The sequence below is a fragment of the Misgurnus anguillicaudatus genome, chromosome 6 (genome assembly GCF_027580225.2).
Source record: "Misgurnus anguillicaudatus chromosome 6, ASM2758022v2, whole genome shotgun sequence".
NCBI lineage: Eukaryota > Metazoa > Chordata > Actinopteri > Cypriniformes > Cobitidae > Misgurnus > Misgurnus anguillicaudatus.
Genome location: NC_073342.2, coordinates 3270806 through 3559163, shown reverse-complemented (window position 1 = coordinate 3559163; position 288358 = coordinate 3270806). Strand labels below are relative to the sequence as shown.

Here is a 288358-nt window from a genome sequence, read left to right as displayed (position 1 = left end):
AAACACGGAAATGTTTAAACAAATACGTTTGGAAATAAATAAATGTATAAATAAATACATGTGAAAATAAATAAATGTATAAATAAATAAACGTGGAAATAAATAAATGTATAAATAAATAAATGTAAAAAAATAATTAAATGTTCACATAAGTACATAAATGTGGAAATTAATAAAAGAATAAATAAAAATGTATAATTAAATACAAAAAATAAATACATGTTTAAAAAATATCTTAATACAAAAATAAAGAAATCAAAGTTGCAATACTAATTTATGTTTGTTTTTTACATTTCTCTGCATATTTATTTTTGTATTTATGTTTGTTTTATATATTTATTTGTACATGTATTTATTTGTTTATTTATAATTTTTGCACTCCCAGTCCTCCATAACTTTGTAGGTGTGAGCAAAAATATGCCGTTTTGGGGTGTGTCCTTTAAAATGCAAATGAGCTGATCTCTGCACTAACTGACAGTGCTGTGGTTGGTAGTGCACATTAAGGGGTGGTATTATCCCCCTCACTGACATCACAAGGGGAGCCAGATTTCAATTAGCCATTCTTTCCTCATGCTTGCAATGGTTTACCAAAACTAAGTTACTGGGTTGTTCTTTTTTACATTTTCTAGGTTAATAGCAGCACTGGGGACAATTATACTAGTCAACATTTGAAGTGGATCAAAAAAGTTTATCAAAATTCTCCTAAGACAAGAATGGGTATTAGGGATTGATTTTATGTAAACTTTTTTGAATGGTTTTGATCCACTTCGAATGTTGACTAGTGTATAACAGTTAAACATGGAAAAAGTCATGATGTGCCTTTTAAAACTTTTGATTAATCTAGGGCAGGGTTAATGAAAAAATTATAATTAAATCATATTTAAAATTTTATATTTAAAAATATAACACTAACAAAAATAGATATTGTAATGCTGTACACATACATTTTCTGTAGGCAATAAAAGAAAATTACCAGACAAAGGTTTAATAACAGGTCATAATAAAAACAATAACTTTTTATTTTTTTACTGAAAAAAACTACTTTAATTAAAACAATTGTGCTATTAAGTTACTGAAATATTTACTCTTAGTGGGGACTTTAAATAAATCACTTGGGTAAAAGGGGTTCAGCTGACAAAAAAACGTTTCCAAACCCCTGGTGACTTAAATTAATCTGCCATCCGCTTAAAGTGGTCAGTTGTATCACAATAAATTTTGTATTGAGTTACCTGCAGTAATGCAAACTTTAAAGATAACCCCATCACTGTGATAAAAGAAAATATCATTATATTTTCAAATCCTATAACCAAACTTAATCAATTGTATAGCATGTAAGCATCGGTCCACATTTAAAAATACAAACCACACAACACAAAAGACAGTAAACGGTTTATTCTTGCACTTTGTAAAAAACTCTTTACATGTAGTTGTGAACAGATACCATGCTGGGATTCAAAAGAAACATGTTTATGTCAACCCTGATGGCAAGATTGTGTTGATGATCCTACAAGACTTTACCCAAACAGTATCTGCCCCACAAGCACTCAATTAACATTTCTGAAAAGAGACGCATACATATTAGGGTATCCAACAAATGGACAAACCTTTGAAATTCAGATATTGAAATAATAGTAGCAATACTACTAGCTGGGACGTTTGGTCTGAAAACATCCCTGCATGTGTTCATAACTACACTAGTCAACATTTAAAGTGGATCAAAACTGTTCAAAGTTGATAAGAACGAGTATTGTTCAAAATTTTATGAAATGTTTTGATCCACTTCAAATGTTGACCAGTATATTTTTTAGCACACAACGGACATGTGTCCCACTTTTCAACTCCCAATTCATATCAAGTGTCTTTAAACAAAGACTAAATCGAGTCAGATTTTAACATGGCAAATGGTGCACAAAATATCATTAAATCTTAAAAGCTTAACAGCACAAGTTATTTCAGAAAAGATGCAAAATTTAAAATGATCTCAAGCACTTATCAAGCACTATAAAATGCTCTATATTTTTAAACCAAAGTTTATTGTATTATCAACTTTACACAAATATGCCAACAGTTATCAAAATATTTAACAAGACAAAATGCATCGAGTCGTGATGCCAACAACTCAAGACAGCCAGATCTAAAATGGATAGACAAGACGACAAACTGGTCAGTCAAAAACTTTTCAACTTTACGAAATGCACAAAAAACCCACAAAAAAAAGAATTAAACCTAGCTGAAAGATGTTTTACAACCCGTTAAATCAAATGCATGTTGTTATTATATACCAACATCCTCCACTGCAAGACCCCACATGGATGAAAATAACGAAAAATATCAGATTTCACAAAATTAAATACCCAATCAGTAGCAAGAGTGAAAGTGGTGCTTTGATGACATCACAATGCACACATCAGGTCTCATGACATCATGCTAGTGCAGTCAGTGATTGCATGCCTTTAGATAGACGATCTACAACTGAAACTAAAGATCATATAAACAGCAGTGGACGAGATGGATAAACTAAAGTGATCAGCCGTCTGTATTATAATCCACAACACATTCTGTCTTTCACATTAAAAATACAAGGGCAGAAAGACACCATTCACTGGTGACGCAGATGCAAGATCCCCGCTAGCTCTAGACTCGCTGTGAATACTTTAATGTGAATCAACGAATGTACGCTTACATTTCCCATGACAGAAGTAGTAAAAGCTCAAATGTGATAATCCAATATGAAAGTAACTGCAGCAAACATTTTCATAGTTACACCAAGTAGCATTATTGTTTTAGTTAATTTAAGGCATTTGCTCATCAGCAAACGTCTGCTACAAAGTGCTACATATATCAAAGTGTACCTCATAAACTCAAAATTCATATAATATATAAACCTAGCACTGAGGGCACTTTGCATAGGTGGGACCCTTATATTTCTATTGTGCTATTCTGTACTTAAAAAATAAGATTTCCCTCAAAATGTACAGCATAGCATTTATTTATTTATTTATTCTTTTTTTTTCATTCTCATTAAAAGTAAAATTTTATCAATACTGATACTTGCCTCCAATCATTTAACTTCGGACCTCGGCAGAGGAGTTCACAAGATATTTAACATTTATGTACCAAAATAGTTGGGAGGAAAAACTGAATCACTACTTGGGAATCTGAAAAATTAAACTACATAGAAAAATATGGTACTGTAAAAAGGTTGAACTGATATTAAAGTAGCCTTTTGATACACTGCAAGATCAATAAATCCCAAAGTTCATTCTGTAATCAAAATAACAGCATATATATACACTGCACCTTACAGCTAACATACAGGATAAGCATAAGAAAAAGCTTAGAAATCATAACCAGGAAATATAATCTTCAAAATTAAACAATTTAAAAAATTGCCTTTGTTCCTCTCCTTAAGAGAGATGTTGCGTTTAGATCTAGGTTTCAAGCAGTCAAACCCCAGTGCTGGTGACAGATTTATAACACATACATTATCATCAAAACGTGCAAGCCATAATGTACTTTCCCAAAATAAACCAGGTCTTCTGAATCCTCCTCCTGTGATCACTACGCAGCTACTTTGTTATCCTTCTAAAAAAAAAAAAAAAGAGGAATGTTAAATAAAATAGCACATCATAAATCAAATGTTTTGGGTACATTAGGCATTTTTAAAAAAAGAATCGTCTTTAACTCATTCATTACCCTGTATTCAAAATCGGCAAATTCTCTTCCTCCTTGACTTCCTCTGTATCCTCCTCTGTACCCGCTCCCGCCACCGTAAGATCCAAACGACCCCCTACTGCCTCCGCGGCCCCGGCCTCCTCTGAATCCCATCCCTCCGCGCCCTCTGTAGCCCCCGCGACCTCGTCGTAACGGGATCCCGAACGTCTCGGAGTTCATCCGCCGCTCCTCCGCCCAGGTCTGCCTTCTGCATATGATCAAGATCAAAGTTAGATTTTTATATGTAACAGCAACCAAGTGTACTAACTTTTGCTATTTAGTAGTTTTACTCACCTGAAGAAACCTGGACCTGTCTTTCTGTTTAAAATAAATAAAAAAAAAAGATTAATTTACTGTTGAATAAGTCGAGACACATTTGTATGACACTATTCATAATACAAAAAACCTACATAACGGGACTAAACTGTATCATTTCACAGATGGAGGATAATATGAAAGCAAACTTCCAGCTTCAATATGAGGGTCAGCACGTGTTGCAAAATTATTTTGACATTCAACAATTTTGAAAGACACTGTATGAGAGTTAGTACAACTTGTGTTATGTTGCTGTGACAAAGTTAAAAGATCATACACAATTACTCTCGTGTTAATGTGCAATATTTAAGGCTTATGGCTGCAAATGCACTTACAGAATGTTATTATGTTTATTTTTAAATACTGCCATAAATGCTGTGATTGAAGATTAATATGTGTACTGACTCTAGAAGTTTCTAGTAAGGGTGTAGTGAATGTGATCTGACCTTGTGTCATCACAGGAGATGTTGTCAAAGAAGGATTTGGATTTGTCGTAGTAGCAGTTTTGTCGGAGAGGATCTTCCTCCTCAGCGTTTCCTTCACTGTTCTGAGTCTCCACACCTGAATCGCCCTTATCTTCAATGGGTTCATCTGTGCACATACACATTAAACTTTATTTAAATGATAAGAGCAGAACATCACTGGGATACTCGTGTATTAACACATTAAATCACTTTAGCCGCCTTTGTTTTTTTTAAACACAATTTTCTATATCGTAGCTTTCAGACAAAATCCTTGTATCTCCATTTATGGTCATTTTTATTTAGCTGCATAAATCTTAGGTTTTGAATATTAAAAAAAAACACATTTTGGTGCATAATAAATGTGCAATCGTCGCATGTTTGTAATGCCAGGGGAAATAAAGAACTAATTCGATGAATATGCATTTTCTGAAAACTTGTGATTTTTTTAATAAAAGGTTTTGATCTGACGCCGGCAATCACGTCATATCATATCATATACATCTAGCTTGTACCTTTCAGTCGGAGTTTACTCTGGAACTCTTTGTCAATGTCGTCTTTGTTAAACTGAGCGTTGGCGCTTTCAAAGTCAAAGTCTTTCTCAAACTTCATAGGTCCTTCTCTCCTGACAGGGAAACGTCCTCTACCGCGGTGACCTCCACCATGACCACGCCGAGCAGCGGGAGGACCGGTGACTAAAGAGAACAACAAACACAGGAGTAAACATCAGGAAAATCATCTATTATAACATATTTCATTCACATAAATCTAACATTCAAACATGCATTAGACATAAAAGGATGGTAGTCACAAAAAAGGATGGTAGTCACAAAGTTGACAATACCCATTGACTTTCATGGCATTTGTTTTTCTTACTATGAAAGCCAATTCATACCATCCACTGTGTGGCTAGTACCATAATTTTTAAAATATCATCTTATGGGTTCATCAGAGAAAAGAAACTCATCCAGGTTTAATACAACATGAGGGTGAGTAAATGACAGAATTTTCATTACCCCTCAATGGAAAATGTACATTGATGCACACACGAGAGATAGTTTGGGTCGTCTCAGGTATGTTTGGCTAAAACACATTTATTTTAAATTACCAGAGACCTGATGCCGCTATTAATATACCCGACCTGTGTCCGAGGCACACAGGAAACTCGCTCGGATCTCGAGTCGGACCTCTGGTTTTTGGATAAAAGTGGGCCCTTGAAGACCTCCACTGGGGACCCAATGACAGCACTTAAACATGAAAAAAGTCAGATTTTCATGATATGTCCCCTTTAAAGCCACGATTGCCAAGCATTTCATAATATGAAAAGCAGCCAGGATATTTTTCTTTTAAATGTCTATTTTGCTTTCTATGGTAGTATGGAGCAACTACCATACTTTGAGTGAATAATGAGAGAAATGTGTTTTGGGGGAACTATTCCTTTAAAGAATTAGTCCATTTTCTTAAAAGAAAAATCCAGATAATTTACTCACCACCACGTCATCCAAAATGTTGATGTCTTTCTTTGTTCAGTCGAGAAGAAATTATGTTTTTTGAGGAAAACATTGCAGGATTTTTCTCATTTTTAATAGACTTTAATAGAGCCCAACATTTAATACTAAACTCAACACTTAACAGTTTTTTTTCAACTGAGTTTCAAAGGATTATAAACGATCCCAAACGAGGCATAAGGGTCTTATCTAGCAAAACGATTGTCATTTTTGACAGGAAAAATAAAAAATATGCACTTTTGAGGCACAACTTCTCGTCTAGATCCGGTCGTGATGCGTCAGCGTGACCCCACGCAAAACATCATGACCTCAAGAGGTCACAGAGGACGAATGCAAAACTCCGCCCCAGTGTTTACAAGTGTGTTGAAAGAGGACCGTTCCTACGTTGTTGTATGTCAACTGATACTAATTAATGTCTTTGTGTCAGTTTATTGTTTAAAATGGTCCGCAAATGTGCGTTTTATATATGTAACACGTGACCTCCCTACGTCACTACGCATTTGCGTTAGGTCGCGCTGGACCGGACCTGGACGAGAAGTTGTGGTTTAAAAGAGCATATTTCCTATTTTTCTTGTCAAAAATGACAGTCGTTTTGCTGGATGGGACCCTTGTGCATAGTTTGGGATCGTTTATAGTCCTTTGAAACTCCGTTCAAAAAACTGTTACGTGTTGAGGTTAAGTGTTGGGCTCTATAAAAGTCCATTAAAATGAGAAAAATCCTGCAATGTTTTCCTCAAAAAACATAATTTCTTCTGGACTGAACAAAGAAAGACATCAACATTTTGGATGACATGGTGGTGAGTGGATTGTCTGGATTTTTCTTTTAGGAAAATGGACTTTTCCTTTAAGACTTTTACAAAATATATACGCCATACAGATCCATTTAATATAGAGGGATAAACATGCCGATGATCTAAAACAAATACAGCCATCGTAACATGTAAATGTTTCTTATGCACCCGATTTCAAATGATGAGGTCCCGTCATATTTGATTTGAGCGGTAATACTTTGATTTTCTATAAACAAAATCTTTTTCTTACGCGTAGGCGTACAATTTTGTTTCAGAGACTATTTATTATTCTCACGGCACTTATGATGGCTGTGTTTGAATTAGTGATGCACCGATGTATCGGCCACCGATATTTATCGGCCGATTTTTTATGAATTTGAAACCATCGGCATATCGGCAATAGCACGAGACAGGCCGATACCGATTGTTTATTAATTAACTGCATAAAGAAATCCATTATATGTAAAAAATTTGTTAATGTTGTTAATAAAATAAATGCTGAATAGGAAAAAACACCTTTGAAGGTTGACATGCTGTCTTATTATATTTGTTTTAATTTGTGCCTCTCTTATTATGTTGGTCAGTTGAAATGTTAATTAGATCCAATCCATGTTCAGTAAAAATAATTTGATGCAGAAATAAACTAGCTAATAGACCAACTGTATAGTATTGTATACAAGTGTTTAATATCGGTATCGGCCAGAAGTTGTCTGTTTAAATCGGAATCGGCCCAAAAAAATCTTATCGGTGCATCCCTAGTTTGAATTATGTTGCATTTTGGGTTTCTTTTCCCTTTCCATTAACAGTCACTGTATGCACGCGTAAGGAACAGATGAATGCAGCTTTTGCGAGAATCATGCAGTTTTAGCATCCAGAAGCACAGCAGATGTGTTATAACCTGCAGGCCGTTTAGACGCTTCTCTGTTTCCTCCTCTGGACTGACTGGACTCTTGAACACTTGGTTTCGAGCCATCAGTGCCTAAGAAAGTAAAGCTTTTTAAAGTAAAGTAAAGTTTCTTTTCTAAACCTGTATGACAAGTTTCATTACCGCCAAGAAATGGTGTCCGATGTCTATATTGTGCAGTGGCGTTTCTGAGAATAGAAATAGGTCTGTAATTCCTGAAAACCATAACTTGTTGTGTTTGGATACGACCTCAAAACCTAGCAAGTGACGTGGACAGCATTTCTGGGCATCACCAGCACATGTGTTATGGTGGCAGGGCTGATAGTTAAAGTGAAGACAAATGAACCGAACCTTGATCAAAAGGCATCTAAACTAAACATCATGAAACTAGATGACTGGTCATGTGAACTGTGTCAGTTTTCGAGCAGTGAGTGTGTGTGTGGTCCATAGCTTACTGTAATTCTCACTCCTCCTTTGATCCAAGAGGTCCACGGGTTTCTGGGTGCTGGTGGAAGCGGGGCGAGTCGTCACAGGGCTCTTGCGGGCCGCTGGTGTGGGGGTAGAGGTGGTGGCTGCGGGGGCTGATGGGGCGGTAGGTTCAACTGGAGAGGTCTTTCGCAGGGGGTCAAGTGCTGGACTGCTGCGACCTGCACAACAGCAACAGTGAATGATTTAAAAATAATAAAATGACCATGCACAGAGAAATGCAGACACCCTGAAGTGAGGAAACCAGTGCTGGTTAGGAGACCAAATCTGTTCAATTGGGTTAATAAACTCATTAAAGAACATAACAACATGCAGAAATTCCCCACTCAGTGTTTACGTTCACACTGCGGCTAAATACAGTTGTCACTCCATTTTGTGTTAGCGATCATATATTGTGGGAATGACAACAGCATTTGCATTAAATTTGTAAAGTAACAAACTGAAGAGCTAACAGATGTCATTTTTACAGGTTCATAAAATGAAAGATAGCTACTTAAATGCCAAATTTCTTTAGTTTGGACAAACAAAAGAGACTTGCAGTGTCACTCCCAAACCAGTGTGAACGCAGCCAAGTTAAGTACAGAAGTCAGAAATCTCTCACACCCCTTCATTTTTCCTTAACATGCAGGTGACTTTGTACCGCATTAAAGAGTGAGACGTCAAGAGTCCCAACAGTGAAATGATGCACAAGAGACCACCAAATATTGAATCTTAATGGACGATTCAGGTGAGATAAGGCCAAATTAGTTAGTCTTGGTCTCAGGTAAGCATTACCTTCCTTTTCGAATGGACATAGCATCTCATTGTTGAAAGCAGAGGCAATAGCAGTGCTCTGAGACAGCGCTGCCGTTATGCCCATGTCATTACCAAACAATCCCAATGAACTTCCTGTGAGGAAAGGTAGAGCAGCAGACGTATCAGAGGTGCCACATCATCACCCAGCAGCACTGGCCTTAAATACACGCTTCTGTTTGGCACCTCGGTGAATAATATTGGGTCTCATTCACGAAGCATGCGTACACACAAATTTGTTTTTAAATTGTGTGTACGGAAGTTTTAACTAACAAATAATGATTTAACAAAAACTTTAATACTAACTTTTCTTTTAAATGAATGCAAAACTGTAAAAAACAACCTAGACCACAAATACACAACAATTGTGAACAAGGAAAAAGAACCCTATAATATTTATCTGTGTTATATATTTTTCCTTGTTCATGACCACTGCGTACGTGTGGTCCGAGTTGTTCCCACACTTTTGCAAACATTTAGAAGAAATTATCCTCTAGGTGGCGCTCTTACTCAACTTATAAAACACTGAAGCATACACCGATTCAAAAACAGTAAAACTTTGTGTACGTTTTGATCATCGTTCTGAATCTGATCTCTAACAAAAGTCCTTTACAAAAATGCAATCATCTCAGCATTTGCTCCAAATTTGGTGAAAAAAATATGGGGAAATTTTTAATCTGGAGTAGTGGTAGACCGATATATCGGCAGGCCAAAAAATAATGCTGTAAAAAATCAGCGAACACAGCAGTCGATACACATAAAACTCGCAACAATCCGCCAGATATATCGGCCGGCTGATTCCTGCAAGTTTTATGCGCATCGGCCGATACGTGGCTGCTGTGTTTGCCGATTCTCTACGGCATTATTAACAGACAGAGGGCTTGAAGCTGCAAGCGATTGCAGGTCATGTGACTAAAAACAACCAACCTTTCCAAGACAACATTGAAATCTCGGCCTAACGGCTGATCATAGCTGGACAAGGCGGGTTTTTATTTCTCATCTCTCTCTCTTTCTCTCTCTCTCTATATATATATATATCTATATATATATATTTGTAGTAGTAAAGTGGTAGAAATCAAGATCCTTTGCTGATAGTTCCTCTTCATTGTGGAGAGTGCAGTTCATTGTTCCATAGCACCCTCACCATTTTTTACTATTCGTTAAATAAAGTTTGTTTAAGTTCAATAAATGTTACTTTTTGAAATTGAGACTTGTAACATTTGGCATCATCGTGTCATTTTTATGATGTACATTGAGTGAGCAAAAGCAGTATCGGCTCCAAATATCGGCAGCCTTTATCGGTCATCGGCTAAGGCTGATGAAACAAAAATCGGTATCGGCACAAAAAAAAAATACATATCGGTCGATCCCTAATCTGGAGTACACTATTGTTTTAAATAATCTTTCGTTCAAAGACATGCAAACTTTGATAAACACTTTTTGAGTGAAAATATGCAGCGTAAAAATGTGACCCAGAAATTGGAGCATGTAAATATATGCATAAACCATTACATCTCTACTTAAACACCATGTTTGATTCAGAAGAATCCAGTACGCAGTGCGCGTATCTGAAGGGACACTTACCGACTCCTACAGTCCCAAACTGTGGTGAGACTAATGGGCTGGCGTTAAACTGACTGTAGGTGGCGACTGGTGTGTGACTGAAGAGTCCATAAGCGTTTCCAGACTGGAAGGATGATGGAGGTGCAGTGGAAGATGACAAAGACGACTGACAGAAAAAAAACGTGTTATTTATAACCTCCTGAAATACCAGACCATTTAATCCAAAAAACAGATAACAAAACTAAGTTCAGCATCACATGTGAACATTTATCAATGACAATGCATATTACTCACTAGATTTAAAACAAGTCATACATGAAATTGGTATCCGTTACAACTTTGTAATATATACCTGAACGATTGCAGGGTCCTGAGGCAGAGAGCATGTTGGTTTGGGAGGTTCACACACCGTCAGATCTTTGATGTCACTTCCCCTGAAAATAATGTACTCAAAAATCTCGTCCCTGGGTGCGATGGGCCTGTCCGTGGGGCGATCCTCGGTGCCAAAGGAGCGCACTACAAGTTTAAAGAATACAAATATAACATGAGCTCTTACATTCATTTATTATTTATAAGCAGCATCTCATTCTTGTTTATAACATTGCAACGTGACATCAAGCTTTGGCAGCAGTGAATGTTCACACCTATTGGCTAAATATTACTAAATATTGACTTTCTTACACAAAAAATCTTAACCATTCGCAATCTCCTATGTTTAAAGATTTTTGTATAAAATGTGGTAACGTAACGCATCCACCACCACTAACGTTATCACCAAATTAAATGCGCATGACAATTAAAACTGAGATTAAACGTCATCTACACAATTTAAAGATATCATATTACTTTTATTATATAGTTTTATATAATATTTATATCTCTATTATTATGATTTTACAGTAACAACAATAGTAGCAAATGTGTTATTTTAGTAACGTAAGAAGCTTCATTTTATACGGTAACTTAACTGTGTTATATGCGTTAACTATGATGACGGGTCGACCGCTTTTTATAAGTACGTTATTGTTGGACTAGTTAGACTATATTACTGGATCTGACAGCTGGATTAAACCTATATAAATAACGTAACCTCACGCTAAAGTACTTTGATTTGACCGTTGTTCAAAATGCCACGCGCACTTAAAATGCCCCAAACTACCACACGCGCGTACAATGCCCTGACACGCTGCATTAAATATTGAGACGCAGCCTCAAATTAATTATACTAACATATTTACAATTAATAAAGTAACGAAGCGTAAATCATGAATGTTTAAAGCTCATATATGAGGTTTCTATTGTTCAAAGGATTTTTCAGACCTTTGGCAAGGGCGACGGTGGAGTTCTCTGTGTCGATAGTGTAAAGAATCCCCTCATAACGGATCTCCGCCTTACTGATCAAACTGATCTTACTGCCGATATACGGCGTGCCACCACTCATCCTCACGAGTATACCTACGAGTTACACCGAGAGAGTTTGAGTAAATAAACGCGTGCACTTCACAGCGTAAACAAACTGCTTCTACTGAGTGTTTGCTAAAGTAATATGGCCGCCTGCATTTTCATGCAATTGGGCGGAAGTGACGTTGCCTGCGTCGTCATACACCTTGCGGAAGTGCGTCTGTTGCAAAAGTCCCTGGCACCAACTGCAAAATGCAAAATATTGTTGTTATATAACATGTTAGGAACTTTTCATTCATATTGCAAAATTAGAAGTATATCTAAATCTGTTGTTTTTAGCAAAATATTACATTCTCAAAATGAGATTCATTTTTTAAACATTATTTACACGCTGTATGTTTGTTCTGTCTCCAAAGAGCAATCATTTTTATGATTTTACTAATTAAAAAAGTGACTATGGAAGTTATTAGATGTATCAGAATTCATAAAAAAATAATGACAATACTCTAGTTGACTTGTTTTGATTACATTCGTAGCAAATATTAATTATATATTTTTTTTAAATAAAGTTAATAAAAAAAAAACGAATATTGTTGCAGATAAAGATAAAACGTAGGTTTTGAAGTCCACACATTAAATTGTCTGTTTGTTCAGAAAGTTAAAATGCACCCATTTCATTGCTAACAAAACAACGTTATTTTGTGTATTTGGTATAATACAATGTGTTCGCGTGGTTTATGGTTAAAAAACACATTGTTTCCACATACCTTACATTTTTGTAGCTCCAGATATATTGCTTTCCTAAAACACATTGATTTTGTACAACACTCATCGATCTGAAAAGCGCTGTGTCCCTGAATAGCCAGCTAATCTGTACGTTGTGATTGGCCTGAATACCTCTGACGTCAGCCGGAAATGTGATGCTCCTTACCATGTTTGAAAGATTTGGTCACAATGCTAACAGGTGTTAACTTGTGAGTCCAAGCGGGAGGAATTATGATAATGTCGGTCTTGTCTACGTCAACAGGCCCAGCAAGTAAACTGTTGCCTAATCCGTGTGTTTGTTGTAGTCCAAGAAAAGAGATTTACGTTGGAAGGCGTCATTGTTTACTTTGGGGTTTGTAACTTTTGCATATCGTTAACATGTACTAGTTGCTCTTTAAATGCTTGCTATATAAGATTGTGTGTGTTGGTGCTGTTTTTTAGATTCGACACTAGTTTTATCTAAACTAACAAATTTTATTTTTCAGAAGAGGATATCTTTCAATGTAGAAACAATGTGTGTGTCATGGTAGATTCTTCTTACCTTTGCTTGCCACAAGAGGGTTCCACAAGGCTCCATCTTGGGACCAATTTTATTTTCACTCTTTATCAATGATTTATCTGGAGTATGTAAAGATGTAAATGTTCAGATGTATGCAGATGAAGAAGTAATTTTTAGCTAATATTTTTGAAAAGTTTTGACTTCTGCTATGACCAATGTTCAGAAATGGTTTACTAGATCAGGTTTATTATTAAACACGCACAAAAAAACTGTATGTTAAAGAGTTTATGTATCTCAGGGTAACTTTGGATTCATCTTTAACTTTTTAACGCCATGTTAAAAAGCTGCCTAATATTGTAAAATGTAACTTAAAAAAATAGATACATTATGCTGTTTTTGACAGTATGTGCTGTTAGGTTATATTTACATTCAATTTCTCATGTGAAGTAGTTTTTCAATAGTTGGTCACCTGTAAGTGCAACTTAAGAGAGTACAATCATTGTATAAGAAGTGTAAGTGCTAGAGTGAATTCTTTAAGTGCTAGAGTGCTTTTGATATATTTCAATGCTTATTTAAAATATTTAAGTAGTTTTAACTTGCATGATTAATTGTGGACTGTAGCTTTAAAAAAAACTAGAATGATGCACTTATTGTTGTATTATTAATCTTGTAAATCTAGTAAAGCAGCATTCCTGTCATCATGAGAGGTGGAACAGAGAAGTGACAGACAAAATAATACTTGGAAACAGAAAGCAGCGAATGGTTTACTAAAATATTGCTCAAATGTTTTCATTTTGATTAAGTACTATTGGGAATCTGTCTTATGAAGAGGTAAGTAATACATTTTGATAATTGTTTATAAAATTCAAGTCAATTAAGTTTGAAATAATTTTAGCTAGTTTTTTTAGAACCTCAAAAGACTTGCGGGCCTTTGATTCATAACCAACCTTTGATCCAATATAATAAAGAATCGATGTGATTATACTTTATTATGAGATGTTTTTTATTTAAAACTTGTTTATAGGAAATCTTAAAGTTTTAAATCCAGTTACAAATTCGACCAACCCTAAGTATACACTCAATAGATGTGAATTAACAAGTTGTGACATATATGTTTATATATGCATGTACAGTTTTAAATAGTGGTTATGAGCATGCTTTTTGTATTTAAGTCTAAATACAGCCTCAAAAAAGTTTATTATTCACTTGATCTTAAGATTTAATTATTTATTAATAATAGACTGACAGATACGGTAGATATACAGTATATAATTCATATATTGTTTTAAACAATCATAAATTAGAAGTTTTTGCAAATGATTATACATTTAGGCCTCGATGTAAAGTCAGAAAACAAGAGTTAATTTTTCAACACCACACCACTCACAATTCTGGCACATTTCCAAAGACACACAAAGTTGATCTGCATTGCATAGCCATTGCTAAGATACTGCTTTGTCACAGTTTTGTAAGTAACACACTTACTTTTGTTAAGTATGGTCTAGAGATAACATCACTTAAGTTTTGTGGAAAGTGAGCACAGTTTGTAAGAGGATTATTACAGAAATCACATCTAGCATTTTTTAAAGTATTAAACCTTATCACTGTTCATCCAATGAGCATTAAAGTCACCATAAAACGGACTTAGCGATTGTACTCTTTTTTTTGTATTGTGACGTATATCTGAGTGAAACGACTTTTGAAATGAGAAAAATTGTAAGATCATAGGATATACAGATAATTTGTACCTCTAAGGTATTAATAAGCTCTTAGGTGCAAAGGTGTACTTTTCAAAAGGATAAAGCTTCAGTGACAACTATAGGGACATTTTTTAAAACTTTTTTTGTTCCAGACTTAAACGCATGTTTACGCTATCTTTTTGGACTTCAGTGCTTATTCACATCTGAAAAGTTTGCATGTCTACATCTGTTGTTGCAGGTTGAATGAAGCCTGTTCGAAGCATGATATCTCTACAATAAATCTTACACACCTGGAGCCATAAACAGTAATTATAACACAGAAATGAATGAGAACACAGGAATCAGCGTTGAACTGATTGATTTAAGGTTGCTAATGTTTCATGTTTAAAAAATATTAAGTTGTGCATTATCTGCTTACTTGAACTCATTTTATTTTACTTTATTTTTAAGTTTGAAAAAGCCATACAGGCGTGCTTCACCTGGGCAAAGTCATGTGTCGCTGGGACAAGGGTCTATTACTACACCAGTAAATTTTATGGAGGAAACTTCTCCTCACAGGTGACACCAGAGACACCAACATTGATAAACATGATGAACACTGTTGAAATCATGTATTAATTTAAACTTTCTTATTATTTTAGGTCAATTCAGCATGAGGACTCAAACGTCACTTCTCGTCTGTCCATGAATACTGTTCGGTCGATAAGCCCTCCTCTGCACTTTAGGGATAAAACAGAATTACGGTATGTACACACTAGGGCTTAAACATCATAAAATTTGAATTAAAACAAAACTTAATATATGATAAATTAATGTATTTAATAAAATTGCAATTTCACAGCCCCCAGTTTGAGAACCACTGACCTATAGGGCCTTTCAGTGCATCTATTGCAAGCTGATGACTCCAAGAAAATGACAAATGTCTCTTGATCTACGGGAATATTTCAACATCATTGTATATTTTTGCATTAACATGAACTATAACTCAAAATCAGAAGAAGAAAAAAGCTTTTTTAGAAGTTTCGATGCATACAACACATGCCGATGTCAGATGAAACAATTTGCTAGTATTTGCGGTCATCTAATGTTAGCAAACCCATCCCTTCCTCAATTTTTTAACCAAATCCACCTTGTTGCTTAATATACTATAATATAAGGGATTTGCTATTAGAAGCAACAGAAAGGCCTCTGAAATGTAAACTCTGTAGGGTCTTGCGGGACCATGCTTTAGCCCTGGTTAACAGTGTCAAGATAATACTGTGTTAGGATGAAATACTTAAGAATATTTCTATTACTGATCACAAAGCTGAATCGATTTATTTGTATTTGTTTACCTTTTAAGTGAACAGCCATCTGTTTATCCGCTAAATGTGAATCATTTTGCCTCATGGAACATAATACCACCCAATTTTCAAGAGGAACCACATCCTGATGACCTAAGGTAAACATAAGTAGTTATAATAACAACATACACAATACCCACCAACTTCAGGATCATACACAGTTTACCGCACTGACATACTGTATGTATTTGTCTTTCAGAAGTCTGCAGATGGGATTAAGCTCAAGGATTTTAAATGGTATGCCCATCAAATAATCATATTTTTATTATATTCCAGTACCATTATTAAAGAACTCAACAACCACGACTAATTTTTTTTCTAACCGATATTAAACTTCACAGAGGACCTGATGTGGACAATTCAATTCAAGCAGACGTTGAAGAACAGATATCAGTGTATATTCGAGGGAAACGAAGAGCACAGCAACCCCACTCTGCTCAACAACGTCTACACTGAGCTCTTCATCACTGACATCGGAAGTTGTGACAATAGCGAACACGAGATCAGACAGATCGAGACAATATCTAAACATCCGATCATATGGGACACACCAATCAAAGTTAACGATGTCTTTAAAGCATTTCCCGGATCTACCAAACCAGTCCGAACTGTGCTCACAAAGGGAATTGCTGGCATTGGGAAAACCGTGTCTGTGCAGAAGTTCACACTGGACTGGGCTGAAGATAAATCCAACCAGGACATCCACATGATATTTCCACTTCCATTCCGCGAGTTGAATAGATTTAAAGAAAGTAAGGTTACTCTCATCCACATTCTCCAGCAGCTCTACCATCTCGAGATCGAAGCGGACGTGTTGAGCTCAGGCAAATACAGGATCATTTTTATCTTGGATGGACTTGACGAATGTCGATTTCCTCTAGACTTCCAGAAAAACAGAAGTTGCTCCAGAGTGACAGAAGCCATCTCAGTTAGTGCTTTACTGACAAACCTTATATGCAAGAACCTGCTTCCTTCTTCTCAGCTTTGGATAACCTCACGACCAGCTGCGGCCTGTCAAATACCACCTGACCTCATTGATCAAATGACCGAGGTAAGAGGTTTCACTGACTCCCAAAAGGAAGAATACTTTACCAAAAAGATAAGCGATCCAAACATGTCACTCAGGATCATCTCGCACTTGAAGTCATCGAGAATCCTTCACGTCATGTGCCACATCCCGGTGTTTTGTTGGATATCGGCTACGGTTCTTGAAAGGATATTTGGTGAATCAGAGGGTCGAGAAATCCCCAAGACGCTCACGCAAATGTACACGCACTTCCTGATTTTCCAGATTAAGCAAAGGAGTCACAAATACGACGGGAATTACAAGGGAGATGTGAACTGGGATAGCCAGAGCATGTTGTTGCTTGGAAAACTGGCATTTCAACAGCTTGAAAAGGGTAATTTACTTTTTTATGAGGGCGATCTAAGAGAATGTGGGGTTGATCTCGACGTCGCCTCCGTGTATTCTGGAGTCTGCACACAGATCTTCAAAGAAGAGACAGGACTACACCAGCAGAGGATGTTCAGTTTCATCCACGCCAGTATCCAGGAGTTTTTAGCTGCGTTATACGCCTTCCTTATGTTCGTCAACAGCCAGCAAAACGTCCTCAGTCATACGACAAATGCAAAAATTGCAATTGCTTTTAACAAACCTTCAATGCATGAATTTCTCAAGTATGCAGTGGAAAAGGCTCTGGCAAGTGACAATGGACACTTGGACCTTTTCCTCCGTTTTTTGCTGGGACTTTCCCATGCTTCCAATCAGACCCTTCTCCAACTACTGCTAACTGAGACTTGGAGTGATCCTGAAGGTGGCAGGAAAACTCTCCAATACATCAAGGAAAAGATTAGGGATCAGTCTTCAGCAGAGAAAGCAATTAGTCTCTTTCACTGTCTTAGTGAACTGAAGGATGAATCCCTGGTAGAAGAAGTGCAGGACTACTTAGGTTCAGGTGGCTTTAAAGGTGGAAAGCTGTCTCCTTCACACTGCTCCGCTTTGGCCTACACATTGTTGATGTCTGACGAAGAACTTGATGTGTTCAACCTGACTAAATGTATTAATCCGAGTATGATCTCAAATGAGGGAATGCTGAGACTCCTGCCAGTGATCAAAGCATCCAGACTGGCTTTGTAAGTACCTCAGAGGGTTGTTTAGCCAGAAACACACTTTACGCAGGTATGAAAATGTGAATGCTTGCCGACAAAAGTCAAGTGCATGGTCTTGCTTTACATACTTGGCATGCACATTTGCGTTGCTATGGTGATAACAGACCTCACTGCACAAGGGATCAATAGAGTTGCTTTCATTTGTCTTTGCAATTAAATCTAGTGTTATTATTCAGGTTAATAGCTTTTGCTTAACTAGCAGTATGGCTAATAAGCTCAGCAACTACCGTCCCATGATGGCAGCTAATCTAATGTGAAAAATAATTAAGTTTATCCTTCTTTCACCAGCATAGTTTTCCCCCGCACCAATGTTAAGAATGTCATACTTGACAAACATTTTGGAACTCAACAACACATAAAGCCAGGCTTGCATAACTCGAAGCATTGGCATTTGTGAACCTGCATAGAGTATGTGCCAGGCATGTGATGAACCTTATGATTTCGAGTGTCACTTAATGTAGTACAATGATTGCAGCTAATCATTCTGTGTGAATTATCCATCAGGCTAAGGTTATGTAATGTGACAGAGAAAGTCTGTGCAGGCCTGAGCTCTGTTCTCAGCTCAAGTCATTCATGTCTGAGAGAGCTAGATTTGAGCTCCAGCAATCTTAAAGATTCAGGATTACGTCATCTTGCTGTTGGACTGGGGAATCCCCAGTGCAAGCTAGAGATTTTAAGGTAGGAGCAGCTCAAATTCATTTCTTAAATAAATTAACATTGCAATTTCTGAGCAATTCACATATTTTACAAGGTGGTTAATTCGAATTAATTTATACGACCACATTCATGCGTTTTTGTGCGATTTGCTTTCACTCTTGCGACGTTAAGGTTAGGGGTGGGGTTTTGTTACTTTTTTATGATAATCAAACGTTTTTATACGATTCAGTTTGAACAAATTAGCCAACTCGTAAAATACGTACACATTCCCATGAGATTAGGCTGGAAATGTATAGTAATGAACTGGTATTGCAATAACTTTTTATGAGCTTGCTTGCAATTTTTCTTCTCTATGGATGTAGAGTTTTTAATTGTAGCATTGGTGAGGATGGCTGTGCCTCTTTGGCCTCTGCTCTGAGGTCAAACCCATCTTACTTAAGGGAACTTGATTTATCACACAACCAACCTCATGATTCAGGTGTGAAAATTCTTTCTGATGTGCTGACAAACTCAACCTGTATACTGGAAACACTCAGGTAGGTCCCACAATTTTCTATACATAAAGTGCTGACACTAACTTGAAAATGTTAATAGTTTTCTTACTACCTAAAATAATTTAAAATGTAGATGTTTTTGACATGATATAGCCCAGCAGGCATTTCAATGTTGATTCATCGTTTAAACAAGAACTGACATTATTTCAACCATATTTCAACATATAAACAAGAACTGACATTTGTTTTAACATATTTCAATGTTGAAACAAGAACGGACATAATTTCAACCATATTTCAACATTGAAACAAGAGCACACATTATTTCAACCATATTTCAACATATAAACAAGAACTGACATTTTTATTTCAATGTTGAAACAAGAACGGACATAATTTCAACCATATTTCAACATTGAAACAAGAACTCACATTATTTCAACCATATTTCAACATATAAACAAGAACTGACATTTTTATTTCAATGTTGAAACAAGAACTGACATTATTTCAACCATATTTTAACATTGAAACAAGAACTTGCATTATTTCAATCATATTTCATTGTTGAAACAAGAACTGACATTATTTCAACCATATTTCAACGTTGAAACAAGAACTGACATTATTTCAACCATATTTCTACATATAAACAAGAACTGACATTTTTATTTCAATGTTGAAACAAGAACTAAAATTAGTTCAACCATATTTCAACGTTGAAACAAGAACTGACATTATTTCAACCATATTTCAACGTTGAAACAAGAACGGACATTATCTCAACCATATTTCAACGTTGAAACAAGAACTGACATTATTTCAACAATATTTCAATGGTGAAACAAGAACTGACATTATCTCAACCATATTACAACGTTGAAGGTCGGTCATATGCCTGCCGGGAGACATACCGTTTTTTTATAATTTTTTCATCCCAGTGAAACTTTAAAAAAGAGCTGCAGGGATGATGTATTTTTGTAATCAAAACCCAAAACAAGTTTGCCTTTTAGCACCGGTGCTCTTGTCCCAAATTCAATAGTTTTTTTGAATGGGGTATTGGTAAACATTTTAAATCTTGAGTTAACACAAACATATGATATTTCACGCTTAATTCTACAACATAAAACACACCACAACACACGTGAGTTTTTATGTGTGATAAAAAGGGTAGTTCATAAAACTTTGGTACATGTTGTCTGGAACTTTAAACATCATGAAAATGTCAAAAACAACATTTTTGCAATAAAAAAATAAATAATGCTTGCAGATCTCTTATATCACATACAGGTAAATAAAACCAGCTGACAGCATTACCCTGAATTTTAATTATTACAGTTATAAAATTATGTAGCATTACAATGTATAGAGTTATATACAAGAGTTTGTTTTTATATAAAACTACAGTACTGTAATGAGTTTGTACTGTTCTTTTATGTGTGAATAAACTGAAAATTGTTTTCTAGGTTTATGGGTTGTGAACTGACCAAGAAAAGCTGTGCGGCATTGGCCCAAGTGCTTCAGTCCTCCTGTTCCAGCCTGAAAAATCTGGACTTAAATCTGAATAGTCTTGAGGATTCAGGTGTGAAGATGCTTTGTGCTGGTTTGAAGAGTCCTCAGTGTAAGCTTCAGACGCTGAGGTAACAGAATAAACCCACAACCCACATGGCAATAGTATGATTCTGATAGGTCTAAAGTTTACATTTGTCTCGTTTTACTTTGCTAGTCTCTCAGACTGTGGAATTACAGCCGCTGGATGTCCAATACTGGCATCTGCGTTACAGTCGAACCCATCACATCTGACAGTGCTGGACCTTAGCCTCAATAACCTTACAGATACAGGAGTGATGCACCTGCTTCCTTTGTTTAAAGATCCAAGTGTTAATCTAGAGAAATTATGGTAACAGGACTCCAATTTGTTTATGAATGTAAATAAACACAAGTGCAAATTATGTTAAACTACAGGTCTGTATGTTTGTGCTTTGTTAAGGTTGAATAATTGTGATCTCACACAAAGAAGCTGTCAGATGATGAGTTGTGCAGACCAATCCAAATGTTCAAGTCTTAAAGAGCTAAACCTGAGTGCAAATGTGATAATGGACTCTGGTTTGGAGCAGCTCACAGTGGGATTATGTCATCTTCTATCGGGTCTGCAGTCACTAAGGTAATAGTTTATTTAAAGTTACAAGTAATGCAAAAAAGAAAAGATGTCATTTAATTGAAAAGGAAAGCGTAATATGGATTGCGTAGATACAAAATGGACATAAACACCTTACAAATGTCAAACTGTTGTGTTGTACTCCATGTTTTCTGAAGCCACATGATACAGTACCTTTGTGTGATGAACATGTTGAAATTTGTATTGTTATTTACTGCTAAACGTCCCCTCTGCCAAAGACATTGAATAAAAACAATCATAGCCTTCAATGCATTGCCTTTTATGTACAGGACAAATAGAGCCAAATAAATCTAGAAGTTGTGTAAGTCATGAATCTTTTAAATCCCTCATATAGGTTGCAAATTCAAATATGGTGCAACACATCTGTACCTGCTAGATTTAAGAAATTCAAGAGCTATTTTTAAATTAAACTGTTAATTTTCATATTAAGAAGCACCCACAATTTATCCAGCACACAGACTACCTGAGACCATACACGTCTAATTCTGATATAATGACATCTCTTGCAGTTTAACCTACTGTAGTATTACAGAAAATGGCTGCACTTCTCTGGCATCGGCTTTAAGATCAAACCAGTCACAGCTAAGAGATCTGGATCTTAGAGGAAACAGACTTTCAGATTCAGGGATTAAACTACTTTCAGATCTGCTGGAGGATCCAAACTGTAAACTAGAAAAACTGGAGTAAGTACATTTACATGTGGTACAGTTACTAATAAAGACATACATTTATCAACGTTCAACATTATTTAAACCATCAGTCAGTATCAGATTAAAGGGATAGTTCACCCAAAAATAATTTTTTAATTAATAAGTTTATTTACCCATCCTCATGTCATCTGGTATGTTGGTGACATTTTTTTCTTCAGTAGAACAATAAAGAAGATATTTTGCAGAACCAGCAGTGCTCTGTGATTCATATAATACATTATTTTCAACATTATTAGCGTAAATGTAGAGCCTCTGCCAAACATGAGTGTGAGAGTGTCCTGTTAGGGCATTAGAAGTGTACGTAAGGAGGTCTTCTCTATGGAGAAGATCTGACAACTCTTGGTTTGCTTTGAAGCCTTAAATAGGGTCCTCAAAAGGGAACATCTCTGAGATACGGGAACCTATGTAATGTAACCTCATTGCCATAACCAGCCCCGCCGCTCCCATTACGCGCATCACGCGCTGTGCGTAGGGCATCAAGTTCTGAGGGGGCACCAAAAATAATAGCTTAATGAAAAAATAAATATAATGCTGATATTATTTCATTAGACTATAGAAATATTATTAGTCACTTGTTATCCATGTATTTTACAAAAAAGGGAGAACAAGATAATTTAATTGCTCTAGTCTAGAAAGTAGGCCCCCCAGCCTTTGATGGTCTGTTTCGGTTGATCGCGCGGGTGCCTGACGAAGTTTGACAGAGGCCTTTCTCAATCCGAAGGCTGCAGCCTCCAGAGCTCGCATTTCTAGGCTGGATACGTCATCAAAACTTTCTTATTTCGTATAATTAATTATTATAAAGTTGACTATTATTCTTAGTTAATCGTAAATTGTTGCGTATGACTTGCTAATGTAATGTTCAGTTAACTGAAATAAACTAGGCTTGATGACGTATGCAGCCTGCATATGCGACCTCACGCAGGCTGCAGCCTTCAGATTGAGAAACGGCCAGTCAGTAGGCAACTTTTGGAAATGGCCCCGAAAAGACAGCAGGAGTCAGGGTCGGAAAAAATAAAAAAGAAGAAACTGTGGGATGATGCCCGTGCATCACTTGCAGGTAAGTCCATCTAACTCTTTGCGCCTGTAGCGCTCGCTTCACTTTCCAGAAGCTGAAATGCGCTGTTTGCACCACCCTTTTATAACTTTATGGTTCTGTCACACTCGTGACATCATCACTCGCCTCCTATAAGACAGGCGAGTTTTACAGATTATTCAGATGTGCGAACAATTTGCCGTTGTTCTCAATTGGGTGTGCCTCATATGTCTTTAATCGCCCCCGGTGGCTGGCTGCAGTACAAGTCATAAACCCCGCCCTCTCCATTCAAACGAATGGGACTCTAAATAAAAAAAAATATTTACACTTCCAATACAATTTTCTGAAAGATGGTTTTGGTCCTTTAAGGTAGTTGTTATCACGCTGATATATGTTTAATTGTTCATAATTGTGATGTTTATTTTAGCTAGTCATTTGATGCCATAGAAACAGGGCGTGTCGTTATGATTTTTCAAGAATGGCGTGGTTGAATTGGGCGCACGAGCGCTTGGGTGGACGTTTGATACCGCGGCTCCGCCTTCTGCTCCACGGACGATTCCTTCTGCGAAGGCTTTGGCTCCAAACTGATGTTTTTACGTAACATGGCGGCAACCATGCTGCCCTGCAAAGGCTAAGTGCAGTAACTATGCAAACACTGAAACTGAAAAAAATGCCCTTAAAGTTTTTTACACCAGCCAGTCAAACATGTTACTGCAATTTTGGCACACATGTTTCTCTGAAATGCGACAAAATTGAACCAGGAGACTTTGTCACAAGACACAACAGATTTTGACCAATTGCGTAGTTACTGCCTTTGGTTTTGTAGAGCAGCATGGTTGGACATTTTTAGCTTAAATTCAATACAATACGTCGCGTCGTCCATCTTTTTTTTTTTACAGTTTATGTTATCAATAGTGTCATTTTTATGATTATGATTGTTCCCTATCTCAGGGACGTTCTTAATGATGCAAAATAAATTTTTACTCTTTGAGTTTGAGGTAAAATATGATCGAGACATCTTAACAACAAATTTTATGCGATTTGTGTGTAATATCTGAATAAATGCTTGATAAGGATTTTTTACTCTGTACCTCACAGATTATATCCCCTCATCAGGTGTGATGACAAAGAGGCCTAAATTAGAGAACACATTGTAGAAAAAGCTGGATTAATGGAAAATTGACTGACTTTCTCTCAGCACTGCTACAGCACAACAGTCACACCTGAAAGGAGGACAGAGACGTGAACAAGGTCTTTATGTCTTTATTTAAACCTATACAAGGAAAAGCCATCATGGAAACTTGGCAAGAGGTTTGAAACATCTGTCATACCTGTATGTGCGTGAGACTGAATTAAAGATATGCACAGAGTGTCTGAGCCATGAGTTGCCGGAATACAGAAAAATGAGGAAGAACAGGTTTACTGTTTTTTTTTAGCTGCAATAACTTTAGCAAAAATGTAATAGTCAATTCACTTCATTAATCAATTGCCCAAGTAATAAAACTACCCAGATACAACATTATAAAGTTCCCAGCAAGCAATTTTGTACTTCAAAGAGTACTAAACAATTTAGTCTGTCGGTGGAAATTTAACAGACGTCTAACCGTAGCTCCAACGTATAATGAAAACAAACACCTTGTAATCACTGTTGACTTTACTTACATGATGGGATATCATACATCTCAAGTTATTTTGGCAAAACTCAACATGTTACCAAATTTAAGTTTATTTTGGTAATAGTGGGTTACTCATTTATCAGGTCTGTAACGGCTATTGCTTGCTGGGTTATACAAAATGAAAATGATTTTTACAAAACTAAAAAAAATTTTTTTGCACATAGGCTACTGTAGATCACATAATTGTCATTAAGTCGTATGCCGTTTTACTGTATTGATATTTGAATCATCAGATTAAACAACTTCTGAAGTGTTTTATGACTGAATAAAAATGTAAAAACGATGTAAATCTCTATGTAAACAGCAGAGGGTGGTACAGTATCACTGTTATACCACATCCTAAAGATATCTGTGGAAATGTATTATTTTTTATGTATTATTTATGTATTATATGAGCAATTCCAGCATCGTGAATGTGACATTTGTGGTCTAAACTTGAAATATAATCAGAGAATGTGTTTAGTACCAATTTATTTAACCATCCGTTTATATTTTCCTAAATCTCTGATGATAGAGTCCAAGCACACAGAAAAATATCAGTCTATACTCATGTTTTCTGTTTCAGATGAGGGAAAATATATGCTTTATAAAGTTTTTGGGAGACAAAATACTTTGTAGGAAATCTGTAAATTAAAATGCACAAACCAAAAGCAATAATACTTAATATTTATTTTTTAAACCATTTTTGTGTGAGGAAGAAACAACATTATTATAATTCTGAAATTTGCATTTACTTAACTATGAAAAATAATTCAAACAATGCTTTAACAACTTTAACAGAGACTTTGCATAGGTATTTAAACCACCAAATATTGACATCTGAGATATAAGTATAGTTAAAAACTTTGGGGACGTCACTTTTCATAAAAAGGTTTACATTTGCATGGAATTGCCCATATGTATATGTATATGTATATGTATATGTATATGTATATGTATATGTATATGTATATGTATATGTATATAAAATGTTTCTTTAAGCATTAATGAAAATGATTTCTCACAATGCTGTCTGTTTTATTTAAGTTCATTTGTAATGATCAGATTTTTAATATTATGTAATAATATGTATTTAGAGAATAATGGAAAGAGTATGAACAATATTTATAAAACAAGATTTGGTGAACTAAAATAAACCGCTGTGTTATCAGTAACACTGTATTTAAGCAATATCGCTCGAGTAGGAGGCAATCACAGCCGTGATGATATAGAGCTATATCACACGACTCCGAGAGCGATATTGCTTTTATACAACAGTTCGACGGCACACGTTTGAAAAACGAAAACTAGAAAACAACAACGGAGTTATTTTAAAAGCCTCTTTGTTTGAGAACTACTTCTTCCGCCACGGATCTGAGAGCGGCCAGAATGACAGGAAACACTTTCGGCTGCTTTGAATCATCTCATATTAACTCAATGGACGGAAAAGCCGTTTCTTTATATTACCGTTTCTTGGTCACAAAGTGTAGTTTTAAGATTAGTTCAGTCGAGAATGTATCTGTATTATATTTAAATCTGCAGTCGATTAGTAAAGATAGCGCCTGTTTGAACGTTTGCTTAGTGAGATTCGGTTCGAATGAGAACCAAAGCATGAGCGGATGTCAGTGTTCACTCGCCCAGCTGACCACCGCCCTCTCTGGGCTACATCTCTGACAGGGATTCCCTGGCTCTCATGTTGGCCTTGTTTGTTTATGATCGTCAAAATGAGATCAAATCAGCAGTATTTGGTGTCATGATCAAACTATTACTTGTTTTTTATTCATATTTAGTGTCTTTTGTGTTGTTATTGTTTTGGCGCGAGGTAAAAGTGAATAAAACTACTGTATAATGTTACTATTGTGTTCCCATTTACTCTTAACGCGATACGAGCACTCGATTAGTATTAAACTTTGTTCTTGTCAGTACTATACAAAACGTTTTTTTATAAGTGTCAGAGAGATGTTTTTGCATGCTGCTTATAAATATACCAGTGGCGATATTCTCATAACATGTTTTAATAGTCACGTCACGATAAAGTAAATGATCAATGTCCACATTTAAAAGCTGCTGTGCTTACCTGCAGTTCCACGGTGTTTTCACGTTCTGATAAGAGATATAGCTCCAGAAAAAAATGAGTGTTTACATTCCTCTTTCCAAGTGTCCACACGATGTGACAAGTCATTAATCCCATTAAGTTTAACGTAACATCCAAGAGCGCTGCTCTTGGACGGAATAATAACTTCCGATTGGGATTCACAGACTGATTTACGAGCTATTGAACTAATGAGACAGACGGAGAGTGATTCAAAACAGCGCGTTTGTGTGTGTGTGCACGGTCTAAATGGGCGTGTCCAATGCCACTTTTGCTAATTTAACGACGGGAAAAATGGTTTGTGCGCCAAGCGCGCGGTCGAAGGGGTTGTTCATATTTCACTAATGAGTAATGGGTGTGTAACGTGCAATAAACCAATGAGAGTCTTATCTCTCATCCCCTTTAAAAGCCAGTTGCGCTGGCACTATGTCTAATCCCTATTTAGATGAATGACGGACTTTGTAAACTGAAAAACTAAGCCGAGGAAGAAGGCCCCCAGTTTAAGAATAATGTTAAAAAATTTGTTGTTTTCATTTTTATTGAATTTTTTTATTTTTTATTAAAACCTTTAAAAAAACGTTTTCTTCCAGTCATAGAAGTACGCATTGCAGGCTTTTAATTGCTGTAAATGTATTGATATGCTACATAATCATTGTAATCTCATAAAATAATTTGCAAATATGACGTGCGGAGAGCCGAAGCGTTTCAGCACTAGAACAGCGCCATGGGATTTTTACAAAGCATTACTAAAAAATGTTTCTCATCTCACCATATCCACAGGTACACAGTCATCATATACAATAAGTCTGTAAGGTAGCATTAAATTAAGAAATAGATGCATTTGATTAAAGCAAAGCATTTATTAACTTACCAGGCTACAGGTGAAGCAGCTGTTTGCGCCTTCTAGTGCTGCGTTTACACCAGCCACGGTAGAGGCGTGAAGCTCGAGTGATTTCAATGTTAAGTCAATGTGAAGACGTGTTGACATGCGTCTGGAGGTTTCTAGCGACGCGAATGAGTCATTTGCACGTCTAGTTCTTTCAATGGTGCTTTTTGTGCATTTTGCATTTGACGCGAATTTGTGGCTGACGCCCAAGTTGAAATATTTGAACTTTGCCGGAATTTTGCGCCGCGTTAACCAATCAGGAGCCTGCTTGCTGCTGTGGCGGCAGCCCTGCCTGGAGTCACTCATTCAACATGAAGGAAGGCGTGATATTGTCCATAAGCAGTATTTGAATGTGTGAATGCATTCAAACTGTCCAAGTGGCAAACTAGGCGTGGTAGATGTGATTTGCCGCCTAAAACGCGGTTGGTGTAAACGCAGCATAATGTCGGTCCTCATTTATGTCCAAGAGACTCAATAATAATCTTTTACATTCAGTCCTTTAATCTTACATATTTAAAAGCGTTTTTGTGCTGCTGTGCATTGATGTGTGTGTGATAAGCAAACCCGCGTTGTTGTCCAGTTTATAGGCGCATATTACTAATCTGCTCTTTAAATAAGAAAAAAACATATTGCGACATTGACTTGGTTTTTGTTGGTCAATGGCGTAGCCTATTTAAGTTGCCTCAAAATAGCAACGCGCCAACAATGCGCCTGAACACACCTCGTTTTCAGACCAGAACGCCCATGGGCGCAAAAGTGGGTGCAAATGCATTTGCTATTTAAACAACGTGGCGCAAAACATGAAAATTATCATTGTGCAAGGGTTGAAACTAGCAAAAGACACTTGCGTCGCTCATTGCACTGCATTGCACCAGGTGTATGCTAGAGCCCTTCATGTGTAATTTTAACACATTATTTGTCATTTTGTGTTAAAAGTAACACAAAATGTGTTGTTTCAATAATAATACAGAGATGGGTGGATTCTGGGACAAAGCATTTAGTGTTAACGCATACAGTAATGTGTTGTTTTTAACACATTCGTTTTAAGAGTGTACATTTAATGTCAACCAAACGTTATAAAAGATTTTTTTTATTTTTATTAAAGCTATAAATTAGAAAACATTTAGAAAAATACCATATAATACCATATAATTTAAAAAAGTATAGCATCATAAATCCCTGAACTAGCATACATTTTACATATCTATCTTATCATATTTTACTGTGATTTCCATTCGATCAATAGTGTGTACTGTGAAAATTGAACCCATGATCTCTGCTTGTGTCATGCTAAAAAACTATAATCTCAAACTTACGGAATTAAATTAATAAACTGGACACAAAACAAAAACGTATCAAGTGTTTAATGTTTATTCATAAAATAAAGAGGGGCATCATTTCATAAATTGTCATTACAGCCATTACATCACACTTCATATAATATGTAAATAATTGTTGCTTTCATCTAGTTGGTTATAACAAATCCTATCCAAGTAATAATGTATTCAAATTATTACTACACATACTGATTTGTCCCATAAAAGCAACTATAAAATGAAAGCTTCAGAGATGGTGATTGATCTCGAGCAACATAATCAAATAGGAAATATTGAATTCCTTCATTTAAAAAGTGCTACCGGCTACTTGAGTGCATTCAATGCCAGACTACACTGATATATAACAGCACCTGCATGCATGATAACAGGCCATTCACATGACTTTAATCTAGACACAATGCACAAGAGAAAGTGCTTTAATAATGAGAAGAATGCAGGAATATATTATTATATCATATAATATAGTAGATTTGGCATGGCACAAATTAATGATGTATTAAGGCAAATGTTATACCTCACAAAGAAACAACCTACAAAAGTTTTGCTTTTCAAAATACTGCTCATGCTGCAGGCAAACATGATGCAAGCCATACTAAAACCATCAAGTCATCATTAACAAACAGTATTTGTGTTTATATGATAAAGAGTCTTATGAGTGTTTGTTAACTGCTAGTTCACTTGAGCAACGACTTAAATGACCTTTAACCTTTTGAGGTGCGTATGAGTCATAGTGCTGGTAAACTGGCCCTAATAATAACTACTAAGCAACATTGTCACTAGTTATTTTACATACGAGGGTGTCACACCTGAGCTAATATGCACAATATCTGTTACTTGTAAACAATTTATTAGCCATGCAAATAGCATATGAATCATTTTAAAACAAAGAAATTAAAACAAAGTTCAATAAAAACTACTTTGACTGTTTATTTAAGTCGACATGAAACGTAATTTTAAGTGGGATTGAGATAAAGCATGACTGTTTTGTGCTTAAGATCATGATAGTGAAATGAGAAAGTAAATAAACCGGATTTTAAATGATATTGTCACTAGCACAGGGTCAAGATATAAATAAGGTAGGCTACTTTGTTTTCCTAAAAAAATATTCTATAAAAGTGCCTTCATTTGTAAAAGTTTGTGTTGAATTTGAGCAATGAGGAAGACTGCTGTATCCACTGTGTGTAGACACTCATCACATAGGCTACGAAAAGACTCGTTTCCAAATTTTAAGCATGCATGGTTTAAAATTTAATGCATGTTTTCTGCATGATTTATAAAGAGATGGATGTAGGCGTAAGCACTGTCATGTTAAATAAAAGAAGTATGAGCTGTTAGGCTCACTGCAATGTTTTTTGTCTGAAATCTGAAGGCTTTAAAGCAGAGGTACCTGATGTGAGCTCCCGACATTGACCGGACACTGTTATCTCCAGTCATGTCCTTTCAGCAGCTTTTATTCGTGTTAAAGGTTTGAATGAGGAGAAAGTAAGCAATGTTTGGTTCTGGTGCTAAAAACGTACCGGAAAACAAAAGATGGTCTGAATTGTAAAAAACTATTTAGTCATTAAGTGACAATTTTGTCACAATTTAGTCACTATACATATATTTTTGTTTGGTCTCACACAAAATATCATATTTAATTGGGTCATTCTACAAATAATTGTAAAGAATCTATAAAATTAAAAAATATCCTTTCCTAAAACCATTTACTTTTAATATGGATTTTCCCTAAATGCTATTTTGGTGTTTTCATATTGTAATAGTACACTACACTGTAAGACAAAATAGTAAAAAAAAAAAACCTTGGTTTTGTAAGTCAATTCAATCTACTATTTTAGGTTTTGACCTGTGATAAGTTGACATAACTTAAAAAATGAAGTTAAACAATTTGAACTTGTTTTTATAAGTTAAAGTAACATAAAAATATGTATGCTGAATTTGTTTTACAGTGTAAACACTCAGGGGTTGCGCACACCAAAACGTTTACACCTGCGGCCAGCGCATGTTTTCAATTGTTTCCAATCGAAGCTCTGCGTTTTTCAAATAAGCCAGCAGCTAGCGGTTTTCTTCCGTGCTGAAAACCGGCGCCCGGGGTTTTTTCCGCGCTCAGTGCTGAGCGCAAAGAGTTGAAAAATATTCAACTTTGAATGAAAAGCTCCGCTTGTCGATGTCAGTTCTCACACGGCCGTCCAATCACAGTGTAGGAGGGGCGGGACAAATATCACAGCAACCAACCATCTCACAGCTAACGTATTAGAGCTACCAAAACGCTTAGCTGAAGAAAGCTGGCACTCAGCTGAAAAACAGGCGCGTTTTCAGATGCGTTTAAAAGTTTTGGTGTGCACAACCCCTTCAAGTGAAAATTTTAAAATGAAAATTTTTAAAAAAATTATTAAATTAGGTTAAAAATAATATTAAAATAAGGGTTTTCAATTTTGTAAGTTTTACCAATTGAAGGTTTTTTTTTTCAATTTTTACAGTGAAAACCCTTTTAACTGTAAATTATAAAATAATATTGAATTTTTTTTACCACTTTTTACAACATTTTACAACAAATACATTCTTGTAACTACAAAATTCATTATAAGTGACATGCATATTTTCATGCAAGTGACTTTCAAAACGTAAATATTTGTAAATATTAAGACAATAAATACTAAAAGTTAATTAAAGATGTTTACAAATATGATGATTTAATGCATTATATATCTATTTAAAATGTGTTTTTATAGAAATGTGTACATGCAGTTTAATGTAGAGTGTAATTGTAGAATGACCCAATTAACAAACCTGCATTTAAACTGTACGTGTACCCCAAAACTGCATGCAAAACATGTCACGCGTGGTTCCCATTTTTAAAGTATGCTACATCTGTGCATGGATACAGATATGGAGAGCAGCTACAGTTCTGTGTTTATAATAATAGCTTATACAACAATATAAAAATGATGTCATATTTACTTCATTTCAAACCCATATGATGCACTTTCATCCAGACAACGTTTTGCAGAATGTCAACAGAAGCCTGGAAATGGCAGGTTATGACCTTAACTCATAACTCATATGAGTGGGAAAATATTTATTCTGATTTAAACTGAAAGTAAGGCTTTTTTCTGTTGATCTCTGCGTGTGTTGTGCTTATGTTGTGAAAGCTGAGCATTAATTCTTTACAGTCTGAGGCAGCCAAGAATACCTATGGTTGAGTCATGAAAATGAAAGCAAGGCCACGCACCAATGTGTTTCTAGAAACAGTTCATCTCACCGAGGTTGGACTCATGCTTTTTCTATAATCTCAAACTCTCGCTTTTTACATCAAAATAAGTGAAAATTCCCGTGCTCAGAGCTTTGGCAGTTCATGTTTTCACAGAGATACAAAAACATCCACGTAAAAAATGGTACGATTGTAAACGTTTGCTTCGAGGTCGCCAGACAAAAGATGTTGGTGAGACACAGAGATAGTGGAGTCATATCTGAACGAAGAGGCCACTCGATAGTTAAAAACAGTCCATCTGTAACTCTGCACAAAAGACGGTACCGAGTGAAGAGCTGTCACCTGATATGCTCATGTACTGAGTGCGTGCCGTTTCCTCAGAAAGACCTCGTGTGGTCCTGAGAGCGACAGTGACACGAACGGACGACGCGCTGTTTGTGCGATCGCTCAGATCTGTGTTTGAAGCGAGTGCATGGAGGGTACGACAGAGGTTGATGGAGGTTTGGAGGAAGTGGAGTGGGGCGCAGTCTGCGGCTTGATGCATCTGCTCCTCATATACTGGAGGAACTGATCTGGGATTTCTGCAAGAACGTCCTTTGCCAGGCGGGCCATGCTGAGAATGTGATTACCCCTGCGATCGATGTAGTCACGGAAAGGAACAAACTGTTTAAAAAAAATTAGAAACATTTTTGGAGTAATTAAAGGGTACATTTAATCTAATGTATATGTATAGAGAACAGGAAAAATATATGGTGCATTGCATTTAATTAAGAATTCAGTGAAGCATCACATACTTGAATAACAAAGTTAACAAATAAACAAAATATCAGACCTTATTTTTATATAAGTTAATATCATATTTTAACTAATAATGAATTTACATGAAAAGCAATTCCCACACACTATCTGCTTGCTGAAAAATGTAATAATTGTTGCGTTGCAACGTTTTGATCGATTGATCTTCCTCAAGCAAGGGTTGCCTGAAGAAGATCAATTGCCTGAGGAAGATCAATCGATCGAATTGTTGCAATGCAACAATTTGCAACGCAACAATATTACATTTTTCAGCAAGCAGATAGTGTGCGGGAATTGCTTTTCATGTATGTTATGAGACTTGTTGTCTTCTTATCCCAAGCACCTATCCATTCACTTCAGGTGTGCGACGCTAATTTGTTTGAACCAATAATGAATTTAAAATATCTCACTTTTGTTTAGATAATCGTAGTTCATAGGATTACTTCACTTTTATAAAAAAATCCAGATAAATTAAATTAAAACATTCATTTTTGAATTTTTTTCCATATAGTGGACTTTATAAGACCTCTGCAGCTTCAAAGGACTCTAAACAATCCCAACCGAGGCAAAAGGCAGGTCTATTCAATTAGTTTGTCATGGGGGCCAGTTTATGAAAAGCATCTCAAATGAGGGGCCGGAGATATATCAGTGATGATGACTACATTTTCCTACATTTAAACATACTCATTTTGAAACTGCATACAACAACATTAGTGCATTGTAAGATGTCAAAGTAGGCTTTTTCTGCATCCAGACATTTTCATATGTTGTATTTTAAAATTGCATAACAACATAAGTGCATTGTAAGATGCCCGAGTAAGCTTTATTCTACATTTTTATTCTACATTTAAATAGATAAATAAGAGCCATATCACACTCATTGAGAATTTAACTCATTTACTCACTTCAGTGCACATAGCCAAAATATTATAATATGGAACATAATTGTTTTATGCTGTTTTTTTTGTCAAAGCTAATTATTACGGTATGCGCGATACGCATAAAGTGGTGCAAGTGCAGGCTGTGAGCGATGTGTGATTAACTGTTACTCGTTTTAATTGCATTCTTGTGTGAGAACGATGACTTGCATAATATTTGAGCCTTTATCTGCTTTGAATTTTGGAGAAACCGCAGGATCTTTTTGTCTAGTTCACCAAATCGTTTCAACAAGTTTCCTTTATTAACATCTAAGGTTAATGTCATTGTGGATAAGCAAGTCATCATTGAGCTGACAACAATTGTCGGAAAAGGCAGTGTTTTAAGCTGGAAAAACAACAAATAAAGTTAAAACAGCCATAGAGTCCATGTCTCTTAACTCACCACTGCCAGTCATCGCGTCTTGAGACACTGGCGCGAGCGGGGGAGGCTTGCGTTGTGGACCAAAGAGTGAATATAACGTGACTCGCGCTCTGCAGCTCATGCTGTATGAAACAGACGCACGCGCATCAACTCGTAACTGTAGGGCCCGTTGTCTAACTAAGTAAATTTATTCTAGAGATGTCTTTTTACAGACTACATAAAGGGCCGGATCAAATCACCTTGAATAGCCCTGATATAAGGGTCTTATCTAGCCAAACCATCCTCATTTGCACAAAAAAAAAACAACTTTTAAGCCACAACTTCTTGTCCTGCACTAGCTGCCAGCGCGACCTTACACATTACGCAATCACGTAGAAAAGCCACGCGTTAGATATTTGAAATGCACACTTACGGACCATTTTAAACTATAAACTGACACAAAGAAATTAATAAGTACACTGTGAAAAATCCAACTTCAAAATGTTTTTTTAACAAAGAAAATTAAGTAACTTGAACAAAGATTTTTTGTTGAAGGGCGTCAATTCATTATTTTGTGTTCATTCAGCTAACAAATAATATTTTGTTGACTGGACTTAGATATTTAAGTTTTTGTCCAATTCGTTCACCCAACTTGCCAAACTGAGTAATCTGAACAAGCAATTAAAAAAACAATGGTTGGAATGGTTCCCAGCATGCATTGCGAAATGTTCACTTCTTTTGGTCAATATTTACTAAAAACGATGACTGTTTTAATGTTTGCTGGATTTATTTATGTTGATATGTTGTTAATGTTAGTTATATGTTGTATTTAGAGTTATTTTAAAGGAATGATGTTTGTTCATTGTTACCATGATTGAGAAGTGTGTGTTCAGTGTAAAGGACGGCACAGTGGGTTAACGCGCATTATTGTTACCACACAGAAAAAGGTCTCTGATTCAAAAAAGGGCAAAGTCAGACAAAGACTTTGTGTAGGAGACCTTTCTATGTACACTCACACAGTCCAAAACATGTAGATTAGCGGAATTTGAATATACTAAATTACTCTTTACCCAACTTAGTCACTAGTTGAGTAAACACAGAAATTTGCGTATTGACTAATCAGTTAAAGTTGGTTCAACTTGTTGGTTTAAGTTGACATTACTCAGTAAATTGAGTTAGATGAACTACATCGTCCAAGAGTTGAGTTAACTCAAAAAAGCTATTCAGCAAGTTGCCTTGAAAATTTAAGTTAAGTCAACTTTTTATTTTTTTACATTGTATCATTTCACATACAACAACGTCAGAACGCTCCTCTTTCTCCACACTTGTAAACACTGGAGGGGTAGTTTCATATACGTCACACGTGACCTTTCGATGTGATTACGTAATACGTAAGGTCATGCTGGCGTGTCACACAAGAAGTTGTGGTTTAAAAGTACTTAAAGGCAGAGTGCACGATATCTGAAAAACGCTTGGTAAATGGGAGTCGGGCCGAGTACCAAAACACACTTGTAGCTAATCAGCAGTAAGGGTCGTGTCTAATAACGGACATTTTTGTCTGGGTTGCGTATGTGTGGGGCGGGTCTATCAACAGAAGGTCTTATGAAAACCTTTCCATTATTTTACTCAAAGTCAACGAAAATCGAGCAGGACCAAAACATTTTACAGCTGATCGCTGTCAAAATTGTTAAGCGACGACGTCCCAAATATAACTGCAGCAATGACAGTGTTCTTAATATGACAAAGTAAGTGTTTGGATTAATGCCATTTATGTTTAATCAGTGTATACCACTTGTCAACTAAATGAATATAAGATGGCAAAGATGAATTGCATTAAAAACTTGTCATGGGTTTATTGCATTTTGTGGAAAACAATCATTCTTTTTTATAATAAAAATTTGAAAATCAAGTTATGGATTTGAATTTTTTATGTTTTTATAACCTAAAGATGCTATGTTAAAGTTTGTAACAGAAAATAGTGATTTTCATCTTGTCACTTTCTTGGTATAGAAAACAAGTTTTTACCCAAATTAGTCAAAATGGATTTATTGCGTTTTGGAACCAAACTCTTCATTTAGAGTCCTTTGAAGCTGCATTGAAACTGTAAACTGCTGAGGTCCACTAAAGTCCACTATATGGAGAAAAATCCTGAAATGTTTTTCCACAAAAAACTTCATTTCTTCTCGACTGAACAAAGAAAGGCATCACCATCTTGGATGACATGGGGTTGAGTAAACTATCAGAATTTTTAATAAAAGTGTAATATTCCTTTAAAAATTGATATTCTGTGTCCAGGACAAGGAACAATAAAATACTGTATATACATAAAAGACATTTGAATTGTAGCAAAATAAATAATGAATGCATGGTAAAATGTTCTGGGACACTTTTTAGTTTTTATCATCCCGGGGGACATAAAACTGCTCATAGTTGAAGAAACATTTATTTATATAGAAATGCATTTCCACTAGAAGCCTAAGGGGCAAGACTTTCATGATAACGGGTTTCCTGTTTCCTGTTTGAAGAATGAGACAAATCTATCATCTCTGGTAATTGACAGCACATCACAGACATGGTACACGAGCATTAGGATGAAAACAAACTTATATTGCTCTAATATTTCTTTCCAGAGATAGGACACATTAGGGAACAGGGCAGAATCTCTCACCTGAACGATGTCTCTTTCGGCAAAGCGTCCCCTGGATGATATCCTGACCTCATCTCCGTCCAGTTCAATCATCTCTGTCAAATAGAAGAAAATGACACTGTGAAACCATCACTCGCCCAATCCCCTCGGCCAAAACTGTTAAGGTGAAGAGCGCTATCACTGGTTTTCATATGATGTCAAATACATACTTTAATGTAGCAGTTATAAAATGAGTTCAGAGAGCACATACTGTACTGTAATGACTGCAGTGAGATAACCAAACCTGAATATAAATTAACTTTAATTTTTCCTTTAAAACATAAACATATCACGGAGACACAGATTTCTCTTTCACAATAGGAGTGTACAGCGAGATATAGGGAGACATATACAGTGGCAAGAAAAGGAATGAACTGGTTTTCAACAGTGATTTGCCATCAAATGTGATCTGATCTTCATCTCGGTCACAACAATAGACAAACACAATGTGCATAAGCTCACAACACACAAATAATTCCAGTTTCTTGTGTCTTTATCATTAAACATTCACAGTGCTGGAAGAAAATGTAAGTTGAACCCATAGACTAATTACTTTAATTAAAGCTAATTTGTGTCAAAAGCTGGCAAACTGGAGTCATATTAATAAAATGAGTTTAAAAGTGTGGTTTTGTGCAACGTTGATTGATTTTAAGATTGCTGTCCTTAAGAAGAATCAGCTCTTATGAATCATGCCTCTCTAAAGATATCCCATCAAGAGTTGTTAGACTCCATAAGGCTGAAAAGGGATACAAAACAATACCAAAATGAACATTTCTCAACTTTTCAAACGACAACGTGTGCGTCAGCCAATCAAATCACCTTATGCAAATAACCTCTGTGATTGGCTGTTGGCCACGCTTCAGTCAAGCCTTACGTCAAGCATTAACGCTTTCGTCCCATGTGAATGTACCATTAGGCATTCATCAGTCGACAGTTAGACAAATTGTCTCTACATGGAGACAGTTTAAAGGCGGAGTCCATGATGCCTGAAAGCCAATGTTGATATTTGAAATCACCTAAACAAACACGCCCCTACCCCAATAGAATCTGGACCTTCAGTTGATAGACCCGCCCCACACATACGCAATCCGGCATTTGATTTGATTTTATTGGCTATAAGTGTGTTTTGGTAGTCGGTCCGTCTCCTTTTCCAACGCGTTTTTCAAACATCGTGGACTCCGCCTTTAAATACTGTAGCTACCCTTCCTAGAAGTGGGCACACAGCCAAGATGACTCTTAAGGCATAACGCAGAATAGTCAATGAAATAAAGAAGAAGCCACGAGTATCAGCTAAAGGCTTGAAGACATCACTGGAAATGGCACACATCTTTGTTCATGTGTCTACCATACACAAGTCTTTGATCAGACACAGTGTCTATGACAGAACACAATGGTGGAAGCCGCTGCTCTCCCAAAAAACATTGCTATGAGCCTGAAGTTTGCAAAAGGGCACCTTGGCAAACCCAAGGGCTACTGGGAAAATATTTTATGGACTGATGAAACAAAAGCTGAATTGTTCGATAAAAATACTATGGCACAAAAAGGGCACAGCTTACCAAGGGAACATCATGATTTGGGCATGCTTGAATTCAGGCTCAGTAGAAGTTGGTTGATGCAGCAGGACTATGACCTTAAGCATTGAAGCAAATCCACCACAGATTGGCTTAAGAAAAACAAAATGTGCCATTTGGAGTGGCCTAGTTAAAGTCCAGACCTTAACCTGTGGAATGACCTCAAGAGAGCGGTTCACACCAGACTTGAAGTTGAAGCGGTTTTGTAAAGGGTAATGGGCAAAAATTTCTTTCTGAACAATGTGCAGGTCTGATTTCGAGCTACTGAAAGCGCTTGTTTGAAGAAACTACTGACAAAGGAGGTTCAACAGGCTATTAAATCCAAGGGTTTTTCTCCAGCACTGTGAATGTTTAATGGGTGTTTTCAAAAAAAGACACAAGAAAGTAGAATTATTTGTGTGTTGTCAGCCTACAGTATACGCATTGTTTTTGTCTATTGCTGTGACCTAGATGAAGATCAGATCATATTTTATGCCAAATCACTGTAGAAAACCAGTTCATTCCTAGGGGTTCACATACTTTTCTTGCCACAGTACAAGAAAAGTATGTGAACCTTTTGGGATTTCATATTTTTTTAATAGATCTGTAATAAAATATGATCTGATCCTCCTCTACGTCAAGGGTATTGACAAACATAATTAGTCTACACATAATTTGTCTTTATTGAACACACTCATTCAAGATTGAAAATGGCAGTGGAAAAAGTAAGTGAACCCTTAGAACAGGGGTGACCAACCCTGTTCCTGGAGATCTACCGTCCTGCATATTTAAGTTCCCACCCAGCTATAACACACCTAACATGCTTGATTGCCAGGTTAGATCGGGGTTGGAGCTGAACTCTGCAGAACAGTAGATCTCCAGGAACAGGGCTGGTCACCACTGCCTTAGAATTAATAACTGGTTAACCCCCCCTGGCAGCAATAATATCAACCAGGTGCTTCCTGCAGCTGTGGATCAGACCTGTACATTGTTGAGGAGGAATTCTTCCTTGCAGAACTGCTTTAGCTCTGTCATTTTCTTTGGACGTCTCATGTGTTTGGCCCTCTTCAAGTCAATCCATAGCATCTCTATTGGGTTGAGGTCTGGGATCTGATTTGACCACTTCAAGAGACAGATTTTGTTTTTCTGAAGCCATTCAGAAGGTGTTTTTGTGTTGTTATGTTTTGGGTCGTTGTCCTGTTGCATCACCCACCTTCTACACAGTTTCAGCTGACATACAGACATTCACACATTATCCTGAAGAATTGTCTGATATAGTTGGGAATTCATCTTGCCCTCAATGATTGCGAGCTGGCCAGGCCCTGATGAAGCAAATCAGGCCCAAATCATGATGTTATACTTTACAGTTGGGATGAAGTTTTCATGATGATATGCTGTGCCCTTTCTATGCCAGATGTGGCGCTGTGCGTTTTTCCAAATAGTTACTTAGTTTAGTTAGTTTTATCCGTCCAAAAAACCTTTTCCCAATACCGCTGCGGAGTGTCAATGTGCTTTTTTCAGCAATATTCTTTTTAGTAAGTAGTGGCTTCCTTCATGGTGTCCTACTGTGGATACCCTGCTTGTTCAGTGTTTTACGTATTGTAGACTCATGAACAGAGAAGTTAGCAAGTTGCAATGATGCCTTTAATTTTTTGGCTGTCACTCTGGATTGTTTCTTTCCCTCATTAATGGGTCTTTGAGGCTGTTTACACTTGGTATTAAGATGTGTTTTCATCGATCGGATCACAAGTGGACGAGAGAGACACATTACGTTTACACCTGGTATTTAAATCCGTCTCTTTTGTCCACTTTCGACCGCTTCTGTGCTGAATACTATGAGGGGGTGGTCTGTGAGACGGTGGGCGAGTCTCTCTGCTGTCATTCAAACCCGAGCGGGAGTAATTATGAGTTTATATGGATGCAAACTAATATTATGTCGGAGTGCACTGCTTGATTAGCAAGTAAACATGCTGCACAGTGTTTTGTACATGAGCTTTCTTTGAATTTTCAGCGCAATTGATAAAATAGGATCGCGCAACTTTCACACGCTTTCAAAACGAAACTACGGAGATCAGCCGCTTAGTTTTATCAGTGAAAGGCTAAAAATAGCGCTGTTCACCGAATGTTCACGCCAGAAGTCAAAAAAGACGTAAAACTTGTGTTTAATACCTCAGATTAGATAAATGGGCGGAGAGAAGGCGGTCGCGTGTGGCTGTTCGAACGCATTCAACCACATGTGCGTTCCGCAGCTCCAAAGCGATCCGATCGAAAGTGGTTTCGACCACCTCTGGATGTGGTTGAAAGTGGTCGAAAGTGGACGAGCTCAAAACGTTTTGAACACCGTTTACACCTGGCATTAACGTCGTCCACTTGTGATCCGATCGACGAAAACACATGTTAATGCCAAGTGTAAACAGCCTCTTTGTTGTGCTCTTGGTGTCATTTTGACTGGGCGCCCACTCCTTGGTAGAGTAGCAACAGTCCCAATGCGTCTCCATTATTAGATTGTTTGCCTGTTTGACTGTAGACTTGTACATTTATGCTAAAGTCTTTGAAATAACTTTGTAACCATTTCCAGCTTTATGTAAAGCAACAATTCTTGATCGTAGCTCCTCTGGAAGCTCTTTTTGGCGAGGCATGGCTCACATAAGCGTGGTTTTCTTGTGCAGAATACTCCAAAAGTTTGAGGGGTTTTTATCGCTCAAAGTAGCTGTAGTCCACACCTTCAAATGTATTATCTTAACCAGACTCCAAGTGTGCTAAAACCTGACTCATTTCTCATTTTGACTCGCCGACAGGTTTGGAGAAATTGCCGACAAATGCCTGAAATCACAGGCAAATCGATGCTCGTGCACGCGAGTGACAATCACACAGTGTGAAATATAAAAGATGCGTTCTGAGAGAATCGCCGACGAGTCGGCGACACTCGTGAGATATTTGGCATGCTAAATATCTGGACCTGTCGGCGATTCAAAATCATGCGGTGTAAAATGTGTTTTGACTGAAAATAATATCAGCTATGACCTACAGCCAATGAGAGAGCAACATACAGGACAGCTGGAAGTTGGGGGAGGAGTCTCTCCAAACGTTTCCTCCTTCATAATCTTTATTTCTTCTTCTTTCTGCTGTAAATGAGCGCACATGCAATTTGTATGGCAAGCTTCTAGCGAGCTACCATTTTTATAATAATTCCAGTCTCACGTGAGAACTCCAGTCTTGCATGCGTGACCTCGCGTTATCTTTCGTGTCACCTTCTCGTGTGCTTTTGGTTGTGAGACGTAGTTTGCGGACCGGGACAAAGTTATCGGCGATTCTCTTAAGGTAAAGTCATGCAGTATGAAAACCCCTGTCGCCAATCCATCATGCAGTCTGAAACAGCAGCGACTGAACGCTACCCCAAATAATCAAGCAGTGTGAAACCACAGGTGACCCGACTAGCTTGAAAATCATGCAGTCTGAACTTGGCATTAGGGTTCACATACTTTTCAGACAAACACTATGAGTTTTTTTTGTTGTTCTCAATAAAGACATGAAAGATCAAAATGTTTTTGTGTTATTATTTTTAAAATACCCTTGACTTGATGAAGATCAGATCACATTTTATGATAAATTTATTCAGAAAACTATGAAATTCCAAAAAGTTCTAGTACTTTGTTTGGTGAGTCTTCTGTTACTGTTAATGTCTTAGTCAAGTGTTTCATGTCAAGTTGAATGTTTATTAGCCCTGTCTAGTTCTAGTCTTAGTTTTAGTTAGTCTTGTCATCATTATTGCCTTGTTTTACCCCCTCATGGGTTTTTGTTTTTCCTGTTTGTAAAATAAAAGTCTTTGTTAAAACTACTGTCTGCGCCTGGGTTCTGGCCTGAAATTCCTGACAAAAACTTTAGAAGACTGCACTCACAAATGACTGAAAACTGAAATAAGTTTAAATTAGGGAGAGTTACAGTATAAAGTAACCTGGTCACGCTCTCCACAGATGAAAAGAGTGGTACTGAGGTTTCCTAATGAAATGATAAGCCACAGGAAATTTCAAAGCTCTTTTAGCACATAAGATGCTAATGGTGTTCCAGGAATCATCTGATTGGTCTCATGGGAAGATGAATAAAACAGGTTTTATCTTTTGATCTGCTGTGTCTAACATTATATCCTATCCTCCCCAATACCCCACAGACACACGTCTCACTCTTTTCTCACCATCAAACTCAGCTGGCCCGACTCCAACGATTATAATTGACATGGGAAGACAAGAAGCCTTAAACAGAGAGAAACAATTCACTCATTAAAATCAAGCCGCAAGAATACAATCCTCATATCAATCAATGCATGTTCATGATGCACTTTTAATACGACCAAAACTGATGCGTAAAAAAAAGGTTTTATTTAACTGCATTTAAAAAACCTAATTATAACACTTTTGTATGTGTTACACTTTTTGAGTGTGTAAAAAAGTACATCTTTAAGTGTTTCAAGGGCTATTTTCTATCCTATTCACGAAATGTGTCACACAGTGGCTGCCATTGTGAAGCAATAATTAAGTATGAGAAATGAGGCACATTTGTGAGGCTCAGCCTGGTATTGCGAAACATCACGAGCCCTGACATCTGCACATTATTTACACCTTCTGTCAGGGTGTCAAGAAACTCTCACCATCACAGCCTGTACAATCTAGTTTACAAAATCACATTTCAGTGTCTCGACATGTTTTTAAAGGAATGACAAATAGATTCAATTTAGGCTTTTTTCTAATTCTGCATGATTCATACTTTAATGGCATACCTGAAAGCCATCAACTAGTTTTGCGAGTGAAGAGAGACAATTTCTCTTTGCCGTTTAGTAAAATTAGTCTTATTTTATGCAACATTTATGTCTTCCAGAGAGAAGAACACACTGGAAAAAATGATTCATTGAATTCAATAAACTTCCTCAAGGTAAGTGGTTGCAATCAACCCATCCAAGCTACACCCAAACAAAAGTTTTATATTTTATTTTACTTTACTAATTTCTTTTGTTCAAATGTAGCTCAAACAAATTGATTGCAACCACTTACCTTAAAAAATTTGATTAAATTCAATGAATCATTTTTTTCAGTGCAATTAATGGTTAGGTCTGTTGTTTTCAAAATAATCAAACTTGGATGCTTTTTAAAAAAAAAAATATTATAAATGGCTGTATTTAATTCTCCATACATTTAAAAGCTACGAAGTTTGCAGATGCCTTGTATTGCTGTACTTACGTTCACAATGGACTCTTTAGTCTGAGCCATGTCAGAGATGACGCCATCAGAAATGATGAGAAGGATAAAATATTCAGAGCCGTCCTTTACCAGCGATGCATACCTGCACAAGAAGCAAGCTGACGTTTTACTGAATATCCCACAGTGCATATAGGTGTATGCATTTCACAGAAACTTTCAAATGCTTTTTATAAATATGTATGGTCCCGGGACTGAACCCATGGTTTTGCCGTTGCAAGCGTTCAAGCAGTTGAGCTACAATAACAATGCATTACTAACAGACACTGAGAACAATTCCCAATTCAAACACAGTTCATCCAAGTATACTAACTAACCCATTGTAAATCCAAAACAATTTGTACAACAGTGTCATAGTGTGACTTTTATTCTGGGATCAAATCAGTACCACCGCAGTAAACCACTAACTATAATGCCAGGAAAAAGTAATCTATTGGTCTTACCGTGCTACATGATTAATGACAGGTGAGAAGTATGTTGGACCATAGAGACGAACCGACTTCAGACTCTGATAATAAGCCTCTAGTATCCCATCTATACCGCTACAGTACGGATTATTAGGGTTTCCATTCTGTAAGGAAATAAATGCAAATAAACAGATGCACAGATAATAAGCAAACACATTTACATTTATTTATGTATCCAGAGTAACATACATGTATTAGAGTTTGTTTTACGATTCTTGAGACACATTTCTCAATACTTAAGATACTAAGGGCCAGATATACTAAACGGGGCAAATTAGCCTGAGAGCGCAATTCCAAAAAAGCGCTGATGGGGTGGTAATATCTGTGGTTTACTTACTAAAAAAGCGCAAATTAAATAACACAGGCGCAACAACTGATTTCCATAATGACCAACACAATCTACTAAGAGCAGGACAAATAGGTTTGCAAATGAATTCTATGTGTAGCCAATTATTTATTATTTGTTTGTAAATAATTTGCAGTCTTTATATCACAATTATTGTTTATCTAACAGTTTAAGGGTGTTTTTACACATGTTGGTGCGCACCGTGTTGCGGCCTCAGAGCGCACGAAAAACATTGTATAATTTTTCAGTTAGTGCGGTTCTTGTTCACATATGTTGTTTTTACTGTACTCGAAACGACATACCGTACACCATGTGACAACAATCAGAGCTGTCATTGGTCTCTGACAGTGCTTACCCCCATGACCACCCCCCACGTTTCCACGACAACCAGCCTGACAGGAAGAGCGAATCTAGCAAGATATGCACGTCTTCGCGAAGTTTCTTTGCTTTAACGCGAAATTGAAATTACAGTAATACAGAAATTGCAAAAAAACTTCTCTATTAAAGTCCTTCTCACGGAGCCGTTAGCTAAAAATAATGAAAGTGACACTATTTTTTTTGTGTGTGGAGGACAGCTATGCTTTTATGAAATCATCAGCTCTCACCGTCAGGAGACAGCGAATATCTACAACAGACCAAGATGGCTTTATTTGTTGTTTACCCACAATATCACGTCATAATGGAAGCCTAGTGGCCCAAGGTTGAGCAGTGTTCACACCACAGAGGGGTCGCACCAAAGTTTGGCGATAGACGCTTCGAGATTACCTGTGTAGAGCGACCGTTTAGTGCGCACCAGAGTGTGGCTGTTGTGTTCATACTGACCCAAAAAAACCATACTCGGACCGACACGTCATTTGGGCCGACCTAAACAGTGTATGTGAAAGCACCCTAAATGTTTCTTTATAAAAAATATAGATATATATTTTAGAAAAGGTGTCCCTCGCTAAACGTTCATCATATGTGGGGGTCCCAGCCATGAAAAAGTTTAAAACCCCTGTCCTAAAGGACGGACGTATAGGGAAAAAAGGACAGGGCCTAAAACTGATCCCTGTGGTACACCAAATTTAAGTTTATTAACAAAGTGAAATTATTGGACAAATTAAAACTTAACATGGCCAATGCCTAAACACTGATGCTGATATAACTGTCTAGTCTATCTATAAGAATGTTATGATCTACAGTGTCAAAAATTGCACTATATGGTGCAGAAATACGAGAGATGGATAGTAATGTCTCTGTGCAGCAGTACTGGGGCCTAAATCCTCACTTTATACAGATATCTTGATGAGACAAACTCTATGCCAATTAAGAGCATTTTGAATGTGAAATTGACTGCTGTGCCAAGCTAAAGTAAATTGTGCCTAAGCGGTTGTAAAAAAACATCAGATTTGTCTCCACTGAATTTGAGGTGCCTAGCCAAACCTTGTCCATATACCTTTGGCCATGCAGTGTCCCAACACAAACATGCACACAAAACATGCACTGGAATGCAACAGTATTACATAAATGACTAGATACTTAAATAAGTGGGGTGAAACCCAAGAGATGTTGTTAAAGGTGATGTTGCGGATAATTCACTTTATTCGCAGAGGCACTGCAACCATTATTACTTGGCTGGTCAATGTTTTTATTGCTAACACCACAACAATTTTGGATAATTGCTATGCTCCTGATCATCAGCAACATTTACAATGTTTTATTCTTTATCATTAATGTCGACAACAAGATGTAGCCGATGAAGAGTTGCAATTAGTACAAATGTTCATAAACCAGAAGTCTGTAAAAAACATTTCAAAGAGTTATTTGCTCAAGAAAAGCTTTAATGCTACACTGAATTCATATGGAGTCTTGGGTGTCCAGCCCTTAGTTGTTTGTGTGCGTATGGGTATGTTTTTCTGCATGTTAGCGCTGTGTGGGCAGCTGCACCCTCAAGCAATGCATCAGCATAAGGAGGATCTGTATCCCACTGTAAATGGGATTATGGGATAGATTTTCAGTGACAGCTTTGTGGGTTTGGAAAAGAACAAAGGCGTAAAAAATGAAAGAAAAATGAATTTGGAAATGTGATACAGCTGTGGATAACATCAATTTGCTCATTTCTATCAATCTTTGTCTTGTTTATGCAGTCTCTCATAAATATTCATCAATTTGTCACACTTCCAGAGGTGTGCACCTTTTTCTAATACAATGCTCTCTCTTGAATGAGACTGTCCATCCAAACACCACCTGCTACAAATCTATTTAATATATTCTACCCCAACTTCTGTTTCAATAGCAAGTACTCTGACCCCCCCATCATATCATTAGTTTACATTCCATGAACTGAAATTGGTTTTTCATGTCATTGAGAAAATGGCTGAAATGGTCAGTGCTGCGGGCTCCCCTGGAACAGACTGAAGGGGAAATTTACTCAAATAAAATGCAGCCACTGCCAGTGTCATTTATGCATGCACTGTCTATGTTTGAGCACCCACTTACTAAAATAATAATGTAAATTGAGTAACAGTGCATACATGCACAAAAAATTGCAATTTGCATGGCACAACACCCCAGTTTTTAATGTTAGGTTGTGGAGAATGCACTAGACTAATGATCTATAGTAGCATACTTCACTGGGATTGTATGGCATGCATCCCTTGACCACTGCGTTCCAAGCAGCTGAATCAGTTCTTATAAAAGGTGAAAGTGACATGAGTTATAGAGCATGCTGCGATATACTGTATATCTGGTTTAATGCTTATCATGATAAATGTACTCTGCTGTGATTGCAAGAAATGTAAACAAACATCACTTACTGCCTGCTTTCCATTGGAAGTAGTAGCACAATGCCAATAGTGCCAGAAAAAACTTATCTGTAACTTATTTAGTTCATGGATTTTGAACTGCTACAACTACATCACTTTCCACCATAAAATTAGCTTTTCCTGGTCGCTTAGGTGTGTTTAGCAGATTGTGATTAAACATTTCAAAACTACTTCAATTGTTTTTGTCATCAGTTCTTAATGTCACCAATTGCTTGTCATGTTAGTAAAAAAATATTAAACTGGATCTCGGCTGACTTTGTCTTACCCAACAAAAACATTGTTCATACATAATCCAATTCAAAATGGTTGAACCAGTGTCATTATCTGTCAAACATATATTATATTTAGTTTACTTTTTATTTTGTGGATTGTTGTACGATGAGAATCATAGTATTCTTTTACGTATCACAATAACATTGTAAGTAAAAGCATAAATGCGACCCTGGACCTCAAAACCAGCCACAAGGGACAATTTTTTAAAACTTTTTTAAAGATTTAAAGATTTATACATCATCTGAAAGCTGAATAAATAAGCTTTCCATTGATGGTTTGGACAATATTTTGTCGAGATACAGTACAACTATTTGAAAATCTGGAATTCGACTGTGCAAAAAGTCTAAATATTAAGAAAATCGCCTATAAAGTTGTACAAATGAACACTTATTACTAGTAAATAAAGTTATTAATATTTATGGTAGGAAATTTACAAAATATCTTCATTGAACATGAGTTTACTTAATATCCTAATGATATTTGCCACAATGAAAAAAAAATAATTAATTCAATTTACTCTTTTTAAGGTAAGTGGTCGCAATCAATTTATTTAAGCTACATTAAAAATATATATATATATATTTCGTTTAAATGTAGCTAAAACAAATTTATTGCAACCACTTCCTTAAAAAATTTAGTAAATTGAATGAATAATTTTTTTCAGTGCATAAAAGAAATGTCGATAATTTTGACCCATACAATGTATTGTTTTCTATTGCTATAAATCAGGGATGGGCATGAGTACGATTGCTCGAGAACTCGAATGTGGCATCCATGATCGATCACGAAAACGATGATCATGTGGGTTTATTTATTTATTTATTGTGGATATGGCAGCATTTGGATGTCTGGTTAGTGTTACAAGCGCATGTAGTAGTAAAGACTGGGTCTGGAGATGTGTGTTTGATGCCGTGTTGAGCTACGCAGACCGGCGTATGACATCAGTAACATCGCAATGCATGATTCATAAACAAACAGATTATTACGCGAGCCTGCGCCGCAGCAACCCGCCGATCCGCGTCATGCGCGGCAGCCCGCCGATTGCGTTAAGCCGGCCACACCTCACATCACAGAGGCACTATGGTTTAAAAGGATGCCGTGATTTTCGGTAATACAGTCAGTCAGGTGCAAAATGTACAGCGTCGTCAAAAGTTCAATGGGTTATCATCTCATATTTACACATCAAATGTCAAGAGATACCAGAGAGCCATACGAGCATTAACATTACATCTTGACTGAGAACAGGTAAGGGGACAACACGACACAGCTAATCGCTAAAATGATAGCAAAAGACTTAAAGCTGGTTAATGTTATGAAGCTTGTGCTTTGACTGGGCGTGTTTTAAAGCGCGCTGTTTATGATGCACATCCACAAAGGGAATAAACTTTCTGTAGCCTACTTAACTTAGCTGAAGTCTTGCATTTTATGCAGATAGATGCACGTTGTACATTTATGTTGTATAAGGCTTAATATTATGTAGAGTGTGTCATATAGAAAGTGCTTCGGTTTGTGTTTATTAACCCTTTAGTTTCACTTCATCACGCAGCTATTCCTGCAAGAGGTTTCTGTTAAAAACATTTAATTCATTAATAATCTAGTATGTGTTCACTCATAGTTTCTTCAAAATTAAGTTTTATTTGAGTGTTTTTAATAAAAATATTTTTCATTTTCACCATGACGTGTACGCCCCGCCCCTTTGATTGCCCCACCCCCAGTTAATCGAGTACTCGTTCTTCAGACCTATGGATTAATCGATATGAAAAAATGACATAAATGCACATCCCTACTATAAATATACCTGACTTATTGGTTTTGTGGTCCAGGGTCACAAATGTTAATCCTGTCCAGTCTCTTGCAAACAAAATATCCCACATACAGTATTGTATGACTTTATACTGCTGAAATATGCCTGAAGAAAAGGTACAGCCTTTAATCATTGTTATTGTGGTGCTCTTTGTACAAATTTTCAAGAATTTTCGAGAACTCATTTGCAAACCCTTTCCCTGCAGGCGTTTAAAAAAAAGGTATTTTTTATGATTTCCACAAAAGTTTAATGCCTTTCATAAAATTATCTTCTTTTAATATATAAATATAAAATATATATAAACATACTATATTGCAACCCATTCTCAGTCCCCAAGGCGTCAAAATCTGAAGCATGTTCAAACGCCTTCAGCGTCAGTATGAAGACGCGAAGGGTGCCCCATGCATAACTATATCGACGAAATGGGAACTCCGTTGCTTTCATGCTAATCCCTCAGCGTTGTATATAGACGAAAGGGAATCCCGGAAGGTGATGCCGTCATGTTATGCGACGATCGGCAGGATCATGCCGCTTCTGGACGGTAACTACTCAATTTTTGTTCCAAATTTTTTACCATTGTCACTTGGGGTTGGGGTAAGAACGACTTTCTGTTACATAAAATTACATCCTAACCCAAACCCAACTCTAACCCCAAGCGACAATGGTTTAAAAATCAGAAGACAAAAAGTATAAACCAATACAGACATCCTAACCCAAACCCGAACTCTAACCCCAAGCAACAATGGCTTAAAAATCAGAAGACAAAAACTATAAACCAATACTTAAACTGACATCCAAACCCCAAGTCTAACCCCAACCCCAAGCGACAATGGTTTAAAAATGTGGAAGGAAGTGTAGTGGTTGCCGTCCAGAGGCGGCGTGATCCTGCCGATCGTCGCATAACGTGACGGCATCACCTTCCGGGATTCCCTTTCGTCTATATCCGACGCTGAGGGATTAGCATGAAAGCAACGGAGATCCCATTTCATCGATATAGTGATGCATAGGGGCACCCTTCGCTTCTTTATACTGATGCTGAAGGCGTTTGAACATGCTTCAAATTTTGACGCCTTGGGGAGTGAGAATGGGTTGCATATTACAAATGAAAGAACAGACCCTCTTCTTTCAAAAAAAAATCCTCTATCTTTATTTGTTCTCTTTTTATCAACTTTTTATCAAAATATGGGTAGGTTTCTTCAGAAATGGCAAACTTTTGAGCAAAAAGCTGAGGTAATTGCATTTTTGTAAAAAATCAAATTCAGAGAGATGATCAAAACAGACACAGAGTTTTTACTGTTTTTGGATCAGTGGATGCTTCGGTATTTTATAAGTTGAGTAAGAGCACCACCTAGTGGATAATAGCGGAAATATGGATTGCCATAAAAACTCGTCATTGGCAGGGAAGCGTTTTCTTTTCATTAAAGAGATACAGTAACTCGTCAATGGCGGGAAAAGAGTTAAACATTCGTAACTTTTGCTGGTCTATCGCCACCTCTGTTTGAAACAAAAATTGCAGTTATTTGCAGTTTTTTTATTGACTGACCCACAAAATCATCTCCCGATACTTCAAATGATAAATACTTATTTTGAACGTAGCGTTGCAAATTCGGGTAAGGAGTTTTAAACGCCGATTTTTTGATGTACTTATTAAAAAAACGGATAAAGTTACGGCTTGCAGCTTTAAGACATTCACATAAATGTATAAATTCTTAGCTTATTAATAATAATAATCAGCACAAGACTTTGCATTTGAACGCACAAGATACTCAAACAAGAATGTGCTGTCTAAAAACAAACTGAAGCTACAGGCTTCCTCACCAGGGGGAATTCATGAGACACATGACCGTCAGGAGGCAGTTTTGCACCGAACCCCAGTGCAGGGAACATCTTATCACTGTCATAGTCCTGAATAATCTCTCCGACGGCTCTCAAGGCCAGAGCGTATGCGTTCAGGTGATACGGGCTCATGTAATGCAGAGAGGTAGGCTGGGAAGGGTTGCCTGCCAAAAATAAACCAAACATTAGTTCCTCCATCCAAATATTGATAAGTAACTTCATTGCTGTATCTTTTTAAAATGCCATCATTAGCCAAAATAAAATGCTATCAACATATGAAGAGGCTGTGAATTTATTTCTAGAGAAAGACTCACCGTTTGATGCTGTAAAATCAATTGCCACTGTGAAATTGATTTGAGTGCTGAAAGTGAAAGCAAAAACAGTAACGTGAGCACATATGTGACTCAATTTATGAGAATAAAACATATGTTGCTTATTAAAGCATATTAAAACTGTTTGGTCAAATCTCCAGAGCTGCATTGAGCTGACTTTGCAAAATCATGTCTCAGCTTAATTTTATCTGTGGGCAGAAATGAAGAGAGAGCGTTTATTCAGCATCTCTCTGCAGTTCTCCTGCTTTTTTAACAGAACATACAGTACATTTATAGTACAAAACATCACTACAACCTTCTTCTAATGCTTTTATGCAGAACTTTCCAATTATTCCTCCGATATTTCCAGTGTTTGCTCAACTGTTTGAAAGCCGGGTCATGTGCCTGGGGTCTCTGCATCTCTCAGAATAGAAAGGCTATTTATAGCTCAGTTTATTACTGCATCATAATGCAGTGAGCTCCATGGGAATGTATGTGGGTGTGTGAATGTTGAGGAGATAAAGGGGGAAAGGAAGAGGAATTATTAATGGTTGGTAAGCACAAAGATGCTTAAACAGTCTTGATAGATGAGATTGCACTGTTCTATCATATCACTATGAGACTTAAAATTTTTATGATATGCTGTATGAAATTTATGCTAATTTTCTGTATGCACTGAATAACTGGATGACTTACTGGACTCTCCAAACAAACAGATAACTGCATTTCACAATGCAATGTGATCGACTGTCCAGTATGACAAATAAACCGGAAGTAATATCATCCATTTCTTTCTGATATTATTTTGAAATGTTACCATCCAAGGCCATCCATTTTTTGCGAATAAAGGTGTAACGCATCAACATGTTTACAGATATAGCTGAGTAAGTTATCAATTCAAATTTGTCACGGCTAGTCATTTGTTTAATTGTCTTTGTATTTATATGCCTTTGTTCTGTCACACCGGTTGGCGGATTATTGTCATTGATACCCTGTCTGTTTCCTGTGTTAATGTTCCTGAGTTTCTGTATTCACCATGTCAGCCCTCGTGTTTTTATTATTAAATGTTATTGATTTGGAACCTTGCGTTTGCGTCCTGTCACTCCTACCCTGTCGTGACAGAATAATCCGGCCAAACTGGACGCAGCAGGTTCACGGAGGGCGGCTCCCCCAGGAGTTTCGTCGAGGGGGAGTAGTGACATCGAGGTTCTTTCCCCATCAGCCCCGATGTCTCTTGGGGACCACCGTGAGCGATCGCTCGCTCCTGCGGGTCTGCGGAGGAGGATCAGCCCAGGAGGTCCCCCAACGGTTGAGTCGTCGTCGACAGTCCCTCGGAGGACCACCATCCTGCTCGCAGGGGGATCCGGAATGGACCACGCCGGATCATTTCCCCGGGGTGGCTACCGAGGGAGGGTCTCCGTTTCCGCGAGGGGATGGGAGATCATTTCCGGGGGCATCTGATCGTCGACGATTCCCAGGAGGGGGGTAATTCGTTTGCCTCGGTTCTCGGAGCGATCGCTCCGGTTCTCCTGGCGCAGTCCGACCAACCGTCCTGTTGGTCTCATCCCGACGGGTGCCGGCTTCGCCAGGGTCCCCAAGCCCTCCACCCCTCCCTTGGACTCTCGCTACCAGCCTTTGTTTTTTGTATTGTGTTTATGTGAGTGTCTGGTAGCCACTTGTAGAGGGAGGGGTTATGTCACAGCTAGTCCGTGACATGTTTTGTGTATTGCACTGATCCGTCTCACCTGGACTCTCATTGACTCATTACGCCAATACACCACACCTGTCATTTGTTTAATTGTCTTTGTATTTATATGCCTTTGTTCTGTCACACCGGTTGCCGGATTATTGTCATTGATACCCTGTCTGTTTCCTGTGTTAATGTTCCTGAGTTTCTGTATTCACCATGTCAGCCCTCGTGTTTTTATTATTAAATGTTATTGATTTGGAACCTTGCGTTTGCGTCCTGTCAATCCTACCCTGTCGTGACAGAATAATCCGGCCAAACTGGACGCAGCAGGTTCACGGAGGGTGGCTCCCCCAGGAGTTTCGTCGAGGGGGAGTAGTGACATCGAGGTTCTTTCCCCATCAGCCCCGATGTCTCTTGGGGACCACCGTGAGCGATCGCTCGCTCCTGCGGGTCTGCGGGGAGGAGGATCAGCCCAGGCGGTCCCCCATTGGTTGAGTCGACATCGACAGTCCCTCGGAGGACCACCATCCTGCTCGCAGGGGGATCCGGAACGGACCACGCCGGATCATTTCCCCGGGGTGGCTACCGAGGGAGGGTCTCTGTTTCCGCGAGGGGATGGGAGATCATTTCCGGGGGCATCTGATCGTCGACGATTCCCAGGAGGGGGGTAATTCGTTTGCCTCGGTTCTCGGAGCGATCGCTCCGGTTCTCCTGGCGCAGTCCGACCAACCGTCCTGTTGGTCTCATCCCGGCGGGTGCCGGCTTCGCCAGGGTCCCCAAGCCCTCCACCCCTTCCTTGGACTCTCGCTACCAGCCTTTGTTTTTTGTATTGTGCTTATGTTAGTGTCTGGTAGCCACTCGTAGAGGGAGGGGTTATGTCACAGCTAGTCCGTGACATGTTTTGTGTATTGCACTGATCCGTCTCACCTGGACTCTCATTGACTCATTACGCCAATACACCACACCTGTCATTTGTTTAATTGTCTTTGTATTTATATGCCTTTGTTCTGTCACACCGGTTGCCGGATTATTGTCATTGATACCCTGTCTGTTTCCTGTGTTAATGTTCCTGAGTTTCTGTATTCACCATGTCAGCCCTCGTGTTTTTATTATTAAATGTTATTGATTTGGAACCTTGCGTTTGCGTCCTGTCACTTCTACCCTGTCATGACAAAATTAGTCGTCTTTTTCTATTTAACTTTAGCTCATGCATTGAATATTAATACGTCAAATGTTGTTTGGAAACATCAGCCTTTCTAAAATTTGTATTCGGAGTGTCATGTGTGTGGCTCGTCATGTCAAAATATGTGTTTGTTGCATCATGTGACCCATGTGCATCATGCGTCATGTCAAAATATGAGCCTGCTGCACATGCGTCGAAAGGGTTTATGATAAAAGAGACGGTCACGTTTACAAAATAGACACAAACTTAACAATAAACTCTGAAAACACATGGAATTAAGCGAGTATAAGGCAAACGCGCGTATCTCTTTTATCATAAACCTATTCGAAGTGTCTGCAACAGGCACGTATTTTGACATGACGTGTGAGGCACATAGGTTCACTTGACGTGCCGAACACATATTTTGACATGACGCGTGATGCACATGAAGGGCTAAATACATGTTTTGATGAGCTTCGCATTCGTGCTCCCCCAAAAAGATGTCACCCGCCACCAGTGAGGGCTATTATACAGTAGTTTATTAAAACTAAAACTTAAAACATTTCTGTTAACTAAAATAAAATAAAATATATCCCTAAACTATTATTTTTACTTAACTAAACGAAAACTAGAGATGTTGCTTTAATAATACACTAAAATAGTTTAAATTGAGGCAATAAAATTATTAACTGTAAATAAATAAACTAATACTACAACTAAAAATAAAATAAACCCATGTAGCAATATAACAATAATACAAATACAAAATCACAAATAGCTAAAATTTAACTAATATTAGCAATTGCTTTTTGAGGTTGACTTCTACCGAGCCCCTAAGGTGACACTGGAGTAAAAAAAATCTAAAGTTTAGTTTCATGTGCTCACGTGAAACTTTCATGTGCTCAGGCGAAACCTTCATGTGCAGAATTTTTTTAAAGTTTTGCGTGCTCACATAAAACTATCGCATGTTCACGTGAAACTATCGCGTGCTCACGCGAAACTATCGCACGCATGATTGTTCTTTCAGCACGTGAAACTATCGCATGCTCACGTGAAACTATCGCGTGTTCACGCGAAACTATCGTGCGCTCGATTGTTCTTTCAGCACATGAAACTATTGCGCGCTCACTTGAAACTATCGCGAGTGCACGTGAAACGTTTCACTTGAGCACGCGATAGTTTCACGTGAGCATGCGATAGTTTTACGTGCGCATGCGAAATGTAACTTTATTTAATTTTTGCTCCATGTCCCCTTAGGGGCTCCGTAGACTCCAAATATTTCGTACACTTTTTTTATTTAAATGACAGTAAGATGGCAACAATACATAATTGCGAAATACACAAAAATATTTATAAAAATGTCAGTATCGGATTTCTTTTGCAATACACCAAAACGTATGCGATAATTCGTTTTTGTCATCCATGACATCATCACACAAACCATTTTATTGATAAAAGGGCAACTGGAACATTTTACAAACTTTTCTTTACGCATATTCACCTTTGATAATTAAACATCACAAAACTGGATGAAAACGTGACTATGTAATTATACATAGTTTACAATATTGTATTGTAATTAATTCTAAAGTCATAAATACAGTTTTATGTGATGTAGTTGGCTATCTGTCGAGAGTGTACCCTGCCTGTGGCCCATGAAACGTGGAGAGATAAATAAATGTATATAACGGGATAATATTCCAAATCACTCTCATTACTGATGTACGAGTTCAGACATATGCACACAAATGTGAATCCTCACCCTCCTTTGATGTAGTCCAGGAACGTGACCTCAACATCAATGAAGCAGGACAGCAGGGTGACCTGTTGAGATGAAAGCTTGGTAACACTTCCTATGTCGAGTCCTAAATGGCACCATCACACTTTCGATAAGCAATGCACACTTAAATCATAAATGTCATATCAATATTCATGCCCCTGGTAATGATGTAACTCACTAGAGTACCGACGGTACCGGCATAGACTAGCGATGAGCTACAGTCTTTATGAATATTTATATTCACAGCTTATGAAGGCATTGTGCATTGCTTATGAAGATATAATGTAGGACCTTCAATAGGAAGTCTTACCAATATGGATATTTCTTTGTTAGAACACAAATACAGTACAGGAATTTCTTTTGTTCTTTCAGCTTGTTTTTTGAATTAAAGTGTGAGATGTTATTTTAAATGCACTCACGGTTCCTGAGTTTAGATATTTTTTCTTCTTTTTCTTCTTCTTGGGGTTCAGCACCTGCAGAAATGCAGCCGAGTCAAATGCAGTAAGTCAGCAAAATATTGTTGACAGTCAAGCTCGGCGAGGGGGGAAAAGATTTGTGCCCCCTCTGTTTATCTTTGGTACTTATAGCAAGGTTTAAAAATTAATAACTAATTGTGTGTTTACAAGACAATAAAAAATACAGCCTAAAAAAAAATTCTTTAGGTTTCATCATTTTCTATTTATTTTAAACAAAACAGGGCTATGCCTCTCCAACTGGCAATGACGTGTTGATGAATAAACGCACTAAAAGATGATTGGACAGGATGTGATAAACGTAAATTTCTATTGGCTGCTGTCTGTCGTGCTGAGTGGGTCTCATGTAACGTATGTAAGGTCAGCGGTGAATCATGATTAAAAAAATTTAAATGTGAAACTATTGTAATATTGATTCATAAAAAATGTTTGCTAGGCTATATGTGTAATAAAACATTTTACAAAATATCAAAATTTAAATCATTATACAAGGACGTATAAGCCTAACCCTAACGTTTTACCGCACTATGATATCAGCGGCAGTTCAGTTCAGTATGTAATCAAGAAGATTACAGCTCTTCTAAAAAAGTCAAGATATAAATAAAATCATGATTTTTAAAAATTGAAATAAAATTGTAATCATTTTGTATGTTTTATTAATTTTGTATGGGTTGACTGTGCAGTATACTTTTGCAAATAATTTTTTTTAGAGCATTAGTTCTCAAACTGGCCCCAGTTTAATGACATTTTATAAAATAAATAAATGTATCACATATTTTATGTAATTAAACCTAAGAAAAATAAGGCTTCTAACCAACAGCACTACATTGTATCATTTAATATGTTTTGTTTCATCCAAATTGTAAGTTTTAGAATGTTTGATTTCATAAATTATTTTTGGGAAGGGGCATGAAGAGATGCACAGTGCACAAGGGGTGCCGCAAGCCAAAAAAGTTTGAGAACCACTGTTTTAGGTAACCCTGATTCCAAAATCTGTTTTTTTTATTTCAAGTTAAGATTCCCTTAAAAATTTCATGTGGCCCCTCAGTCATTTCATTTTGCAGCCGGGTCTGTTGACAGTTCTTAAAAGTAAACATTTTTTTTATTGTATCCATTCAGAAATAGTTTATCAATTAAGGTGTAAGTCTTTCAAGTTTAAAGGGCGTGTTGCAGGTTAACCACCACTGTCGATTAATGGGTACATAAATCATTCAAGATATGTATATCATTTTTAAAATGTCTTTAAGACCATTTTTTTAAGTTTTTGGTATTAAAGGTTTTTTTACGCACTTCGGCGATGACGTCACGTTGGGGAGAAGTAGATGAAAGGTAGCCTCAGCGTAGTAGAGAACTATGGAGACTGACTGCGATGAGAAAGGGAAAGCAAGAGCCAACATGTATGATGGCAGGGGCGGAGTGGGACCAAAAAAAATCTAACGGGAAATTTCGTAGACCACCGGCCCTCCGTGGTCAAAAAATAAATAAAAATAGGGTTAAACGTGCTCATAAACAGGAAGTAATAAATGGAATTATGTGTTCATCTTTGAATAACTGTAAGAATACAGCTTTGACATTCATTTTTGTCATAATGTTTTGAGAAATAATAATGTAGTGAGGATATTTATTGCCATGTGATGTTTATTGCCATTGAATACTTGCGTATTTAATATGGAAATCATATATACATAGTACTGCAAAGTTACCATGCTAATTATTATTTATGATATGTGGAGTTTTAAAAAATCTTTGCAAATCTGTTGATTTGATCCATTCATGTCCTGACCACCAGGCTAGAGATTTTAAACATCCTTATGCAAATGCATTTGCTATTTAAACAATGTGATGCTAAACGTGAAAATGATAATTGCGCAGGGTGGAAACTAGCAAAATACACTTGCGTCGCTGCATTGCGCCGGGTGTAAGATAGAGCCCAATATGTTTATTACCAACAAGCAAATTGCACAAATTCCTTGAAAAATTGCAACACACCCTTTAAACTATTTAACCTCTGCTGATATAAAGTGAGTATATACTTCTGTAGAAATGTAATTTTAAAAGGAAATGTTACAAAGATAACCCCCCTCCCAAAAAAACACATTACCCATAATTCAATCAGAATCAGAAAGGTTATTGTTTCCACTTCAAAAGAACTCTTTTTGTGCTCTTATTGTAAATTCACAAAACAATGTCAATGTCTAATGGGAAGAATTTAGTGCAGGACTGCCTGTTTGTCCAACCAATGGCAGACAGGAGGTTATAACTCATAGGAACCCATTTGTGAATATGAGCCCAGTAAGATTGTGTGAATGCATAAAATAAAACTCTGGAAAGAGATGATGGATGTCATCTTGTGCTAAAGGACTATATTATCAGAGGCTTTTGGTAGAGATGAACATCTGAAAACGTTTGCCAGACTCTGCACTTGATAGATGTTCTTATCTCTTACAGAACAGAATAATGCTCCTGTGATGTGCAAGCTCATAAACCAGATGAGGTTTCAATAGGATACTGAACAAAATGTCCTTCAAAGGTCAAACACTTTATTGTGGCGGTAACAAACCTCTGAACTTAAGGGGGTAGTAAAATATAATATCTAAGCTATTAAATCAAAAGTGTTATGCAGGTCACATTTTAAGCACAGTTATGTGTTTCAGCATATGTATATGAAAAATACACGAGGAAAAGAAAGTGGCTAACCTCCCACACGGTGAAGTGCGAGTGACCTTTAGACAGCTCCCTGTAGCTGGTGCTGAACTCTCCGATGTAGTCATGACTGAAAACACACGCCCACTTAGTATGCTAACTTGAGATGTCTTATTTACAGTACAGATTGTTTCTTTCTTACCCGCCATCTCTGTCCCAGTCATACACCTCGATTTTTATTGCTCTGTAAAGACGTAAAAGTATATTCAGCTTTATAAAGTGTGCACTTAGAAAGATAACAGCGTTGATGGTAACAGTTGACAACTTTTAAGTCAAAAAATTGTATGCACATTATGTTAGGGTTAGGAGTTCAGGTTAGGCAAGGGTTAGGGTTAGGAAAGACACACATTATGAACAGAAAATCAACAATTCAATTGTGCATTGTTTAAAATAATGTAAAATAAACAGCCATATGCATGTAAAAAGGTTAACTGTTTACACTTACATTTACATAGCAGTGTTTTTGACACTCAGAGCTCTTGCACTTGACTCACCTGTCATAATCTCCATTACACAGCGCTCTGACAGGGATCTTGAAGGCCTGCCACACAGGGTCAAGTGTGTTTTTTACAACCTCTGTCTTATGACAGATGGTGAATCTGACAAACAGAATCCCAAAACAGAAGACATTAAGAGAAGAAACCAGAGCAGGAAAGAAACACAGGTGAAGTCAGGGGTCATGAAGAGAAAATAATTTACTGGCAATTACGATGTGTCAGTCATAATGAAAATGAGTTAGAGGCACTGATATAAATACTGTAAATGTACCATTGTGTCAAAATCAGAAGAGATATAGAAAACTTACGTGCCATCTTCATTGGTACGATAGAAGACAAGGAAAGGGTCTGACTTCCCAAAGAAATCTTTCTTGTCTAGCTTGTTGCCACAAAACTGCATCAGTACTGACTCCTGATTGGCAAAATAAATACAATTGATATTAGCGTCAGTAAAGTGTCCAATGGACACATTTAGCGCTTTTCCACTGTCGGGCCGAAGAACGGCAAGGAACGGTTACAGTTATGTTTTTATTTGAGCCTGATTCAACACAGCACGATTTGAAACTGTACTTGTCTGACAGTGTTGAATCATCGTGATAAAATGCGTGTAGCGACGTTGCCACTAAGGCTTGGTAACCTGTCTGTTGCTTTCTGTTTCTTTAAAGCGAAACAAAACACAGATCAGGTAAAAAGTAGTATTAAAAGCAAAAAATAAATAAATGATCCTTATCTATAACATACACATTTCAAAGCCCTGCTACAGAAAATAAATGATGTCACATGGGAGTAGGGCTGACCCCGAATAGTCGAAGATTCGATGCATCGATAGGAGAAGCCTGATTCGACTACCAATCTCACAGTCGAATCGTCGCAGATGTGTTATGAAATGAGGATCATTCAATTTTGGCCGTATATGGGTGCACACATTATGATTTCACATATAACAGCTTTCTCCCAACATATTAATATACAGCATATAATGATAATGCTGCAAATAATATGTGAAGTAACAACTTTCAATAAATATTTTTAAAATGCGTTAATAAATCCAACATCCCCTGTGACCGGGCTACACGGAGGTTTCTTCGTTAATAAACCATTGTCTCTTTGTTTTTTTACATTTAAAAGACAAAGCTGGCAATTATATTATGGCTATACTTTTCTATTCTTTTAATAATTTATTTTATTTTATTTATAAATCACTCTGGGTTATCTGATTTAACTATTTGGCTTGTGTTTTGTTTCTGTGCACTTGAGGCATTTTGCATATTTGTTCTGCACTTTATTACTTCTGACCTTATTTTATTAAAAAAAATGTATCTATTATAAACGTAAATTCTGATCTAATTTAAGTCTGTAAATTTTGGATAGCTTTTCGTTGTATCAATGTTGCGCTATTGCGTGCTGGCCATGCTTGCGCATGTAATTTAGCCGAACGGGCTAGGTGCTCGTTACAGCGTTCTGCGTCTCATATTTAGGAGTTCATCAAACTAAACATTAAAAAACGGATGTTTTTCGACGGGTATAAGTTTTTAAAATGTATTTATCATACATTTTTGTTATCTTGTCAAAAGTTAAACTACAAAACAGGTAAGCCGTTTTTTAAAATTTCGGCGATGAAACGGAAACTATCTGCACCGAACCTATTTCTGCCTGACACGAATGTCTTTCTTGTGATTTAATATTATGTTTGGTGTTCACTTTTAAATGATAGCAAAGAGATTCCTGAAATAAATAATATCATCCGGTCTTTCTGTATCTAAAGTGAATACAGAGATGATCAAAGTCAAAGCAAGCAAGCAGGTATTTCTGTGCTAAATAATAACGCATAGTGTCTATAAAATCATTAATTTCAGTGTTTTTCATGTTATAAATTAACGTTTAATGAATTGTAAATAAAGATTAGTTTTTATCATTTACAGTCACAATCACAAATTATTTGTCATTTCTCATTTGTCGGGTTTTTTTGGTCATGACTGCTTATCTCCAAATTAAATAAAAACACTTAATTGTAGCCGGGGTTTCCAAGGCAGAATCACCTTTTTAATTTTTTAAGGTTTAGTTATCAAAATGTATTTTTGTGTGATGTTCTGTAGATCGTGGCTTAAAAATGTTATGAGGAATAAATAAACAAATGTTGCCTTATATATTTTACCTTAAAAAAATAAATATATAAATGCATCGTCAGTTTTGTCTTTGTTCATCACTTGAAAGACAGTTTTGGTCACTTTAACAGAAAGTTGTTTATGTGTGCTGCTTGTGAAAGAAAATAAAAGTTACCAATTTGTACCTGGTCTGGCCCCCTCCCAACCCATGCAGACAAACATAGATATGATTCGACTATCGGTCGACTATGGAAAGATTCGACAATTCTGATTCGAATATGTAAATCCTTAGTCGAGGACACCCCTACATGGGAGTACTAATTATTCTGTTCAAATTGATTTATTTCTGATTATTGCTGTAAATTATGTACATTGCATCGGAAGACTGATTTTTTTATCGTGATTTAGTTCTCTGTTGTTTTATTTCAAGATATTTCATTCATGTTCAAGTTCGCTCTTACGTCACGCCTCCCAGGGTTTCCGCAGGGTCTTAAAGCCCATAGGGCCAGCACACATGCACACTTTTCAAACACAAACTAAAATATGTACAATTGGATTTTGTATATATTTAGAATGATGGATATACACTGACCAAAATTATAAACACAAAACTTTTGTTTTTGCCCCCATTTTTCATGAGAGGAACTCAAAGATCTAAGACTTTTTCTATGTACACAAAAGGCCTATTTCTCAAATATTGTTTACAACTCTGTCTAAAGCCTGATTTATAGTCGTGCGTAAGCTCAACATCGTTGCTATGCCGTAAGTTATCTGTAGCCTGTGCGTAGCTCTGCATAGCCTGATGTGCACCTCGCCAAATTTTTAACAATGTGTCAGTTCTACGCGGACCACAAGCGCTGTGATTGGTCCACCAGAACCCCTCCCATCAGGTAAAAAAACTGCGACATAGGTATTTCTGTTTGCAATGGTAAAAAAAACAAAGATGGGCCAAGTTGAGGAGTGATTTAACTCAAACTGCAACAAAAGTCGCTGTTTATTTACTTTCATCACTGCGGGTCTTCTCAAATCATACACAACAAGTTGCTGTTTATCTTCGTTTGTGGGTTAACTTGCTGTGTTGGGATGTACTACATTACCCATAAGGCATTTGGGTGTATGACGTAATGCAAGAGGCGACTGCACTGGAGAGTGTGTCGCAGATGTTTACTGACTTACACATGTGTCGGATGTGTTAACTGTTGCTCATAATAAACCGTAGCAGATAAGAGCCATACACTTGTGTGTGTGTGTATGTGACATGGTGTCAGAAGTGCGTCGTACCCGCTTCACTAAATAAACGACGATGTCAATGTTTCAAGCCCCGGAGGCGTTTGACTTCAGCCAGCCCTCCGCATGGCCTCTGTGGATCCAACGCTACGCACGATTTCGGATCGCAACTAAGTTGGACAAAGAGGAAGGTGATGTGCAAGTTAACTCACTGCTTTACGCCATGGGGACGGAGGCGGAGACAATATTCACCTCGTTTCGGTTCACAGAGGCTTCCCATTCCAGCGACTATAAGAAGGTAGTGGAAAAGTTTAACGACCATTTCATACCTCGCAGGAATGTTATACATGAACGCGCATGTTTTCATCAACGTATGCAAAAGACGGGTGAATCAGTGGAAGCTTTTGTGAGGGGATTATATGAGCTGGCGGAACATTGCGAGTTTGGAGCACAGAAAGACGAACACATTCGAGACAGACTGGTTATAGGGATAGCAGACCGGGGAGTGTCACAAAGGCTTCAGATGGAAAGCGAATTGACACTGGAGAGAGCAGTGCAGATGGCCCGCCAGGCAGAGCTCATAAAAACACAAAACTCGGCTGTAGTGATGTCTGCGGAAGTGGCTGCATTACAGCAGCGGTCCAGAGGAGTTAAACACTATAAGGCTGGTAAGAGAACAAACAATACAGGACAGCAAAGGGATAAGCAGACAGAAGAGAAAATGTGTTCACGCTGTAATAGATGTCATAGGCCACGCGAGTGCCCCGCATATAATAAACAATGCCGCAAATGCAGGAGACTGGGACATTTTGCTGCTGCCTGTCAAAGCAAAGCTGTGAGAGCTGTACATTTGCAATATAAAGAAGAAGATGACAGTGAGGCATATTTTCTTGGCAGCATTGAGAAAAGTGATTCAGAGTCTGATTGGCTGGTAAGTCTTCCAGTGTGCGGTAAAACGGTATCTTTCAAAATAGACACTGGGGCTGACATCACAATTATGTCCAAGGAGACGTACCAAGGGCTCCCACAGCGCCCCCCGTTGACCAAAACGGAAATACAGCTTAACAGTCCTGGTGGCAATGTGGAAACAATAGGAAAATTCTTAGCTGAGACTAAAAGAAACACAACTCGTCATCAGTTTTGGATTTATGTAGTGGATGGACGTTATACACACAACCTTCTCAGCAGAAGTGCAGCCTGTGCTATGAGATTAGTAGCCAGAGCAGATCACATTCATGCTGAACTTTTTGGAGAAATTGGCTGTCTGAACTGCAAACCAATAAAAATTGAACTTAAGCCTGATGTACAACCCTATAGCTTAGCTACACCAAGGAGGGTGCCCTTTCCCTTAATGCAAAAGGTAGATGAAGAGCTACAGAGGATGCAGTCTATGCAGATAATACGAGAAGTCACTCAGCCTACAGATTGGTGTGCCCCAATGGTCCCAGTAGTAAAGAAAAAATGGGACTGTCAGGATATGTGTAGACTTGAAGCGCCTCAACAAAGCTGTGAAGAGGGAAAAATTCATACTGCCCACTTTGGAGGATGTTGCCGTAAAACTGACAGGAGCTAAAGTTTTTTCAACGTTGGACGCTTCCTCAGGATTTTGGCAAATCCCGTTGGATTACAGTAGTTCAATACTCACAACATTTATCACTCCAAGAGGCAGATTTTGTTTCCAGAGACTTCCCTTTGGAATCACATCAGCTCCGGAAATCTTCCAGAGGGAAATGTCCAAGCTACTGGAGGGACATGAAGGCTGTGTGGTAGTCATGGACGATGTTCTGGTGTATGGCAGAGACCAAGAGACACATGATAAGAATCTGGAGGCAGTCTTACAGACAATCCAGGAGTCTGGATTAAAGCTCAACAAAGACAAATGTCATTTTAGTAAGAAAGAAATCGTTTTCTTTGGACACATCATTAGTGGCGATGGAGTAAAACCTGATCCAGACAAGGTGAAAGCAATTACAGACCTGCCATGCCCCAAAGACCTCACCCAACTCAGACAGGTATTAGGTATGGTCAACTACCTTGGAAAGTTTCTTCCAGACTTGTCGACGGTGCTGCACCCACTCAATGAACTTTTAAAGAAAGATTCTGCATGGCTGTGGGACACACAACAACAGCAGGCCTTTGACAACATAAAGACAATGCTGTCTTCAGCTCCGGTTTTAGCTTTTTATGACATCACAAAACCTACCATTGTGTCTGCAGATGCCAGCAGTTTCGGACTGGGCGCCACTCTCCTGCAAATCCATGATGATAAACTACTTCCGGTGGCTTTCTGCTCCAGAACCCTGTCAAGTGCTGAGTTAAAATACTCTCAAATCGAAAAGGAATGCCTCGCTGCTGTCTGGGCATGTGAGCGGCTTGCGTGCTATTTGCTGGGTCTCGCTGAGTTTACACTGCAAACGGACCATAAGCCATTGGTCCCCCTGATTAACACCTATGATCTGGACAAAACACCTCTGCGCTGCCAACGTCTGCTGATGCGCCTGATGCGTTTCAATGTCAAAGCAGTACATGTCCCAGGAAAATCACTTGTCGTGGCCGATGCGCTGTCGCGCAACCCCTTAACTGGAACAGGAGTTCCTGATACTGAAGGTGATGTGCGTGCTTATGTGGAGGCTGTGATTCAATCTAAGCCAATATCAGAGGCAAAGCTGGACGCCATTCGTGAGGCCACATCCACAGACCCTACTATGAGGGAAGTAATGCGTTTCATTAATGAAGGCTGGCCACACCATGTGCCATCGGAGCTTAAGGCTTACCATGCAGAACGGGCATCATTGTGCAGGGCCGAGGGTCTGCTTTTACATGGTGACAGGATTGTGGTTCCTACTGCACAACGGCGAGAGATTCTTGTTCGCTTGCACGAGGGTCACTTGGGACTAAATAAATGCAGAGAACGGGCCAAAATGTCAGTCTGGTGGCCTGGCATCGGAAAAGATCTTCAGACGACAATTTCTCAATGTGCCTTCTGTCATGAGCACAGACCTACTCAGAGGAAAGAGCCCCTCATTACCACTCCACTTCCTCCCACTCCTTGGCACACCATAGGAGCGGATCTGTGTGAATATGGAGGTAAGAACTATTTAGTGGTCGTGGATTACTATTCTAGAGACATTGAACTTGCACATTTAAGCCTCACTAGCAGCCGCAGTGTGATCACTACGCTAAAAGGAATGTTCATTAGGTGGGGGATTCCGCATGAGTTACGCTCAGATAATGGTACCCAGTTCAGCAGCATGGACTTTGCAGACTTTTGTAAGAGCTGGGGCATCCAACATGTTACTAGCAGCCCACACTTCCCACAGTCAAATGGGACTGTTGAGTGGGCTGTCAAGACAGCGAAACATATCTTACGTCAACCTGACCCTCAATTGGCACTTTTGAGTTACAGAGCCACTCCAATTACTGCCACTGGTGCAAGCCCTGCTCAGCTGATGCTGGGACGACAAATTCGCACTACACTGCCTGTCCTTGAGAAGACTTTGCGTCCACGCCATATCAGCTTTGAGCGGGTATTGGAAAAGGACAAAAAAGCTAAAGCAGCTTACAAACACTTCTTTGACAAAAGACATTCTGTTCGTACGCTTCCCTGCTTAAACCCAGGTGATCAAGTTCTCTTAAAGTTGGATGGGGAGAAAGCATGGTGCACATCAGGAACAGTGGTGAGGAAAACAAAGGAGCCACGATCCTATCTTGTTCAGACACAAAGTGGAGCTGTGTTAAGACGTAACAGGCGTCACCTCCAATTGGTAGAGCCCACAGAAACTGATTTTGGAAAGAATAATGTGGACAGTTCTACACCCAAACCACCTGCACAAAACACACAGGAGCATTCTGTTCCTGTTATAAATGCAGAGCAAATTCCACCTGACTCTGTTCCTGGTTCTAAAATGACCTCTAGTGGCAGGTTAATAAAACTGCCAGTTCGTTACAGAGACTAGAAGTGGAGGGAGACAAAAAGTCAGAAAGCACTGATAATGGCTAAAGGGTATTCAATGTATTTAGATGTTTATGAAACAGCATTCCTGTTAATGTTTTTGGCATTTCAGATTTCTTAATGTGGAGCAAAATGTTTGAAGTTCAACAGTATACAAGCCACAGTAATTTGTTTATTGAATGCACTTTCCCTTTAGTTATGGTTCATAAGTTAACTGATATTAACTGAGTTATGTGGGGATAGTTTTGTTAAAATGAAGATTGCATTCTGCACTTTAAAATGTATCTCTGTTGGGGGGGAGATGTGTTGGGATGTACTACATTACCCATAAGGCATTTGGGTGTATGACGTAATGCAAGAGGCGACTGCACTGGAGAGTGTGTCGCAGATGTTTACTGACTTACACATGTGTCGGATGTGTTAACTGTTGCTCATAATAAACCGTAGCAGATAAGAGCCATACACTTGTGTGTGTGTGTATGTGACACTTGCCAAGCTGCTTCTCGCGCTGCTACTGTGGTTACACGCGTGGATACTGCCTACCAGCGGTGTGTTTGCACGTCGACGTGGACAACGACGCAAGAGAATGAAAACCGACGCGAAACCTACGTTGTAGGACCTACGCACAACTATAATGAGCCCTTAAGTCGGTGTTAGTGAGCACTTCTGCTTTGCCGAGATAATCCATCCACCTCAAAGGTAAGGCATATCAAGATGCTGATTAGACGGCATAATTATTAGGCTCGGCACGATAAAAGGCCGCTCTTTTTACTGTTTTGGGGAGTGGGAACTTGCTGAATATTGGCAGGAACTGGAACCCATACGCCGATCCCAAACATGCTCATTGGGTGACATGTCCGGTAAGTATGCTGGGATGTTTTTATCTGTGGCATTGTGCTGCATATTTTAGAATGGCCTTTAATTGTGGCCAGCCTAAGGCACACCTGTGCAATATTCATGCTGTCTTATCAGCATCTTAATATGCCACACCTGTGAGTTGGATGGATTATCTCAGCAAAGGAGAAGTGCTCACTTACACAGATTTTAATAGATTTATGAAAAAAATTGAGAGAAATAGACCTTTTGTGTACATAAAAAAGTATTAGATCTTTGTGTTCAGCTCATGAAAAATTGGTGCAAAAACACTGTTGCGTTCAGTGTAGAATGCACTACATCTTGCGGGTTAATTTTGTTCAAAAGCATGATCAATCCCAGTCTACATGTCATAATAACAAGGAACTTTTGTGATGTGTTTGCGATGCGCTTTGCGAGTGTCTGCTGCAATGATGGTTTCGGGAAACACCAGAATCGTTGAACTATGCTTAAACAACAGAACTTGCGACCATAGTTGGCTAACGATGCTTTTGGGATACACACCCCAGAACATTTTGGCAGGGCAGTGGAAAAGGTAATTGTTTGTTCGGTGGAACTTTCAATAAAAAAGCTAATAAGCACAAACAAAAGGGAAGAGAGTAGAGTAGGGGAAGAGAATAGAGGAGAAAAGAGAGGAGAAGAGGGGAAGACCATAAGAAACCATAAAAGAGAAGAGAGGACAGGAGTGGAGTAAGATGTTAGATGATATACCCTGCAATTTCCTAGCTCCTCTGCTTTCACGATAATGGTCCCACAGTTTTTGCCAGGAATACCTCTGAAGATAGAGAGAGAACACTGTGTATTATTGCATATTAGAAACAGAATCCTGACATTTTAAGTTATATTGTTTATGACAGCTACCACTGCAGATAACCTACTTCATCAGGCACCGCATTTGATCTTAATAATTCAGGGTTATTGTCAGGATTGCACGCTGTGTGCGAGTAACTTTACACAGTGTGTTCAATCTATACTGTATCAAAGCAGTCCTAGTTTGTAATGATAAACAGTTATGAATGCATTTATCTTAGGCTGTGTAGTATAAATAAATGTGTGTTTGGCAAAGCAGACAGAGCTATCTACTTTTATATAAGACTGCACTCATGAAAATCGAGCTGAAATTGAAGTGAAATTGTACAGACCCAGTGCTTCTGCTTCACAGGAATGAATGATGAAAGGATTTTGAAGATGAATTGTATGAGAGTACAAACTTCTGACTTACGCATGTGCTGCTACCTCGAGTGCTTCTTTCAATTCCACCAAGTAGTGCTGCTGGGTAATGTCATTGAGATTACGTACACAGATCGATGCTAACTGAAGAATCTCTTTCATCTGGTTTGAATGGACATAAGCCCTCTAAGGTACTCAACCAAATTTACTTAAAATCTGCAAGTGCCTACCACAAATTAGTGAGAGAGAGGAAAAAAATAAAGGGTAGGGTGAGTGCTCAGTTTTAAGAAAGCTACTTTGAAACAGTTGCTTGCTAAATAACAAGTTAACTTAAACTCTATAATAGTTTAACTTCTGCCAGTTACTGCAAAAGTAGCTAAACTGATATTACCCCTATCACTAGAGGTCTTCAGAGGTCCACTTAGATCTGAAAACCAGAGGTTCGACCTGAGTGGGTTCAGGTCTAAAACTTACCGTGTGCTTTGGACACCGGTAGAGTATAACATAAGCGGCATCGGGTCTAGGGTAATTTAAAATGAATGTTTTTGCTGAACATACACTAGAAGACCCAAACTATCTTGATGCGTGTGTGCATCAAGTCCTTTACCGACCCCCCCCCCCCCCCCCCCTCTGTTTGCCAAGAGCTCTTGCAACATCAATAGGTTCATTTTCATTGAGCCAGACCAATCAATCAATTTGTAATGCACTTTTTTGCAGTTACCTTGGTGTTGTCGTCAGACAACAAATGAAAATAAATGGAGCAGCTTGCCAAATTGGTTGTGAGCCCACAGGGACTGGTACGTGCAGGGCAGCAGACTGCACACACGACTGTGCCGTTTACATTCATTTTCACAGGTTTGTGGTTATGCGAGTTAAGTGCTTTTAAGTTTTACAAGAGAAGGCGGGTGGCAGCACACTCTTCCCAGTTCTACAGCCTTTGGGATGGCTCATAAGTTAATGTCTTGGAAATTGGCCTGAGCCATGAAGAAGCCAGCAAGGGTGGCATTTCTCACAGGACTGAGAGTTAAATGATTGAGGCATAAACATTTCACTTCCTTATGGAGTTTGTTGAGGTGTAAGGTTCGGTGCATCAGAGTCAGTAGTTCTTAAAGGGGTCAAGATTTTTCTTGATCTTGATATATAATAGGTCTTGTATCTTTAATTCATCCTGCAAGTTTCATAGTATAAAATGTCCTCGTTATTAACAACGAACGCATTTGTATCCATTCTCAGGAAGATAACAAATGTAAAATGGCTATAATATCACAATGTGGGTTGATTTTTGTATGGCCTGCCCCAGAGCAAAAGAACAGCACATATTTGTATTGTTGCCATTCAGTCTTAGAAGTGACTCAAAAATCTAATTAGAATGGATTAAAAAAAAATTGAATGGGTTGGAGCTGCTCAGATCCTGGAACATCGTTCTACAAATAACTTGTATGAAGAGTTTTTGTCTGGATTTTGACCTTTTCATAGTGTTGAGACTGCACTAGTTAAAATCTCTAATGACTTACTGATTGATGCGGATGCAGGTCTTTTATCTATACTTATTTTACTTGATCTGACCGCAGCCTTTGATACAGTTTCTCATGCCATCTTATTGGAAATATTACAGACTGTTGGAATCACAGGCACTGCTTTGTAGTGGTTCCGTTCGTATCTAACTGGACGTGCTCAATTTGTACAGCTAAAACAATATAATTCGAAGTCCTTTCGTGTTATTACCGGTGTTCCTCAGGGTTCAGTCCTCGGTCCTCTCTTGTTTATTAATTATCTATTGCCTCTTGGTAACATTTTTTAGGAAGTATGGAATTCAGTTTCATTGCTACACTGATGACACCCAGCTTAATTTTTCTTCCAAACCTACTTCCAACTTTCCCCCAATTACTTACAGACTGTGAAGCTGAGTTCAAACAGTGGTTTACATCACATTTAATGAAATTAAATAGTGGTAAAACAAAGATTCTACTAATTGGCTCAAAAAGTAACTCAGTTAAGACATTCAGTGCTATTTGATGGCCCACTGGTTCCAGTTTCTGCTCCGGTTAAAACATAAGGTGTCATCTTTGATAGCACTTTATTATTTGAAGCCCACATAAACACTATGGTCCGCTCTGCTTTTTTCATCTCTGTAACATTAATTGTCTCCATCCTGCTCTCTCAGTAGAGAGTACAGGGGCTTTGGTTTACGCTTTAGTCACCTCTCAAATAGATTTTTATAACTCATTTCTATATGGTTTGCCTGGAACTTATTCATCCCTATTTTCTATCCCGCGTTTTGCAGTTCGGGCGACCGGCGTAAGCTGGAAAACCCTAACTTCTTGGCTAAGTCGTCCAAAAAAAGCAAAAAAACAATTTGCTGCACAAAAGCCTGTCAAGTGCATCTCGAAGAACAGCGCTGATGCGCTTCACACCGCGACCGGGCACGCACGCCACATCGCCAAAATGAGAGAAAGACGTGCTCCACCCAGCACAACGTACTGAGACCTTTTATTGAGACGTGCATGCAATCAGCGGAGGCTTGGGTTGCCGACCAAAGCACCATCTTTTTACCAGAGAGAGCACGAGAGCTGATGGATTTGCGAATGCACGGGACGCAGTCTAAGAGCATACGCATACACTTCGGGAAAGATAAAACAATTGCATGGAAGTGATTAAAGAAATGTGTGCGTGGGCAGGAACGGAGAGAAATTCATAGTGCATACCTGAATGTACAGATCCCATTTTGTCTGAAATCAAAGGAAACCCACCAGTGGAGAGGTTCGCGCATCATTTTAATGTAGGCTAATTTGTACAACAATAATGCCCTCTCGACATTTGCCATAAAAGTCTTCTTTTAACAGAAACCATGATCAAGCATATAAAATGTACTGCTGTTGTTAATAAATATGTAAAGTGTTTGTCTAAGGTTTTTGTGTTTATCTTTTCAGTTAACCTTCTACACCCCTGCTCTACTTTTAATATATTCATTAGAAATTAATCTAGCATGTTTTTCATGCACCTAAATATATGATATGATCAATTCTATACTGATATATCTATATACCAGCTAATAAATTTAGTTTTAATTTGGGTGGTCTTTAAAAAAAGGCAGTGCTTCGCGCCTTGCGTTTCCAAGATTTTTACATCTCAGGGAGCATAAATAATAAAATAATAAAAATAATAAAAAGCACAGTTCATGACCCCTTTAAATCACATGCATAAATAATTTCTGTATATGTTAATAAATGTAAAATTTGGGTTTTACCTTTTAAATCTGATTGTCATTGATCAGATTTGCCAAAACTGCTAAAATGCACCTCTGCCAGGCTATGTTTAATGAACGCACACTCTCCTGGCAATGTCCAGTTGTTATTACACACCGGACACACAACTGCTTGTTACAGAGGTCAAATTGACTTTCGCTGCTTTCTGTGAAAGGCTCTGGTTTTGTATGATGGTAAGGTTACTCGCTGTAGCATCTTCTATTTCACTGAGATTGCTTCATCCAGTTGATTGCTGGATGAACTATTAAAATGTTAACTCCATAGGGCACACTTAACTCCTGAGTCATATATAGATCTTTTCTCATACTGTGTTGCCATGGAAACAACACTCATTGCGGGAGTTGGAAATCCAGTTGGATTGTTTACAGGCAAACAGCCAACATGGAATATAACTTTTCAGGAAATGTTAATGGTAGTATTTCCCCTTGGAGATTCAAGGGAGCCACATCCTCATCTGTATGGATAATATGGCAGTGGTGTCGCATATCAATCATTGAGGGGGAGCGGTCTCATGCCATGCTGAAGATAGGGCAGTGCATTCTTCTGCGGGCACCGGACAAGACAATAGACTAGACTCCTTATCTCAGGTCTCACTTTTTAATGGGTGTTTTAAATGTTGTGTACTTGCACAAGAACGATACCCAAAGACGCAACCCATCCTCACCCCATGGCGTCAATATTTGACGCACTTGACCATGCGTCAATATGTTACGCGGAGGGTATACCTTTCGCGTCATTTTTTGACGAACTGGGGACTTCAGTGCTGTTGCGTCTGTTGCATTCTGTTTCCTGTTTTCTTGCCATTTTCGCGTCGGTTTAGGGTTAGATTTACATAATGACATCCCTACCCAAACCTAACTCTAACCCCAACGCCAGGTGACAACTGTTTAATTTCGCATACACTGTTTAATTTTGCGTAATCTAACCCTAAACCGACGCGAAAATGGTAAGAAAATAGGAAAGAGAATGCAACGGACGTAATAGTATTGAAGTCCCCAGTTCGTCAAAAAATGACGCGAAAGGTATACCCTCCGCGTAACATATTGACGCATGGTCAAGTGCGTCAAGTGTTGACGCCATGGGATGAGGATGTGTTGCAACACGATACAATCGCACCCTTGACTTTTTGGACTCTTGCTCGCACCTGAACTTGTAATGCGCATGATTCGGACTCTTCCTCGCACATGAGCTTGTAATACACGCGGCTCTGCCATTTCCTTGCACTAGAGAGGTTGTTAGGCGCGCATAGGTCTAAAACAAGTGAGTGTGTTGTTCCCGCTCCCTGGCACGCAGAAAATTTCAGAGCGCCTTTGGGCTTTAATGACACGCTTGGATTAATGGCATCAGTTAGAAGGTTGCAGTAATGACAGTGTTGCCCTTAAAATACATCAGCTTTTTTGTCCACCAATCAAGTGCTTTGTCATAAATAAAAAATGAACAAATAAATAAATGAGTAAACTATTGCCCCACCCCCGATACTATCGTATATCTGCGATCTCAAAGGCTGACGATAGGACAATTAAAAAAATACACTATTTGATACATTGTACGTATTGTGCACATACTTTACATGTTGTTCTGGGAAGGTTTACATTAGGGGTCTATGGGTGGGAATAGAGATGGGTTTAAGGTTAGGGTCTGAAACTATATTGGACATTGTGGTAGTGGACATTTATTCCTATGATGCAACACTATTAAGATCTTGCACTAAAAAAACAGCGAACAAGAAAAATCCAATAATAAACCAAAATAATTCTAAATGCTTTACCTCAAAGATCAAAATATTGGAACCGGCACCCTCACACTTTATTAATACCAAAAACATGATCGCTTCATAAGCCAAAAGCCATAAACGGTTAAGCGTCAAAACAGTATTTACGTCAAAAAAGACGAGGACCTGGCAACACTGCAAGACCGCGCGCTCCGCGCTGTGAAAGAGCCTCACAAAAGCCTAAAATACACAAAGCCAAGACGGAGGTTTGTTGCAAAACACAATGATGTTATTATTTCGGTCAAAGCTGTGAGTTATAAGCACGCAAGACGGCAGAAGGTTGCTATGGTTATTTCTGGGTCAATCATCACATTTTCGGGAGTGAGTCTTATTCCGTACAGACATGAAACGAACATTTAGGGGATTCACTCCCGCATTTTAATGCAGTTGTCACTCCCGAAAGTTTGCAGTGTGTACGAGACCAATGTCGAAATTCACTGACTAGTGTTCATTTAATCCTTTAAGTGGACTATATATGTAGGAAATAGTGAATGAAGGTGCAGGGGGTGATTTCGGACACGGTCCTTGTATCTTACCAAGCAGAAGATTCCCATGGTCAGCAAGTATCTGTTTTCTTAGGCACAGATAAATAAAAACTGAAGTTTGGCCTCTAAACATACTCCAGCTTTTTGCTGAACTATGCTTTATCCTTTAAAGTGGTTTTCTTGTGTCCTGTTAGAGCTTTGGAGATTTACATTGACTAGAGTCTAAATCATGGCCACAACAGAGCCTTGTCTGTCATTTCTCTCATAAATGGGTGTTCCTGTAGCTTAATCGGTATAGCACAGCATTAGCAGCGCAAAAGGTCATGGGTTCCATCCCCACCCATACTGATAAAAATGTTTACCTTGTAATGCACTGTACTTTGCTTTGGATAAAAGGGTTACCATTTTTTAAATAAGGGCTTTATTTTTGTTAGTCAGTCCCACTAATTAGCATTTTTGCTACTGTATAATGGTTTCTGCCAACAACGTGCCACAACAAATAAGGAAATTATTGGGAACAGATGCATGATTAATAATTAAATGAATTCATTTCGCTCCGCATAAATGATTCAGAGTAACTCAAGGCTATACATTAATGTATTTATTTGTTCATACACTGTACAAATAAATGAGTATTTAGAGGTCTGAGTGAATGAATTAGAGGAGGCAGCTCTAGTTATATAACACACAGTATAAAACATCATTTCATATTACTGCCTAGGCATAACAAATAAAAAAATGTGACACTATGTATATAGGCTATTTGATGGAATGATATGAAAGATGTGAAATAGAACAAAACAAATTGCTTATCGGTCATAATTCATTTCAGCAATCAAATAATCTAGGATCGTATTCATAAATATTAGGCTTCACCCCAAAGGCCAAATATATTATCAACTTATGTAAGACAACAGAAAAGGAACAATTCAAAACAATGCAACTTAACATCCCACAAGGGCAATCCCTTTTCAGATTTGTTTAAGCAGGTTATTTAATATAAAGGTTTTTCTATGTTTTTGTCTATTTTTAAGCCATGGTCACTTGGAGTTAGGGTTAGATATGGGGTTTGGGTTAGGATGTCATTTTTTGTAACAAAAATTTGTTTTAACCCTAAACCCAATCGAAAATGGTAAAAAAAAACAGAAAACAATGAGAAAACAATAAATAAAACGACACGAAACGATTCGCCATATAAGTGAACGGGAATGACTGGCGTATCATATGCACGCAAAGTCGGAATTTGGCGTATCTATTGCACGATAATCACACTGCGTGTCATTTGTACGCTTTTTGGTGAGAATGGGTTCGATCTTGACAGCAAAATGAACTATTTTGAAAGATATTGCTTGAGTCATTTATTTTTTAAATAATTAGGGCAATATGTCATTTCTAGACCTTTTTGTCAAACAGCAGACCCCCTTTAGAAAATGGGGGAAAATTTAGAAAATTTAGAAAACATAGAGATGATCACATTGACCGTTTAACCGTTAACCGAAGGTAAGAATTTATGACCGATTAACATTATCAGTTAAAAGAAAAAAATATTTGTTAACGCACGGACCGGTGCGTGTCTTCATGAGCCGACAGACATTTCGCTACTTTTCTATCTTTAATATGTGAATGTCCTGTAAATGACACAAATTATTGCTGCCCTGACGGTCTGATAAAGTAATAATTTGTATGAGAAATCAGTTATGTGCGTTTGGAAGCTGAACGGAGACGCTAGATGATACGGTCCGTCTCCGTCTCGCGCACATCCGGACAGACCTTCGCTGATGGCCTCTGACCCTGACCATAAACATCTCTCTTTTTGCACAAATGGAGAAAGACGACACAAAAGCTAAACTTTTTGAAAAGCGTCCTGCTTTAGAAATGACCACTGTGGTAGATGAAAAAGAGACAATCTGCCTTTTTGGATATTAATCATCTGGACTGATCGCATGCTCTTTGATAAGGTAATGTTGCGTGAATATCTGATAATGTATGAATCCTGGTTCTGTTGTTGATCTGTCGCTGCTGTTTGAACGTTCAAATGAAATGTTTTGTTTTTACTAGGTCACAGACAACCGTCAACTGTATTTTTACTCAATGACAACCAGTGTTGGGCAAGTTACTTCCAAAGTGTAATACATTATATATTACAAATTACTGTCATTTGAAAGTAATTAGTTACATTACAATATTACTGTATCTGAACTGTAATGAGTTACACTACTTTTGCGTTACTTTTGAGTTACTTTCATCAAAAGAACAGAAGTATGACTAGGCATTATAAAATGTTAAAATGTAGTTTGTTGCTGCTTATAAATCTAGAAGTTATGTGTTGGCCCTCGAGCTTTGAATAGGCACAGTGAAGATTTATGGCAAAAAACAGTAACAATCACTGTCAGAATCATAAACATAGACAAATGATCTGGTAAAAGTCTGGTAAATTATGGTACACATAACAAACACAATAGAGCTAGAGCCCACTATCATGCAACCTATAGCCTAATAACATGGCAAGACACGCAACCTCTTTTCATTTCTATTCTTAAGTGATCACTCTTAATTCAGATTCACAGCACAAACCTGGCATGCACTGGATTGACACAACTTATGAAAAAGTGCTATTGGAGGATCAGGCCTCAAGAAATACACCTCATTTCAGTACAATATAAGGATTACATGTAGACTAACATATAATTGCTTAATAAAACACAGACAAACAGAGGAACACTGCTTTTTGCCAAACAATGAATATAGGCTCCCATACAAAGGCTGGTAAAAACTTTAAACAGTGATGTTTAAATGTACTAAATTATATTTAGATAACCATGTTTAAGTCTTCACTAATGTTATGTTGTAGTTTAGGTTGCTGTTTGTAATAAAACTGTAGATAGCATAGGAATAGCCTAGCACTGTAATCATAGCAAAGCTTACCTTGTCATTGCTGGTGTGTTATGGATTTTACTGGCAACATTTCTAAAAGTCTCTTTACTTCTGAGGTTCAAGCAGCACAGGAGACCGATAGAAACTTTCTGTTGCTTTTACTTAGTGCTCTTATTCGCAAAGTATGCGTGTGCGGCGCTACCGGACCTGATTGCGACCACTTTAGTCAATGCTTACGGCCGCGGACTTCCATATGTCTATATTTGACGCGCACCGCGTCCAAATCGCATTTCAAATACAAAGTTAAAGTAAAAATTAACATGTTGCATACAGCACGTGGAAACAGACATACGCTGCGTCCCAAACCGCCTACTTCCATACTATATAGTAGGCAAAGAGTACGAGAAGTAGTGCTTTTCGCCCACTATATAGTATAGAAGTATGCGGTTTGGGACACAGCCATAACTATTACACGCAGCTTTTTCATGTGTGGATGCTGGTCGCGCGCATTGGTCAAAAATAAAAAAATAAAAATAACACAGTCTAATTTAGAAATGCATTGTTGTAACGCGCTCGTTACTCAGACTGTAACGAGTAAAATATTACCGAAATTTTATTAGTAATGCGTTATATTACTGCGTTACAGCAAAAACTAATATATTACTGTAATATATTATATTTTGTAATGCGTTACTCCCAACACTGATGACAACTTAATATTAAAATCTTATAAGTTAACTCTTTCGCCTCCATTGACGAGATATCTCGTCAATCAAGAAAAAACGCTTCCTTGCCAATGACGAGTATTTCCGGCTTTCCGCAATACCGCTATTATCCACTAGGTTGATAATCCCTTCCGCAACTTTTTAAACCCGGAAGTATTGCCCTATGGCAAGCAGCTGTATGTCCGTGTCTGTTTTAAAGATCGCTCTGAATGGGATCTCTATGAAAATTCCGTCACAAAAATTGAATTATCTCTGCTTTTTGCTCAAAATGTGGTGTTTAATTCAAAAGCTGATTACAAAAGAACTACTGAAGGTAGGATGAAAAATTTTGTTTGTTTGAAAGCAGAGGGTCTGTTCTTTCATTTGGTATATTGTATGTTTATATATTTGAAGAAGAACATTTTATGGAAGCCATTAAACTTTTGTGAAAATCATGAAAAACGCTGGCGCTGGCTGGCAACTTTTTTAAAAAACGCTGGCGGCGAAAGAGTTAACGGTTAATGTTCGGTTCATAAGCTGCGGTTGTCGGTCGGGAAAATTAACTGATGTGAACATCCCTAGTTGAACACATTGTGTTTTTAATGCTTATGGGTTTGTATTTCTCTGTTCGTCATGACCACATTCTTTACAATTTAATATTGAAATGGCTAAAAATGGCTTTATTTCTGTAAATGCTGTAAAATAACACATCACATCAGCTAGCCAGACACACACGCACATAAACACAAGATGCAGGTAGTGTGGTGAGAATTGAATTCATATATTTTGACACACGGGAAATGAAGTGTTTAAAACAAGTGTATTGGATCTTATTTAGTGAAAGCAGGACTTACAGGAGCGGTCTTTCCATTCGACTACCCAGAGAGCCCACCACCTCTCCCAGTGTACAGTACATCTGGCCCAGGAAGTCCTGTTCACACATACATCTCATTAATGGAGCATCATTACATTTAAATGAAAATGTTATGCCCTAAATTATGCCACAACTGATGGACAGTCATATTTTGTGTAAAAATGAATTTAAATCAATATCTTTAAAAAAAATCAATTAATATTAAATTACCTTTAGTTAAAAAACACCCTAAATCATAGGTTTCCAACCATGTTCCTGCATATTTTAGTTCCAACACACCTGCCTCTTATTTTCAGGCAGCCCTGAAACACTTGATTCACAGTTTCAGGTGTGTTTGATTGGGGTTGGAGCTGAAATCTGCAGGACAGGTGCCCTCCAGGAACAGGGTTGGAGACCCATGGCCTTAATGAATGATGATATTAAGATATACTCTGAATGGGCAGCATATGGATAGAAATCCACAGCAGAACTGTTTTCCTGATGGAAAAATCTAAAAATATTATATCTGAACCCAGCATCCCTCAAGCCTTGCAGGTACATTTTGTGATACAGAGTGACCCACGGTTTTGGCCCCATAATACAGCTGGATATATCACAATTGAACTCCTTGATAAGGGTCAAGTGAGCTGTCTGTATGTCCACAACACACACACACACACACACACACATAACAGCAAAATGAACTCCACACACACAGACTAGATATCCATCATCTCTACAGACTAAAGCACTTACATGTTTGGAAAGGTTTTCACTCTTCGAATCAAGGTCATACCTAGAGAAAAAATAAAGCTCAATCATAAACCTTTCGAACAGTCAAAATGTATTCAGTCCATAGAGAGTTTCAGCAAGAACAACATAAACAAACGATGTTGGTGGCCTTTATACCTCAGAAACGAATCAATAACACAGAGTCCTTCTAGAGTAGATTATTAATTATAGCAAGCAAAAAAAATAAATCATAACTAACAACTATTACATTGAGCTAACGTTACTGTGTAAAATAAATGTATACAATGATTCTTGCATGGCTGCCAAACCTCTTTTCACACAGCAGTGATCCACGCTCACTGTCTCCCGTTGTCTTCAGGAAACCCAAACATTTTTATTTTCGACAAAGTACTGTATTTGTTCTAGAGGTCAGTTTAACCACTAGCCACACAGATAAACAAACAAAGACTGGAGGTTAACTTCAGACCAGGCATGTAACCGTGGCAACGTGTGTCCGTCCACTGAAACTGTCTATAGCACTGACTAAATAAACACACAAGAATAAATGCATATGATGCTATGGTGTTTTGTGTGCTTGTCAAGGTGTTGCTTTTTGTCGACTAGGGCTTTCTGAGTAGTTAGAGCTTTGTGCTTGCTAGGACGTGTGGGTGTTTACTAGGGATGCAACAAAACAGTTAGTCCACAGTTTAATACAATTTTCGATTCTTATCTGCGGTTTTTGGTTTGGTTCTGGATGACTTGGCCTATTAAAGTGTTTTAAAATTATTCTATGCGTAGGTAACAGGAACAGTGAGATGTTAAAGGAACAGTATGTAGGATTGTGGCCAAAACTGGTATTGCAATCACAAAACTTGTGGCTAAAACTGGTACTGCAATCACACAACTGGTGGCCAATACACAACATGACAACATAAACATAAGTTGAGGGCTGCAACTCCACTTTTTAAATGACAATATCCTGGCCGGACCACTGTTGTCAGTGATATAAGTATTTGAAATGAAAATGATTTCTTAATGTCTAGTGACATATCAGGGCCATTATATAATTATTTGATATAAATTTCTTACATACTGTTCCTTTAAAGGATAATTCCGGTATTTAACACTTTAAATCTCATTTCTGGTTTGTTTTGGATGAACTACAGTGATGGACACAGAAATTCTGACAATGGGTCGTGTCTTGACTTTTTGACTCGTTTAGAAGCGTCTCTTGACTGCTTCAGAATGGAAGTCAATGGCCATGCACAAAACGTCATTAAAACGACACTTGACGTTCATTTTCGGGACTGTGCTGCTCGCCGAGTGGTTTGTGGTGTTCGTTGATGATTAAAAACAAATATATTGGTGCAATATATGATTTCAATCCGTGTTATTTGCTATAGTGGAACTATTTTTTCAGATACCTCACAACCGCGTATATACTTCCGCTCTATATTTGAGTCTGAAGCATGAATGAACGTAGTCCAACAAACTGTAATAAAACGGTAGCATACTTTCAAAATCAAGTTTATTTATTACACTTACACCATCCAATATGTTTTTTTCATCGGCAGAACAATAAGGAAGATATTTTGCAGAAACCCCAGTGCTCCGTCATGCAAGTCAACAGATCCGCACACTTTAAGAGCTAAAGCATAAACAGATCCGCACAGTTTAAGAGCTAAAGCATATATATCCAATACAACAGTAATCCCCCATAACTCCGTGTGACATATTGACGTCTTGTGAAGCAAATCAATCAGTTTTTGCAAGAAACTGAACGTTATTTACAACATTATTAGCGTGAATGCCAAAGCAGGAAGCGCGTTTTCCGTTTGAGGCGATCTCTTCTACTGGGGCCGTTTGGTGGCTGTTGGCTGTGGATGTTGGTCTCTCTGCGCCACCTATAGAGCGGGAGCGTGAAGCGCACTTCCTGCTTGGCAAAAGCCCTGCATTAACGCTGTAAAATATTTATATATATATTCAAATCTCAAAACTTAAAAAATCGAATGTCAACCCACGGAACGAATATTCGAATATTCTGGTCCAGCCCTACAAATATGGGAAAAATTTATTATGAGAGATACCAAGAGAAAAAACAACAACCACATGTAAACAACAGTCCCTTTTCTGTTTCCCGGCGGCGGAGTGATATATCAGCGAGCAATAAGTCTTCCAGAGAAGTCAACGGAATTTTACAAAATGCCAAATAAAACACGACAGAAACTGTATTTCGCTACACAACTTGTTTTTAATCATCAACGAACACCACGAACCACTCGGTGAGCAACACAGCTCCGAAAATGAACGTCAAGTGTCGCCCCAATGACATGTCTGTGCATGCCCATTGACCTCCACTCTGAAGCAGTCAAGAGACGCCTCCAAACGAGTCAAAAACTCAAGACACGACCCATTGTCAAAATTTCTGTGTCCATCACTGTAGTTCATCCAAAACAAACCAGAAATGAGACTCAAAGTGTTAAATACCGGAATTATCCTTTAAGAAGCAAAAAAATACTGGTTTTAATTGCAATTCTCTTTATTTTCTGTAAATGCAAAAATCATCTTACACATTTCTAGTGTATTTATAAAATAATATAAGATATAATTAAATAAAGATATGTAAAATTATATCCTATTCAAACTGGGGAACACGTGAATTCTTACATTTTGAAAATAAACACATGTAAACATACTGTATATTGGCCATTTAATATACCTGTTTATCTGCCCTTCTCTCTGTTTATCTGCCTGTCTCTCTGTTTATCTGCCTGTCTCTCTGTTTATCTGCCTGTCTCTCTGTTTATCTGCCTGTCTCTCTGTTTATCTGCCTGTCTCTCTGTTTATCTGCCTGTCTCTGTGTTTAACTGCATGTCTCTCTGTTCATCTGCCCGTCTCTCTGTTTATCTGTCTGTCTCTCTGTTTATCTGGCCGTCTCTCTTTTTATCTGCCCGTCTCTCTGTTTATCTGCCTGTCTCTGTGTTTGTCTGCTTTCCTCTGTGTTTGTCTGCCTGTAACTCTGTTTATCTGCCTGTTTCTCTGTTTATCTGACTGACTCACTGATTGGCTGCCTGACTCTCTTTTTATCTGCCAGTCTCTCTGTTTGTCTGCCTGTCTCTCTGTTTGTCTGCCTGTCTCTGTGTTTGTCTGCCTGTATCTCTGTTTATCTGCACGTTTCTCTGTTTATCTGTCTGTCTCTGTGTTTGTCTGCTTTCCTCTGTGTTTGTCTGCCTGTAACTCTGTTTATCTGCCTGTTTCTCTGTTTATCTGCCTGTCTCTCTGTTTATCTGCCTGTCTCTCTGTTTATCTGCCTGTCTCTGTGTTCCCTGCTGAAAAAACCAGCATACCAGCAAGACCAGCATATGCTGTGTTTTGGTGCTGGTTTGCTAGTGAACACCAGCTAAACCAGCATCAAACCAGCATCAGCATCAGCACCAGCATTAGCACCAGCTAAACCAGCAACAAACCAGCATTCGCACCAGCTAAACCAGCATTAGCACCAGCATCCCATGCTGGTCATACCAGCATATGGTGTGTTTTGGTGCTGGTATGCTTTGACCACCAGCTAAACCAGCATAGACCAGCATAATTCCCATGCTGGTCCATGCTGGTTTGGTGCTGTTTTTTTCAGCAGGGTTTGTCTGCTTTCCTCTGTGTTTGTCTGCCTGTCTTTCTGTTTATCTGCCTGTCTCTCTGTTTATCTGCCTGTCTCTCTGTTTATCTGCCTGTCTCTCTGTTTATCTGCTTTCCTCTGTGTTTGTCTGCCTGTCTCTCTGTTTGTCTGCCTGTCTCTGTGTTTGTCTGCTTTCCTCTGTGTTTGTCTGCCCGTCTCTCTGTTTATCTGTCTGGCTCTGTGTTTGTCTGCTTCCCTCTGTGTTTGTCTGCTTCCCTCTGTGTTTGTCTGCTTTCCTCTGTGTTTGTCTGCCTGTCTCTCTGTTTATCTGCCCGTCTCTCTGTTTATCTGCTTGTCTCTGTGTTTGTCTGCTTCCCTCTGTTTTTGTCTGCCTGTCTCTCTGTTTGTCTGCCTGTATCTGTGAGTCTGCTTTCCTCTGTGTTTGTCTACCTGTCTCTGTGTTTGTCTGCCCGTCTCGCTGTTTATCTGCCCATCTCTCTGTTTATCTGCCTGTATTTGTGTTTAACTGCCTGCCTCTCTGTTTATCTGCCTGTCTCTGTTAGTCTGCTTCCCTCTGTGTTTGTTTGCCCGTCTCTCTGTTTATCTGCCCGTCTCTCTGTTTATCTGCCCGTCTCTGGGTTTAACTGCCTGTCTCTCTGTTTATCTGCCTGTCTCTGTGTTTGTCTGCCTGTCTCTCTGTTTATCTGCCCGTCTCTCTGTTTGTCTGCCTGTCTCTGTGTTTATCTGCCTGTCTCTGTGTTTGTCTGCCTGTCTCTCTGTTTATCTGCCCGTTTCTCTGTTTATCTGTCTGTCTCTGTGTTTGTCTGCTTTCCTCTGTGTTTGTCTGCCTGTCTCTCTGTTTATCTGCCCGTCTCTGTGTTTGTCTGCTTTCCTCTGTGTTTGTCTGCCTGTCTCTCTGTTTATCTGCCTGTCTCTGTGTTTGTCTGCCTGTCTCTCTGTTTATCTGCCCGTCTCTCTGTTTATCTGCCTGTCTCTGTGTTTAACTGCCTGTCTCTCTGTTTGTCTGCCTGTCTCTCTGTTTGTCTGCCTGTCTCTGTGTTTGTCTGCCTGTCTCTGTGTTTAACTGCCTGTCTCTCTGTTTGTCTGCCTGTCTCTGTGTTTGTCTGCCTGTCTCTGTGTTTGTCTGCCCGTCTCTCTGTTTGTCTGCCTGTCTCTGTGTTTATCTGCCTGTCTCTGTGTTTGTCTGCCTGTCTCTGTGTTTGTCTGCCTGTCTCTGTGTTTGTCTGCCTGTCTCTGTGTTTGTCCGCCTGTCTCTGTGTTTGTCTGCCTGTCTCTGTGTTTGTCTGCCCGTCTCTCTGTTTGTCTGCCTGTCTCTCTGTTTGTCTGCCTGTCTCTGTGTTTGTCTGCTTTCCTCTGTGTTTATCTGTCTGTCTCTGTGTTTGTCTGCCTGTAACTCTGTTTATCTGCCCGTTTCTCTGTTTATCTGTCTGTCTCTGTGTTTGTCTGCTTTCCTCTGTGTTTGTCTGCCTGTTTCTCTGTTTATGTGCCCATCTCTGTGTTTGTCTGCTTTCCTCTGTGTTTGTCTGCCTGTCTCTCTGTTTATCTGCCCGTCTCTGTGTTTGTCTGCTTTCCTCTGTGTTTGTCTGCCTGTCTCTCTGTTTATCTGCCCGTCTCTGTGTTTGTCTGCTTTCCTCTGTGTTTGTCTGCCTGTCTCTCTGTTTATCTGCCTGTCTCTCTGTTTATCTGTCTGTCTCTGTGTTTGTCTGCCTGTCTCTCTGTTTATCTGCCCGTCTCTCTGTTTATCTGCCTGTCTCTGTGTTTAACTGCCTGTCTCTCTGTTTGTCTGCCTGTCTCTGTGTTTGTCTGCCTGTCTCTGTGTTTGTCTGCCCGTCTCTCTGTTTGTCTGCCTGTCTCTGTGTTTATCTGCCTGTCTCTGTGTTTGTCTGCCTGTCTCTGTGTTTGTCTGCCCGTCTCTGTGTTTGTCTGCCCGTCTCTCTGTTTGTCTGCCTGTCTCTGTGTTTGTCTGCTTTCCTCTGTGTTTATCTGTCTGTCTCTGTGTTTGTCTGCCTGTAACTCTGTTTAACTGCCCGTTTCTCTGTTTATCTGTCTGTCTCTGTGTTTGTCTGCTTTCCTCTGTGTTTGTCTGCCTGTCTCTCTGTTTATGTGTCCGTCTCTGTGTTTGTCTGCTTTCCTCTGTGTTTGTCTGCCTGTCTCTCTGTTTATCTGCCCGTCTCTGTGTTTGTCTGCTTTCCTCTGTGTTTGTCTGCCTGTCTCTCTGTTTATCTGCCCGTCTCTGTGTTTGTCTGCTTTCCTCTGTGTTTGTCTGCCTGTCTCTCTGTTTATCTGCCTGTCTCTGTGTTTGTCTGCCTGTCTCTGTGTTTGTCTGCCTGTCTCTGTGTTTGTCTGCCTGTCTCTGTGTTTGTCCGCCTGTCTCTGTGTTTGTCTGCCTGTCTCTGTGTTTGTCTGCCCGTCTCTCTGTTTGTCTGCCTGTCTCTCTGTTTGTCTGCCTGTCTCTGTGTTTGTCTGCTTTCCTCTGTGTTTATCTGTCTGTCTCTGTGTTTGTCTGCCTGTAACTCTGTTTATCTGCCCGTTTCTCTGTTTATCTGTCTGTCTCTGTGTTTGTCTGCTTTCCTCTGTGTTTGTCTGCCTGTTTCTCTGTTTATGTGCCCATCTCTGTGTTTGTCTGCTTTCCTCTGTGTTTGTCTGCCTGTCTCTCTGTTTATCTGCCCGTCTCTGTGTTTGTCTGCTTTCCTCTGTGTTTGTCTGCCTGTCTCTCTGTTTATCTGCCCGTCTCTGTGTTTTTCTGCTTTCCTCTGTGTTTGTCTGCCTGTCTCTCTGTTTATCTGCCTGTCTCTCTGTTTATCTGTCTGTCTCTGTGTTTGTCTGCCTGTCTCTCTGTTTATCTGCCCGTCTCTCTGTTTATCTGCCTGTCTCTGTGTTTAACTGCCTGTCTCTCTGTTTGTCTGCCTGTCTCTGTGTTTGTCTGCCTGTCTCTGTGTTTGTCTGCCCGTCTCTCTGTTTGTCTGCCTGTCTCTGTGTTTATCTGCCTGTCTCTGTGTTTGTCTGCCTGTCTCTGTGTTTGTCTGCCCGTCTCTGTGTTTGTCTGCCCGTCTCTCTGTTTGTCTGCCTGTCTCTGTGTTTGTCTGCTTTCCTCTGTGTTTATCTGTCTGTCTCTGTGTTTGTCTGCCTGTAACTCTGTTTAACTGCCCGTTTCTCTGTTTATCTGTCTGTCTCTGTGTTTGTCTGCTTTCCTCTGTGTTTGTCTGCCTGTCTCTCTGTTTATGTGTCCGTCTCTGTGTTTGTCTGCTTTCCTCTGTGTTTGTCTGCCTGTCTCTCTGTTTATCTGCCCGTCTCTGTGTTTGTCTGCTTTCCTCTGTGTTTGTCTGCCTGTCTCTCTGTTTATCTGCCCGTCTCTGTGTTTGTCTGCTTTCCTCTGTGTTTGTCTGCCTGTCTCTCTGTTTATCTGCCTGTCTCTCTGTTTATCTGTCTGTCTCTGTGTTTGTCTGCCTGTCTCTCTGTTTATCTGCCCGTCTCTCTGTTTGTCTGCCTGTCTCTGTGTTTAACTGCCTGTCTCTCTGTTTGTCTGCCTGTCTCTGTGTTTGTCTGCCTGTCTCTGTGTTTGTCTGCCCGTCTCTCTGTTTGTCTGCCTGTCTCTGTGTTTATCTGCCTGTCTCTGTGTTTGTCTGCCTGTCTCTGTGTTTGTCTGCCTGTCTCTGTGTTTGTCTGCCTGTCTCTGTGTTTGTCTGCCTGTCTCTGTGTTTGTCTGCCTGTCTCTGTGTTTGTCTGCCTGTCTCTGTGTTTGTCTGCCTGTCTCTGTGTTTGTCTGCCTGTCTCTGTGTTTGTCTGCTTTCCTCTGTGTTTATCTGTCTGTCTCTGTGTTTGTCTGCCTGTAACTCTGTTTAACTGCCCGTTTCTCTGTTTATCTGTCTGTCTCTGTGTTTGTCTGCTTTCCTCTGTGTTTGTCTGCCTGTCTCTGTGTTTGTCTGCCTGTCTCTGTGTTTGTCTGCCCGTCTCTCTGTTTGTCTGCCTGTCTCTGTGTTTGTCTGCTTTCCTCTGTGTTTATCTGTCTGTCTCTGTGTTTGTCTGCCTGTAACTCTGTTTAACTGCCCGTTTCTCTGTTTATCTGTCTGTCTCTGTGTTTGTCTGCTTTCCTCTGTGTTTGTCTGCCTGTCTCTCTGTTTATGTGTCCGTCTCTGTGTTTGTCTGCTTTCCTCTGTGTTTGTCTGCCTGTCTCTCTGTTTATCTGCCCGTCTCTGTGTTTGTCTGCTTTCCTCTGTGTTTGTCTGCCTGTCTCTCTGTTTATCTGCCCGTCTCTGTGTTTGTCTGCTTTCCTCTGTGTTTGTCTGCCTGTCTCTCTGTTTATCTGCCTGTCTCTGTGTTTGTCTGCCTGTCTCTGTGTTTGTCTGCCTGTCTCTGTGTTTGTCTGCCTGTCTCTGTGTTTGTCCGCCTGTCTCTGTGTTTGTCTGCCTGTCTCTGTGTTTGTCTGCCCGTCTCTCTGTTTGTCTGCCTGTCTCTCTGTTTGTCTGCCTGTCTCTGTGTTTGTCTGCTTTCCTCTGTGTTTATCTGTCTGTCTCTGTGTTTGTCTGCCTGTAACTCTGTTTATCTGCCCGTTTCTCTGTTTATCTGTCTGTCTCTGTGTTTGTCTGCTTTCCTCTGTGTTTGTCTGCCTGTTTCTCTGTTTATGTGCCCATCTCTGTGTTTGTCTGCTTTCCTCTGTGTTTGTCTGCCTGTCTCTCTGTTTATCTGCCCGTCTCTGTGTTTGTCTGCTTTCCTCTGTGTTTGTCTGCCTGTCTCTCTGTTTATCTGCCCGTCTCTGTGTTTGTCTGCTTTCCTCTGTGTTTGTCTGCCTGTCTCTCTGTTTATCTGCCTGTCTCTCTGTTTATCTGTCTGTCTCTGTGTTTGTCTGCCTGTCTCTCTGTTTATCTGCCCGTCTCTCTGTTTATCTGCCTGTCTCTGTGTTTAACTGCCTGTCTCTCTGTTTGTCTGCCTGTCTCTGTGTTTGTCTGCCTGTCTCTGTGTTTGTCTGCCCGTCTCTCTGTTTGTCTGCCTGTCTCTGTGTTTATCTGCCTGTCTCTGTGTTTGTCTGCCTGTCTCTGTGTTTGTCTGCCCGTCTCTGTGTTTGTCTGCCCGTCTCTCTGTTTGTCTGCCTGTCTCTGTGTTTGTCTGCTTTCCTCTGTGTTTATCTGTCTGTCTCTGTGTTTGTCTGCCTGTAACTCTGTTTAACTGCCCGTTTCTCTGTTTATCTGTCTGTCTCTGTGTTTGTCTGCTTTCCTCTGTGTTTGTCTGCCTGTCTCTCTGTTTATGTGTCCGTCTCTGTGTTTGTCTGCTTTCCTCTGTGTTTGTCTGCCTGTCTCTCTGTTTATCTGCCCGTCTCTGTGTTTGTCTGCTTTCCTCTGTGTTTGTCTGCCTGTCTCTCTGTTTATCTGCCCGTCTCTGTGTTTGTCTGCTTTCCTCTGTGTTTGTCTGCCTGTCTCTCTGTTTATCTGCCTGTCTCTCTGTTTATCTGTCTGTCTCTGTGTTTGTCTGCCTGTCTCTCTGTTTATCTGCCCGTCTCTCTGTTTGTCTGCCTGTCTCTGTGTTTAACTGCCTGTCTCTCTGTTTGTCTGCCTGTCTCTGTGTTTGTCTGCCTGTCTCTGTGTTTGTCTGCCCGTCTCTCTGTTTGTCTGCCTGTCTCTGTGTTTATCTGCCTGTCTCTGTGTTTGTCTGCCTGTCTCTGTGTTTGTCTGCCTGTCTCTGTGTTTGTCTGCCTGTCTCTGTGTTTGTCTGCCTGTCTCTGTGTTTGTCTGCCTGTCTCTGTGTTTGTCTGCCTGTCTCTGTGTTTGTCTGCCTGTCTCTGTGTTTGTCTGCCTGTCTCTGTGTTTGTCTGCCTGTCTCTGTGTTTGTCTGCTTTCCTCTGTGTTTATCTGTCTGTCTCTGTGTTTGTCTGCCTGTAACTCTGTTTAACTGCCCGTTTCTCTGTTTATCTGTCTGTCTCTGTGTTTGTCTGCTTTCCTCTGTGTTTGTCTGCCTGTCTCTGTGTTTGTCTGCCTGTCTCTGTGTTTGTCTGCCCGTCTCTCTGTTTGTCTGCCTGTCTCTGTGTTTGTCTGCTTTCCTCTGTGTTTGTCTGCTTTCCTCTGTGTTTATCTGTCTGTCTCTGTGTTTGTCTGCCTGTAACTCTGTTTAACTGCCCGTTTCTCTGTTTATCTGTCTGTCTCTGTGTTTGTCTGCTTTCCTCTGTGTTTGTCTGCCTGTCTCTCTGTTTATGTGTCCGTCTCTGTGTTTGTCTGCTTTCCTCTGTGTTTGTCTGCCTGTCTCTCTGTTTATCTGCCCGTCTCTGTGTTTGTCTGCTTTCCTCTGTGTTTGTCTGCCTGTCTCTCTGTTTATCTGCCTGTCTCTCTGTTTATCTGTCTGTCTCTGTGTTTGTCTGCCTGTCTCTCTGTTTATCTGCCCGTCTCTCTGTTTATCTGCCTGTCTCTGTGTTTAACTGCCTGTCTCTCTGTTTGTCTGCCTGTCTCTGTGTTTGTCTGCCTGTCTCTCTGTTTGTCTGCCCGTCTCTCTGTTTGTCTGCCTGTCTCTGTGTTTATCTGCCTGTCTCTGTGTTTGTCTGCCTGTCTCTGTGTTTGTCTGCCTGTCTCTGTGTTTGTCTGCTTTCCTCTGTGTTTATCTGTCTGTCTCTGTGTTTGTCTGCCTGTCTCTGTGTTTGTCTGCCTGTAACTCTGTTTAACTGCCCGTTTCTCTGTTTATCTGTCTGTCTCTGTGTTTGTCTGCCCGTCTCTCTGTTTGTCTGCCTGTCTCTCTGTTTGTCTGCCTGTCTCTGTGTTTGTCTGCCTGTAACTCTGTTTAACTGCCCGTTTCTCTGTTTATCTGTCTGTCTCTGTGTTTGTCTGCTTTCCTCTGTGTTTGTCTGCCTGTCTCTCTGTTTATGTGTCCGTCTCTGTGTTTGTCTGCTTTCCTCTGTGTTTGTCTGCCTGTCTCTCTGTTTATCTGCCCGTCTCTGTGTTTGTCTGCTTTCCTCTGTGTTTGTCTGCCTGTCTCTCTGTTTATCTGCCCGTCTCTGTGTTTGTCTGCTTTCCTCTGTGTTTGTCTGCCTGTCTCTTTGTTTATCTGCCCGTCTCTGTGTTTGTCTGCTTTCCTCTGTGTTTGTCTGCCTGTCTCTCTGTTTATCTGCCTGTCTCTCTGTTTATCTGTCTGTCTCTGTGTTTGTCTGCCTGTCTCTCTGTTTATCTGCCCGTCTCTCTGTTTATCTGCCTGTCTCTGTGTTTAACTGCCTGTCTCTCTGTTTGTCTGCCTGTCTCTGTGTTTGTCTGCTTTCCTCTGTGTTTATCTGTCTGTCTCTGTGTTTGTCTGCCTGTAACTCTGTTTAACTGCCCGTTTCTCTGTTTATCTGTCTGTCTCTGTGTTTGTCTGCTTTCCTCTGTGTTTGTCTGCCTGTCTCTGTGTTTGTCTGCCTGTCTCTGTGTTTGTCTGCCCGTCTCTCTGTTTGTCTGCCTGTCTCTCTGTTTGTCTGCCTGTCTCTGTGTTTGTCTGCTTTCCTCTGTGTTTATCTGTCTGTCTCTGTGTTTGTCTGCCTGTAACTCTGTTTAACTGCCCGTTTCTCTGTTTATCTGCCTGTCTCTGTGTTTGTCTGCTTTCCTCTGTGTTTGTCTGCCTGTCTCTCTGTTTATGTGCCCGTCTCTGTGTTTGTCTGCTTTCCTCTGTGTTTGTCTGCCTGTCTCTCTGTTTATGTGCCCGTCTCTGTGTTTGTCTGCTTTCCTCTGTGTTTGTCTGCCTGTCTCTCTGTTTATCTGCCTGTCTCTCTGTTTATCTGTCTGCCTCTGTGTTTGTCTGCCTGTCTCTCTGTTTGTCTGTCCATCTCTCTGTTTATCTGCCTGTCTCTCTCTTTATCTGCCCTTCTCTCTGTTTGTCTGCTTGTCTCTCTCTGTTTGTCTTCCCGTCTCATTTATTTATTTGTAAATTTTTTACTAATTTATGACAAGTCACTTGATTGGTGGACAAAAAAGAAGCAAGGGCACTGTCATGACTGGAACTTTCTTAAAAGTGATGCCATTAATCCGAACGTGTCATTAAAACCCAGGCGCTCAAAAATTTCCTGCGTGCCAGGGAGCGGGAACAACACACTCGCTGGTCTTACAGTTTTTCTCAGTCGCTTTGGTACATTTCTCAGATCAGAATTGAAATTCTCAAAACTACCTGTTCAATTCTCACATCATTGTGTCACTTGTGCACATCAAAAAAGCAGTTTCTAATTTCTTTGAACAAGTTGCAAATGCTCCTACATTATCAGTTGTTTATGTCATATTGATCAAAATGTATTATAATGGGTCTCTGTTGAATAGTCTCACCCCCCACAACATTTAGGCATTAGTTCATAGTATAAGTCTTTACATGCAAAATGGTTGAACATGTTGTAAAAAATACAGGATATGGTCAAACATATTTATATACATTTCCATTAGACATTTTTTCTAAAAGCAAAAACCGAGACGTTGAAATGACTGCTAACTATTGATCCAATATAGTCCGGCTATGAGTAACCCACTTCTACTCTAAATAACCTTGAATTTGGTTACGTGCCATTTTTTGCCAAAATAACTTGAAGATGTATGATATTCCAACATGTAAGCAAAGTGTGTTCAAGGTGTTTGCTTTCATTTCTTTTACATGTTCTAAAAGTATATGCATCATCTATTCTTGGGCGATGGTAAGACATCTTTTAGACATCTATCATGTTCACATTTCTACTTTTTTTTTCTCTTTATGCTATGCAGTGCTCGCAGTGCTGTCTTTATCTTTCTTTATGGCAATGACATGGTCTTTCAACGAATTACAGTACAAACAGTAAAAGCATAAATGTAAATTTTGTCAAGTCTCTCGCAATCAAATTCACACATAAGTTATACTAAGTGTAACTTACAATTTACAATACTTGTCGTCAAAACTTTAGTCATAGTTTACATCAGAACATCACTTCAGAGTAAACTGTTATATTGACAACATGACTAAACAATTTGACTGTCTTATCCGTACACAATGACACAAGGCCTTGTTATTCTGATGGCACTGACATGTTCATTGACACAGATATTTAATTTTGAGAGATGAACTAAGGATTTTGAGTAAAAGAGTGGCTTTTGCAGGTTATCCATGATGTTTTGCTATTTGTACAAATTGTTGTGAGAAATGCACTTACTGTTTTGCAAATTGTGAGTATGATTCCAGAAATGTACCAAAGCGACTGAGAAAAACTGTAAATAGTCTCACCCCCCACAACATTTAGGCATTAGTTCATAGTATAAGTCTTTACATGCAAAATGGTTGAACAAGTTGTCATAATACAGGGTTGACTTTCATAGGCAGCCCAAATTTAGCCTTGTTTTAGCCAAACATGCTTGCTGGGTCAGGAGGTATAGGAATACTTCAGTGTAATTCCTACAGCACTGCATGTACAGTTTTTCCCAAGGAGATTGTCCCATGTTCACATTTCTACTTTAGTTTTTTTTCCTTTGTGCTACGCAGTGCTGTCTTTTTCTTTATGTATGGCAATGACATGATCTGTCAACGAATTACAGTACAAACAGTAAAAGCGTAAATGTAAATTTTGTCCAGTCTCTTGCAATCAAACTCACACATAACTTGCACTAAGATGTAACTTACAATTTACAATACAATAATTGTCATTAAAACTTTAGTCATAGTTTACATCAGAACATCCCTCCAGAGTAAACTGTTATATAGACAACATGACTAAACAATTTGACTGTCTTATCCGTACACAATGACACAATGTCAGTGGCATCAGAATGACAAGTCATGTTCATTGACACAGATGTTTACTTTTGAGAGATGAACTAAGGATTTTGAGTAAGAGAGTGGCTTTTACAGGTGGTGTTTTGCTAATTGTACAAATTGTTTTGAGAAATGCACTTATTGTTTTGCAAATTTCGAGGATGATTCGATAAATTTACCAAAGTAATGTGAAACTATGATGATAATAATCATTGCCAACTATCTTCATGAAAGCTGCTATTGGCGATATGTCTGACGATCGTCAATACACAATACTATCTTCTATCAGCACAACCCTAATAGGGACTCTAACAAACAAGTAGCACTCCGTTTTCTTCAGGTGATGGATGATGCATTCAACAACAGCCCAGTGTCAGGCCTGGATGCTAGAAAATTGTTGCAAAGATATTTAGCAAATTAAAAAATGTGATGTGAACCCGTGGCTAAATTCACAAGGGCATCTTGTGTAAGGGTGATTATAATTCATTTATTTCCAGATAAATAAATTATATGATTGATCAATTGATTCTGTTTCTTTAAAATATGAATGCACACTGCAATTATTTGCAACATTGACCTGGTTAACACTAACCTGTGTGTTTCTGAAATTGTTATTATAAAAAACCTGTAAAATGAAACTGAATATACAGTACTGTATGAACCTATTTTGTGTGTATTCTCTAATGAAGGTTGTGTGTTAGATAGCATGCATGTGTGCGATGGTGAATAATGCATTAATGTAATTTCTGGAATAGTGCTGTATATAATGTGCTTCACTGAGCAGAAGCAAAACCCTGCAGGCTGTGTGTGTGTGTGTGTGTGTGTGCGTGCGCGCGTGCGTGCGTGTGTGAGTCAGTGAGTGAGTGAGTGAGTAGGTAGTGTCTCAAGTAAACACTAATTGTATAACAACAGACAGTGAATGATATAAATCTGTATGTTTACATATGAAGAGTTTCGTTGCAAAATGAGATAAACACCGTTTTTTTTAATTGTTCATAAATCGCGTTTTTTGGTTGTGCATTCCAATTAACATCAGTTCAACTGCAGTTGGTTTGTTTTGATTTAAACCTTCATAACTTAAAAAATACAGCTAAGTTGCACCATAAAACAAAATAATAACATGATAACATAATAATAAACATGTTTTGACAAAAATGTAAAAAAAATGGATTTATCTCGTTTTGCAACGAAACTCTTCATATCTATTCACATTTGGTAGATGCTTTAATTCAAAGTGACTTACAGTATATTAAAGCTATACATATGAGGCCAGATTTACTAACAGCCTGTGCCAGCGCAAAAATCTGCGGAATTCTGCGGAATGATTTTAAATGTTTTAAAAAGATATTAGAGTTGTAAACATTACAAAATTGCATCTAAAATAATTACTTTTTAAAGGCTTACATTGAAAATGGATACACCAAACCAATAGTCCTGAATTCTGAACTGGACCAACATGACAAATAATGTGTATGTCAAGATAGAATTATACGCTCACCTAGGGAATTATTAGGAACACCATACTAATACTGTGTTTGACCCCCTTTCGCCTTTAGAACTGCCTTAACTCTACATGGAATTGATTCAACAAGGTCTAAAGCACTCTTTAGAAATGTTGGCCCATATTGATAGGATAGCATCTTGCAGTTGATGGAGATTTGTGGGATGCACATCCAGGACATGAAGCTCCCGTTCTACCATTACACCACCACCAGCAGCCTGCACAAGGCATGATGGATCCATGTTCTCATTCTGTTTATGCCAAATTCTGGCTCTACCATCTGAATGTCTCAACAGAAATCGAGACTCATCAGAACAGGCAACATTTTTCTAGTCTTCAACTGTCCAATTTTGGTGAGCTCGTGCAAATTGTAGCCTCTTTTTCCTATTTGTAGTGGAGATGAGTGGTACCCGGTGGGGTCTTCTGCTGTTGTAGCCCATCCGCCTCAAGGTTGTGCGTGTTGTGGCTTCACAAATGCTTTGCTGCATACCTCGGTTGTATTGAGTGGTTATTTCAGTCAAAGTTGTTCTCCTATCAGCTTGAATCAGTCGGCTCATTCTCCTCTGACCTCTAGCATCAACAAGGCATTTTCATCCACAGGACTGCCACATACTGGATGTTTTTCCCTTTTCACACCATTCTTGTAAACCCTAGAAAAGGTTGTGTGTGAAAATCCCAGTAATTGAGCAGATTGTGAAATACTCAGACCGGCCCGTCTGGCACCAACAAACATGCCATGCTCAAAATCGCTTAAATCACCTTTCATTCCCATTCTGACATTCAGTTTGGAGTTCAGGAGATTGTCTTGACCAGGACCACACCCCTATATGCATTGAAGCAACTGCCATGTGATTGGTTTATTAGATAATTGCATAAATGAGAAATTGAACAGGTGTTCCTAATAATCCTTTAGGTAAGTGTAGTTTGTATATAAAATTAAATATATTATTGTTTATAGTCATTATGAATTTATACAAATGTCATAATTTTTTACAAGACATTCATCTTGTAAAAGGATTTGAAATGACGATGTGCTGACTGTCATCTCACATAGACGACAGAGTCAAGTGAGATCTCCTTAACTCCGCTGTGAGTTTTATTTCATCTCAATTCTCAAGGGTATTCGTGCTCTCTATCATTAAAAACAATCACAGCAAACAGCACACGCATGGTTTGTGTACTGCTTGTCAATGACGGCTCACAAACACGCGTGGGATATATGTGCTTGTTAATGATGGCTACTGGTCACAAACACGCTCAAGCGCAGGGTATATGTGCTTGTCAATGATGGGCATTAAATTTGCAGAATTCTGCGGAAAACTCTGGATTGACCAAGAGGGGTTTTTTTTCTGTGCAGACCGATCAGCATATGACATCAAAGTATTTCAAGAGTCAAAAATAACTACTGTTGCTGTACATTGATCGATCTGTAAAGCGCTGCATGCAAATTCACTTGCCGCGTATAGCACGTCACTCTGTTGTTCCTGTCAAGCTGCTTTGTTTGCTTACATTATAATGTAATGGTTATAAACTTTGCAGTGAAAATTTAATATAGTGCCTTTAAATGTATAGCTTACACAAACATATAAACTCATCAACACACGCACGCACGCACGCACACACACACACACACACACACACACACACACACACACACACACACACACACACACACACACACACACACACACACACATTTGCATTCTGATTATACTTACAGGTCAAAGCGTAAATTTTGTCTCTCCTCAAAGAAATAATCAAGCATGAATTTGTGCACAAAGTCTGGATTCAGGGTGTTATCAATAACTTCTGTCCTGCCAAACTGCACAAATGAAACCAGCAAATGGGAAACAAAGATAAAAAAGCAAGTTTCCATGCTGTGTAATACAAATACAAATGTACAAAATATATAGAAAATACCATACCTCTCTCCACTCCCTGTTTACCACGGTTTGAGTATACAGCACACAAACTACACAAAAACAAAATGCATCATGAAGATTATTAATAAGGACATTTGATAAAGGTTTTTAAAATGTTGAAAGTCACCTATATGGAGAAACAGTTATTGTAGGACAAAAAATTAAATATATGGGCATGGTTTACAGGCAAGGCTTCAGCTTCAGACTAAAAAGCATGTTTAAGCTGTCTAAACTGAACATAACTTGCCACTCTAAAAATGCTGGGTTATTTTAACCCATTGTTGGGTCAAACATACACACTTTTTGGGTTAACTGTAACCCAGCTGCTGGGCTCTTCACTTTTTGACTCTGCATTAAAAATAACCCGGCATTTTTTGAGCGTAGTCACATATAAAAGCCTAATTTAGGGCCTAATCCTGGTTTAATCTTAGTCCTGTCTGTGAAACCAGGCCGTAATGTTCAAATTGTATTACTAAGCTAGAGTTTAATATCTGCAATGCATACTGCAGTACTGAAACTGTTTGATATGGTGACAACATTTAACACATGAACTAAAAGCCATTTGAGTCTTCAAACAGTCACGTTGTGTTCATTTACTAAATACGTGTACAAAAGAAAAATGTTAAGGCTTCCTGAGACATTATTTGCACATTTGTATGGCATGCAGTGAGATGAGCAGTTAACAGTTAACAAACACACACGCACTATAGAAATCGCACAATTTCATATCATAAGCAACAGCAGGCATCTGAAAGAATCAGCTGGTAATCTAAAGACCTTCCTCTAAAGATGAGTCTATACCTGCCATCAGAGTCTACAATTATGCCTAATTAGAAAATCATCATCATCATCATTACCATCGTCCGTTGAGTCTGTAATAATCACACACTTTCATTTTGTGCTTGGACCCCAGAGACCCTCATAGAGTTTATTGTGTGTGACTTTATGACCGCCTGAACTCTTATCTGTCCTGGGAGATGAGTGTATGTGTGTCTGTCTGTAACTATATTCGAGATTGAGAGCTGGAATAAAATGAAGACTGAAAGAAATTGAAAGTAAAGAGTAAAGTGTTAGCGCTCAAAATAAACAAATGAGATCTCCTATTTGTTTAATTTAAGGGGCGTTTTCAGATCAAACAGAGATTGAAATTGTTAAAATGTATTATTTTCTTTTAGCTTCAGTTGGCTTTCACATGGCACATTTTTAAATTGGACTAAACTGTGTTAATAAAACTCATGTATGTTCCAGGATCCTGCGCTCGTAGCTGTCATCTGTCAGACAACAGCTGTGGTTTATTGTGGGTTTCTTTGCATATGTCCCTAAATTACAGTTTTCCAGACGTATTTGTAAAACACACGAGTGCTTGCCATTACCCATCATATTCAGTCTGGTATTTTGGTCCAGTGGCTCGGTTTGCTTTCTTACCACAAGGAAAGAAAGCAAAAGTTTGTTTGCAATCGGGCTTTTGTTTGGTGGGGATCCAAGCGTGATTGCGGTGTTCACATGTGCCTTTAACAAACCAAACCGAGGGAGAAAATGCACCAAGTTCTGAAACAAACACTCAGGTGTGAAAACACCCGAAGCATCAAAGATCATCTGCGGACATGGAGTAAAGGAGCTACAGAATTAACTCTTTCCTTGTCGAGTTCATGAGTTATCTTGTCAATTAAGAGAAAATGTTTTTACTAAAAAAAAATGAATCTAATTAATTAGAGGCTTTGAAAATTAATTAATTAATTGAAATTAATCACATTTTTATCACATATAAATATTTGACTTGAGAACATTGAGAAGTTTTTTTTTTCACATGGATTTTTAGTATACCATGAATAATGACTGAATATATAAGCTTAAGCAACAAAATTTTGTTTATTTTTGTTCAACCAAATCGTTGTACTTGGAGTCGGGCTAACGTCCACGCTAGCTGCTATATGTTTTGCATTGAGATGATACTTGAGGCTCGATGTGCTGCGGTGATATGTGAATTCCTTGTTGCATAGCTTAAACACAACCATGCTCTTATCGACGCTTCCATCCGTTCATTTTTTATAAAAAAATTCCCATCCACGGTGCCAACCAAAGCGATCTCATCAGCTTCTTTGTTCATGTTCACTGTGGTTTGTTGTTGTCTGAAGTCATGAATGCTAGTTGCTGCTCCAGTATATTCGGTCTGCCGAAACTCATCCAATGAGAAATGTTCCGCGGTGCAAAAATAAGTGTGATTAAAATGCGTTAAAAATGTTTTTTGCGTAATTCATTAATCTTAATTAATGCGTTAAAGTCCCGCTAACGGTAATATGTAAATCCGCTCTTACCCAAAATTGAAGCAAAAACTAATTTAACAAGATTTTAAACTCTGTGTATGTTTTGATCATCATTCTGAATCTGATCTTTATCAAAAGTCCTTCACAAAAATGGAATAATCTCTGCTTTTTCATCAAAATGAAACCTACCCATATTTGAGAGGTGATAAGAAGAAAACTAATGAAGGTAGGATGAAACATTTGATGAAATATTTAAAGAAAAAACATTTTCTGGAAAGCATTAAACATTTGTGAAAATAATGAAAAATGCTGTCTGGCAATTAAAAAAAAAAAACACTGGTGGGTAAAGAGTTAAGGGTGAGAACTGGTTAAAGCTCACACAACACACACTGTTTCCGCTTATCTCATGTTAGGCTATGTTTACACGTGGGCGGCTATTTTCATAAACTGACATTTCAACCTCTCCGGTTTCAAAAATAATATCGTGCACACGTACCCGTGCAAATATGCCATCAAGAGAAGCTCAAGCCCACGTAAGCCAATCACCGGCAGCACTGGTGGTGACGCATACTGGTTCTTCCTGTTGAAGGTAGGAGTTGTTGAAGTAGGTGATCGATGATGTCAAAGTACCGCGAGAGCGAGTTGAGGAATCACACGTATAGGTCTAATTTCAAATCGCTCTCGCGGTACTTTGACATCATCCGTCTGTCGGTTCTTGCAGCGCCGCATAAGGTCAAACACGCGTAAAATTGCTGACCTTCGATCACTCGTCTCTGCTCCTCGACATAATGGAGCAGCTGTATTTGCAAATACAACACGAAATGAGTTTGCACGAACATAAATGTGATCTTGGAAGCGTTCAGTGTAGCAGTCACATGTAAACATAGGTCGCACTTTTGACGTAGGTGCGAGCTCTGGCGCATTCTCTGTGACGTTGCCTGCTTAAACATCCGTTAATCACAAAAAATGCTTGCCGCAACTTTTCAGAAGAAGGCTTGCAGGGAATGAGTTAAAATGACTCGAAAGCACAAGCACCATTTGTATGCAACGTCATCAACTGATTCACTTACATGAGCTATTGTTAGGGACATGAATGAGATTAAATGAGTTTTAAATTGCAATGTGCAGAATGTTGTGCGAGCACTTACACTATTTACAGAAGACAATAGCTGTAAAAGAAACACAGAAGACTGCGTATGGCTCAAAATTACCTACAGCAACTGTGTCTCCAGGAATAGAGAGATAAGGTACGCTGTTTGATAATTATGAGAGATCTGTATTGCAACATGATATTTGCATTATGTAATTTTTGCATATATAACTCTAATAATTGTTTGTTTATCTTCAGAATTTGCATGTCAATATTGATCACCTAAATTTGCTTTATTACAAATATGATAAAATGCTTTCACTGTCTATCTGCAACCACATATTTAGTATCAGGACTTGGTATCTACCACAAGCTGTGATGTGATCCCTAGACACACAGAAATTTCAGCCTTAAATATCACATCACGCTCTGTGCATGGTTATGAGCGCAGCCACTATATTTAGCTGTCTGGGGTTCCTGAATCTACAGCTATTTGCCCAGTGAATGTAGGGAGGAGTCGGATTCAATTACGTCAACACATCTTAGGCTCAGCACATGTGCTACTCTGCATGAGAAGACCATCTATCACACTGATCACCATGATGAAAAGCACACAAGGAGCTGGCAACCCCAGACACATATGCTGAAATTGAGGCTGAATTCCCGGAAACGTGGCACCAAATTTGGTGTCACCAAAAAGTGACAAAAATTCTTATTTGAATACGGTAGAGAAAATACCCCTTTGGTGAATATAACATTTTATACTGTATGTGCTCAAATTTCATTTGAGATTTATTGCTTACTGTATGTAGTGACATGTTAGATATCTGTATGTAGTGTACAGGGTTCCCACACCTTAGTTAACTTCAAATTCAAGGACCTTTCAAGGACTTTCCAGCTGCAATCCCCTCAAATTCAAGGACTAAATGTGGGGACACATTTCAAGTGAGAGCAAGGTTACATCGAGTTACCTTTAGTTTTAAGATACAGTTTCTCTTTCGAGGGAACTCACACTGCTTCACTGCGGTGACACTTTGGACTGCATTAGCGATGTTAGTGAGTGGATGGCACATAACTTCCTTATGCTAAACTCCAATAAGACAAAGATACTTATTATTGAACCATATCGCTACAAGCATATTGGGCCCTATTTTAACGATCTGAAACGCAAGTGCGAAGCGCAATGCGCAAGTGACTTTGTGGGCGGATCTTGGGCGCTGTTGCTATTTTCCCGGCAGGAGAAATGACTCTTGCGCGAGGCGCAAATCAATAAGGGGTTGGTCTGAAGTAGGTTCATTATTCAAAGGTGTGGTTTGGGCGTAACGTCAAATAAACCAATCAGAGCGCTATCCAACATTCCCTTTTAACGCATCGGCGCAAGTTCCATGGCGGGTTGCTATTATTATGACGGATTTACCAGGCGCACGCCAGGAGTGGTTCACAGCCGAGGAGACCCACGTTCTTGTAAGAGCAGTCAAAGACTTTTGTATGGGGATGGGACTTGGGAGAAACCTGCCCAAATCAGCGTCGGTTAAACAGGCGTTAAAGGAAATATAGCCACAATTGTCTCATCAGCTGGCATCCGCTACAATGATATCAGGAGACGGGGGAATCCCAAGCTTGCCAGCATAAATCGGGCACGGCGTGTAACGGGAGGTGGATCTGCCTCTACACATGACCTGACGCCAGCAGAGGACATCGCTGCGTACACCCTCACCGCTGAAAGAGTTTGGGGGCTTTGAATTTGAAACGCAAGAAAGGTCCAACCCCAAAGTACACTTACAAATCAAGTTCATATACATTAAGGTTTCTTATGAAAACATTTTAATTATTATTTACATAAAATAAACGTAATACAGCCACACAACAAACTTATGAAAATATTTTAATCGTTATTTGCATGAGAATTTTTTAACGCAGCCACACAATACATAAAAGCTATCACCACAATGCTCACCACAATGATTTCCCTTATCTCATGTGTTAATATTTTTTATTGTAACAATTTATGATTTGCAAAAATAACTGTTGCATCTTTTTAGATTAGATAAGCAATGCGCGTTTGTGCACGCTATACATTATGGTCAAGCATGCGTCCTTAAAATAGCATAATGAACCACGCGCAACCCGGCACTGACTTTAGACTAGTTTTTTTTGTTAGTAGCGCAATTGTTTTTAGAAACTGGAAAATAGCATAAGAGATGGTTTGCACCGGAACACGCCTCCTTTTTTGCGCTGAACCGCCCAGGGAGCGCAAGTTCATTCCCTAGTTTGCCGACGTGCATCTGTGGAGGGAAAAACACGCTGTGCGCCGGTGCAAAATACGAAATGATACATGCGTCGCTGACAAAGTCAATTGCGCTGGGTGCAAGATAGGGCCCAATATGTCAGATTACAAGTTGCACATAGATGGCTGTACTGTGGTGCCATCTTTCACGGTTAGGAACTTAGGTGTGATGTTCGACAGCAATTTATCATTCTATAGTCATATCTCCAACGTCTGCTGCACAGCATTCTTCCATCTTAGAAATATCTCAAAAATACGCCATATACTGCCTACATCTGACGCAGAGAAGCTTATCCATGGTTTTATGACCTCTAGAATACACTATTGTAACTCGTTACTCGGGGGATGCCATGCAAATCAAGTAAACAAGCTACAGCTAGTTCAAAACGCTTCCGCAAGGGTACTTACTCGATCTAAAAAGTACGACCACATAAGCCCAATTCTGGCATCTTTACACTGGCTACCAGTTAAATATCGCATACAATTTAAAATTTTACTAATCACCTACAAAGCCTTAAATGGCCCAGCACCCTCATATCTTAGAGAATTACTATCAGAATACAATCCATCACGTACACTATGGTCGCAAAATTCTGGTTTCTCGATTATCCCTAGACTATCAAAAGTGTCTAAAAGTGGAAGATCCTTTTCCTACTTAGCCCCTAAGCTCTGGAATGATTTACCAACCGACGTCCGAGAATCAGACACAGTCGATAATTTTAAATCTAGGCTTAAAACTTTCCTCTTCAACAAAGCATTCGCATAATTTGTCTTGTAAAGGTACTTAGGTCGCAATAGTTATTTGTACGGAACAAAGCACTCACGTCAAAATGAATTGCATTAAATAGTTTGCCACTGTTTACCACTGAACCTGCATTAACGACCGCAGGTGGGGCCTCCAGCCTTAGTCAAACGGGTTGGCACGTATGGTCGGGTTGCGATTTGGTGCTTTCGTGTGTCTTGTGAATAGTATGCAATATAGACCCGTTTGCCACTGAACATATATATGTGAACAAAAACAAGATCACACTAGACACTAAAACTAAACAGGCCTTAGTAAAACAGGTCGACAGGTTTCATTTTCTCTTAAATATCGGAAGGTGACCCTTAGTTACCATAAATACCTTCGCATTGGGCCCCCAATTTGCTAAATCCTCAACTGTGGATAACATAATTATGCCGCAATAGTTAGTCTGTCTGGAACTAAGCTGATTTAAACCACATCACTGTGTGACACTTCACTTGCATTACATGTGAATGGCCCCTACACTAATATGATTTTGTTTTTCTCTCCCTGTCTCGTCCTCGACCCCGAGGACAATGAGACAAACAGACATAGTTCCGTTAAATGTGAAAGTCTCCCAAGGGTTTTTTCCTCCTAGGACTTTTTTATTTCCTCGGCTTAAAAGTGTTAGTGTCTAGTGTGATCTTGTTTTTGTTGTTGTTCACATAATATATGTATTTATAAATATATATGAATACATGTTTTTATATTTATATATTTATGGATTTATCTTGCCTTGTCATTGCTCTGTTTTTTCTTGTTGTTTTGTGTTTAGTTCACAGATTCACATGCACGCCTCTCACAGGTGTTCCTGTTCTGTGTGATTCCCTCAGAGGTGGAAAAAGTAATAAAATATTGTACTCAAGTAAAAGTAAAGTTACTTCAATAATATTTTACTTAAGTAAAAGTAAAGTTACTTTTCTAAAAATCTACTCAAGTAAAAGTAAAAAGTAAGTCATTTTAACTTTACTCAGAGTAAAAGTTACTTTTTTTTACAGCAGGGAAGAGGTGGAGGATTCTAGTATAGTTCAAAAACAACAAGGGAATATAAATCTCAAACTAGTTGTTTTTAATTGTAGGAACATCTTTACAATTAAAGTGCAATAACAAAAAGTTAATAAAATAAAAAGCTTTTTTAAAGTAAGAAACATTTATGGAAATATTTAATGATTTTACATGTGAGTTATGCACTTTTGAAGGTGGTCAGCAGCTTGTAAATACAATCACTATAATAAGGTTGTAATTGATGTATTGCTGGTAACATACATTATTTTATTAAACTAAATATCTAGTTTAAATGAGCATATAATGAGATGAGTGCCATGTCTATATACATTTGACACGTTTATTATCTTCTTACTTCCCTGACCTGGGTACCTGATGATGACCTTTTCTCTTCTCTCTCTCTCTCTCTCTCTCTCTCTCTCTCGCGCTCTCTCTCTCTCTCTCTCTCTCTCTCTGCAATGTCTAATGACCTGCGCATTCTCGAGGATGTTTTGAAGTTGTGTTTGACTTGACGCGAAGCTGCTAGACCTCGGAAGATAATGCGCATGGTATTAAAAACGCGTTGTGCAATTTCGTACTTAAAAGCATGAATCCTACCTTTCATAGAAATTAAACACTCGCTTCGCGTCAGTGGAAAGTGGTCGCTTAAATATGACCAGGGGTTTCTTTCATAAGATTTGAACTGAGGCGGGTCTGCATTAGCACGCGCCTGTCTCGTCCGTCTCCATGGTTCTTTTTGCGCGTTCCCCTGAGCCCCGCCCATTTACATCCGTTGCGCGTCTTTATCACCTTGCTTTTTAAAATATTTTTTTACTCAGTAACGGATATGATTTAAAATGTAGCGAAGTACAATACTTTAAATAAAACATACTTAAGTAAAAGTAAAAGTACAGATTTTAAAAACTACTCAAAAAAGTAAAAATACACAAAAAAACTACTCAATTACAGTAACGTGAGTAAATGTAATTCGTTACTTTCCACCTCTGGATTCCCTCTCTGTGTCATCCTCACCTGTAGCTTGTTATTCCCCAATCGGCAGTAGTATAAAGATTCTCTCTTCCCTTTAGTGTTTGCGAGTCCGTCACTTGATGTTGTCTGATGTCTTTTGATGTTATCGCCATGTCGTGCCATGCCATGCCATGCCATGCCATGCCATGCCATGCCATGTCATGCCATGTCATGTCATGCCATGCCATGTCATGCCATGCCATGCCATGTCATGCCATGCCATGCCATGCCATGTCATGCCATGCCATGTCATGCCATGTCATGCCATGTCATGCCATGTCATGCCATGTCATGCCATGTCATGCCATGTCATGTTTAGCTAATTATATATACTGGTCTGTGCTGTCTGATTCTCGTTAATTCAGATATTCAGCTGTGGATTTTGTATCTCCCCACTCTGGATTTTCTACCTGTTGTTGGACTATTGAGAGTATCTGTTCTCTCCAAAGACTGTGCCATCAGACTCTGGTTCTTCACAGCGAGCAGAGGTGAATTAAGCTCTGAGGATCATATCCATTTGTGTTTGTTAAAGGAATAGTCTACTCATTTTCAATATTAAAATATGTTATTACCTTAACTAAGAATTGTTGATACATCCCTCTATCATCTGTGTGCGTGCACGTAAGCGCTGGAGCGCGCTGCGACGCTTCGATAGCATTTAGCTTAGCCCCATTCATTCAATGGTACCATTTAGAGAGAAAGTTAGAAGTGACCAAACACATCAACGTTTTTCCTATTTAAGATGAGTAGTTATGCGAGCAAGTTTGGTGGTACAAAATAAAACGTAGCGCTTTTCTAAGCGGATTGAAAAGAAGAACTATATTTTATGGCGTAATAGCACTTTTGGGAGTACTTCGACTCGGTGCAGTAACACCCTCCCTCTCCCATTATGAGAGTGAGAAGGGGAGCGGACTTTTCAGGCGAGTCGAAGTACTCCCAAAAGTGCTATTACGCCATACAATATAGTGCCTTGAATTTTCCCCCCAGATTCACAAACTTTCAAGGATTTCAAGGACGCGTGGGAACCTTGTATGTAGTGACATGTATTTATGTGTGTACCTTGTAATCCCTACGGTGTGGGGACATTTTTGGTCCCCATGACAAAACAAGCTTATAAATCACCAGAGTGTATTGCATGTATCACATTTGTGTGTGTGTGCATGTACCTGGTAATTATTACGTTGTGGGGACCAATTGTCCCCACAAAGATAGGAATACCAGTGTTTTTGTGACCTTGTCGGGACATTTTGACGTCCCCATGAGGAAACAAGCTTATAAATCAAACAGAATGATGTTTCTTGAAAATGTGAAGTAGGAGAAGAGTTTCTGTGATGGTTGGGGTTAGAGAATGGGGTAGGTAAGGGGAATAGAATATACAGTTTGTGCAGTATAAAATGCATTACGTCTATGTCCCCACAAAACATGGAAACCTGTGTGTGCGTGTGTGCGTGCGTGCGTGCGTGTGTGCATGTGAAATCCAGATGCTGTGTTCAGCTGATTACAGCTGCTGACATTCATATCTTTAATGAACATACAGATGCATTTGACTGTAGGCGTCACATTGTTCATTCTGTTGTGTGGCTGATTAAACACAGACACACACGCACTACACACGCACACAATGTGATACATGCAATATACTCTTTTTTGACAATTGCACACAAAAAATCTGTTCTTTTGTTCAGTAACAATATGTAATCAAAAAACAAGAATAATTTACTTGGAAAAAACGGACAGAATATATGTTTTTATTACTTTGACAGGTGTCAAGAGCGAAATGCACATACATGCAGATACTTTAGATGCAACTACAACATAACAACACGTACGCACACAATAGCTGCATTGTATACCTTTTTTCCTTATATAATTGCATAGTAGTTAAAGACACCTTATATAAAATATTTTGATATTTTTACATAAAAGTAGTCATCTGATTTTTTTGTGGTGCAGCAGGGTTTCATACATAATCAAGAGCTGTGATAATTTGAGATGATCATTAAAGCAGGCAGTAAGGGTGAACTATTGCACACTAATGAAGCACCCTACAGCGAGTAGTACAGATCTGTTGATGAGTATGTTAACCTGAGTCCAGCTGTCTGCTGTTAGTTATGAGATTTCAGCCAAATGTGCTCATTGAATGCAAAAATCAAAACAATGTGCATCTTATGTCATGTCATGTGTGACTTACTTGGGTCAGATTTCGAGAAAGTGTCTCTATCCAAGAGGTTTCTGTGAAAGAAGGAAATGTAATTAAAAGAAATACAACTTGGTAAAAAATACACTAGTGACATAAAATTAGCATAGCTTATATAAATGCAATATAAAGGTGTTAAGTCATGATTTTCTACAACTTTTGAGTTTGGTCTTACACAACCTGAAATGTATTTTTTATTTTTTTGTGGTAAAATACGGTACTTTTGATATATAACTGTATCATAAAGCAAGAAACAACAACAGTACCTATTTATGTTTCATCAATATACCACTCAATACTGCTGCTATCGGAAAATGTGCAAGCAGCTTACTGTTGCCATAGTAACCGCCTCAGGCAAATATGATTTCCGTCATACTCAACTTTTTTATACTTATTTATATACAATCCATACCATACATATAATTATATAACCCATATTTTATTTATTGACATATTTCATGCAATATTTATGAAACTGGTAACTTTAATATGCTACCAACAAAGACATTCACATACATATGTGTTACTATATTACTGTAATAATCACAATAAAAATCGTCTTTTGCAGTAAGAAATACAGTCCATTACCCTAACAGTAGACTGCTAACAATTGACATGCAACAAAGAAACGTGTTTTATTACTATTATTGGTTTATAAGTTAAAATGGTAATATTAAGCAGATGAGTGCACTTAAACAGCAAAACAATGTTGCATAAAAGTGAGAAAATCTTGATTATTTGTATCATGTTGTTATAAACCTGTATGAATTTCTTTATGATATATGATAAATGATGGGAAGCACGCAGTTGATGATACCTACTATGGAAGTCAGTGGGCATCGCCAACTGTGTGGATACCATCATTTATTAATATATCTTTGTTTGTGTTGAACAGTTTTGGAAGCAGTTTGAGTTCCCTCTTCCCTGCCTCACACTGCTTTGGTGATAACCAGTGTATTTTGCATGTTAATTGCGATTTTATTGTTAACCTTGCTTGCTCTATTTAGTCAGTTTTTTCACTGAACCAGCAACTTTGAGAAGAAGGATACTAGCGTGGTCTCTATAGCCTCTTTCACACAGTAATTTCGGTAAATTACCGTGAATTTATCAGTAAATACAAAAATGTGCTGTTCACACACGCGTTGACATTTAATCTTTTTACCAGTAAGATATCATTCACACACCAGTACCAAAATACCGGTAAACTCGGTGAGAAAGCAGAAGTCACCTCTAAACTGTCATGGGGCGAGCTCAGTGACAATGGCGGGTTATGACTTCATATCCACGGTCTGTATTTCGTTGTTTTCACTTCTGTGGCAAACGCTGAGAGTCGCAATGTTGCTTGTGACCAAACGACATTGCAATAGATGACTTCAAACAAAACTGAACTGGGGAAGAGACGCAACGCGAAAAGCAGTAATGTTTAAACAGTCTTCACAGATGGTGTGCGAAGGATGTGGGCAATTCGGCAAATATATGGTACGTCATGATTTACGAGGAACGGGACCCAAGTGCAGGTAATGCAGAACTCAAAAGGGTTTTTTTAAAACAAAAGCCCACATGGGGGGAAATGACATGACATAAACAGATAACAATAATAGACAAGACAATGACAATGACAAGACACGGAAGCACACAGCCCCAAAGGCCATGTGCTACCACACAAAACATGGCTACCATGAACTATGAATTACTATGACAGGCTGGCAGGATCATGACATGGTAAGCTGTTTCAAACAGCTTTGGTGAAGAGATCTGGGTGTTAACTTCAAGTGAGCTAGACTTTAAAAGTATAGCGAAGATTTTCCCAAATTATTTAATTATTTATTTTTAATTTTTTTTAAAAAGGCACATGCTCTACACTCTACCTCCTCCCAAGAGGGAACACCGATTAAATGCATGCTCGAGAGAGAGAAAGCATCCAGGAGCTCAGTTCTTCTCTTCGCTCTGTTTACAAGTTGCTGTCGGCATGTTTACCGTGTCTGCGCTGTTAGTGATTTGTGCCAGGGCTAGCATCTCTTACATCATAGCTTACATCAACTTTTACTAGCAGTGATTTTAAATGGATTGCTCCAAATAGCATGACAAACTTTTCCTGTCGAGTAGAAACTTCGCGTGGGAAGCCTAACATGTCCTTTTTAGCACACACCAGCGTGTGAAATAGTCTCCCAAAAACACTCTGGTCTTGTTTCTTTATTGATAGTCCTTTTTTGATTTACACTTTTTCTCTTGCGACCCTCAGACATTTTGAAAAAACACAGTGAGAATGCGAGCTTCAATGAGTGGCTGAAACCATAGCCCACCACACATATACACCTGAAAGTGCGCATGTGCAGAAAGTGAACCTAGGGACACGCACGTACGGCGGCCTTAAGTCAACATTAGGGGTGGAACGGTACATGTATTCGTTTCGAACCGAATCGGTACGGGGGTCACGGTTCGGTGCATGACTTTAAACGGAGAATACACAGTATGAAAAAAAAACTTGCGTGCAAAATAATTAATGTAATGCGGAACTACTGTTACGCGGGTTCTTTATGGACAGCTAATCTGTTGCCCCGCTTTAGCTCTGAAGCTCTGATTGGCGCCGATGCAGCCGAGCTCCGCCTATGTATGCCCTCTATCAGAGACCGTCTACATTCTGGCACTCTGCAGTTTTTTGTCAGGTCGAAGCCGGTGTAGCAGCCGATCCTGTTCCCCTTGTTGCTTTTTGTACACCCAGCTGTTTTTTCTGTATAATTATTTTATAGTTTTAATAGTTGTAAGCTGTATAAGGTTGTACAAACTCTATAGATATGCTATACCATACTAAAAAATTTAAATAAATTAAAAAACACGCAGATATTTTAGGTACCTGCGTCTGCGCTGTTGGCAGAAACGCTTTATCAACTGGAAGGGGGAACAGACATTCCGAGGGGAACAGGATTGGCTGTTACACCGGTCCAGTCAGTGAGTGAGCAGCGACAGCGAGAATGGCAAGTGGTGGTGTTCCACCAGAGTTAGGAGATCCGCCGGCTTCTTTAAAGGGACACTTCACCCATTTGCATTAAGCTTTGTATAGTTAGAACCCCAGTCATGTTTTTGAATGGTCGTGCATCATTCCCTCAGTTTCCTCTGAGATGGGAGAAATAAAGATTTCAGTGTTGCACTTCCTTCTTTCAATGATGTAAAAATCATCATTTTGCATCATTGAAAGAAGGAAGTGCAATATCTTTGTTGAGGGAGTGAGAATACAAACACCCCTTTTCTCTGTCAAATAGGCACCAAATTCTAAATGTATGTTACATTTCGACTACAAATATGACGCACTTTCAATAAAGATTAGTGTTTCTACTGGTGAAGTGCTCCTTTAAGATCGCAAGTTTGGCAAAACTTCAGTTTCCCAGTCAGTTACAGTAGTACAGGTGAGAGAGTGGTGGAAAAGACGAAGACTGTGCGGCGCCGTTGTTCAGCAGTTGTTGGGTATGTGAGTGGAAATACATCTAATCAGGGCTCTCAAGTCTCACGCATTCACCTTGAGACACACGCATTTCAGTCAGTTTACACGCTCACATGCCACACTTTGTAATTCTCACGCTGAGAAGTAGGAGATAAATTGTCCTGCTATATACAATAAATTGACGAAGCGCAGGCATACGCAGGGCAGTTCTGTTCAGCTGCTTTTTTAAGTGTGCTCAACTTTACGCAGTGCCATCAGCAAAAGAGAATCGTGAGAAATCTTGCGGAGGAGGCTGATTTTAAATCGCTCACGCGTTACTCTGACGTCATCCACTGTCGTTTCTTGCAGCGCCTCGTAAAGTCATACACACCTATTAATTCATCCTACAAGCCTATTTTTTTGTTCTTTAGTACATTAATATGAAATAAGGCCAAAATGTAATTTTAAAATGTATTTAGGTAACTTGTAATACATTTGAACCCATATTTGTATGAAAGATGAGTACAAGATTACTTAAAGTGGTATACATTTTTGTAATACGAGATAGTATGTTAAATGAATTTTAGTTCATATTCATGACATCTCAAAATTTCACTGACAATGACACCTATGTTTTTAAGATTATCTTAAGTAAAAAAAATTGCCTTCTGCATTTTTGTTTTGCTTTCCCCTCCATTGTACCGAAATTGGATCGAACCGTGACGCCTGAACCGAGGTACGAACCAACCGGGACTTCTGTGTACCGTTCCACCCCTAGTCAACATATCATCAGAATGATTGACAACTGGGATGACCAAACGTCTAGATCAGGGATGGGCAACTTCGGTCCTGAAGGGCCGTGGTCCTGCAGAGTTTAGCTCCAACCATAATTAAACACACCTGAAGCAGCCAATTTAAGGTCTTACTAGGCATACTGGAAACTTTTAGGCAGGTGTGCTGAGGCAAGTTGGAGCTAAACTCTGCAGGACACCGGCCCTCCAGGACCGAAGTTGCCCATCCCTGGTCTAGATGATCCACCTGGAAAAAGAAAATCCTCCGCTATACCTTTAAGCGTGCATGTGGAAACGCATCATCTATATCAAACCGTTATGATTGGCCCGAAGCTGTCGCATTCTAACGTCCTCCGTTCTAAATGTCGGTAATCTTTATTCTCTGTTCACACATAGCGCTTAACAGCGCTTACCTGTAAATTACTGGTAATCTTACAACCTCTCTTACTGGTAAATTTGCAGCAGTAATTTACCCGCAAAGTTCAGTAGGTAAACACATGATCGCAAGGGTGTAACTTGAGAAGTGGGAGGGGCACAAAATGGGGCATTTTTTTCAATTTGAATCCCGTTTCTTGCATTTACATACGTTTAGGAAATAATTAAGTTAAATTAAGGCAGACTCTCGATCCTGCTCCTCCGTGACAACGTGAGGTTAAAATATCATGACAAATTTGAAACCTGTCCCCGGTGAAAATTACGCCCCTGCATCATCTGTTAACTGCAAATTACCAGTAAATTACCAGTAAAGACTGTATGTGTGAAAGGGAATTATGTTATACTAATAATAGTACACTCTCAAAACAAATGTACATGAAGGTACAAAAGTTGTCACTGGGGCGGTACACGCTGGTTCTTTAAAGCAGTGTTTCCCATTCCTGGTCCTCGAGGACCTCCTCCCAGAATGTTTTAGATGTCTCCTTATTTAATACACCTGATTTAACTCATCAGCTTGTTAGGGAGACATGTTTACCATTTAAGAAGGAGGTTAATGAGTTAAATCAGGTGTTTTAAATAAGGAGACATCTAAAACCTTTTGGGAGGGGGTCCTCGAGGACCAGGATTGGGAAACACTGCCAGTTAGAGGTACATACTGGTACCTCAAAAGTACATATCTGTATGGTATATATTACAAGCTTTATAAAAAGTTACTGTCCCGATTACAAAAAGGTGTAGTAAGGCTTTCCACCGGATACACATATTTTTACAATAAGTTACAATTTTGGCTTTATTTTTTGCCCCTTTCAAAGACTGCTCCTGAGAAATGTCATGTTTATTGCCTCTCCAAATGTTCGACAACATTTATGCCAATGGACACAATCCATGATAATTGCTTCAAATGCCACGTCAAAGTCATAAAAATGCAGAAGAATATCCAGACACTCTGGCACAGTTTTCTGTGGTGCATCCCCCCACTAGCTGTTCAAAAACATGTTTGTGACCCTGTTTGTGAAAACCCAGATAAAGTCATTTTTTTGTGATTTATTTTGTTTTCCACATTAAATCATCCTACAGCATGTAATGGAAATTTAATGAAAATCTTGATAGCTTTAACTTCGACTGAGTAAAGTTATGTCAAAATTTTAAATCAATGAGTGAACTCATCAGTGGCGGCCGATCAATAGGGGTTTGGGGCGCCGCCCCTTAAAGGCAGGGTCCATGATCCATGAAAGCCAATGTTGACATTTGAAATTACCTAAACAAACACGCCCCTGAATCTGGACCTTCTTTTGATAGACCCGCCACACACATACGCAACCCAGACAACGATGTTGTTTGGTAGATACGCCCCTTACTGCTGATTGGCTACAAGTGTGTTTTCGTGCACTCCACCTTTAAGGTTAGCCAGAAAAGAAAGCTACTTTAACATGTTAACAAAAAGTTAAATATATAGTGCAAATTAATACAAAATAAAATCATTTAGTTAGCTATAAACTGTGTTTTCGTTCATATGTGTGTCGGGTACCAACCAAACGAGTGTGAATGTAGGTCAGTAAAGTTTTTAAAAGCATGAGGCTGAGCTCTAATTGGCTTGTTTCAGATTGTCCTTTGGGCGCAATACTCTGTTTTATTTTTAAATACATGGCGCAATATGATGCAAGCGTGGGGCTTCTTGCCCAGTGTGCAACCTCCTTGAGGCTCCAGTTTTTTGGGGAAGCTTAGGTGTTTAAGGGAACTTCGAGAACCATGCAGAACGAGCTGTTGGATTGTATGTTGTCTGTTGTGAGTGAACACATAATCCAAAAAGCACAGGGCAGTGCCTTTCTCTCAATCCAGGCCATCAAGACCACCAATTTTACCACACAGTGCCAAACTGTGCTAGTGCTGCTCTACATTGATGGAAAAAATAACGTACTGGCCTGTGATTAAGCCCGTGTGTGGTTTATTACTTAATAAATCCACATTGAACTCAAATTCATAGATTCATAGTTCATTTACATGCTAAAAGTTGACTTCAACAGTAAAATTTTTAATATTTTAGCTAAGCAGTAATGATACAGTGTCACCTGATAAATTGCTATTTACAGTACTGCATTACTACAATAACAGTTTGATTTAAATTTTGATTGCGCCCCCCAAATTTGTTTAGCACCAGCTGCCACTGGAACTGAATAATTGAAATCAAATTTGACACTCCTTATCTCATCATTAGATGCGATTTTACATACAGTCTATTAGTTGATTTAAAAACATGATGTGACAAACATATTTAATGCAGTTAACTGGAATAAGGGGGTCAACGCATCTTACCACCCTCCCCTGTATGCCCCATTTCACAGGCATACTGAATATTTGATTACTTAACATGAGTGCCAGCCCATCCCACAGCTCGATGTGCCACCTAAAAAAGGGTAAACCCAACCATTACAGAGCCAACCCGAGTAGAATCCTCATAAAACATTCACACGGCAAATTCCCATTTCCCTTCACAGCGAAGACCTCCAGCAACATCACACGCTCCCGATCGTAAACAACTCTGACTGCCAATCACATTGACCGATAAACCCAATCCTCTTATGGTTTTAATTAACATTTATACCTGCACTTCTTATCCTGCATTCATAATGATAAAACACTGAAGAATAATTCACTTAAACCATGAAGTGTGATAAAATTGACTAAGAATTTGCTTAAACAGATAAAGCCTTCAAACAGATGCTAAAAAAATCACCTTATCACAATTTAATATTTCATAAAAGTGATGATAGGCCAAGTATGAAATTAGTAATTGCTGAGTAAATCATAGCTGTTGAGGAGCGGTGTAATAGTACGGCTTTAATAAAACAAAATGCTTGTGTCAAGGGAAAATAAAGTATTATTACTGCTGGGGTGCACCGGAAAGCCTCTTAATTGCCTCTGAAATTCAAGGGTTATTTTAAAGGAGGTTTGTCCGAAATATGTTGCAGTATCAGCAAATCTAATACACATTTACCTGAGATTTACAGTACAAAAGAGACCCTACAGTAACAGGCATTACAGAATAGATTGTTGTTGACTGCATACACAGACATACAGACAGTATATATTTTTAACAGTTTGTAATTATTAAAAGCATAATTTTACTAATGTTTTATTGCCTAAATATGTTTTAACTAATTTGTATAATTTAATATTTTACAGTAATATTACAAGTGTTGTTCTTCTACATAAATTACAGAGCATTTGAGCCACAGCATATATTTGAGAGTTAAAACTGATGAACCGAATCAATCACTCTCGTCTTTGACTGGAGGAAAGGTTACTGCCTTCAGATTCACATTTTCCTCTTTCTCTTTTTGCATGTATTGACAACTACCTCCAGTCCAAAGGGTTTCGCTTCTATACGTTCAGACGAAACAAGTCAATTAGTCAATATACAGATGCTCTCTCAGAAGCTTCAATCCAGAAATAGTTTTTCTTTTCACCTTTCCGTCTATCAGTGCCTGAGTTTCTACACTGTAAAAAAATCCGTAAAAAAACAGTAAAATTCCGGCAGCTGTGGTGCAGGAAAAATACCGTACAATAAATTACAGACATTTTCCGTAAAACGAAAAATACTTTTTTTCCGTAATTTTACATAGTCAACACCAAAATGCTTACAATGTTTCTTTTTCATTTGAACTTTTTTTTTGAAAGCCAATTTAACTGGATTTGGAGGTATATTATCGCACAGTGTAGAACATATCTCACATATTTCTGTGAAACAAACACTGTAAAATATGTTGAATCAGGATCTTATGTAAATAAAAATATATATATATTACAAAATACACATTATTTTACTGTAAAGCTGTGCTTTAAAAAAGTTTAAAATGTATACAGTCTTCTGTTATTTTGATAATGCAAGAATCCCCCTCCCTCCCTCCCTCTCTCTCTCTCTCTCTCTCTCTCTCTCTCTCTCTCTCTCTCTCAATTTCAATTGTAATTTAAGTATGCTTGCAGTAAACACAGCTCAGGTGTGAATTAGGGCTGCGTTATAACGAAATGTAAATGAACGTTCCATCTATGTTTTAATCAAAGCATCTGATCTCTTTGAATAAAGATCACCTTGCAGGAGACTTCATACATGCATTATTATGTAACACTGAGGAACAGAGAGCTTAGTGATGGAATAAGACATCTACTACTGTACCACGTGAAAATACATCCTATAACATCAGTCGTACAGATTATAAAATAAATAACAACCCAGTATAAATAATCAACTAATGTATCATATTATAATGCATGAATAATAGGCTACACCTTTTAATACACCTCATAATCAGCTGAAAGCTTTGCTAATAAATGCATCTATACTATCAAATGAGACCTGTAAAAATATCAATTTACCTTTGTAGCCTGTAAAGCATTTTAAGGCATAATATAGATTAAAAGTACAGTAAATAGGCCAGTATAATGCATGGTATTTGTGATTAACATGCATTAGATTTATTATAAAAGTCATGTAATGTGTAGCTTACTATAAGACATTATGCATTTATTACCCAGGCTTCATAAAAAGGTTAGGCTATATGTTTTAATTAATAATCTCTTATATTATTTTAATTTAATGTAAGAATTTTTGATGCATTATTTGTTACAATATCAGCACGCGCTCAGCTCATTGTTATTATTATTATTCTCCAATCAAATTGTGCACCCGAATAACATATTAAACACTTTAATTTCAGCATTCAACACAATCTTGACTAATGTCAAATCTCCTTTATTTGCTATTTACAAAAAACTGATTCAGCCTCAAAGCATCATTCACTGCGTGTTATCAGAGGAACTCTACGCACGCGTGTGCTGCTGGATGAGAAATCAATCACGCGCGACTCACCTGCACGACACGCTGATCTCAACTTTAGTGGCGGGGATTGCTGGCGCGAGCGCCTCAAAATCCGCGAGACTCGACATGTTTACTAAGCCGCTCATTCTCATTACAGTCGACATGATGCTGTTTGAGTGCTCGAGAGGAGTCTGCGAGCATCCTACAGTCCGTGGATCTGAAGAGTGTGTGAGTGAGGGAGTCACGCCGCTTAAAGCGACGTCACAGGCGCGCGATCTGTCCACGCGTGAGAGAATTCCTGTCGGTCACGCGCTTCAATACGCGCAAAACTGCTTGACACTACGCTCCGTAAGATTGATGGATGGATAAATAATATAGCCTAATTATGTTCAATTATTTAGCCCTAACAAGGCCGAGACAAGAGGAATCAGAACATTTATTTACATCTTATCGGGACACAAATAATACAATTTGATATTTTTTAATCTGTTTAATTTAAAGGAGACATTTCACAAAACTTTTTTAACACTTTTTAAAGATATTAAATAAATCATCGGTGTGCCCAGAGTACAGCTAATTTATTATTGCATGCTAAAATTGCCACTTTGTAGATGCAGGCAAAACTGTGCCTTTCTGGGTGTGTCCATTAAAATGCAAATGAGCTTATGAAATGCAAACACTAATCATAATGATGGTAATTTGTTGATATTGAAACTCAATTGTGCTCTCAATTACTTTCTCTCTGCACTAAATGGCAGTGCCGTGGTTGGATAGTGCAGATTAAGGTGTGGTGTGATATTATGATATTAAGATCCCCTTCTGACATCACAAAGGGAGACAAATTTCAATGAGCTATTTTTTCACATAATTGCAGAGAATGGTTTACCAACACTAAGTTACTGAGTTGATCTTTTTTACATTTTCTAGGTTGATAGAAGCACTGGGAATTCAATTATAGCACTTAACCCTTTCCTCGCTATTGACGAGTTATCTCATTGACGAGTTAAAACATTTCCCTGCCAATGACGCAGCCAAGCTAAAATAAAAAGAAAACATCTCGAGATTAAATTTATTAAAATGCAAGAATAAAGTCATTATTTAATGAGAAAAAAGTCGTTATTTAACGAGGATAAAGTAATTATTTAATAAGAATAAAGTCGTTATGTGGCTTAATGCAACATAGTAATATTAAAACACCAAATTCAGCAAACATTTTATTAACAAAAACACTCTGTGTACAAGCAGAAGATTCCAGAATAAGAATACAAACCGCTAAAGGGCACGTTTGTTTCCTTCATTGAAAACGAGCACATTCTGGGCTTTTCTGCTTGACCGTACATTAATAATATATTATAGTTAGTTTGTAGTGAATTAAGTGTATTTATAATGCAGTAAACAACATAAAGAATAAGCATAAACTGAATATATTGACTTCATTCTCGAAATTTTACGACTTTATGCACGTTAAATAACGACTTCATGCACGTTTAATAACGACTTTATTCTCGTTAAATAACGACTTTATTCTCGTTAAATAACAACTTTATTCTTGTTAAATAACGACTTTATTCTTGTTAAATAACGACTTTATTCTCGTTAAATAACGACTTTATTCTCGTTAAATAACAACTTTATTGTCTAAATTATATTTATTCTGACTTCTTTCTCGTAAAATAATGACTTTATTCTCACAATTTAATGACTTTAATCTTGAGATGGTTTTATTTTTTTATTTTAGCTTGGCCCTAATCCTCCTTGGTACATTCCTGATGAGTTTTTGCGGTAATCTGTAATTCCGCTAATATCCACTAGATTTATAAATTAACCAATTTATTAAAAAAAACTGAAGCAAAAACTTTTTAAACTCCCTGTATGTTTTAATCATCGTCCTGAATCTGATCTCTAACAAAATTCCTTTACACAAATGCAATTATTTCATCTTTTTGTTAAAAATTTGGTATTTTTGAAGAAACGTACCTCATATTTAGAAGGTTACAAAAAGAGAACAAATGAAGATAGGATGAACGTTTTTTCCCGTTTTGTTTGTTTGTTTAAAAGCAAAGGGTCTGATCTTTCATTTGATATATTTTTACATTTATATATTTTCCTGGAAGGCATTTTGTGACACTTTTGTGAAAATCACAAGAAAATGCTGGCGGGCAACTTAAAAAAAAAACATGGAGTTAAACATGGAAAAAGTCAGATTTTCATGATATGTCCCCTTTAAATTTTGTATTCCACAGAATACATTGCCCTTCTGGGGGAATAAATTGATTAAAAACTGAAATCTTTGGTCATACCGTATCTGTTACGGATGTCAGCGCTAACGTCCCCGGTGTTCAAACATCACATTCACCTGACTTCTAACTGGAACTACATTTCCCACTATGCCCCACGCTCCGCTGATTACACTCCACCTGTTACTCATTATCCTGCCTATATACCTGGGACACACACAAACGCTCTTTGCGAAGTCTTGTTTTGCCCCGTGCAGCACTACTGAGCGTTATTTCCCTGTTTTCCCTGTGTTTGTTTCCCTGGTGATTACTTTTGGACTGCCTTTTGGATTATTGATGTTTAGCTGCCTGCCTCGACCTTGGACTGTTTACCCGTTTACGAATGATCTCTGCCTGCCCCGATATTGGACTGTGTTTACATTTACGATTGCTTTCCGCCTGCCCCGATTCTGGACTGTGTTAACGATTACGATTACTATCTGCCTGCCCCAAGCCGTATCTGTGTTTACATACCAGTTTTACCGCTACATTGCATTGCCTTTGTCTAAACTGCTGTGTGATACTAATAAAGATTTGCAAATGGATCCAACCTTGTCTGACTCGTCACAGAAGACTTCGCCACCCACGGATCCAGCAACTCTTTCCCAGATCACCGGAGAGCTCTCGTCGCAAGCCGGCGTCCTCATGGCTCACCAACAACAGCTAGCGAGGCTAACATCACTGACGGAGGAGCTCGTGCGCTCTGTTCAGAGCCTACACGGGCTTGCGGCCGCGTCAGCCGCTGCTTCCTCCGCGGCAGCCACTGCACAGCCACCTTCACCAGCTCCACAGCCACATCCTGTCGCTCCTACTACACCACGACTGGCTTTCCCCGAGAAATTCGATGGTACACCTGAAAGATGCCGTGGATTTCTTATGCAGTGCTCATTATTCATCGCTCAGCAACCCCATGTTTACCCCACCGAGATCGGCAAGATCTCGCTAGTCTGTACGCTACTCACCGGTAAGGCTTTAGAATGGGCAACAGCATTATTCGGGAGGTTTTGATCACAGCACATACGAAGAATTCCAACAAACCATGAAGGCGGTGTTCGAGCACCCAGCTGGAGGACGCGATCCGGGTGAGCGTCTGCTGGCGCTGCGTCAAGGTCGCCGCACCGCGGCTGAATTCGCGTTGGAATTTCGCACGTTAGCAGCACAAACAGACTGGCTGGAAACCACCCTCAAGACGATGTTTAGGCAAGGATTAAGTGGTGAGCTTCAATCTGAATTGGCCTGCAGAGACGAAGGGAAGAGTTTTACTGAGTTTGTGGATCTGGCCATTCGCATTGACAATCTCGTCCGGACACGAAGACCCACCCGTTATGTGAGTACCTCCCCTATTACGTCTACCGAGGAATGTGAACCCATGCAAGTGGGTCGTGCACGATTAACTGTGGAGGAGAGAGATCGCCGATTCAGAGAGAGATTATGTCTATATTGCGGCGAGCCCGGACATGTCATAGCTTCATGCCCTGTTCGACCTGCTCAGTCCCGTTTGGGCCGGGTGAGTGCTCTTTCCCCCACGGGAACTTTTGATTGTCTCGAAATTCCTGTTACATTGAAATTTCATGGTCACACTGTAACTACTAAAGCCTTGCTAGATTCCGGGGCTGCTGGTAACTTTATTGACATTGATCTAGTTAAAACTCACAATATTAAATTAACCCCTTGCTCACCTCTCTCTGTCTCAGAGTTAGATGGGCGACCCCTCGGCTCAGGTCGCGTCACGCATATCACAGAAACAATAACCCTGAACATCTCCACCAATCACTCTGAGAACATCATCTTCTACGCCATGCCGTCACCTCATAATCCCATCATCCTTGGCTTCCCTTGGCTACACGAACATGACCCTTTAATATCCTGGAGCAACAAGGAAATAGTGCACTGGAGCCCCTCTTGCCAGTTAAAGTGTATTCCCAGAAAACCTGAATTACCTCCACTTCCGTCACCAGTAGGTACCATGACTCCTCTTCCTGACAATGTACCTAAGGAATATCATGACCTGGCAACGGCATTTAGCAAGACCAAAGCAACACAGCTTCCAGCCCATCGATCCTGCGACTGCGCTATCGAGCTGCTTCCCAACTCACAACTTCCTAAGGGCCGCATCTTTCCCCTGTCAGAGCCCGAGACCCAAGCCATGAAAAGGTACATAGACGAAGAACTATCCAAGGGGTTTATTCGTAAATCCACATCACCCGCCTCAGCAGGATTTTTTTTCGTGGAGAAGAAGGATGGGGGTCTACGTCCATGTATTGACTACCGCGGACTCAACGAAATCACAGTTAAATTCAGATACCCGCTTCCTTTAGTCCCTGCAGCCCTAGAACAGCTTCGCAACGCCAAGATTTACAGTAAGCTCGACCTGCGCAATGCTTACAACCTCATTCGCATCCGCGAAGGTGATGAGTGGAAGACCGCGTTCTCTACGGCAAATGGTCACTATGAATATTTGGTCATGCCCTTCGGCCTATCTAGCAGTCCCTCCGTGTTCCAGTCTTTCATAAACGACGTGTTCAGAGACATGCTCAACCAGTTCGTCATTGTGTACATCGATGACATACTGATTTATTCCGATTCCAGAGAACAACACATCCAACACGTCAGAACTGTACTACAGCGACTCATAGAAACACCAACTTTACGCCAAGGCAGAGAAATGTGAGTTCCATTCCACATCCATTTAATTTCTGGGGTATGTCATTAGTCCCGAAGGGGTAGCTATGGATGAACGAAAGGTACATGCAGTATTAAATTGGCCGCAACCCCAATCAGTAAAAGACCTCCAGCGTTTCCTGGGCTTCGCAAACTTCTACAGATGCTTTATCAGAAATTTCAGTTCCATCGCAGCCCCTTTAACTTCCCTGGTACGGAAAACCAATCACAAGTTGTCGTGGTGTCCCGATGCAAAAAGAGCATTCGAAGACCTTAAATTCATGTTCACGTCAGCTCCCATCTTCCTGATCCTGATCGTCCGTTCATTGTGGAAGTAGATGCATCCAACTCAGGCATTGGCGCTATAGTATCACAAAGGCAAGGTGAACCCAATAAACTTTTTCCCTGTGCATATTTTTCTAGAAAACTGAATGCAGCTGAACGCAATTATGATGTGGGTAATCGTGAGCTTCTAGCGATGAAGGCAGCGCTAGAAGAATGGCGGCATTGGCTAGAGGGTGCCAAACACACAGTCACCATCTTTACTGACCATCGCAACCTTGAATATCTGCAATCAGCAAAGCGTCTCAACACCAGACAGGCTAGGTGGGCCCTGTTCTTTACTCGCTTTCGGTTCATAATCACTTACCGTCCAGGGTCAAAGAACTCGAAAGCTGATGCCCTGTCTCGTCAATACGACTCTGTTCCACAACCCACCAAACCTGAGCCCATCATCCCACCCACCCTTATTGTTGCACCCGTGCATTGGAATGTAGTTCAGGAAATTAACCAAGCCAACGCTCAGAAACCACCACCCAGTGGGTGCCCCGTTGATCGAACATTTGTTCCACCCAAATTCAGATGACACCTCATCCAACGGGTACACACCTCTCCCAGCTCAGGACATCCAGGTATTAACACTACACTACAAAAACTGAGAAACAAATTTTGGTGGCAATCTATGCATGAGGATGTTTCCACGTTTGTCAATGCTTGTATCACATGCACAGCTAATAAATCTCTCCACCAAGCTCCGGCAGGTCTTCTTCAGCCCCTGGAAATACCCAAAAGGCCCTGGTCTCATATTGCTGTGGATTTCGTCACTGATTTACCCCTCTCCAAAGGTAATACCATAATCCTTACAGTCGTGGACCGCTTTTCTAAAGACTGCAGATTTGTCCCCATGCCCAAACTCCCGTCAGCCCTAGAAACAGCCGAACAACTGGTACGTCACGTTTTCAGATATTACGGACTCCCTGAGGACATTGTGTCGGACCGTGGACCCCAATTCACATCTAGGGTATGGAAAGCCTTCTTTAAAACACTCAACGTCAACATAAGCCTTACATCCGGATATCATCCACAGTCTAATGGACAGGCAGAACGTGCTAACCAAGAACTCACCAAATTCCTCAGATTATACTGTCATCAAAATCAGAATGAGTGGTGTCGCTTCTTACCTTGGGCCGAGTACGCACAGAATTCCATCACTAAAACTGCTACAGGTCTCTCTCCATTCCAATGTATACTCGGGTTCCAACCACCTATGCTTCCGTGGGATGACGAGCCATCAGAAGTCCCCGCTGTGGATGAGTGGTTTAACAAGAGTCAAGAAACCTGGAGACAAGCCTACGTTCATCTTTCACGTGCAGTCAGAAGATCCAAGGAACAGGCAGATCAGTCCAGACAACCACAACCTTCATACAAACCAGGTCAATTCGCATGGCTCTCCACCAAAGACATCCGGCTTCGACTACCATGCAAGAAACTAAGTCCCAGGTATGTAGGTCCATTCAAAATCATAAAACAAATTAATCCTGTGTCTTTTCGTCTCCAACTGCCTGCTAATTATCGTATCTCCCCCACTTTTCATGTTTCCCTGCTCAAACCCGCCGAGAATCCGGGGACGGCTGTAGAGTCCGGCTCAACAAGACCCCCCCCACTCATCGTGGATGGTGAGGAAGCCTTCCTGGTACACGAGCTCTTAGACTCCAGACGGCGGGGATCCAACATCCAGTACCTGGTAGACTGGGAGGGGTGCGGCCCGGAGGAGAGATCGTGGGAGGACGCTAAGGACATCCTGGATCCCAATCTTATAACTGTCTTCCACAGGTCTCATCCGGATAAGCCGGCCCCTCGCCCCCGTGGCCGTCCGAGGAAAAACCCGTCCCGCGTCTGGAGCCGCTCGCAGGGGGGGGGTTCTGTTACGGATGTCAGCGCTAACGTCTCCGGTGTTCAAACATCACATTCACCTGACTTCTAACTGGAACTACATTTCCCACTATGCCCCACGCTCCGCTGATTACACTCCACCTGTTACTCATTATCCTGCCTATATACCTGGGACACACACAAACGCTCTTTGCGAAGTCTTGTTTTGCCCCGTGCAGCACTACTGAGCGTTATTTCCCTGTTTTCCCTGTGTTTGTTTCCCTGGTGATTACTTTTGGACTGCCTTTTGGATTATTGATGTTTAGCTGCCTGCCTCGACCTTGGACTGTTTACCCGTTTACGAATGATCTCTGCCTGCCCCGATATTGGACTGTGTTTACGTTTACGATTGCTTTCCGCCTGCCCCGATTCTGGACTGTGTTAACGATTACGATTACTATCTGCCTGCCCCAAGCCGTATCTATGTGTACATACCAGTTTTACCGCTACATTGCATTGCCTTTGTCTAAACTGCTGTGTGATACTAATAAAGATTTGCAAATGGATCCAACCTTGTCTGACTCGTCACAGTATCAACAGGCCTTGGGAACTTGTTTAGAGGTGGTACGCCTTTGTGGTATTTGGGAGGCCTTCCTCTTGTCTCCTTTCAGTATGGATCAATGCAAGTTTTGTGGTCTTGGTAAAGTGATTCTGTATCCTGTCTGTGGAGTTGTTCACAGCAATGTCAATAATTTGCTCATGTACCAGTGGTTGGACACTCCACCCACTCAGAGTGTTGTACTCGGTTACAGTCCGTGGGCATAAAACACTCATCTTTCTTTTTTCCACTTTTAAAATGCATTGGACTTCAACAACAGGATTGACGGCAGCACGGGGACTCACTAGTGTAACTGTACTGTTGTCTACCTATTTTACTACAGCAAGCTGGGAATCATTATCCACACAGTAATAATAGGTACCGCATCCTTTTGTCAAGAGGATTTGATCTTCTTCTAGACTGCAGCCCATCAGTCGGTTCTTATATGAACGGTCCCCAAACTCCTCATTGAGGTGTATCATAAGCTGAGAGGTGATAAAAAATGTCAAAATATCAGAATCAAGCATTCAAGGGTAATAATTTACACCTTCCAATTTTTCATCAACACCCATCTGAATTAGGAAATAAAATGGGTCAAATGATCAGGCATCTTGGACAGCAGACAGCTTGTGATTCCAACTTTAGATTCAGACATGCCTTTACTCCCTGTTTTGTATATCCTATATATTAAGAGTACAGGGGATAAACACGTAACGTAAATAATCAATGTTGCATAGAACCATATTGTAAATGTTAACAATCATACACAAAATTCAACGCATTTTAATTTAGTTAACTTATTCACAAACATTTGATCTTACCACTAAGAGTTCTCCTAAATAGCAGTAAAGTTTTTAGCAAAGAGTTTTCTTCTTAAACAAAACCGCTGAGAGCAACTTTTACTAAGGAATTGGTAGAAATCTTAAGCTAAGAGAAAAGGCAGGGTTGCTATGGATTATGTCATCAAGATTACTAACTATGGCGATTCAGTAAAAAAATACTATATATTTAGTAGGATATATTTAAAAATACTACAATATGGGGCGGTTTCTAGTCCCAGATTAAAATGCATGTTTAAGCTAAAAACACTTTGCATTAACATATATCGGTGCTGTTGCTTTGTCTCAGGATGCACACCTTTAATGCTTTTTTTGTAAGGTTTGTTTGTAAAAACTACTTAAATGTCTTCATTTAACTAAGGCCTAGTCCTGGATTAATCTAAAACCTCTCTGGGAAACCACCCCTATAGATTTATTAAGAATTTAAAAAATTGAAATGAAAGGGAAGCGATAGGTGGTCGCTGGTCAAACATTGGCTGGACATCACAAAGATGGGAGGCCATTAGATCAGTGGTGTGAAGACTTAATATTTAAATAAACATTTTGAAATAAAAATGCTGTTATTATCATACAAAGATTGTAGGCTAAGTAAATGTTCATTAAATTTACAGCCTCTTACATGTCTGCATTTTATAATCAATTATCAGATATAGCTACACTTTTTATGGTGCTGCAGAAGGTTATTTACAGTGAAAATAACAATTTTTGGTACTTCAAAAGAACCAAAGGGTATTAAAAACATAATTTATTTCTTGTCTTTTATAGAAAAAAACAAAAACGTTTTTCCACTAGAAATAACCTTTTTGTTTATATTTTAAATGTTTCTTATAGAACCATACAGCCACAAAATGGTTAATTTATGTCATTGGGTAGCACCATTATTTTTAAGAATGTATAAGCAGACTTTTAATGAACAGACTAGAATCATACATGAAAGGGAAACCTGCAGGTCTGTTCTAGTGGTGATTACAATGTTTCAAAAAGAAAGTCTGTCTTTTTTCAATCAGCCTTTTCCTATAAAGCTGTTAAGGAATGGAATGGGCCTCCAGACATTATAAAGAACAACGCAGATTTTCATCATTTCTCATGGGCAGTTAAAGACTAGCTTTTAGACCACCAGTCCAGCTCTCACTAAAAGTATTTTAGAGTATTGCAATTAGCTAATTTTGCACATAATTTGGTTACTTGAATTTTATATTTGTATATTATGTATTGCTTTAAATGTAAACAGCCTTTTTATTGTATTAATTGTTCTTGTTATATGAATATTTAATACTTAGTGTTTTGTTAGGTATTTTTAATTCTGTGATGTAATTTTAACTGTGTAGGAATATAGATGGAAAAAAAACTAAAACCTGGTCAATGGCGTAATATTTTTTTTTGTTATTTAAATAGCGTGTTAGTAATATGCGCCTATAAACGGGACGATAACGCGCATGCACTTTGCATATTACACACACAGCAGCACACAAACGTTTTTAATTACGATTATTAAATATTATTATTTAATCTCTTGGACATAAATGAGGACCAATTATGAGATGTTAGAAGGTCACCTGTACCCTGATAAGTAAATAAATGTTTTGCTTTAAACAAATGCAAATACTGCATTTAAAAATAAATGCTTTTTTTAATGCTACCCCATGGATTTATTGTATATGATAACTTTGTACCTGTGGATATGATGAGATGAGAATATTTTTTAAGAAATGCTTTTCAAAACACTCACGGCGCAGTCCGAGTGCTGAAGGCTCTCCACACTTTTGTAAATTCTTTATCTCTTGTTTGTTACAAATAAAGTATTTTTAGAGTTCAAACCTTTTTGCATATTTGTAAATTATTCTATGAGATAACACAGATCATGTAGGCTATACATTAACAACAATTAAAAGCATGCTATTTTTACTGCTATTTTAAAAGAAAGACTTTTAAAAAGAACTAAATGGTTTTAATACAAAAATAACAATTTCAATACAAATAAAAACAATGCAATTTTTCATCAATCTCAAATGGGTGGTCTTCTTCTTCCACACACACACACACACACACACACACACACACACACACACACACACACACACACACACACACACGGAAGAAGAAGACCACCAGTTTAAGATTGATGAAAAATTGCATTGTTTTTAATCTTCCTTTATCTTCCTTTGTGGACAACCAACCAATCACAGTCTTCAAAAGACATAACAACGGGGTCAGCCCCGACTCCTCAATAAAATAAAAGTTTTTGTATCTTCCTTGCTCACAGTTGCTGTCAGATTGGTCCTTAAATGCTCTTAAGCTAAGACTCCTACATAGGAGTTTTTAAGATGAATTAGGTGCTCTCTCTGTGAGGATTCTAAGAAGCTTTAAATGGGACATTTCACAAAACCTTTTTAAGATGTAAAATAAACCTTTGGTGTCCCCAGAGTGCGTGTGAACTTTTAGTTTAAAATACCCCACAGATGATTTATCATATGTTAAAATTGCCACTTTGTAGGTGAGAGCAAAAATGTGCCTTTTTGTGTGTGTCCTTTAAAATGCAAATGAGCTGATAAAGCAAACACTGATCACCATGATGGTGGTTTGTTGAAATAGAAACTCAATTGTGCTGTCAATTATTTTCTCTCTCTGCACATAATTGGCAGAGGCGTGGTTGGACAGTGCAGATTAAAGGGTGGTTTTATCCCCTTCTGACATCGAGTCGGATTCAGGGCTCCAGACTAACTTTTTTGTTACTAGGAGCACTGTAGCCCCAGACTGAAAATTTTAGGAGCGCAAGCAGAAAATTTAGGCACACCTTAAATCAGCCTGCAATGCAATTATTCACATTTTCCCCATAACAACTGCATTACTGAAAAATACTATGGAGACATAAAACGATTGACATTCCATATTATCGTCACGGCCACCCGCACATACGCGAATACTTATAAAAAAATGTTCACGCTGTGTCAAAAACTCTATTTGGTCACAGTCTGGAGCTCTTGGTGCCCCACGGCACTCGCCCAATCCCGTCTATGGAAATCCAGCCCTGCAAGGAGAGCCAAATTTTAATGACCTATTTTTTCACATGCTTGCAGAGAATGGTTTAACAAAACTAAGTTACTGGGTTTTTCTTTTTCACATTTTCTAGGTTAATAGAAGCACTGGGGACCCAATTATAGCACTTAAACATGAAAAAAGTCAAATTTTCACAGATCTGGGAGCTAGTTTCAGGACTTAAACACTTCGTGAAATACTCTTAGAGCAAAAATGTAGGAGTCTTAAAATTAGGACTGACACACCTACACTGTAAAAAGTAATACCTAGATCTAACTTATAAAAAGTGAGGCAAGTGACTGCATGGGAAGTTTTAGGTTGAGTCAACTTTCAACCTTTTTTAAGTATATTGAACACACTAACATTACTTAAAATGAATGCAATAAAATTGAGTTGAGTTAACTAATTGTGCTAGTATTACTCAGTTAGATAAACCTTCTTTTCTTGGTACAGGTAGCGTATTTATGGTTAGTTGTTGTTTTTTATGCCGTCAGATGAGGGCTAGAAACGTTTATTCAAACAACACACCCACTCAGTTTCGTTTTGGGCAGCTGTAAAGCGCGACATACTTCAGTATGCAGTCTATGCACAAGCACCAGTCTTCTGAACAATGGTAACTACAAAACTCAAAGAAGAAACAGAAACTCTTCCAAATATCGAAGATAAATGAACATTAAACACTAACAAGTCTTTCTTTTTAGTTAAAAACAAAACAAAAAAAGTTTCAATTCAAATTTCACTCTCCAAATGCAGTCCCATGCAAAGCATGCTGGGAACTGCAAGTCCACTGCCTAGTTAGTTGTGTTTACTCAAATAATTCATGTAGTTTTAACACAAAATTAATAAGTTAATTTCTTTCTTACAAATTTAAATCGATTATAGATAATAAAATTAAGTTGAATTTACTCAATAATGTGGTCATTTAGAATTAATCAATTTATTCCAATTTTTATTTTATTTTAACTCATATTTTGATTAAAAAAACAAGAATTAATTTTTTTTAATACAGTTTACTCAATTAATTTTTTAAAAATCTACTAAGGCACAGAAACACTTTTTACAGTGTATAATTTTTAACAGTTTCTCCTAAATCTCCAAGTTATGAGCTACCTTAAGATGCATTGTGAATACAGCCCTGCACTTCAAATCTTCACTATAAATATCATCCAGGAACTTTGAGATATATTCATTTCAACCTTCAATGATTTAGGACATACCCATTCTGATTTCAAATACCATTTCAGATGGATAGTATGCAAATTGGGATGCCGAGCCAAAGTTACGCGAGAACATTTGTCACAGACACAGCCTGAGATGCTAAATATTTCACTTTGATTTTCAAGCCTCTATTAACAGGCCTGTGTCACAAACAGGAAGCTGCATCAGTTATGACAGAGGTTTTTTGGCAGCGCTGGCGTGAGGACCAGGTGTGAAAACTTCATGATTATTTAGTGATGTGTGGGACAGGTGTACACGCGTCCGCAGTGATGGATTACACAGATTAAAGATCTTTAGTGACAAAGGATCTGTCACATAGAAACAACCATTTAGCCACCATTCGTTTCATCTAAAAGCTGCATGTGCACTGCAAAACCAGTAGCAGACAGCCTGTGCCATTGGTCTTATGTATTTCACAAACATGAAGAGAGAAATACAGATCATGATGCACACTAGTGGCCTGTATTAGTTACCATCATCATCATCTTCTGAAATAAATGATGTTTTTCCATGAAACACAAATAAATGTGTTTTCGATAAAGTGTAAGTGAATGTTATAAAGCTGCACACACTGCAAAGCAGTTAATAAAATACATTATAAAACGGCCCGTTCTGGTTCTTCATTCTGATTGGTTGAAACGTGTTCTAAGCCGTGATAAAATACCCTGGTAAACCCACGGTTCAGATCGCATTACATAAGTATCACTGCGCCACTGTTGCTGCGTACTGATTTATGAAAATAAACATCACAGTCTTTAATCATATTTAAATTTTTCTACATTTGCACAATTATGGCGATATCCAGATAAATGTCAATAAGTATTGTTGAGTCATTTCATCAATAAAGAGAAAACGTTCTCCGAGTTGTTTTCTTAAATTAATATTTCCGCTATTTTCCACTAGATGGCAATCCTACCCAACTTAAACACTGACGCATTCACTCAACACTAAAAACACTGTAAGTTCTGATCGTGGCTCGGATTCTGATTCTTACAAAAGTTCTTCCCAAAAATGATATTATCTCCACTTTAGCTGAAAATTTGAGAGGTGATAAGAGAACAAATTAAGGTAGGATGAAACGTTTTTTTTGTTTTTTTTGAAAGCGTTTTTTTTTGTTTGAGTGTCTGTTCTTTCATTTAATATTTATTTAAAGATCATCATTTTTCTGGAAGCCATTAAACTAAAACTGAGTGGCACTGGCAACTTTAAAAAAAAAAAAACGCTGATGGGGAAAGAGTTAAGCATGCTTCCAAGCATATTTGATCCATTTCAATAGTTGCACGATATAAATGATAATGTATAAAATAGATGAATGTTGATTTATGAAAATAAACACCACAGTCTTAAATCATATTTTCTTTGTGTCTTTGCTGCGTCTGTGTTGTTTGTGAACTGCGCTCTGTTGCAGCCACACTTGATTCTGAGGAACTACTTTTTTTGGCGGAAGAGTAATATTTGTACTAATATAATTACAACTTATTTGTGTTTTATTTTATGAAATCCTGCTATGCATATGAAGTAACCATTTTATAAAAGCAATAACCCCCGCGAAGCAGTGGGGTTACAGTGCATTTTATAACAGCTAAGGGAGTTTTAGGCACTCCGCATCACATCGTGCCTAACAACGCCTCTTAGCTGTTATAAAATGCACTGGTAAGCTTATTGCTTTAAAGGAATATTCCATTTTCTTAAAAGAAAAATCCAGATAATTTACTCACCACCATGTCATCCAAAATGTTGATGTCTTTCTTTGTTCAGTCCAGAAGAAATTATGTTTTTTGAAAAAAACATTGCAGGATTTTTCTCATTTTAATGGACTTTAATAGACACCAACAATTAACACTTAACTCAACACGTAACAGTTTTCAGGAGTTTCAAAGGACTATAAACAATCCCAAACGAGGCATAAGGGTCTAGCAAAACGATTTTTATTTCTGACAAGAAAAATAACAAATATACACTTTTAAAGCACAACTTCTCGTCTAGATCTGGTCGTGATGCGCAAGCGTGACCCCACGCAATACGTCATGACGTCACAGAAGACGAACGTGAAACTCCGCCCCAGTGTTTACAAGTGTGTTGAAAGAGTACCGTTCCTACGTTGTTGTATGTCAACTGATACTAATTAATGTCTGTGTGTCAGTTTATTGTTTAAAATGGTCCGCAAATGTGCGTTTTATATATGTAACACGTGACCTCCCTACATCACTACGCATTTACGTTAGGTCGCGCTGGACCGGACCTAGACGAAAAGTTATGGTTTAAAAGAGCATATTTTTTATTTTTCTTGTCAAAAATGACAATCGTTTTGCTAGATAAGACCCTTATGCCTCGTTTGGGATCATTTTTAGTATTTTGAAACTCTGTTGAAAAAAACTGTTACGTGTTGAGTTTAGTGTTAATTGTTGGTGTCTATTAAAGTCCATTAAAATGCGAATAATCCTGCAATGTTTTCCTCAAAAAACATAATTTCTTCTCTACTGAACAAAGAAAGACATCAACATTTTGGATGACGTGGTGGTGAGTAAATTATCTGGATTTTTCTTTTAAGGAAATGGAATAATCCTTTAATATTATTGATCACATTTCCCTTACAGAAAAGACACATGAACAAAAACATGTGATCACATGCAAAATGTATGTGGGTTTTTTTGGTAAGTAAGGACAGAAGATAAGTATGGGCTCCTTTTTAATGTTATAGGAGTTTACAGGTCATTGTACTTTTATTGTATGGTCATTAAAATAACCAAGTAATATTTATATCATCATGATTTGGCGAACGAGTATGACTTTTATACTGTATGTGTTTTCTTTGTCCTTTTGGGAGACTTTCCTTTTATTGTATGTATGTATATACAATTATCATCATAATTTTAACGGTAGCAATGATCTAAATTTGAAGAATTTCGTTTCAAAACGAGATAAATCCGTTTTTAACGTTTTTGTCAAAACATGTTTATTATTATGTTATCATGTTATTATTTTGTTTTATGGTGCTACTTAGCTGTATTTTTTTAAGTTAACCAAACCAACTGCAGTTGAATTGATATTAATTGGAATGCACAACCAAAAAACGAGATTTCTGAAAAATAAGTTTTGCAACGAAACTCTTCATTTGTACAAAAAGGAAACAAGTCACATATATGGAGAACTTTTATGTTATTTTGTCTTTTCTAAAGGGTAAAACATTAATAATACATTTATTATACATTTATTACATAATCATCAACAATGCTGCACACACAAGTCAGTAGATTTTGACAGATGACGTTTAATTGAATTGGCACCTGACATTCAAATCACTATTAAATGGCCATGTTTCACGTTTCGACAACTAAACCTCCAAATGTACTGCAATTACAGTAAAGCCAAGGCATGAAACTCGAAACATTAAACAGATGTGGACTACAAAAGCTTTCAAGTCTTCATATATGTTATTTGATCAAGCACAACAGCATGTAATCCAGCAAGTGAACTGTGTAGTGGACTGCAGTGAACAAGCTGGGGGGAAGCAGTGCACTATGTAGTGTTTATAAGTGGTACAGGCACTCAGTATATACACAATAGTGCATTTATCCATACACCACACAAATCCAAAAGACTTCAGTGACATACAGTAAGATAGCAGCAGGAAGATTTCAGAGTAAAGTGATTCATGGATGTTGACAGGTTTGTAAAGAGTGAATAAAGAAAATGACTATATTGTTACTGTCTTTAGTACGTGGTCCTGTGATTGTTTTTAATCAACTTATGATTTGCAGGTAGCTACACTGACGTCTAACAGAGTTCATTTAAGGTCAAAGCTTTTAATTTAAACTATAAAAGATGTCCAGATCATATTTCACTCCAAAATAAAGAGAAATTATATTTTGCATTAAGAAAATGACGCTTTTATGACCATTATTATTTCATGTGCCATATTTCAAATTTTCTGAAGTCATTCGATAGCATTGATCGAACTACACACTGAAATAATTGTAATTTTTGTTGCTGAAAAGGTGTCTGACAGGTCCATGTGACTCCGCCTTAATATTTTTCATATTGACTAAGGCCAACTTTGATGCTCCTAATCTCATCATTATGTTATGAGACTGAATTTCATAGACACAATATTATTGCCTTAAACTATTCTTAATACTGTATGTTGATAGAAATATCATATACAGTATGGTTTAAAAGGCATTATGATTTAAAAGATACATTTTCATACACTGTTTTGGTCATTCTAATTAAATTAGATCTGTGATACAATATTTATTTTTTTAAACTACAATTATACATTTGCAATTTTATCATTTTTGGAGACATTTCCTTTTATTGCATGCTTATAAACATGATTGTATCATCATTTTAACTCTAGCAATTATAAAAAAAATTCCAAATAGGAAACAAATCATATAAACGGACTACTTTAATCATTCATAAAAACAGGGTTCCCACACCTTGTTAACTTCAAATTCAAGGACCTTTCAAGGACTTCCAGGTCCAATACCCTCAAATTCAAGGACTAAATGTGGGGACACATTTCAACTAAGAGCAAGGTTACATTGTGTTACCTTTTAAGATACATTGTTACAGTTCCCTTTCGAGGGAACTCGCGCTGCGTCACTGCGGTGACACTTTGGGGACGCTTCCAGGCCATCTGAATGTGTAAATTCAACCAATGATGAGGCTTAACGACAAAGACAGGGTGACGCGAGAGCCAGGAAGTATATCACTATCTGAAATATTGCCAAAGACGGCGTTACAGGGACACAGGAAGTATGGCAAGAGAGACGCAGCGTCTCGTTCCCTTCTCAGGGAACAACAGTTACATATGTAACCCGAGACGTTTTCTTGTGTCAAACACAACTATGCAAAAAAGCATTTTGGTATGAATCAACATTCGCATACAGAATATATAAGCATTTAAAGTGAACAGTTTAACACGTGTGCTTAAAAAGTCTAGAATGTTGATGATATTATCCTACACTACACAGGGAATAATATGTTTTCCAGAAAACTTCTTGCATAAAATGATTCAAGCACTTTCAATGACCTGTATCTATGTATGTATATTTTCAAAAACATCACAGGGCCTTTATTATTTATTTCCACCAGATTCACAAACTTTCAAGGACCCGTGGGAACCCTGTAAATTTCAAGACATATCATAAATTTTAAATTACATTCAGTATAACGAATACAACCTTGCATTCTCTGAAATCATAATAATCGATTTAAAGGCATGAGTTTTTTGTAATCTGCTACACACACAATACAAAAACTCATGATTCGAATTTTAAAATAGCTTTCATTTTCATAATGTAAAATTCTTAAGGAGTAAAATATGACCTATTCTTTTTGCATGAGTTACTCTACAGACACATCACTATACAGCATAATGCACCCGAGCGCTTCCGAAAGCCGGAGTACTGGAGCCAGCCACAGTAGATCCCGCTTCGTTCCCGAATGTCCACCAGTGTGTCCGCTTTCGGTGCCGCTTAGATAATTGTTAGAATTATCTGCGCTGGCGTGGTTATTTTAAGAGCAGAGAGCTTTCTTTAGCATGTGACGTTGATTTTGCGTTTTAAGCAATTAGCAATGAATGCTGGGAATTGTCCAAAGGAGTCGATTCCGTATTTGTATTAAAGGCCAATCATCTCAATACCCATATTTTATCGGTGGAGTCAAAGTGCAAATGTCTTTGGCGGCAGCGTTACCATAGTAACACTGCAGTGGCGTCTCTATTTAGTCAATTACCGACGGCGTCATCAGTAGTGTCAGTCACATCTGTGCCGCTGTCCAGACCTCCTCTTGAACGCCAGATCTTTACTGTCCGGTCACTGCAAAGTGAGGCAGAGATGAGAAGTGTTTATGCAAAAATATATCTTTTAAAAGAGCCTTATCCAAGTGTTTTTAAAGAGATTGGTCTTTTATTATTTACTCACCCTCAAGTTGTTGCAAACCTTTTCATTTACATCCAACGATTTTAACCGATTCATATAAAAATCTCCTTAAATGTGTATGTGTAAGTGTGTAATACTCACTCTGAGGCAGTGAAGAGATGAGTGCTGTTAGTGGAGATGCTGTTAATGGGACTCTCGTGACCCCTGATCTCCCCGAGAGGACTCAACGTGTCCGTGTGCCAGAGTTTGAGAACTCCTCCTCTACAGCCGCTTAGCAGGATGGGAGACGCGGGGACGACTCCCAGAGCGCAAACCCAGTCACGATGAGCGTTGGGTACCTGCTGTAGATCACATCAGCTCATTAAATGTTTATTCATCAGACACAGACTGATTCAATCACTTCCTGATGAGTTCATTAGCTTCTTCCTGGTCGCAGGAATCTCAGGTCTTGATTAATCGTCTGATTGGCTAATTACTTGCGGAAGGCCATTCGCTGCCTGAGTACCGCAATGATGAGCTGCCCTGTTATTTTCTGTTGTCAAAACTTTCATGAAAAGTTCACTTTTCTAGTTAAAATAAACTGATTTACAGATGCATTATGAAAATTCAAGTGGAGAAGTGTGCAATAAAAATAATTTCTCAATGGATAAAATCCTAAAATGGCACTGTATGTAGAGTTAAACGTCATTTGCTGCAAATCTGTTCCTCTGCTCTGATTAATTAGCATATGGAGTAGTTTTCTAGTCATTTTGGTACTTTTAGCCACTATGAATGATCACTTTATGGAAAAAAGCAATTTGTAGACTCTTCAAATATCTGGTTTAGACTTTATAATAAGGATTCATGAATCATAATGAACTAATACCTAAATGAATTCTTACTTAAATATGAACTAATGCCGAGTTAAGGCATGTACTAATGGAGAGTCATCATTAAAAAAAAAACATTACTCATGACTTAACATGAATTCAAATGACACGCAGGGTGATTATTATCGTGCAATAGATACGCCAAATTTCGCTTTTGCATGCACATAATGATACGCCAGTCCTTCCTGTTCACTTATATGACGCATCGTGTCGTTTTATTTATTGGTTTCTCATTTCTTTTCAGTTTTTTAACCATTGTCGCTTGGGTTTGGGGTTAGAACAACGTTTTGTAACATAAAATGACATCCTAACCCAAACCCCGATTCTAACCCCAACTCCAAGCGACCATGATCTAAAAATAGACAAAACATGATGTATTAAATTACATCCTAAAGCAAAACCCAAATCTAACCCTAACATGCGAAAATGGTTTAAAAAACAGAAAAGAAATGATAAACCAATAAATAAAACGACACGACACGATGTGCCATATAAGTAAACGGGAAGGACTGGCGTATCATATGCATGCAAAAGCGGAATATGGCGTATCTATTGCACGATAATGACACTGCGTGACATTTGTACGCATTTTGGTGAGAATGAGTTACATTAACTGCTGTACTAACTTCATATGTTTATGCCTTAACTCAGCATTAGTTCATTTTTAAAGGTGTAGCGCAGGATTTTCTCGAATTTTAGAAAAGAACCGCCTTCTCCACTTCTTAAAAAAAAATGCAATTGTGCAACACTCCTGAATGACAACTAGGAGGACGAATAGTCTTGATGATCCACCCGGAAAAAGAAAATCCTCTGCAATACCTTTAAGTTTTGTCTTAGTTCATTATGGACCGTTATTATAAAGTGTAACATTTGAAGAGTTTCGTTGCAAAACGAGATAAATCCATTTTTTAACATTTTTGTCAAAACATGTTTATTATTATGTTATCATGCTATTATTTTGTTTTATGGTGCTACTTAGCTGTATTTTTTAAGTTATGAAAGTTTAAATCAAAACAAACCAACTGCAGTTGAACTGATGTTAATTGGAATGCACAACCTAAAAACGGGTTTTCTGAACAATTAAATAAATCTCATTTTGCAACGAAACTCTTCATTTATAAATAATGTATATTATGGTTTTACCTGCAACAGATCCTTGCGGGCCAGGTCCCATTTCTTAATGCCGTTGTCTCTGGAGCCGCTAAACAAACAGTCCCCCCGAACCACCAGAGACTCAATGCCATCATAGTGGGGCGGCTCAAAGTTATGTGTGGGACTGATACTACCCACAGCACCTTCTGTCACATCAAACATCTACAGGAAAGATATACAAGGTCCCATTTATAAGGGTTTTACATGAAAATGTCTTCCAAGTAATAATGGTGTATACCAGTGTTCGAATTATGTCAAAGATTATGGGTGTCCCCTAGCTAAGCCCCCCCTCCAGTCATTATAGGGTCGCAATGATCTCACAAAGCAAGATGTGATGCTGGGTCAAAATTTTTATCAAAGAAACGTCAAATGACCCCGTTACATTTTTTACCCCTCAAATAAGTGTAAAAGAAGAATTTTTTAACTCAATCCTGAATCTATCAATCTGTCAATTCCTCCAGAAAACAGCGTGAGGTACACTTGAGTTTACATTTATATTAGACAGAAATCTTTTGGATTAGTTTATTGCAAATAATGGACAGTATGTCTTTGTGGCTGTGCAGCATGAGAATTTTACATTTATATAGTATTTAAATTATTGATTATTTTTGCATTATAGGAGGTCCCTCAACTCTTATAGGAGGTCTGGGACCACCCCTGCACCCCGCCTATTCGAACACTGGTGTATACACATGCACACACAAACATATACACACCTTGATGTAGTGATCCTTTGAGCCGGTGATAACAAGATCTTGTCCATTACAGGTCTGATCTACAGTCAAACACATGACTGGACTCAGGTGCCCCATTAACTTCCCTGTAGACACGAATCTGACATAGAGAGTGAGTGTGTCAAATAAAATATACAGGCACTTTTACTTTTTACATTCTTATTAAAACCTTTTTTACTATTTTTGTTTTTGTTAAAGTCACATGAAGGCTGTCTTAAAAACTTTTTAATACTTTTTCAAATTGGATTTAAATGCCTTTAATGCATAGTTTTGATTATTTTACTCTTGACTGTCAGACATAAAAATGCAATAATTAAATCAGCAAAAACTAAAATTATTCTTTTAACATATAACTTTGAATTTAGGACACAGAAGGGCGGTTTCCCGGACAGGGATTAAACTAGTCCTAGGCTAAAATAAATGTAAGAGCTGTCCAATCTGAAAACAACTTGCACTACATATCTTAAAATACACGAGTGCCCTTTGTTTTGCCTCAAAATGCACACAAGTAATGTTTTTAGTAGTGCTGGGCAATGATCAATCGCGATTAATCGCATACAAAAAAAGCGATTTTTTTTTGCATAAAATATGTGCGTGTACTGTGTCTAATTATTGTGTATATTTAACCACACACACACTCATATATTCATTTCAGAATTGTTTTACTTATATATTTTTTATTTTTTTATTTTTAAATAGAATATATAAAAATATAAATAAATATATATAAACATGTAAATGTTTCTTAAATACATACATGAATGTGTGTGTATTTATTTATACATAATAATTACACACAGCACATACTCATATATCATGCCAAAAATCACTTTTATTTTGTATGCGATTAATCGCGATTAATCTTTGCCCAGCACTAGTTTTTAGTAAGGCATGTTTGTTAAAACTAGTTATATTTCTTAATTAAACTAAGGCCTAGTCCTGGCTTGAGCTAATCCCTGTCTGGGAGACCACACCATAACCACATAAGTGTTAAGCTATAAAATCATTCGTAAAAAATTTAGTAAGTAAATCTCTTAAAAGGATTATTGTTATTCCAAAATATTAAATGTTAAATTCACCAACAAAATGCAAATATAAATGATGTGGAAATGACTTTTATTGTTTAAAAAAACGATGGTTTGGATAGTGTTGGAAAGAATAGACCCAAAAAAGTGAAATCATAAAAAAGTAGTTCACTTTTAATAAATCTATATGGTGGTCAAGGGTGTCGTAAGCCAAAAAAAGTGTGGGTGTGTCCAAAACATTTCCTGGAGTAAATGTTATTTTCTTGTATTCTGGTGAGAGTATGTGAGCAGTGCGTAGTGGAGCGATGTGATTTTTCCTGGAGCGAGGAGTGGATTTTTTGAATGTTGGAGTGTTGTGATTTTCTCTCGCTCTGAAAACGCTCCACTATCGCTCAATCACAAGTCACGAACCAGGACTAAAACCACTGTGAGGCAAGGCAGGGAAACTCAAAATATTTCGAAACATATTTTTGCCCCAACTGCATTTGTTTTGTATGTTTTACTAGTGCTTACACAAACATGTATATAAGTATATATCTCGTTATTTATTATACATGTTTTAATGATATTTTTACTGACCCCCTAGCGATTTCTGCCTGTGCAACTGAATTTTATGATGGACAAATCCATAAGTCAAAGTAAAAGAAAGACAAAAAGATGGATTTGGGTCATGTCCCACCCACATATAATGGTTCTGACCCCCATGCCAGATATAGAAATGATATAGAAGTTATACCGTCTCAGGTCCCACATGCGCACAGAGTTGCCTGCAGCAGCGTAGAGAACGGTGCCGCTCGGGTTCAGATATATTTGGTTGATCTGGTTCTCTCCGGCCGGGATGGTGACGGTGCGGTTCGTAGTGGCTGCACACGTGTCACCAGGATTCACCAGACCTGATGAACTAAACCAGAGACAGAAACAGACCTGAGAAGTTCATTCAATGATTACAAATGACTTTAAATGCACTATATAACAGAACCATAAGGACATTTATAAGGTTAACCACATCAAATGAACAGATCTGTTTGACACTACCATTGGAAAATTACTGAAAGCAAGTTTTGACCAGTAGGTGATGCTGCAGGCAAACGAATGTGGTTTTCAGGGAAATGTGGCAACAATACACACAATTCTTGCAACATTGTTAAGGCTTATCAAAGGGATCTGTGTTAAAAAAACAATAATCATGATTTGTTAATATGTTAGATCTGTTGACGCAATGGACAGAAATAGACACATTATAATTCATTTATTAATTATTAGCCAGCATTAAAGGTGCAGTGTGTAGATTTTAGCGGCATCTAGTGGTGAGGTTGCAAATTGCACCCTTCCCTTTCGAAGCACATAGAGAAGCTACGGTAGCTGTCACAGGACAAGCATGTCGTCATCTGAGACAATGTAGTGACAAACGCTCTCTGTAGAGCAGCTTGTCCGTTTAGGGCTACTGTAGAAACATAATGGCGCCTTCCATGTAAGGGGACCCACGGGGTATGCAGATAAAAACGGCTCATTACAAGGGAATAAAAACAATACAGTTTATTTTGTGAGGTCTTTATAATATAGATACCCATGTTTTTAGTGGTGTATATTGCATTGCTGTCAAAAGATCGTTCTAAAATGTACACACTGCACCTTTAAGAGAGCCCGAAACAAATGTGACAAATCATTTAAAAGAATGACATTCATGCAAATATCATCAAATATTTAATTCTGGCTTGGGCAGAGACTCACGTGAGTGTTCGTATGCACTTGGCCGAATCTCGGATGTCCCACACTTTGATGTAGGAAGTGGAGACGGTGAACACCAGACTGGAGCTGTAACGCACAGAGACGACGTTGTTGGGATGGCCGCCCAGATACATGATCTCCTGCCCAGTCACCAGATTCCACACCTTACAGGTCCGGTCTAAAGGGGGCAATAGAGTCACATTATAAACACAACAAAACCTTCAGGTTAAAACCTTACAGCAGTAAATTTACTTTGTTGTGTTCATCAGTGCCTCGTTTAAAAAAATCCTGTTAACATAAGAAGCGGTCTCCCAAAGACTATATCTTAGTAGTTATAAGGTCCGTCAAAGATGTGTTTTCTTGTATGATGCATGCTTTTGATATTTTGGTATATCAATATTTTGCCATTTATTTATTGTAAAATATTTTTTCTTTGTATAGCGTTTTGTGTTTCACAAAAAGGTTCTCTAATTTATATCAAGAAAAATCAAGTTGCTACTGTGACAACTTACCCCATGCAGCATAATAACACACCCCACTATATAATATACACTAATAATAAACTCAAATAATATAAGTAACAGTTTGTTACAGGGCTTGTAAAAAAGATTTTAAAGCAAAAATTCTCTATCCAACAATTTGAGAGATGATAAATGAGGTTTATAGATGAGGACCTTTAGATCCAGTGAAGAGGAGGTCATCGGTGGAGTCGACACACAGCACAGCTTTACTGTGACCCTCGGCTATATGCACGCACTGCAGAGATCCGGCACGACTGCTCTTCGACACAGGAACGGGGCTGATCACACCTCTGATGCACGTCAACAAATCAAAATTCAGCGTCAGTTGATTCCTCTACTAAATCTGGTGTAAATTATAAGATTTCAAAACAATAAACATTGTTGGAAAAGTTTATGGATAAAACAAAAAGAGCATGCGTGCCAGTGGACGACATTATGAAATTCCTCTTCATGCAGCATAAGAAACATGTAAAGAAAATGAATAGTGTGGGTTTTTTTGTGTAAGAAGACCTCAAAGAAAAAACAAACCTAAATTTGTAGTGACACGATCATACATAATACAAAAAGTAAGTGCTTTTCCTTGTGATTTCTTCTATTTTGAAGTGTTTCATGACTTGTTTAATGCTAAATGTGTCCCAGTTTAAAGACACGTGGCTGAATTTATGTTTTTTGTGATATAAAAAAGCCTTTTAAATGTTAATGCTCATATTGTTGACAAGTACAACTTGTCATATGAATAGTTCTTACATTGTTTGTTCATGTCACATAAAAGTAAAAATAATAAAGTGTTCAAATATTATAAAGACTATTTTGCAAGATGTAAACCACACTGGTCCAGAAACACATTGTTTTCTTTATTTCACAAATATCTTAAAGATGTTTGTTTAACTTTTTGATTCCGTTCTACACTCACCTAAAGGATTATTAGGAACACCTGTTTAATTTCTCATTAATGCAATTATCTAATCAACCAATCACATGGACGTTGCTTTAATGCATTTAGGGGTGTGGTCCTGGTCAAGACAATCTCCTGAACTCCAAACTGAATGTCAGAATGGGAAAGAAAAGTGATTTAAGCAATTTTGAGCGAGGCATGGTTGTTGGTGCCAGACGGGCCGGTCTGAGTATTTCACAATCTGCTCAGTTACTGGGATTTTCACGCACAACCATTTCTAGAGTTTACGAAGAATGGTGTGAAAAGGGAAAAACATCCAGTATGTGTCAGTCCCGTGCACAAAAATGCCTTGTTTGATGCTAGAGGTCAGAGGAGAATGAGCCGACTGATTCAAGCTGATAGAAGAGCAACTTTGACTGAAATAACCACTCGTTACAATTGAGGTATGCAGCAAAGCATTTGTAAAGCCACAACGCGCACAACCTTGAGGCGGATGGGCTACAACAGCAGAAGACCCCACCGGGTACCACTCATCTCTACTACAAATAGGAAAAGAGGCTACAATTTGCACAAGCTCACTAAAATTGGACAGTTGAAGACTAGAAAAATGTTGCCTGGTCTCGATTTCTGTTGAGACATTCAGATGGTAGAGTCAGAATTTGGCGTAGACAGAATGAGAACATGGATCCATCATGCCTTGTTACCACTGTGCAGGCTGCTGCTGGTGGTATAATGGTGTGGGGGATGTTTTCTTGGCACACTTTAGGCCCCTCAGTGCCAATTGGGCATCGTTTAAATGCCACGGCCTACCTGAGCATTGTTTCTGACCATGTCCATCCCTTTATGACCACCATGTACTCATCCTCTGGTGTCTACTTCCAGCAGGATAATGCACCATGTCACAAAGCTTGAATCATTTCAAATTGGTTTCTTGAACATGACAATGAGTTCACTGTACCCCACAGTCACCAGATCTCAACCCAATAGAGCATCTTTGGGATGTGGTGGAATGGTAGCTTCGTGTCCTGGATGTGCATCCCACAAATCTCCATCAACTGCAAGATGCTAGCTTATCAATATGGGTCAACATTTCTAAAGAATGCTTTCAGCACCTTGTTGAATCAATGCCACGTAGAATTAAGGCAGTTCTGAAGGCGAAAGGGGGTCAAACACAGTATTAGTGTGGTGTTCCTAATAATCCCTTAGGTGAGTGTATATGTTCTGTTTGCTCTATTTTATCCAAACGGTTATGTAGTGTTAAAAAAACAGGAGGAAGTGCTTCCTGTGAGATCGCCAATACACAATAGTATCGGGGGGCGGGAAATAGTTTACTTATTTATTTATTTGTTCATTTTTTATTTATTTATGAGAAGCCACTTGATTGGTGGACAAAAAAGAAACAATGGCACCACTGTCATGACCGCAACCTTCTTTAAACTGATGCCATTAATCCGAGCGCGTCATTAAAGCCCAGGCGCTCTGACATTTCTTGCCTCCCAGGGAGGGGGAACAACTCATTTGCTGGTTTTAACCATAGACATTATTTGGGTAGACGCCTCATGACGTGCTGGAACGTAATCCAGCGTTGCCTCCATATTGGTTGGGTCACTTCCCTCTACGCTAGCACCAGAGTCAACCGGAGTCAACGGAGAGCGAGCAACTATGCCCGCATTTAATAACCGATGCAGTATTGATACCAGATCACATAGGATTTTCTTTCACAAGTAAGATTAAATAACAATTTTGGTTATTTTACCATTTATAATATTATGTCATCGTAACTAACGTTACTTAAGTGTAATCAAACCGTGTGAAAATCCAGTTATGATTATTGTAGTTCGGGATACACCTTCCTCAGTAGAAATAAATGCAGGGGGGAGCACTGGGGACCCTTTCAAGATGGTGGCTGCGCTGATACCTCAGCTCCAATAGGCAGCGTCAGTCTATGAGGCGTCTACGTATATAATGTCTATGGTTTTAACCTTTTGTGTGCCTAACAACCTCTCTAGTGCAAGGAAATGGCAGAGCGGCGCGTATTACAAGCTCACGTGTGAGCCGAGGAAGAGTCCAAGTCATGCGCATTACAAGTTCAGGTGCTAAAAGGAGTCCATGCTGCGCGCAATCAGGTCCAAGCAAGAGTCCAAGACGCATGCATTAAGTCCAGGTGCGTGTGATACTATTGTCTATCGGCACAACCCTATCTGTCAATGTAACAGAAAAGATAAAGGATGCAAATAATCAGAGCAGTCAGCGTTTGTAAGGCAAGAACTTCCATTCAGCTCGATGTTTACATGGATTTGGCATTATAAGGACATTAAGTATATTCAGAGTTTAATATCTGCATCTGTCTCTTGCTGCAAAGCTAAAGATTAAATTGATCTGTTATGTAATAATACATAGCATGAAAACTGCATGTCCTTGCATGATCAAATCTAAGCCAAAAAGCCACGCTGAGTTGACATTTTGTCACATTTTATGTGAACTATTATATAATATTATGATTAGGAACTGTATGGTGAATAGGAGTAAATAGTATATATTTATATATGAATACAGCTTTTTACAAGCATTTTGTTGAAACATACTGCAATAAAACCAACCAAGAATAAAAACTGATTTCAGATATAACGCATTTTGGAAGGTCTGATGGCATTTACCAGAAAAATTGGTGTAATATAAAAAAAAGTGGGACTCTGAAGTACTCGTAATATTGGTATTATAAAGCTAACAGCGTCATTATAGCAGTCCGTGTCCATGCTTTTTCCATAAGCAGATGTTTTTTGTTAGCTTATATGCCAAACTTTATACCAGATCCAGTAGTTTGTTAAAAATATTAGCGCATTAGGCAAAAATTGTTTTTCAATATCAAGAAGTTGCAGTTGTAACATTCTGCCACTGGGGGAGCTAGCTCTTACTGTATGATCTCTTTAGCTTTAGCCTTGTCAGCTTGTCCCTTGTCATAAGTCTTCCTGCGGGACACAGGGGAAGGTTCCGGCACTCTCTTTTGCCCCCCTGTTGGAAGTCTGTTGCCAGAGCTGCTACTTTAAGATCCATTTGCATTGTGACAAAAAGAAACATGAAATAAAACAAAAAGACGGAACAGAAAATGACACCAACATAAGATGGACAGCATGCACAGTAAAGCAAACAAATATTCTAACATAACCTGTTAAACCTGTTAAAAGATTACATGTAAAATGCTGATTAAGAGGGAGGATTAACAAACAGCTATTCTTGCAAAAACGCTTGATTCATGATTCATTTTAAGTTTGCAGATTGATGTAAACCCGCAGTCTTTCACAAGTGCTTGCAGTAGTGGCAAATTGTCCATTGTTTGGCAAATATCTACCACCACTGGCAAGTAGTTCAGCATTTCCAACTTCCTATTCAAACACACTTAAATTGCCTTGTCAGTTCATTAGTAGAGACTCCAAGATGGGAAGTAATGGGGTCAGATGTGGGAGAAAGCCAAAAGTGTGCCTCCAGAAACAGGATTGGGAAACGCTGTTCTAGTGAACCTTTAGAAAAGCTGTATAACTGTATAACTGGTAAGCAGTTAACGTCAAATTTCTACTGCTACACTATTGACAAGCAGTTCTTGGGTAAACGTTTGGAAAATATACACAGCTGACTAGCTGCACAAAAACTGGCAAGCAGTTTTTGTGCCAAATGGATAGCACTTGGCAATGTTCTATTGTTGCACCACTGGCAAGCAGTTGTTTGGCAAACCTTTGACAGATATCTACCACTACCGGCAAGCAGTTCACTGGCAAACCTATAGCCAATTTCTATTGCTCCACCATTCATATACATATCTATCACAACTGGAAAACAGTTCACTGGAAAACCTTTGGCAAATATCTACCACTACTGGCAAAGGGGTTCTGTGATGAACATTTGGCAAGCAGTTCTCTTGCAAACCCTTGTCAATTTTTTTACTGTGGTACTACTGGCAAGCAGTTTTTTTGGCAAACCTTTAGCCAGTTCTCTTTCAATAAGGTTCACTTCGCATTGCGTCGCTGCTCCAAGAAAAGCCCTTCTTTGCCATTGACTTCAAGCCCTGCAGCAGATTTTACGCCTAGGGTCTTCCCCTGCCACTAAAAGAGTATTTCCAGAAGTACGTTGTAAAAGGTCGCTTCAACATTGTGGCTCATGCCGGGTCCCTTTGAACTGGAGGATTGGGCGGCTTTGGATGAGGACTCCACTGCTACAGAAGAGCCCAGCAAGACATGCCCCCAGCCTGACTTTAAGCTCGTGCGGATATTGATGAGTCAGGCCCCCGACCCAACTGCCATTAGAGACTTGCGCAGCGCTACAGATCTAAGAGCTATGGCTAGCCTGGTCGTCCTAACTTGACGGATATCAAGGATGCACACTGTGTTGCTCTCCTTGACTCCCCTGTGCCACCGTCGGGTCTGTTCGGTGCCACGGTAGAAGGTTTTACCCAGTTTCACGGAGGCTCAGAAATCCTCGCAAGCTATGCGCCACTTCCTGCACAGTCGCCCGCCTCCTCGACTGATGTCGGCCATCCTAAACCACCGCCAGCTCAGTGTCCTAAGTCTGCACCGCCAGCACAACCTCAGCAGCACAGACCTGAACCGGAGGTCAAGCGTCAACGCCCGACATGAAGCGCCGGCCCCCCATGATGCCGTGGTCCCCGTCCTAAGATCACGCTGGACCCAGCGCCACCGCCTCCCTGAAGTGAAGCTGAGGAGGAAATGAGGCTTAGGTCCCGCTACGGCCGGCCCACCCTCGAAAGTGCTGCGTGTTTCAGTTCCCTCGGGCGCTGGACACAACCTCGCTTCAGTCGAATAAGGGCATAAGCCCAGCCCTTTCGCGGGTTTGAACACCATTGGTCTGTAATTTTTACAGACAGTAACCAATAGGCTTCAATCACGGGGTAAACAGGAGTTTCCCCATAGTGTCAGCAAACTGACACAGTGCTTGTTCCAATTATTTCAGGGAACCATGGTTACGTAAGTAACCTAAACGTTTCTACTGTCTCACGATACATATACACATCTATCACAACTGGAAAACAGTTTTTGGTGAACTTTTGGCAATTATCTGCCACTACTGGCAAGCAGTTCTTTGGCAAACCTTTGACAGATATCTACCACTACTGGCAGCAGTTCACTAGGAAACCTTTGATAAATCTCTACAACTACTGGCAAGCAGTTCTGTGATGAACATTTGGCAAGCAGTTCTCTTGCAAACCCTTGCCATTTTTTTCTGCTGTTATACAACTGGCAAGCAGTTTTTTTGGTAAACCTTTGACAGATATCTACCACTACTGGCAACAGTTCACTGGGAAACCTTTAGCCAGTCTCTACTGTCCCACCATACATATACACATCTATCACAACTGGAAAACAGTTTTTGGTGAACCTTTAGCCAGTTTCTACGGTCCCATCATACAGTGCATATACACATCTATCACAACTTTAAAACATTTTTTTTTGTGAACCTTTGGCAATTATTTGCCACTACTGGCAAGCAGTTATTTGGCAAACCTTTGACAGATATCTACCACTACTAGCAGCACTTCACTGGGAAACTTTTGGCAAATCTTTACCACTGCTGGCAAGCAGTTCACTGGCAAACCTTTGGTCAGTTTCTACTGTTATTGGCAAATATCTACTAATACTACCAATGCAAGCAGTTTTCTTGTGATGCTTTGGCAAATCTCTACCACAACTACTATGCATTTCTATTGGAAAGTTTATACAAATATCTATCACCACTTATAAGGTATTTTCTGTTAAGGATTTCTCCTGGAAAGTTTAGTCATGCTGGCAAACAGTTCCCAAGCAAACCTTTGACTATTATCTACACTACCACTATTAGAAAGTAGTTCTTTGGCAAACCTTTGCAAAATAACTACCACTACTGAACCTTTGGAAATTCTCTACCACAACTAGTACGCAGTTCTCTTGGAAAACTTTGACAAATATCAACCACTACAGCCAAGAAGTTTTCTAGTAAGCCTTTAGAAAATATCTCTCACTTAACAAGAGTTGACAGTTTTACTAAGAAATGTAAATTGTAAGGAAGACAAATCAGGCGTAGTTAGTTCATGCATAATGTAAGATGGAGCAGTTAGTCAATTCAGTACAACAAGACGACATTAAGAAGCACTACCATTCTGCCTACACTTACATGCTACCCATTCTGGAGGTCAAACCAGCAGGAAGCATGTAGTCCCTGTCTCTGACTGTATTTCCAGCGGACTCCAGGTCTCCAGCCGCCTCTATTGTCTCACTCATTGGGTGTAGAGGTGTGTCTGGGCCACAGTCACTGTTGTTAACATACAGTAATTCCATTTGAGTAGTGGTTCTTCTTCGAGCCTGTGTTAGAATTGCAAAAATATAGAGATATAGATTGTTACATTGGGATGTGCAAGTAGTTATTTTGCAGCTGTTTTTATGCAAAGCAACTTAAAACCAGAGTATACTTGTGCAGACAATGCACGAAACCTAGGCTAAATGCAGACCATCAGATCAGCATTCAGCCTATATCATAAGACAATCTTAAGGGTCAATCACTCCAGAGAAACATACGGTAAGGTTGAGCCGTTTTTATGGTTCACCCTTACAAACCTTTTGCTACCCAAGACCTTAATTTCTAAAACCCTGATCATTACTCACCATCTCACTAACTTTAAAATGTAAACCATACCTTGGTCCTAGATTTGGTCTCGCCACATAACTTCATGATGTCTGAGGCCAGTGTGCTGCATTATGGGAAAATATATTGACTTAGGTTTGTTTGTTTATTAAAGCACAGACATTTAAATACACATATTTACCATTAACAGATGTTTACTTACATTCCTTCCACAGCAGGACTCTGAGTGGACTCATCGCTGCTACTGTCATCTCCATTTTCTAAATGAGGAAAAACAAAAGGATGGATATTCCTGAAACCACAATGGGCTGGTCAGACCTTCAGAACATCATTAAAGACCCCATGAAATGGTTTGACAATTTTCCCAAAATTCCCATGTGATTTCGGATCTGGGCCAAAGTGGTGCGGATCTAGTTCTGAGTCGTCTACAGTCGAGACTTTCATTAACTTCAATATAAAAAGACTATAAAAGTTTATATCTGCTAAAAGATTAATGTTGTCAACTTGCAGGGGTACAATTTAAATGTTGATATCATGGGGTCTTTAACAACTTCATAGAGGTACCTAATATATATATAATATTGATCTGCAATGTTTAAATAGACTTCTTCAGGAGTGTGGTAGTAATACAAAGATAAAGCAAATGAGGTTGAGTTAGGCACAGCGCTACCATGCTAGTTTCTATAGTTGCTGATCCAAACCGTTTTCCGACATTGTCTGCAACCAAAAAGAGGCTAGCAAAATATAGTTGTGTAAAGGAGGAATGAGGGAACAAAAATGGTAAATCGTTAAACAAGGATAGAAATTAGTATGTCCCACAAGGACCAGAAGAGTCGTCACATTTTCCTGCCAAGGGACTGTGACCTATGCTAGTGCTTATAACTAGCATGTTGCTAGGGATTGGTGGTTTAATATGGTAACTGGTAGAGGAGGTGTGGAAGGATGAACGGAAGCCTCATGCACCTGCGGATGGGACCGCTAGCCTGTGGTTAGTCCGAGGTGGTAACCATGCACTCATTATAGAGAGAGTGTACGGCTACTGGTACTCACCCGAGGGCATGTTACCTAGTTCTGTTTCGAATCAGCCAACAGGAAAACAGAGAAAAATCAACTTAGAAATAAAAAACACATTCCTCCAGAGCAAACCAAATCTAACCAAAAGAGAAAAATTAATAAACTAACATAAATGTATAAAAATATGACTTCATGACTCGTCCTACGCAGCAGTCTAGGTACAGATATTTGTGAACTAAGATATTTCTGATCTAAATGGTAGTGATGTAGTATTCGAGTCCGGTCTCGAGACCAATTTCTGCTTTCTCGGACTCGTCTCGGACTTGTTCCTTCAAAGACTCGGTCTTGACTCGGTCTCGGACCACAGTGGGAGGAGAAGGACTCGTAATTTCAGACCGAGTCCTCGAGACCAACGCGTTTTTTATGTTCATATAACAAAAACACACAACACATAACAATAATAATAAAATGCAATGTTGACGGCATTATTTAAAAATGACATCCTATGGTGCAATGCAAAGATAATGCATAAAATTGGGAAATATTGGAAAATGTTATAAAGTAGCTGAGCCTACTAATTCAGACATATCACTAGAAAATTTTTATTTGCTCTGCATGTCCTAACTAGGATTAAAAAAGTCAGTGTGGGCTTAACATGTTGATGACAAAGCAGCACTGTTGAAGCAGTTTAGAAAAGTAGGCAGAAGATGATGCATGTGGAAGGGATTTTTTTAATGATAGTCCATATTAAGACGTTAAGACTGCTCCTCTAAACAATTTCCAATCTAACTCAGTCTGTAGGCCTAACTGTTGATTATTAACGGGGGTGATATTAAATCATGAATATGAAAACTTGCATGTTTTTATGGTCTTGGTCATGACTCGACTCCTAAGGGACTCAGACTTGCTTCCCCAAAGACTCGGTCTTGACTTGGACTAGACTGTATTTGAAAACCAACGGACTCGTTCTCGACCCTTCAAAGACTCGGTCTTGACTCATAGGCGTAGGCGTTACGAAACATTTTTCTTTGAATATAATATTCTTAGAGGTGCATCAGAATCGAAACAGAAGATGATGTATCAATGCACGGATCATTAGGAGTTTATAAAGATGTATCGCCGTATCGATATATTAAACACACTCCTGTGTGCTACCAAGTTGGATCAAGACAATTTGGCATCCCCAGTTCACCTAACCTTGTTGTTTTTGGACTGTTGGAAAGAAACCAAAGTACATAGAGTAAAACCACAGTGACACAGGGACCCAGGTGAAAAAAAAGTGCACTAAAATACACTTTATTTAAGTACACTTAGTACACTTTTCCACAATATACTAAAAGTGCTCTATTTTCGCACACTAATTTTGAACTTAATATACTAAAAAGTAGTATTTAGTACTTCTTAAGATGAACTTAATACCATCTTAGTGTACTCAACTGTGCTATTTTGAGACACCATGAAGTTGAACTAAAATGTCATTTTAACATACTATGTCTGTATTTAAAAAAATATATTTAATTATAACTTGAAGTATACTTAAACCTACCTTTAAGCATTTTTAAATATACTTTAAAGTATACTAATGGTATGTTAAAATAATATTCCAAATGTATTCCCAGGTGAAAAAAGTTCACTAAAATACACTATTTAAGTACACTTTCCACATTATACTAAAAGTGCTCTATTTTCGCACACTAATTTTGAACTTAGTATACTAAAAAGTAGTATTAAGTACTTTTTAAGATGAACTTAAGACCATCTTAGTGTACTCAACTGTGCTATTTTGAGACACCATGAAGTTGAACTAAAATGTCATTTTAATATACTAGGTCTGCATTTAAAAAATATCTTTAATTACAACTTGAACCCACCTTTAAACATTTACGAATCTACTTTAAAATATACTAGTAGTATGTTAAAATAATATACCAAATGTATTCCCAGGTGAAAAAGTTCACTAAAATACACTGTAAGTTCATAACCTTAAGGTACTAAAAGCGCTTTATTTTCGTGCAGTAAATTGTGCTTAATATAGTAAAAAGTAGTATTTAGTACTTGTTAAGACAAACTTAAGACAATCTAAGTGTAGTCAACTGTGCTATTTTCTAAAACTGTATTCAGTTTCAACTTGAAGCACATTTGAAGCCACCTTTTAAACATTTATAAATATAATTTAATAATATTACATAAATAATATAGCATACAAAATGAAATAATAATATATTGCCCACACATTTGTATACATAAAATACATCATTTCTAATGTACTGTATGTGACATTTGAATTACAGTACAGTATACTACTAGAATGTTATATATGTAGTATTTTACCTGCATGTTTGCCTCCAAAACATGTTTTAACTCATTCTAAAATGATACTGTTTCTTCCATCATTAACAACTAATTAAATGTTAAAGAAACAACTAAGTATGTATTTACTGCTATTGAAATGATTTTACAATATAAAACAAAGATCAGTGAAATGCAATGAGCTACTTTTATCAAATTGTGGAACATTTATACATCAATATGAAAAGTACACTATGAATATGCAACCATTGAATATTCATATAATCATAATAATGTTATTCTCTAAACAAAAAGTTACTGGGAAAAATGCAGAAGTGCATTTGAACTAACTCGAGATAAACCTGCAAATGGCTGAACCAAAACACAGAGCAGTTTAAATGTCACGTTTAAGTGGAGGGTCACTTCTTCTTGCCATTCAGACACTGAAGACTTAATCACAAGGTCTTTTAAAAGGAAACAGAATATATACAAAATTAACCAATAATTAATGAACATAGATATGCATTAGAATTTTGTTAACTCCTCAGTTTACCTTTTAAATCTTTGACTGTGTCCTCATCAAGCTTGACACGAGTGTCCGTTTGATCCGTCACTACATGGCACTCTACAAGTTACATTGAACATATAGGGTTATAGGAGGCTTAACTCACTGACACTAATATAATGCAACCTGTGTGTACAGGATATGCTTTACTTTGATAATTGTGTTTTATTTTAACCAAGGGCATTTTTTATTGACATGTCTATTGTGGTCTTGCTTACAAGAAAAGTTCGCCTCTGTTTAAGGAGATTTAAGGAAATCAGATGTCATGCCAATGGACTCTATGCACACTAAACTTCCACGTTTGACTCAAGGTTAAGTTTCTGATACGGGAGATTTAAAGCAGAGTGACAGCAGAATCGCTAAAATTTACTCATTTGCTGTATTTACCCAAATTTACAACCTATGATGTGTGAAGAATTGTCCAGATGTGCAAACTGAGAAAGGTTGCAAGTTTTATGTGTCTTGTCTATGTAATCATTAAGATATATTCAGCTAGCCTGTACTAGCAGTGCTTACATTGTGCTGTTTTTTTACAATTCATCCAGCAGGCTAATCACATTAGTAAAATATTATTGTCTTTGTAATGTTGTCTAAAAGTGTCAGGTAAAATAAGAGAGACAAGTGAGATCTCACTGTTACTGCTATATGAGGAAAAAGCAAAACGAACAGAATTACATATTATGATATGATGCTGATAGTGTAAAATGTGACATTCAGAGTTTTACTGTTTTATTGTGGTATATTCACGCTGATTGTCAAAAATTTTTACTTGGTTATTTTTGAGTTAGTATCTTGAAACATTAGAGGGTGTAAAAAAACAAAGTAAAAAAGACTATGGTAAAATTCATAACCACAGATGTTATTTTCAGAGAAGACAAACATACCTTTTAGTCTAGTACTAGCATTGCATTAAAGCGTAACTAAACCCCTGGTCAGAGCCTGACTCCACCCACTGCCAATATTTGAAAAATGCAAGAAAAGTTGGCAGATCCCAACGGAGATAGAGAGGACGAACTAAGCTTGTACCAAGTGTGTGGTGAGATCGTGACAAGGGTGTAGTGAGTTTGAACCTGGTTAGTCACGACATATTTTTTGGACCCAACATCGAATAGGAAAATTCAACTGCAGTAGCCACCGTTCAACCTGAAGAGGGCAGCACTCAGACGTTTTTACACCATATATTGTAGTATTGAAACACTTTATATCCAAATGTCAAAAAACGTACACTAATAAAGCATCATTCTTACAGATCATTAACTAAAAAAAGTTGCTTTAGGGTTTAGTTACTCTTTAAACAATAGCATTAGAAAAAGGTAAAAGTGATCTAAATGTTATACGAATACTGTAGAACTAAAAACTTACCACCAAGAATAAGTATTTTTATGGGCCGTATCTTCATCTGTTCATCTCTACTTTGACGTATTAGAAATTCTCGGCTCTGATTGGTCAATTTGAATGCCGCTGTGCTAAAAAAAGACAGGCTGTTATGATTTCTGAAATACAACAAGAGAAATTAAATGCCTAACTTTACTCACAAAAAATGTATGTTCCAAAAGCCACACAACATACACGCTTGAAGAAGCTGGGTTCAAATTAAGACATACTGTAATACTAAATGTTCTACTTATTTAATAGTTCACTAAAAAATCTAAAAAGCAAAAATCTGTCATCACTTAACTTACCCTCATGTTCTCTCATTCATCTTCAAACAAAAACCGAGGTACTTTAATGAAATCCAAGAAACGTAACGTTATATATCCCCTCGATGTCAGATCCACTTGATACCTGAACTAAAAACTGCTCACATTTCAAAAAGTTAATCGCAACAACAATAAAAACATCGCCGAAGTAATCCATGTGAATCGCGTTGTTTCAGCCAAGTCCTCTGATGATCACTATATATAATTTAACAGTTTTAGTTTCAACTTTTAATCCACATTTACCAACGATCACGCACGTTGTGTATCAAACAACTGAATCAGGAAGCCAATGTGACGTACTGAATCCCAAGAACCAATGAGGTTTAGTCACGTCCGTCACGTGTCTTGTTTGAATATAAACACTAACAAATGTATGTGGATTAACTTTGTAAAATTATTATATAATGCACGTTCAATGATATGATGTTGAAATTGCAATGTTAGCCTATTAAAATTAATGTACATGTTTTTTAAAAATATATGTTTTTTTTTTCTCAACACTAAAACTTCTGTAAAACCTCTAAAACTTCTGTAAAAGTATGCTTGTGTTTAACATATATTTTTTTAAATGTGTAATTTAAGATATATTTTTCCCAGCGTACCTGTAGTGCTCTTTTTAGAAATATGTTAAATGTATGCTTGAGTTTAGCATACTTTTTTAAAGTGTAATTAAAGATATATTTATTACCAGTGTACCTCTAGTGCACTTTTTAGAAATACATAAAAAGTATGCATGAGTTTAGCATACTGATAAAAAGTGTAATTAAAGATATAATTATTACCAGCGTACATCTAGTGCAGTTTTTAGAAATACATATACTGTATGCTTTAGTTTAGCATACTTATAAAAAGTGTAATTAAAGATATATTTATTACTAGTGTACCTCTAGTGCAGTTTTTATAAATACATTAAAAGTATGCTTGAGTTTAGCATACTTTTTAAAAGTGTAATTAAAGATATAATTATTACCAGTGTACCTCTAGTGCAGTTTTTATAAATACATTAAAAGTATGCTTGAGTTTAGCATACTTTTTAAAAGTGTAATTAAAGATATAATTATTACCAGCGTACCTCTAGTGCAGTTTTTATAAATACATTAAAAGTATGCTTGAGTTTAGCATACTTTTTAAAAGTGTAATTAAAGATATAATTATTACCAGCGTACCTCTAGTGCACTTTTTACAAATACATTAAAAGTATGCTTGAGTTTAGCATACTTTTTAAAAGTGTAATTAAAGATATAATTATTACCAGCGTACCTCTAGTGCACTTTTTACAAATACATTAAAAGTATGCTTGAGTTTAGCATACTTATAAAAAGTGTAATTAAAGATATAATTATTACCAGCGTACCTCTAGTGCACTTTTTACAAATACATTAAAAGTATGCTTGAGTTAAGCATACTTTTAAAAAGTGTAATTAAAGATATATTTATTACCAGCGTACCTCTAGTGCACTTTTTACAAATACATTAAAAGTATGCTTGAGTTTAGCATACTTTTAAAAAGTGTAATTAAAGATATATTTATTACCAGCTTACATCTAGTGCACTTTTTAGAAATACATTAAAAGTATACTTGAGTTAAGCATACTTTTAAAAAGTGTAATTAAACATATATTTATTACCGGCTTACCTTTAGTGCACTTTTTAGAAATAAATTAAAAGTATGCTTGAGTTTAGCATACTTTTAAAAAGTGTAATTAAGCATATATTTATTACCAACGTATTTCTAGTACACTTTTTTTAAATACATTTAAAAGCTATTTAACATATTTTTAATACACTTTAAATAAGCGCGTTGGGAATACAAATGTATTAAAAGCATATTACTTAAATTTTAAGTATATTTTTAATACATTAAATACAACTTTTTTTTCACCTGGGGAGAACATGCAACCTCCACTTATGGCGCTTTTCCAATGCGTAGTACCCCACGGTTTGGTTTAGTTTGGGTCGGGTCAGCTTACTTTTGGGAGCTTTTCCATTAGGTGCAGTACATGGTACCCGATACTTTTTTTCGTACCACCTCGGTTGGGGTTCCAAGCGACCCGAGCTGATACCAAACGTGATGCGAAAACACTGTAGATCACTGATTGGTCTCAGAGAATCATCACTACGCGTCATCGCTATAATGTTAGCTTTACCTTTATTGCTAGCTTGCGCTGTCTCAAGCAAACATGTTGTCATCTGTGCTCTGCTTTAAGTTCCCAAACTTTATTTTAGCGATGAAAAACATCCACATGTTGAGAATCGGGAACACCCACTGATCTATATAAATGACTGGATTGCGCATAGAACGCTTAACGTAACTGCGTGAGGTGAAGCCAGCGCAGAGTTCGAGCCGCCATCTTGGTATACCCAACCGGCAGAGAGCGTCATTGACTTCCATTCAAACTCATGATCAAAATTTACCCCCTTTACAGCGTATCAGTTACATAAGGTTAATTTTTAGGATATGTGTACGTTAATTATTTGTTAATTCTGGTGTTATTTGCAATGTTTATGTTTTAATCGGGCAGGATAATGGATTTATAAAAAACCGTTAAGGTGAGTGTGTCTGTTGCATTTGTTAATGACACGGGTATAAATAAAGTTTTGTTTGACATTCAGCTACACTGTGACGGTCAGCGTTATTTCTTTAAATAAGTTTAGGTAACTTGTAAGTTTAGATAAAATAATTACAAAACTAACAAATTATTGCATGCACATACGGTACAAAGCATGATTATTTATTTAGATTTCAGAATGAGCACGTTTATTGTCATTAATACTTAATATGCTGCGGTCTGTCTGCTGATTTGATACTGTATAAAGATGAATGTATAATAACTGTTTAAAACGCAAAATGTACAACTTTCAGTAAATAACTATTTACATGCTTTGGACGTTTGTGTTATAATAATGTACAGGGTAACTTCACATATAAAAACGAAGACGAGTAATGTGATGTTTTATCATTAAAATCTGATAATGTCCATTGATTTAATAGAACGTTTGGGTATACCAACATGGCGGCGCGGTGGCTTCACAAGTGTGACGTCATGCGCAATCCAGTCATTTATATAGATCAGTGGGAACACCATAACAGTTTTTTCCAGACTTGCAGTTTGTGGCGGCACATTTGCGACGAGCACTTCAGCATTATATATGCTTAAATGCAACTTCAATGAGGCTCAGCGGAGCGCCGTCGACTGACGCCACGGGTGTTTGAACAGAAACTGAATGTAAGACAGAGGAAGTGATAAACGCGATGCGCAAACATCTATTTGTGGTGGTCAATTTAAATTTTGTGGCGGACTGAGAAATAAATAAATGTATGGGAATGTACAGCGACGCTCTCACTTGTATGATGTCACAGCAGTAGGCAGCGGAAATACAACGACACGCCTATAATCCCTCCCACTACGAAGTGATACCAAACTCGATGGAAAAAGCAAACCACGCCAAAGTGAGGTGAACTGACCCGACCCGACCCAAACTAAACTAAACCGTGGGGTAGTATGCAATGGAAAAGCTCCAAAAGATAAACCTCCCGTCCCAGCTGAGGCTCAAAAACTGTCAAGCAACAAAGCTGCCCATTAAGCCACTGTGCCAACCCAGGTGCTGTTATTTTAATGCATTGCATCTTTGTGCTATCATCAATAAGCTTTGGATCTGAACCCCCTGCTGAAAAAAACAATAGAAACCGTCACAGAAATTCTGTTGGTTTCCATTAAAATACCGTTAGGAACCATTAGCCTTTACCATTAAAACCACTACAAAATTTCTTTTTTTAAGGTCCGGAACAACAGAAATCAAGTAGAGACCACAAACCAGTCGAGACCATCAGCCCTAGCTGGTGTAACAAGCTGGTTTAGCTGTGTTTTGTTCAATGGACTCAGCTGGTCTGGCTGGAAGACCAGCTCACCCACCAGCTCAACAAGCTTTGCCAGGCTGGGAGGACCAGCATAACCAGCTACTGACACCATAAACCAGCTACCAGCTTATGGTGGTCTTAGCTGGATTTTTCAATAGGGAGACTATTATAGTTTCCATTACAACCAATACAATTCCCATTAAAAAACATTAAATTGAACAGAATTTATGTGATGGTTTCTACTGTTTTTTTAACAAGGTCCTTGGTTGCCTCCTATGGAAGTGGGAGGCTCAGATATTTTGGCAAACTGATGAAATATAAACAGGTCTGATCAATATGGTCAGATTGGATTGGTTTTGAGTGTCTAGATGCCATGAAGTCCCTACCCTGTAGAGCATTCCCCAACAAAGCATCCAGTTCTGGGTTAAACTCGGCCTTCTCCTTCAGCATGTGGAACAGCAGCTGGTTCTGAGTGGCACTGTTGATCTCAGTTTGCTTGAGACGGCCCTCCATCACCTTTATCTGAGACTCTTTCTGAGATGCCTGTAGACCCTGTTAAGAACCAATCAAATGCCGAGTCGAGAAAAACCAAGTTAAAAGCATTCAGCTGAATAATGGCTCTGTGATCTGATACCTTATTTATGGCCATGGACATGAAATGATCGAGAAGAAATCGAGCCTCAGCCAGAGTGCAGGAACCAATCACAGCTGAGACATCAACAGAGTCGCCCTCCTCCTACACACACAGAAAACAATCCATTAAATAAGAGCAATGTCATTTAAAGGAACTATAATCATTAATGAGTGATTTGATTTAATACAAAATGTGTCATTTGCATTTAGAGGGTTTAGGTTGATTGATTATACTAATTATTAAAATGACTCATTAAATGAGTTCACTAAAATTACTAGAAGACTTTAAATTGATTCTGAATCAATTGAGTGTAATACTCTAACTGTAGGTTCACACCAGACGCGAGTTCACAGTTTCCGCGAGTAGATTACATTCAAAGTCAATGCAAAGACGTGATCAGACACGTCCTCGCGTGGGGCCTCAAACGCGTCTTCGCCCAAGTTGAAAATATTCAACTCGAGTGAAAAACTTGTATGACACGAAGTTAAATCCCGCGAGTAATCTAGACCGAGTAACGGGATGCCCCACGTTTGGTGTGTAAGAGTATTACACTAAATTGATTCACAACCATTTCAGTGATTTTAAAGTCTTCTAGTAATTTTAGTGAACTCGTTTAGTGAGTCATTTCAATAACTTGCTTAAAATAAGTTGAATTAATTGAGATTCATCAGTAATTTTTAGTGAATAGCAATGATATGATTAATGAATTAATCACAATAATTGTAGTAATTTGACTCATTTCAGTGACTTGATTCATTTACATTACATGTATGCATTTGACAGTAGTGCTGCCTCACGATTAGCAAACTGACCTAAGGAAATAAGTTCTAGATTTTTTATTAGAAAAAAGTAAAATAATAATATTAAAAAATATATAACATTTTTGTGAATTTGTGCTTAAAAAAATCTTGAAATAGTTGGACTTTTTTTCTTAATCACTCAATTCTAAAAAAAAAAAATCTTGAAAATTTTTCTTACTCCATTGGCAGATTTTTTTCATGGGTCTTATTTTCTAAGGTAGTTGAAATGGGAGTAGCGTTGACTGATCTAACTTTAGGTCTTATGTGTTTATTATCATTTCACATAATGAATCCACTGACGCGACACAGCATATGTGAACAAACACTCGTGTTCAAATACTCGTGCACGAGTTTTGGGGGGCGTTCCCTAGAAATGAGCTGTAAAGGAGGGGGGCTGTTCTTACGCATGCGCTCATTTCAAAAACTCAGTAACAGTTTTTGGATTTTCAGTCGGCGAAAACATCCTCTTTTGTGCCTTTAAAAGTGGACTCTCCAATCTCTTGATGAACCACAATGACAAGCATTCAACCAGTGTACACTTACAGCCAGACATACTTATCCAGCGTGGCTTACACCGCATACATTTCAACAGCTCGACACAAGATTGCACTGCAGCCCTTCCGGTGCCCTCAATATCCAAATTTACTCACACTTTTATAGGCCACAGATTATGCCAATTAAAAAAAATGTAATATAAGTCTCAGGTGTGCCTAGAATGTGTCTGAAGTTTCAGCTCAAAATACACTACAAATCATTTATTATAGCATGTCCAAAAAGCCCATTATTTGGGTGGTCACAAAAAAGTGCGTTTTCATGTGTGTAGTTACACTGCAAAAAATGACTCTCTTACATAGTATTGTTGTCTTGTTTTCAGTACAAATATAAAAAAATTCTTAAATCAAGATGTTTTTTCTTAATGAGCAAAATGGCCTAAGAAAATAAGTCTAGTTTTTAAACAAAATGTATTAAATTTAAGTGATTTTGTGGATAAAACAAGTAAAAATTCTGCCAATGGGGTAAGCTATTTTTTCTTTAATTGAGTGTTTAAGAAAAAAGTTAAAGATATTTTTGCTTACACCATTGGCAGATTTTTTTTGCTCGTTTAATCTACAAATTCACTTAAATTTTATATTTTTGTCTAAAAACTAGACTTATTTTCTTAGATTATTTTGCTTATCAAGAAAATACATCTTGACTTGAGACTTTTTAGATATTTGTGCTTAAAACAAGACAAAATACTAACTAAGAAAGTCCTAAATAAAAAAATTATTTACACTTTCCGAAAGATGGTTTTGGTCCTTTAAAGGCGGAGTCCACGATGTTTGAAAAACGGTTTGGAGAAGGAGACGGGCCGACTACCAAAACACACTTATAGCCAATCAAATCAAATCAAATGCCGGGTTGCGTATGTGTGGGGCGGGTCTATCAACAGAAGGTCCAAATTCTATTGGGGTAGGGGCGTGTTTGTTTAGGTGAATTCAAATATCAACATTGGCTTTCAAACATCATGGACTCCTCCTTTAAGGTAGTTGTTATCACGCTGATATATGTTCAAGTGTTCATTTTTGTGATAACTTTCATTTTAGCTAGTAATTTGATGCTATAGAAACGGGGCGTGTCTTTATGATTGGCATGGTTGAATTGGTCGTGCCAGCGTTTGGGAGGAAGTTTGATACCGCGGCTCCGCCTCTGGCTCCACGGACGATTCCTTCTGCGCATGCCTTGGCTCCATACTGACGTTTTTACGTAACATGGCGGTGACCATGGTCGGACATTTTTGGCTTCAAGTCTATGCTTTAAATGCAAATGAGCTACAGCTCCTCACTCCCTTACAAACAGACAGTGAGCGTTTTCGGGTTAAAATAGATCCTGCTAATACAGTCTGGGACAATTGTATATTTAGCCGTATTAGAGCTACAATGTGCTAACAAATACATTTAGAAAAGCTTTTGGGTAAAATTATCCAGTCATTCAGTGGCCGTGGGTGGGGCTTTATCAGTGTGATGTCATATTAACAAGAGAATCAAAAAAGCATGTCTAATGAAACTGATTTGGTTTATTTGGGATTAAAAATGAAGGAGAGGGTGGATTTTTTTCATTGTAGGTTTGTTGCCAACACACATTTATGTCCAAACACCTTGTAAAAGTAGATTTGCATAATATGTGAAAATATATTAATAATGTAATACAGAATGATGATTTCACACACACAAGTCAATTCAGTGAGTTGATTCAGAGTCATTTAAGTGAATAGATTGAGAGTGGACTGACCTTGGCCTCCTCCATCTGCATGATGTTGGCCTGGCAGTCAGAGATGCTGTCATTGATGTAATCGATGTTGGCCAGCAGAGACTCCAGTTCTTCATTCAAAGGCTGAACATCTTTTTCACCTTCTGGCTCCTCTGTCAGTAATCTCTCTTTCTTTCTGCTGATCTTATCACGTCTTCGTGTCAGCTCTTCACGTTGCTGTGGACAGATTTCAAACAGTCCTACGTTTAATCTTTTGATGGGATCAGTAAACTTTTTTTATATTACACAGATGTAAGACAGATGTATTGTTTCAATGAATGCATGTTGAGTTTACCTTTAGAAGACGATTCATGTCTGTCTCCATGTTGGAAATGGTCATTCGCTGCATGATGATGTCAGAGATACGCCTTTCCAGAGTCTGCCATTTCCCGCGGGCAATGCGTGTAGAATATATGCCAGCTGGCCTGCGATAGTATAATCTAAAGCCAAGAGATGTCAGTCAACAAGATGTGGTCGCTTATATGTATATTAATCCACAGGAGATTTATTTCAGCATCTGTACCTGGTTCCATTAGGTGCTCCAGAGCTCGGATACGTCCGACCCGCGGGTGGTCTATGTAGGTGATCCTGGCTCGGCTCAGGTACATTCCCTTTCCGTGTCACCTTTCCTGAAATGGGCCGCACCTGTCGCCTTAGAGCAGTCACCTGTCGAAATAATCACAGAAATATCACAGCTGTTTTTCTGTGTAATCAAACATTAAATTGACTGTGCTAATAGTCCCTTTCACACATACAGTCTTTACTGGTAATTTACTGGTAAATTGCCGTTAACATGTCATGTGTGAACAGAACCTTTCCGGTAAATCAGTACTCCCAATTTACCAGTAAGACAGGTTGTAAGATTACCAGTAATTTACCGGTAAGTGCTGATAGTCAAAACAAATAAAACCATTTCTAAATATGACATAAAACATTATTTAAACAAAATGTTTTACCTTTATAAGCATGACAGTACAAAAAAAAATAATCGGAAAGTGTTAAAAAGTATTAATCCTATTTTTTAAGAAGCTGTATCTGTATTTTTTAGGGAATATTTCACCTCTTCAGTTTTCCTGCGCAGAATAAGCTCCTGTTGTCTTTTCTGAGCTTCTAGCAGTTTCAGCTGATGCTGTAATAAAAAAAACACACATCACTGAAAATATTGCACATTTCGCAGACTTACATGGCAGTAGTTTTAGTTTCCCATCATGCACCTCTTGTTTACGCTGGTCCTTCTTAAGTGTGGCGATCTCACGGTTTCTCCGGGACTCCGCCATCCTGCTTTTCTCCTGCTGCTCCTTCATCTGCTTCATCAGACGCACCTGACGACAGTAAACTACCTTTAATGCTAGTATTTAATGTTACCTAGTTGCTTTCTGTCCAAAAAATGCAACAGAAGCTAATGGTGTGTGCAATGAAGACTAGTTATTGACCGATATATCGGCCGGCCAATATATCGGGCCGATTTTTTGTAGGTTTTGTGTGTATCTGCATATTTTTATGATGTAAATTGAGTGAGCAAAAGCAATATCGGCTTCAAATATCTTCCTGTATGTCAGCCTGTATCGGTCATAAATCGGTATCGGCACTAAAAATCCATAATGAAGACAATATAGTGCGATACTTATCTCACCTCCAGTGTTTGTTAAATGTTAAAGGTTAAAAATGTAAAACATCAGAGCAAAAGTCCCCAAGAAATCAAAACTGACAATTCGTATTTTTTCATAGAATATTGCAATGTCTTTTATAAACAAATAACCTGTGTGGGCCTTTTTGTTTTAATGCATGTGCCCTCATAAACTGAACCAAAATCTGAAAATGTACATCCGCCCTCGTGTGGCGATCCTTCTATGATGACTTCAGCTTGAACTCTTGGGCGGAGCATCTGTAAACCCCGCCCCCTCTCGCCCCCTCTAACTGTCAGTCTGCTGCGGGTTCCATTTCCGAATAAAATGCCTCCTTTTCGATATCTAATGAATTCACCGTCCACTATTTTCCTCGTCTGATATTATGTTTTACTCGGAAATACTTCACAAATGAAGTAAAGTTGATCGCTACTTCCTGTTTGCAGAGACTTTAAACTACAAATGATCAATTCCAAAGTTAGGTTGTAATAAAATGACCTTGGGATGTATTACAGAAAAATCTTTTTATGTTGGGATCCATTTAGGACATAGGAGGTTTTTTTTACATGGACCCTAGCCAATTTAATCCTCAATATATGTTGATGAGCCCTAAATTTATGATACCTCTAACACCGTTTTAATAGGTGTAGTATGCATGGTGACCACTAGATGGCGCAGGTTATATAAAAAAACATTAAACATTCAGTCTTACTTTGGTCTTCTTCATTTCAGCTAAATCCTGCTGCAGTTTCTTCATCTGTTTCTCATACTGTGATTGGTTCTTGAGTAAGCGGGCGTGTTCTTTCTGTGCCGCCTGAAGTTTGTGCAGCTCTTTGTTCATGATACCGAGTTTCTTCTCATACTCGGCCTTTATGCGCTTGGCTTTATCGTCTGAACACGACTCCACAGAGCCTGACACACACACGCATACGAATACAAAACACAAATTAGTTGTGTCAGGTTGCAAGCCAGACTCGGACCTGCAATGTGCTATATGTTTTGGTACCCATGTTCTGCAGGACGCGGTCTCTCTCCAGCTGTGTGTCTTTGATTTTGCACTGCAGCATCATGAGCTTTTGTTCGTACTGTTGTTTGAGCGTGTGCAGGCGTCTCTGACTGTTCTCCAGCTCATCGATTAACTTCTGCTTAATGGCGATCTCACATGTGATGTTGGCCAGGTCGGCCTGGAAGTCCTCTGATCGATGACAAAAATAAACAACAATTGGATTACAAGAGTAGCTGGTAGGCTAATAGTGTAGATGCTGTATGTTTAGCCCAAACTGACCTGAATGCATATGGTCCATATTGGCATCCATATCACAACATCTTATATGTTATCACATTATGTAATGTTCATAATAATAATTAATTAAAGGTGTTGTTTCAAGTTTATCATGTGGCAGCTTTCTATAATTTTTTATTATTCAAATGTAATGGCAAAGATGATCACTCCTTCTCATCGAGTTCAGAATCAGAGTCATCAGAGCTCTCCTCAGCATCAATTTCCTCTTCATCTACATCTTCTTCCTCTTCCTCTCCGTCCCCTTCCTCGCGGTCACTGGTTTCCTGTGGGAATTTAGCCGGTCAACAATTGTTAACTCCACTGTAAAATGTTTTTGAAAGGGCAAAGTGTCAATCAAAGCACCTCTGGCTCGTGATTGGTGGGTTCTGATGGCTCTCCCTCACTGATCTTTGCCTCGCTGTGAAGTGTTTCGTCTTTGCTGGCACTGCAAAAAAATAGACAAACTCGAAATTAAAATGTTGATTTTATATGTAGATAAACCTTTATAAAACATTGAAATAAAAAAAAGTTAATATTTGTTGTTAAAAATTGATTAAAAAAGCGATTCATTCGGAGAAAAACTAGATGGGAAGTGAAAACGTCATTTTGCACATGAAATGATAAAGGCTTTATTATATCAACATATGATGGAGAAATAATCTCAATTTTAATTAATATATACATACACAAAACCCCCTCAACCATATTAAGTATTAACAGAATGAACTGCTTCAGAAAGGACTGTGATCATGACATTACAATATGACCTCATAATAACCACCCACATTTTAATACACATTCAGAATTTAGAAACTGGACCCACCCCAAACAACAGTGTGAACCATAGACATACAAAGATCCTAGTTGAGTTTGCCAGGTGCATACAACATTTATAACAGGTTTTCATAAAAGTGTTGGTCACTTTGTCGGCTTGACAATCCTATTTTGCAGCAATAAAGTGAAATAAACAAACAAATAAAGTTACTTTTTAGATAAAACAGATGTTGAGAGTTCAAAGTTGGAAAAAGTAACAAAGTGCAATACAGCACTGTATATCAGCACCCCCAAATCTTAATAATATTGTATCATGATGTTAGGACCATGATAATACCGTATTATGGGCGATTCTGAGTATGTCGGAGCAGTTGACCCATCGCAGCGACAGGCTAAATCCCTCAATGTGGCATATATGTATCTATATTGTGTGAGCCATAGACATAAAAAAATAGACACACGTCGGCTGCTGGATCGTGGGTCACAGAGCCCGCATATTAGTAGTAAACTACTAAAACACACTTGTAGCCAATCAGCAGTAAGAGGCGTGTCTACTAACCAACATCATTGCCTGGGTTACGTATTTGTGGGGCAGTTCTATCAAAAGAAGGTCCAGATTCTATTGGGGTAGGGGCGTGTTTGTTTAGGTGATTTTAAATGTCAACATTGGCTTTCAGAAATCATGCACCCCACCTTTAATGAGAATTCACAATGTTGTTTTTTTATTGTAACATGGAATTTATATTAAATTACTTTAGTTACTGTAGTTCGCTGGTTAGCTTAATTAGTGACGTATTGAAGGTTTCCTAAAAAGATCCATATATGAAGAGGCATTGGAGGAAGAACTGATTTGATTTCATATACATTAAGCTATATTACATTAGGGATACTAATGCTATACTCTACCTGTTGAACTACAGTAACACACAACTGGTATGATGACAATATATTATACAAAAGAAAAATATGGAATAATATTATACAGAAGTCATTTTATATTAAACAAAAATTACTTTTTTTTAATCATTTCAAGGATTAGTTCACCCGAAAATTGGACATTTTTATCGAATAAATAAGTTAGTGAAACAATTTTTTAAGTATTTTTCCAGAGACTACCTTAAATAAAAAAACGAAAACTATGAGAATAAAAAGGTTGCAAGTAGAGGTGGGTTATGATGAGAAATAACAGAGGACGAGGAGGGAGAGGGTGACACAGCGACAAACCTGTCTTCCTCCATCTCCTCCTCCTCCTCTCTCCTGTCACTCAGCACCTGCTGGAGTCTGCAGCAGTCAGAGGTCAAAGGTGAAGAGTCAGGCAGAGGAAACAGAAAGCAAGAGACAGATGATACTGACATTAGTAAAGAAGAGTTGTGGTTCACTTACAAAACCGTCTTCATGGACTATTACATCAAATTATAAATATTTTGGTTGCTTTACAAAGTTTTTGTGCTCTTTTTTAATAAACGGCAGATGCATGTTTACAATTGCAATGCATCCTGGGAATTTCCTACTTTATAAAGGATATTTACGGTGTGATATGTGCTCGAATGTTACATTTTGTATATTAACTGTGTAAATTATGTTTCATCATCATTTTATAATGTGGAATATGGTTTTCTTGCAAGTATTTTACCTCATCAACCAGTCTGATGTATATAATTGTCTCGGTCATACCCTAATAACTATTCTTTATCCACAAAAAAGTGTACAAACTAAAAAAAAATTGTTTTCCTTTATCCTCATAACTTTATGTGATGTTAGATATCTTCCACAAAGCCACCGATATAACTTCACATTACATTACGTTCATGCATTTTGCAAGCGCTTATATCCAATGCAACTTACAATACATTACAAGGTATATACATTTTATCAGTATGTGTGTTCCTGGGATTAAACCCCTAACCTTTTGCGCTGCTAATGCAGTGCTTTACTACTGAGCGACAGGAACACATAACTCTCAATGCTTTTGTGATTTTAAGGTGAGAAAACAGCACTGCAAAAAATGACTTTTTACTTAGTATATTTGTCTTGTTTTTTAATAAAAATATCTAAAAATTCTTAAATTAAGATGTATTTTCTTGATGAACAAAATGACCTAGGAAAATAAAAAAATATATAAATAAATAATAAATAATAATAATAATAAATAAATAATAAAATAGGAAAATAAATAATAAAAAAAAAATAATAATAATAAACTTTAAGTAAATTAGTGCTTAAAACAAGCAAAATAATAATAATAAAAACCTACATTTACATAAACACTTAATTTTTTTTTTCTTATTCCATTGGCAGATTTTTTTAAGCACAAATTCGCTTACATTTTATACATTTTTTTTGTCTAAAAACTAGACTTATTTTCCTAGGTCATTTTGCTCATCAAGAAAATACATCTTACATTTACATTTAAGAATTTTAAAATATTTTTACTGAAAACAAGACATAAATACTAAGTAAGAGAGTCATTTTTGCAGTGAGCCAAGCCATAACAATTTAATTGTCATAGGGACAATATTATATATTGTAAAATTATAACATCTATCATAAATAAAACAATAAAAATCACAGATTTATGGAGAAAAACATTTGTGGATAGCAAATTTTCTCCCTGAAAGCCTCATTACAGACATTAACATAATGTCTGCACTGGTAATTACACAGTTTAAAGACACTAACAGAAATCCCACAATGCCTCTCTTTCACCCAGCTAGGGATGGAGGCAATTATTCATAACATACAGCCAGTTACTATGGTAACAGCCCCTCCAGATGCAGTTCTTACCACCTCATTACCTCTTCTTTCTCTTTTTCTCCTTCCTCTTCAGTTTCTCCAGATCCTTCTTGGCTATCTCGATTATGTCAGCGGTCTCCTGACTGGGGTCGGCTCCCAGTAGCGCAGACGAGAACGCTCCAGAACCTCCGTAGAACTGAGGACGGGTGGACGCCCGCGTGAGGTTCCTCCTCAGGTTCTCATTCACGGCTTCACTTTCAAGCAGTTTTGCCCTGAAACACAAAATTATGTGACATCATATTAATTCAAAAGGGTTTTCTGTCTGTTGCTGTGCTCTGGACGGTTTCTACAATGTTGCAAAGCAGTTGTGGATGAAGCATTGCTAAGTGAGTTTTAAGTTAAAACAGACCTCCCAAATGTATAATATTCTGGTATTTAGATATATTTTGGGTTCATCCTGCAATATATTTACATGTAGAAATTTAGCAGAAGCTCTTTTCCAAAATCTAATTTATGTTACCTTAGATCTTCGATTTCCTTGATGTAATTCTGAATCATATTTCCAATTTCCTCACTACCTTCACCTGAAAAACATTCATCATTGCACTTAAATGCCATTGGTTCAGAGTATTTGCCATGAATGCATGGGCGGCAGTGATGTTACAATGTACCTGCTCTCGAGAGCACCTGATTGGCCTGTTCACTGAGCAGCTGTGTGAGTCGAGCACCCTGCGAGTCAATGGCTTCCTGCATGGCCTTCACACGCATGCGCAGATTATTGTTCTCCATCTGAAGCATTGAGTTCTCATGATACATGTCATTGATGCTTTCCAACCCGTCTTCTCCAACCAGACGCTTCCCCTGAGAAACAGAGAGATTTTCTTTCACTACTCACGATTAACAGGGGTTCCCAAGGTGCTGATCAAATACAGCTGAACCAAGTAACCTTTCAATAAATAATACTTTCAATTAATTCATATTTTATTATACAGTATAATTAATAATAAATAATTTATTAATACTATTTTGTAAGATAAAAATAGTCGTCTTTTTAAATATATATTTTTTAATTATTTATAATTTATTACTAATATTTTTATTTACTATATATTTTTATTTAATTTGGGATTTGATTTCTACAGGTATCACTATATTCTTATACCCTGTATTATATAATACCATTGTTTAATTTCATTTATTTTCTATGTCTACAATGAGGATAGAAATGACTTTACAAATATTATATATTGTTTATATACTGTTTACCCAGAGGACTGCCCCACCTGTGTTTACTTTGAGGATACAGTACATGCAAGTCAAACTGGCACAGAGTTACTGCACACAAATTTAGTCTTCTGCATGTTGAATCAGTTATTTGTTATGGATGAATGTAATCTCACCGTTCTGTACTCCATGAGCTCCATCTGAAGTCGGGCGATCTCCGTCCTCAGAGCGCTGATCTGCTGGCTGGCCTTGTCTTGGTTCACCATCACCCTGTTCTTGATGTTGCGTGCTCGATTGGCGTACTTCAGTGTGTTCAGGGTCTCCATGAAGTCCTGATCTGACGGGCTTATGCAGGCGATCATCACTGTTCGGCTGAGATATCAAACAAAAAAGCTTTATTGACTCACTCGAACTGCTTAAAATTAGGTGAATACATTTTTATTTTTGTAAAGCTAATAGACCTGTTTCCACCCAGTGAATCTTGAAGAAGGCGAGTAAGTTTGGAGTCTCTGTAAGGCACATGCGTTGAGCGCTTGCTTCTGTCTCCTAAAGCACTGATCACGTTTCCCAAAGCAAGCTACATCAAAGTAAAAAAGACAAGGGCAGATAAAAACATAATAAATGTTTTAGGTAACATTAGCTTATGAAGTTACACAGAAGATGAATGTGTGGTTGATTTCTGACCAGTCCACAGTTAATGGAGATGCCTTCTTTAGCTCTGTCCCCTGTAGCCCCCGTCCTCTTGAGTCTCTCTGACCCGGCCAGATCCACAAAGTGAAACTTGGCTGTAAGTGTCTCAAACTCCTCCATCTCAGACGAGTTGTTGGCCAGTCGATTGTCTGTCTCATTGTCCTGTTCTGGGGGCTGACAAAAAGATGTGACATTAATGCTGCCAAGGGTTGGCGTGTATTCATTCGGAATAAGTTCTGTAAGTTCTTAATAAGTTCTAAGTTCTGCCACAAAGCAAAAAAGCAAGAGAACAGACACAGAGACTTGTTGTACGATAATCCATAGACGCATTATTTCTTTGCTTTTCATGATACATGGCAACAAGCATTGACCCAATGACCCAACATTATTGACTCCCACATTGACCCTACACTAAGCAACTACAGCCAAATAATCTTTACCTTACCCCATTCTAATGACCTCAACCCAGCTTTCTAAGCTATAGCCCCAGCCCTAACCCAAACTTTACCCCTAAAGACTCCACTTCAATGTTCCAATCCCTAAGACTCCACCCCAATGTTCAAACCCATAAGACTCCACCCCAATGTTCAAACCCATAAGACTGCACCACAATGACCCAACCCATTAGACTGCCCCCCAGCCCATAAGATTCAACCCCAGTGTCCAAACCACAAGTCCACCCTAATTACCCAACCCTAAAGAGTTCACCACAATGAACCTAATATGAACACTTCACCACAATGACCCAACTCTAAAGACTCCACTCTAAAGATCCAAGACAATGACTCCACCTCAATAGTTCAACCATAATGACCTCACCCCAATAATTCACCCATAAGCTTTCACCCCAATGACACCTAAAGACTCCACTTCAATGTCCCTAAGACTCCACCCTGATGTCCCAACCGATAATAACACCATCCCTTATGATCCAACCCCAAAGACTCCATCTTTATGAATCAACCCATAAGACTCCACTCTATTGTAAAAACACCTAAGACTCCACCCCAATGTCCAAACCCATTAGACTCCACCCCAATGTTCAAACCCATAAGACTCCACCCCAATGTTCAAACCCATAAGACTGCACCTCAATGAGCCAACCCAAAAGACTTCACCCGAATGTCGCAACCTATTAGACTGCACACCAGCCCATAAAATTCAACCCCAGTGTCCAAACCCTGAGTCCACCCTAAATACCCAACCCTAAAGACTTCACCACAATGACCCAAATCTGAACACTCCACCAAAATGACCCAAATCTGAAGACTCCACCACAAGGACCCAACTCTGAAGACTCCACCCTAAAGATCCAAGCCAATGACCCCACCCCAATAATTCACCCATGCAATTTCACCCCAGTGACCCAAACTTAAAGACTCCACCCTGAAGTCCCAACCCTAAAGACTCCATTATAATAAACCCAACCCTAAAGACTCCACCACAATGACCCAACAAATTAGCCGGCACCCCAGCCTATAGGATTTAACCCCAGTGTCAAAACCATGAGTCCACCCTATTGACCCAACCCTAAATATTTCACCACAATGACCCAAATCTGAACACTCCACCAAAATGACCCAAATCTGAACACTCCACCAAAATGACCCAAATCTGAAGACTCCACCACAAGGACCCAACTCTGAAGACTCCACCCTAAAGATCCAAGCCAATGACCCCACCCCAATAAATCACCCATGCAATTTCATCCCAGTGACCCAAACCTAAAGACTCCACCTTGATGTCCCAACCCTAAAGACTCCAATGACCCAACAAATTAGCCGGCACCCCAGCCCATAGGATTTAACCCCAGTGTCCAAACCATGAGTCCACCCTATTGACCCAACCCTAAATATTTCACCACAATGACCCAAATCTGAAGACTCTCCTCTAAAGATCCAAGTCAATGACTCCACCTCAATAGTTCAACCATAATGACTCCACCACGATAATTCAACCATAATGACCCCACCCCAATAATTCACCCATAAGATTTCACCCCAATAACCCAAACCTACAGACTCCACCTTGATGTCCCAACCTATAATGACCCCATCCCTATGACCCAACCCTAAAGACTCCATCATAATGACCCAACCCATAAGACTCCACCCCAATGTCCAAACCCATAACGACTCCATTATAATGATCCAGCCCATAAGACTCAAGCCCTAATAATTTGTAATGGTACTTACATTTTCTGCAGGGGCACAAACACGCACTTGACAGATGTGAATGGTGAAGATGGCGTGGGATCGAGAACTCTGTACGTTCATCTGCGTGCTAGCGGTGGTGCGAGAGAGAGCGCCCAGCTTCAGACACTGCATCATCTACAACATAATTTGTTATTTTAAAGAGCATTTAAATAAAGTTGAAAAAAAGAAATAAATTAAGAAATAATTCTCACTTCTGCCTCTGAGGAAACTGTGCGTGTCGTCACCCCTACAGTGTAGATGCTGCCGTTGGCGTCCTCATGAATTTTAATGTGAGATTTCTGTTTCCTCATCTCCATGTCTCGTGTGGTGTCGAAAAGATCCAGCACTTCCTCATTATATAACTGAAGATACAGCACATACATACATGTGCACAATGAAATAAGAGACTGGACAAATGACAATTAATATTAGTTATGTTGTTGAGAAGAAATACAATATTTTACAGCAACACAAAAGAGTTTTTGCTCTTTGCTCCCCCTACAGGTTAGAAGCGTAATTGTCCATTACCACTGTCGTAAATACTGCAGCATAGCTGGCTCTGATTGGATTGTAGGTCTGCCGTAAAGCAAGTTTTTGTAGTTTTCACTCAAACTACAGGACCGCGACCCGACGGTTGGAATCTTCTTTAGTGTGTTTTTGGCCGATAGAGGGCTGCAAAGCGAATGTGAAAGTGCCGTTCACCCCGTTTCGAGTGGATGAACGACTGAAACTTTTTTGGAAACGTTATTTTAAGATAAAAAACTCTTTGGTGTTGCTTTAAAGTTTTACTAGTGGAGGTCTTGAACAACGTTCTAATAAACCAATAACCTTCCTCTGATTCTGGAATGTTGGTTTGACAGGAATGTTGTTACACGGCCAACAAAAGATGACGATCCAGGTCAGCATTTGCACAGTACCTCTAAAAACTGAGCACTGATCTTGAACTCCGGGACGGGTCGGCCCTGATCTGCAGCCGCCTGCCGTCTCTGCTCGATGCCTTTAAAGAGATGACTGACCGCCCGTGGGATGATGCCCAACTCCTCATCTGGTATGGTCACGTCAAACCCTGTGCCCATCGTATATGTCTTCCCTGACCCTGTCTGAGATACACAAAGATGTTATATATGTTTCGACATTTATTAATTAGAATCGAATCTCTTGTAAACGCTTTCAAAAAACCCAAACAGATTTTAATATAGTTTGGTGCTGAGTTTGTTCCGTCTGTCTGGTGGAAAAGCGAGACTGTTGATATAAAGAAGGATTAAGACAGCGCCAGACAGAGAGACAGACAGATGACAGAGCGCTATGTGCTTGTGATTGATGGTAAGTCGACCATGAAATGGAGGTCATAGATCATGCCGGCCAGACAACATAAAAAATACATGGACATGTGAAAGAGAAATATGATATTCTTCTCAATCTACATTTTCTTATGATTTAACATTTAGGTTATTTGTAAAAAAAAAAAAAAAAAGATTTACCTTGAATGATGAATGATAGGCTAGATGTTATATTATATTTTCAAATTATATTTGAAATTATTTTAGGTGGCTATATTAAATAAAGAAACACACATTTTTTGCATTTTATTTTTCCATTACATTGCCTGAATATTTATTGCTATATTGGTGCAAGTAAAAAAATATTTAATATCATAATGTGCTTGTGTAAGCACTGATATTCACTCCAAACATCTACTTTCTATAGGTAAAATAATAAAATTTTATATACAAGACAAATGCCTATACACAGGGAACAATACACACCTGTCCATAGGCAAAGATGGTTGCATTGTAACCCTCCAAACATCCTTCGATAAGTTTCTCAGTGCAATTGGCATAGATGGCATCCTGCGTTGAGTCCATGTCAAACACATAATCATATGTGAAGGCCTTGTCCTTTCCCAGAACCACTTGCGGCTCGCAGGGCGTCACGAACGTGCAGATGTGACATCCTTCGATCTTTTCTTTCGCAAGCTGAGGACGAATCCTGCGAAGAGATGAAATGATTCAGACATTAACACACTGATATAAATATTAATGAGCAGAGTCTGATGCGTCAACATTTGACTTAAAATAAACCAGTGATCACTGGATGTTTCATTGCACAAACTGTTATTTCAGGCTTTAATTCCATAACAAAGATTACAGTTTTCAACTCAAAAGTCAAGTATTATCATGTTTGGGTGAGAATCCCCACTGAGAATGCTTGCAAAAATAATGGAAACTGTCAATAAGAGTGGTGTATTTCATAAAATTTGGGAGCTTTTTTGGCATATGTTGATGATGGTGACACTGCCTCCAGCTTGATGAGAGGATTAATGTAGGGAAGGCTTATGAATGTCCTGGTTGATTTTGGTAGTTGTATTCTCAATATTATTTAAAGGTGCAGTGTGTAATTTTTAGAAGGATCTCTTGACAGCAATGCAAAATAATATACAAAACTATATTATCAGGGGTGTATAAAGACCTTTTTTATAATGAACCCTTATGTTTTTACTACCTTAGAATGAGACTTTTTATCTACATACCGAGGGTGCCCTTACATGGAAGTCGCCATTTTGTGCCACCATGTTTCTATAGAAGCCCTTAACGGACAATTTTTTTTATGAAGCTGTCTCCGACGATCACATGTTTGTCTGGTGGTGGCTACCGTAGCTTCTCTATGCGTTTTAAAAGCAATGGGTGAGCAATTAACTGACCCATTGGTGGCAATTTGCAACCTCACCACTAGATGCCACTAAAATTTACACAATGCACCTTTAATGTCTGTACATTATTATAATTTTTCTTTCCTTGTGTATATAAACATATATATTTGTGACGGAGGAGAATTAGCCCTCCCTGCTGGGTAATCATTACTGGCAACCACACACACGCACACACACACACATACATACATCGCATTCACTTACCTCTCATAATCCATCCCGTTTCCCCGGCTGTCGAAGCTGTGAGTGCACGCACACTCTGATGGCACATGGACATGTTTACATACCACTCTTCCCCTCTGTTAGCATCCATAACCCGGACCCTTCATACACACACATTGTCTTTGCACACCCGCTGTTTTGTTTGTTTGTTTGTTTTGGTTAGCTGCCTTCGGATTGACACGCTGTGCCGGCAAACCCGAGTGATCGAGCGGCGCGCGCTTATGACGTCATCAAAGTGCGCCGCGCCGGCGCAGTACATCCGAAGGTTGGCGAGTCCATTTATTTTTGTTAAAGGGGTATTGTTATTTTGGGTATGTTAATGTTAAGTGTTTATTGCGTTTGATTTATGTGTTTAATATGTGTGTTTATCTTTTAAAAGATAATGTTATTTATGTGTTTGGTTTAATAAGTGTATTTAAATTCTTAAAGGTGAAGGAGGGTTTTAATTAATTTATACTTACCTGAGAGATAAGCTCCCGATTTAGGGGAGGAGTCTGGCCTATAAAGAGAGAGGCCAGACTCACAGAAGGTACTTGTTTACCAAGTCGACCAAAGTGAGTGGTAGTGGAGGAAGTTGTCTGATATATTGTTGATATTTGCTTGTGTATACGGTTTCATCATTATTTTGCCTTTTTGTTTGTTTATTTTGTACTTTGGGGTTTTTTTGTCTGCACTTGTAAATATAAATATATCACATTTGGTTATCTTCTCATACACTGTAAATAAACTTCACCTTGTACGAAAGTACTCTTACGGTTTGAGCCATCGTTATTGTGGTATTTTGGGACATACCCACGTCTCAAAGCGAACTGGTGGTGTTCGCTTTATCACAGTTGGTGGCAGCGGTGGGATGGCTCCCCGTAAGCATAAAGGCCGGGCACGGTCTAAGGTGAAGGCAGTGGAGGAGGATGTGACCTGGAACGCTGCGGAGTCAGTGGAGGACGAGGGATCGCCTACTGAACGTTCCGGTACATCACCAAAGCGCAACTTACCACAACCTAAGCCCGTCTCACCAGGGTCTAAGGCGAATGATGGGATGATGACTCTGATGCGCCAGTTCTTGGAGGCGCAAGAGCGGAGGGAAGAGCGGCACATGCTGGAGCTTCGAGGTCTGCGGGAGACCATAATGCAGTCTGCACTTCCTGCTCAGTCATCGATGGACATGGGAAGTCTGCGGATGGATCTACCAACCCCAGCAGCACGGAGAGTTACGGATCATTATGATGCAGATCATGACGTAGGCTTTCCGAGATTCCCTGCTCCCAATCAGCCGTTACAACGGGCAGAGCCAAAGATACCTGTCTTTCAACAAGGGGAGGACATCGAGAGTTATCTTCGGCGATTCGAGCGTCTTGCTAAGACCTGGAGGTGGCCTCAGGAGGAGTGGAGTTGTCGTCTGGTACCGCTGCTGACAGGGCAGGCGTTGGAGGCGTATCTGGCCATGGACGAGGACCAGGCGGAGCAGTACTCTGAGCTGAGGGAGGCACTTCTGGCTAAGTTTGACGTCTCAGCTGAGACGTATCGTCAACGGTTCCGGGCGGCTACAGTTCCTGCTGGTGAGTCGCCCACAGAGTCATATAACCGGCTGAAGAACCTCTTCAATCGTTGGGTGCGGCCGGAGGATCACACAAAGGAGGAGATCGGCGAGATCGTCATCCTCGAGCAGCTGCTCAGGGTTCTGCCCTATGATGCACGCACGTGGGTGAAGGAGCACGAGCCGAGATCAGGACTGGAGGCGGCGAAGCTGGCACAAAGGTACCTGAATGCTCACCGTGGTGGTCCTCGCACTCAAACCCCCAAAGGTACTGTACGCACTTTCACACAAAGTAATACTGATGTTGTGGCTCAGAGAAGTGGTGTGGAGCATACGAGCACCCAGGGACAACACCCATCATTGGGGAAGGGGTTGATTTGTTTCTATTGCCAGCAGTCGGGTCACAAAGCATCTGTGTGCCCTGCACGAAAGGCAAAATTGACTGGTTATTGTTACGTTCCAAGGGAAGGGGACAATGTACGAGACTCTGTTGGGAACCTGAAAAATTGTTGTGATGTGACTATTAATGGACAAACCTTACAGGCACTTGTGGACACTGGGAGTTCTATATCCCTAATTAAACCATGTTATGTTCATAATGTTGATTATCTGATGACAACATCTGTGCAATGTGTTCATGGGGATATTAAGCAGTATCCTCAAGCTGAAGTTACTGTGGGTATTTCTGATCAAATGTTTCTATTGACTGTTGCAATAGTTGAGAATTTACCTGCTGAAATGATTCTTGGTAGAGATATACCTGTCATATATGATCTGTTACCAACCAAGAATGTAAATGTTTATGAGGATGCCATTGTTAACCTGTCATGTCCTGTGTTAACCAGAGCCCAAGCTAAGGCAGGTCTCCAACCACTGCCAGACTTTGATGATAGTCTGCTGCAGGGTGGAACCAAGGGCCCCAGAAAGTCACGCCAACAACGGCGGTTTGAAAAGTACCTGGGTACACCAGTCGCTGAATCTTCAGTGGAAGGTCTCAGTGTTGATGGCTGGGAGATCCCAGAGAATATTGTTGCTTTGCAAAGGGGTGATGTAACATTAAAACCATTGTTTGAAAAGGTTGAATGTGGGAAAAATGATAATGTGTGCAATGAGAAATATGTGGTGTTGAATGATGTGTTATATTTACAAACTAATGATGTAACACGTTTGATTGTCCCCACATGTTGTCGCCCTATGGTATTACATCTTGCACACACAGTCCCCTGGTCCGGTCACCTCGGCCAACAGAAAACACATGCACGCATCTGTTCACGTTTTCACTGGCCCACATTATACACTGATGTACAGACATACTGCAATACATGTTCCATCTGTCAGAAGACCAGTATTGTATCCCAGCGGGGTCGAGCACCCCTGCAACCTCTCCCTGTGATCTCTGCTCCTTTCAGGCGAATAGCGATGGACATCGTAGGCCCCTTGGAGAAGAGCAGCAGTGGAAATCAGTACATCTTGGTGGTCAGCGATTACGCTACAAGGTACCCAGAAGCATTCCCTCTTCGGTCTATTACCACACCGAAGGTCATCCAGGCTCTGGTACAGTTGTTTTCTAGGGTTGGTATTCCAGAGGAGATTCTTACAGACCAAGGGACGAACTTCACATCAAAGCTGATGGGTCAACTGAATCGCCAGCTAGGCATCAAAGCAATCAGAACAACCCCATATCATCCACAAACCGACGGACTGGTCGAAAGATTCAATCAGACTCTGAAGAACATGCTGAGGAAGTTTGTTAACGACACAGGTAAAGATTTGGACAAGTGGCTACCGTTTGTTCTGTTCGCTTACAGAGAGGTTCCCCAAGCATCAACAGGATTCTCGCCCTTTGAACTCTTATATGGCTGGCAGGTGCAAGGACCATTAGATCTTCTGAGGAAAGGATGGGAAGGCACTACAAGTGGAGCTAAGGAGAAGGGGATAGTCCAGTACGTACTGGAGATGAGAGATCGGCTTGAGCACTACCGAGAGGAGGCGAAGGAGAACCTACAAGAGGCACAGAAGAAGCAGAAATTATGGTACGACAAATATGCACGAAAACGAGAGTTCCTACCTGGACAGAAGGTACTACTCCTGTTGCCGACATCGGCCAATAAGTTGTTGACCAAGTGGCAAGGACCATACAGTGTGATACGAAGAATGGGACCGGTGACCTATGAGATACACCATCCAGACAAAGGGAAGACCAAGCAGACATATCACGTCAACCTGCTAAAAGAGTGGAGAGAGCCAGCCGGTAAGGAAGCACCAGAAACATCATTGATGGTACAAGAGGTGGACTGTGAGGAGGAAGAGCCTGCAGAGTCGATAGCCAAGAGAGGAGCGTCTGTGGTGGATCTGAGTCACCTAGAGGACCTCCAGCGTAAAGACCTGCAGTACCTCCTAGATCAGTTCCCTGCTCTCTTCCGCCAGAGGCCTGGGCGGACTGAGTTGGCTCAACATTACATTCATCTGAGCAACCCAACACCATCAAGACAACGGCCTTACCGGGTACCTGAACGGCTTGTGGACCCACTGAAGAAGGAGGTGGAGCTGATGATGGAGCTTGGTGTGATTGAACCCTCGACCAGTGAATGGTGCAGTCCAGTGGTCATTGTCCCGAAGAAGGATGGAACACTGAGAATCTGCATAGACTTTAGGAGGCTGAATGCACAGTCTCAATTTGATGCTTACCCGATGCCTCGGATTGATGATCTGCTAGAGAGGATCGGGAAGGCGAAATACATTACAACCTTGGATCTCTGCAAGGGATACTGGCAGGTACCCCTAGACCCAGCATCACGACCATACACAGCATTCAGGACACCACTTGGGCTGCACCAATTCACGGTTCTACCATTTGGCCTCCATGGGGCGCCAGCGACCTTTCAGAGGCTGATGGACCGAGTGCTACAAGGCTGTGAAGGTTGGTCTGCTGCTTATTTGGATGATGTGGTCATCTACAGCAACTCCTGGGGTGAGCATCTGCAACACTTAAAGAGCACCTTACAGAAGATCCAGAATGCAGGATTGACCCTAAATGTGGACAAGTGTGAGTGGGCAAGGCAGGAGGCGAGGTACTTGGGATACCACCTGGGAAATGGACAGTTGCGTCCTCAGGTGGACAAGGTGGAAGCCATTCGGAGGAGCCCCAGACCAACGACAAAGAAGGAGGTGAGGTCTTTCTTGGGACTGATTGGCTGGTACCGAAGATTCGTATCAGACTTCGCCACTCTGGCAGTGCCACTCACAAACCTGCTCGGAAAGGGGATCAAGAATCCAATACCTTGGACGGAGGACTGCGAGAATGCCTTTGTCAAGTTGAAGGAGAGGATTTGTGCTGATCCTGTGCTGCAAAGTCCAGACTTTACCCAGCGGTTCCTCGTACAGGTGGATGCCTCGGCAACAGGCCTGGGAGCAGTTCTGTTACAGGGAGCAACAGGAGAAGAAGGGCCTGTCACCTACCTCAGCCGGAAACTGCTGCCGCGAGAGACACGTTACTCTGCAGTGGAGAAGGAATGCCTCGCCATCAAGTGGGCCCTAGAAAGTCTCCGATATTACCTCTTGGGACGGGAGTTTGACTTGGAGACAGATCATAGGGCATTAACATGGATCCACTCCATGAAGGACCGAAACTCCAGGGTCACAAGATGGTACCTCAGCCTACAGCCCTATAACTTCAAGGTGCGGCATCGGCCTGGAAAGCAGAACGTGGTCGCCGACTACCTGTCTCGGTTCCCGGCCAGTGCGCGGCTTAGAGAGGGGGGGGATAATGTGACGGAGGAGAACTAGCCCTCCCTGCTGGGTAATCATTACTGGCAACCACACACACACACACACACACACACACACATACACACATCGCATTCACTTACCTCTCATAATCCATCCCGTTTCCCCGGCTGTCGAAGCTGTGAGTGCACGCACACTCTGATGGCACATGGACATGTTTACATACCACTCTTCCCCTCTGTTAGCATCCATAACCCGGACCCTTCATACACACACATTGTCTTTGCACACCGGCTGTTTTGTTTGTTTGTTTGTTTTGGTTAGCTGCCTTCGGATTGACACGCTGTGCCGGCAAACCCGAGCGATCGAGCGGCGCGCGCTTATGACGTCATCAAGGTGCGCCGCGCCGGCGCAGTACATCCGAAGGTTGGCGAGTCCATTTATTTTTGTTAAAGGGGTATTGTTATTTTGGGTATGTTAATGTTAAGTGTTTATTGCGTTTGATTTATGTGTTTAATATGTGTATTTATCTTTTAAAAGATAATGTTATTTATGTGTTTGGTTTAATAAGTGTATTTAAATCCTTAAAGGTGAAGGAGGGTTTTAATTAATTTATACTTACCTGAGGGTTAAGCTCCCGATTTAGGGGAGGAGTCTGGCCTATAAAGAGAGAGGCCAGACTCACAGAAGGTACTTGTTTACCAAGTCGACCAAAGTGAGTGGTAGTGGAGGAAGTTGTCTGATATATTGTTGATATTTGCTTGTGTATACGGTTTCATCATTATTTTGCCTTTTTGTTTGTTTATTTGGTACTTTGGGGTTTTTTTGTCTGCACTTGTAAATATAAATATATCACATTTGGTTATCTTCTCATACACTGTAAATAAACTTCACCTTGTACGAAAGTACTCTTACGGTTTGAGCCATCGTTATTGTGGTATTTTGGGACATACCCACGTCTCAAAGCGAACTGGTGGTGTTCGCTTTATCACAATATTGAAATCTTATATTAATTTTTTTTCTCGTGGTTAAGTTGCGCTTTTCGACAACATCTGACGGGTCACACATGATAATCTGAATATTACAGATGCGTTATGTCCAGAATGCATGCAGTGTGACGATTAAATGCCGAAATTAAACGTCGCTACTTCATTTAATTCAGTAGATACTCTCATATGTATGGGACTTACTATTATGATAGACTGCTTGTCCATGCAGCTCACCATCTGTGTTGTGTATGTTTGCCAGGACGTTGCTGTGAGGTTATAAAGATATACTAAGTGTTTTCAGTGCAGTTACTGAAGTATTTTGAGTGTTTTTATGAACATGCTGTGGTTGCCAGTGCATTCCTATAGTGCATTTGTTACTGTGTGTGGTTTTAGCTGGCACGGCTTTTTTTCTGGTTTGTATGTGCAATAATATTAATGATAATGTTTGACTTAGATACCCCAAAAAGCCAATCTAAAGAGAGCAGATTAAGACTTTCTGTTGCACACCTGACAGCGGAGGCTGAGCACAGACTCGGTGCGTGTGAGAGACTCTTTTGTTCACTGACAGCAGTACAGAGAGACTATTGTGTGTGTTTGATACTGGATCTGCCCTGTACTGCACACACACAGAGAAAGAGAGAGAGAGACAACCAGAGAAAAAGAGAGAAATGGGTGGGTGATGGATAGATGAGCAGAGATGCCCAATACATGGGTCATGATCGTGCCAGCCTGTTTAAAGAGACAGGACAACATAATAAACGCACAATTCTTTGTGGTTTACAGGGTACCATAAAAACTCAAATTATATCTCTATCCAGGTATAATATTGCCATATATCAGTGTGCTAACGTATGACCACAACATAGGCCTCAGTGGTATACTTTTCCCAGTGGTATGGTCTGATATGACTCTTCTTCTCTGAAACAAAAGCTCTGCCAGAAATGTACGGTTAGGTCAGATGTCAGCTTTTAACCAGCTTGCATCTCGTGCAGCTGTATACTGTATTTTCAGACAGGGAGAAAAACCCAGTCCTTGAATTTTATTTTCATCATATTCTGTTTTTATACAGGTGATTGTGACATATCACATGAAACTTTGACTTGCATGTAGACATTTATTTTACTTTGTTACTCAATTATGGGTTAAAATAAATTTAAGAAAATGATTTTACAAAACAGATGAAGGTGTTGCTGGTCGTAAAGTCCCCATGTGGTAAATTCAAGTTTTTATTGTTGTATAACCAATAAAATTCCCATTAAAACCATTAAATCCAATAGAATTACTGTGATGGTTCCTATTGTTTTTTTTAGCAGGGACATTCAAGCATTTGTAAGGCATAAAGAAATAATTATCACCGAAAGTTTTTTTACTAGGGATGTTATTTTATGCAATTTCCCATATTCGATGATCGTTTAAATTAACGATCAATCAATTGAATAATCGTTAACAGTACAGGGTTTCCCACAGCACTTTTCAGTTCGGGCGGCCCACCTAAGCCCTACCCTAACACCTTAACAAGGTCGTCCAAAAAAACTTTTATTTAAATGTTTAAATGTTTTAATTGTTTATTTTAGAATATCCACCCAATATATGCAGCCGTTGCGGGCGCGCAATGAATATCGGGATATCCTTGGCTGTTAATGATCCATTCGTTCTATCCTTAACAGCGCGGAGAAATGAGGACGCATTTTGAGGCTTCATTCTAAACATCCTTTGAATTGGGACGGCCTTACTAGCCTCAAGTCGCGCTGCTGTGAAGCAATCGGTCTTAAAATACGTCCTTAGAAGGTCCCAGCCTTTGAATTGGGACACAGCCAATGACTAACAGTGTATAACTCCGCCTCATAAGTCTATGCGTCCATGACATGTCAAAATAAAAGTTTCATTATCATTAAGTGTTATTTTTCTAGTTGTTCAACTCGTTTTCCGAGTCGTTGATACACCGTTTGTTGTAATTAGGGTGACCATACGTGCCATTCTTCCCGCATGCATCCTGGCCAGGATTTCGGTGCATCTTCCGGAAGTTGTATTTGTTGACCGCATACGCCATTCAGTTAAAAACATAAGACATACAATCGTAGTTTCATTCTTACATTAAAACGTAACAGTTGCTTTTTCTGTAATAATAATAATAATCCTCTATAATGTATGCGGTCGACAAATACAACTTCCGGAAGACGCACCCGAAATCCTGGCCAGGACCCGTCCGGGAACAATGGCACGTATGGTCACCCAAGTTGTAATAATATCCAAGAAGCACACAAAGGGCACTTCTCCCATCGTCACCTCAGCTTAGACCTGCAGCGTACTTTCAGCAAAGATGCTTATATTAATGGAGATGGCATCCTTCCTTTAAAAACATGCAACGGTCAACTTGGCTAGCGTGTAGCGCCTCAGCCAGTCAATAATGATCAGTGATATATGTTGCGGGCGTTCAGAGTTTAACGACATTCTACAGTTTTCTGACAGAATTTAAGATTACATTTTAATCTGTTCATTAAAAACAGCTTCTGGTCTCCTTCCCTGAGTATAGCAGCGTTAGCAGCGTGTTGCTATGCTAATCTGGCAGGCATCCCTGAAAAGGGTCTTTGCTTTCAGTATCCTAACCGTATTTGCATTTTCTGTATCGGACCCTCTTAGATCCACTGCGGATGCGTGTGTTTGGCATCAAGCATTGTAGTGATCATGGCTAGTTTAACTTCTCCGAGCTCGCTTCATTTTTTTCTCAGGCTGTATTTGTTTTGCACAGGCGCCGCACACAGGTGCATGATCTTGCTTATTCGACAATCGTTAAGTTTTATTGATTTAATTCTTATAGACACTTAATCGAAGATCGATAGAAAATGTTTACATATGCTTTTTTGATGGTCAAAGATGTGTTTTAAAGGATAAAGTTATTGACTACAGGGGGACCTTAAACCTTAACAGAATATTCAAAAATGTGCATGCAATGAATTCTACAATTACAATAATCTTTCATTAAACAAACTAATCATTGAGATCAGAAAGAGTTCAGCTCTTTCCTCTGAAATAATACATCTATGTGGACCAGTCTATACTTGTCACGTTCATGTCCCTGGGGCGGCTTCATACTGTCTGTATAAATCATTAAATCAAGATGTTCAAACAGAACCCACACTTCATCTCCACGGTCTACACTTTCAGGACGAATGGGTTTATGCAAAATTTAAACCTCAAACATTATGGATCACAAGGGACTCAAAGTAAAGAACACAAACAAAACAACATTAATAGGGTGATTCTCACAAAACCATTGAAAACCCACGGCACTAATGATTTTAGCCTTAAAATGTGTAATATAGTAACATTAAAAAGCATCAGAATTAACACAATACTGTGTTCTACCTTGCACAATGTGTGATTTCAACATAAGAATTTATAATTGTAAATTTTATCTCATTTTCTGCTGAAATTCTCATTACCACAATGTGTCCGGCTGTGTTTGAACATGCGTTAAGTTGTAATTTAATCAAATTAACACAAAAATATTAAGAAAAAAAGAAATGGATGTTTTGTTAGACTACTTTAGATGACAGAAAAAATATTTACTGAATATTCATGTATAATAATAATGAAGAAAAATTAGGAAAATGATGTGTCTATGCCTGATGTTCTCATCCTCCGCAACACTTTTTGAGAACAGTTTAAGCACACATACAGAATTTTAATAAAGTTTGATTTTGAGTGACCAAGCACATGGACCAGTTACTTCAAGATGGCTACCAGGTAAGATAATTTTTTTACAGTTAATTTGAAATATTGTCTTGTCAGAATGCTTACACGACATTTTGATTATCATTACCGCAACAGATGTTTATTAAATGTTAATTTAATTAATAGAAGCATAATACTTTGATTTTAAATGCATGTGCAGAATCTCCAAATTATGTTCTTTCAGGTTTGTCATGTCATTTTGAAAATATGTCAGTGTTGATGTTTTCTGACTGTTGCGGTAATGAGATTTTTTAGGACTAATTTTTTAAATTATGTTACAAAAAGTGTTAAATGATAAGTAAAAGTTTTTAAATGAATGTTCCCATTTACTCCAGACTTTGTTTTTCAATGTCTGGTGGAAAAAAGTAAATTTAAGCAATTTTTACATTTTCATGCTTGACATTTTTAAAACCAAGTTTTCGTGAGAATCACCCAATAGGTGCTATTTAATTTTGCTTGAATAATTTATTACAGCAATAAGCAACTTGTGTTTATTACAATTTGGGTTGAATGCCTGCTTGCGATGTGAATTTACCAGGATAAACAAAATAAAATCCTTGTTACGTATGGACTTCTGAGTGAATGTAAATGTTCCACCAATCAACCTCCAATAGCCAAAATGTAGGCAATATAACATTCAGGTCAATCCATGTAAGCAATAATTCATCATCAATCATAGAGTAACTAACGGCCGATGGACATTGTTAGGCAAGACGCAAAGCTCTCTCAGCTGTGACTTATTCATAATATAACACTTGCCGAGCACATTATTGCTTTTATTAAACACTTTTTATAAAAAATATGTATCAACACAACTTTCATGAAGTAAAATCACTAAATATCTTCCTGACTAACTGTGAAAAGCATTAAAAGAAGATACAGTATGTTTATAGTGCTAAAAGGTGCTGCACAGTGATAAACAGATACTGTAGCTGTGTTTTATTTACAATAAAATACAACTATGACTGTTGCACCCATCGACCAATTGACCAAGCAGAATCAAGAACTGGAACTAACCATTTTATAAAGATAAATGAATCTTTTTTTATCTGTAGTTCAGCTGATGGCTTTGAATAAACACAAGGAAGACTAAAGAGACTTGGTTAATCAGCTACTTCAAGCAAGCTATGTGAATTTGACTGTTTTGAAACTTATATGGTAGCCCCTAAACCTCAGTTATCATGAAAAAAGCCATGAAATTTGGGTTTGACAATATGGGACCTTTAAAGGTCTCGTTCTTTCTGTGTTTTTGAAGCTTTGATTTTGTTTACAGTGGGCAATATAACGTCTTCATGTTTCACGTGTAAAAAAACGCTGTATTTTTCACACAATTTACTTCTCTCTATCCTAAAAACGTGCTGATGTCTTCCTTGTTCTATGAAGTCCCTCCTTCAGAAATACGTATCGAGTTCTGATTGTGTAGCTTGTGTCGTGTGGTGTGATTCGACAGCAGCTTAGCTTGCTGTTAGCTTAGCTGGTGACTGACATATTCATATGGGCGGAGTTTAGTCAATAAACTGTTCTACTCATAGATATGTATAAAGGCTAGATGTCTCGCAGGTGTCATGAGCAATTCGGTCCCCCCTGGCAATTTGGTCTCCCCTAGGACCCCCGCGTGATTCCATTGGCTGAATGGGTAGTTTTCTTAGCGCCTTATTACAATTCTTATGATTTATGTAGTTAAACGTTGTTCAAATTACAATTGATGTCTTTTAAATGATATGTTTCATATAGAAGTATATAAATAAGGCTATAGGTGGAAGATCTACACATTGCTTGTGTCATTTTATTATTTAGATTATTATACTGTACTAGTGCTGCACAATTAATCGCATCGCAATCGCAATCGCGATGTCAGCCTGTGCAATTATATGACAGCAAAATGTTGCAATTATATTAAATAAATCCATGTGTGGACTTGTTAACACAAACTTTCTGATAACAATTTGATGATTTTCCTTGCTGTTTAAAAAAGAAAGAAAAACGAACAAAAAAGGCAGTGCATGTGTGGCATGCACGTGTGTGGTGTGCGTCGTCACTTATACCAGAGCGAAGATGGATTTTTGAAAAGCAGATGATGACACAAAAGTACTGACGTGTCTGCAACATGAATATTAGTTTATTATATAATTTTTTTTGTTAACTTTTATTTTAAAAAATTGTATGCTTCTATTTTGTACAACATAATTAGCTTGCTAGTTCGCTAACGCAGAAGAGATATCTCAATGACAAATTTTTGAACAGGCATTAGTGCTAGGTACCAATCGGGGTCCTAGGGAAGACCAAATTGCCAGGGGGGACCGAATTGCTCATGACACCGGCGCTGGTGGCCAATTGAGTGGAACGTCCGCATTTTGGCGGCCATCTTACCACAGGGCGCTCGCTCACTTGTAGCATTGACTTTTAATGGTGCAGGTACTTTTAAATGACCATAACTTGCTTAATTTTTTACCGATTTTCAAACACTTTAGTTTGTTATAAACGTCAAAGATGTACCTATGACACTGCATACTTATACTTAAAAAAAATATTCATGAAACTTGTTAAAGCCAAAATTATAGTCATGTTAATAACGTTTGTAAATTGTTAGAAAATTGAGCAAATTATGGTCATTTAAAAGTACCTGCACCATTAAACTCAATGCTACAAGTGAGCGAGCTGTCTGAGGTAAGATGGCCGCCAGGTGATGACGTTAGAAACTCAGCCGTAACACATCTAGCCTTTATACATTTCTATGGTTCTAGTGACGTCATTAAAGCAGGAAGCAGAGGGCTGTAGTCCAAACTGGCCGTTCGCTGTAGGGTTTGAAAGGCGAATTCAATATATCGCCTGGCAGTGAACTTTGAGCTTTTTCATTTTACAGGTATTATTTATGCTATTTTATAGCAACATTACACACTAACTAGGGTTTAAAAAATGGAATCAGGAAGAACGCGACCTTTAAGTGTAGACTATGCAGAGAGTCTTTGGAGTATAGCACAGCTCTCTCTCTCAGTCTATATTTATTACTCTTATTCCTGAATGTAGGCCACTAATGATCTACTGCAGTTTAACCTAAATCCCCATTCACACGCAAGTATGTATGAGTTTATCCGGTTGACCGATGTTTTTGAGATCTCTTTTGTTTTCACAATTGTTTATGACAATAAATACACTGTACTGTTTATCTTGCTTAACAGTTAAGGATACTTAACTTAGTGTATAAAAGTTTGCTATTCCACATTTTCAACACGCTGGTCTCTTCTAGCTAATGAATCGAGTAACATTCTCAGTTTGATTGAGAATTTAGTTTTCAGTCCTGCAGTGTTGTTAATCAGTAAGCTTGAGAAAATTAAAATAGTTTATTTATAGTGCTAAGGAACTTCAACTGTAAATCAACCCCATTTGCCCCGAGGGCTGGTGCCTATGCAGTCATTCGTGATACCCCGTAGGTGAGTAAAGAACATATTAATGCTCTCAAATGCTAGAAACACAGCATGCTTAAACAAACAGTGAGTCTGCAGTTAAAGTGTATTATTTTACCAAACAAACACACACAGAAGACTCACTAAACAATACAATCTCTGCTGCAGACTCTAGTAAAGTTCAGGTTAACTACAGTATACGGCTATGAAGAAGTTTCAGGTTTGCTGACCCCTTTCCATTACTGCTCCAATATGACTTCACCACATTTGTTTTGAATATTTTTCGTTATATAGAGTTTGCCGTCTGTGACAAATATCAAAGATGGTAAAACATTTGAAAGAGGGGCTTAATGGAGTTTAGAGGTTAAAGAGTGTTCAAGTCATACTGGGTGCTGCAATAAAAAATAAATTGACCTTCAGTAAAACAAAAAATTGCTACAAAAGTGTAGAATATGGCACTTTAAAGGTGCCAAAGAATGCATTGTAATAATCTTTTAAATTGATCTCTTATATCTACATATAAGGTATTTGGCTTTATTAAGTGCAAATATTATCTAGGGATGGGCACGGATATTCGAATATTCGATCGGCAGTGGTGTCAAAAGTATTCATATTCATTACTCAAGTAGAAGTATAGATACTAGGGTTTTAAAAGACTTTTGTAGAAGTTGAAGTATCAACTCAAGCTTTTTACTCAAGTAAAAGTGAAAAAGTACTGGTTTCAAAACTACTTAAAGTATAAAAGTAAAAGTAATGTAAGGAAAAACATGTCATTAGAGAAAAAAGCCTAGGCCGCACCACAGGGGCCTTCCCTATCTCCTCTAAAAAATGTTTCTAAAGGCCATAATAACTATAGTGTTTTTAAAATGTTAATGTTAAAAAATTTGGGATGCACTAGGGCCAGGGGTAGGCAACGTCAGTCCTGGAGTGTCGATATCCTGCAGATTAGCTCCAACCCTTATAAAACCTTGGCTACCTGTAGTTTCAGGTGACTTTAACCTTTATTAGTTTGTTCAAGTGTGCTTGATTAGACCTGGAGCTAAACACTGCAGGACATCGGCACTCCATGTTGCCTACCCCTGCACTAGGCCATCTGTTTCAACCACATATGGTATATGCCCATTAAAAATGAACGCATTTCAATACAATGCAAACAAATACATTAAAGCAGTGGTTCTCAAACTGGATGTCGCCAGATGGTGCCAGGGGCCCCAGTTTTATAATATATGAAATACATTACTTTATTATAAATTCTGTGTAATTAAACCTCAGAAAAATAAGGCTACTAAACAAAAGCAATAAATTGTATAATTTAAAATGTTTTGTTTAATTCAAATTTTAAGTTTTAGAATATTTATGTCAATCCACTGTACACAAGGGAGGCCGCAAAAAATGTTTGATAACAACTGCATTAAAGATCCATATATGTGTACTACTGAGCATTAACATGTGTTCCATAGAGAGGAAGATATAATGACTAGTTGCCTATAAATATTGTAATGGTGCAAAAAGTCAATCTTCAGAGCAGTGCTGGTCGCCAAACTTTTACAGTGGTGCCCTCTTAAGTTAAAAAACAACAAAATCACACACAACTATAGTATGTGTAAGAATACAAATATGCTATTGTTATCATTTATAATTGTATTTTGACAGCAACACAAACTACAATTATACAAATATGCAATGATATATTATAGGCTATATTTCCTCATCTGTACTTGTGTAGCTAATGGACTTTAGTATACTTTACTTTAGTCAGTATAAATCCAAGCAATTTTGGAGAATTACTAAATGTCTTTATTGTAAGTAAATTAAAAGTCAGGTTGAAGAAAACAGCTGATGTCTATTAAAGGAACACGCCCACATTTTGGGAATTTAGCTTATTCACCGTATCCCCCAGAGTTAGATAAGTCCATACATACCTCTCTCATCTCCGTGCGTGCTGTAACTCTGTCTGACGCAGCCCCCGCTAGCTTAGCTTAGCACAAAGACTGGAAATGCATGGCTCCAGCTAGTATACTGCTCCCAATAAGTGACAAAATAACGCGATCATTTTCCTATTTATGTGTTGTGATTTGTATAGTCAAACCGTGTACAAATAACAAGGTGATATGAGACACAGCGATCTTTTAACAGTACACACACTGAGAACTACACTCCCCGAAGACGAAGCACCGCCGCATGGGCGGAGCGATCCGCACAACTCTGACCTAATTCTCTGCTCCTCACCAGGGGCTTCTCGTGTGCTGCGAGCAGATCACTCCGCCCATGCGGCAGTGCTTCGTCTTCAGAGAATATAGTTCTCAGTATGTATACTGTTAAAAGATCGCTGTGTCTCATATCACCTTGTTATTTGTACACGGTTTGACTATACAAATCACAACACATAAATAGGAAAATGATCGCGTTATTTTGTCACTTATTGGGAGCAGTATACTAGCTGGAGCCATGCATTTCCAGTCTTTGTGCTAAGCTAAGCTAGCGGGGGCTGCGTCAGACAGAGTTACAGCACGCACGGAGATGAGAGAGGTATGTATGGACTAATCTAACTCTGGGGGATACGGTGAATAAGCTAAATTCCCAAAATGTGGGCGTGTTCCTTTAACAAAAGCAAAAGTTGGTATGTATGGTTATGTGTTTCATTGATTTAACACTCAAGCATTCAGCTAAGTAGGTTTTGTTAATGCAAATAAAATTTACGGCAGTTATTAGCATATACAAAACAACAATGTCTTTAGCCTAGATATCTTTGCCATGCTTCAAAACGCAACGCAGGCGCAGCACAATGTCATATAAGTTGAACAACTGAAGTGACATGATATAAATTGGTATTGTTACACTATTTAAATCACACAGATGAGTTGGTGTCAGCCGCCAGCTATACATTTACACAGGCTTGTGAATGTGAACTGACCTGAAAGTGATCCGCGAGTTTTATTTCGTACTTTTCCATTTGAAGACAGAATGCCGCGTTCTGTTACTGTACAAACAGATGGCGGATGATATCAAAGCATCGCGAGGGGAGACACTCTGCATGCTTTCTAATCGCTCTCGCGGTTCTTTTATGTTTCTTTGTGCAGCGCTATCGAACAAACTTTTGATCATCTGCAGTCAGCTGGGGGGCGGGGACTGCGTACAAACCAATAGGGAGTCGGAATGGTGTATGTTTATACTTCTCATCCAACCACAATCGGATTCATCTGGATGATGCAATTTATCAAGATAGGTTTTTTTAACGATGACAAGCCGGAATGTAAAAAAAGAAAACGAGTTGAAATTAATAGAAGTAACGAGGCGATTTTTAAAATGTAAGGAGTAGAAAGTACAGATAATTGCGTGAAAATGTAAGGAGTAGAAGTAAAAAGTCGTCTGAAAAATAATTACTCAAGTAAAGTATAGATACCCAAAATATCTACTTAAGTAAGGTAACGAAGTATTTGTACTTCGTTACTTGACACCTCTGTCGATCGGCAATAATAATTCGAATTTAAAAAATGCTATTCGAATGTTTATTTGTTTTTAATGTGCCACCAAAGGGTTACGACTTATTTAATGCTTTTTCACTTCATCTATACTGTCTTTTACATACTTAAATGTAAGATATACATGAACATTAATTCGTATGTATTTCTGATTGTTTGGCAATGCAGATTGCAGACGAATTTAAGTTTTTCCATTTATCTCCGTGTTTGTGCGCTGTATTTGGCCACTGGCTCAGTGAGGGCTCACGTGTTATTAAACGTGCTTCTCTGCCGCCCGCATCAACACATCATGAGACATTTGTAAGCTTTCTGTTATAAAGTCTACTTTATTTTGTTAAAAACGAGACAGACACGGAGAACGAAATGAAACGGAGAACATTTATTATATGCGGTGCTCTTTCGAAAATGAACCGGATAACTGCACATGGCTGTTTAAAAGCAAAGCTCCGTCTTTGTGAAATGTTGTTAAATTAAGCTGACGTTAGTAACTTTACACAGTCAACAATAATCTATAGAGCCAGCTTGCGTTATTTGTAAAATAATGTTAAATACAGATATTCAATCTTGTTCAATCCATCTGTTGTTTTTATCGGATAACCATCATCACGAGGAAGAGTTTTCTCCGCAGCACCGGCATTATCTAGTCAGAAGAACTGGCTTTCACCGAAGCAGGTAGGATAAATATGGTTTTCTTTATTCACAAATACATGTCAAACTAAACTGAGAAGATATTTATATGGTGACTGAGCAGTCGGTTATGTAGATGTGTTTTTTCGTTTGCTCCGGGCTCTTATTTGGAGTCTGTTTAAGGGTTTAAATGATGATAGCCTACTTTGTCGAGTCCTCAAACTTTAAACTTCGCAAGTCCTCAAACTTCGCTTAGATTTGGGGTTAGTGTATAATATAATGTATGTAAGATCAAACAGTAATGAATTCATACTAACGACCGACTTGAAACTAAGGGTTTGACTGACTCAGACCTTGCTCCGCATGGGGTTTTAACGCCTTTTTTTTCTGTAGGATATTTTTTAAGAAGAATTTAAAAAATATATATATTTTTTACAATGTTTTCAACTTAAAAATATATACATATATATATATATATATATACATACAGAATATAAGTTTAGCTTGTTGTGGATATTTCCTAATTATAAGCCTTCTGTGAAATTATGACAAAATGAAAAATACAATCTTGGGCGGATCTTGGGCGCTGTTGCTATTTTCCCGGTGGGAGAAATAACTCTTGCGCCAGGCGCAAATCAATAAGGGGTTGGTCTGTAGGAAGTTTATTATTCATAGGTGTGGTTTGGGCGTAACGTCAAATAAACCAATCAGAACGTCATTCAACATTCCCTTTAAACGCAAGCGCGCAAGTTCCATGGCGGGTTGCTATTATTATGACGGATTTACCAGGTGAACGCCAGGAGCGGTTCACAGCCGAGGAGACCCACGTTCTTGTAAGAGCAGTCAAAGACAGAGAAGTTGTTTTGTATGGGGTTGGGAGAAACCCGCCCAAATCAGCGTCGGTTAAACAGGCGTGAGAGGAAATAGCCACAATTGTCTCATCAGCTGGCATCCCCATCGTTGCGCCAAGCGCTACAATGATGTCAGGAGATGGGGGAATCCCAAGCTTGCCAGCATAAATCGGGCACGCTGTGTAACGGGAGGTGGATCTGCCTCTACACATGACCTGACGCCAGCAGAGGACATCGCTGCGTCCACCCTCACCGCTGAAAGCCAAGAAACGCAAGCAGTCCAACCCCAAAGTACACTTACAAATCAAGTTCACATACATTAAGGTTTCTTATGAAAACATTTTAATTATTATTTACATAAAATAAACGTAATACATTCACACAACAAATATTTTAATCGTTATTTGCATGATCATTTTTTAACGCAGCCACACAAAATAAATAAAAACTATCACCACAATGCTCACCACTATGATTTCCCTTATCTCATGTGTTAATATTTTTTATTGTAACAATTTATGATTTGCAAAAATAACTGTTGCATCTGTGTAGATTAGATAAGCAAAGTGTGTGCGCATACATTATGGTCAAGCATGCGCCCTTAAAATAGCATAACGTACCACGCGCAACGCACCACTGACTTAAGACCAGTTTTTTTTGGTCAGTGGCACAATTGTTTTTTGAAACTGCAAAATAGCATCAGGGATGGTTTGCGCCGGAACACGCCTCCTTTTTTGCGCTGAACCGCCCAGGGAGTGCAAGTTCATTCCATAGTTTGCCGACATGCGTCTGTGGAGGGATAAACCCGCTGTGCGCCAGTGCAAAATACGAATGACACATACTGACAAAGTCAATTGCGCTGGGTGCAAGATAGGGCCCCTTATGTTTGTATCATATGAAGATACAGAATTTGAGGAATAATCAAGTGTTTGGAGATTGGTAATGGACGTTTCCGAGTGGTAAGTTTGTGTTTTCATTACAGACCTGCAAAATGTAATTGTAACGTCAATATGGAACTTCTGGCTAAACGCTAGCATATAACATTAACTCAGCAGTCACAACTTTGTTTATAGCATTGTACTTAATTTAATGTGTAATTTAATGTTGGGGGCGTCCATCTCGACCCTAACGTCACACTTGGTTTTATGTTGAGATCGGCCTGTTTTCCAGTCTTTTGTATGCACGAGGTTTACATACAGAGCTTGTATTATTCATCTATGCCTAGGTAAATGGGTCAGTGACACAAACAGTTTGGCAAGATGAGAAATTCAAAAATCTTTAAAAAAAAACTTGTTTTAAAAGCACGCATCAGGTTTATTTCAATGCACATAGTGTATTTATGTTAATTTTATGCAATGAAAAATTACATTTGCACCATTTTTATGAAAGTTAAGACTGAATGGACCTGAAAATGTCAAATGATGTTACTGCCAATTGTGCCAAAAAAATGTGAAATATTAAATATTTTATCCATCTCCATGATGTAAGCATAATCATAAAAAAAAGAAATAAGAAATTTTAAATATCATTTTATTAGTTATTTCTAAATGTAAATTTTTATGTGTTTTTGTTATATTTGTCCTGACATATGCTGAAAACAGCTCTGTTTTTTTAAACAATCTTTGACAAATGATGTAAAAATGTATGTAAAAAATCACTAAACTAGATGATTATATTTTATTACACATTTTTTATGAATATATTTATATTTTCATTTAAAAAATACTTGTTACACCAATTGACACAGACCAGTTACACCACATTAATATTTTTGCAATTATCCCCCAAATATTCTTTCACAATTAAATTAAACCAGAAATTTTACACTTGGTCCTCAAAGAAGAAAATGTATGCAAGTAATCTGCAATTTTATTTAGAAATTTTAACCCTTTTACATTTAATTGAACCATACGGACACAAAATAATTAACGTCACGTCATTGACCCAAATACTTTTTCCATTCTACGGCACCTTTAATGTCAATGCTGCTAAGCCACATTGTCCAGAATGCATTTGGACTTGTGCGGTAACAGGGATGAACAGTAGACAGCAGGACTAAACGGAGTGAACAGGAGTGCAGACGAACTGTTTAAAAGACACAGTATGCGAGCACACAAGCACAATCACACATGCCTGGGGGCCATGAGATGAAAACAGTGGTTTAATTCACTCCCACAGGCCTCCTCGGATGGACTCGAGGGAGACCCCAACATAAAACGGGAGTAAACAGATACCCAATGGACCCAAATGCATTGTGGGATAGGGCAGAATATGCCAGCACTGGGTCTGTCTGAAATAATCGCCTGTTCTTTTCGCTCTTGGCAGTTCATCAAATGAAATAGTCTCCGAGTGAAAGTGATGACATTTGGAAAGCACCAGGCAAAAAAAAAAACATGCAAAGATGGAGTGTAATAGGTATGATGGGTAAAACCAACTGCACACATGCCATTGTGAAAGAACACTGCTAACTAGCTCAAAAGGTCTTATTGACAAAAGTCCTGCCTTAAAGCAGAAGTGTAGACAACTGCAGGTTTTACAATTTTGGCACATCTGAGATGATGAAAACAGCAGATATAATATGAAAACAGCCATGAAATCCATGTTATAATGAAAACACATCAGAAATGATTTGATCTGAAACACGAGGCAAAAATCACAGCAAGAAAAATATGTACATTTAAAAAAAGACTGAGGTTTCTTCCTACAAGCAGGCAAGTTTCTTAAAATCCTAGTTTACCCAAAATGTATTTCTTTACTCACGCTCATATTGTTACAGATAAATATCACTTTATATTCTTCTGGAATGCTTTTGGATTTATTTTTTGCCTTCGGTACATACAGATGTGTAGAAATGTAAGGGGACATCCAGGTCGGACTCAAACCCTGATCATGACACATAAGTCAATGGTTTGTATTTGACCACTGCACTACAGCTTCAACATTAATACTTGAGCATGCAGACTAACATAGAGTTTCATTGGAAGAGAGATTATCTTACAGGTTTGGTACAATATAAGGGTGAGTCAATTATAAAAATCACGTCTATTCCTAAAGAATCAGTAATAAAGAATCAGAGATATAAAGCTAAAGAATAAAACTCAACTATGCAGGGTGTGGTAAACTGTGGTATTACCTCACGTCTTTTCAGCATAACGGGCCTGCTTTCTCGACAACATGCAATTACAGAGCGCAGTACTTTTGTTCATGCCACCGACCGGGAAAACATCCTCATGTGGCTCCCGCAGTCCAACGGATTCGACCGCCACAGGAATCACAAACTAAAGAGTTCTCAGTTTTCCTCAGACTGTCTGAAAGAGCTTATTTTGCTTTTAACACTGTGTAATCTTCAACAGAGTCATGTTCCCTATATAGTGGGGTAATACTATAGTACAGTGATGTTTTGCATAGTATAATACCACAATACTACCATAAATGTACCAGTGATACAGTATCAAGTCAACACCAAATGCTGCATGATATTGAGGGGAAAAAAACGCAATAACTTGTTTAATGATGTGATATGCGATACAATAATGCTTTACGTGATTTATTTGAGTAATAATAATGAAAATTATAACAACATACATGTTTTCCCTCTCTGTCTCTCTGCTATCTGCATCCACCTTAAACTTTATATGTAACTTTTTAAAGTATTAATGTTATTCAGCAATTGCAAACCACGTATGCATGGCAATATGCAAGTAATTTAGGTAATTTCAATATATCTTGCAGTCCTACTCAATGTTTGTTAAAAATACGATGAAATGTTCACCAGGGAGATTAGAATAGGAGTGTCCTCCTGCCCCGCTCCTGGAGGGCCATTTCAAAGTAAATTCCTATCCTAATATATATTTATGCATTTGGCAGATGCTTTTACCCAAAGCGACTTACAGTGCATTACAAGCTATACATTTTTATCAGTGTGTTCCCTGGGTTCAAACCCATGACCTTTTGCAGTGCAAACGCAATGCGCTACCACTATACATATACAAATTTATTAGCACTGTGCTAATAAATTCTCTATCAATGTTCAATTTTTCCATTTGATGTTGTGCAGTTTGATGCTCTAACCTGTTAATTTCATACATTTAATTTTAAATATTGCCTATTTTAAATGTACTGCGTGCATAAATACAAAATATAATGCATACTACGGCTTCAATAGTCTATAAATCAATAAAAATCAAGACTTAATCTTTTGTTATCTTCTTGGCATTTTCACTCTTGGGTTTACACCAGATGCGAGTTCAAAGATTTGCGTGAGTAGATTACATACAAAGTCAATGGAAAAAACGCGATCAGACGCGTCCTTGCATGGGGCGATGTGAATGACGCGATATGGGCGGCGCGTTTGCCGTGAAAACATGCGCTATTCGCCTCAAATGCGTCTTCGCCCAAGTTGAAAAAATCAACTCGAGAGAAAAATTCGCATGACACGAAGTTAAATCCCGCGAGTAATCTAAAGCGAGCAACGCGATTGCACGCTTCGCGTTTTGTGTAAACCCACAGTTATGCTGGGTCTACACCAGCCGTGGTAGAGGCGTGAAGCGCGAGTGATTTCAATGTTAAGTCAATGTGAAGACGCGTTATTGCGCGTCTGGAGGTCTCACGGCCCGAATGAGGCGTTTGATGTGGCACGAAAGACATAATTCTGCCTCATTTGCGTATCTAGTTTGCGCGAATGGCAACTCGGGCGTCAGCCGCAAATTCGCGTCAAACGCAAAATGCACAAAAAACACCATTCACGAGTACCGCGCCAGGTGCTCAATTCGCCGAGCACCTGGCGCGGTACACGCAAATGGTGCTTTTTGTGCATTTTGCGTTTGACGCGAATTTGCGGATGACGCCCGAGTTGAAAAATGTAAACTTTGGCGGATTTTTGCGCCGCGTTAACTAATCGGGAGCCTGCTTGCTGCTGTGGCGGCAGCCCCGCCCGGAGTTACTCATTCAACATGAAGGAAAGCTTGATATTGTCCGTGAGCAGTCACCCGGAGCTATACGACACAAATTCTTATTTCAAAAGAGACAGGAATAAAAAGGACCTCACTTGGAAGAGTTTCAGTGAGGACATTGAGCAACCTGGTAAGTTGTAAATACACATTTCACTTTTGAGTCACGTGACATTTATCGACCCGCGCCGTTATTTTCCACCTATAGTTAGGTTACCAAATACAAACCGGTAACTCTCTTGATAAATGCACAATCAACATCAGTCATCTTGCAAACAGACAACCACATAGCACTTGCCCCTCCCACAAGAAGCGGATTTCGCCTCTGTCGTGCGTCAAATGCTAGCTTTTGCATTCGGAATGTTCAAGCGGCAAACTAGACGCGGTAGACGCGATTTTGACGCCTCAAATGCGGCTGGTGTGAACCCACGGTAAAATGAATAAAAATCAAGACTTTATCTATTGTTATCTTCTTGGCATTTTCACTCTTAGACTAAATTTAACTTGCCCATTTTTAACTGTGGTATAGGCAAAAGCTATAGTGAGTGGCAAATTTGTATATTCCAAAAACAATATAAACTGAAAAACATATATATGGTAAAATATACCGTTGCCGTGAAATAAAATGACTCGTTCTGTGAAAGGGATTTTTAGTCATACCGCCAACCCCTAATCTGCACATTCATATTTAAAATTGATTCATATTCATATTTAAATGGACATACGTGCATATTTTCCATTAACGGTTGTCGATACGCGTTCTTCCGATCATTAACTAGAATGGCCAAATCGCGTTTCATATTGACAGATGAATACGCTCAGTTAAAATTTTAAATTTATTAAATGTCTCTTGTAAACTATGAAGGGACAATGAATCAATACACTGACATGGTAATAATAGACAGATACTTTGTTCGCACAGTCCTACCGTAATTTTGTCACTCCTAGACGTAAGTCTGGCGTCAGGGGGGAAACGTGTACCTCGATGAAGGAAAGTCATTGTCTCACCAGGGTATGTTTATTCGGCTATCCAGTGCTGAGTTTCGATGAAACTTCACGAGACCTGCGATATGCTTCCACCGGGCGGAAGATATGCGGCGTGATTGACAGCTTTGACACCAAATGGATATATGTGAAAATCAGATGACGTGATTTCACAACTTTTCATTGGCTATTTAGGTATGTGAAGCATACTGTATACGGAAATGAACCTAAGCATTCAATCCGTCGAAAAATCTCAAAATCTGCAAAATGGCCATACGTGGTTTTCATCGGACAGCGACGATTATGCTGCTTTAATGCTCAAACATGAGACGACTACAGGGGGACTTTAATATAGAAATATTTCTTCTGGATTTCAAAATACAGGATATGCAACAGTTAGGATCTTAAAAAATATTGATAATAAGAATAATTTCTTATAAAGTTTGTGCAACAGTTTGGGGAAAGCCCGTTCTGCTCTCAAGCATGAATGGTTCATTATGTCTGGTTTGGGAGAACTTGGCTGGTCAGCACAAATCCCACTGAAAATCTTTCAAATGGTCGAACAGTGGGAATTATCTAACATTAGAGCAATCGCTGAGACTCATAAAATCATTTTTCCTTTCTTTGCTACTTGCAGGCCTGTCAAGATCTTCTTCTCCACTAGAGCCCGACCGATATACCGGCAGGCCGATATTAGGCATTTTCCAAACTATCGGTATCGGTATTCATAATGGCCGATAAATAAATATTTTAAAAAACGGACGAAACAGCCTTCAACCACGTTGTTATTTATCTGAACTTAACAGAATTTGTCTCCAGTCCTATTCAAAGTTATATTTATGAACCAATTCTTTTAAAACTGGTAACTTAGATTTGGTTGTTGTTGTTTTTGTGTTTTTGTTCAAAGGCCTTTACATTTCATATCTTAAGTTTGTATTTTTATACATTTTTATTTATCAGAACTTTAATATATTTTGATGTTCCTCTGTTCTGTTGTGACAATAAAAGAAACAAGTTTCTTTTTAAAATGCATTATCATATTATTTTAGTTAAAACTCATAAATAAACTACAAATAACTAATGTTAGGGAAATCTGGTAATGTTTTGTGGCGCGTTTCTAAAATATAAAAGGAAAAAAAATGTTGGCCGATATATCGGAATATCGGATTTTAAAGCCAACAAACATTTGTATCGGTATTGGCCTTCAAAATCCTTTATCAGTCAGGCTCTATTCTCTACTAAACTAAGTAAACAATTTCTATGTGGACAGTTTGGACAAACAGCCTTTTTATAAAGAAGTGGAAGGAACTGTTGCAACACAACTAAAAACGCACATGGTCCTCTTCTCTATAAAGTCACTGTATGACACAGCGCGCGCGCACACACACACACACACACACACACACACACACACACACACACACACACACACACACACACACACACACATTGATATGAGGGCCTGTGCTTTGATTTTATTATCCACCCTCAGCGTCACCACACAATGACATTTGCTCAGACGAGAGAAAGACGCTGAGTCACTGTAAATGCAAAAGACACACAGATGAAAACTGCACAGTCACACATAAACACCTGTCCCTCTTATGTATGTGCGTAAGTCAAGTCAAATGTATTTATATAGAGCTTTTTTGCAATGTTGCATTGTTTCAAAGCAGCTTTGCATTAAAGACAAAGAAAAGTAATCACTCAAAAAATATTAAATATATAGGCCTAGTATATAGAGAACAAAATGCGCTGATAAAACATGGCATCGTTCATATCGAACAACACGTAACTAATGATGACTTGGCTTTTAGCAACATAACTCACATCTTGGATTATAAAGAGCTCTGAGAGTTAACAAAACATCATCGGTGTTTATATCAAAGTCAAGCTGGCTGCACACAATCCAGGTTTATATAAAGGACTTTACATTGCCAATGATGTAACGTTTTCCCATGCAGTACATAGGAGGACTGCTAACTGACAGGCCCCAAAACTAAAACTCAAAAACACAGGCTAATAACATCTATCTATTTATCTTTGTTAACACTGAATCTGATACACATGCAGGTCACACTTCTAGAGAACAGATCTATCAATAAATCCCATCTTGCATTGATCATCTGTCAGTCACCTGTCTGATTTTAGCTCCCAATGTCAATCACACAAATACAATCCTTTCATTGAAAAACGAGGAAACGTAAGCTGATAAATCTGTAAACAAATAGTATATACATCCAGGGACATAATTAAAAAATAAATACATTTAAACGCACTTTAATATATTAGCCTGTAGTCCTAAATCTCATCCTTAATATCACGTGAAGATGCTGTGATGACTCTGTACACACCACTGTATGTTTTACTGTAAACCGTCCTTTACTATTTGAATATATTATAAAATAAAATAAAAATAATTATTATTAAATAATAATTAAATAATCTCCCACATAACTGTAATGAGGGTGGAAAATGTACTTTAGTCTTTTTAAAATATCTTAACGATACGCTTTAATAATTGTCTTCATGCAAGTTTACAGTTTTCATCTGTTGTGCACTCACTAAAACAGTGCAGCAGGTTCAAGCTGCGGCCAGCGCATGATCTCACGTGCCCTACCTGAGCGCGACCCGCACCGTGCTCTCGTCCTGCCCGCTCGACATGATCAGATCCTCATCGATCGCACAATATTCCGATCGATCTGATGAGTGTTCAGCTCAAATGCGCCATTATCACGCCCTTGGTTCACATGCACCAGCTACAGCAATGATGCTGCTGTAGATTCACGCGCGTACCCGTGGATAGACCACTCGCGCATTCGCTCATGCAACCAGTCCAGTCCTGCGCGATCTGATCTACACGCGCAGCCACTCAGTCCCAGCCGCAATGCGTCACCAAACCACGCCCCCTGGATGACCCTGAAAGGTGACGTCATGAGACCAAATGAACCTTCTTATTGGTATGACGTCATAGCATCTATGAACTCTAGACATGTAGTATAAACTAATAGTTATAATAAAATACAAATAACACAATGTAAAAATATGTATAAGGCAGTTTAAATGAAACACAACTTTTAAAGTAATGTTAATTAATTAAATAAATAATTTAGTATGCATAACATTTATTCAGTGGTGTTGGGTGCTACCATGTGGTGTGTAAATACCTACACTGCAAAAAAAAGATTTTCAATTAAAAAAAAACTTAGTATTTTTGTCATGACCCAAGAAAATAAGTCTAGTTTTTAGAACAAAAATATCAAATTTAAGTGATTTTGTGCATAAAATAAGCAAAAAATCTATCAATGGGGTAAGCAAACTTTTCTTGAATTTTTCTTGAATTTAGTGTTTAAGAAAACTTCACGATTTTTTGCTTACACCATTAGCAGATTTTTTGGCTTGTATATGCACAAAATCACTTAAATTTGATATTTTTGGTCAAAAAATTTGATTTTCTTGGGTCGTTTTGCTCATCAAGAAAAAACATCGTACTTTAAGATTTTTTTAGATATTTTTACTGAAAATAAGACAAAAATGAATGGTTAGGATTTCAGTCCCTATCATTTTGCATAACATCTCCATTTGTATATGTTGTATGTTCTCTTAATAAATATATATCTAACAGACATTATGCATATTTTACTTTCATTAGTTGACCCCTTCTTACAAATCCCAACAAAGCATAACAACAATTACAACTTCACAATATCCTATACATAACTTAAATTATGTTTCCATCCTTCACATTAAATTTACTGTAATGACCGTTCTTGCATTGCATCAAAAATGGAGGTCACGTGACCAGATGGGTGCCCCGAGTGAACTCTCACATACTTGCCCCCTCAAAAGAGCCTGTTGTACCCCTGGTGCTGGCAGGAGAGGTAAATAGTTGACCAGCAAGAGCTCTGGTGACTTGACCTGCTTACACGCTGCAGTGTCCGGTTACTGACTCTCAGATTACATCTACAGAGTGCTACTGTACAGCGAACACCATACTGAAGTACAGTACAGAAACAGTAACACAGTTTCTCCAGAGATGCATATGATTTACTGAGGGTTTAGAGATGCGTAATTTAAAACAGATTCAGGATCTGTACTTCACTCATGAGTAAATCAAGTCTTCAGAGGTCAGACGGGGTCAGATTAGGACATGACTGAACAGGTTTCAACTTGACACAGCACAGAACAACACTTATTGAGTTATAGATGCAAAGAACACAGAAATAACACATTCACATTATGTAAAAAAAGTCATTTACAAACATTTATTTAGGAAAGTGCACAGTTTAGAAATACATATCAGCAGCTATTTCTAAGTCACAAGTGTGGATCAGAAAATGCAATCCAGTTTTGAAAATATTGCATTTAGGGTAAATATACTCCTTATTTAAGATGTGATTTGTTGTATTCTCTACAAATGTCTTTTTAAATTATAACTCTATACAGCAAGACAAAAAATATCAGGCCATAATGATAAAATCCACATTGCATACAAAAAAATTGTATCACATAATAAGATTGTATTACAATCTCAAAGAAATAATTCAGTAAACAAGCAAATCTTCATGTCCACAAATAGAGGCTTCATTACTGCAACTACAGTAGAAAAATATTGTACAAGCAGTAAATAACACTGTCAATAACAAATATATATAATAGACTTACATCAAAGAGGTTGACTTAATATTATTTTATAAAGGAATTGTGGTAACACTTTACTTGAAGGGGTGTTCATAAGACTGACATGACACCTTCATAATCATGACATCACGTGCCATGAACATGAAGGAGATCATGCATTTATGCACGTTTATTACAACTGTCATTAAGTGTCATTCGTTCAGTGATGACATTGTTTAAAAGTCTTTGTTATGACAATTTGACATTAACTAATACATCATAGCTTGTCATGACAAACTGACATTACCAAGACAACATAACCGCCCACAAATTGAATTTGTCATTAAAATGTCATTAAGTGTTAATACTCTGTCAAATAGTTTTATAATAGCATCATGAATATTCTAAAGTTATTTTTTTAAGTTTCCTCCAGGTGTTTATGAAGCAAAATCAATCATCCAATAATAATAATAATCATTATTAAAATTGATAAAATTATATTTTATTGTATTTGGAGACCGATTCACCTAAAAATAAATGAAAACAGTATAATAATGGGTTAAGCCATGCAGCATTGGGAAAACGGTTAATTACATTAAAGGTGCAGTGTGTACATTTTAGCGGCATCTAGTGGTGAGGTTGCGAATTGCAACCAACGGCTCAGTCCACTGTTCACCCCTCGCTTTTAAAACACATATAGAAGCTACAGTAGCCGCCACTGGACAAACATGTTATCGTCGGAGACAACTTCGTAAAAAAAGTTTGTCCGTTAAGGGCTTCTGTAGAAAAATTGCGACACAAAATGGCGACTTCCATGTAAGGTGACCCTCTGTGTATGTAGATAAAAACAACTCATTCTAAGGCAGTGGTTCTCAAACTGGGGGCCGCGAGATGGTGCCAGGGGGCCCCCAGTTTTATAACATTTTATAAAATATATGAAGAGTTTGGTTCCAAAACGCGATAAACGCCATTTTTGAAAAAAATGAGTTACTGCCAAAATCAGTATTATATCAGGTCAGTAGTTAAAAGTAAATAATTAATTTTACGCAAAATCCGTAATATTCTGTCATCTTTTCTCCCTTTTTTCCCAAAATGCGACAAACGCCACTCCTGCTTTTTTACAGAACGCAATAAATCCATTTCTGATATTACAGCGGACCATTCACGCAATGTAAACAAACATGGCGGCGCGCTGAGTACACGGAGTCCTAGTTTTCCTCATCTACTTTGTACTTCGTGATCAACAAACAAAACAAAATAATACTTTAATTGCATTGATAAACCTGTGATGGTTTTCTGTGACGGGAAAGAAATGTAAGCCATCAACAGCTAATAATTTCCGCGAGAGGCACTCGGTTGCTTGTTCTCCAGACAGCATCAAGCTTCTCATGCTAAAACATTGTGTTATTACAAAGTAAGTGTTTTGGTTAATGCCATTAATGTTTATTTTTTAATCATTGTATACCACTAGTCAACTAAATAAATATAAAATGGTAAAGATGAATGCACATTTATACATTGATTTAATAGATTTATAGCATTTTGAAATAAAAAACTTGTCATGGATTTATTGCATTTTGTGGAAAAAAGAATTCGTTTTTATAATAAATCTTTGAAAATCAAGTTATGGATTTGAATTTTTTATGTTTTTATAACCTAAAGATGCTATGTGAAAGTTTGTAACAGAAAATAGTGGTTTTCATCTTGTCACTTTCTTGGTATAGAAAACACGTTTTTACCGAAATTTGTCAAAATGGATTTATTGCGTTTTGGAACCAAACTCTTCATATACAGAATACATGATAAATTTATAATTAAATCTAAAAAAATAAGGCTACTAACCAAAAGCACTACTTTGTATAATTGAATATGTTTTTTATTAAAATGTTGAGTTCAAGAACTGATTTTTGTCCAAAATTTTCTTTGGGGAGGGGGCGCGAAGGAATGCGCCATACACAAGGGGGGCCGCGTGCTGAAAAAGTTTGAGAACCACTGTTCTAAGGTAATAAAAACATAACGGTTTATTATAAAAGGTCTTTATACACCCCTGATTTTATAATTTTGTAAATTAATTTGCATTTCTGTCAAGAGATCCTTCAAAAATTACACACTGCACCTTTAAATGAATTAATTAAATGTTTTGTTAGTTTTTTCTTCTATGTCAGAAAATTTCAGAAGCCTCTGTGTATGAAAGAACAAGTTCTGTTTGTTGTCAATTTTTATGTATTGTGCACATACATAAAGTTAACTATAATATTTTTGACGTGTCTGTTGCATTTTGTAACTAATTATTTTGACAGAGTATTAACACTTACTGACATTTTAATGACAAGTTTAATTTGTACCACTGTAGTTGAGGTCAAGAAAAATCTTCATGATGCTGTTATAAAACTATTTGACAGCGTATTAACACTTATTAAAATTTTAATGACAGTTTAAGCAGTGCTTCTCAAATAGTGGGGCGGGACCCCCAGGGGGGGCTCGAAGCAACACCAGGGGGGGCGCGCAAGACCCCGGGGGAAAATACTTTTTCAGGAAGTGATTTTTTTTGCACTTTCACTGTCACGCTGATAAGCCGCTTATTTTTTTATTATTATTTATTGATTATATTTAATTTAATTTTTCAGTATCAAATGGTCAAAAAATATTATACTTTAAATAAGGATCGTTTTTTTTCAGGCAAATTGATGCATTTTAAGTCTTTTTTGTTACAAACTAAAAAACAATGTTAATAAAGTTATTCTTTGTTGTAAGTTGATCGATATTTCTATTTGTGTGTTTTCTTTAATGTTAATAAGGATACGTTTTGCAGATGTGTCATTTTATAGACAAATTATACTATTTACAGTCGCGGCGGAGAGTTGGGGGGCGCGAAATGTTTACTTCTTCCTAGGGGGGGCGTGACAGAAAATAATTGAGAAGCACCGGTTTAATGTAATGTTAACCCCTAAAGATAGGTAGTTCCCTTTCGAGGAACTCCCTTCTTAGGGAACTAGGGTTACATACGTAACCTGAGACGTTTCTTAAGTTTTGAAAATTATTTTGCTATATCATTTTTAATGAGATTTATGATAAGTTATGATGTATTGGTTTATATCAAGTTGTCATAAAGACAATTCAAACAATGTCATCTTTACATAAAAAATGATATAATTGAACGAATGACACTTAATGACAATTGTGCATAAAATCTCCTTCATGTTCATGATTATGAATGTGTCATGTCAGTCCCATGCACACCCCTTCAAGTAAAGTGCCACCGGTATGGTCAGTCAAATTCATTTAATTTTAAAGTTAGCTCTTCCAGATATAAAAACATTATCAACAATTATGTATATATGAAGAGTTTCGTTGAAAAACTATAAATCCGTTTTTATGGTGCTACTTAGCTGTATTTTTTAAGTTATGAAGGTTTAAATCAAAACAAACCAACTGCAGTTGAATTGATATTATTAATTGGAATGCACAACTAAAAAACAAGATTTCTGAAAAATTAAATTTTGCAACAAAACTCTTCATATACATACATAAATAAAATCTTCCTACATAAATGTTAAGAACGTTTTGTGAGAATTTCTTTACCATTGACTGAGATAGGAAAGCTGCAAACATAAATATTTTCAGCAAACACTAAATTAAGATTTGCTTCTTTTATATTGCAAGTCATGGAAATTGCTGTTGAGGGTCCAAAATATGTTTTACTTTTCAGAATTCTATTTTTTGTGTGAACTTCCTCTTTAAATAGGAGTTTCTATAAACAATTTTTATTAATGAAGTTATAAGTACTATTTTTTTAAGTTTTGACACTACTCACTGATATGTTGGCAATTCTGCCCTCCGGCTCCAGTGTACCATAATGCAATGCTCCCAACTCCAATCGAGGCTGGAATGTCAAATACTGACAGTTTCATTAAATCTTAAAAAATATATACTAAATGTGCAAAATCAACCACCACATCCCACTTCCTGAAGCCTCATCCACATTTCAGCTCATGCTTACTGTTAGTATTATTTGTTAGTACTAGAAGAAGTTTTATAAGATGTGTGTGCAGCTCATTACACCTTGAAACATAAAACTACAAACTATAAAAAGCCCAGTTTCCCAACAATTTGATAAAGTATCTGCAAATGGGTCACACTCCAGAGAACAAAACGTTATACAATATCTTGGCACACTTCCTGTTTCATAAATCCAGTCAGTCCTGCCATGCATGAAACATCCTTTGCAAACAACTCTTTACATGTGCAAATACAATCACCACAGAAATATCAGTTGACATCTTGATGATATCTTTAAAGTCACACTGACCCGGTTTAACATTTACGAGTCAACATAATCCTTGAATCTCTGGAATGGGAACCACGGCAACCCTCGCACCACTAATTCACAGAAATCTATTGATCATCATCAGTAACATCTTCATCGGAGCGATAGTTCCCTCCTTTTACCCTGATGTAGTGTACACCCTGACTCCCAGCGCCACAGGTGCAGAGCCTTCTGCCAAAAAGAGACTCGATCTCCTCCAGACGCAGACCCTTGGTCTCCGGCAGACAGCCCACCACGAACACAAAACCCAGTAGAGCCAGACTGGAGTACAAGAAGAAAGCTCCTGTGAAAAGAGAAACATTTAACAGAATAAATGAGATAGCATTACTATCATTTTTTATTTTATTTCATCTTTGGAAGCAATGAAACAATCTGGGATTATATTTATAGTGAGTATAGAATAATACTAATAATAAAAGTTTCTTTGTTTACTGTCAAGTTCACTGTGTTATGTGTACTGTGTTGTACCGTAGTATGTGAGGTATTGGGCCACGTGGAGGAAGGTCAAAGAAACAAGCACATTACAGATCCAGTTGACCCCAGCAGAGCAGGCGTTTCCTGTGCTCCGAGCCCAAAGTGGATAAATCTCGGAGTTCACGGTCCATGGCATAGGACCCATACCTATTCCAAAACACAACCAAACATTTAAAAGATGCGTAAAATGCTCTGAGCATTAATACTAACCTATGAGTACTTCATGTCAAGATAAATTATGTGTACCGCAAACTCACCTGGAGCAAAAAAAGCCAAATACAGAATTAGACCCAACAAAACCACCCAGGAATACGATGTTGGGCAGTAGTTATAGGCCCAGAATGCACCTGTGCTCTCCTGTGTGCCATTGGAACATCTTAATAGGACACAAACAAGACACAAAATAAATATACAATACAGTTACATTTTAGAAGAAAAGCACAATACTTTTACATGCAGGTGAAATCCATTTCATAAACAAATGCACAGATATCTCTATAGGCTCAGTACCTTCCCAAAGCAGCGGTCTCAGTGTTGTCAGCATTTATTGGCAAACAGGAGGACTCCACTACAACTGTGCCATTTCTCCCATAACAGAAACCACAACCTGGATCCAACATGCACGGTTCACAGAAACTACATAGACAGATACAAACTCTTGTTTATATTTGTGTAGTTTTTAAGAAACTTATAAAAGTACATCTGTGGCCACACAATCGCTATTAATGCATGACGCATGCTATTGTATAAAGCCTACACAGTTACACAGTAGAAAAAAATATTTTTTCTTTTATATTATGAGATTTTTTAAAATGTAAAATAAATATTTGTTTTTTTCCAGAGTGTGTATATGAAGTTTTAGCTTAAAATACTCCACAGATCATTTATTATAGCATGTTAAAATTGCCACTTTGTAGGCCTGAGCAAGTGTGCCGTTTTTGGGTGTGTCCTTAAAAATGCAAACGAGCTGATGAAATGCAACCACTGATCACAATGATGGTGGTTTGTTGTAATTTTAACTCGATTGTGCTGTCTATTATTTTTTCTCTCTGCACTTAATGCAGTAGGATTCAGATCCAGGGGGCGGGGTTGGATCCAGATCCCGGGGGCGGGGTTAGATTCAGATTAGGGATGTTTATATCAGGTTATTTTCCCGACCGACAACCGCATCTTATGAACCGAACATTAACCGTTAACTTATAAGATTTTAATATTAAGTTGTCATTGAGTAAAAATACAGTTAACGGTTGTCTGTGACCTAGTTAAAACAAAACATTTCATTTGAACGTGCAAACAGCAGCAACAGATCAACAACAGAACCAGGATTCATACATTATCAGATATTCACGCAACATTACCTTATTAAAAAGCACGCGATCGGTCCAGTGGATTAATATCCAAAGAGGGCAGATTGTCTCTTTTTCATCTACCACAGTGGTCATTTCTAAAGCAGGACGTTTTGCAAAAAGTTTTGCTTTTGCGTCGTCTTTCTCCGTTTGTGCAAAAAGAGAGATGTTTATGGTTAGGGTCATAGGCCATCAGCGAACGTCTGTCCGGATGTGCGCGAGATGGAGACGGACCGCGTCATCTTGCGTGGACACGCGCGCGTCTCCGTTCAGCTTCCAAACACGCACTCAAATGATCTCTCATACAAATGATTACTTTATCAGACCGTCAGGGCAGCAATAATTTGTGTCATTTACAGGACATTCACAAATTAAAAAGATAGAAAAGTGGCGAAATGTCTGTCGGCTCATGAGGACACGCACCGTGCATTAACAAATATTTTTTTCTTTTAACTGATAATGTTAATCGGTCATAAATTCTAACCTTCGGTTAACGGTTAAACGGTCAATGTGAACATCCCTAATTCAGATCCAGGGGGTGGGGTTGGATCCAGATCCGCCCCAAATCCAGAGATGTCTTCCCACTGCATTTTGATTGGTCGTCAGTTTTACCACAAGACACGTCATACACGTGTTGTTGCGTTACCATTTCCGCGTTGAGTCTTAACTAAATTAAGTTATTCTTTTGACAGAAAAGCAAACTTTACTTATGACTACAATAAAAGTAGTGCATTTAAGGTGAAATGTAAGCGTTTTTGCTATAATGTTTTGAAGTAAAACATTTCAGGCACTACGAATAATCTTACCACATGCAGTTTAATACCTATGAATGTATATAGTCTAAATATGCATAATTAATAACACATATATGGCAAGTTATTTAGAAATTAATAAATTGAATGTTTATCTTGTAGGGACTTTGAACTAATAAAAAAAAGGGCTAATAAAAGATATCAAGTAAATGTGTGTTTTTATGTGTAATAAGTGGGATAATGTACAGCCAAGCCGGTCGCAAATATATCCATCAGTGATATCACTTTCTTTTTCGTGCCAGTTTCACGTATTGGTTATTCAATTGTTTTTCCTATTTTCTTACCATTGTCGCTTGGGATTGGTGTTAGAACAACTTTCTGTTACATAAAATGACATCCTCACCCTAACCCAACTCTAACCCCAACCCCAAGAAAGAACAATTAAAATTTCTTACAAATAAATGTATAAACAATGTTTTACCTTGTAAAACCATTCTAACCCAAACCCAACTTTATCCTCGCGCGAAAACAGTTTAAAAATGTGACGAAAACCACAAATATAACCCCAATCCCAATCGACAATGGTTTGAAAGAAGGAAAAAAATTGAATAACGAGTACGTGAAACTGGGACGAAAAAGAAAGTCGTGCCACGGACACGTGAAAAACGCGTCACTTAAATGCTCGAAACTTTTTGAGCTGAATTCAAAAACAGTCTCATTCCTATCTTACCATATCTGCGCTACTCATCTGACCAACGGTGAGCTCGAACTGCTTCACTGCAGAAGCTGCCTTGGAGGCTCCGCTGAGGGCTTAAACCAGTAACGAGCATTTTGATTGGTCGTTTTTGTGAACCAATCATATTCTTTCTGCCCTCAGAACATGTTTGAGTAAGGAAAACTCCTATCTACTTTTAAGTGACAGAGAAGTACAGAAGCATTAGGAAACTTACCCATATGTATTGCAGGAGGAGCTGTTGAGGGAGGGGTCACTAGGGTGAAAGGTCACAGGTGGAGAAGCCTGAGCAGACAGCAGGAAACCAGCTGCCAGGACCATCAGACTTAAAGCAGTACCTGTGTAACACGAATCAAACTGTAGTATACAACACTGCTTACTGTTTCTAAAAATCCCTATCTGTTGTGTGTGTTTGTATTCTCACCCAGTATACTCCCCAGTGTCAGTTTTCTGCGGCCCACCCTCTCCACAAGCCACACCCCCACGAGGGTAAACAGGAAGTTAGTGAAGGCTGTGGCAGCAGCCAGCCAGATGGCCGTCCGATCATCCTGTACTCCAGACATCTGCAGTATGGTGGCACTGTAGTACCTGCGATCATTGAGGAAGCAAATTTATTTCCTGGATCTGACTGAACTGTTATGCATACTAACATACTAATTTTGCAGTATGCATGGTGTACAATAATTTGGCCTTAGTCATATTACATAAAATCTTTAAACGGTAACTATTAACCTACATGACCGTATTGATTCCAGAAAGTTGCTGGAACATCTGTAGACCACAACCCACGATCAGTGCACGCCGTACCGGAGCATACCTTAGCATACGCCACAACACCAGACCATCTATAAGATATTCAATATATGAACACACTAGAAGAGAGACATGTGTCAAATATAAGCAACATGCGACCCGCTCACCACCAGTATCGTTCCTCTCTTCCTCAATGCTGCTCCTCATGGCCTCATACTCCTCATCAACATTTATACCGCCACGGATCTGAACAAGCACCCGCTGAGCCTTCTGGGTCTCCCCCTTCTGCAAAAGCCATCGAGGGCTCTCCGGGAGAAAGAGGAAGCCGAAGAACTGCAAAGCAGCCGGAACCACAGACAAACCCAGCATATATCTACGGCATAAATAACACGTCTCACACATGGTTTTATTCGTAGTAAACAGACGTATACTGTAGTTTTACATTAATATATTAATTTGAATTTCTGTGATAGTTTCTATTGTTTACTTTAGTAATGCACCCACCCACCTCCAGCCATTATTCTGCATGTAGCTAAAGGCCCCATCCACCACACTGGCTATGAACTGACCGCCAGTGATGAACAAAGTGTTAATGGTGACCAGCTGGCCTCTGAGCTGAGGAGGAGAAACCTCAGCGATGTAAACCGGCACGGTCATAGATGCAATACCTGCATCAAATAGAGGAAGAACAAGGGAAACACACATTTACAGGTGCTGGTCGTATAATTAAAACGTTGACTTATTTCACCAATTCCACTCAAAAAGTGAAACCTGTATATTATATTCATTCATTACACACAGACTGATATACTTCAAATGTTTATTTCTTCTAATTTTGATGATTAGAACTGACTAATAGTACTAATAGTATCTCAGAAAATTGGAATATTGTGAAAAGGTTCAATAGTGAAGATTAATTTGAGCCTATTAACTCAAAACACCCGCAAAGGCCTTTAAATGGTCTCCCAGTCTAGTTCTGTGGGTTACACAATCATGGGGAAGACTGCTGACTTGACAGTTGTACAAAAGACGACCATTGACATCTTGCACAAGGAGGACAAGACACAAAAGGTCATTACAAAACAGGCTGGTTGTTCACAGAGCTCTGTGTCCAAGCACAGTAACAGAGAGGCGAAGGGAAGGAAAAGATGAGGTAGAAAAACGTGTATGAGCAGTAGAGATATCCGCACCCTGGAGAGGATTGTGAAACAAAACCCATTCACAAAGAGTGGACTGCAGCTGGAGTCGGTGCTTCAAGAGCCACTACGCACAGACGTATTCAAGACATGGGTTTCATCCGTCGCATTCCTTGTGTCAAGCCATTCTTAAACTACAGACAGAGTCAGATGCGTCTCACCTTCAAAAAGGACTGGACTGCCGCTGAGTGGTCCAAAGTTATGTACTCTGACGAAAGTAAATATTGCATTTCCTTTGGAAATCAGGGTCCCAGAGTCTGAAGGAAGAGCGGAGAGGCAAACAATCCACGTTGCCTGTGGTCCAGTGTAAAGTTTCCATGGTCAGTGATGGTTTGGGGTGCCATGTCATCTGCTGGTGTTGGTCCACTGTGTTTTCTGAGGTCCAAGGTCAACACAGCCGTTTTAGAGCACTTTATGCTTCCTGCTGCTGACCAACTTTATGGAGATGCAGATTTTATTTTCCAACAGGACTTGGCACCTGCACACAGTGCCAAAGCTACCAGGACCTGGTTTAAGGACCGTGGTATCCCTGTTCTTAACGGGCCAGCAAACTCGCCTGACCATTACTGCAGTAATTCAGGCAAAAGGAGCCCCGAGTAAGTATTGAGTGCTGTATATGCTCATACTTTTCATGTTCATACTTTTTTAGTTGGCCAAGATTTCTAATAATCCTTTCTTTGTATTGGTCATAAGTAATATTTTTTTAATTTTCTGAGTTACTGAATTTGGTATTTTTCAGTTATAATCATCAAAATTACAAGAAATAAACATTTGACATATTTCAGTCCGTGTGCAATCTGTGTGTAATCAGGATGTGAAAAGGTTTTCAACCAGCAAAACAAAAAATGTTCCTGGACAAAATCGCCCACCCCACCTTTAAGTTGAGTTAGGTAAACTACTTGGCACAAAAGCGGAGTACACAAAAGTCAAATTTGGATTTTTTTTACAGTGTATGGTGTACTGTACCTAAACCAAGCCCAACTATAAGTCGTCCAAACAGGAGGACCTCTTTGTTGGGCGCAGCACTCAATATAACACCACCCGCAGAGAAGATAAAGCTGGCGAGAAGTATGCAGATTCTCCGGCCGAAGACCCCGTTGAGATACCCTCCAGCCAGAGCAGACAGGGCAGCGGCACCTACGGTGATGGAGACCAGAAGCTCCTGCCACAGAGAGCTCAGGTTCATCTCCTTCTTGAGCAGCAGCATGGCTCCGGACACCACACCTGTATCATAGCCGAACAGGAACCCACCCAGAGCTGAAAAACCCGCGAGGATGTAAACGAAACACGGCGTGCCATGCTGGACAGATCTGATGTCATCTGTGGATTCGGGTGATTCGTGGACTCGGGTGTCGGTTGGGACAACAGGCTGTGTCCCGATTAAACTCCTCTTGTCCTCGACTCTCCTGTCTCCGGTCACCTTGTCCTCCATCCTCTGTAGCTTATGCACATCGTCTCCTAAAGCAAAGAGCATGCAATATGCATTTCAGTGAAAACAAAAGCCACAACCAAACCCAACATGACAGCATGGCCACGTTGGCACTGAACACACCTCAAGACAATATCACACAAAAACAAACATGCATAATTCAAATACGTACTGTAATCATAATCATTCATTTGTGTGTGTATGTAAATCTACAGACAGAAATAAAACACGAAAAAATCATGTAAAATCACTAGATATGAGAAGTAGAATCTCAACTAGCGACATAACATTTGTAAACAAATATTTTGATCGGTTCCTTTAATCGATTCAGTGATTCACAAAGAGTTTGAACTTTCACTCGATTCAATTGGAAAATACTTTAAACAAAACGTATTAATCATGTTTTAACAGCGTTATTATAGTGTTTGACCATATATTAAATAATTTAAATAAATATTTACATTAAAACAACACTAGGCAGTACTTAAATGGACATACACAAAAGAAACAATAAAACGATTCAAACGAACCGTCTCAAATGAATCAGACTTTGTCTCCATTGCAATTTCTCTTTATAAACCAAGATTTTGTCTACACTGTAAGCACTACTAAAACTGTGCTTAAAAACGAACTGTTGCGTGCAGTTTTGTATAAACACCGTAACTGCAAATGTACGCGTGCATTTCAGGTTTTACAAATATCAGATAAAAAATAATAAATTAAATATTTTCGAATGGCCGCAGAGATTCGTGCATGCTTTTTACGGTTTACATTAAGACTAAAATAAAATAAAATAAAAAACATCGAGTTAGTTCGTGAAAATGACACCGTCCTGAGTAAGTTACATACATATTTGATGACACCGACTGTATCAGCGCGTCACTTGAACGTAAACAAATGCAAGTTTACTAGTAAAACAGCGATATATATATATAAGTGTTTTCCTCATAACCTACCGTGCAAAGAGTCGTATAGTTGTTTCTATGTGGATTTTTTTTGTCTACTCTAGAGGACTGAACTCTGCCTTTTCGATCGCTCTGTCGCGCGCAAACATGAAGTCTGTGACTGTGAGTTTATAAATTCATATTATTCATAAAGCAGTGCGGACATGATCGAGATTTTCACCACTGAGACCTCAATCGGGAACTGTATTAGTTACATCAGTCTACTCTACAATATCTCATCTTCCGCACTGATGTCGGTTTGCAGAAGTACTTCTGATAATATCATCTGCTGTGAATGAGATTATGATTTACTGCAACGCTGTGTCCACATGACCATTGACTAACAGAAGATGGTTTAAAACTTGGCTTTGATGTCAAACAGTAATCTATCATGGCAGATAAAGAGGAGTTAAGGATAAGATTGAAGAAGCTGCTGGTGAGACTGAATCTACAGGAGGGAAAGCAGTTGGGTACTATGGTCCAGATCTTACAGGACCTCCTGTTCCTGTCCCATACAGATGACTGTGTTGAGTTTTCTGGAATCATGAATGATTGCTATACTGTATGTGGATGAATTAATGCATTAAAGCTTTTATATTAAACAGGAAAGCATACTGAGCTTCCTGACCATGTGCTTTTTCCATTGGGACATCTGCTGTTGATATTTATAGCTTTTTCTTTTGTCCCCCAGTTGAGTTGTTTGCTGATCAAAATGTTCACGTGTCTCTGATGCTGGTGCTGTCAACTCATTTCAACAGCAAAGTTCAGCAGGTTGTCGTCATTTCTGCACAATACCTTATAAATACACATGGCTTTCTCTAAAAGCTTTGCCTAAAAGAACAATGTATCTCAAAAGGATCCCAAACTAATTTACATGTATTCACTCTTATGGCCATCTTGGCCAGGACACGCTGGAAGTAGAGATTTCTTTTAATTTCAATGGGACGTTCCTGGAAAAATAAAGGTTAAATTAAAAAAAATCTAGTATGACAGTAAATGAGGTAAACTACGCCTTAAAGAATGAATCAAATCAAGCAATTCACAAACCTAACTTGAAATCTTGTGTTTAAAAGTAGTTAAAAGTGATTTGGTGTTTATATCATAGGTTGGGTGGTCTCTGTTGTGTCGTCTGATGGAAATCTGTCCCTCAACTCTGGACAAACTGGCAGCCCCTGCGGACCTTGACTTGATAGGGGTGCACCAGTAAGTCTCAAATATTAACATATAAAAATTTCAAGAGTACTAAAGTAGCTGTTTAATAATACCCTTAAGTTATACACTTAGACCTACTTTCTGTGTCATTTAGTGAAAATGAAAGTGAAAATATTATGAAAAGAAATTCCGTTGTTTTTCCGGTTCAGAATTCCCAAGATAACAAATGTTTTATGGATGAGCTGATGCATGCAGAGGTCTGTCCATACATGTTTATAACGGTACGAATGTTTGCTTACAGGCATATACTGAAGATGCTGTCCATGTATCATAAAGATGCCAAAATGATGATGGTGGGGCTCAGAAGTCTGGCTCTCTTACTGAAGTCAGGTAAAGCTTACCTTCAATTATTTCCACAAATACTAAAAAATATGTATACAGTATAGTATACTATATACAGTGTGTGTGTGTCTGTGTGTGTGTGCGCGTGTGTGCGTGCGTGTACATGCTCAGTTTGATGAGCAAAATGACCTAAAAAAAAGGCTAGTTTTTTTTTAATTCTAGATTTCTTTTACAGTAAGTTAGTGAATTTATGTATAAAACAAACAAAAAATCTGCCAATAGGGTAAGCAAAAAATTTAAGAAAAATTTGCTTACCCCATTGGCAGATTTTTTTATTTTATTTTTTTTGCCTGTTTTAAGCACAAATTCACTTAAATTTGATTTTTTTTTTTGTCTAAAATAGACTTATTTTCTTAGGTCATTTTGCTCATCAAGAAAATGCATCTTGATTTAAAAAAAATTGGAAATTTATACTAAAAACAAGACAAAAATACTTACTAAGAAAGTCTTTTTTTGCAGTGCTACAGATATACATATACATATATACAGTACTGTGCAAGTTCTGGCCACCATGGTACCATTAGATTTGTTGTTTTTGCAATGTTATAGTGATCATATCTCATTATTTCTCAGTCTCTTTATTAAAATACAACCAGAAAATACTGGAAATTTGTATATTGTATTAAAAACGGTATAAAAGTGTAAGCTTAAGTGTCAAGTTTTTAGGGTAAACTAAACTCCCCTTTTACATGAGCAATAGCAGGCAGCTGCAGGATCTATTAAACCTAAATAATATTAAATCCTAATTTCTAATTCTAATCGAAGGACTTCAGTCTCCTCAAAAAAGCTGAAGATGTGTTTAATACCAAGAGAGGTCACACTAAACACTGACTGATGCCTGAAGAAGAAATTTAGTTCTGAAAATTGTTTTGTTTTTAATTTTGTGTACATATTTCCTGTTTTTTCCTTTTTGTATCTAAAAAAAAAGTCAAAAATAAATATGGATGGACATTAAAACTTTGCTAAAACAACAAAGCTGGGGTGGTGGCCTAAAACTTTTGCACAGTACTGTATATACATTGCAAAAAATTATTTTCAAGAAAAAAAATCTTAGTATTTTTGTTTGTTTTCAGTAAAAATATCTAAAAATTCTTAAATTAGGATGCTTTTTCTTGATGAGCAAAACGATTCAAGAAAATAAGATAAGTCTAGTTTTTAGACCAAAAATTTCAAATTTAAGTTTTTTTGTGTATAAAACAAGCAAAAAAAAAAAAATCTGCAAATGGGGTAAGCAAACTTCTCTTGAACATTTTTCTTAAACACCAAAATTCAAGAAGAATTCAAGAAAAATTTGCTTACCCCATTGGCAGATTTTGTGCTTGTTTTTTTTTTTTTTACTGAAAACAACAAAAATACAAAGATTTTTTTTCTTGAAAATATAAATTACTTTCAAATTTAGTATTTTTGTCTTGTTGTCAGTAGAAATATCTAAAAAAAATCTAAATTCAAGATGTATTTTCCGGATGAGCAAATTACCTAAGAAAAATTTTAGTTTTTAGACCAAAAATATACAATTTAAGTCAATTTGTGCTTAAACAAGCAAAAATATCTGCCAATGAGGTGAGAAAAATTTTCTTGAAGTGTTTAAGAAAATGGTAAACTTAATTCAAGATTTGGGAGATATTTTTGGCTTGTTTAAAGCACAAATTGACTTAAATTGTATATTTTTGGTCTAAAACTAACAAAATTTTCTTAGGTAATTTCCTCATCAGGAAAATACATCTTGATTTAAGAATATTGATATTTCTACTGAAAACAAGACAAAAATACTAAGAAAGTCATTTTTTGCAGTGTATATATATATATATATATATATATATATATATATATATATATATATATATATATATATATATATATATATATATATTATTTATTTATTTATTTATTTATTTATTTATACAACAGTTTTATTCTGGTTCTCGAATCTGATTGGCTAAGAGGCGTGCAATATTCTACTGATAACGGCACAGGAACCGCTTCACCTTTCGTATCATTCCGCCACCTAGTGAATGGAGGTCCTCTAAACAGGCTCATCTCTGAATGGAAAGACTGCCCACACACACGGACACACACAAACGCGCTGTTTTGAATCACTCTCCGTGTGTCTCATTAGTTCACTAGCTCGTGAAGCAGTGTGTGAATCCCAATCGGAAGTTATTATTCCGTCAAAGATCAGCGCTCTTGGATGTTACGTTAAAGTTAATGGGAGTAATGTCTTGTCACATCGTGTGGACGATTAACACTTGGAAAGAGGAATGTAAACTATTTTTTTTCTGGAGCAATATCTCTTCTCAGAACGCGAAACACCGTGGAACTGCAGGTAAGCACCGCAGCATTTAAATGTGGACATTGATCATTTATTTAATCGCGACGTGACTATTAAAACATGTAATGAGATATCGCCACTGGTATATTTATAAGCAGCATGCAAAAACATCTCTCTGACACTTATAAAAAAAACGTTTTATATAGTACTGACAAGAACAAAGTTTAATAATAATCGAGTGCTCGTATCGCGTTAAGAGTAAATGGGAACGCAATAGTAACATTATACAAGTATAGTTTTATTAACTTTTACCTCCAAAACAATAACAACACAAAAGACACTAAATATGAATAAAAAAAACAAGTAATAGTTTGATCATGACACCAAATACTGCTGATTTGATCTCATTTTGACGATCAAAAACAAACAAGGCCAACATGAGAGCCAGGGTATCTCTGTCAGAGATGTAGCCCAGAGAGGGCGGTGGTCATCGGGGCGAGTGAACACTGACGTCCGCTCATGCTTTGGTTTTCATATGTACCGAATCTCACTAAGCAAACGTTCAAACAGGCGCTATCTTTACTAATCGACTGTAGATTTAAATATAATACATATACATTCTCGACTGAACTAATCTTAAAACTACACTTTGTGACCAAGAAACGGTAATATAAAGAAACGGCTTTTCCATCCATTGAGTTGTTAGGAGATTCAAAGCAGCCGAAAGTGTTACCTGTCATTCTGGCCGCCCTCAAATCCGTGGCGGAAGAAGTAGTTCTCAAACAAAGAGGCTTTTAAAATAACTCCGTTGTTGTTTTCTAGTTTTCTTTTTTCAAACGTGTGCCGTCGAACTGTTGTATAAAAGCAATATCGCTCTCGGAGTCGTGTGATATAGCTCTATATCATCACGGCTGTGATTAGGCCAGAGGCACGAGGCTATATCACACTCCTACTCGAGCGATATTGCTTAAATATATGTATATACACACATATACTGTATATATATATATATATATCACAAATGTTTACTAGTGTAAAATGGGCACATTCAGTTTAAAATGAGCACATTTTATCTTCAATTTACTCAAATTACTTTTTACTTAAATGTAATGTTTACAAACTAGTACGTCTCCAAAGCAAGGTTTTTTTGTCAAATTTTGGGTATAAACTTGTTCCTAAAATATAGACAAGTAGATACACACAAACACAGTTAATTGCAGCTTAGATATAACTTGTAAGTTCTATTTAGCATATAAATATAGGCAATTATATAGGGATGCAGTAAGCAGGTCCATTGAGGTCAAAACAATTGCATGAGTTTCGACTAGTATGAATGGATAGGCCACTGTTCCTGTACACAAACACGTTTATGCTGATTGTAAGATGAACGTGTTTGATTTCCCTTCGTGTGCACCATCATTTCACCACTCTTTAAGGCCTCTCTGAACTAAAAGTGGTATTTGTGATCCAGATGAGATTGCAATGCAGGTTCTGGACGAGGGAGAAATAGACATATTTTTCCTGGTTCTGAGGGCAATGAGTTCATTCAGTGACAGTGAAGAGGTTCAGCTGCAGGGATGTGGCGCTCTACAACTGCTCCTTCAGAGAGGTGACGACACACAAACACAAATGCCCATCTACAAAAGCAAATCTATAAACACACTTGGAGAACCATTGACAACTAGTGTTCTTAAATTAGGTGGTTAAATTGTTTTATTATTAGTTTCAGAAGATCATCTGCTGGAGTTCATTGAGAAGAAGGACCATGAGGTGGTAATGAATGCTCTCAGCAGGTTTATAGACAGTGAAAATGTGGTCCTCCAAGCTTTGAGGGTCCTCATCCTGCTGGCGGCTCCAGGTACATCCTTCACTGTCCACATGCTGTCCACTCATTCTGTTAGCAATAAAAAAAGTCCTAAATAACTTCTGTTTCTTGAGTCTAGCAAGCAATGTTGAGATACTGATGTCCAAACCTGTCAAGTGCTACACTTTGATGTGTCGGGCCATGGAAGCGTGGCTGGAATCTGAGGCCATACAGGAGGCTGGATGCTGTTTGTTACAGAAATTTACATCAGGTGAGTCCAGTTCAAAAAAAGATGGATCACCCAGCGACAACAACCGCTTCCTTTAACTTATATTTTAAATTATAAAAACTTTTTATTCACATACATTTTTATAATATAGTACTCAATATATAGTATATCCTCTATAGCAGTGTTTCTCAACCCTGGTCCTCAAGGACCCCCTTCCAGAATGTTTTAGATTTCTCCTTAATTAACACCCCTGATTTAAATTATTAGCTTGTTAGGGAGACATTCTGGAAGGAGGCAGATGAGTTGGTTCAGGTGTTTTAAATAAGGAGACATCTAAAACTGTGTTTCCCAACCAGGGGGCCTTAGCAGATTTCCAAAGGGGCCTCAAGATGACTTTAGAATTATAAAATTGGACAAAACAAGCATTAAAATAAGCTAAAACAAGCTAAAATAAAGATGCTTCTTATTTTTTGGGGCCATTTTAGCAGCGAATATACATCTGTCTAGTCATTCCAAGCTCTAGTTTTATCGGTTGAAATATCAAATATTCAAGTATTGTTGTGGGCAACTAGGGGGCCTTGAAAAAGGTTGGGAACCACGAATCAGCGATGTCTGGTTTTTATTACTTTGGAACAATTAAACAATTGTGAAAAGCACTATATAAATAAATTGAATTAAATTAGAATTAAAGGTTTTATTGGGGAAACATTGTTCTGAAAATACAGAATATGCAATTATATGCAATTTAGCATCAAAAATCTCTTTTATATGCAGAATTAAAAGTCTAGACAGTCATAAAGTGAATTTTTTTTTTCAGAGAGTTACTATAATATCTTGGTGCTGAATGGAGTCCACAGAGTAGCTATGAAAGCTTGCATCTCTTACCCTGAAAATGCAACAGTACAGGCCGCTGCTCTGTCTTGTCTGAGCATGCTCGGTGAGTAAATGTACATAATTACACACAGTACACCCACACATATTATGCAAAAAAAATCACTTTTATTTTGTATGCGATTAATCGCGATTAATCTTTCCCCAGCACTATAACATTGACTAACGCCTCCTTTTGTGTTTCCATAAAAGAAAGAAAGTTACATATAAAGCAAAGTGAGATTTTTGAAAATTGATACAATTGGTATAAAAACAGACTTTTTTTACAAAATATCTTGTAACCTGGCCTTTAAGCTATAAATGTTCTTCTCAATGTCTAGGTGAGTTTTAATTTTAATATTTATTCATTTATTTATTATATTATTTTTAATATTAGCTTGGCTTCTTTTATGTATGTGCGCATTTTAAACAGTGATAAAACATATCAACAAGTAAAATAAAATAAAATCAACAAGTATAACAAAAAGTTTTGAGTAGACTAAATAAAAAACATAGCCCTCCAGATTGTTTTATCCATTGTGGTTGCCCTTTGCTCACAAAAAGGTTGGAGACCCCTGGTCTAGATGATACCCCCCCCAATTAAAATACATTTAAATGAATCATAATATTTTACACAATATAGAATAAGGTCACCAAATAAGTAACCAAAAATAATGTCTGTTTTTGGGGTGAAATATGAATATGTGACCCAACATAAACTCATAGCTAATAGTCCCAGATTGACACTAGTGCTTATTTTTCAGCCGAGTCTATTGTTCAGAATGAAGGTCTGGACAGAGAGTTCAGTGAGGAGGACAAGGAACAAGAAATGTTTGTGAGGAAAGAAAACAGCTATGTGGAGGAAAGTCTTATATGGACAGAAACCTGTTACACAGCTTTTGAGCGACATGCCGATGATGCCACAGTACAGGTGACGGTGTCATCCTCTGTAGCTCACTGTGAGGAAAAGATCCAATCATTTTATATTTTGGTCTAAAGTATATTTAATGTCACTTTCTATCCAATCAGGAAGCTGCTTGTTGGGCCTTAAACAGCTTGCTGCTCCATTGCAACACTTCTAGTTATGTGGATTTAGAAGGAAGGTAAATCGAGTTACACCATAATATTTTATGCCATGCAGTTCCACATTTCAGTCTGAATGAATATGGACTTTGGCTATCAATGTTTTGTTGTTCAGTAGCTGGACAAAAATGCAACAATTAATCCCAACAATTTTGTTTCTCTGTATTGTTATCATTAGATTTGTGGTGTGGTCTCCACTACTCTCATACATTAAGAAAGATTTGTTTAAACTTTACTGCTATTGTCTTTGATTCAAATGTGTTTCAGCATAATATTTTCTCTGTTTCAGACCTCCTCTTCATATCCTCATTATGGCTTCAATGTTGTTTCATTCATCGTGTGTGCCGGTGTTCCAAGCTGCTTCATGCACACTGCGCACACTTATACAGCACAACAGTGAGTCATGGTTTCATTTTTTTGTTTTCTAAGTTATAGATAAACGGTATGCAGTAGGGTCCAAATATCTGAGCACACAGGTTCAAGTGCTTTTACTTTGCATAGATGAACTTTTGTAACAATTTCAGTATTTGAGAAGTATTTGGTTTATCCCCTTTTTGCTTCAATAAAAGCTCTTCAGTTACAGTATCTCAGATTTAAGAATGTTCCAAAGAGTGTCTTGTGTGCCTCAATGGAACAAGGAAATCTTACCTTTTGGGATTAACAGATTGATGGGTGAACCAAAATTTGATGAGTGTATCTTCATCTTAGCAATGGAAACTGATCTCATGCTTTCTAATAATATTGCCAAGGGGCAGCATGTAGATTAAAAACAACAAAGGGCCTAGAACAGAACCTTGTGGCACTACATAGTTTACTGGTGTTAAAAAAATGGTAACAGTCACACAGATAGGATTTAGGTTAGTGTTCATGATATGCATCCTGTATTGTCTGCAATATTCTGGTAATTAAATCCCAAACCACAGTACTCCTTGGTGGACATTTATGTGGCCAAGTTTAAATTGAATGTGCATATCCAAACAGAACACCAGATGTAAATAGGCCAGATTAGTCCATGGCTGTTTTCTTTGAAGTTATCTATGTATCTGCATATAGCCTGTGTATAGCCAAGAGACACTGTAGTTAATAAGATAGGTTTCCTGACTGTAGGTAGGATGAGAGCTCAGCTGTTGTCTCACGGCATTCATTTCAACATTGTGAATTTGATGAAGAAACATTCAAACTCCAGCGAAGTGTGTGAAAGTGCCTGCAAACTGCTTCACACACTCTTCCAGGGAGCGTAAGTACACATTCCATACACAGGCAAATAATCAATGATTTACAAAATATAGCAGATATAAACAATAACAGGCACATCCTGGTTTGGTAATTTAATGACAGATCCTGCGTCTTTCTCCGTCTGTTATTTTGGTTTCCCAAGGAGAGCTGGTCTAGATGAAGGGGAATTGGTTCTGCGTCAAATTCTGATTGCTCTTAAGACACACAACTTCCTTCCTGAAGTCCAGCTGGAGGGGTTCAGAGCAAGTCTAGTTCTTCTCAATCCGGGTACAGATTTGCATCCTCCTTGTCTTTTCTTCTCAGACGAAATCTTCTAGCTTTGTGTTTTTAGCTCAGAGCAATTATTTGTGTCTATGTATATGGTACTTTTCCCAAAGTGTGCCCTATTCTTGGAAGGTGCTATGTGTGTGCCAGATACATTTCTGACACTGTTGCTTTGTGTGAGCAGACAGGAGTTTAAGGGAAAATGGTATTTCAGTGGCGGATCCTGACATTGTGGATGTGTCCCTGCGGGTGCTCAAGAACCAGTGTGTGCTAGAGGGAGCTCATGCTGTATATCTAGAGGCACTAAATAGGGTAAACACTTGATTCTTATAGGACCTGACTTAAATACTGTAGCTAATGGGTGTTTTAGGTTCATTGCAAGTGAATATCTTGATGTCAATGGCACTGAATTTTTATTTGGTGTGTGTTTAGTTTATCAACAGCGAGGACATTCAGGAGTGTGGGCTTACTGTTCTCACCACTTTAGCTGAATGTTTTGGTGCTGTTGACCTTATGTGCCAGCAGGGGGCAATAGACACTGTCCTCCACACACTGCAGATGTTTCCACTGAAACGTGGTGAGTGTTTATATCTTCATCTTTGGACATTTTCAGTCCATGCTTCAGATCTTTCCATAAGCCTTGCATAGCCAGTACATCGTCTAACGTTGTCAAGTCTGCCTCACACTGTTATGCTGGTCAGGAATTCAAACTGATCCAATAAACACCAACCAACAAACAAACTAACTTGCACTGATCCTACAAATGGCAACAAACCTAATCATTCTAGATTGTTGTTTTTGGTTTGGTTTAAGTTTGTTGGAGTGTATTGGATCAGTGTGAATTGGCTTTTATTCAGCATAGTTTTTAATAATGGACTCATTGCTTATGAAACCTTAAATGGTGTCTTGGTAAGTTTTGGAACACAGCTAATGTATACCAAATCATCTACCTTTCTTAGATATTCACTACTGGGGTCTAAGCCTCCTATTTCACCTAATCTCCAAGAAGAAACTTTCTAGTATTATGGTTCCGGTTCTGGCCTCTGTTGTGGTCAGCTCTGTACGGCAACACAAAGAAGACGCAAGCATGCTCCTCAAGGGATTTCAATATCGTGGGTACGTTCCAAAGCTCTTGACTTCTGAAAATGTTTTTAGGTCCAACAGGTGTGTGTTTTTGGCCGTCAGGGATTTCAGGTGGTGTGGAAGTTGTTGGACACTTGTTCTTGTGCCGCAGCAGAGCTCCAGAAAGAGGGGTTTGAGAAAGAAATCTTTCAGATCTTGAGAGAGAACAGCGCAGACCAGCGCAAAGATCCAGTGAGACATTTATGCTATGCTCACATAATCATATATTAAACAATTTTTTAACTCAAAGGGTATCAGGGTATCACTGTCATCAAATGAAAGAACTGGTAGATCAACTGATACATCCCAATTTGTTGTCCAGTTACAGGGTATCAGCTGCTTGTGCCTGTTGAAGATGGTGGCAGACAGTGAGATCATGTACATGTTGTTGGAGAGGGCATGTGAAGACGGTGATGTGATCATGACGGAGTGTCTCATACAGCTGGGTGCTGACATCAACAAGAAAACCAAGAGTGATTCTCTCATAAATCAGGTCTGGTGGGACACATGCGCTAAATGATTAGTTAACCCTCAATTAAAAATGTACTCATTATTTACTCACCCTAGCAGTGCCCGAAAAACGCTATTTACTGTTAGTCCAAGCCCTGAAGATCTGTGCTGACATCAGGTGTTGATGTATTTCTGCAGGTCTGTGCTCGTGGGGCTCCTTTAGCCCTCCTTGAGCTGCTGGTTTCAGCAGGCGTTCATGAGCAGCAGCTGCGCAGTGCGTTGACCGCATGCGTCAGGAGAGGAGACGACCCCGCGGTCACCCTCCTCCTAAGCCGTCTGGGGCTGGACCACAGCAACAACGCCCTCTGCCTTGGGAGCTTCCGTCTTGGGCACATTAAGGCGAGCTGGCTTAGCTCTCTGCTGTCTGAGCGCAAGACCATCCCACCAGCCAACGCCAGGAACAGTGAGTCAAACCACATGATCTGATGACATCTGTGCTGTCTGTAGTTTTTCTTGTACATCACATACATCAGGGATGGGCGGGGTCGGTCTTGGAGTGCCTGTGTCCTGCGGATTTTAACTCCAACCCTGATAAAACCATGCCTACCTGTAGTGTTCAGGTGACTCTATAGACCTTGATGAGCTTGTTCAGGTGTGCTTGATTAGAGCTGGGGCCGGACTCTGCAGGACGTCGGCACTTCGGGACCGACGTTGCCCACCGCTGACATGCATGATTCATGAGTCATTATGGAGCTCAACATAACCACACACTTTAAAATGTTGCAAGATTTGATCTACCTGCTCAAAATAAATCACATTTCATTCACAAGCAGTGTAGGCTGTATATAAGGGTTATGGTTAGGTTAAGTTGGTAATGGTAAATAATGTAGCTGGTCAAAGGAGATGTTGAACATTAAACAATTTTAGCTGTGTTTTTCTAGCATGATGGGGTATGAATTATAACAAACGTGAAATTGACTTTTAAATGGCATTTTTCTTTCAGAACCCAGCTGTTTTGGTCAGTAGCCTGACTGCTATGTGTAAATCTAAATCTTGTGGTTGTGTGTGTGTGTTTCAAGATAAAGGTCAGGCATTGGCCAGACAGATCCTGTTATTCCATAGGAGAAAGGGCTTTGTGGGAGTTACTAGACACCCCAGTGATGTTAGCACATCAGGATATTACACAGATGAGGAAAGCGACGACTCTCACATGTCTTTAGATGACAGCTTGGCCTTCATACGTGATGAAATGGAGAGTGATGGTGAGAAGATCGCCACAGGCTTACACAAACAGACGCTTTAAATAAGGCTTGGGGCACACTGTATGATTTTAGCCATGATTTGTGGGACAAGCAGAATAGGATGACAAATGATTTGAAATAAAAAAGAAAGAGTATCGTGTGTTAGATTGTCACTTGAAATGTTATATGTAATTTGGTTAAAGGCACAGTTCACCGAAAAATGAAAAATTGTGAACATTTACTCACCTTAAAGAGAGTGAATAATACAAATTGCCCCATGGTTTACTCGCCCTCGGGCCATTTGAGATGCATTTGTTCATCATCTTTTAGACAAGCGCAATTTAGGTTATTGAATATCCATATTTTGGCTTTTTTAAGCTTTATAACAGTAGAAAACGGTCCACAACTTTCAAGCCCAAAAAAGTGCATTCATCTGTCACAGAAGTAATCCACATGGCACCAGGGGGTTAATGGAGGTCTTCTGAGAGGGACAATTGATGCGATTTTGTAAGAAAAATATCCATATTTCAAACTTTTATCAACTATAATAACTAGCTTTCAGTAACAACGCCATCTTGGACTCGGGAGTCACTGCGCAACGTACCCATTGCAATGGAAGCTCACTACGCTAAAACTTAGCTAAATCTTGTGAATCACGTGAGTCCAAGATGTCGTTGTTATTCAATTCCCCTCAGAAGACCTTTATTAACCCCTTGGAGCCATTTGGATTACTTCTGTGAAGGATAGACTTTTTTGGGTTCAGAGTAAGTTGTTGTTCCCTGATCCCTATTTTCTACTATTATAAAGCTTGGAAGAGCAAGGACATTTACTAAAATAACTCTAAATGGGTTTGTCTGAGGGATGATGGACATATGTATCTCGGATTGCTTAAGGGTGAGTATATCATGAGGTAATTTTGATACTTGGCTTGAGTATCCCTTTAAGGGACACATAAGGCTTCTCATATATATAATGAACCATAGGCTGTGTCATTAATAGGGAGTGATGGACCTTCACATGGGTCATTTCTTCACTGTGATTCACCAGAAGTAAGCAGAAAACCTGCTTTGAGACAACACAGTCAACGTAGGCGTGCCAGTTCAGAGGTAACTGATCAAACAGACACCCGGTAGTTGGCATATGTGCTTGAATTTATACACTGTGGTGGTCTGACATGATAAATTTGCACAGGGATACCATGGAGACACTAATCCAAGCGTCCCTCAGAAGTTTGGCTGGAATGCTTACAATAGAGGTACCATTCACAAACTTTAACATGTTAACAAGTACTACAGATTTTACTAGACTATGACCAGTCTGTCTTCTGTTAACTCAACAGGGTCAACTGAAATCTCTTCTCCCACCGCTGTTTCTCTGGGCATTGACAAAGAACCCATTCGTCTGCTGGATCTGTCAGGGAATGAGTTGGACGATCTATCTTGTTTACTGGATGAAAGCTCTGTCAAACAACAGATTGAGAACCTCTTTCGACTGGATTTGAGTAGCAACAGGCTGTCTGAGGTCCCCAGCGCTCTATGTCAGGTGCCTGTGAAGAAACACAAACTACTACTACTACTACTATTACTACCACTACTACCACTACTGTAATAATAATATAATAATGTAAACTACTACTACTACTACTACTACTGCTACTGCTACTACTACTATTACTACTACTAGTAGTAGTAGTAATAAAAATAATAATAATAATAATAATAATAATAATTTAATTATAATATAATAATGTAACCTACTACTACTACTACAACAACAACTACTACAACTACTACTACTACTAATAATAATAATAATAATAATAATAATAATGTAATAATAATAATATAATAATGTGAAATATTACTACTACTACAACTAATAATAATAATGTGATAATAATATAATAATAATATAATAATGTAATGTATTACTAGTACTACTACTACTACTACTACTTCTACTACTACTACTACTACTACTACTACTACTACTAATAATAATAATAATAATATTATTATAATAATGTAATAATAATATAATAATGTAATAATAATAATATAATAATGTAACGTATTACTACTACTACTAGTACTACAACTAATAATAATAATAATAATAATAATAATAAGAATAATAATTTTATAATAATATAATAATGTAACCTAATAATAATAGTTATTATTATTAATAATGATAAAATAGTATTAATTATTATTATTATAAAAAGTGTTATCATTATTAATAATAATAATAATAATAATAATATAATGTAATAATAATGTAATAATGTAATTTACGAACAAGTTTAAGAAAACTTGTTTTTTTGTTAATACCATACCAACTTTGTGTGTTTTGGCAGAGTCTACGAAGTTTGACGCGACTTGATCTCCAGTGTAACCAGTTGACGTCACTTCCTGCTGAACTTCTAGGCCTTCCCGCACTGAGCATGCTCAATGTGTCCCGCAACCGAATTGGTCCACTTCTATTGCTAGACCCAACTGTGCACTGCCCAACCTTACGGCAACTAAATCTGTCGTTCAATCAGATCACTGTCTTCCCCTTCCAACTAGGTCAGACCACAGACAAACTAGAAGAGCTCTCGTTGGAGGGGTATGTTATGAGAGGCCTGGAATATAAATGATCAAATTTATATTCAGTATTACTAATGTAGTCAAAAACAATTGAAATGTTAACCGTCACTCAATTTTGTCTTTCAGAAATCAAATATCAGAACTGTCTTTACCTCTGTCTCTATCTGAACTGAGAGCTTTAGACGTCAGTAAAAATCAAGTTAGACTGATTTCAGAAAACTTCCTGACAGAATGTCTCAAGATGGAGACATTTAATGCTTCAGTTAACCAAATCAGTAAGTTTCTGTGACTTTAAAGGAATAGTTTACCAGAAAATCAGTTTCTCATTATTTACTGACCCTTATGTTGACCTTTTCCATAAAACATACTATAAAGGGCTTTTCACACCTGAAATTGTTAACCCTGGGTTATTCTAAACCCAGGGTTAACGGAATCCTGGGTTATTTTTTTCATGTTTCACACTGTTCAAACTTAACCAGGGGTTAAGAGATAACCCTGGGTATTCATTATTTGCACGTTTCACACTGTGCATTCCTAAACCCTGGGTCAGGAGTCTCCAACCCAGTTTCAACACACCTGTCTGTAATTATCAAGCCTTGATTAGCTACTTCAGCTGTGTTTAATTAGGGTCATAACATTCTAACCCTGCTTTGTTTCACACTGCATGCGTTTGGCACCACAATGCGGGGTTAACACCACAAATGCGGTGCTAACCCTGCTCCAGAGCAGGGTTTCATAACCCTGGGTAAAAAGCGGTGCTAACACCGCTTTCAAATTACAGGTGTGAAACGCTTCTTAACCCAGGGTTAAAAGCGGGGTTTAGAATGAAGATAACCCAGGGTTAAGCGCAGTGTGAAAACCCCTTAAGATTCATCAGAATGTTTACACTGTTCTTTTCCATGAATTGATAATAAATGGGGAGAGATGTTGTTGAATGTCCGAGAAAAAATGAACATTTCAAAGCAAGCACCATAATCTACTCCATATGAAACATGCAATTTCAGCTACTTTGCATGCACACGGTTTGGCAAGCCCCTCCTCCAGAAAATCCTCAGTCTTTATCGATTGATGATTGGTTCTTTTAATTAACTGAAAGGTGGGACTTCCGGCACCAGAGCTACCATAATGAGTGTTGCATTGATCCCTATAGAGACAGAGCGCAGTTATGCAAATTTGAAAACCACGCCCACCGGGGGGAATTCAATCCAACCGTCTCCATTGACTTTGTATTGCGAGTAGCCGCCTCCTTGTCATTTCTGGCTTATAACAAAAAACTGAATAATGCCCAAAAGCCGCCGCGTGACAACATGCACAGCCAACAAGCCAAAGAACCCAGAAATAAGTTTTTATAAGCTGTCGAGCCGTAAAACCCAGCCTTTAAGGAGAAAAAAGCGGATCGCCGACCACGTCTCCCCCCAGTGGACGCAGTTCTACTAATAGAAGTACTATGAAAAGTTGCCTGTTTCCATTTCTGTGTCTTTAAACGCTCGTTTTTTGGGGTCGACAGCTTATAAAAACTTATTTACAGATTAAACTTAAAAACAGAATAATACCTAAAAGCTGCAAAAAAATGTTTTTATAAGCTGTCGACTTCAAAAAACGAGCGTTTAGACACAGAAATGGAAACAGGCAACTTTTCATAGTACTTCTATTAGTAAAACTGCGTCCAATAGGGGTAAACGTAGTCGGCGATCCACTTTATTCTCCTTAAAGACTGGGTTTTACGGCTCGACAGCTTATAAAAACTTATTTCTGGGTTCTTTGGCTTGTTAGCTGTACATATTGTCACACAGCAGCTTTTAGGCATTATTCAGTTTTTTGTTGTAAGCCAGAAATGACAAGGAGGCGGCCTTTTGCAATACAAAGTCAATGGAGACTGTTGGATTGCTTTCCCCCCCGGTGGGCGTGGTTTTCAGGTTCTATTCATAGTAATAGCAGTGCATTGGTCATAACTGTGCTTACCATAAATTAAACACAACTACTGAAATCAAGGCAAATCAGAATCACGGGACTGGATCTCATTAAACTCTCATTTGAGATGGGTGAACTATTCCTTTAAATTTATTTAACAGTATAATATTAATTCTGTTAGAATTATAGACTTTAATTTCCATGTTTATTGATTATGATTCGTTTTTGGTACAGGTTCATTTTTGCACCTTCCTTCAAAAATAACCACTCTAAAACTAGCAGAGAACAGTTTTACAAGCATTCCTGAAGTAATTATCAGCCTGCCGAGGTAAGTGTACATTCTGTTCTGTCCCAAATCATCCTTTTCTTGTAATACATCCCACTGTTTCATCTGATTTTCTCGGTTGTCAGCTTGCGTTCATTGGACATGAGAAATAACAGCATCAGTGTTCTGCCGGGTCCGGGCGTGTGGGCCAGTGGGAATATGAGAGAGCTGATGTTCAGTCATAATCACATCACTGTACTGGATCTCAGCGGTCCTGTGTACAAATGGGCTCGACTAGAGAAACTCCATCTGAGGTCCAACAGACTCGCTGAGGTACAGTCATTCTCATCAAATGAACATTGCAGTTTGTTGTATCTCTGTACTGGATATGGTATGTGATAGTCTTGTGTTGGTTTTTCAGATTCCTCCTCAGATCGGTCTGCTGGAGGACCTGACCTCTCTGGATGTTAGTCAGAATAAAGATTTGCGCTCTTTTCCGAATGAGATGGGGAAACTGGTACGTTTGTGGGATTTGCCTTTGGACGGCCTGCAGCTCCAGATGGACCTCAAACACATCGGCAGCAAAACCAAAGACATTATCAGGTCTGACTCTGTCTGAAGATATTTGTGCTGTAGATTGGTACATTTGGCCTTTTTACACTGAGTGAGAATATATTTGTCACAAATGATTACACTTTAGACTAAAGTTTAATGTGTTTGTGCTTAAATGTTTATAATTGTAACTTTCTGAATGATTTAGGTCTCAGTAAATGTATTTATGGTAGTGTGCCTATTCTCTTGTGTTCATTCTTTGTTGTTCTGTTGTTATAACATAGGATGTGCTGTTGTTCTAGACTGATCAATATTATGTTTTTCTAGACTGATCTGTGTCTTGTTGTTCTAGATCGGTCCGTGTCCTATAGTTCTAGACTGGTCCATATTCTGTTGTTCTAGACTGGTCTGTGTCCTCTAGTTCTAGATTGGTTTGTGTCCTGTTGTCCTAGACTGGTCCGCGTCCTGTTGTTCTAGAGTGGTCCATGTTCTACAGGTCTAGACTGGTCTGTGTTCTGCGGTTCAAAGTTGGTCCGTGCCCTGTTGTTCTAGACTGGTCTGAGTCCTACAGTTCTGGACTGGTCCATATTATTTTGTTCTAAACTGGTCTGTGTCCTGCTCTTCTAGACTGCTCCATGTCCTGTTGTTCTAGACGGGTCCGTGTCCTGCTCTTCTAGACTGCTCTGTGTCCTGTTGTTCTAGACTGGTTCATATTCTTTTGTTCTAGACTTGTCCGTGTCCTATAGTTCTAGACTGGTCCATATTCTGTTGTTCTAGACTGGTCTGTGTCCTGTTGTTGTAGATTGCTTTGTGTCCTGTTGTCCTAGACTGGTCCGCGTCTTGTTGTTCTAGACTGGTCCATGTTCTACAGTTCTAGACTGGTCTGTGTCCTGCGGTTCTAGACTGGTCAGTGTCCTGTTGTTCAAAGATGGTCTGTGTCCTGTTGTCTAGACTGGTCTGAGTCCTACAGTTCTGGACTGGTCCATATTATTTTGTTCTAAACTGGTCTGTGTCCTGCTTTTCTAGACTGCTCCATGTCCTGTTGTTCTAAAGTTGTATGTGTCCTGTTGTTCTAGATTGGTCCATGTCCTGTTGTTCGAGTCTGGTCCAGTCTGTTGTTCTAGATTGATCTGTGTCCTGTTGTTCTAGATTGGTCTGTCCTGTTGTTCAAGACTGGTCAGTACTCTTTTGTTCTAGACTGGTCTGAGTCCTACAGTTCTGGAATGTTGCATATACTTTTGTTCTAGACTGGTCTGTGTCCTGTTGTTTAAAGTTGGTCCGTGCCCTGTTGTTCTAGACTGGTCTGAGTCCTACAGTTCTGGAGTGGTCCATATTATTTTGTTCTAAACTGGTCTGTGTCCTGCTCTTCTAGACTGCTCCATGTCCGGTTGTTCTAGACTGGTCTGTGTCTTGCTTTTCTAGGCTGCTCCATGTCTTGTTCTAGATTGGTCCATGTCCTGTTGTTCTAAACTGGTTCATAGTCTGTTCTAGACTGATCCATTTCCTGTTGTTCTAGATTGGTCCATGTCCTGTTGTTCTAGACTGATCCATGTCCTGTTGTTCTAGATTGGTCCATGTCCTGTTGTTCTAAACTGGTTCATAGTCTGCTCTAGACTGATCCATTTCCTGTTGTTCTAGATTGGTCCATGTCCTGTTGTTCTAGACTGATCCATGTCCTGTTGTTCTAGATTGGTCCATGTCCTGTTGTTCTAGACTGGTCCATGTCCTGTTGTTCTAGACTGGTTCATAGTCTGTTGTTTTAGACTGATCCGTGTCCTGCTGTTCTAGATTAGTCCATGTCCTGTTGTTCAAGACTGGTCAGTATTTTTTAGTTCTAGACTGGTCTGAGTCCTTCAGTTCTGGAATGGTGCATATTATTTTGTTCTAAACGGGTCTGTGTCCTGCTCTTCTAGACTGCTCCATGTCCTGTTGTTCTAGACTGGTCCGTGTCCTGCTCTTCTAGACTGCTCCATGTCCTGTTGTTCTAGACTGGTCCGTGTCCTGCTCTTCTAGACTGCTTCATTTCCTGTTGCTTAGACTGGTCCGTGTCATGTTGTTCTAGATTGGTCCATGTCCTGTTGTTCTAGACTGGTCCATATTCTATTGTTCTATACTGGTCCGTGTCCTACAGTTCTAGACTGGTCCATATCCTGTTTTTTTAGAATGGTCTTTTTCTACTGTTTTGAGTCCTGCTGTTCTAGACTGGGCTGTGTTCTTTCTCTGTTCTAAACTGATCTTTGTCTTGTTGTTCTAGACTGGTCCATATCCGGTTGTTCTAGAATGGTCTGTTTCCTTCTGTTTTAGACTGGTTTGTGTTTCGTTGTTCTAGTACACAGCCGATGTTTTGTTGCATCTGGTGTTACATGGTCGGTGTCCCATTGTTCAAGAATGGCCTGTGATCTGCTGTTCTAGTGGTTGGTGCCTTGTTGATCTTGTACACACTCTGTGTCTTGTTGTTCTAGTCCATGGTCGGTGTCTTGTTATTCTAAAATGGTCAGTGTCTTGTTGTTCTAGTACATGGTCAGTGTGCTGTAGTTCTGGAATAATCGGTCTCCCATTGTTCTAGAACGGTTGGTATCCTGTTGTTCAAGAACTAACCATCTCTGTGCTACTGTCCTTGAAATGATGTTGATGTCCTGTTGTTCAAGAACAGTATGTGTGCTATGGTTTCTCAAAGGTTCCTGCAGCAGCGTTTGAAGAAAGCTGTCCCTTATTACCGCATGAAACTCATGGTGGTGGGTAGCCCATGCAGTGGGAAAAGTTCTTTGATCCAGCAGCTCATGAGGCTCAAGCGCTCTCAGTTGTGGTCCAATCGACAGTCAACGGGCATCAGTGTCATAGACTGGACCATCAGAAACAAAGACAGGAGGAGCATGCTGCTTAACGTGTGGGAGTTCTCAGGTCAGCTTCTTTACTACTACTTTAACTATGTATAGGTATAATAGAAAAAATTATTACAAGGAAGGACAAATGATACGTTCATTGTTGTGCAGGTGGTGAGGAGTGCAGTGGATGTCACCCTCATTTCATGAGCTCTCGAGCTCTGTATCTCGTGCTGTATGACCTTAGTAAAGGACCGAGTGAGATAGATAGCATCAAACCCTGGCTCTTTAACATTAAAGTAAGTTATGACCTTCAGCTCTATTCGGCATATTTCACAATGCTGTGTGTTATTTATTTATTTTGTTAAAGCATGGCGAAAATCATTAAAGGCTATATGAAGACTGTATATCAGTTTGGCAGATACTTTTCTGACCCATCATTTAAAAACAACTCAGACACACTGTCTTAAAACAACACTTACAAATATGAAGACAAAAAATTTTTTAAACATAATAAAATGGTATATACTGTATTTCCTGTAACTCAGTTGATATAGCATTGCATTAGCTGCGTAAAGGTTGTGGGTTCATTTTCCAGGGAACACACAATGTATTTATTTTATTATTTACATTTACATGCATTTGGCAGACGCTTTTATTCAAAGCAACTTATAGTGCATTACAAAGTATGTGTGTTACTTGGGTTTGAACCCATGACCTGTTAATGCAATGCTCAAATGCATGAATGTAAAAGCCTTTCACTTTTGCTTTGACTGCTCTGTCTATCTGTTCGTGTGTATCTCTTCATCAGGCTGAAGCTGGTCAGTCTCCTGTGATTGTGGTCGGTACTCATGCAGATTTATGTGAAGAGCGCCACCTGCAGGACTGTGTGTCAAAGCTGCGAGAGGAGCTGATGTTTCAGCAGGAGTTTCCAGTGATTAAAGAGAACCACATGCTTTGTGCCTGTGAGGAGTCTGAATCTATCAGCAAATTACGCAAAGCCATCTACAAAGAGCTCATTGCATTTAAGGTACTGAATTTACAGAGTAACATCACGAGACACAAGTATGTTGCATTTTTGATAATGTTAATCAACTAGATTTTTACATTTTCTAAGGGGATTTTACCAGGATGTTGTGAGGGCATCTGATTGGTTGCTGGGTGATTGTAAAAAAAGTGTATCATATTTTGGTCTTTTTAATTCCAATGAACATTAACTTGAGGAGTGTTTTATGGTCTAACAGGTGTGAATTATAAATCTAATCAATTAGTAAAACAAAAACATACTTGTACTTAACAAGCTACATTATTTGAGGTATCTTATATGTCCATAGCTTAAAGCATTAGCAGTAATAATATGTTGCTCACTTTAGTAAAAACTTCCATACTAATAACATCCTAACCTAACATTCATAGTCCGGTCAGCTGGATAAAACATTATTTCCTGATGAATATTCAGTTGACATTTAGAAATTTGTCATGCTTGGCAGATCCAGGGTCAGCCGGTAATGGGTCAGCTGATCCCAGACTGTTATGTGGAGTTGGAGAGGAGAGTTTTGCAGGAGAGGACCCGTGTCCCAGCTAAATTCCCAGTGCTCAGACATAGCAGACTGCTGGAGATCATACAAGAAACACAACTGCAGCTGGATGAGGGAGAGTTACCGCACGCTGTTCATTTCCTCAGTGAGGCCGGTGAGAGACAAACACGTTTTACTTTATTCTACGTCAGATTTTTACAATATGTTATCAAAGGGCCTTTTAAAGCACTCATAAGATGTGAAGACCAGATAGCATTGGACCAAATTACATATCAATGCAAAATAGTCTTTATGTACATTAACAACAGCAACATTATCATCTTAGTTTTTTTTCACAATTTTAGGTATTTAACCCACATTCTGACTATTTCCTGGACATAAATCTAAAAAAAAGTAGGACACTATCATTTTGACAATCAATGCCAGTGTTTCCTGCAGACTTAGGGCTCAGTCACACCAAAAGCGCTTTAAACGCTTGCAAACGCAAGGCGCGACGCACTGCCTTTTTTAAAAAAGAGCAGTGCAGCGCCGCTTTTCATATTGCTAAGCAACCACCGAGTCAGCTGTCTTGTCAATCAAATATTGAAGCGTGAGCGCTCTTTTGCTGTTAACTGTCATGTTAGCAGAAACTTTAAAAAGAGGGCGCTTGCTCTGACCTTGTTTGAGGGTGAGAGGTGAACAAACACGCAGGAGAGAGTGAGCGAGTGGAGTCCGGTTCTTCAAAGCAACTGTAAACTTCCCTCGACACAACGTAAGGCCCGCCTCTCCCCTCATTCGATTGGACAATGGAAGACGCGAATGACGTCAGGCGCTCCTCCGCTCTCAGCGCTCCTTCAAAAACGCGTGCGCGGCAGGCAGCAGAAAACCGCAAGGCGCTCGCCGCGCATAAACAGCGCGCAAACGCGCCCTGCCCATAGAATATCATTCAAAAAAGGCGCCTGCAACTGCCATAAACGCTTTTGGTGTGACTGAGCCCTTACAGTTTATTTGTGGCAGCACATTCGCCAGGGGGACGGGTTACTAACTTATATGCTGCCAGGTTTTTCATTTGTCGGATACGGAGCAAAACCTATTCTTGACGCATTAGCGCATACAATGGCGTGCACAACCCCACGCAAAATTGTGTCTTGGCTTAGCCCTCACGACCGCACACTCCGTGATGACTTGCCGTGATAAATCAGGCTTCAGAGTCACAGCCCAGCATGGCAACTGATGCCACGGTGTGTGTACAGGACCTGTTGTGTAAAAGAGAGGTAGTGAAAACGTGCGGTGAACACATCTATTTGTGTCGGTCAATCTTGATTTTGTGGCGGGCCGCCGCAAATAAATGAATGTAAGGGAAACACTGAATCCAGGTCCTTCTCAAACCCGTTACTATTGGGAACTAATGGAGGTTTACACATTACACAGCTTACACACCACTGTTTGGTCTCATTAACTGAATAAAACATGGACGTAGTGTCCATGACGTCACCTATAGGTCTCTGAAGAGGATTTCTGAAGGCCAAAGTTGGTGGGACTTGCCGTCACAATCTTATTCACTATATAGTATAGAATGTCTGCTGTAAAGTTGGGCATTTTACCATTGGGGGGGGAGGGTCTATGGGATTGACTTTCTTTTGGAACCGATCTCTAGTGGACAGTCAATGAATTGCAGTTTAAGCCACTTCCGTGTTGGCTTCGCGAGAGAGACCGGAAGGTTGCCCTTCAGCCGAATTTATACTAGGGCCGTTTGCGTACGCGGGCCGTCCACATGATGTCATTTTTGTCATCAGGAGGGTCTGTGGTCAAGCATGAAAATGTAAAAATTGCTTAAATTTACTTTTTTTCCCACCAGACATTGAAAAAAAAGTCTGGAGTAAATGGGAACATTAATTTAAAAACTTTTACTTATCATTTAACACTTTTTGTAACATAATTTAAAAAATTAGTCCTAAAAAATCTCATAACCGCAACAGTCAGAAAACATCAACACTGACATATTTTCAAAATGACATGACAAACCTGAAAGAACATCATTTGGAGATTCTGCACATGCATTTAAAATCAAAGTATTACGCTTCTATTAATTAAATTAACATTTAATAAGCATCTGTTGCGGTAATGATAATCAAAATGTCATGTAAGCATTCTGACAAGACAATATTTCAAATGAACTGTAAAAAAATGATCTTACCTGGTAGCCATCTTGAAGTAACTGGTCCATGTGCTTGGCCACTCAAAATCAAACTTTATTAAAATTCTGTATGTGTGCTTAAACTGTTCTCAAAAAAGTGTTGCGGAGGATGAGAACATCAGGCATGGACACATCATTTTCCTAATTTTTCTTCATTATTAGTATACATGAATATTCAGTAAATATTTTTTCTGTCATCTAAAGTAGTTTAGCAAAACATCCATTTATTTTTTTTCTTAATATTTTTGTGTTAATTTGATTAAATTACAACATAACGCATGTTCAAACACAGCCGGACACATTGCGGTAATGAGAATTTCAGCAGAAAATGAGGTAAAATTTACAATTATAAATTCTTATGTTGAAATCACACATTGTGCAAGGTAGAACACAGTATTGTGTTAATTCTGATGCTTTTTAATGTTACTATATTACACATTTTAAAGCTAAAATCATTAGTGCCATGGTGTTTCAATTGTTTCGTGAGAATCACCCATGCGTACAACAGCGCATGCACGAGAAATGTTTGAACAAGAGAGTCCACTAAGGTGGGAATACAAATAATACAGTACAATTATCGCAGAAGATTGCGCACGATCGATACAAATAAGCACGTTGAAGAAAGAATAAAATATTTGATGTTATGAAACTGACAATATCTTGTAAAATCATTCATTGGAGCAGTCTGGGAATTTACAGTACAGCATGCACTAATTATTTCAGTCAGACTGCTCAAAAACAATTTGTGTAGATGCCATTCAGTCAGACTGGAGATTGTGGTTTTGGAAAGCTCTTTGGTATTTTTGTGTGCAATATGCAGTCAATCGGTGGTCAGTGGACTGAGACTGGACTCTTGTGTCTCCAGGTGTCCTTTTGCACTTTGATGATCCAGCGTTGCAGCTAAAGGACTTGTACTTTATTGACCCACAGTGGCTTTGCAACATCATTTCACAGGTAACACACACACTTGGCTCAGCTAGACATTCATAGCAGAAATATTTCTCTAACATGTTTCATCAATTATTAGACGTTGACATTGAGGAGCTCAGGTCAGTGGGAGAGCGCAAGAGGGGTGGTGCAGCGTTCCACCATAAAGGAGTTTCTGGAGAAAAGCCGCTGTTTCCCTCAAGACCAACTCACCCAGTACTTCAAACTGCTAGAAAAGTTCCAGATCGCATTGCCATTCGGAGATGATCAGCTACTTGTACCCAGCAGGTATAATTGGAGTATCATTTTCCTATTATCATGGTATAGATTATTTTGAATCAGGGGTAAACGACAACAGAATTGCAGTTTGTAGGCACTAGAATTTGGTAATTTGAAACAAGCTGTAAAAAGTTATCGGCAGATGTCATTCAATTTGAATATATTGGCACAGACATTTGGTCAAATTAATATAAATATATAAAATTGATAGAAAGTTCTGTTTGTTGTTTCCCCAGCCTCTCAGATGACAGGCCCGTGATTGAGCTTCCTTACTGTGAGAACTCAAAGGATATTGTTCGCCTCTATGAGATGCCCTATTTCCCCATGGGTTACTGGTCCAGACAGATCAGCCGCCTGCTGGATATGTCCTCATTCATGCTGTATGGGAGAGGTAAATAGCCACTTTTTTTTCTGCACCTCCACTGGTACAGTGATCATGAAGTAGATTGTGTTGCTAGCAACAGCAAGTCTTAAGTCCCAGTTAAAATACACTGATGAAATGTTTGTGTACGAGCCTGTGAATTAAGTAAATAACGGTTGTTAGATTTTAGGCTGTTGTTTATGTTTATCTAATGCATGACTTTCATCACACCTACTGTATAGTATAAGTCATGTCAATGTTTGTTTATTAAAATTTGGTGACATAATTTTTGCTGCATGTGTGTACTCTTTAGAGAAAGCGCTGAGGCCAAACCGCATCTACTGGAGAAAGGGCATCTATCTGAGTTGGTCTGCTGAAGCTTATTGTCTGGTGGAGGCCTCGTCCCTGGAGGAAAACCCGGCTAGCTTCATTAAGATCACGGTCCCCTGCTCTCGCAAAGGTGAGAGACCCATTAGGTGTTTCAGTTAGGTTATCTTAATAGTTACAGTGGCGGTGATGATACTAATGATGGTGGTTGGGATATGATTGTGATGATGATGATGATGATGCAGGTGCTTATGGAGATGTGATGACAGTGGTTGGAATATCATTCTGATGATGCAGGTGTTTATGGTGATGTGTAGGTGTTGATGATGGTGGTTGTGATGTCATTGTTGTGATGATGATGAAGCTTCTTATGGTGATAAAGAGTGGTGGTTGTGTGATGATTTTAGTGATGATGATGCAGGTGCTTATGGTGATGTGATGATGATGGTAGCATCAGCTGCTTTCAGATGGAGCGGCATTTACTACACAAAGCGGTAGTTCACTGACAATCGGGGCAATTTCGCATCAATTATCGCGGACGTATGACCTAGGGTATGTATGCGATATGGCCCAGCTTGTCAGTGAACTACGGCTTTGTGTAGTTAATGCCACTCCATCTGAATAGCAGGTGATGGTGATTTTCTACTAATCAAGGAACCGGCTTTACTGACGAGATGTGCATGATATCACATGCAAATTATCGGTATATGTGATAGTGATGATGATGATGCAGGTGCTTATGGTGATGTGAAGGTGACAGTGTTTGTGATGCCATTGTGTCATAATGGTGGTGAAGCTTGTTATAGTTATGTTCAGGTGATGATGATGATGGTGGTCATGTCAGTATGGTCATGATGATGGTGAAGCTTCTTAAGGGTGATGTACAGGTGGTGGTGAAGATGGTGGTTGTGATACCATTATGGTCATAATGGTGGTGAAGCTTCTTATAGTGATGTTCCGGTGATGATGATGATGATGATGGTTGTGATGCCATTGTGGTCATGATGGTGGTGAAGCTTCTTATAGTGATGTTCCGGACCGGTGGTGGTAATGATGATGATGATGTTTGTGATGCCATTGTGGTCATGAATGTGGTGAAGCTTCTTATGGTGATGTACAGGTGGTGATGATGGTGATGGTTTTGATGCCATTGTGGTCATGATGGTGGTGAAGCTTCTTATATTGATGTTCCGGTGATGATGATGTTTGTGATGCAATTGTGGTCATGATGGTGGTGAAGCTTCTTATAGTGATGTACAGGTAATGATGATGGTGATTGTGATGCCATTGTGGTCATGATGATGGTGAAGGGTCTTAAGGGTGATGTACAGGTGTTGGTGAAGATGGTGGTTGTAATATCATTGTGGTCATGATGGGGGTGAAGCTTCTTATAGTGATGTTCCGGTAATGATGATGGTTGTGATGCCATTGTGGTCATGATGGTGGTGAAGCTTCTTATAGTGATGTACAGGTTCAATTCAATTCAATTCAATTTTATTTATATAGCGCTTTTCACAATACTCAATTGTTTCAAAGCAGCTTTACATTAATAAAAGCAGTAAAAGCACAGAAAAACGACAGATAGCATAACATAATACACAATAGCATAAGCAGTCAAATTTGCTGCGGCTATGACGCGACATTATGAGCGAGCATATTACTAATGTAACGTCGAGAAGAAGCTAAGTTAAGCCCAAGCAGGCTACCTCCCCGGGGTAAAAAACCCCCTAGGAGAAAAAAAACAAAAACCCCGGGTTGTTTAGCCGAGGAAATAAAAATAAAAGTCCTAGGAGGGAAAAACCCTTGGGAGATATACATGTATATACACACATATTAACGGATAAGGAGCTTAAGCAGAGATTAAGCAGAGATTAAGCGGATATTAAGCGGATATTAAGCGGGTCCTGCCGGTGGTCGTTGGTCAGGCATCAGCTGGGCATCACATTGAAGGACGACCAGTAGATCAGAGGTGTGCCGACTTTCACATCTACCGGAACTGGGTCTGTTTGTCCCATTGTCCTCAGGGTCAATGGGACCCAGGGACGAGACAGGGAGAGAAAAACAAAATCATATTAGCGTAGGGGCCGTTCACATGTAATGCAAGTGTCACACAGTGATGTGGTTGAATCAGCTTAGTTTCAGACAGACTAACTATTGCAGCATAATTATATTATCCACAGTTGAGGATTTTGCAAATTGGGGGCCCACTGCGACGGTATATATGGTAACTAAGGGTCACCTTCCGATTTTTAAGAGAAAATGAAACCTGTCGACCCGTTTGACTAAGGCCTGTAACCCCACTGTCGTCGTTAATGCAGGTTCAGTGGCAAACGGGTCTATATTGCATACTATTTACAAGATCACGAAAAAACGCCAAAATCACAACCCAACCCTACGTGCCAACCCGTTTGACTAAGGCCTTACGCCCCACTGTCGTCGTTAATGCAGGTTTAGTGGCAAACGGGTCTGTATGGCATACTATTTGCAATACAAAGAAAGCGCCAAAATCACAACCCAACCATACGTGCCAACCCGTTTGACTAAGGCTGGAGGCCCCACTGTCGTCGTTAATGCAGGTTCAGTGGCAAACGGGTTTGTATGGCATACTATTCACAAGAACACGAAAGTTCCAAAATCGCAATCCGACTATAGGTTAAGATAAGATTTTTATTTATTTATTTGGTTGATCTGTGTTATGACCGCGAGTGCTTTGTTCCGTACAGATAACTATTTTTTATTTATTTATTTGGTTGATCTGTGTTATGACCGCGAGTGCTTTGTTCCGTACATATAACTATTTCGAGTTAAGTACTTTTACTAGACAAATTATGCGAATGCTTTGTTGAAGAGAAAAGTTTTAAGTCTAGATTTAAAATTATCGACTGTGTCTGATTCTCGGACATCGGTTGGTAAATCATTCCAGAGCTTAGGGGCTAAGTAGGAAAATGACCTTCCACTTTTAGACACTTTTGATAGTCTAGGGATAATCAAGAGACCAGAATTTTGCGACCGTAGTGTGCGTGATGGATTGTATTCTGATAGTAATTCTCTAAGATATGAGGGTGCTAGGCCATTTAAAGCTTTGTAGGTGATTAGTGATATTTTAAATTGTATGCGATATTTAACTGGTAGCCAGTGTAAAGATGCCAGAATTGGGCTTATGTGGTCATACTTTTTAGATCGAGTAAGTACCCTTGCGGAAGCGTTTTGAACTAGCTGAAGCTTGTTTACTTGATTTGCATGGCATCCCCCGAGTAGCGAGTTACAATAGTCTATTCTAGATGTCATAAAAGCATGGATAAGCTTCTCTGCGTCAGATGTAATCACCTACAAAGCCTTAAATGGCCTAGCGCCCTCGTATATTAAAGAACTACTATCAGAATGCAATCCATCACGTAAACTGCGCTCACAAAATTCTGGTCACTTAATTATCCCTAGAATATCAAAAGTGTCTAAAGGTGGTAGATCCTTTTCCTGCTTGGCCCCTGGGCTCTGGAGTGGTTTGCCAAGTAGTGTTCGAGTGTCGGACACAGTCGATCAATTTAAATCTAAACTTAAGACATTCTTCTTTAACAAAGCATTCACATAACATGTCCAGTAAATGTACTTTTTCCGCAGTAGTTAGTTTGTCTAGAACAAAGCACTCACATACCTCATATGGGTAATATACTATTGCCGCAATAGTTAGCCTGTCTGGAACCGAGCTGACTTGAACCACTATAATGTTTGACACTTGCATTGCATGCGAACGGCCCCTACGCTAATAGAATTCTGTTTTTCTCTCCCTGTCTCGTCCTCGACCACGAGGACCATGAGACAAACAGACCCAGTTCCGGTTGCTGTGAAGATCATTGCATCACTGATCCACTGGCTGTCCTTCAACGTGATGACCAGCGGATGCCCGACCAACGACCACCGGCTAAACCAGTTTAATTCGCTTACCCGCCTCCTATCCCTACCGTTTCTATAAATATATATATATAAATATATATTAATTCCTCCCTAGGGTTTTTGTCCTTCTAGGACTTTTTCCCACTGGGTTTTTTTTTCCTAGAGGGTTTTTAGTCCCAGGGAGAGTCAGCCAACTTTGGCATAACTTAGCATTTTACTGTATACGTTACGTTATTAATATGCTCGCTTGTACGGTTTAACCGCTTTCTCTACTTCTTATATTATCTATTGATTATCTGTGTTCTCCTCTACATCTTCTCATGTAAAGCTGCTTTGCAACAATTAACACTTGTGAAAAGCGCTATATAAAAAAATTGAATTGAATTGAATTGAAATGTAGACAGTATATGGCGTATTTTCGAGATATTTCTAAGATGGAAGAATGCTGTGCGGCAGACGTTGGCGATATGACTATCGAAGGATAAGTTGCTGTCGAACATCACACCTAAGTTCCTAACCGTGGAAGATGGCACCACAGTGCAGCCATCTATGTGCAACTTGTAATCTGACATATTATGTTTGTAGCGATTCGGTTCAATAATAAGTATCTCTGTCTTATTGGAGTTCAGCTTAAGAAAGTTATGTGCCATCCAGTCACTAACATCGCTAAGGCAGTCTGTTAACTTAGAAAACGTGTGTGTTTCGCTGGGATGTGAGGAGATGTAAAGCTGGGTATCATCCGCATAGCAGTGAAAACTTATGTTATGTTTCCTGATAATGTCTCCTAGAGGTAACATGTATAACGAGAACAGGATAGGACCTAAAACCGATCCCTGCGGTACACCGTATTTAACCAGGGAGTGATATGACTCTTCCTCGTTTACATAAACAAAGTGATAGCGATTGGTTAGATACGACCTAAACCAGGCTAGCGCCTGACCACTGATACCAACATAGTTTTCTAGTCTATTGAGTAAGATTGTATGATCTATTGTGTCAAAGGCTGCACTAAGGTCTAATAATATAAGAATTGAGATTTCACCACGATCGGATGTTAATAGGAGGTCATTTGTAACTCTAAGCAACGCTGTCTCTGTGCTATGGTGGGGCCTGAATCCTGATGGGAACTTTTCATATGTACTATTATTTGTCAAGAATGTGCGTAACTGGCTTGCCACTACCTTTTCTAATATTTTCGAAAGAAAAGGGAGATTTGAAATTGCTCTAAAGTTATTAAGCTCTCCCTGATCAAGCTGTGGTTTTTTAATCAGCGGTTTAATAACTGCTAGTTTGAAAGCTGTTGGAACATATCCTATTTCTAGCGATGAGTTAAAGATATTTAGAACCGGGGTTGACACTACAGGGAATACCTCTTTAAGCAGTTTTGTGGGAACGGGGTCTAATATACAGGATGATGATTTGGATGATGTAACTAGTCTAGAGAGCTCATCTATTGTAGTAGGTTTAAATGAATCAAGATGTTCGTATGGTAGTCTAGTGTTAAGTGAACTAACGGGTTGAGTGGTGGCTGCCTGGGTAACTACGATGTTTTCCCTTATAGCCGTAATTTTGTTAGAAAAGAAGTTCATGAAGTCGTTACTATTGTGTTGAAGTTTACTATTGGTTTCTGTTTGTTCTTTATTTCTAGTCAGTTTTGCAACGGTGCTGAAGAGGAAACGAGGGTTATTATGATTCTCATTTATAAGCTTGCTAAGATAGGTAGATCTGGCGGTTTTAATAGCCTGTCTGTATTGTTTAACACTCTCTTTCCATGCTGCACGCCATACCTCTAACTTTGTGCTTCTATAATTTCTTTCCATTTTCCTAGTTGCCTTTTTGAGTGCTGCGGTGTGATGATCATACCATGGAGCTGGCGGTTTTTCTTTGATTCTCTTTTTTCGAATGGGAGCAACGGCATCCAATGTGTTAGAACAGACATTGTTTAGGTTTTCTATTACAATATCTAGATCATCAGAGTTATCTGCTACATGTTTAATTTGGGACAGGTCTGGAAGAGTGCTAATAAATCTATCTTTAGTGGTGGAAATTATTGTTCTGGCTAATCTGTAGCATGTTGTGGATTGACTGATCCTATCTAGAAGTACAGTGTATGACACAAGGTAATGGTCAGAAACTGCATCACTCTGAGGTGATATTTTGATGTCATTAATATTGAGCCCGAGTGACAGAACTAGGTCTAATGTGTGCTTACGAGTATGCGTTGGCCCTGTCACGTTTTGTCTAATATTGAGAGAATTTAGAACATCCATAAATGCACGTCCTAGTGCATCTTTTGGGTTATCCACATGAATATTAAAATCACCAACGATAAGAGCTTTATCTACAGTGACTACAAGCTCAGACAGGAAATCTGCTATTTCTTTAAGGAAATCTGCATGGTGGCCCGGAGGTCTATAGATTGTAGCTAAGGCAAAAGAGAGCTGTTTGTGGTTACGATCGGTTATTTCCATATTTAACAACATTAGTTCGAATGATTTAAATTTTACTTCAGATTTTTGGTTTACTTTAAAAATTTTGTTGTATATTGTAGCTACACCACCCCCTCTCCCCTTTAATCGAGGTTCGTGTTTATAATAATAGTCTTGTGGGGTGGATTCGTTTAAACTAATGTAGTCGTCTGCTTTAAGCCAAGTTTCTGTTAAACAGAGTGCATCTAAGTTTTGGTCTGTAACTATTTCATTGACAATAGGTTCTTTATTGGTAAGCGATCTAATGTTAAGAAGGCCGAATTTTAACATTCGAGGTTCATCTGTTAAAGTATTGTTGTCTAATTTTATATTAATCAGATTTGTACCAGATGTGGCAAGCAGTGCTCTGTATTTATTTGTTCGGGGAACAGATACAGTTGAAATGTGTTGATATTCTGGTAAGATTGACTCGAAGTGCTGGGATATAAGTGATCTTGACATATCACGGCAGCTAACAGATGGACGGTTAAGCCGATCCGTCTGTTGTCTGACTTGTACCCTGGATAGTCAGACTGTATTCGAAGTAAGACTATTGGTCAGATTTATAGAGAGAATCGCACTTCCTTCCTGAGATGGATGGAGGCCATCTCTCTTTAGCAGGTCAGGTCTCCCCCGAAAATGCTTCCAATTGTCTATAAACCCTACGTTATGCTGAGGGCACCATTTTGACATCCAGTCGTGAAGAGACAATAATCTACTGTAAGTTTCATCCCCCCGGTAGGCGGGGAGGGGACCAGAGCATATTACATTGTCTGACATTGTTTTAGCAATTTCACATATCTCTTTAATATTATCTTTGGTGATCTCCGACTGGCGGAGTCTGGTGTCATTCGTGCCGGCGTGAATAACAATTTTAGAAAACTTACGCTTAGCATTAGCCAGCACTTTAAGTTTTGATCTAATGTCTGAAGACCTGGCTCCCGGTATACAATCGACTATGGTGGCTGGTGCCTCAATGTTTGCGTTCCTAAGTATCGAATCTCCAATGACCAAGGCACTTTTAACAGACGTCTCAGTCGGTGTGTTGCTTAGAATATCGAACCTGTTTGAAATTACCAGGGGGGTCTTGGGTGGGCACCGGAAACGACTTTGCCGCCTGACAGTCACCCAGTTAGTCGGCCCCCTTGACTCAGATGATGGAACCGAGCTATGTGTATTACGTTTAACACTAGGCGCACCCGAAACAGTGTTAGTAGCATTAGCGGTATTAGCGTTTGTAGCATTAGCGGTATTAACGTTTGTAGCATTAGCGGTATTAGCGTTTGTAGCATTAGCGTTCGTTGCATTAGCGGTATTAGCGTTTGTAGCATTAGCGGTATTAACGTTTGTAGCATTAGCGGTATTGCTGTCATCAACTAGCGTTTGGATGCGCACTTCTAGTTCTGCAATCTTCTCCGTCAGCCTTACTACTTCAATACACTTAGCACAAGTAAACCCCTCTGTGCTGATGGAAGAAGCTAAACTGTACATGTGGCAAGTAATGCAGGTTACAATAACAAGCGGAGTCTTACCGCTTTCATGTTGGGTGATGGCGTCTTCGGTCACCTGGACGCGGTCCGTGAAGCTACATCGCGAGGGAAGCTCACTCGCAGCACGCCCCGATCGCCTGCGGACGTCTGTAGCCAGTGTGATGTGAGGCAAGCTGAATCTGCGACGGCCGGGCAGCGGCTCCTCCACGGCTTCCCGATCGCTTTCATTCTGGGCGATGGCGTCTCCGTTCCCTCAAGCGCGGTCCGTGAAGCTGCACCGCGTAGGGTGTTCGCTTTTTGCACTTCTCGGTCGCTTGTGGATGTCTGGAGCCTGGGTGAACTGGGCGCTGTACTTCGCGTAGGATCTGCGATAACCGGGTATCAACTGCTCCACAGCTTCCCGCTCAGGTGAGGACAGGTCTGAATAGCATACAGTGGATGAGTCCGCCATTAGATCGGCTGTTTGTTGATGCTAGCGGGCTATATGCTAACACTGGGTGTTTAGCAGTGATAAATCGTTTCACGTGGTAGTACTGCTCAATAGTCGTCACGGTAAAGTATTCTTGAGATAAACGAATATGTTATATTATATAAATAGGAACAAGGTAGTCAGAAAATAGGATTTGGATGATAAACTCGACGGAGCTCTGATGCACGACGCTCACTCTGACTCTCACTCTGACGTAATCATCTCACACACAGGTAATGATGATGGTGATTGTGATGCCATTGTGGTCATGATGATGGTGAAGGGTCTTAAGGGTGATGTACAGGTGTTGGTGAAGATGGTGGTGGTAATATCATTGTGGTCATGATGGGGGTGAAGCTTCTTATAGTGATGTTCCGGTAATGATGATGGTTGTGATGCCATTGTGGTCATGATGGTGGTGAAGCTTCTTATAGTGATGTACAGGTAATGATGATGGTGATTGTGATTGCTTTGTGGTCATGATGGTGGTGAAGCTTCTTATAGTGATGTTCAGCTGATGATGATGATGGTGGTTGTGATGCCATTGTGGTCATGATGGTGGTGAAGCTTCTTATGGTGATGTATAGGTGATGATGGTGATTGTGATATGATTGTAGTGATAAAGATGCAGGTGCTTATGGTGATGTAATGATGATGGGGGTTGTGGTATGATTTTAGTGATGATGATGCAGTTGCTTATGGTGATGATGGTGGTGGTTGTAATGTGATTTGTAGTAATGATGATTTAGGTGGTAATGGCGATGTGACGATGATAAAGGTGGTTGGGATATGATTGTGGTGGTGATGATGATGCTGAAGATAATTATGATGATGTCATTGTGATGATGATGATGACAATAATAATGGTTGGCATATGATTGTGGTGATAATGATGAAGGGCATGTTATAGAAGTGCTGATGGTAGTATTGATAAAGTCTCTGTCCTATATATAGGTCGTGTGTTGTTGGGACAGGTCGTGGATCACATTGATTCTCTGCTGGAAGAATGGTTTCCAGGTCTCCTCGCCACTGATGTTAACGGCACTGGCGAGACGCTACTAAAGAAATGGGCTCTTTACAGCTTTAATGATGGACAAAACTACCAGAAGATCCTACTGGAGGATCTGCTTTCCGATATTAATCCAGGTTTTGCCAATTCTTTCATGTTCTAAAACATAACACATTTCAATAATTCAAAGTATTCAGTCTATTCGCTGTTCATCTCTTAAGTGGCTGTTTAGTCTTGATCTTTGTCTTTAAGATGGATTACTGGTGAACCCAGGAGATCCCAGTTGTACTTTGCCCATCTCTCAGATATCTCCAGATCTGGTACTAAGTGACCAGCCATCCAGCATCATACTGGATCCAGAACAGCTGGAGATGGAGCTGTCTGCAGAGTATCTGCTGGGTCAGTGCTCAAAAAAGAAAAACGCTTGAAATGTGTAAATAAAAACCTTACTATCATAACGTAAAGAAAAAATAACATCCTTTTTATCAAAGGTGATGGAGGTTTCGGGTCTGTATATAAAGCTGTATACAAGAATGAAGAGGTTGCCGTGAAGATTTTCAACAAACATGCATCTGCACTTTATGTTCACCGGCTGGTGCGACAGGTGAGTAAACATTTGTATTAATATACTTTATTTTGGTCCATTTGGTCCCCCCATTGATACTTAGCCCTAAAGACAAGTATCACCATCAGCACATTCTTGATATGAAACCTTGATTGTCTGCAGGAACTGATAGTACTTGGGAAACTGCAGCACCCCAGTCTGGTTGGGCTGTTGGCCGCCGGGTGCAACCCTCACATCTTGGTGATGGAATTGGCCCCGTGCGGTTCCCTGGACTTGCTCTTTGAGCGGAAAACATCAAGTCTTAGCCGGAAACTTCAGCACAGGATAGCACTACACGTGGCAGACGGTCTTAGGTGGGTATCTGTTAGCTATGTAACACAAAAGCTTATTTTACATGTATTCATTTATTTCTATGCTTTGTCCAAACAGATATTTGCACGCTTCAATGATAATCTACCGGGATCTGAAGCCACACAATATTCTCCTGTTTAACCTGAAGACAGACTGTGAGGTCATCGCAAAGATTACAGATTATGGCATAGCGCAGTACTGCTGCAGTATGGGCGTCCGCAGCTCAGAGGGAACCCCAGGTCCATATTGATTCATTATAAACTACCGAACAGAGGCTGCTTGTTTTGTGTATGCTTATCTCCAGGTTTCACCTCCTTTCAGGCTTTAGAGCACCTGAGGTGGCTCGGGGAAATGTCATCTATAACGTCCAGGCAGATGTATACTCATTCGGCCTGCTGATGTATGACCTATTTACCTATGGCGAGCGCATTTCAGATGGGATGAAGTTTCCCAGTGAGTTTGATGAGGTGGCTGTACAGGGAAAGCTACCAGGTAATGTGCCGAATTCCTTCGTATGGGGCTGCTCTCCTTTCTGTGTCAATATAAGACTTTAGTCTTTAAATCCTGTGTTGAGGGTTATATTTATATGTTCTCATGCGTTCTGAACAACATGAAAACGTCCGTAATAACGTTTGATTGATTGCCTCCATCATGTAGATCCAGTGAAAGACTATGGCTGTTCGCCGTGGCCGGGGTTCGAATGCTTGATGAGGGACTGTTTGAGAGAAAACCCCCAGGACAGACCCACTTCCATTCAGGTATGACATCTGATTCTTCTGGGCCACTGGAGGACTCGGATGTTTATAACGTAATGTGAACGAGTTTCTCTGTGCTTGTTGTAGTTGTTCGACCGTCTGAACTCTGCAGACATGCTGTGTCTACTGCGAGAGCGGACGGTGTTGGGTTTGCCTGGCGAGTGTTTGGCTGTCTCCTGTTCAGCGGGAGAAAAAGACGCTCGTGTGTGGATCGGGGGCGGCAGCAGTAGCCAAAAGCTGGGCTGTGTTACATCACTGGATCTTGAGACGGGAACAAGCTTACAACAGGTACTAAATGATTTGCAGAAAAATGCTCAATTTAAAATGAATCTATAGAAAGATTTTAACCTGAGCAAGGAGCGGATTTTTGAAAGTCGAAGAGCTCATGAGGTTTTTGTATTGTGTCTTTGTTTGGAAATTGATTTTGATTTTTTTTGGCGTATTATCATCAACAATGATGTTTTACTCCCAGTTTTGTGTATTATTTTACATTTGTCATGTGTGTGTGGGGGGGGGGGCAGAACCCAATTGCAAACAGCTCATAACAAAATACTTTATTAAATAGCAGAAAATACCCACAGGGGGGCAAACAAGTACAATAAAATCATCAGACATCATACACACAACAGCATCTAAAGGTACACAACGATCCAGCAGAAGACAGCAGACACAAAGACATAAAATAGGGAAGAACTAAACTACAAAACGAGGGGAAGACAGGTGAACTAATAATGAATATTTAACAAGGGGGCGGGGTCAAGACTTAAGACAGGAGAGCACAGGGGACACAAAACACAGGCCATGTGACTCTCCACACAAAAACAAGACAACAATACGGAGACTGTCAGGGTCCTGTCACTAGAAACAAGACTAACACATAATACATTAAATTTCAATTTTATTTATATAGCACAATTGTTTAATAGGGGATTATCATGCTGATACGTAGTACTTCCGCTTTCAGCGATCTTTGTGCACGTCCACTTCCGGTGAATGACTCATCACTCTGGCGAATGCTTGATGCGCCCTCGGTTAGTAAAGTTAGCCACATCAGCTAGCACTACCATTAGTGTAGTCTGATTCACAAAAGTGCCGGCTACAAACAAAGTGCTATCTTGTTTTATTTTAAAGTTTGGCCCTTCATCTCGGCAAACCGCTTTAATCCACTTCTTCCTTAGACTCAATTCAGTCGGGAATCCATGAAAACTTAAGTAGGGTTGGCGTTGTTTGTTCGACGTACAAAGTGGAACAGAGCAGTGAGACATCTAGCCTACGTTTCAGCCATTGTTGAACTGCGCCGTAAGTGGACATGCACAAAGTTGACAAGTCCCGCCCATGAAACCCGGAAGCGGGATAATACCCTATTGTTCCAAAGCAGCTTTACATTAATTAAAACGAGAAAAAAAAAGAAAAATCAGTGGACAACAAAAGGAGCCAAGTACAGCGATGCAGATTAAAACGTACTAGCGAGTGTACTTATGATGTAACGTATAAAAGAGAGTTTAAAGTTAAGCCAATGTCAGCTGACTTCCTAGGGATTAAAAACTCCTAGGAGAAAAACCCTGTGGGAAAAGCCTAGGTAGAAATAAACCGTAGAGTGCGCCAGACAGCTGATCCTACAGAAAATATACTCTATTTTAAATACTATATCATATAATATTACGGAAATTAAAATAAAAAAAATAAGTTAAAGGACACATTTGGTTGTCGCTGGGCAGCCTTAGAAAATAATATACATTAAATACTATAAGAATTTTAAAAAATTAAAGGGAAGCAGTCGATGGTTACTGGTCAGACATTGGGTGGGCATCACGATGATGGGAGCCCAGTAGGTTAGTGGTGTGATGAGCTTCACAACAGCAGGAACTGGATCTGTTAAACAAACAAAAATTAGTAAATTCAAGAAAAAAAATCAGATTTATTTTGCTTGTTTTAAGCACACATTTAATAAAATTTTATATGTTTTGTCTAAAAACTAGACTTATTTTCTTTGGTCATTTGCTCATCAAGAAAATACATCTTGATTTAAGAATTTTTAGATATTTCTACTGAATACAAGACAAAAATACTCATCCAAGATGGTTTGATGAGTCTAAACATGTTTAGATAGTGTTTAATTCAGTACTGAAAACTCTCATAATATAAGCTCAGTCCAAAAAACACACAAGTTGTAAATGTAAGTTTGATATGTATCTTTATGCTTTGTAGACTGACTGCTGTTTAGATCTTAATGCCATTTTGTTTCAAATGTTTGAACCCTTTCTATAAAGTAAACATTGCTTGAGTCTTTCTTTCTATGAAATCTCTTTCTCTTTTAGGAGATTGACAGCAGTCCTGTTCTGTGTCTGGTTATGGTTCGAGCTCCAGGGTCACAGCATGACTGGTTAGTTGCTGGTACTCAGTCGGGTTCACTCTTTATTATGGACACAAAGAGTGCAGAGATTCTTCACTGTCTGAAGAGCGTAAAGGACTCTGTAACATCTCTCTACTTCCACAGTGACCTTCAGCACAGGTGATCACATCCAGAGATACAAATGGGAAGTGACACGGCTACTTAAATTATTTAAATTAAGATCACAAAATGATGTTTTGATTCTGTAGATGCCAAAAGAGTTACCTGTTAGTGGGGACAGCAGATGGAACGCTAGTCATTTATGAAGATTCAGTCTTAAAGGTATTACTTTGATTAAAAAAGTTTATAAGTTTGGCAGCAGAATAAGGCAGTGTAACATGTTTTCTGGCTTCAGACGGTGACTGGCACTCCAGTAAAAACGCTGCAGGTCGGTGACGTGAGGACACCTCTGATGTGTCTCGGCCCATCCAGTCACTTTCAGGAGCGCAGAGCCCTGTGGGCAGCGTGCGGTACTCGGGTGATCTCCTTCACGGTGGAATATGACATCTGCAAAAGCATAGACACCAAACCCAAACAGCTTCTTCTGTGAGTACATAGACACCAAACCCAAACAGTCCTACTATACAACCTGCTGACAATACAAAATAAGTGAGCATTAACAAAAACATCTTCCTGTTTTATCCATGTAAAAATGGTGACCACTTAAATGTTAAAGGATGTGTCACGCCAGCAGGTTTTGATTTAAAACTCAAAAATAATTGTCAATAATAAATTTTTTTGAATACGAAAGATATATCTACAGATTTAACTCAAAAATAATTGTCTTTACTGGCCTTATTAGACTTCTCTAGCATCTAACTATCCAGTAAGTTAAACAGGGACTCAAAAAACTTCTCTGGAGGCATCAAGTCATTTATGTTTCAACTGTGAAACTGTAAAAATATAAAAAATTCACTATTACTAAGTATGAAATTGAAAGATTATAGATTGATGATATAGTACACTGCAAAAAATTAATTTCAAGAAAAAAAAATCTTAGTATTTTTGTCTTTACAGTAAAAATATCTAAAAAATCTTAAATTAAGATGCTTTTTCTTGATGAGCAAAATGACCCAAGTAAATAAGTCTAATTTTTAGACCAAAAATATCAAATTTAAGTGATTTTGTGCATAAAACAAGCAAAAAAAATCTGCCAATGGGGTAAGCAAGTTTTCTTGAATTTAGTGTTTAAGAAAAATTTTCAAGTTTTTTTGGTTCCCCATTGGCAGATTTTTTTGCTTTATGCACGAAATCACTTAAATTTGATATTTTTGGTCTAAAACTAGACTTATTTTCTTGGGTCGTTTAGCTTGTCAAGAAAACGCATCTTCATTTAAGAATTTTTAGATATTTTTACTGAAAAAAAGACAAAAATACTAAGAAAATGTTTTCTTGAAAATCTTTTTTTTTTGCAGTGTAACGTTAAATGAATCAAGAAAACTGGCACTCAGTGTTTTTTGAGCGCTGAGCGCCGAAAGTTGACAAATATTCAACTTTGCGTGAAAAGCTCAGCTCGTCAATGTTCTCACATGTCCGTCCAATCACAGTGGAGGAGGGGCGGGACAAATATCATCACCAACCGGCGTATCATACAACGACTGATAAACAAAGCAGAAATATCACAGCAACCAAAGCTGAAGAAAGCTGGCACTCAGCTGAAAATACAGCTGGCATTTGGTATCCTTCAGGCGTTTTTTAGCCGCATTTAAAAGCTTTGGTGGGCACACCCCCTTAGAGTAGACATACCTAAAATAAGTCCCCTCAAAATCTAAATCAACACAGTCCTGCACACTCCTCGCCCTAGGGTTGTAAGAATCCCAAATCAATTTATAACTTATCAGATGACAGGAGGAGGATAAGTTCGGAGATAGAACGTGACAGGATTTTTTGAATGCCATCCTAAGAGGCCAATCACACCAAACGTGTTTATGGCAGTTGCAGGCGCCTTTTTTGAATGATATTCAATTGGCAGTGAGCGTATGCGCGCTGTTTATGCACGATGAACGCCTTGCGGTTTTTGCCACCAACCGCAGCAAGTGTTTTTGAAGGAGCGCTGAGAGCGGAAAAGCAGCCAATGTCATTTGCGTCTTTCCATTGTCCAATCAAATGAGGGGAGAGGCGGGCCTTACGTTGTGGTGAGGGAAGTTTACAGTTGCTTTGAAGAACCGGACTCCACTCGCTCACCTTCTCCTGTGTGTTTGTGCACCTCTCACCCTCAAACAAGGTCAGAGCAAGCGCCCTTTTTTTCAGAGTTTCTGCTAATATGACAGTTAACAGCAAAAGAGCGCTCACGCTTCAATATTTGATTGACAAGACAGCTGACTCGGTCTTTGCCTAGCAATATGAAAAGTCGCGTCGCACTGCTCTTTTTTTAAAAAGGCAGTGCGTCGCGCCTTGCGTTTCCAAACGTTTAAAGCGCGTTTGGTTTGATTAGCCCCTTAGTCACTTTAACATCCACTTTCCTTATCAATCCATCTTTGCTAGATGATGTTTTCACAACGATTGCCATTGGCCACTCATTTCTATTAACTTGAATGTTCTTTACTAAGACAATATCCCCTTCTTTCAAATTCGTTTTGTTGTCATGCCACTTTCATTGGGATTGCAAAGTACTAAGGTATTCCTTTTTCCATCTTGTCCAGAAGATGTCAGCTAACTTTTTTGTTTCCATTGTTCTTTAAGCAACCCATTATTCTGAAAGTCTCCAGGTGGGGGAGGTGTTGCACCTGTCTTTTCTGTCAAAAGAGTAGCAGGGGTGAGAATAAAGGGAAATTCTGGGTCGGAGGACACTGGGCTTAAAGGCCGTGAATTCATCACTGCAGTGACTTCTGCCATGAATGTGGTCAAGACCGCATGGGTGAGACAGAAAGATTTCTCATTAGCATGCAATCAAGAATGCGACCAGCAATCCCGATCATTCGCTCCCAGTGACCACCTATGTGAGAGCCGGGAGGTGAATTGAATATCCACGTGCAATGTTGTTCCTTCAGATATTTCTGCACATCCTCTGAACTGGCACAAGATTCATCCATTTTGAGTTCTCAAGAAGCTCCAACGAAATTTGTGCCACGAGTGTAGTTGTTTAACTGGCCCGCTGATTGCGAAAAATCTCCTTAAGGCATTAATGAAACCATTAGAGCTCATTGCTTCAATAACTTTAATGTGTATGTCTCTCGTGCACATACATGCACACATACCTGCCTTCCTTTTGGAATTAGCTTGACCTCCTCTGGTCTTACTGGCAGTCACTTCCCATGGTCCGAAAACATCAACACCCATATAGGTGAAGGGTGGAGCAACTGTCAACCGTTCCACTGGCAAATCTGACATCTGCTGATGTTCAGTCTTCCCTTGCAGCTTCTTGCATGTTACACACTTAAAAGGCAGACCACTTATGCGCTTCTTACCTCCTACTAGCCAAATCCAGAAGCTCTGACAGCACCTTTGTAAAGTGTCTGCCTTGATGTTTCACAGCCTCATGATAATATCGCACAATCATGGTTGGCACATGGTGTATACCCGGGAAAATGATAGGGTTAACTTCACAAGTTTCCAGATCAGACCTTTTAATACAACCCCCTACTTGAAGTAAGTCTTTGCTGTCAAGTACTGGAGGAAGTTTCCTTAACACACTTTTACAAGTAAGGTTTTGAGCTGCAGCAACTTTGTGAAAGTTTGAAGAACGAATTGGCAATGTAAATCAGATGTGCTATTCTTTTATGAGAGTGTTAAAGTTAGAACACACTTGTGGGCCTATTTCAGAATCAGAGGTTGGACATACAAGCTCAAATGATTCTTGTGATCCAGATCAAAGCTCAGATCGAATTATGCAAGAAGTGCGAGCTCATGAGCCATGAATTGGTACCCAAGAGTGCCGCAGGCACAGATCTGGATCCATGGTCTGCTGGGTTAAGTCCTGTTGGAACATATTGCCATTGTGCAGGTGAGCTGGATTTATGGATCCGTTGAATTCTGTTATTCACGTAGACATGGAACCTCTGTGTTTGATTATGGATGTAGCCTAGTACTACTTTACTGTCAGTATAATACCAGATGTGATCAAAGGTCATGTCCATCTCTTCCACAATCATGTCTGCAATCTCCACTGCCAATACAGCAGCACACAACTCCAGTCTTGGGATAGTAATGTCTGGCTGTGGTGCTAATTTGGATTTTCCAAATAAGAAGTTAACATCCGTGTGACCATGTTGATCTGTCACCTTCAGGTATCCTACAGCAGCGATGGCTTTAATTGATGCGTCCGCAAAAACACAAACTCTGGACATCAGTCAGAGGAATGGACTTGCAACACGTGGTATTTGTAGCTTTTTCAAATCTTGAAGATAATTTTTTCATTTTCTCCATTCAGCCTCCATGTCCTTTGGCAAAGGGGAACCCCAGCCCTCACCTTGTTTGGTAAGTTCTCTCAACAGTAGTCTCCCTTGATTGGTAACAGGCGCAAGGAATCCAAGACGGTCGTACAAGCTATTTATGATAGATAGTACCCCTCTCCGAGTGAAAGGCTTGTCATTATCTGAAACATGAAAGAGTCTGTTACAACATTTCAGAACACACCAAGACTACTTATAATGGGAAGGCCATTAGAGAAAAATTTTAGATCTTTAATGCCTTCAGCACAATCTCCCAAAGGAAAGTTAGAGACAATCTTGTGCGGTCTAAGGTTAGACACTGCAAGCATCTCTTGTGTATGCTTGAGAAGGGCAATCACTTCTACCTGTGTAGCACATTTAAGCATGTCCTCAACATAGAACTCCTTTTCCACCAGCTTTCTGGTGTCACTGCCAAAACTCTCTTCATGTTCTTTTGGCGCTCTCCCTAGACCATAAGTAGCCACAGCTGGTGATGGGCTATTCCCAAAAGCATGCACACATATTCTGTGGTCCACGATTTCACTGTCAAGGTCATTTTTTCTGTACCACAAGAACCTAAGATAATTCTTATGGTCCTCCCTAACCAGAAAACAATAGAACATGTGCTGTATGTCAGCAGTAATAGCCACAGACCCGTTACGGTCTGGGGACCCCTCATCAGGACCCCTATCAGGCTGTTATTCAAATCTGGGCCTGTGAGAAGTACACTGTTCAGTGAAACTCCCTCATATGGTGTACTTGAATCGAAGACAACTCGATTTTTGTCAGGTTTTTTAGAGTGATACACCCCAAACAGCGGCAGGTACCACACTTCTTGACTTTGCTGAAGAGACTGAAGCTCATTTGTTAGCAAGTTCTCCATAAAATCCAGGAAGTGTGCTTTCATTAGCGATCGCGTGTTTAGAGTTTGTCGCAGCGCAAGAAGACGTAGTCTTTCAATGCATAGTCTTTGTTGTTGGGTAGACTTTGTCTAGGCTCATGGAAGGTAAGTGGAGCAACCCAACTGTTGCCACTGTCGGGAAAAACTCTTTGTCCATAATCTGGAGAAACCTAGTGTCTTCCACAAATGGAGCCATCTTATGATCATTTGCAGTGTAAGAGAAAACTGAATGACTAATGCTTTCACCATCATTAACTAAAAGAATGGAGTCCTCAAATGTGGATTCTAGACGTTGTTGCAGATTTTTTTTATCCAACTTCTCTTTTACCTTGATTTGACTGTAGCATGGACTCAGAACGCTGTGACTGCCATTTTCTAAGATGATAGTCTTGAAAGTATGATCTGAGTTGGCCTATGAGCTTCTTTAAGACATACATCCCTGATGACAACCCAGCCCAAATCCAGTTTTTGAGCAAGGGGAGCGGTATTTGGACCATTAATTTGTTTGCGTACTTTGTGTACTTGCAGGATGTCTTTGCCCAGTAAAAGAAGAATATCAGCATTGCAGTCGAGAGGTGATATTTTCTGTGCAATATGTCTCAGGTGGCTGTGATGGAATGCTACACCAGGAGTTGAAATCCTGCACGAATCCTGCACGATTGAATCTGATTACATTCTAGAAGAGTAGGGAGAGGTAGACTTATCTTTCCATCAATGGACTTCACAACAAAATCAGAAATTCTTCTACCCACTGTCTCTGGGAGACATGCACATGTTTTCAGTGTGTAGGGCAATGGACTTGTTTTGATGTTGAAGATGTCAAAGAAATCTTTTTTTACCAAAGAGCGATTGCTTTGCTCATCCAGGATAGCATACATCCTCTTTGATTTCTCTTTTTGTCCAGCTGGATAGACAGAAACTAGACACATTTTTAACAAGGCCGTGATCTCAGACCTTCTCCGAAGACTTCTGTGCATTCAGATGTAACCTCATGACTAGATGATTTGTCTTTCTCCCGCCATGGTTTAATGAAGGGGTAGATGCCTGGGATTTCCAGGATGAAGTGCCAAGGGGTGACGGTCACTACCACACTCTTTGCACTGAACTTCTACTGTGCAGTTTTTGGCAAAGTGGTCTGTAGAAGAACAGCAACGATAACACACATACTGCTCTTTCGAGAATTGCATTCTATCTTGTAGAGATCTTGTAGAGACCACACCCTCTGCATCTTCTCAATGGTTGAGGTTTTCCATGTATTGGGCAGCTCTTGTTCAGGCTATCTGATCTCTTTTCCCATTAAATCGTATTTTAGTTGAAGCATTAACTTGAATCTTGTGAACAGATATTGGCATTTGTCTTTGTCTCTCAAATCTTTCTCCTTTCTCATATTGCGCATGAGGAAATGTACTCAAACTTGGATCTATATGTGTTTTTGCTTTCGAATGAACAAATTTTGCAAACACTGAGAAAGGTGGAAAAGCAACATGATATTCTTGCTTAAATTTGGATCCAAATGACATCCACTTTTCTTGAATGTTATATGGAAGTTTCTCCACCATAGGATTTACTCACTTAGAAGTGTCCAAGTATGCCAGACCGGGTAAGCATCCTACAAGCTTAGCAGCTTCTAGTTCTGAGAGGATGTCTCCTAAATCTCTAAGCTTTTGTGGGTCTTTGCTTGACACTTTTTAACACTCACTTTTAATTGGAATTACAAAGTGAGAAGCTTGAACTGTTGGTGGCATTTATTTTCCTCCATGGCAGTGTACCACTACTGACCTTACATAATCTGCTGTTTGACTTTGACTGTCGTCGATTGGTACGGGAACTGATACTCTACTGGCTGCGCTACGTTCTGTTTCTAACAATGTTTCCTCCAGTACCTGTGCTTCTTCTAAAGCAGTATCCTTTTCTTTTTCCACTTGCAAAGCCTTTAGTTTTGCTTGAAGATGTGCCTGTTCAACTTTCAATTCTATTTCTCTTTTAGCGTACACTGCTCTGGCTTGCGCAGCTTCTGCTTTTGCTCTTGCTTTGAAAACCGCTATGCTGGCACTTGAGTGATGACTGGATGCTCTTGAGGAATGACTGGATGCTTTTGAGGAATGTGCACTGACAGAGTGCACCTGAGTCTGTCCGACCTTCTGCCATGCTTATATAGGACTTGATATGCAGAAAAATCAGATTAATGTGACAGAGTCTTTGGAATGTCTAAATATTGATCACACACAATTCTTGAGCATCCTTCTCAGTCTGTTGTGTTAAAGGCGGAGTGCACAATGTTTGAAAAACGCTTTGGAAAAGGGAGTTGGGATGACTAGCAAAACACACTTGTAGCCAATCAGCAGTAAGGGGCGTGTCTACTAACCGACATTCTTGCCGGGGTTGTGTATGTGTGCTGCGGGTCTATCAAAAAAAGATCCAGATTTTATTGGTGTAGGGCAGTGTTCCCCGGGTCTTGCCCTGGAGGGCCGGAGCGCTGCAGGGTTTGGCTCCAACCCTGATCAAACACACCTGAGCAAGCTAATCAAGGTCTTTATGATCACTAGAAATCACAGGTGGGTAAGTTTGATTAGGGTTGGAGCTAAACTGTGTAGTGCTCCGGCCCTCCAGGGTAAGATTTGGGGAACACTGGTGTAGGGGCATGTTTGTTTAGGTGATTTCAAATGTCAACATTGGCTTTCAAACATTGTGCACCCCACCTTTAATGTCTTTTCACTGGCCTTGTTAAACTTCTCTAGCATCTAACTATCCAGTAAGTTAAACAGTGACTCAAAAACTTCACTGGAGACATCAAGTTTAAACATATTTTAATAAAAATCTTGCTATTATTTTGTAAAAAAAAAGTGTAAGATTTTTGGGCAGATCTGCTTTTACACAATTTGACCAGCAGGTGTCACCAGCGTGTGTGGTGTTTCGAACACTTCGAAAAACTAAATCAATTTTGAATTGAACCAATTGATTCGAAGCTTCAAAAGCTTCGTTTCTCCCATCACTAAAAATAAGTCCCCTCAAAATCTAAATCAACACAGTCCTGCACATTGTCAATAATAAAATTATATATTTTGAATATGATAGCTATATCTACAGATTTAACTTGAGGTAGACATTATATTTTTATAGGGGAAAATTGAACTTAAAAGGCTCTGATCAGATTAGCTTGAACTTTATTGCCATTAATGGTAGAGAGTACTACAGGATCAATAAACAGCAGTTAACATCTAACCAGATGTGCAAATACCAATAGTATATGTTTTGAAGATTATAATGGAGTGTAAATTTATGATTGTGTCTATAAAATTATTATAAATTTTATTCCCATGAAATCAAGCCAGTCTTCAAATCCATAGGAATTTTGTCTACATTTTTCTACATACATTAAAACCTTTTAGACTCATCAAACTTCTGCTCACAAATGTAACCGGTGGGATTTGAATATGTTGCTTTAACATAAAACGTGGTGCTGATGTTGAAATGTGTTTGTTCAGGCACCATGGTCGAATCAGCGGTGATGCGTGTATATTACGTTTAGCGGTGGACAAACACGTGTATGTGAGTAAAACAGGAAGCAACATTGTGGAGGTCTGGGACAAGAAGACTGAGAGGATGGTAAACCTCATCGACTGCGCACAATTACTCGGGTAAGCAACACATACGCACAAACACACACAATGTTACTGGCACACTTTTAACCCTCTCAATTACTCTTAACAGACACGATTCTGCCAGAAAGGTTCAAAGTGAAGACACCGTCAAATCCCTGCTGGTCCAGCACAGCGGTACTCTTTGGATCGGGACCAGGGCAGGACACATCCTGTTAGTGGAGACCTCTAGCTGTCAACTGCTGCAGAGCATCAGCCCACACTGTCACTCCATACGCTGCATGAGTTCTGCCACGCTTGGTACTGAACACTCACTGCACCGTTCATATAAAGATCCGCAACACAACTTCCTTAAAGGGATACTTCACCGATTTAGCATTCAGCTTTGTATCTGTAGAAACCCGGCAGTATTACTGAATGACCATGTTTCCCTCCATCATTTCCCCCTGAGAGGAGAGATATCTGCATTTTGGTTCTGCAAAAAAGTCCTCCGATGATGCAAAAATCGTCATATTACATCATCGGAGGACTTTTTTGCAGAACCAAAATGCAGATATCTCTCCTCTCAGGGGGAAATGAGGGAGGGAAACATGGTCATTCAGTAATACTGCCGGGTTTCTACAGATACAAAGCTGAATGCTAAATCGGTGAAGTATCCCTTTAAGTGGATCTATTGTTAGGGCAGCTTTCTAGTCACAAGAACTAGTTAAATTAAATAATAAATAATTTTGCATCATAATTTTTGGCTTATGCTTTACAGAAACACTAAACCGAAGCAGTGTCGTTCTAGTCTTGGGTAGACGGCAACGGATGCAAGAATATCAAACCAAAACACCATCAGGTAGGATCATTATGTACATGTATTATTATGTATTTATAGTATACAATATAATCTAGACATTTCTTAACCCTTATGTGTTGTTGGGCATCATGTTTTCATCCACTAGAGGGTTTTTTACTCTTAATTTGGCCACAACTTTCTCTCTGTTTTAGCAAATTGAATGGTTTTTGGTGACAAATCTTATATTTACATATATTTTAAGAAAATGCGTTATAATTTTTCAAAAACAATATACCGTGGGCAAATTTACTACCCTTTCGTGTTCACTAAATTCAACGGCTATAAAATGTATCAGATTAATATTTTTTTGCATAAATCTGTTATTCAACCTCAGTACTGATCAAAACTACAAAATCTTTTAACTCTTTAATTGCCAAGTTTATGAGTGGTGTCACTGATTTGGGGGAAAACACACACAAAATGACAGATTTTTTAATATAAAAAGTGATTGTAAACGGGATTTTTGTTTACCTTTTTCACAGTCTTGGACATGTCAAAGATTGGTAAAAACATTGGCTTTGAATCATTTTTAGTTTTTGTGTTGCATCAGTTTTAATTTTTTTCTCCCTCATTTATTGTTCGTGGCTGTTTTTGCCCCATTGACTTCCATTATAACCACATTTTTTGATTGCAGAGCTATGACACGTTATTATCATGCATTTTTGAATGTTGGTGTTTTTTCCTTTTGCTAAGAGGTCAAATGTGTCATTTTTACTATTGATCACCACGTGGCACTATTAACCCTTTAGTAGGCCTATGCAAAAACAGAGCTTAAAGGTGCTCTAAGCGAATTCAGGCGTTTTAGACCATAAAACATTTTTTGTTACATACAGCAAACATCTCCTCACTATCTGCTTGCTGCCTGTCCACTGATCAAACTGTAAAAAAACGCGATCTCTGTAGACAGCCCAGGCTCCACAAACCGCAATAAAAACACAGTGGCCAAACCTAGCACCACGAAACAAAACAAAGTGTTTCAGCCAATAAACGACAAGAAGGATTTTGGGGTGGGGGTTGGGCGCGTTCATGAAAGCACGGAAGGGAGGGGCAGGAGTTAGCTACGCTTTGTTTGTTTAAAAACAGTTCAAACATCAACAAAAAGTGACGTCTCACCGATTCGCTTAGAGCGCCTTTAATTTCTGGCTTGTAGATTGAGTTATATGGAGTATAACTCCATAATAAAAGCATATTATTTTATTGTGTGTGTGTGTGTGTGCGCACGCGTGCGTGAGTGTGTTTGATTAACAGATTTATGGAAAAAAATTGAAAAAATATTGTTTTCATCCACTAACAACACGAAAGGTAGTACATTTGAACAATGCACAAAGGGTTAATTCTTGCTGTGTGTTTGTGACGGTCTCAGGTCAGGATTCAGTTCTGATGGTGTGGAGCGGGTCACTTCCTCTAGAGGTCAAAGATCTGAGCAGGCACCAAGAGCTTCGAGACAACGTCACCAGCAAAGCGAGAGAGACACTTCATGACTGAATCTCACGTCTGCCTGTGTGTCACTTCCTGTGGTATTACTTGCGATACGCAACAACTGTTTATGCTGTAATGACAAAGGGACCCATGTAAAAATACAGTTATGATTTGTCATTGTGTATAGGGATGCACCGATTCATCAGATTATTTTTTTATAGAAACAGCTTCTATATAGCTATAGATTGTTATGTTTACATTATATGAACGGGATATTTTACCCCAAAATTAAAATTGTGTCATCATTTATCACCCTCAGTTTTTTTCTGCTAAACACAAAATAAGTTATATTTAAATAAATGGTCATAACCACAACCAAATACTGTGGAAGTCCATGAGTAATGTCAACTGTGTGCTTAGTCATTTTTTAAAAATATCTTCTTTTAAAAACTTATTCCGAACAATATGAGAGGAAGTGATGACACAATGTTTTTATTTTGGGGTGAATTATCCCTTTATACAAACTATAATGAAAGTGGCGAACACTAAACACTTCAGTTAGCTTATCATTTTTATTATTTTAAGGTTTTTCATTTATTTATTTGCGATAGTTAAGCCATACAAAACAGGAGACGGACATTCTTTAGCATAGCATCTTTAAAAAAGACTTTTATACAACTTTACTATAGTAACATCTGTGTTCACTAAAATGCACTATAATTACTATAATAATGTTTTCATTAGTGACCGTGTCTGTGAAATCCAGGTTCATAAACTAATGATGAGATTCAGAGCATCAAAGTTTGATTTCACATTGATTTCAATCAATTACTGAGTCAATATTAAAAATATCAAGATTACATTTCACTGAATGTTCTTTACATTATGTAAAATTATTTTATGTAGAAAACAGTAAATCCGGGTTTAGCCAAGTTTTCACAGACTGGGTCACATTTATGCACTTGAGAAGCGCTTTATCCAAAGTGACACAGTACAATCAAGTTTTGTTTTTGTGTTTTTTGTGTATCATGATCTTGGTGAGTTAGCTTCTGCTCTGTCAGTTAATCTAAAAGAGCAATTATGGTAAAAATGATGCACAGAATTTGTGATTTTACCTGTTGTAAGTGTATGCTGTTGTAACAATACTGTACATTCATGCATTTGGCAGACGCTTTTATCCAAAGTGGCTTACACTGCATTATACATTTATTTTTTTTCCCCAGTATGTGTGTTTCCTGGGTTTGAACCCATGACCTTTTGCACTGTTAATGGAGTGCTCGACCCCTAAGCTATAGAAGAGCACCTGCTTGTTGTGTTCAGTGTTTCTGAGGGACTTCATGGGTTTTACAGATTTGCTAATGAAGTCATTAAATCTCTGAGCATGCTTTTGCATGCGTGTGAGAGTTGTTTTATATGAAATCTATAATGTGAATTAAGGAAATGACCATTCAAATCTGATAGCTGTAAACTTAAAGTTACACTTTGCATATATAAGACCACATTATGATCTTTAATGACCGCAAAAGCCAGTAGTTTGTTTTTACAATGTATTTAAGCTCCACAAACTGGAGAATAAGGCATTGAAAAGGATTTGACAGCTACATTGATTTGAATTATACTTGCACTTTGTGCGTGCACGTGTGTTTGTGTTTATGTGAAACTTTTGTCCTGCCATCTTGGCAGGACTCCCTGGATAAGAAGATGCTTATAATCTCAATGGGACTTTCCTGGAAAAAATAAAGGATAAATAAATAAAAATGAATAAATACGTTTTGATCATTGGCAACAATTGTTTGGGTCATTCCTGTTATGCAGGACATTATTATGTCTTCACCCATGATACATATTGTTATTCAGTTTTAAACTCACTAATTTTAAATATGGAAATCATATTGGTTCGCCTGAAAAAATGTTTTTTATGCCATTCACTTTATTTAAACAATTTATTTTTATTTAACAAAATGGATGCCGTTTCTGTTTTTTAAACATAGTTGCATCATTTTAAATTGAATTGAAATTGTAACTTTTTGGCATAACTTGATTGTTTTAATTTTGAAAGAAAATGATTCAGTCAAGTGTATTAAATATTCAAAATAATCCAGTTTACTTATTTTAAACATAACTCAACATTATTTTTTTTTTTCAAATTTAGGCAGATTTTCAGTTCCCAGCATGCTTTGCATGGGTCTGAATAATGAGAGCAAATGTAGAAATAAAAGGAGCATTGCGTAGGTTCTGAAATTTCTAACTGTTACTGACACCAGTGGCCATTAGAGAAACTGCAGCCAGTCTTGTGCTCGTACCACAACAACCAGAGTTGCCGTAGCAACCACAGACAGCTCATTGAGATTCACCAGCATGTTTACAGATTAAAGAAAAGTTACAGTACTGTTATTGTTTGACAGATCCATATTTTAGTAAAATGTTGCAGTGCTACTTTATATTTTCAACTGAAGTCTACTTCTAAAAGTTTTGTAACACTACACTTTAACACACACTCCCGACACTCACAATCTTAATGCACTCATGCTCTGAATAAAGATAATTCATATAAGACAATAACTTTTGAAACCGTCCTGTAGCTGGCTAAGTTACCTAGCATCCACATCTGGCTAGCATGCTATCGTTAGCATTACACCACAAAAACAATAAAATAATATATTACAAATGGTCTGTAACTATTGCTGCCTCCCAGCAAACACAGAACGTTCCCCTAACGTTAGTTTTTGGTTATATTTTGGTTATTTTTTTGGGAACCAAATAATAACTTTCTGGGAACATTATTTTTAGGGTTTTTTTGCAACCATAAAATAACGTTCCTATAACGTTGCAGGGGGGGTATATTTAAATAACCTAAAAAGAACTTATACAGAACGTTATTTTTTGGGAACCATAAAATAACGTTCCCATAACGTTGCAGGGTGGTTATTTTTAAAATAACCTAAAAATAACTTATACAGAACGTTATTTTTTGGTTATTTTTTGGTTATTTTTTTGGAACCATAAAATAACATTCCAATAACGTTGCAGGGTGGTTATTTTTAAATAACCTAAAAATAACTTATACAGAACGTTCTTTAATGGTTTTATGCAACCATGAAATAACGTTCCCATAACGTTGCAGGGTGGTTATTTTTAAATTAACCTAAAAATAACTTATACAGAACGTTATTTTTTGGTTATTTTTTTGGAACCATAAAATAACGTTCCCATAACGTTGCAGGGTGGTTATTTTTAAAATAACCTAAAAATAACTTATACAGAACGTTATTTTTTGGTTATTTTTTGGTTATTTTTTTGGAACCATAAAATAACGTTCCCATAACGTTGCAGGGTGGTTATTTTTAAATAACCTAAAAATAACTTATACAGAACGTTATTTTTTGGTTATTTTTTGGTGATTTTTTGAGAACCATAAAATAACGTTCCCATAACGTTGCAGGGTGGTTATTTTTAAAATAACCTAAAAATAACTTATACAGAACGTTATTTTTTGGTTATTTTTTGGGAACCATAAAATAACGTTCCCATAACGTTGCAGGGTGGTTATTTTTAAAATAACCTAAAAATAACTTATACAGAACGTTAATTTTTGGTTAGTTTTTGGTTAGTTTTTGGTTATTTTTTTGGAACCATAAAATAAAGTTCCCATAACGTTGCAGGGTGGTTATTTTTAAAATAACCTAAAAATAACTTATACAGAACGTTATTTTTTGGTTATTTTTTGGTTTTCTGGAACCATAAAATAACCTAAAAATAACTTACACATAACGTTCTCTAATGGTTATTTTTTGGTTATGTGTTTTTTTTAGGAAATGAAGTGAATGCATAATTAAACCCATTATTCCTTTAGTGTGCACGTCTAATATGCGTGTGCTTGTCTGCACGAGCTTACCGCCTTCTTCACGAGTACCCGCTTTATCTTGTGCTCAGGAAAAGTCGTTAATTTAAAAAATAACGGTCCTTTCGTTTTTACCTCAGAGACTAACATTATTTTAGCGGTTCTTTTGTCTCTTTCTTGATTTAGTAACTTAAATATGTGAGAAGAAATATAGGGGAGAGTGGGGTAAAGTGAGACATCGGGTAAAGTGAGACACCCCCTGTATCTAGGCAACGGAACACATTTGTGGTCCTGTGACCATTATGTTTTTAAGCCCCTAAAATTTCCCCTTGGCCATGAAGGACAGGACCTCATGCTGCTGTGGTTAGCATGTTTTTTTCACAAAAATATATTTTTTGCTTGTAAAAGTAAATTTTCTTGCTGTCAACTTAATCAACTGTTGTGCCTAAGCAAATTGATTCAGGTAGAAAAACTTATATCACACATGTTTATGAACTACCAACATATAAAACCTTGTGATGATGCTAGCTGAAGATTAGTCTGAATTTCCAAGAGAGATAGTTTTTTTCTAAAAGGTGGCGGTGGGGTAAAGTGAGACAAATGCTGTGGGGTAAAGTGAGACACGAGGCACAAGTTCAGTTTAGTCTAAAACATATTTTAATGTTTTATTTTTAATGTTATAAACATTGCAGAAAAACCATTATGCCTAGTCAATACACCAGGAAGACATTCTGGGGAAAAAACACCCCTTGAGGAGATGGAGAGGGCAGCCGCTTAGGTCAAGGAAGGAAAGAAGTCTCTAATGCTACGTATACACACCAAACCTGAGGCATCATGGTGCTGTGGGTTCACACCAGACACAAGTTCAACAATTTGTGCAAGTAGATTACATAAAAAGTCAATGCAAAGACGTGATCAGATACGTCCTCGCGTGTGGCGATGCGAATGACGTGAAATGGGTGGCTATTTGCCTCAAACGCGTCTTTGCCCAGTTTGAAAATATTCAACTTGAGCGAAAAATTCGCATTACACAATGTTAAATCCTGCGAGTAATCTAGAGTGAGTAACGCGATGCCCCGCATCTGGTGTGTACGTAGCATTACTCACTCTAGATTACTCACGGGATTTAACATTGTGTCATGCAAACTTTTCCCTTGAGATAAATATTTTTAACTTGGGCGAAGACATGTTTGAGGCGAATAGCGCGTGTTTTCACGGCAAATGCTCCGCTCATATGGCGTCATTCGCATCGCCCCAGGCGAGGCTGCATCTGATCGTGTCTTTGCATTAACTTTGAATGTAATCTACTTGCACAAATCGTTGAACTCGCATCTGGTGTGAACCCACAGTAAGGGCAGCTGCAAGGGATAGAAATATTGATAGATGGTTCTGATTGTCTTTTCCGCTGACCCCCAGACACTAGCTGGCTCTAAGGGTCCTTTGTTCTGACCCTCAGACTGCGTTCGAATCTAACTGGTTCTGCCATTTGAATGTTAATTAAAACATTTTGAATTGTCGAAGCCAATGGTGTAGTGGGCAGTGCTCCGACATGTGGTGCTTTCACACTTTCTGCGACCCCAGTTCGATTCACAGCTCGTGGTCATTTGCCGATCCAATACCCTTCTCTCCTCCCTGTCCTTTCCTGTCCTCTCCAAAACTTACTGTTAAATAAAGGCAAAAACTGGTCAAAAAATATAACTTTTGAATTATATTATGTTGTATTTGATTTTGGTTCAGAGTTACTGTACTTTCAAGTGTTTAGAAAAATAACGTTCTTAATTGACCAATCCCCTTGATTCTGTTACTAGTCAAACATTAGTTCTGTAATGTGTGGTTGTCAAGCTAGCTGTCAGGATTTTATCTGCTGTTATGGTAGTTTCAGAGTGGAAAAAGTAAGTGGATCAGTTTACCCTGAGCTGGTTCACTTTACCCCCTTGATTTTTCTGGTTTGTCTCAGTTTACACCTAAGCTGGGGTAAAGTGAGACACAAGACCACTTTTTTTAAAACAATCATATTTTCACTGCTCTTTGTCCTGAATACATTCAAGTAATTTCCATAGCTAGGAAACATCCTGAATTAATGGGAAATGTGTAAATTTGACTGATATATCATTTTAGCTCGCTTAGAGGGGAGCAAATGTAAAAAATGTCTCACTTTACCCCACTCTCCCCTATACGAGTGATTTCCAATCGATTTGAGGAGAATTTGAGGAGAATATAATGTTAGAAACTTTTTATTGTTGTAAAAACGGATAACCGACTAACTGTGGTAAGATCTTTTAACCTAAAGTGACTGATTTATTTCTCATTGCGTTTTAACTTCAGAGTATATCATTCTAGCGATTTCTTTTTTGTTTCTTCATTAGTAGCTTAAATATGTGAAAACGAAAATATATTTTAATTATTTCCATGAAGAGAATATGAAGTTAGAAGCTTTTGATTATTGTAAAAACTGAGAGAGAGATGCTGATTGTTGTTACAATGGAGAGGCGGCTGCTGTAAGGTCTGTTAAACTAAAGTGAATTACATGTTTATATATTTTCAATAAATATCTGTTTTAACTCTTTATTTTGTTGAAGTCACTATTATATATTTGATAAAATATAATGTTATCTAAATACATAATATGTGATGTGTTGAGGTATTATATAAAGTAACCTGTGTTAAATAATGGTATAATATTTTAATAGACATTTTTTCCAGTAATAGCATAATTTAATTATTATAGATTTTGTATTAAATAAATTATTTTATTCCTCCTTATACGGAAATGTGTTTTACTTATTTTAGATAGATATGATAGATAAAAACCAACCAAAACACAGCATGGGATGTACTAATAGACGTGCCGTACTTTTGTAAGCCTTCACTTCTTCACTGAGGCTGGAGTCTTGCGCGCTCTGTCAGTGCGTGCACGGAGCCGCGGCAACGCGCCCTCGCGCCCTGGTGAGATCATTTTTCACTCCATGTCAGCTGTGCATTTTCCAAGGTTTGTTTTTGGTTAGCCAGGAAAGTTTTCTTTACAGAAATAGAACGTTATTTTTAGGTTATTTTAACGTTTTCCTAACGTTAGGAGAACGTTAGGAAAACGTTAAAATAACCTAAAAATAACGTTCTATTTCTGTAAAGAAAACTTTCCTGGCTAACCAAAAACAAACCTTGGAAAATAACGTTATGGGAACCAAAAACTAACGTTAGGGGAACGTTTTGAGAACAAAAAACTAACGTTAGGGGAACGTTTTGGGAACCAAAAATTGTTAGCTGGGCTTCACGTGCTATCCCACTTGGAAAATGCACATGAACACCCCTCATATGGTATTTTCCACTGGGCAACTCGTAAAATATTTTGATGCCCAAGTTGCCGAGATGAGATTTTTTTACACTTTTAAACGCTTTTTGCTACTGTTAGCGGATAGTTTTTTGTAGCCTATACAATGTTGTGTCATTGACAATTGTAATATAATAGGTTAACACTCAGTGTCAGTTTAAAAAATACCAAAATAACAGGTCCGGATGTCCATCTTTCATTTCCTAATGACAACAAAAGCAATGGTAAATACCAGTTCACAAATGGAAAATATCATCTTTCCCATAGCACGTGAAGGCAGCATGTGTCTTACCTTTGCAGTTAAAAGAAAGCCAGCTCAGGATCTGTCATACCCAGCGCTGACCGGAGCTCCCTCCAAGAATCAAATGCCAATTCGATGTTACGAGGAGATCTGTTTCGACCTCACTCTGACCGTCACTACGGTCTAAAAAGGAATGATCACCTTCGTTCTGCCTATCACCGAGACCATATGTCAACAAAGTCATGTCCATGACCTCCGGAAGCAGAACGACCCGCGTCTATAAATAGCAGAGAATGCTCCCGGTTCAGTCTCTCACCTTGATCGCCTCATACGAGACCGTGAGTAAGAGACTACGTATTCAGGTAAGAAATTCCTGACTGTTTTCTTGTTGCATTCCACTAATTCGCTACCTAAACGGTGCGGGTGCCTTGTGCCCCCGAGAATTGTTGTGGTTTGTGTATTGACTTATTATTTTTAGGTATATACCTTTCATTTAAACTTATATGCACTAGATTTCCGGGTAATTTAAGTTGTTTATCCGTGTGCCTCTACTGCTGTTCGCAGCCGTGGGCTTTGTGCGAGCCCACTAAGTGCGTTCGCGCGCTGGTGTGGGCCGCCATTTTACCTGTGTTTGTATTTACTGCTGTTTTCAGCTGGTGTATTGTGTCTGCTGCTAGTGCTATTTTTTGTTGAATTATTTGGTTGGGGGCTGTTTTTCCAGTACATTATAAACAGCCCTGTTATTATTGTGTTTTCTGTTCACTATTTCAGTCTGTTAGGTGCGTTTACGTGCTGGTGCGGGCTGTGGCAGTTTTTCCCCACACCCTATACCCCTGTTCACAGCTGGTAAGGGGTTAGTGTGTGCCTGCTAAGTGCATTCGTGCGCCGGTGCGGGCCATCATAATACTGTGTGTTGTGCTTTTCTGCTCTTAGGTGCTTTTTTTCGCCTTGAGTGGCGGCTACAATCACACTTTTTCCTGCAATACTCCCCTCTGACACACCCTATACCCCTGTTTGCAGCTGGTGGGGCTAGTGTGCGACCGCTAAGTGCATTCGTGCGCTGGTGCGGCCCACCGTATTACCTTGGCGGATTGCTGGAGGAGGACTCCAGGCATTATATTGGGATTCTGTGTTGCTGCAATGGCTTCCCACTACTGCAGGATCTGCAACGCCTCCATGAGTTCTAGGGATGGGCACAGGGAGTGCCCCACATGCCTTGGAGCTGCCCACGTGCTGGAAGACGTGGACAATCCCTGTAGTGCAGCCTGCGATCTCTCCAGGGACGAGCGACGGCGCCGGGCCAGCCAGGTGCGCGGCCATGTGCGTGAGGAAGGGAGCGGGAAGCGGCGCTCCCCTGACCAGCCGTCCCTCTCCAGAAGGCATGGGCATAAACACAAGCGCAAGCGTTCACGTTCGCGTGATCGACAGCGTGATTTCCCCCATGGAGTTACCCAGGTTGAGCCACCCAAATCTGTTAAGCCCCCTGCCTCAGCTGCAGTGGCAGAAAGCAGCAACACGGGGTCACTCGAGATCCTTGCGGCTCTCCAGGCTCTGTCACGGAGGTTGGACAAGTTAGAAGGTAACCAACAGGACTTATTACATGAGGATCCCCTCTCAGCCAGGCCCGAGAGCTTCGGCGAGGAGGAACATCAAGACAATGTAGATGTGTTATCCCTATGCGCTTCACACACAGTGGTGGACGACACCACAGGTGGCGACGACCTCGAAGGAGAGCTACGTTCCAGCTCTGCTGAGCCAGCTGACGGCTCCACGGAGCCAGGAGAGGCCCCTGTCAGTTCCCTGATGTCACGGGTGCTGAGCGCTGCCAAGGTTTTGGGCCTTCAGGGGCCTACATCTGCCCCGGTTCCCGCTGGAGGTGTTTGGGAGGGCATCTCCCGACCTGAACCACGGCCTTCTATACCTGTAGCAGATGACTATACCGCAATGCTGAGGTCATCATGGGGTACAAATTCGAAACGGCCCCAGTTTAATGCAGGTTGTCGCCAGCTGGCAAATGCTAGTTATCCGGTTGAAACTGGACTGGGGAACATGCCACCAGTTGAGTCGCCTATGGCTGCATTGACGTCTCTGGGGTTTTCCCGTGTATCCTCCGATCCACGGTGCCCTCGCAAGGAGTGTGCCAAGACGGACCGTCTGGTCACTAATTCCTTCAACGCATCAGCTCGAGCGGCCCGTATGGGTAACGCTCTAGCCATCACCCTGGCGGCTCTACGGAAGACACTGGGCCCAGACGATCATGATTCCAGGGCCCTGGTCGACGCGGCTCTGTCTTCCCACTCCCAGCTGACACGTGACGTGGGGGATGCTATTGCCTCTGCAGTGCTGTGTCGCAGACAAGTTTGGCTGGCACAAACCTCCCTGCCAGATGACATCAGACAGGAGCTACTCAACCTCCCTGTGGTACCAGGACATGTCTTTCACCCTGGATTCCAGGAGGTGCTTGATCGGATTGAACGGACTGCAGCATCTAGGGAAGCTGTCAAGAGGGTTTGCTCTAGGTCTGCTTCAACTGCCGGACGCCCACCTGTCAGTAGGTATAGGCTGCGGCAGCCTACCCGGCCTCCATCAGCAGGTGACAACCCAGAGGCACGGGACTGGCGATTTCGTGCACCTGACCGACGTACAGCCTCAAATTCCAGAATTAAGGGACGACGAGGACCACAGCGGGGCACAGGCAGGGGTGCAGGCCGCGGTGGCGGTCCTGCATAGGAGTTCCGGGTCGCCCGTCGATTGTCCTTCCCAGCTGTCACGGACCTCCTGGGAAGGCATTGTGCCAGACCCTTGGGTCGTGGCTACGGTGGCTCGCGGCTACCGATTACAATTTCGGCGGCGACCCCCAACGTTTTCAGGGATCAAGATAACGTCCGTAAAAGACCCTGTTTTAATGTCCGTCCTCGTCAAAGAGGTCCAGGAGTTACTTCTGAAAGGGGCCATCTCAGAAGTACCGCCCAGCGCACAGCTCACTGGGTTTTACTCCAAATACTTTATTGTTCCAAAAAAAGACGGCGGTCATCGGCCTGTTCTCGACCTCAGGCCCTTGAACCGATATCTCAAGGTGCTACCCTTCAAAATGGTCCACACAAGGGTGGTGATGCAGTCTATCCAGCAGGGGGAGTGGTTCACGTCCCTGGATCTGAAAGACGCCTACTTCCACGTCCCAATCTGTCCAGAACACCGGCCCTTCCTGCGCTTTGCCTTTCAAGGCAGGGTATTCCAGTTTCAGGTCCTTCCCTTTGGTCTTTCTCTGGCCCCAAGGGTCTTTACTCGCGTGGTGTCAGCTGCGCTGTCCCCCCTCCAGGCTCGAGGGTTGAAGATCTTGCCCTACCTGGACGATTGGCTCATGTGCGCCCCCTCTCAGGAGCAGGTAGTACGAGACACGAGCACAGTTCTGGCCCACATTCAAATGCTAGGCTTCACGGTCAACCACAGAAAGAGCAACCTGCAACCCCGCCAACAGGCAGAGTTCCTCGGCATCCTTCTGGACTCGGTAAGCATGACTGCATCTCTCACTTCACAAAGAGCAGACAGCTTGATCAACATGACGAAGCAGTTCCACTTGGGCAGCCTTGTCACAGCTCACAGAGTTCAAAAGCTACTGGGCTTGGTGGCCGCAGCAGCAGCAGTGATTCCTCTGGGCCTGCTGAGGGCACGCCCCCTGCAGTGCTGGTTCAATGCTTTCCATCTTCACCCCAGAGACGACAGGCAGAGGAAACTGCGTGTATCTCAAACCTTCATCAAAGCCCTACGCCCTTGGAGCAACCGGGAGTTCATTTTACAAGGTGTCCCACTGGGGGGGCCTTCCCCACAGGAGGCAGGTCATCTCAACGGACGCGTCCCTGACAGGCTGGGGGGCTGTCTGGGAAGGAAGGGCAGTGAGGGGCACATGGCAGCCGCTGTGGATGAAGGAGCACATAAATGTCCTCGAGTTGAAGGCCATTCATCTTGCTCTTCAGAAATTCCTGCCAGAGTTGCAAGGCCAACATGTTCTGGTGAGGACAGACAGCACTTCGGCAGTGTATCATATCAATCACCAGGGAGGCACGAGGTCCCAGCGATGCCTCCAGGTGGCAGAGGAGTTGCTGATATGGGCATGGCCTCGATTTTCCTCACTGAGGGCAGTGCACATCCCAGGTGTGGAGAACAGAGCGGCCGACATTCTCTCCAGGACAGGGCCACTCCCGGGAGAGTGGAGGTTGAACACCGACGTAGTTGTTCAGATCTGGATGCGTTACGGTGCGGCCCAGATGGATCTCTTTGCTTCAGCGGAGACAACACACTGCCCAGAATGGTACTCCCTCATGGGGCAGGAGGGCAGTTCGGGCCTGGATGCTCTGTCGCAAGACTGGCCAACAGGCTTGTTATACGCTTTTCCTCCACTCCCTCTCATAGCTCAGGTTCTCCGACGGATCAGAGAGGGCCAACACTCCGTCCTGTTGGTCGCGCCACGGTGGCCGGCGAGGCCATGGTTCCCAGAACTCCTCCGGATGCTGCAGGGTCAGCCATGGCAGTTGCCGTGCAGAGCAGATCTCCTGACGCAAGCAGACGGGCGGATTTGGCATCCGAACCCGGGAGCCCTGCGTCTATGGGTTTGGCCCCTGCAGAGCCCATCGATGGACAGCTAGATAAGGCTGTACAGGAGACACTTAATAATGCCAGGGCCCCATCTACCAGAGCTGGCTACGCACTCAGATGGAGGATCTTTTCAGAGTGGTGTTTTGGCTTGGGCATCGAGCCAACGGTTTGTCCCGTGCCACAAGTATTATGCTTCTTGCAGTCCCATTTTGATCTGGGCAAAGCAGCCAGTACGATTAAGGTCTATGCTTCGGCCATTTCAGCTTTTCACCAGGGGGCAGATAACACATCCCTGGGTAGGCACCCTCTGATTAGCCGGTTCTTAAGGGGAGCCCGCCGGTTACGTCCAGGTCGCACTTTGCGGGCACCAAGCTGGGACCTGCCTACAGTTCTGACATCTCTCACTGAAGGTCATTATGAGCCTATTGCAGACGCAGATCTACGGTCTTTGTCTCTTAAGACAGCATTTCTCTTGGCTCTCTGTTCAACTAAACGAGTCGGGGAGCTGTGTGCTCTCTCCGTTAGTGATGACTGTTTGAGGTGGCAGGCAGGGGGCACTGGCGTGTCACTCTGGCCGAATCCAGCTTTCCTGCCAAAAGTGCTTGATCAGCAGTCCATGAACAAGGTGTTGGAGCTGGCCCAATTCCAGCCTTCCGCTGCCTCACAGGCAGAGCATGACAAGCTTAGCACATTGTGTCCAGTCAGGGCCTTGAAAGCCTATCTGATCCGTACACAGGCTTTAAGAAGAACGCACTCTCAACTGTTTGTCTGTTATGGGGCGGCAAGGCAGGGACTGCCGCTTTCCAAACAGAGGTTATCTCATTGGCTGGTGGAGGTTATTTCCCATGCCTATAAGGCTCAGGGGATACCAGTTCCAACAGGTACAAGGGCTCATTCTACTAGGGGTATGGCTACATCTTGGGCTGCCCTCAAGGGTGTGGCAGCAAGCGACATCTGTGCAGCGGCTTCGTGGTCTACGCCATGCACTTTTACAAGATTTTACCGGGTGGATGTGACTCGACCAGCTCCGGTCGGCGACGCTGCCCTCATGTCTGTGACTGAGCGAGGTTCTAATTGATCCTGGGTTCCTCGCGACTCTGTTGGTATGTGTCATCCCTTTTTAGACCGTAGTGACGGTCAGAGTGAGGTCGAAACAGATCGTAGGTTACGCATGTAACCATGGATCTGTGAGACCGAGGGATGACCGTCACTATCCTTGTCGCTCGGACCATTCTGAGGCGCTCAAGGTAGGAGACTGAACCGGGAGCATTCTCTGCTATTTATAGACGCGGGTCGTTCTGCTTCCGGAGGTCATGGACATGACTTTGTTGACATATGGTCTCGGTGATAGGCAGAACGAAGGTGATCATTCCTTTTTAGACCGTAGTGACGGTCATCCCTCGGTCTCACAGATCCATGGTTACATGCGTAACCTACGTTTCCGTGGGTGATTGTACTGGAGGTTGGTCGCTTCTTTCCGTCTGCAGAGTCCATTTGAAACATGCTAGCGATTGCCGCTGTTTACTAATGGTTGCGTTATGTGTGTATATGGAACGCCCAAGTAGACAAGCACGCGCATGAAGTCACATTTTGAATTTTCGCGCCAATTCGAAATGACAAAAAAGTTTAAGAACCACTGGGCTACACGACTGGGTCAGAGCATCTCCAAACGTGCAGCAGCTCTTGTGGGGTGTTCCCGGTCTGTAGTGGTCAGCGGTCAAGGAAGGAAAAGCGGTGAACCGGCGACAGGGTCATATATTAATTTATTTAATATTAATTTATTTATTAGCACAATAAAATGTGGATTAATATAAACTATAAATTTCATGGATACATTAGGTTAAATCTGTAAAAAGTTGGTAGTTGTCATATGTGGGGCATTTTGTTAATAGTCCCCTGAATGGCAGAATAGAGCAGCATAGACATACATAGCACCATCTGTATATACATAGATATTTTAAAAGTGCACATTGAGAATCTAATGAACTAAAACCTAGAAACAACAGAAAGGCTTTTTCAAGGTCACTATTTGAATAAAAGCAGAATACATTTACACAAAAGTTCAGATGCATCTAAGAACACATAAAGTTTTTTGAAAACATTCAAAACGTATATATAACATTTTTTATCAGTTTATGCAAAGTAACAGAGTCATACCAAAGAACAAAACATTTTATTCAACTTTCTCATCACTTTATAATAATTATGTTTTAATTTATAATAATATGTTTTAACTCTCACAACTAGTCTCAGTGTTTGGGATCCTAGTTCATATACCAAGTAGTTATTTAATATTTACTAAATACTATTGTTATTTTGTATTTGTCAGTTCACAGTCCACTAATTTTAAATAAATCCAGCCTCTGCACTGTCCAAAAACCTCTCATCGGCATTAACTTTTATACACATTTATAAAGGGTGCATATTCGTTACATATTGGTTCCCTTAAAGGTACAGTACATGTCTGTGCATATTAGGACCTTTTAAAGGATACCGTCCAAATGACTGAGTCTCATCTGCTGAGTGAAATATGACATCTCAAATCTTCAGTAATATATCCCTGAATTTATTAGCAATATACCTTAAGTTCTGTTACTGAAGCACAAAGATTAATATTACATTGTGATTAACTCACTGATTAACTGGGTAAAGTGTAACCAGCCCATTATAGTTCATGAAACTACAGACTTTCATTAAATCACGCTCCGTTTATTCAGGGCCGGAGTGGGGCCACTTTTCAGCCCGGGAGTTTTAGGCCCAAGACCGGCCCACTTTGTCCATAGTGTTATTCCAAATTAGCACTTTTTTCAAATTGGATAAATAAAGCAAAAGTTCAGCTCTTACTATAGTTTCTATTAATATCATGGTTCAACAAATAAGGTAAAAGTTAAATAATATTTCACTTAAGATGAGAAGTTAACAAAAATATTCCTCTACACTCTAAAAAAGGCTGGGTTATTTTTTACCCATAATGGGTAAATATTGGACAGAACAAATGCTGGGTTAAAAATAATCCAATGTTGGGTTGTTGTTATAAACCATGGATTATAATAACCCAACAGTTGGGTTAAAACAACCCAGCATTGGGTCAATTTTAACCCAGCAGTGTGTTCTGTCCAATATTTACCCATTATGGGTCAAAAATAAGTTAACCCAGCCCTGTTTAGAGTCTATTCCACAAGGAAAGGTTGATAAATTATTAGCATTGCTAATACTATGATTAATCAGGTGCAAATAGAAATATAAAACCCAGTCCTAATTTAAAAAGAAAACAGTTTGACAAAAAATATTGAATCCAATATTGGGTAAATATATAGCATAAAAAGTGATTTATTAGCTTTTTTAGGCTGGTCATTTTTGACTGGGAACACCAAAGGTGTTACCTGGTTCTGAACACAACCTGAGGGTTAAATAACTTTAATTCATATTGTTTACTCATTGCCGCCTCGTTTTCAGCAGAGAACTGGCTTATCTGCTGCTCAGAAGCTGCTTGCATAATATTTGCAAAGTCTATGAATCGCATGTATACACAAAAGGCTAATATTTTAACTAAAAAATGTTGGCTTGTAAATAGTTTGAAAACGGTATTAGCCGAATAATTACGTTGCTAATGCTAACCATTACTAGGCTTATTTCTCTTTAAGTTACCTGTTGTCACTTTTGTTTGTCCTCTTGAAAATAAATCTGTAAGTGTGGCACATTTGGCAGCATCCTCCTCCAATGGCTTTTTCTTCAACCTGTTTTTTTACGCCCTCCTCCTCTCAGACGAGTATTGTTACGGTAGGGCCGGCCCAGCCTACCGGAGAAAAGTTTTGGAAAAGACGTGCTATGGACCGAACCAACTCTATGGGAGGGGAGGGGAAAACTCATTCACATGGTACAACCCATGCAGAGGCTGCGCGCTGCAGTGTCAATGCGAAACGTGTCAAGTGTCATTTAAGAGAAGATAGACTCACTAACGTGACAAATGTAAAAAAAAAAACTCGACCGGCCCAAAAGTGAAGCGGCCCACCGGGAATTCTCCCGGTTCTCCGGATTACCCACTCCGGGCCTGCGTTTATTTGTCTGCCCTTCGCTTACAAAAGCACACTGATGTTGCTAATGGTGTTTAAGTTCAAATGTGAAATCCCTGAGTTAAAATTATTACAAAAAGAGTGCTCTGCTTGACAGGATCTTTGAGAATATTAATGTATATGTGGGATTAAAGGGTAATGTGTCACGTCCATCAGTTCTCTCTCAGTGATGATACTGTCGCCTCTCCACTGACATTCTCCTCATCACATCACCGCTGAACTGATACGTCAGTTTCTTCTTCACTTTTTTGACCTCGCCCGTCTTGCCGTAGTTTCGCAGGGCCCTGGCCATCTTCTGATAGGTCATCCTCTTGCGGTTGCCCTTCTGCTGGCCCCATCGACCGGCAAGAGTCTCCTTGTGCTTGGAGGAGAACTGAAAGATGCCTCTCTCTCTGTCCACCCACCAGGTCTCGCATGTCTCCGTCTTGAAGGAGGTCCAGAAGGAACTGATAGAGGCAAACTTTTCTTTTGTTTCCTGTAGAAGTTGACATTCATTTGAAACTTTCTAGATGACATGGTGAATCAAAAAGACTCAAGTCTACTTAGATTCTTCTCATTTTGATGTAGCCAGTGGTTAATTGAAACAACACAGGATACAAAATAAATTACTTTGGGGCTTTATTCTGGCTGCTGCCTCTATGTAGGTCAGCGGTCGAAAGGAGCCAGTAATTATGAACAAAAAAAATAAAATTGTACTGGTTAAATTGTTTCGGTTTCTTGGTGTACAAATTTAGTATGAAAGACAACAGATTAACTGATTTAAATCAAATTAAATTAAATTAAATACAATGCCAGGGATGAATACATCAGGCTAACAAAATAACAATGGCCTAGTACAATTTCCGGAATGAAATACGGTAGAGGCTAACAGTAAAATGCAAAGCAATACATTAGTTTACCATTACACTTCACAATTATCTGCATTTACTTTACACAATAAGAAAATAATAAACAGCTCACACAGTATTCAATTAGTTTTTAACAGCCCTTAAACAGACATGAAATGCTTTTAATACACCCCAATTCTTAACATGACATTACACTTACATTCAAGAACACTGGGCTTTAAATAAGAGAAAGAAAATTAAATTAAAATTTGTTACAACACATACCCAGTCTTTGCACGTGTTTCACGCGTGATCAACCCAGATTCAGTGCACACAAACTCTCATGCGTTCTTAATAGACGATCTATAAAACAATTGTCATTTAACACATATGTAGTATGTAAATATAACATTCAAACATTCTGTTAACTGGTCTAGAATGGATATTTACCTCATCAAACCTTAATTAGGTGTTTATTTGATCAAAACCGGGAGCTCTAGCATGCGATCTGCTCTCTCTTCACTCAAAACTAACTCACTGCACACTGCCAGAGGCAATGCCGTAAAGCGTGTGTCGCAACACCCACTCTTAAAGGGGCCACGACCAATTTTATGTAAGATGTCATTTTGAAAGGATTACTCCACTTGGCTACATTCTCCCCTGCTAAATGTCATTGTCCTCGATGACTAATACATATTTTTTACTTCTTTGACAGCTTCTCTAAAAAACACACTGCCTAAGCTGGTTAACACTTGAGAAAAGACTTCAGGGCTAAGTGACACTGCATTACATGCTGATCTCGGTTCATTAAAGAGATTTGAGTGCAGACCAGCATTGGCCCTTTTTGACCGCCTAGGCATTGGTACAGGCCTTTCCAGTACTGGTTTCTCCACTTCTGGAGCGCGGTTAGCGATAGCGGCAACTCTTTCGGAAACAGAATCTTTCTGTTCAGTGCTAGCTGAAACCAAGTTAGATTGATCTACCAATGCTCCATCTTCCGTGAAATTTTCAATCTGTGTTGTCTCTTGCAAACTAGGGTAAGTGACTTCCTCTAACACAACAAAATCAGGATCAGATTGCACTTCAACCAGCTCAGATTCAGAACCTTCTTTAGGCTGTGGTGTTGGAGGAGGATGGCTCTCCATCACCCCTGGTTCAGGAGTATAAATGACACAGGGCCGCAGGTCAGCTCTATGTACTCTCTTTATAGGGCCACCCTCAAGAGGCTCAACGGTGTGTGTGGTACCCTGAACATCTATGACTTTGTATACGGTAGGACTCCATGAATCCTGTATCTTATTCCTACCCAAGGGTCTATGACGCAGATACACCTGCTGACCAACATTGATCACAGGACAATACACTTTGTCATTCAGAGGGGCTAACCTCTCAGCGGCCTTGTGTTCAGCGAATTCTCTTGCCTTTTTGTGTGCCTCTGTCAATCTTTCCTGATGCACAACTAACCAGTCTTGTTTTCTGTCCACAGGCTGTTCATGACCTAGCAGGGAATCGACTGGAAGGTGTGGATGGACTCCGAAAAGTAAGTAATAAGGTGAGTATCCAGTGGTTGCATGTGGCGTGACATTGTATGCATGAACCAACTCAGCAAGATGTTCTGGCCAGCGTCTTTTCTTTTCAGGGGGAAGCGTGCGCAGCAGATCATGTAGCGTTCTATTGAAACGCTCGCACTGAGCATTGCCCTGAGGCCGGTAAGGTGTAGTGCGGGTTTTCTTCACACCATACATTTTACACAGCTCGGCAATCACTTCACTTTCAAAATTTCTTCCCTGATCAGAATGCAATCTTTCAGGTACACCATACTTCATGAACCATTCCCTCAATAAGAGTTTAGCAGTAGTCTCAGCTTTCTGATCTCTAGTTGGGAATGCTTGTGTTAATTTGGTGAAGACGTCTGTCATGATTAACACACTTTCCTGACCATCATAGGAGGGTTCAAGCACAGTAAAATCCACTGCCACTACTTCAAGAGGTCTGGACGCTAGAAAGGGCTTCATTGGGGCATGTATACTGGGCTGTGGCATTTTTGTTAAGATGCATCTCTGACACTTTTTAATCCACTGCTCCACGTCATTATACATTCCCACCCAGAAGCATCGCGGTCGCAGCAGACTAACAGTGCGCTCAATCCCCTGATGTCCCATGTTGTCATGCACACTTTCGAGGACAGATTCTTTTAAACACTCAGGTAGAAGTAGCTGTTTAATTTCACCTTGATGTTGATCCTTCACAATGCGATAAAGCAAACCATCTTGTTCCTGGATACTTTTCCACTGCTTTATCAGAGATAGGGTGGACTTAGAAAGTCGAGATCTGTCAGAGTGGGAGGGCTTTTTTCTGCATTCCCAGAAAGTCTTGAAAGAACTGATGGTAGGATCGTTCTTCTGGAAATCTACCAGCTCTTCTATTTTATAGCCCGGCAAGGTATGCGTACTTCCCTGGTTGTCATTGCCTGTATTTTCTCCACAATCCAAGGCACGAATTTGTCTGACCCTGCAACAGCTCTCACCAGCAACCACTAAGTCAGGCTCCAGGCTTGTCCCTTTGTTGACTACATTACAGATAGCAACACAGTTGTCATACTCATCAGGAAGGGTAGGCTCCCCTGCTGAAGGGTGCCTAGACAGAGCATCAGCAGCTGCATTGTGTCGGCCAGGGCGATACTTCACCTCGAAGTCAAAAACGGCTAGTTGGGCGACCCACCTTTGTTCAATTGCACCGAGCTTAGCTGTTTTAAGGTGGCACAGGGGGTTGTTGTCGGTGATGACTACAAATTTAGAGCCCAGCAGATAACCACGAAACTTTTCCGAAATGGCCCATTTAAGGGCCAACAGCTCCAGTTTCATGCTGCTGTAATTTCGGTCGTTTCTTTCCGCCTTACGAAGTCTCCTACTAGCGAATGCAATGACTCTCTTGGAGTCGCCCTGCTGCTGGTATAGTATTGCTCCCAGACCTTCATTACTTGCATCAGTCTCTAAGATGAACGGGAGACTAAAGTCTGCATAACCCAACACAGGAGCAGAGGTGAGGTTCTGTTTCAAGATCTCGAATGCTGATTGGCACTCAGATGACCACAAAGCACTAAAATCCTTCCTCGCACTGCCAAACTGGGAAATACACAGATTCACTAAATCATGAAGGGGTCCAGCAATCTTAGAAAAACCCTCAATGAACTTTCTGTAGTAACTACAGAACCCTAAGAACGAGCGTAATTCTTTTACAGAGCTGGGGACTTTCCATTGCTTTACTGCCTCAATTTTCCCTGGATCTGTAGCAACACCTTTTGCAGAGATTTGATGACCTAAAAAGGTTACTTCTTGCTGTAGGAAGTGGCACTTTTCAGGCTTTATTTTAAGGCCGGTTTCCTTTAACCTCTTAAAGACTATTTCCAACCTCCGCAAGTGCTCTGGGAAAGTGGCAGAGTACACCAGCATATCATCCAAATACATTAGCATGATCTGAAAGATTAGGTCACCCATAGTAGTCTGCATCAGGCGTTGAAACGTTGACGGTCCATTACAAACCCCAAAAGGCATGCGGGAGTACTCAAAAATCCCAAAAGGAGTTGTAAATGCAGTCTTATGCCGGTCACGCTCGTTAACAGCAACCTGATGGTACCCACTCGCCAGGTCGATTGAAGAGAAGAATGTTGCTCCTTTAAGAGCATCAAAACTTTCATCTATTCTAGGTAAAGGGAAAGCATCTCGGCGGGTCTTAGCGTTGAGCTGTCTGTAATCGACACATAGCCTGAGGCTGCCATCCGTCTTCCTCACTAGCACTATAGGGGAGGCATAAGCACTGGTGCTTTCTTGAATCACTCCCTTCTTGAGAAGTTTACTGATGTGTTCTCGAACTTCCCTGTACTGTGTGGGTGGGATACGCCTATAAGGCTGTGTCACTGGGACATCATCGGACAAATGGATTTCATGTTTCACCTTATCGGTAAAACCAAGGTCTTCATCTTCAAGCGCAAACACCTCAGCGTACTGCATTAACAAATCACTCAGCGCTGCCTGCTGCTCAATGGTGCCACCAACATGAAGCTTACTAAGGAACTCTGCTGTGTCGTTTCCCAATCCCTGATTGCTTTTGGCATTAACCGTGATCTCCTCCATATCAGCTGAAACACGTTG

At 39.0% G+C, this 288358-nt stretch overlaps 7 protein-coding genes and 1 long non-coding RNA gene across 19 annotated transcripts; 2 read left to right on the top strand and 6 right to left on the bottom strand.

The window, feature by feature from the left end:
• Positions 1-1377: 1377 nt before the first annotated feature.
• lsm14aa (LSM14A mRNA processing body assembly factor a) lies at positions 1378-12128 on the bottom strand. 3 transcript variants are annotated; one of them, XM_055192462.2, is made up of 11 exons: positions 11855-12128; positions 10887-11050; positions 10556-10700; positions 8954-9067; positions 8149-8340; positions 7688-7768; positions 5006-5185; positions 4476-4620; positions 4009-4032; positions 3697-3922; positions 1378-3585 (listed from the first exon to the last, which is right to left on the bottom strand). In XM_055192462.2, the coding sequence occupies exons 1-11, from the start codon at positions 11973-11975 to the stop codon at positions 3562-3564; spliced, it is 1416 nt and encodes a 471-aa protein (XP_055048437.2). In that variant the 5' UTR covers positions 11976-12128; the 3' UTR covers positions 1378-3561. The 3 variants fall into 3 exon arrangements, with proteins under 3 accessions (XP_055048437.2, XP_055048439.1, XP_055048438.2); XM_055192464.2 differs by lacking the exon at positions 8954-9067 and having other exon boundaries at positions 11855-12127; XM_055192463.2 differs by lacking the exon at positions 7688-7768 and having other exon boundaries at positions 11855-12124.
• Positions 12129-13904: 1776 nt separating this feature from the next.
• On the top strand, positions 13905-26050 carry LOC129434403 (NACHT, LRR and PYD domains-containing protein 12). Its single transcript, XM_055193346.2, has 14 exons — positions 13905-14030; positions 15138-15265; positions 15350-15457; positions 15541-15642; positions 16242-16340; positions 16442-16479; positions 16584-18375; positions 18916-19089; positions 19431-19604; positions 21029-21202; positions 21289-21462; positions 21553-21726; positions 22251-22424; positions 24583-26050. Exons 2-14 carry the CDS (start codon positions 15222-15224, stop codon positions 24620-24622), a joined length of 3267 nt encoding a protein of 1088 aa, XP_055049321.2. The 5' UTR covers positions 13905-14030; positions 15138-15221; the 3' UTR covers positions 24623-26050.
• A 3422-nt stretch (positions 26051-29472) lies between these two features.
• On the bottom strand, positions 29473-117535 carry cpne8 (copine VIII). 2 transcript variants are annotated; one of them, XM_055192484.2, is made up of 20 exons: positions 117287-117528; positions 107770-107810; positions 97144-97190; positions 96937-97040; positions 80403-80442; positions 79648-79724; positions 69235-69298; positions 60675-60778; positions 60364-60468; positions 60012-60053; positions 59864-59939; positions 57113-57166; positions 56676-56737; positions 52065-52111; positions 51733-51914; positions 44664-44791; positions 44203-44305; positions 43164-43221; positions 37404-37477; positions 29473-33325 (listed from the first exon to the last, which is right to left on the bottom strand). In XM_055192484.2, the coding sequence occupies exons 1-20, from the start codon at positions 117397-117399 to the stop codon at positions 33110-33112; spliced, it is 1737 nt and encodes a 578-aa protein (XP_055048459.1). In that variant the 5' UTR covers positions 117400-117528; the 3' UTR covers positions 29473-33109. The 2 variants fall into 2 exon arrangements, with proteins under 2 accessions (XP_055048459.1, XP_055048460.1); XM_055192485.2 differs by lacking the exons at positions 29473-33325; positions 37404-37477; positions 43164-43221; ... (3 more) ...; positions 52065-52111; positions 56676-56737 and adding an exon at positions 56762-56998 and having other exon boundaries at positions 117287-117535.
• Positions 117536-133265: 15730 nt separating this feature from the next.
• kif21a (kinesin family member 21A) lies at positions 133266-203219 on the bottom strand. 6 transcript variants are annotated; one of them, XM_073868359.1, is made up of 35 exons: positions 202960-203219; positions 174893-175115; positions 174044-174226; positions 173339-173488; positions 173127-173261; positions 170926-171105; positions 170703-170818; positions 170418-170613; positions 169689-169878; positions 169538-169601; positions 169080-169289; positions 167509-167565; positions 165874-165955; positions 165681-165794; positions 165235-165424; positions 164941-165140; positions 163818-163925; positions 163664-163732; positions 163127-163269; positions 162899-163043; positions 162586-162780; positions 159515-159616; positions 159267-159432; positions 150504-150524; positions 149656-149713; positions 149505-149559; positions 148986-149173; positions 145742-145864; positions 142085-142221; positions 141414-141588; positions 140419-140583; positions 138640-138757; positions 137915-138085; positions 136044-136243; positions 133266-135839 (listed from the first exon to the last, which is right to left on the bottom strand). In XM_073868359.1, the coding sequence occupies exons 1-35, from the start codon at positions 203001-203003 to the stop codon at positions 135749-135751; spliced, it is 4764 nt and encodes a 1587-aa protein (XP_073724460.1). In that variant the 5' UTR covers positions 203004-203219; the 3' UTR covers positions 133266-135748. The 6 variants fall into 6 exon arrangements, with proteins under 6 accessions (XP_073724460.1, XP_073724459.1, XP_073724464.1 ...); XM_073868358.1 differs by having other exon boundaries at positions 145742-145867; positions 202960-203218; XM_073868363.1 differs by lacking the exon at positions 145742-145864 and having other exon boundaries at positions 202960-203218.
• LOC129434878 (uncharacterized) lies at positions 151751-155814 on the bottom strand. The gene is made up of 4 exons (XR_012369907.1): positions 155004-155814; positions 154684-154787; positions 153310-153381; positions 151751-153220 (listed from the first exon to the last, which is right to left on the bottom strand). It is a non-coding gene; the product is annotated as an uncharacterized lncRNA (long non-coding RNA).
• A 1371-nt stretch (positions 203220-204590) lies between the features above and the next one.
• On the bottom strand, positions 204591-217034 carry slc2a13b (solute carrier family 2 member 13b). 4 transcript variants are annotated; one of them, XR_012369906.1, is made up of 13 exons: positions 216142-216266; positions 215507-215998; positions 213853-214012; positions 213512-213717; positions 213328-213436; positions 213016-213179; positions 212809-212929; positions 210271-210396; positions 210018-210136; positions 209755-209907; positions 209269-209569; positions 208774-208842; positions 204591-204935 (listed from the first exon to the last, which is right to left on the bottom strand). XR_012369906.1 is itself a non-coding variant. In XM_073868355.1 (13 exons), exons 1-13 carry the CDS (start codon positions 216158-216160, stop codon positions 204927-204929), a joined length of 1908 nt encoding a protein of 635 aa, XP_073724456.1. In that variant the 5' UTR covers positions 216161-216267; the 3' UTR covers positions 204591-204926. The 4 variants fall into 4 exon arrangements, 3 of the variants coding, with proteins under 3 accessions (XP_073724456.1, XP_073724457.1, XP_073724455.1); XM_073868355.1 differs by having other exon boundaries at positions 209409-209569; positions 216142-216267; XM_073868356.1 differs by lacking the exons at positions 204591-204935; positions 216142-216266 and adding an exon at positions 216926-217034 and having other exon boundaries at positions 208620-208842; positions 209409-209569.
• lrrk2 (leucine-rich repeat kinase 2) lies at positions 217033-269084 on the top strand. Its single transcript, XM_073868357.1, has 51 exons — positions 217033-217447; positions 217612-217684; positions 218019-218116; positions 218367-218455; positions 222208-222345; positions 222460-222594; positions 222680-222811; positions 223587-223706; positions 224404-224570; positions 224669-224742; positions 225012-225118; positions 225830-225959; positions 226101-226225; positions 226407-226534; positions 226655-226799; positions 227182-227342; positions 227417-227536; positions 227667-227837; positions 227993-228257; positions 228874-229056; positions 230035-230141; positions 230227-230290; positions 230375-230577; positions 231395-231645; positions 231753-231901; positions 233772-233865; positions 233949-234135; positions 234224-234405; positions 237032-237255; positions 237348-237475; positions 237988-238206; positions 238667-238868; positions 241756-241844; positions 241918-242105; positions 242333-242487; positions 242771-242917; positions 252057-252248; positions 252364-252510; positions 252603-252715; positions 252839-253029; positions 253106-253266; positions 253349-253519; positions 253685-253785; positions 253870-254070; positions 256101-256294; positions 256384-256456; positions 256530-256720; positions 264931-265083; positions 265157-265344; positions 265805-265885; positions 267249-269084. The coding sequence occupies exons 1-51, from the start codon at positions 217305-217307 to the stop codon at positions 267368-267370; spliced, it is 7572 nt and encodes a 2523-aa protein (XP_073724458.1). The 5' UTR covers positions 217033-217304; the 3' UTR covers positions 267371-269084.
• Positions 269085-283961: 14877 nt separating this feature from the next.
• Positions 283962-286127, bottom strand: LOC141364235 (uncharacterized). Its single transcript, XM_073868353.1, has 2 exons — positions 284658-286127; positions 283962-284570 (listed from the first exon to the last, which is right to left on the bottom strand). Exon 1 carries the CDS (start codon positions 286124-286126, stop codon positions 284894-284896), a length of 1233 nt encoding a protein of 410 aa, XP_073724454.1. The 5' UTR covers position 286127; the 3' UTR covers positions 283962-284570; positions 284658-284893.
• Positions 286128-288358: the final 2231 nt, after the last annotated feature.

What these genes read in the sequence shown, in the direction of transcription:
- LOC141364235 (XM_073868353.1), bottom strand. Translation starts at nt 286,126, where the DNA reads ATGACAGACGTCTTCACCAAATTAACACAAGCATTCCCAACTAGAGAT.
- LOC129434403 (XM_055193346.2), top strand. Translation starts at nt 15,222, where the DNA reads ATGAATGAGAACACAGGAATCAGCGTTGAACTGATTGATTTAAG. An exon ending in GAGGAAACTTCTCCTCACAG is followed by an intron (nt 15,458 to 15,540) that starts GTGACACCAGAG and finishes TTATTATTTTAG; the next exon opens with GTCAATTCAGCATGAGGACT. An exon ending in TCGGGTCTGCAGTCACTAAG is followed by an intron (nt 21,727 to 22,250) that starts GTAATAGTTTAT and finishes CATCTCTTGCAG; the next exon opens with TTTAACCTACTGTAGTATTA.
- kif21a (XM_073868358.1), bottom strand. Translation starts at nt 203,003, where the DNA reads ATGTCGAGCGGGCAGGACGAGAGCACGGTGCGGGTCGCGCTCAG. An exon ending in ATTCTGAACTCGATGAGAAG is followed by an intron (nt 165,425 to 165,680) that starts GAGTGATCATCT and finishes TGTCATCGATCA; the next exon opens with GAGGACTTCCAGGCCGACCT. An exon ending in TGTCCATGGCCATAAATAAG is followed by an intron (nt 159,433 to 159,514) that starts GTATCAGATCAC and finishes GGTTCTTAACAG; the next exon opens with GGTCTACAGGCATCTCAGAA.
- lrrk2 (XM_073868357.1), top strand. Translation starts at nt 217,305, where the DNA reads ATGGCAGATAAAGAGGAGTTAAGGATAAGATTGAAGAAGCTGCTGGTG. An exon ending in TGATGAAATGGAGAGTGATG is followed by an intron (nt 229,057 to 230,034) that starts GTGAGAAGATCG and finishes TGTCATTAATAG; the next exon opens with GGAGTGATGGACCTTCACAT. An exon ending in GACTGCGCACAATTACTCGG is followed by an intron (nt 265,084 to 265,156) that starts GTAAGCAACACA and finishes TACTCTTAACAG; the next exon opens with ACACGATTCTGCCAGAAAGG.
- slc2a13b (XM_073868354.1), bottom strand. An exon ending in GAGACCGCTGCTTTGGGAAG is followed by an intron (nt 210,137 to 210,270) that starts GTACTGAGCCTA and finishes TGTCCTATTAAG; the next exon opens with ATGTTCCAATGGCACACAGG. An exon ending in CCAATACCTCACATACTACG is followed by an intron (nt 209,570 to 209,754) that starts GTACAACACAGT and finishes CTCTTTTCACAG; the next exon opens with GAGCTTTCTTCTTGTACTCC.
- cpne8 (XM_055192484.2), bottom strand. Translation starts at nt 117,399, where the DNA reads ATGTCGACTGTAATGAGAATGAGCGGCTTAGTAAACATGTCGAGTCTC. An exon ending in CGCACTTCACCGTGTGGGAG is followed by an intron (nt 57,167 to 59,863) that starts GTTAGCCACTTT and finishes GCATTTCTGCAG; the next exon opens with GTGCTGAACCCCAAGAAGAA. An exon ending in GTCATTAATCATGTAGCACG is followed by an intron (nt 44,306 to 44,663) that starts GTAAGACCAATA and finishes CTTCTTGTGCAG; the next exon opens with GTATGCATCGCTGGTAAAGG.
- lsm14aa (XM_055192462.2), bottom strand. Translation starts at nt 11,975, where the DNA reads ATGAGTGGTGGCACGCCGTATATCGGCAGTAAGATCAGTTTGATCAGT. An exon ending in GAGTAAACTCCGACTGAAAG is followed by an intron (nt 4,621 to 5,005) that starts GTACAAGCTAGA and finishes GTATGTGCACAG; the next exon opens with ATGAACCCATTGAAGATAAG. An exon ending in TTGCCGATTTTGAATACAGG is followed by an intron (nt 3,586 to 3,696) that starts GTAATGAATGAG and finishes TTTTTTTTTTAG; the next exon opens with AAGGATAACAAAGTAGCTGC.